The 288,358-nt window shown below is 41.7% G+C and overlaps 2 protein-coding genes, 1 long non-coding RNA gene and 1 pseudogene across 3 annotated transcripts; 3 read left to right on the top strand and 1 right to left on the bottom strand.

Annotated features, from left to right (window-relative positions):
* Positions 1-41,015: 41,015 nt before the first annotated feature.
* Positions 41,016-48,217, top strand: LOC100355701 (PRELI domain containing protein 3B pseudogene; annotated as a pseudogene).
* A 7,639-nt stretch (positions 48,218-55,856) lies between these two features.
* On the top strand, positions 55,857-56,393 carry LOC100343402 (large ribosomal subunit protein uL23m). Its single transcript, XM_008263061.4, has one exon. The coding sequence runs from the start codon at positions 56,011-56,013 to the stop codon at positions 56,332-56,334; it is 324 nt and encodes a 107-aa protein (XP_008261283.2). The 5' UTR covers positions 55,857-56,010; the 3' UTR covers positions 56,335-56,393.
* Positions 56,394-92,552: 36,159 nt separating this feature from the next.
* Positions 92,553-102,041, bottom strand: LOC108177436 (uncharacterized). Its single transcript, XR_007923262.2, has 3 exons — positions 100,803-102,041; positions 95,088-95,258; positions 92,553-92,818 (listed from the first exon to the last, which is right to left on the bottom strand). It is a non-coding gene; the product is annotated as an uncharacterized lncRNA (long non-coding RNA).
* Positions 102,042-102,065: 24 nt separating this feature from the next.
* LRRC1 (leucine rich repeat containing 1) lies at positions 102,066-267,672 on the top strand. Its single transcript, XM_051855609.2, has 14 exons — positions 102,066-102,531; positions 174,310-174,427; positions 212,784-212,862; positions 216,026-216,115; positions 238,118-238,174; positions 238,457-238,520; positions 238,918-238,992; positions 241,369-241,513; positions 243,546-243,664; positions 245,160-245,243; positions 255,137-255,252; positions 263,362-263,534; positions 264,515-264,651; positions 266,195-267,672. The coding sequence occupies exons 1-14, from the start codon at positions 102,373-102,375 to the stop codon at positions 266,351-266,353; spliced, it is 1,575 nt and encodes a 524-aa protein (XP_051711569.1). The 5' UTR covers positions 102,066-102,372; the 3' UTR covers positions 266,354-267,672.
* Positions 267,673-288,358: the final 20,686 nt, after the last annotated feature.

The raw sequence follows: 288,358 nt of genomic DNA, 5'->3' as shown, positions 1-288,358 counted from the left end.
CTCCTCCCTCTTTTTTTTTTTTTTTTTTTGACAGGAAGAGTGGAAAGTGAGAGAGAGAGACAGAAAGGTCTTCCTTTTGCCGTTGGTTCACCCTCCAATGGCCGCCACGGCTGGTGCGCTGCGGCCGGTGCACTGCGCTGATCCGAAGGCAGGAGCCAGGTGCTTCTCCTGGTCTCCCATGGGGTGCAAGGCCCAAGCACTTGGGCCATCCTCCACTGCACTCCCAGGCTGCAGCAGAGAGCTGGCCTGGAAGAGGGGCAACCAGGAAAGAATCCGGCGCCCCGACTGGGAGTGTAACTGGCGCCGCTAGGTGGAGGATTAGCCTATTGAGCCGTGGCACCGGCCCAACTCCTCCCTTTTATTTGCATTCATATTTTTAAATCCAATTGAAATTGATTCCTGTTAAACACCTAAGAATAATTCTGTTGAGTTCAATAGAATTGATCTTCTGTATATAAAGATAGTTAAAAATTAATCTTAATGAGAATGTGATTGGAGAGAGAGTAGGAGGTGGGATAGTCTGGGGGTGGGAAGGAGGGTATGAGGGGAAGAACCATTATGATCCAAAAGTTTCACTTATGAAACTTATATTTATTCAATAAAACTTTCTATTAATTTTTTAAAAAACCATATGGTTATCTCAATAGATGCAGAGAAAACATTTAACAAAATACAACACCTTTCATGATGAAAACTCTAAGCAAATTGCATATAAAAGGAACATTCCTCAACACAATCAAGGCAATTTATGAAAAACCCATTGGCAGCATCACATTGAATGGGGAAAAGATGGAAGCATTTCCACGGAGATCTGGTACCAGACAGGGATGCCCACTATTGAAAAGCTCTACCTCGCTGACCCTATGAAGGTATTCACTGGCGCGTGGCTACCTGGGTCCGCCACCCTGTGCCCTGGTCAGGTTGTCCTCCCCGCCGTCCACTCGTCCTCCGGAGCAGCTTTAGCACTCTCAGGAGGTGCCGGGATTGAGCAAAGGACGGGTCCCGCCAGGCACGTGTGGTTCTGAAATATAGGCATTGCTATTCAATATAGTCCTGCAAGTTTTAGCCAGACTCATTAGGCAAGAAAAAGAAATCTAAGGGATACAAATTGGGAAAGAGGAAGTCAAACTATCCCTATTTGCAGATGACATAATTCTGTATTAGGGGATCCAAAAGACTCCACTAAGTGACTATTGGAACTCAAAGAAGAGTTTGGTAAAGAAGCAGGATACAAAAAATCAATACATAGAAATCAACAGCCTTTGTATACACAGGCAATGCCACAGCTGAGGAAGAACTTCTAAGATCAATCCCATTCACAACAGTTACAAAAACAATCAAGTACCTTGAAATAAATTTAACCAAGGATGTCAAAGATCTCTATGATGAGAATCACAAAATATTAAAGAAATAAAAGATACAAGAAAAGGAAAAATCTGCCATGTTCACGGATTGGAAGAATCAATACCAAAATATCCATTCTTCTCAGAAATTTACAGATTCAATGCTATACCAATCAAAATACCAAAGACATTCTCAAATCTAGAAAAGGTAATGCTGAAATTCATATGGAGACTCAGGAGACCTCAAATAGCTGTATCAATCTTATACAACAAAAACAAAGCTGGAAGCATAACAATACCAGATTAAGACATGCTACAGGGCAGTTATAATCAAAACAGCCTGGTACTGGTACAAAAACAGATGGATAGACCAATGGAACAGAATAGAAACACCAGAAAATCAATTCAAACATCTACAACCAACTTATATTTGACAAAGGAGCTAAAACCAATTCCTGGAGTAAGGACAGTCTATTCAACAAATGGTGCTGGGAAAACTGGATTTCCACGTGCAGAAACATGAAGCAAGACCCCTACCTTACACCCTACACAAAAATCCACTCAACATGGATGAAGGATCTAAACATATACCATGACACCAAATTAATCAGGAACACAGGGAAACCCATCAAGACACTGGTACAGGCAAAAAATTCCTTGGAAACACCCCAGAGGCACAGTAGTCAAAGCAAAAAGGAACAAATGGCATTACCACAAATTGAGAAGTTTCTGTACAGCAAAAGAAATAGTCAGGAAAGTGAAGAGGCAACCAACGGAATGAGAGAAATTATTTGCAAACTACACAACCGATAAAGGATTAATAACCAGAATCTACAAAGAGATGAAGAAACTCCACAGTAACAAAACCACCCAGTGAAGAGATGTGCCAAGGACTTTAACAGGCATTTTTCAGAAGAGGAAGTCCAAATGGCCAGACACATGAAAAAGCATTCAGGATAACTAGCCATCAGGGAAATGCAAATCAAAACCACAATGAGGTTTCACCTCACCCAGTTAGAATGGCTTTCATACAGAAATCAACAAACAAATGCTGGCAAGGATGTGGGGAAAATCGCACCCTCATCCACTGTTGGTGTGAATGTAAACTGGTAAAGCCACTATGGAAAACAGTATGGAGATACGTCAAAAATCTGAATATAGACCTACCATAGTACCCAGCCATCCAACTCCTGGGAATTTACCCAAGGGAAATTAAATCAGTAAACAAAAGAGCTATCCGCACCTCCATGTTTATTGTAGCTCAATTTACAATAGCTAAGACATGGAAGCAACCTAAATGCCCATCAACTAAGGGCTGGATAAAGAAATTGTGGGATATGTACACTATGGAATACTACACAGCAGTAAGAAATGATGAAATCCAGTCATTTGCAACAAAATGGAACAAACTGGAAAACCTCATAGTTACTGAAATAACCCAGTCCCAAAGAGACAAATACCATGTTTTCCCTGATTTGGGAGAATTAATAGCACTCCTAAAATGAAAGGAATAGAAGAAAAATTGACACTTTTAGAATCAATGACTTGAGTAGTCCTTGACCTAACTGTTGAGGGATAATTTGATAGTTACTTTATTTTGTATGTCCTTTTTCTTCTTCATACCATATGTTGAACTCTTTATGTAACAGAGTTAATCATATGCATTTTAAGTCAATTGAAAAAAATCCCAGTTAAAAACAAGAGGGGGAATAAGAGGGAGGAGGTAGTCTGTAACTGTAAAGCAGTATAGTTCTGCATACATTCCTATAGACTACTTCTAAGGGTACAGCCTAAAAACTTGACATGGGACTTCAAACCCATTTTAAAAAAATGAGTGGTATAAATGACATCTTAACTGTTAAAATGATCATATTAAATGTTAAGTCTATCTATAAACCTATCTATATGTTGACTTTAAGTATAAAAGAGATAAAATAACAAGCACCTGATAATAGTATTAAAAAAGAAGGAAAGTCCAATACAGAAACAGTCCACACAGCAGACTCCTAGAATGACATTTGCTGTAAATAAAACTGACATCAGAATCAACCCTGAAGGCTTCCTTGTCTAGTTGAAAGGCCCCTGAAAGCACTTCAGGCATGGAAAACCAAGACTCTGTGGAAAAAAAATATCCTATATGGAAGATCTGAGACCTTAGTGGAAATAAAGGTTCATCAAAGGATGTACTCTTCTCTGAAGGCGGGAAAGAACATCCACTTTGTTTATGGCTGTGTCCAACAACTGATGGAGTCTATGGTCACAAAATGCTTAGCCTTGGCAATCCATGGCAAGAGCCTCAGGTGATCACTGACATCATAAATAAGAGTGTTAATTGTTAAAGAACAACAGTAGTCACTGTGCACTTACTCCCCATGTAGGACATCCATCCTTAATGAGTTGTAATACGAGAATCGACTGCTAATCTTGTTCTCAAACTGTACTCTATGTTGTGTCTGTGTGTGGGTGCAAACTGTTGAAATATATGCTTAACGGCCAGCGCCGCAGCTTACTAGGCTGATCCTCCGCCTAGCGGTGCCAGCACACTGGGTTCTAGTCCTGGTCGGGGTGCCGGATTCTGTCCTGGTTGCCCCTCTTCTGGGCCAGCTCTCTGCTGTGGCCCGGAAGTGCAGTGAAGGATGGCCTAAGTGCTTGGGCCCTGCACCCCATGGGAGACCAGGAGAAGCACCTGGCTCCTAGCTTCTGATCAGCGCGGTGCGTCGGCCACAGTGCGCCGGCCACGGCAGCCATTGGAGGGTGAACCAACGGCAAAAGGAAGACCTTTCTCTCTGTCTCTCTCACTGTCCACTCTGCCTGTCAAAAAAAATGCTTAACATGGATTTGGTCCTCTGTATATAAAAATCAAACTAAAGATAACTATAATGAAGAAAGATATAGGAGAGGGAGAGGGAGGTGGGATGGGAGTTGCAGTGGGTGGGTAAGGGGGGGAAAAAAACCACTATATTCCTAAACTTATATCTATGAAAAATGCATTCATTAAGTAAAAACTTTAAAAAAGTAAAAGAAAATAAGAAACAGAGTTAACACTATAAACCAAGTGGACCAATCAGATATCTATGGAACATTCCATCATACAGTCACTGAGTACACATTCTTTTCACCAGCACATGGAACTTTTAACAGGACTGACCGCATGATAAGCCATAAAACAAGTCTCAGCAAATTCAAAAACAAATCAAAATCACATCATGCATGTTCTCTGACCACAATGGAATGAAGCTAGAAATTAGCAAATCAAGAATCTCTAGGCCGGCGCCGCGGCTCACTAGGCTAATCCTCCGCCTAGCGGCGCCGGCACACCGGGTTCCAGTCCCGGTTGGGGCTCCGGATTCTGTCCCGGTTGCCCCTCTTCCAGGTCAGCTCTCTGCTGTGGCCAGGGAGTGCAGTGGAGGATGGCCCAGGTGCTTGGGCCCTGCACCCCATGGGAGACCAGGAAAAGCACCTGGCTCCTGGCTCCTGCCATCGGATCAGTGCCGTGCGCCGGCCGCAGAGCGCCAGCCGCGGCGGCCATTGGAGGGTGAACCAACGGCAAAGGAAGACCTTTCTCCTTTCTCTCTGTCTCTCTCTCTCACTGTCCACTCTGCCTGTAAAAAAAAAAAAAAAAAAAAAAAAAAAAAAAAAAAAAAGAATCTCTAGAACATATGCAAACACATGGCAACTGAACAACATGCTCCTGAACGAACAGTGGGTCATGCAAGATATCAAAAAAGAAATCGAATTTCTGAAAACAAAACACAACACATCAAAACTTATGAAAAACAGCAAAAAGTGGTGTTAAGAGGAAAGTTTATGGCAGTTAGTGTGTACATCAAGAAATTGGAAAGGCACCAAATAAATGAGCTATCAATGCATCTCAAGGAGCTAGGAAAACAGCAAACCAAACCCAAAACTAGTAGCAGAAAAGAAATAAACAAAATTGAAACAAAAAATACTATACAAATTATCAGCAAAAGGAAGAGCTTAAAAAAAAAATTGACACACCATTGGCCCAACTAACCAAAAAAAATAGGGAAGACACAAATCAATAAAATTAGAGATGAAAAAGGAAATGTAAAAGACACCACAGAAATGAAAGGAATCAATAAAAATTACTGCAAAGAGCAGTATGCCAATAAATCAGAAAACCTAGAAGAAATGAATAGATTCCTGGATATAATCTACTTAAACTGAGCCATGAAGACACAGAAAACCTAAACAGGTCACTAAGAAAGAAATTGAATCAGTAATAAAGACCATCCCCCACAAGAAAAGCACAGGAGTGCATGGCTTTCCTGCTGGATTCTTTCAGATATTTAAAGAACTGTGGCCGGCCTGTGGCATAGTAGGTAAAGGCTCCAACCTGCAGTGCCAGCATCCCATATGGGCACCAGTTCAAGTGTCAGCTGCTCCACTTCTGATCCAGCTCTCTGCTATAGCCTAGGAAAGCGGTAGAAGATGGCCCGAGTCCTTGGGCCCCTGTATCCATGTGGGATACCTGGAAGAAGCTCCCGGTTCCTGGCTTCAGATTGGTGCAGCTTCAGCCATTGCAGGCAACTGGAGGAGTGAGCCAGTGGGTGGAAGATCTCTTTGCCTCTCTAATTCTGGCTTTCAAATATATAAATAAATCTTAAAAAAAAAATCTCAATTCTTCTCAAGCTATTCAAAACAACCAAAAGGGAGGGAACCTTGGAAATTATTTCTGGAAACCAGCATCACCTTAATTCCTAAGCTTGTAAACGACATACCAATTTCTCTGATGAACATACACAAAAAAAATCCAACAAAATGCTAGCCAATTGAATCCAACAAGACATCAGAAAGATCATTCACCCAGATCAAGTGAGATTTATTCCTAATATACATGGATGGTTCAACATTCACAAAAATCAATGTGATATCACATTAACTGCTGAAAAATCGTGATTAACTCAATAGATAATGAGAAACATTTGATAAAATATAACACCTTTTCATGATGAAAACTAAGCAAATTGGATATAGAAGGAACATTCCTTCACACAATCTAGGCAATATATGACAAACCCTGTCAAATATTGCTGTTGAATGGGAAAAGGTTGGAAGCATTCCCACAGAGTTCTGGACCAGAGAAGAATGTCCACTCTTACCATTGCTATTCAATATAGTCTTGGAAATTTTAGCCAGTGCCATTAGGCAAGAAAAAGAAATTAAAGGGATACAAATTGGGAAAGAGGAAGTCAAACTAACCCTATTTGCAGATGACATGATTTTATATATATATATATATATAAATATATATAATATATATATATATATTATATATATTTATATATATAATATATATTATATATATATAATATATATAATATATATATAATATATATATAATATATAATATATATATAAAAAATAATATATATATATAAATATATATATTATTTTATATATATATATATATATATATATATATATATATATATATGGGATCCAAAAGACTTCACCAGGAGACTATTGGAACTCTTGGAAGAGTTTGATTAAGTGGCATGATATAAAATCAACACACAAAAATCAACAGTCTGGTATACATAGACAATGTCATGGCTTAAAAAGAACTTCTAAAATCAATCCCATCCAAAATAGCTTTAAAAAAAAAACTCCATATACCTTGGAATAAATTTTACCAAGGATGTCAAATATTTCTATTATGAGAATTGAAAGACATTAAAGAAATAAGAAAATACATGAAAATCTTCCATGTTCATGGATAGGAACAATCAATATCATCAAAATGTCCATATTACCAGAAGCAAGTTACAGATTCACTGTAATACCTATCAAAATACCAAGTACATACTTCTCAGATCTAGGAAAATTATGCCAAAATTCATAAGGAAACACAGGAGACCCCAAATAGCTAGAGCAATCTTATATAAAAACAAAGCCCAAGGCATCACAATACCAGATTTCAAGATATACTACAGGGCAGTTATAATCAAAACAACTTGGTACTGCTATAAAAACAGATGAGTAGACCACTGGAACAGAATAGAAATGCCAGAAATCAATCCATGCATCTAGATCCAACTTATCTCTGTCAAAGAAGCCAAGATCAATCCCTGGAGCAAGGACAATCTCTTCAACAATGGTGCTGGGGAAACTGATCTCCACATACAGAAATATGAAACCAGACCCATGCCTTACATTTTACTAAAAAATCCACTCAAATGGATTAAAGACCCAAGTCTATGACCTGGTACCATCAAATTACTTGAGAAAATTGGGTAAATTCTGCAAGACATTGACACATGCAAAGAGTTTGTGGTAAAGACCCCAGAATAATAGGCAATCGAAGCCAAAATTGACAAATGAGATTACATCAAGGTGAAAAGCTTCTGTACTATAAAAGAAACACTCAGGAAAGTGAATTATCAACTGACAGCATGGGATAAAATGTTTGCAAACCATACAATAAAGGGTTAGTCTCCAGAAACTATAAAGCACTCAAATTCAGCAACAATAAAACCATCAAGTTAATAAACGGGCAAAGAACCAAAGGCAATCAGCATATGAAAGAATTATCTGTGCTCCCATGTTCATTGCAGCATATTCACAACAGCTAAGATATTAATCAACCCAGATGTCCACCTACTGTTGACTAAAGAAATTATATTTTATATACCATTAAGGAGTACCACTCAGCAGCAAAAATGAAATCCTTTCTTTTGCAACAAGATGGACATAACTGGAAATGATTATCCTTAGTGAAATAAGCCAGTTCCCAAAAGACATATTATGTTTTCCTTGATTTGACCTAACTAATAGAGAACCTGGAATGTAATGTATTGAAGTGAATTAGACATTTTGAGATTCAATGATTGTTTACAGCCCCTCCATCTTCCTTTCAGGAACAGTGTTGTTTTTCTTTCTTCATACTATTTGTTGAACTCGTTTATTTAGAGTAGGGTTAATTATATGATCATAAGTAAACTGAAAATAGATCTTTGTAAAAATTAAGAGGGGGAATGTGAGATGGAGGTGGAGGAAGGGCTGGAATGTGGGTGGGGAAGTGTTACTATGTTCCTAAATACATATAAGAAATACATGAAACTTGTAAAGCTTAAATATACTTTTTTAAAATACCAGAGACTTAGTTTTCATAAACCGGTGGAAGAGGGTTTTCTGAATCAAGAATGACTGACAGTGTCAAATCAAGAGCTGAGTATGCAAAGTACTAAAATGTGGAATTTCCATTGCCACACAAAGGTCTTTTATATGTTGGGTTGTGATAATGATGTGTTCACTCTCACACCGATTCTCTGATCTTAGCTGGCTGGCTGACAATTAACTTAATTTTGACACTACCTAGAGTTACAGATTCCCTGTACTAAGAACTCAGTCATCGAAGACCACCCCCACTTCTGATGACAGCCATAAATTTCAGAAGCTCCAAGTTTTCTGCACTTCTGCCCAGACGATTAGAACTTTGGAAGTTCCCATAACCTACTCATAGGTTCAGTAATTCACTAGAAAGACTCATAATGCTCACCTGAACATGCTATACTTAATTGTAGTTTTATTACAAAGGTTAGAGTTTGGGAACCACCAAATAGAAGATATGGACAGGGCAAAGCTTCCCTGCTGTTTATGGATGCACCATCTTTCCACAGATTTATGTGTTCTCCAACCAGTATGCTCTGTTAGACTCATGGAGCAAGGTTTTCATCACGTCACTGCCATATGACTGAACTCAATCTCCAGGCTCACTTCTCTCCCTAGAGGTTTGAACATGCAGCTGAAATTTCCAACCCTCTAAATCATATGGCTGGATTCTCTGGTGACCACTCCCTCCTGAAGCTAACTAGGGACCCTGCCTTGAGCTACTCCATTAGCACAAACTCAGGGGTGCTCAAAAGAGGCTTGTTGTATCAAAATGCACTCCCGTAACTCAAGTTCTAAATTCTCAAGCTTTGTGCTTGAAATGGGGACAGGGAATAAATGAAATTTACTAAGCCATGGAGTGTTTTGGTAAAATAACATTGAACTTGATACACTTAAGTTTATGATATTAGATTATGTCTCAATATAGCTACTTTTTTACAAAACAAAAGCTTTAGGAAACCTGTATGGAGGGCAATTTAGCAATATCAAAATTAGAAGATTACTTTTGATTTTCTAGTTTTTTTTTTTTTAATTTTTTTGACAGGCAGAGTGGACAGTGAGAGAGAGACACAGAGAGAAAGGTCTTCCTTTGCCGTTGGTTCACCCTCCAATGGCCGCCGCGTCCGGTGCGCTGCAGCCGGCGCACCGCGCTGATCCGGTGGCAGGAGCCAGGAGCCAGGTGCTTTTCCTGGTCTCCCATGGGGTGCAGGGCCCAAGCACCTGGGCCATCCTCCACTGCACTCCCTGGCCACAGCAGAGAGCTGACCTGGAAGAGGGGCAACCGGGACAGAATCCGGAGCCCCAACCGGGACTGGAACCCGGTGTGCCGGCGCCGCTAGGCGGAGGATTAGCCTAGTGAGCCGCGGCGCCGGCCGATTTTCTAGTTCTACTTTGGGAATTGTTTCCTATAGATATTCTGAAACACACATGAAGTCATCTATTTGTAAGGTCAGTTATTAGAGCATTTTTAATAGAAAAATATGGAGGGAAACATTATAAATAGTGGTCAGGCTAGAAATTGTGGTATGCCCATGGAAGGGAACAGTATGCAGCTCTGAAAGATAGTACAAAGAATCATCTATGTACTAATGTGAAAACATCTAAAAGAAATATTGTAGCAAAGTATAAAACCTTTGCATTTCACAGTACGCTTCTTTGTACAATATGTTACCTTTTGTGGGAAAATGAAAATTTCTGTATTCACTTGTATCTGCCAAAAGTAATCAGTGAGGACAGAAGAGCATCTAAGAATTGGCCACACAGTATGCCTGCTCATGGGAAACAGGGCTTGTGTGCAGAACTGTCAGAAAACTTTCTACTGGATATGTAATTATTCATTTGTTTTTATTTATCTGGCTTTATGATCATATAAAATGTCCCAAAAACAAATTTAAAATCAAAGTTAAAAATACTTTTATTGGATAAAGATAGTGTAGGCAGAGGATGCAGTGAGAATGGCGAGTTTTGACATTTGCCAAGTATTAGAACTATATGTGGAATTTCTGAAAAATAACTCCTGGATCTCACCTGGAGATTCTAATTCCGGGCATCTGGGGCAAAGTCAGTACTTGTGTTTTCTTGAAACCACATTTGCTTGGCTGTGCATTGCCAATGGTGATAGAATCCTTGGATGGAGAAGGACATGAAGGGCACTTGGTGGGGTGAAAGCCATCAACACTTCGGTGTTTATCAATAATAGTTCCTGGAGATGAAGATTGGAAAGTAAGTATGGACACAAAGGGACAATTTTTCTTACTGCCTAACCTTGATCCTTAAGAATCTGACTGCTACCTCAGCTCACAAGGAAAGAGCTTTTCCATTCTATGGCTCCAGGGTGCATCATAGGCTGTCTGGCTTCATTGTGCCCACTAGAGGTCACTGTGCTCATGTTTCTGTGGAGACAGAAAATGCCGGAACCTGTTGCTGCTAGATGCTTTCTGTCATGCATCTTAACCAAGAACTTGATAAGCTTTGATTTTGGAATGAATCTTTCTAATGGAAAAAAAAGCAAAAACAGCATATTTAGAAATTAACATTCAAAAATGGAACTTAGCAAAGAAATTCAGAAATGTTTGTTAGATGCTAATAAATTAGAAGTATCCACTTAGTTCTGGAAGAATTTTCTTAAGTAAAAAAATTAAGACATCTGAGACTTACTCTTTATCGTTAATGCTTTCTTTCCTTTTCAATGAGATAGTATCAATTTTTTGACTAACCAGATATAAGTCAATGCGTTAAACGTGTTTTGGGAAACAGTGACTAAATCAGCTTCATTCAGGAAAGCAGGAATATGAGGGATAGAAGAGAAGGGGGGAGAGGGAGGGAGGGAGCTTCCCCATCTGCTAGTTCACTCTCGAAGTGCTCAGCTACCTAGGTTGGTTCAGGCTGATGCCAGAAGCTAGAAACTCAATCTGAATCTCCCATGTGGGTGGCAAGGACTCAACCACTTGAGCTAGAACCTGCTACCTACTAGGATGTGCATTAGCAGGAAGCTGAAGGAGCTAGGACTCAAATCCAGGCACTTCAAAAGAGGATCTAGGCTTCCTGGTTTTTTTATTTAGTAAATATAAATTTCCAAAGTACGGTTAATGGATTACAATGGTTCCCCCCCCATAATTTCCCTCCCACTCACACCCCTCCCATCTCCCGCTCCCTCTCCCATTCCATTCACATCAAGATTCATTTTCAATTATCTTTACTTAATATATACTAAATCGATCTTCTGTATATAAAGATTTCATCAGGCCGGCGCTGCGGCTCACTAGGCTAATCCTCCGCCTAGCGGTGCCGGCACACCGGGTTCTAGTCCCGGTCGGGGCGCCGGATTCTGTCCCGGTTGCCCCTCTTCCAGGTCAGCTCTCTGCTGTGGCCAGGGAGTGCAGTGGAGGATGGCCCAGGTGCTTGGGCCCTGCACCCCATGGGAGACCAGGAAAAGCACCTGGCTCCTGGCTCCTGCCATCGGATCAGCGCGGTGCGCCGGCCGCAGCGCACCGGCCGCGGCGGCCATTGGAGGGTGAACCAACGGCAAAGGAAGACCTTTCTCTCTGTGTCTCTCTCTCACTGTCCACTCTGCCTGTCAAAAAAATAAAAAAAAAATAGAAAAAAAAAAAAGATTTCATCAGTTTGCAACCTGTGTGCCAAGCACTCACAGCAGAAAGTAGGAAGTTTGAGGCAAATATTTAAGGTAACACTTAATATTTATTTTTAGCTGAACTTGTTTCTATAAAGACCAAATTGTTGGAGCAATGCAAGAATGGGCCATACAGAAACAGTCTGCCAATAGTGATTTTTTAAAAAGATCCATTTATTTATCTGAAAGGCAGAGGGAAGGAATGAGGAGGAAGACAGGGAGAAAGAGAGAAATATGAACCTGGCATTTCACTCCCAAATTCCTGCAACAGCCAGAGCTGAAACCAAAGACAAAAACTCCATCAGGGTCTCCCACCTACGTGGCAGAACCCCAAGTACCTGGGCTATCATTTGGTACCTCCAAGGCATATTAGTAGGAAGCTGGGTTGGAAGTACAGAATAGCCAGTACTCAGACCAAGCACACAAGGGATGTGGGTGTTCCTAAGCCATGGCTTATCCTGCTGTGCAAACACCTGCTCTGTCAACAATGATTTTAACTTGAGGAGACCACATTATGAAGGGAACTACAAGTCATTTCAGAATTATCAGCATGGGAACTACTTCAAGTTTGCAAATGAAAGTATTAAAGTCTTGAGGAGGGCTCCAATATGGACGAATAGGGAAGGAGCTCAATGATAGTCCAGGAAAAGATAGTTTAAAAGAAGTGGAGATATTGGCCAGCGCAGCGGCTCACTAGGCTAATCCTTCGCCTTGCAGCACCAGCACACCGGGTTCTAGTCCCGGTTGGGGAGCCGGATTCTGTCCCGGTTGCTTCCTCTTCCAGGCCAGCTCTCTGCTGTGGCCAGGGAGTGCAGTGGAGGATGGCCCAAGTGCTTGGGCCCTGCACCCCATGGGAGACCAGGAGAAGCACCTGGCTCCTGCCTTCGGATCAGCGCAGTGTGCCAGCTGCAGCGCGCCGGCCACGGCAGCCATTGGAGGGTGAACCAATGGCAAAGGAAGACCTTTCTCTCTGTCTCTCTCACTGTCCACTCTGCCTGTCAAAAAAAAAAAAAAAAAAGTGGAGATACTATAGTCTCAAGGAAGAGTTAGGGGAAAAACTGCAGAGGAAACTCTTCCGGAATTAAGAGTGTCAGGTTGGATCTATGTGGAGGGCACGGGTGTCCAAGGCTCAGGAGCCCAGCTGCCAAGAGAGTCTCTGCTGCAGTGCTGGAAAGGGAGGTGAGGCGAAACCGCAGTAGCCTGAAACACTGGCAGAAAAGCAGCAGGAAGAGCCTAAAGGGAATGAGGCTTGAAGCCCCATGGGGGAAAGTACACCAGCCTATCTAGAGAGAAAAATAAAAGGGACCGGTACGGACATGATTCTCTCTCTCCCCTCACCCTACAAAAGCGGGGAAAACAATACAGCAGGCACCATTTTTGACATATGTAACAGCTGCACCAGCTCAGGGCTGCGCCCACCCTCAACCAAGCAAAAAAAAAACTGACATTGGTGGGGAGAAATAACAGAAGACTAAGACCTAGTGAATGTGTGGAGCTTATGAACTGAGACTGTGAAAAAAAAAAAAAAACTGAGGTGTGAGGGAAAACTCAATGTGGCTGAGACATGAGTAGTCTTGATGGGAGATGCCACAAATTCAGGCAGCCTTGGCCACCCAGTGAGAGACATTGCAGCAGAATCTGAGCTTACACTGAGGACCGCACAAATCCTTTGTGTGGTCCTTGGGACAGAGCAGATGAATGTTAAACCCACTGGGGCTAGTGCTCAGGCACTGATTGCCATTGAAAAGAGCTCAGCTGAGTGGAATTATTTCCCTTCTGAATAAAAAAAATTTACCACGCCAAACCTGGGTGTGTCACCTTTGGCATACCCTTAACACTGAAGAACTGAATAGAGCTCTCTCACCACACCCACCACAAGCCTCTAGAGATTCACCAAAAGCAGACAGTCCACTTAATCTGGAGTCATAGTATAATGAGAAAAGCCACCACACTGAGGGAAAAAAAAGAAACCAAAGAATATCTCCACAATGCCAGACAAATGCAGAAACCAAGGAAACAAGAATAAGGAAGACATCATGATGCTCCTAAATGAACATGACACTCCAATACAAGATTATGAACATGATAGAAGAAATGTAAGATATAGATTTCAAAAAATTTATAACATTTAGAAGTTATCAAAAACAAAGGTATGAACTACAGAAATCCAAACAGGACAGTATAGAATCTCTCATGAAAATGAAATCTTAAGGAGGAATCAAAATGAAATGAGGAATTTAGTAGAACATGAAATTGAGATATTGAAGAGAAACCAAAATGAAATGAAGAATTCAATAGAACAAATGAAAAACACATTGAGAGCCTTAAAAACAGAATCAGTGAGGCTTGCTTCATCAGTAATTCAAATCTGGGACCAGAGCTCTGGAGACCCAGATGAAGCTCCTGGCTTTGGTCTGGCCCAGCCACAGAAGTTGCAGCCATTTAGAGAGCAAACAAGCTGATAGAAGACCTCTCTTTGCCTCTCCCTCTCTAAAACTCCACCTTTCAAATAAATTTTTTTTTTAAAAACTACTTTAATCTTGGTCAGCCTAATCTCTTAGCACCTTATTTTCCTCCTCCATTGAGGGTGGAATGGATCATCTCTTCCTCGTAGGACCATTTTGAGGATTAAAGGAGGTAAATCACTTAGGGTTTAGCCAATATCTGGTACCAAGTAAACAAAAGCTACTTTCCTAGAGCCTTTCAGACCCAACAGATTCTGGCATCAAAGTACAAACATAGCCTAAAAATATCTTGGCAGACCTAACTATCAATGCTGGATCAAGAATCTTTAAAAGGGATAACGAAGGGTGACAAGGGAGTGAGGAAAATCCTCAAGGACAGTCCAGGCACACCTGCCTGCATAGCACAAACTCAGGCGAAACAGCCTCCAAGCCACTGGCTGCTCCAAGGGCAGCACCCTATCTTCCGCGACCTAGAACACTGATTTTAATAGCAGCTTCAGTGCAGGGCCACCCGGAAGACAAAGAAAAGATCTTGTAAGGCAGATCTGAGAGTCTCATTTAGCCAGGATTCCCAAGGCTGCTCCACGAAAATTCAGCATAAGGAACCTTGTTGGGCTGGACTTCCCGAAAGTCAAGTATAGGGAAAAAAAAGCCCAAAGCACCTTTCCTAAGAATGTGCGATGGGAGCCAGCTCCCAAGCAGACTACAATACAGGAACCCCATGTCCAAGAGGGCTCATGCCTAACATTTCTTAGTTTCAAAGAAAACAGCCAGAAGTTTGATTGGCAAAGACATGAACTTTACTTACAGGAGGGACAGATGCCAGCTGGTTGATCAGTAGTCCGCACTGCCTGGCCACATTAGCGTTACATAGTAAACAAGTACAATTGGCTCCACACAGCTACCAACTCACAGCCAAAGCCACGGCTGTGCTGGGCTTACCCTCCCCTCCCCACCAGACTCTAGTTAAGAGGTCCACCTGGAAGGGAGAGGTCTATCCCAGAGGCCTCCCCCAGATCACGGGCCGCTCTTGCTCGTAGGGGGAGGGTTGCATTGTGAGCCTTCCCTACGGGGCTCTAACTCACACTGCATAGTCCTCCACAATCGCAAGCCAAGAATGTGGATGGTTGTACCAGGCAGGCAGCACACCTACCATTACGGCCCTGGCCAAACACAGATAAATCCACTTTTGAGAAACTACCACCAACCTAGCCATCAAAGTCTCTAAGCTTACACAATCAAGTTACTATTAAAACAAAATGGAAACAAAGTTCTATCTGTCAGAGTTAGCTGAGATAATCTGTTAATCTGGTCTACAAAGACTTCTGATATTAAAGACAACTAAAAATAATCCGCATGGGTGGGCTGAACCACTGATAACGTCCAGCTCTTTGCCTGTGCCCTATCTGCAAAAATTACACAGACTCCTATACAAGATAATGGAAACTATTACAGGTCAAAAAAAAAAAAAAAATGAGACCTAACAAACGATCTGGAAGGAGAGAGAAGGAAATGGGAAGAGGACACCAGCTAAGAATTTTCTAGAAGAGAGGACACACAAGGTGTGATGTGATAGCCCATGGATTCAAGAAGCCCTCAGGCCCATGAGCAAAATTTAAAAAACTCACTGAGGCAAGCACATCTCAGTCACATTTTCTATCACCAACGATCAAGAAAAACCTGTAAAAAGCAGGCAAACCAGTTACTTACAGAGAACACCGGTGGACCTCAGGGTCTGACTCCTGTGCAGAGAGTCAGCCATCAGCTCTCCTTACTCCCCCAGGACTGTCCAGAGGGCCTCAAGTGTGCCCAGTGGTGCCACTTACACACAACAGGAATGACACGGACGTCATCACGTTTCAGATGAGAGTAACTGGGTCCAGCTGGTGTCTCCCCTAGAAGTCCGAGCAGAAAGGAAAGGACGGTATAAGCCGACTCCAGCACCCTCTGCTTTCCCAACAGTCTTGGCTAATGGAGACCCCTGGAGGAGCTGGAGGGAGGGAAGAGAGAAAGTCAGCATTCTTACCCCTTCTGCCTCCAGCGCCATGCAGCACCTGGGGCTGGTTGCAACCCATGTCAGGGCTCCTCACTCGCTGGCCTTCTCGGCATACCTATCTCCTTCCTGGTCCCTTTAGCTTGGGGGCCCTCCTGTGGCCCTGGAAGCGTGGGGTAGCAACAGCTCGGCGTTCCTTCGCGCACCACCCTGCGAGTGGCCCCTACGCCTCACTGGGGTGTTCCTAAGTGAGCCTTCCCAGATTGAGCATCACCTGGGAGGCCTGCGCCTCCGACTGGGACCCTGACGGAAACCCTTTCCAGCTTCTCCAGCACTCTGTGGAAACTCTGAGAGTTAGAAGCCACGTTTCCTTGGTTTTGATTTTCTCTTACAGTGCTCTGTGTTCAGGGGAGAAAGTCAACAGAGGCTGATGGGAAAGCCAGCATTGTGAAACGGGAATACACAATGTGTGCTCACTAAAGTCCCTCTGTGAACAGATGGGGCTGAGCCACACTCGCCCTTACTGGAGATATTGTCCGTGTTGTCGGTTCACCAGCTGGCAGGTGAACCGCGTCTGTGTTTCCCCCTAGAGTCTGCATGAAATCAGTGGAAGCGAAGGAAGGAGGGAGGATTTCCCAAGATTTAAGGAGGCCAGAGTGGCTCTTGAACAACTCGCATTACCCCCGATGTGGATGTAAACTACGTCCCTTTTAGCTTCTTTAAAGAAGCTACTGACCTGTCCCCTCCACAAAATCCCACGGCTAAGTTTTACCTTTAGTATCTGTCTCCTGGAAAAATTTCGAAGCAAACTTCCTTTCCGGATACTTCACTGTCTTGAGCGCGGGTTTGATTCAGAGTGCCCAAAACGCACAGCATCCTGTGCTGTGTAGAGAATGGCGCTTTAGGGCGCTTGGAGTCGCGGGGCTCCGCCCCTCCGCCGTCAGTGTCCAGCTCAGCGCACCAGAGGGAAGAGTGCAGGCTGCGATGGAGCTGTGCCAGGCTTGATCCACTGCTTCTCAGATCTTTCTCCATCTCTTGCTACCTATCGACGTGTGTTAGCCTACCAGGGAGAGGAAGCGAGCGGTGGGAAGAGGAAGGTTTGCCAGTCCTAGAAACTCTAGGGGAAGACCTCATGCCGCCGGTCCCGCGTGCAGCGCAAGGTCCACAATGGAGGCACAAGGCAGTATCAAGCTCTGGCACATCTCTCTCTGCTCAGCGGTGAGGCTGGGGCTGTCGAAAGGGCAGAGTGGTACCCAGGGGATTCTGAAAGGAGAAAAAAGAGAGCGACCAAAAGGAGGAAACTTCACATGCCCGTCTCAGGGGGCTCTTCAGAAATCATAAGGGGAGGGACCAGGTATCGCAGCACACCGAGGGAAGCCGCCGTGGTGGCCATCTGGGGAGTGAACCAGCAGATGGAAGATCTCCCTCTCTGTTGCTCACTATGTCTTTTCAATAAATAAAATGAAGCTTAAAAAAAAAATCAAAAGCTGGTTCATGAGAATACTTTGCAACACCTTCCACATTTTGTATATTCACTTTTTACCTCCATACTATTTTGTTTGAATGGCGGATTTTTTTTTTTTTTTTTTGACAGGCAGAGTGGACAGTGTGAGAGAGAGACAGAGAGAAAGGTCTTCCTTTTGCCGTTGGTTCACCCTCCAATGGCCGCCATGGCAGGTGCACCGCGCTGATCCAAACGCAGGAGCCAGGTGCTTCTCCTGGTCTCCCATGGGGTGCAGGGCCCAAGCACTTGGGCCATCCTCCACTGCACTCCCGGCCCATAGCAGAGAGCTGGCCTGGAAGAGGAGCAACCGGGACAGAATCTGGCGCCCCGACCGGGACTAGAACCCGGTGTGCTGGCGCTGCAAGGTGGAGGATTAGCCTAGTGAGCTGCAGCACCAGCGTTGAATGGTGGATTTTATCCACAATTTGAAAGTACACGCGAAAGCTACATAGAAGAAGGAAGTCCAGTTCCTTCCTGGAGCTAAGAAAATGATGTTGCTCATCTCTCTAACAGGCATCTTATGTTCCCCCTAGGGAATGTCTTCAGTGTACAACTCAATGGGCCTCAACCCCAACTGCATTTTAAAGCAGCAGAGTTTCAAACACTGACTTTGGGAAGTGGAGAGTGAGCTGGCGTCTCATGTTTCTCGGAAGCTCTACAAGTGACTCGAGAGTGGCCAGGATAGGGAGCCACTGCTTGGCTTGCAGCGCTGCAGGTGCAGGTGGCAGACCTGCCGGAGAAGCAAGGATGTGTGGCAGCAGGATTCCCGCAAGGAAGTCATCCCCAGGATCCAGCCACCAGCCCGCAGCTTCCTCCCGAGACTGCCCAGCCTGGCCTGCAGCATTCCCAGGTTTATCCACGGAACACGGATGGAAGGCTATTCCAGGAGCTTATTGCAGGTCTGTGAGGTTATGTCGCTATTTCTTCCTAAACGTTTTCATCCCATAACCTTCTGAAGTCCAAATGAGTGTATGGTTAAAAAGCAACACATTTTTAGTACTTAGCTGTTGGGGTTTTTTTGGGTGTTATTTTGCATTAGGATTTTTTTTCTTTATATTAGAAGCAAAGAAAAAAAACTCTCTGTCTTGTCCTCCTCCCCCCCCCCCCCCCCCCAGTGATTTCTGATTTGATTTTTAAGCCTCTGACGCACTCAGCCACTGGGCCTGCGGGGAAGTTCTCTCTACTCGGGCCGCCTGCTGTGCTGAGTTAGCTGCTCCTCTGAACTTCCACTGCGTCTACAGCGGTGGTATCTGCTTATTCACGTGTCTGCCTCTCTACCTAGACTGAATGCCCATTGAGGGAATAGCAAAGAGAGCCGTTCGTGTTTATATCCCCGTCCAGCAAAGACTCCAGCCACCGAAGTTACCAAAGGCAAGTGTCTTTTCTTACAGTGAAATACTACGTTTCAATGCAGCTTATGTAGCGCTTGCGTGCCCACACACCCCTCTACTCCTAACTCTCAGAAGTGATTCACACAGTGCAGTGAAGTTCGCAGGTGGAGGGACTTCACGGCAAACATTCTGTGGAGCGGCTTGCCAGCCCATTCTTAAAGGTAAGGAGAAAGCGCTCGAAATCTGAACCGGTCTGCTCCGCCCTCTAGTGGTGGCCATGCTGCAGAACACCTTTTACGTTTCACTGGGGACTATTATTACGGAAAGGCTTGTAGAATGCTGTTGAAACGCTAGTTTGTATGATAACCTGCGTCTTACCTATCCTGCTGTTATTTCTGCTTTATTTTTCCTTATTTTCTCTAAGAGGTTTACAGTCAGCAAAAAACACCTCCGCAGGTTTAAGTTCAGCAGAAACACCTCCGCAGAAGAGGATCTGTGTGTTTAAGAACAGCGTCTTTACCGCGCTAAATCTTGGCAAGACTTCCTGCCAGCATCCCTTTGGCCACGTGAAATGTATTCTTTCTCTTATACCCTCGAGGTTTGCCATATGGTTTTGGAACACCTGAGCAGATCAGGGCTCAGTGTGGCCTAGTGGTAGGGCAAGTTCTTGGTTGGTTGTTGGGTTTTTAAATCAATCATGACAACAGAAAGCTTTTGTTGCGGCTTAGAGGAAGAAATGATTACGTAATCTAGAATCTCACGGAAGCTAGCAACTATCTGGAACCTTCCACATGAGATCGGTTATAAGAGGTAAAGCATTCTCCTGCTGATTCTGATCTGACCTTGCTGTTTGTTTAGATAGTGTCCATGTAAACAGAGAGGGAAAGGAGGGAGAAGAGCACCTTGCCCCCATCACCTGTGAACACCACTGTCTCCTATGGACTGTATTTGCCTTGGCAAATTGCAGACAGTGTCTCCTAATTGTAGGCACATTTTGAGTTGTGTTTCAGAAAACAATTTGTAGTCCCCGGTTCCTTTACAAAATAATTATGCTTAAGAATGTCTTGTAAATAGGTCCAAGAAAAATAGTATTTATCCAGTGAGCAGCAGGGGAGCCTGCACGTCTGAGTTTTAATGGACCCAGTGGTGCATTTCACTAATGCCTGGCATCCCTCGTTCGTTAAAGCGGCTCCCCAGGTGGTGTGTGCAAAGGACTTCACAGAAGCCATTCACCTGGACAAATGTTGATGGCAATCCCTGCCCTAACCTAATCCATAGTAATGTAGCCATCTCTCTGTAAACCCACGTGGGAGGAAGTGGAGATTTTCTCAACTGTGTACAGTAAGGTTTCTGGAAATGTGCACGTTTTCAGATACAAATATTAGACCATGCATGGTGCATAAATACAAACAGCAGCAAGGCTTGAGAGAGAAAACTGTTAGCAGTGCTAGATCACAGCCCAGTTCTCAGAGCACTGGGAAGCTAGATCCCAAAGAGGTGGAAGCCAGCTGTCTTGCTCCACCTCGTGCTCTCTTCTTGCAGGTTCTGGCTCCAAGGCTAACTGTAAAAAACACCTTGGCAGCCTGTGGTTTTGACCTTGTCCCAGGCCTAGGGAGATGAAAATGGTATGGCAGCAACAAAAGACAACTTCACTTTGTACCTCCAAGTTGAGGGCTGAAGTCGAAAATTAACCTAAGTCACTCCAGTGTGTCAGAAATGCTACAAATTCCACCTGCCCGAGTGCTCCCGGCAGTTCTTGGTAACACATTAAGCACACATACACACTCTCACACACTCACTCTAAACACTTCCAGTCTTTCTAGCAGGTCATGCTTCCTTTTTGAGGGAGGCAGGTAGAGCAGAAAAAGGATTAACTTAGTGTTACCAGTCACAGAGGGGAGGGTGGTTTCTGGAACAAGTCTCATGGGTTCTTTTCCTCAGCTTAATATAGAAATAAAAAGCCAGGAAACAATTTTCAAAGAGACAGAAACTTTTATTTGATTGGCAAGCAACAGAGAAAGCATCTGGTCCGAGAGCAGACTAGGCAGGGTGCCCAAGCAGAACACTGGCTTTGAGAAGTTCTGAAGGCGTTACTATCTGTTCATTGGGTCATGTTATTGAGGGTGCCCATTGGACAGGGGGTTCCACATACATGTTGATTGGCTTGGGGTTCATGGAGATAGTGGGGGTCTCCTGGAGACTGTCTCTTTAGGGGTTCAGCCCCCTCCTCTGCTAGCTCTGGGTGGAAGATTGCAACTAACTTGAAGGCATGGTTTAAAACCACAGGCCACACAGATAGCCAGGGTCTCCTGGAGCTGGTCTGATTCTCCCCAAGTGCTCATCCCCTTCCCCTGCCAGCTCTGAGTGAAAGATTGCACTACCCTGAAGGTGTGAGTTAAAGCTGCAAGGTCACACACGCAGCACAAGAAGCTATCAGTGGGCGAGATGCCAGTTGGTCTGGAGACAGGCTTTCCAGCCACAACTGACACCCTGCTTGTGAAGGACATTCTACCTATGTCTGAGGGACCCACAGACTCCCAGCCCCACTGGCGGGCCTCACTCAGTCAATGAAATTGACCATATTTCAGAACATCCACTCCTTTGTCAAAGGCTATATCTAGATATTGGATAGCTCTGACATCAGTAAGTGTAGACATAAACTCAAAGTAAAGGCACTCTGAGCCCATTCCTTCCTCTCCTTCCTGCCCTCCTTCATTACCTCCTTTGATCTCCATCCTTTACTTTCTTCTCCTTGTAGGAAAGCTGACAGTGGATCATCATCCTTCTCTGTTGGCTCTCTTAGCTTTGTGACTGCTAAGAAAGGGCTGGGGAAAGTATCACATGGATACTATAGCTTTGTGTTTGAGAGACTGTAATGCAGTTGTCTGGTGCCAGTCAAAGAATCTCAAAAGATTCCCTGCCTGCCTACTTAATCTTGCCGTGAAGTAAGGGAAGATCAAATGTGGGACTCCCATTTTAAAATGTGAAGTATTAAGTCTGGAAATCTAACACATTCAGCCCTAAGCATTTGTTATCTCCCTTCACCTCTCAGCTTCTTCTCTACCCTCCCTCCTCCACCCTTCAATTCCTTTTTTTTCTTTGCTTATTTGTCGCTCCCCCTCTTCGCGGAGGAACGACACAGGACCCTGCGCTGTGCTTTTGTCTGCTCGGCCCTCCCCGGGTTTGCTGCTGGTTCTTCCCGGGTTGGCTACCGACCCTTCCACCTCCGTGGAAGGGCAGTTCCCCCTGGCCACTTTCCCCACTTCCGCGGGGGAGCGGCACACCGCCGGCCGGTTCTCTCGGGGGCTGCACAGGTGTTCCTTCAGATAGATGTTCCCCTTAGATGTTCCTGGTGCATGTTGTCTCTCTCCTCCTTTATAGTCCTCTTCCACCAATCCCAGCTCTGCTACCCACACGCCGAGTACGCTGCTCTCCTCCAATCAGGAGCAGGTCCTACAGTTTATTGGTTGAACTGGAGGCAGCTGTGTAGAAGCTGTTTTTCTCCTCTCCCAGCGCCATATTGTGGGAGAGCAGATGCATAGAATAAGTCTTAATTCCAGTAACTTAGTCTAGTCCGAGTTGCTCCCAGTTGCTCCCCACACTTATTTGGTGCCGTCTTCCAGGAGCAAATTCTCAGCTAGCTCTCTGTCCTACTACCATTTTCCACTCCTTCAGCTGATCACCAACAAAGTCTTGAGGCACACTGCATTTTAACAAGGGAGTTTTGAAGCTTTAATTCCTAACAATGGCAAACTCCTTGGCATCATGCCCGGTAGAGGCTCCCTAGAGGTGAGTATGGTCACATTCTCCAAAGCCTGTTGTAGGCCTCAGCTCCATCAACAGTATAACCGGCCAAGGGTGGATTTTCTTTTAACAGAAGACAGATCGTAGTTACCTTCAGAGTCATCTCTTATTGCTCTAATCAAGTAGCAGTTGTTTTCATGAAACACAATACTTTCTTTTTTCATATTAACAATGCCCCATCCCCTCCCCAGATTGGTTTGGGAGAAGCCCAGGGATACAAATGTCTGAGCTCTCATTCTATATCTGCCACTGGGGCTATGTGGCCTTGAGCGAGTCTCATCCATTTATTTTACAAACGTGACATTGCCTGCTTTGTGCTAGGCACTGGGATGCAACATGAGGAAAGCAGAGAAGACCCAAGAAGCAGACCCTTACAATTTGCCCTCAAGGAAGTTTGTCCACAACCCCACAACAAAGAGAAGAAAACCCCTAGGCCTGTTTGCAGGATGGTAGGGCTTTCCCCCAAATCAGGAAGAACTTCAGCTCCAGTGCTACAAAATATGTTGCTAACTGCACTACACTACAGCTTTTCTCAGGGTGCCTGATTCTTACTTTTTTTAAGAAAAGATTTATTTTTATTTATTTGAAAGGCAAAGTGACAGAGAGAAGGAGAGACAGAGAGAGACATCTTCCATGCACTGGTTCAGTCCCCAAATGGCTGCAATAGCCAGAGCTGGGAAGGATAGGCTGAAGCTAGGAGCCAGGAATGGCATCTGGATCTTCCACTTAGGTTTCGAGAGCCCAAGCACTAGGGCCATCATCCACTGCTTTCTCAGGCACATTAACAGGGAGCTAGATCAGAAGTGGAGCACCTGGGACTTGAACCAGCACTGATATGGGATGCTGATGTCTCAGGTGAAGGCTTATTCCATTAGACCACAACACCAGCCTCTTAAGGCATCTGATTAGTATGAAAATTGTATGTTTCATTCCTATTAGTGAGGATCCTTACCATCTGATCATGCACATGCGATCTTCAAGGTCTGAAGTTTACAAATCTACCTACCTTCCAAATAGAAAGACTTTAGCACATTTCTAGACAGTAATCGTCTTCATCTTGTTTTAATTGCATCCCATTTATAACCCCAAACTCACTATTATGTTGCTTCATATAATCAAGTCCCATTAGAATTATCTCTTTTACAAATTTATTTGCTTTTGTACCTCATTCTTTCCTGAGTTCAACTTTGTTCTTCCTGAATTGCATCCATTAGTAGGGTCTCTTAGGAGTCTATTATTATTATTATTACTATAATTATTGTAATTATTTTTAATGATAGTGTAGTTTGGCATAGAATTTTAGATTGATAACTATCTTCTTAACACCTTGTGCTGTCTTCTGGCCTGTGTTTTTTTTTACATCAATATAATTATTGTTCATTTTGGGTAAGGTCACTTTTGCTTGTTAAGATCTTTGTCTTTCATAATATATAGCTTCATGACAGTTTATGAAAGGGTTTATTTTTCTTTATCTTGATCAGGACTTTTTGACCTTTCTGAATCCGATGATTTATGCGTTTCAAAAATTTTAGAAAATTCTTATGTCTTGAAATATTGACTTTTGCCCATTTTCTCCATGTTTTCCTTCTGGGTCTTCTGGTAGATATATTCCATCTGAGTATCAGTGTCTGTTTATCCCTCGTCATACTTTTGATCTCTTGTCCTCTCTGTGATTAGGTTCAGGTCATCCCTTAGTTTGCTAATGCTCACTTTGGTCTCATTAACTTGTCTACTGAATTTTCAAAGCCAGTGAATATCTTTTTCATTTCTAAACATTGTATTTGTTTACTTTTTCAGTCATCTTTGCTGTTCTATTTTTCTCCAGATTTTTAGTTTTATTTATTTAATCATTGAGATCTAGCAATTTTGTAGTCTGCATCTGACTCACTTGAAGCTTATAGACATCCAATCATGCTGCTTGTGCTATCTGCTAACTCTTGTTCATTGTAGCTTGCTTTATGAATGCAAAATTGTATACCATGAGCAAAGCTTCCTCTGTGCGCCCTGGATTGGTGATGGGGTCCTATGCACGGTTTTACACCTGCCTCTGTCAAATGGCCTAGGGATAAAATACTGGGATCCATCTTTACATGCACTGTCCAGATTGAGAAATCTTTTTAAAATTTAATTTATGTGAAAGGGAGGGATGGAAGGAGGGAGACACACACACACAGTGGGGGGCAGGAGACAGAGACAGAGATCTAGAGATCTCCCCCCACTGGTTCCTTCTAATGCTCAAATGTCTGCAGCCTAGGCTGGGCCAGGATAGCCTGAAGCCAGGATCCAGAAACTCAATCTGAGTCTCCTACATGGGTGGCAGTGATCCAGGTACTTGAGCCATCATCTGCATTAGCAGAAAGCTAGAATCCAAAGCAGAGCCTGGACTTGAACCCAAGCACTTCAGCATGGGATGCAGTACCCTACATGATGTCTTGACCACTTCACCAAATGACAACTCCACATTGGGAGGTCTTGAGCCCAAATCCATGTGAGAGCAGATCTTATTATGAATTATCAGTGAAGACATTTTTTTTTTGTCCTCACTCAGAACCCAAACTGCAATAAACAAGCCACCTGGACATCACCCTGTTAGTAGATGGATTCATTTAAGGACCTCTCAGTCATTGAATATCAAGTCCATAAGGACTCTTTGTAAGAGACTCCATTCCAGCGTTCAGCATTGTGTGGAGCCGGGCCTCATCTCCTGACTCCCGGTGTTGCTGAAACGCCAGGCTCTGAACGACAGAGAGGGCGATTCTCCCTGTTCCCTGCCTCCTTCCCAGGATATCACATATTTAGCTCCTCCACGCTGCAATGATTTCAATTTCCCTTTCCGTTTCAGCTCCTGAACATTTCTCATACTACCATGCAAATCCAACTATGCATTTAAATGCTTGCTTGATGGAAGTGATCCATCACATGTTCTATAAAGGGAGGCACTTCAATTTGCTGTATTGTTAGAAATGTACATTCCTATCTACACTTTGAAGAAACAGACCACAAAGGATTCTTAACCAGTTAAATCCTTTTGTTTTGTTAAAAGGTGGCCATCTTAGCTGGATAACATACTAAAGATAACTAGCCATGGATAACATATTATTAGCTCAAAAATTGGTGACAGGATGCAAAAAATGCATTTTGAGGGAATAAATTATCAAGCAGAAAATAGTACAACTGAAGGAGACCTTGGAAATTAATGTGTTTGTTCATTCACCAGTTACTTTAAAAAAAATACTTCCTTTACACTGAGTTTCTAGATTTATTTATTTGACAGGCAGAGTGACAGACACACACACAGAGGAAGTGAGAGGGAGGGAGAGAGAAAGACCTTCCATCTACTGGCTCAGTCCCCAAGTGGCCACAATGGCTGGGGCTAAGCCAGGCTGAAGCCAGAAGCCTGAAACTCCATCTAAGCCTTCTACATGGGTGGCAGAGGCCCAAGCACTGCTATCTTCCACTGCTTTCCCAGGCATATCGGCAGGGAGCAGGATCAGAAGCAGAGCATCTAGGACTCAAACTGGCTCTCAGATATGGGATGGCAGTGTCATAAGCAGAGGCTTAACCTGCTGCTCCACAACACGGGCCACTGTCAGTTATTTATGTATGCTTTTTTGACCCAGAAACTTTGAGGGATACAGATCCTTCTCTTCTAAAGCTCACCTACAGCAACACCATGAACAGTGAAGAAATGATTAAGTAACATAGTTGTAGATGGTGATAAATGCCACAGAGAAATTTAAATGGTTTACAAGATAGAGACTGGCAGGGATCAACATCCATGATGAAGTAACCATCGAGCTGAGTCCTAAACAGGTGAGGGTAATGGGGAGGAGCCAGCGTGCAGGAAGATGTCTGCAATCCCAGGGAGGAGAAGGTAAAGAACTGTAGTGAAAAATCAGAGAAGTCCCAGGGTCCCAAGAACATAGAAGCCCACCCTGCCAGAGTTACCCTGGTTGGGGATCTAATCACACTTTCTCTTTTCTCCAGTTGCCAGCCCTCCACATGCTACTAATCTTCTAGCCAACTGTCCTGATCAGACTTATCTTGCAGCAGGCTGCCACACACCACATCAAATACTTCTAAGAGCCCACATGAGCCACAAGAATACCTAGAACACCTGCTCCAAGGGGTATTTTGGGCCTTTTGCTCCAAATCCTCAGGGCTGCTGTAATTAGGGAGTCTGTGAGTTCTTGCACCTGTTGTTTTGATGCAATTTCATCTGTGCTCACTCAGATAACCACTAATTATGCTCTGGTATAATAAAAAATTTGCTCTTAGAGTTTTAGAAAACAAAGAAAGTGCTTGCTACATTGATAGAAAAATCTCCAGCCTTAATTATACAATTTTCATATATTTTGTTGTTTGTATGCTGATACAAGATCTGCTCTGCAAATTAAAAGTAATAAACGCACACATGTATGTGGTTATATGATAATCTTAGAAGAAAAACTGAAATTTCATTGTATCTTCCTTCCATTATTGCTTAATAATTGTAAACTCAATAGTTTCAAAATTGTCATTAACTTGATTTTACTTTATTTTCATAATAATCATATAAAGTTAGACGCATTGTTTCCTTTCTTTTACAGATGTTTTGAAAATCGACTCTAAAAATGGTACCAAGGTATCCAGGATGTTGCAACAGAATACATTAAGGGTAAAATATGCACATTGAGGGTAAAATCACCATGTCTGTTCTAAGTAAACAATACCAACATTTGTACCTCAATTTGCATTCATTCAATCTTTTAAATTGAATCTAATTTCCTGCCATTAGTAGGAAAGCTGATGTGCATGCTTTCATTTTAAAATAAACTTTCATTGACCAAGGTTCATTTTTGAACATAATGTCAAAATTAAATTTCCGTTTTTATATTTAGGTATATATGGTTTCTCTGTCTTCACTTTCTTGCTTTGAAGATCTTTCTAAAGGCATTCAGTGCCTTCTATGAATTTTAGGATGGAATATATTTCTGAGACATTACAATAGATGGAGTTATTTTCATTAATTTTTTGGATAGCAACTGAAAATAACCTAGAGATGAGTGTTGAAAAGATTAAGCTCTGTCATAAAAAACATTCAGTGGGAGGATCGTAGCATGGTTTATATTTTCCTGGGGCACTGTCTAATTTAATCTCAGGGTTGCAAATGGAGCAGCTCTTTGCAATATTAGGATTTGCTGAGTGACTTTTCTCAGTAATGGTGCCTTATGCTGTCACCCTCTCATCTACCCCATCAAAGTCTTTTGGTACATACTTAAGGACAAGTTAGAACACAAACTGGGAGCTGAATAGCTTTCTGATCTGCCTGTGGTGCATTTCATGATTTGTTTGACTTGTTTGAGTTAAGTCTCTTTACTTCTAATCCTTGATGGCCACATATTCAGGTCAATGCCAGTTACCTGCAAAACACAACAGCCAGGAAAATAATCTGCTGTAGAACCACACATATCTGATTTCCAACCATGCCTTGAGTTGCAAAGCTTTCGGAGGAAAAAAATCAAAGTGAAAGGAAAAATAGCCCTTCGAAGCAAAATACTCATAACAATCAGAAACATAAGGTTCCTTCTTCAGCCTTACCTTGCTTTTTAAGTTTTAGGTGTCACAGAGCCTCATCACACTCGTAGCAACCATTGCCACGTTGCTGCTTAACTGAACAAAATTTTTGAAGCAGAGAAAATTCCTGTCACAAAGAAATTGAGGAAAGCAAAAGATAGTGTAATTTCTAGGTTGGGTTGAGTGGGAAAGCCAATATCCCTACTTAAACGTTTTCTCCCTTGGGATAGAATTTCGAATATTTAACGAGGGATTAATCTTACAGAATTAAGGAATCACCTACATTAACAATAGCTAATGTTCCCTACGTGACAAGTTATATATCAAATACTTTGTGTGCAGTGTCTCATCTAATCCTCACAAGCATGACAGGAGCTGGTACCTCTATCAGCCCCTTTTCACAGGTAAGGAGCAGAGGTGGAGAGATGTTAAGTGCCTGTCCAGCATCATTGAATCAGGAAGACATAGAGCAAGACTGGAACCCATTCTCATCCTAGGGCCCGAGAGCTAAAGTACCAATAAATAGAATGTTGCTTGTCCATTAAGTATAAAAGTTATCTCTGAGTCTGTCTTTAGCATCATATATTCCAGTAAGAAATAAGTCAAGAGTCTGGGAAAAGGAGATTTGATGAAAGTATGAAATGTTTGCCTAGTCCTCATGGCCATTTTGTGATTCAACTTATTTGTCTTGCCCAATCACCTAGCACCTGCAATTCCCCTTCTTGCACCCTATCCTCACTGTGATGTTGTCTAGAGAAGTCCCCACCTTCGCAACTCCATGCCCTTGTTTACTTGACTATAATATGTTCTTCTCCACCCCCATGCAAATTAGTTTTATTTTTTTTAATTTGTATGTATATTGTAAATACAACATTATGAACATAGTAGTTCTTCCCACTGTATCTGCCCTCCCACCCATCCTCTCCCTACCTTCCTGCTCACTCTCCTGTTTTATCTAAGAAAAAAGAACAAATGGAGTAAAAAAAAAAAACTAAGAAAACTATTCCTCAACAGTCTATACATGGGCTGTTCTATGTTATTGCTTCTCAAAGGTGATTTCACTTTTTTCCCCCTTCCTCCTTTCTCTTCCTTCCTCACCCTTCTTTTCTTTTAGAAACTTGTCTTTAAAGAAGAACCTAAGAATGATACATCTTTTGTGAGCTTAGACATAACTATAACTTATGAGACATAATAATATTCTCCATTTAATACACTAAAAGGAAGTAATTCTTGAGAACAACTTTTTCTATTAAGTTTCATGGTACAACTCTGGAGACAGAGGTCCTGTGAGGGAAGTTAGTGCAGAGTGACCCCTGTTGTTTATTTAACAAATCACACTCTTATAAAAGACATCAGTAATCACTCAAAGATCTTGACATGATCTGCATTGGCTATGGAAGCTTTTGGACCCACTAGCTCAACAAAGCCATAAGCAAAGTAGATTGAATTGAGCTGCGATAAACATGGAGGTCCAGATAGCTCTTTCATATGCTGATTGCAGTTCCCTTCGGTAGATTACCAGGAGTTGGATGGCTGGATCATATGGTAGGTCTATGTTCAGACCTCTGAGGTGTCTCCACAAGTCTTCCACAGTGTCTTTATCAGTTTACATTCCCACCAACAGTGGATTAGGGTACCTTTTCCCTCACATCCCCATCGACATTTATTGTTTATTGATTATGGTATGAAAGCCATTCTAACTGGGGTGAGGTGAAACCTAATGGTGGTTTTGATCTGCATTTCTCTGACGGCTGGTGATCCTGAACAATTTTTCATGTGTCTGTTGACCAAATGGAATTCCTCTTTTGAAAAATGTCTATGTCTTTTGCCCATTTCTTAACTGGATTGTTTGTTTTGTTGTTGTTGAGTTTCTTTTTTTTTAATATTTATTTATTTATTTGAAAGTCATTGTTACACACAGAGAGGTCTTCCATCCGAAGGTTCACTCCCCAATTGGCTGCAACAGCCAGAGCTGTGACGATCCGAAGCCAGGAGCCAGGAACTTCCTCTGGGTCTCCAACATGTGTGCAGGGGCTCAAGGACTTGGGCCATCTTCTACTGCTTTCCTAGGCCATAGCAGAGAGCTGGATTGGAAGAGGAGCAGCCAGGACTAGAACCGGTGCCCATATGAGATGCTGGCACTTCAAGTCAGGGCATTAACTTGCTGCACTATAGCATCAGCCCCTTTGTTGTTGAGTTTCTTGATCTCATCATATATTCTGATTATTAATCCTTTATCAGTTGTATAGTTTGCAAATATTTTCTCCCATCTGTCAGGTGTCTCTTCACTTTGCTGATTGTTTCTTTTGCAATGCAGAAGCTTCTCAATTTGATGTAATTGCATTTGTCAATTTTGGCTTTGATTGCATGTGCCTCTGGGATCTTTTCCAAGAATTATTTGTCTACACCAATGTCTTGTAGGGTTTCCCAAATGATCTCTAATAAATTGATGGTGTCAGGACATAGATTTAGGTCTATAGTCCATTTTGAGTGGATTTTGGTGAAGGTGTCAGAGGTCTTGCTGCATGCTTCTGCATTTGGCAATCCATTTTACCCAGCATCATTTGTTGAAGAGACTGTCCTTGTTCCAGGGGTTGATTTTAGCTCCTTTGTTGAAGATTAGTTGGTTGTAGATATTTGCACTGATTTCTGATATTTCTATTCTGTTCCGTTGGTCTGTCCATCTGTTTTTGTACCAGTACAAGACTGTTTTAACTGTCTTGTAGTATGTCTTAAAATCTGGTATTGGGATGCCTCCAGCTTTGTTTTTGTTGTATAAGATTGATTTGGCTATTTGAGATCTTCTGTGCCTCCATATGAATTTCCGTATCATTTTTTTCTATATCTGAGAAGAATGTCTTTGGTATTTTGATTGGTATCACATTGAATCTGTACATTGCTTTTGGAAACTGGACATTTTGATGATATTGATTCTTCCAATTCATGAACATGGAAGATTTTTCCATTTTTTTGTATCTTCTATTTCTTTCTTTAATGTCGGGGACCACGCAGCATGTGACCTCTTAGTGGAGAGACAGGGCTAGACAGGCCAGACCAGATAGTACTGATAACGCAACCTTGTGTGACCTTGTGCCTTAAGGCCTTGTAACCTTTCCCCTACTTGCACTAGCATTGCAGCTACAAGATAAGCCCCTCCTCCTTCCCCCGCCCGATACCCTGCCTCGATGATATATAAGTGTGTGGTTGAAAAATAAAGTCGCAGCTTGATCGGCACCTGTCTTGCTGCCATCTTTGTGTCTCCTGTCCCTTTCATTTCTCCTTCTAGGTGCTCGGCCCCAGTTGCTGTCCCGCGGGACGGGACACTTTAATGTTTTGTAATTCTCATTGAGGAGATCTTTCACATCCTTGGTTAAATTTATTCCAAGGTATTTGATTGCTTTTGTAGCTATTGTGAATGAGATTGATCTTAGAAGCTCTTTCTCAGCTGTGGGATTGTCTGCATATACAAAGGCTGTTGAGTTTTGTGTGTTGATTTTATATCCTGCTACATTTCCAAACATTTCTATGAGTTCTAATAGTCTCTTAGAAGAGTCTTTGGATCCCCTATGATAGTATCATGTCATCTGCAAATAGGATAGTTTGACTTCCTCCTTCCTAGTTTGAATCCCTTTGATTTCTTTTTCATATCTAATAGCTCTGTCTAAAACTTTCAGCACTATATTTAAAAGCAGTGGTGAGGCCGGCGCCGTGGCTCACTAGGCTAATCCTCCGCCTAGCGGCGCCGGCACACCGGGTTCTAGTCCCGGTCGGGGCGCCGGATTCTGTCCCGGTTGCCCCTCTTCCAGGCCAGCCCTCTGCTGTGGCCAGGGAGTACAGTGGAGGATGGCCCAGGTGCTTGGGCCCTGCACCCCATGGGAGACCAGGAAAAGCACCTGGCTCCTGGCTCCTGCCATCGGATCAGCGCGGTGCGCCAGCCACAGCGCGCCGGCCGCGGCGGCCATTGGAGGGTGAACCAATGGCAAAGGAAGACCTTTCTCTCTGTCTCTCTCTCTCACTGTCCACTCTGCCTGTCAAAAAAATAAAAAAAATAAAAAAAAATAAAAAAAAAAAAGCAGTGGTGATAGTGGGCACCCTTGTGTGGTTCCAGATCTCAGTGGGATTGCTGCCAACTTTTCCCCATTCAGTAGGGCACTGGAAGTGGGTTTGTCATTTATTGCTTTGATTGTGTTGAGAAATCTCCCTTCTATTCCCAATTTGCTAAAAGTTTTCATCATGAAAGTATGTTTTGTTTTGTCAAATGCTTTCTCTGCATCTATTGAGATAATCATATATTTTGTTCAGCAGTTTGTTAATGTGAAGTATCACATTGATTGATTTGGAAATGTTGAACCATCCCTGAATACCAGGAATAAATCCCACTTGTGGGTAGATCATCTTTCTGATGTGTTGTTGGGTTCATTTGGCTTGTAATTTGCTGAGGATTTTTGCATGTATGTTCATCAGAGATATTGGTCTGTAATTCTCTTTCTCTGTTGTATCTTTTTCAGGTTTAGGGATTAAGGCGATGCTGGCTTCACCAGACAAAGAATTATGGAGGATTCCCTCCCTTTGAATTGTTTTGAATAGCTTGAGAAGAATTGGAGTCAGTTCTTTAAATGTTTGGTAGAATTCAGTGGTGAAGCCATCTGGTTCTGGGCTTTCCTTTGTTGAGAGGGTCTGATTTAAATTCTGTCTTGGTTATTGATCTGTTTATGTTTTCTATGTCTTCATGGCTCAACTTAGGTAGGTCATAACTGTCAAGGAGTCTATCAATTTCTTCTAGGTTTCCAATTTTGTTGGTGTACAACTCTTTGTAGTAATTTCTGATGATTCTTTTTATTTTTATGATGTCTATTGTTACATTTCCTTTTTCATCTCTAATTTTATTAATGTGGGTCTTCTATCTCCTTTTCTTTGATTAGTTGAGCCAATGGTTTGTCAATTTTGTTTATTTATTTTTTTTGAATAGCCAGCCAATCATCTTGCTGATCTTTTGTGTTTTTTTGATTCGATTTTGTTGATTTATTCTCTAATTTTATTTCTTTTCTCCTACTAGTTTTGGGTTTGGTTTGCTGTTGAGATGTATTGATAGCTCATTTATTTGGTGCATTTCCAATTTCTTGATGTAGGCTCCAATTGCTATAAATGTTCCTGTTAACACTGGTTTAGCCTTATCACATAGTTTTTGATATGTAGTATTGTCATCTTTATTTGTTTCCAGAAATTTTTTTATTTCTCTTTTGATTTATTCAATGATCCACTGTTCATTCAGGAGCATGTTGTTCATTCCCCATATGTTTGCATATGTTCTGGGGATTCCTTTGTTGTTGATGACCAACTTCATTCTATTGTGGTCAGAGAATATGCTTGGTATGATTTTGATTTTTTTGAATTTGCTGAGACTTGCTTTATGGCCTAGCATGTGGTCTATCCTAGAGAAAGTTCCATACAGTGGTGAGAAGAATGTGTATTCTGTGGCTGTCAGGTGGAAAACTCTGTAGATATCTGCTAGGTCCATTTGTTCTATAGTTTCAATTAACTCTGTTGTTTCCTTGCTGATTTTCTGTCTGTTTGATCTGTCCATTGCTGAAAGTGGAATATTGATGTTCCCCATTACTATTGTTTTAGAGTCTATGTCTCCCTTTAGATCCATTAACATTTCTTTTAAATAGCCAGGTGCCCCATAATTAGGTGCATATACATTTATAATAGTCACATCTTCCTGTTGAATTGATCCCTTAATCATGATATAATGCCCTTCTTTATCTATTTTAATAGTTTTTGTGTTAAAGTCTATTCTGTCTGATATTAGGATGGGTACACCACCTCTTTTTTGGTTTCTGTTATCATGGATTATCTTTCTCCATCCTTTCGCTTTCAGTCTGCATGCCATCTTTGTTGGTCAGATGTGTTTCTTGTAGGCAGCAAATCAATGAGTTTTCTTTTTTCTTTGAACTTCAAATGATTCTTACTTATTTGTTCCTAAAGCAGCCAAATTGCTAGCAATATTATCATGTTGTATCCAAATACAAAACATCTTTCTAAAAATATTAGAGTAATACACAAATTAACAAATTAGAGTTTTTTGTAAAAATACAGTGGCAGAAAAACAGAGGAAATTAATGAAGCACAGCTGAACTTGAATGATTGAGACTTTTAATAATAATTCTTTATTATGTATCTTTTCTTCCTACTCTTGAGTCTATAATCTAGATTCCAAACCTATCTGAACTAGAATTGCATATACTCATCCATAGAGAGACATCTTGTCATCTGTAACAGCCAAAGTTATTGAACTGTCTTTCTTTAGACTCCAATCATGTCCTACCTCCAAAGTGACCTAAGAGACACAATGAGAACAAGGTTATCAAGGCAGTGATTCATTCACAGCTATAAAATAGCAACAATCCCAAAAGAAAGGCAAAGGACCTGAACAGACATTTTTCAAGAGAGAAAATTCAAATGGCCAATAGATACATGAAAAAATGCTCAGGATCACTAGCAATTAGGGAAATGCAAATAAAAACCACAATGAGATTTCACCTCACCCCCATTAGAATGTCTTTCATTCAGAAATCAACAAACAATTGCTGGCAAGCATGTGGGGAGAAGGGTACTTTAATCCATCATTGGTGGAAATGTAAACTGGTAGCCACTGTGGAAGACAATATGGAGATATCTCAGAAAGCCAAATATAGACTTACCGTATGATCCAGCCATCTGACTCCTGGGAATCTATTCATAGGAAATGAAACCAGCATATGAAAGAGTCATCTGTACCCCAATATTCATTTCGGTTCAATTTACAATGCCTAAGATATGGAGTCAACCCAGATGTCCATCAACTGAAGACTGCATAAAGAAATTATGGTATATATACACTATGGAATACTACACAGTGGTAAAAAATATGAAGTCCTGTCATTTGCAACAAAATGGATGCAAATGGAAACCATTATACTTCATGAAATAAGTCAGTCACAAAAAGACAAATACCATATGATCTCTCTGATCTGTGGTAACTAATAGAGTACTTAACAGGTAATCTATAAGAATGAAACTGACACTTTGAGATGTGATGATTTTGAACAGCCCTTGCTTTTTTTTTTAAGCACTCAAGCCTTTATCCACTTAGTGACATAATGTTAAAAGGAATGATGTGGGAAGTGGGATACACAGCAGACTCATAGAATGGCAGATGTCCTAAACAGCATTCTGGCCTCAGAATCAGCCCTTAAGGCATTTGGATCTGGCTGAAGAGCCCATGAGAGTATGTTAGGCATGGAAAGCCAAGACACTCTGGGAAAAAATAAAGACCTAAATGAAAGATCTCTGCAAGTGAGATCCCAGTGGAAATAATAGGCCATCAAAGAAGGAGGTACCTTTCTCTGAAGGGAGGAGAAAACTTCCACTTTGGCTATGACCTTGTCTAAATAAGATCAGAGTTGGCAAACTCAAAAGGCTTCTATAGCCTTGGCAACTCATGACAAGAACCTTGGGTGATTACTGATGCCATAAACAAGAGTGTCAACTTGTTAAGTCAACAGCAGGAGTCACTGTGCACTTACTCCCCATGTAGGATCTCTGTCCTTAATGTGTTGTACAATGTGAATTAATGGTAAAACTAGTACTCAAACAGTACTTTACAGTTTGTGTTTCTGTGTGGGTGCAAACTGTTGAAATCTTTACTTAATATATACTAAATTGATCTTCTGTATGTAAAGATAATTGAAAATGAATCTTGATGTGAATGGAATGGGAGAGGGAGCAGGAGATGGGAGGGTCATGAGTGGGAGGAAAGTTATGGGGGGGGGGGAGCCACTGTAACCCATAAGCTGTACTTTGGAAATTTATACTTGTTAAATAAAAGTTTAAAAAAAAAGAAAAAATCAGAATATAAAAAAAGATTCATGTATACAAGAGGTTTTCAAAAAGTTAGTAGAAAATGTGTATCTTGAAAACAGTATGCATGGACTTAAATTTTTTTCCACTAAAATAAACATTTCATTTTTCCACAAAAAAAAAGAGGCAATGATGAAGATGCTGGCTCCCCAGTGTCCATTTACTTTGCCATGGAATAGCACCAGATCAGGACCAGGAATCCTCTCATTGCCCAGGAGCTTCAAACAAAATCCTCCTGCCCTTTATGGACCTGGGAGGCCAGGAAGAAGAAGAAGAGGAAGACTAAGCATGAGAAAGTACTAAGTCAAAGTAGATAAAAGTGTTCATAACAACAGACAACAGCCAGACACTGCTTGTCCACCACATCTTGTGTGCAGAGAGCAGCTACTTGAATGAGGTCTGTGTAGCCCTTGCTTTGATTGTTGAGGAAAATGTTTTTCTTCTTTGTTTAGATTTGTTCTTTTCTTCTTTTCTTTATTTCATATTAATTGGTGAACTCTCTACTTAATGTAGGGTTAATCTCGTGAGTATAAAAATTAACTGAAAATTGATCTCTGTTAAAAATAAGAATGGGAAAGGAAGAGGGAGGAGGAAGAAAGGCAAGAGTATGGGTCGGAGAGAGGTGGGGGGGAAGAACCATCACCTTCCCAAATCTGTATATATTAAGTTCATGAAATTGTATTCTTTAAACAAAATTTTAAAAATTCAAAACATTTTTGATTTCCTAGTATTTTGTTGACAATTTTTGCATCTATACGCATCAGGGATATTGGTCTGTAGTTCTCGTTCTCTTTTTTAAAAGATTTATTTATTTATTTGAAATTCATAGTTACACAGAGTGAGAAAAAGAAGCAGAGAGAGAGAGAGAGAGAGAGAGAGAGAGGTCTTCCATCCACTGGTTCACTTCCAAATTGGCTGCAATGGCCAGAGCTGTGCTCATCCGAAGCGAGGAGCTAGGAGCTTCTTCTGGGTCTCCCACATGGGTGCAGGAGTCCAAGGACTTTGTCCATCTTCTACTGCTTTCCCAGGCCATAGCAGAGAGCTGTATCAGAAGTGGAGCAGCTGGGACTCTAACCAGCCACCCATATGGGATGCTGGCACTGCAGACTGGGGCTTTAACCCACTTCACCACAGTGGTAGCCCCTATAGTTCTCTTTTTTTGTTTTGTTTTGTTTTATCTCTGTTTGGTTTTGGAGTAAGGTAATGGTGGCCTCATAGAATGAATTTAGAAGGGTTCCCCACATCTCAACTTTTAAAATAGTTTTAGGAGAACTGGAATAGTGCTTACTTAAAAGTTTAATAGAATTCAGTACTGAAGCCATCCAGTCCTGGACTGTTATCTCTTACGAGGCTCTTTATTACTGATTGAATCTCAGTCTTGCTCATTGGTCTATTCCAGTTATCTATGTATCTGTGCTTCAATTTTGTTAAATCATACATGTCTCAAAATCTTTCTACTTCCCTAGATTTTCCAATTTGTTGGCAGATATCTGTTTATAAGAATTCCTAATGATTCCCTGAATTTCTGTGGTATGAGTTGTAGCATCTCCTTTTTCATCTCTGATTTTATTAATTTGAATCTTCTTTTTTTTTTGCACCAGTGGTTTATCACTTTTGTTCATTTTTCAAAAACTGGCTGTTAATTTCACTGATTGTTAATGTTTTTAAATTTTGTTTATTTATTCTCCAATTTTTATTATGTCTTTCCTTCTACTAACTTTGGGTTTGTTGTTCTTGCATTTGGTTTGTCCTTGAGATGCATTGTTGGATCATTTATTTGATACCTTTCTCATTTCTGATGCAGGCTCTTACTGCTATAAACTCTCCTCTTAACACTGCTTTTTCTGTATCCCATATATTTTATATATGTGTTTTCATTTTCATTCATTTTAAGAAAGTTTTTGATTTCTCTTTATTAACATTTATTTTTTTAAAAAAATTATTTATTTTGGAAGCAGAGTTACAGAGAGAGAGAGAGAGAGGTCTTCTATCCACCGGTTCACTCTCCAAACAGCCACCTCAGCTGGAGCTAAATTGATCCAAAGTCGGGAACCAGAAGCCTCCTTTAGATCTTCCACTTGGGTACAGGGGCCCAAGCACTTGAGCCATCTTCTGCTGCTTTCCCGGGCCATCGGCAGAGAGCTAGATAGGAAGAGGAGCAGCTGGGACACAAACCCATGCCCATATGGGATGCTGGTGCCGCAGGTGGAGGCTTAGCCCACAATGCCACAGCGCTGGCCCTTTGATTTTCCTTTGGATATCTGCTATGATCCACAGTTCATTCAGAAGCATGTTGTTCACTCTCCATGTGTTTTTATAGTTTCTAGAGGTTCCTTTGTTGTTAATTTCAAGCTTCATCCATGTGGTAATGAAAGATATATGATATGATTTAATTTTTTTAATTTCTTGAGACTTTTTCTATGGCCTAGTATATGGTCTATCCTAGACAATTTTCCATGCACTGATGAAAAGAATGTGTATTCTACAACTGTAGGATGGAATATTCTATAGATATCCATTAGGTCCATTTGGTCTATAGTACAGATTAGCTCTGTTGTTTCTTTGATTTTTTTTGTCTGCTCTATCTGCTTTGATGAAATTGGGAGTGTTAAGTCCCAATTATTCTTGTATTGCATTTATGTCTGTCTTTAGATCCATTAACATTTGTTTTATAAAACTGGGTACCCTATCATTGGGTGCATATACATTTTTAAAAGATTTTATTTGTTTATTTGAGAGGTAAAGTTACAGAAAATGAGAGGGAGACAGAGAGAAAAGTCTTCCTTCCATTGGATCACTCCCCAAGTGGCTGCTGGAGCTATGCTGATCCAAAGCCAGGAGCCAGGTGCTTCTTCCTGGTCTCACGTGGGGGCGCAGCACTTGGGCTGTCTTCTACTGCTTTCCCAGGCCACAGCAGAGAGCTGGATTGGAAGAGGAACAGCCGGGACTAGAACCAGCGCCCATAGGGGATGCTGGCACCACAGGCAGAGGATTAACCTACTGCGCCATAGCGCTGACCCCAGGTGCGTATACATTTACTATAGTCACATCTTCCTGTTGAATTGATCTCTTAATCATTACATAATGACCTTCTTTGTCTCGCTGAGCAGTTTTTGTCCTAAAATCTCTTTTATCTGATATAGCTATTCCTGCTTGTTTTTGGTTTCCATTTGAATGGAATATCTTTTTATACCCTTTCACTTTCTGTTTGTATCTTTTTTTAAAAAGATTATTTATTCATTTCAAAGTCAGAGTTACACAAAGAGAGAATGTGATGGAGAGGGAGAGGGAGAGGGAGAGGGAGAGGGAGAGGGAGATCTTCCATCCACTGGTTCACTCCCCACTCTCCATTGTTTTCTGGCCTTCCTAGCCTGTAGGGCTTCTTTTGACAAAACTGCTTCAATCTGATGGGGTTCCTTCAAAATTGATCTGGTATTTCTCTCTTGCAAATTTTAGGATATTCTCTGCATGTTTCTGTTTTGAAAGTTGGACTATAATGTGTCTGGTAAGGATCTTTTCTGAGCATGCCTATTTGGGATTCCATATACTTCCTGTATTTGGATGTCCATGTATTTCTCCAAATTTGGTAAATTTCCTGCTATTATTTGACTGAATTGGTTTTCTAAGCTTTTTTCCCTATACCTTCAGAAATCCTGGGACTCATAAATTTGGTCATTTTGTGGAATCTCATGGATCCCAATCACTGCTTTTTGATCTCGGTAACAAAATAATCTTTTTTTTTTTTTTTTGGTCCGATTGAGCTATATCAAAAGACTGTCTTCTAGATCTGATATTCTTTCTTCTGCCTCACCAATTTTGTTGTTAAGGCTTTCCTCTGAACTTTTTAAACTGACTTATTGAATTCTTCATTTCTAGTATTTCTTTAGAAAGAGACAATATGTCTCTTTATTGACGTTGTAATCCGTATCATGTACTGATTTTTGAATGTCATTTAACTGTTTCTTTGTATTTTTGAGTAACCTTACAATTGTTCTTGTGAATTGTTTTTAGGTATTTCAGCAATCTCAGCTTCCTCACAGTCCAATATTAATATATTATCATATTCCTTTTGAGGAATCCTATTGCCTTCATTGTTCACGTTTCTTGTGTTTCTATGGCACTTTTTGTGCATCTGGGGGGATCTCTTGTTTCTATCTCTTCTGGAGGAGAAACACACACACACACACACACACACTGATTGAAGGCTTTATTCCTGAAAATGTGCCACTGGGACTTGGTGGAGGACCTGAGGCTTTCACTTGAGCTCCAGGGGTGTGTGCTGGGTGGGTGGGGCCAGGGAACTGTGGCCACTTTTTTTGTGGGTGGAGCAAGAGCCAAGAGTGAAACCCATGATGGGCATGGTATAGTGCCTCTGGCTATAGTCAGTGGGGGAAAGGGATGCTGGTGCCAACTGGAGTGTTTACAGGCCCAGCCTTTCTCCGTGCCAGTGAGAACTTCTGATTCCAGCTTAGAGTGAGCTCACAGTACCAGCCCACTTCATCCACTCAGGCATGTGCACTGTCCAGAGCACCAACTCAGTCTCCTCTGACCCTACTTCAGATACTTGGCTAATGTGCAGGGAGCACTGAGTCCCTGCAGTCAGATTGGGCAGGTGCCCAGGAACTCAGCTGCAACCTGAAAACTTCTTAGTTCTGTGGTTTATTCTCAGAACTCCCCAGCCAAGGGGTACATACAGGGTGAGCTCTCTGCCTTGCAAGGTGGCCTGTTCCTGGCTCTTGTGGCCTCTGGAAGCAGCAGGACTACTTGCTGTCCCCCAGTCAGAATAGAGTTCAATAATGACTCCACCACAGCAAACTGAGTCTGGTGCTTTGTTGAGGGGTGAAGAGGAAGGAAGCAATGTGGCCTCCCTTCACAGAGCAAAGAAGGAACTCAGACCACTGTCAGCTTCCTAGGCTGCAATTGAAGCCAGTGAGGACTATGGAACTGTTCCTCAGCCAAAGCTGCCAGTGGCATGGGCTGTGACAGCTTTTTCCTACCTTTTCTTGGCAAGAGATGGCATTTCCCAGCTGGGAGCTAGTCAGGTAGACGCAGGGGTGGCTGGGGGTACAACTGTTGACAGCATGTCTGTCTTCTCCCCTCACTGCTCCATGGAGTCTCTGGTCTGTGCTGTCCAATCTAAACTGAAAATCTCTCTCAATCATTCCCCTGGAAATACGGTCCCTTCTTTGTTTTCTGGCATCTTTCTGTGGCTAATGTCAGTTAACTTCTCACTATCCAGCCATCTTGGATCTACCCCATCTGGACTTCTTATATGGAAATTTGGGTATCCCAAGAGTGCAAAAGTGGAAGTATTGTGGCCTCCTTAATGCTTATATCCAGAACTATCATGATGTTACTTCTGCTGCATTCTAGTAGTTAAAACAAGTCACACACTTCATCCAGCTTTAAGGTGGGAGAGGGCTGCAGAAAGGCACCTGTATGAGGAGATGTGGTTCACCGGGAGCCATCTTTCGAGATGAGCTACACAGTCCACCTTCTGGTCTTCAATGACTCCCATTTTTTTCAGGAGTAATATGCTTATCCATACTTCCCTCTGGACTCTGAATGTCTTATCTCATATGGCATCAGCTCCAAGTCTAGCATCTTGTCAATTAAATTATGTTCAAATTCAGACAGGGCTTTTTTAGCTGTGTTCCCTCCAGTACAATTCTTCAGATATGGTCCCTTGGGTATAGAGACTGAATTGGAAGATGGTGAATTAAAAGCATAAATTATCTCCCCAATCCTATTCCCACCACACATACACACATACCTCTATCCTGAACTTGTATTCATAAAGTAGAAATGGAATAAACAAAATACATACTTGTGAAAGGGGGCAGTGAATACAAGGCAAGGAGCAATCCCTGATGTATAGCAATTTCCAAATCCACAGGGCCCTCACTTTCTGTCCTGGTCTATAGATGTGGCTATCCATGCTGTCGGCTCCTCCCTCAAGGCTCTTGTCTCTGTCCTCTGACATCTTTCTCATTAGAAATGACCCATGTTTACAGCTGACACAGTTTTCTTAACATCCTTTCCCTCCAGAGGAATTTGAGGGCCCAGAGGCATCTCCTTATTTTTGATAGTTTCAGTCTCCTTCAGCCTGAGCTGATGAAATCATTCTCAAAAATTGTGGGCTTCTGATAATTTACATGATACATCAACTCCTTTAGATAAAAGTCCCTGTCTACTCTTCTACTTCATTTATTTATTGTTCTAAAAAATATTCCCAACATAAGTGGCTAAAAATAACAATTTAATTTTGTGACTCTATTGATTTTCTGGAAAATGCTGATAAATTAGGCTATATTAAAAGATAAAGAACTCATAGAATACCAATGAGATATAGGAAATTTAATAAAAAAGATAGGGAAGATATAAATAAGCACTTCAGAAAACAGGCTATCTGAAAGTTAATAAACATATATTATATAAACAATGATCAATCCCGTTAGTCATCAAAGAAATTCAAATTAAATACACCATGTGGCATGACAACATAAAAAACTAATTATCAGCAAAATGGCTGGTAGAAGTATGCATTGGTGCAATCAATACGTGATCCAGCAATTTTACTTGTAGCTATACATCCAAAAGAAATGCATGCAGATATGTATCAAAAGACATGTGTGTGAATGTTCCTACCCAGTGTTATTTATAATGCCCCATGGTAGAAACAATCTTAAATATCCATGTATAATAAAAAAGTGGTATAGTCATAAATGATATACTATACAGCAATGAAAATGAATGCACTCATGTATACAACATGAACACATTTTGCAAATCTAACATTAAGCAAAAGAAACCTGACAGAAACTGTGCATACCATATAATTTGATTTATATGCAATACCAAAAATTAACAAGGCAAAACGAGTCAGTGGGGAGGGTGGGTGGTTACGCTCTACTTGTTGACCAGGGTAGTGGTTACACCAATAGTTCATGTTATAATAATTCACTGAACTATGCAGCCTGAATCAAAGTTTGTTTTACAAAGGAGGAAGTGTTTTTAAATGCTGAATTTAGTAGAACACAGAAAGGAGAATAACCTGTTCTCACTGCGAAAGGCTTGACAGCTGAGTTATGAGCGGGGAGGAGATGTGCACCAGGCCACCCAGGGGCAAGATGGGATCCTGGGAGTAGGAAGCATCTAGAGGCAGGGAATGAAAATGTGAAACAGTTTGCCACAACACAGGGCCCTCCAAGCAATTTTGTAAGATGGGACAGGAGGATGGAAGGGCTAGCTGAAGTGAAATAGGTATAAAAGTCCATGACAAGTGTCTCCAATTTTATTATGCTTTAGGAAGATATGCAGAAGATTTAAGCACTGGAGGCATAGTTTCTGTTTTGCATTAAAAAAAAAATCCCTCAGGCCAGTTGCAGCATGGGTTGGAAGGGGGATGCTGGGTTAATCATGCCCACCTCCACACTCTTTATTTCGGATTCTCCTTTCATCACTTCCAAAGGCTGAGAGAATGAGAGGTCAACTGCTGGAAAACAATGAAGCTCAAAAAGCTCTCTCAGCTTCACTCTGGCTTTGATCTCATTAACACCAGAAAAATCATTGGATGATCACAACTGGGCAACAGGTACAACATTCTCATTGAAGACTGCTGCACTGAGGTGTCTTAATGGTGATGACTGAATGATTGTCCAAAACCCAAAATGTCAGGTAACACCGGTATACACTAAGTACCTGCCTGTGAATCAATTTGCTACAACTAGCTTTTCCTGTCCTGTATCAAGTCAAAACTAGCTGTTCCTGGCTTTTTGCTCTTCAAAACCAGTTAAACCTGTTATAATACCTTACCTCCTATAGCTAGATTTTTAAAGACATATTTTCCTCACGCATGCACATTGAGAAATCTATCTTGTTAAAGTCAGACAACTGAGAATGTAATAAGCATTTAAATAGGTGTTCAATCTTACTGCTAATCAGAGAAATGCTAATTAAAATGAAGTAATATGTTATAGTTATCATATCAAGAAAGATTTAAAAGTCTGATCGTGCAACTGTGGGAAAATGAAAACTCTTACACATTGCAAATGAAATTGAAAATGGGTCTGACAATTCTGGAGCAATTTTCTAGTAAGTTTAAGAGTTAAAAACGCACCTGTTCATTAAGTCAGAAATTCTACTTCAGGCAGCACATGGGGCAGCAGTCAGGAAGTCCTTGGCCACGGCACGTTGGCACCTCAGTGCTGCACTGCCGGCTGGGGTGCTGGGGGTGGGGCAGGGGTAGTTGTAGCCACTTTGCCTCTTTGACCCCTAGCAGCACCCGGATACTGCTTAGGTCCCCGGCAGCCCTGAAGGTCAACATGTCTTTGACCACCCATGGGAAACCGAAACAACAGCTGCAATGCAAAAATACCCAAATCCGATGAACCCACATATGGTTGGACTGAATATACTGGACAGACACACAGACTGCCCTGGAAAGTTTCATAGCCACAGACTTCTCAGCACTGAGTGGGGACTGCCTTCTGTTGTAAAGTCTCTTATTGATGCCGAAAGAACCAAAATATACGTGCAAGAGCATTCTGAAGTTGATCCTGTAGGTAGAACAGTGGAACTACTAAGGAATCTACTAATATTTCATTTATAAATATGGTTTCAGTGGAGGAGAGACGTACATACAAGTCACATCCTCAGGAGCCAGAAAAAACCTGTTTTAACTCAAGAAGCCATGATCACTGTGAAAGGAATCAGCCTCAGTAGTTGACCTTAAGGGACTGATGGCAAGTACAATATCTTCAAATGTTACTAAAGGTCGAGAAGCAACGGAGCGGGTAATTTATAAGTTAAATGCTGAGATTAAAGAACAGGCAGCATCGGCAAGAGGAAAGATTAGGGCACTGATGGCAGAAGCAGCGTTTGTAGAGAAATGATAGGACAGTCTGTATTCTCCCCCAGCTCTCAAGGCCCATCTATTTACTTATTTAAAAAGTACAACTATATTTTAGGTAGAAATTTTAATAAGCTGGAGTAAGACTATGTGATTTTGAACAAAATAAAAAGATGTCAGGCTTCTAAATCAGAAGGACCATCTGAAATTAGTGTTGTTTGATATGAGTATCTTAATTCTCCTCAGGTAGAATTGAAAGACTTTCACACACTGGAACTCTACCTGGCTTTTGACCAACCCTAGAATGAAACATAGCTACCTCTTCCATATACACATTGTGCTACTACTGTAGAATTCAACAGCTTACATGAAAGAATTCACAGTAAAAGGAGAAACTGTACAGTTTTAAGACATTAATTTGTGTAAAATAACTTGCTGTGCTGAAAACCACAGTGTTTTGATTTGGCACTTAAATGATATATTTGGAGTGAACATTGAGCACTATAAGAATATATGACCCCAAAAATATGATTTTGATACATTAAAGAGTACTATATTGATTTGCCAAAGTTTTGTGACTTAATAAAGGTATTCCCTTTCTTAGGGAAAAAAAGAAATAAATCCTACTTGGAAGAAACCATGCAGAGAATCTCAAACTGTCTATAATGATGAATCAAGTTTTATTTCAAAATTTCCAGGCTGCTGCAGATTGACAGTTTTATAAAATACAATAAGTATGAATTGGGATTTTTGCTGTGGATTCATTCTGAGAGGAGGAGCACGGTGGGGACAAGAGGTGTGGAGTCACCACACAGATCCCAGGAGTCAGGTGAAAGCAGGCCAGACACAAGCAGCCTGCAGACTCATTTATTTCAGTTGGTACAGCAGCTTATATAGCCAAGCAGCCAATCTTGTCAAGGGGCTGTCTATGCCCTAACCAATCACAGCCTGTTGACAGGCAGGCTCCATTGTCATGTGGTTTCTGAAACCATCCAATCACAGCCTGTTGCCAGTCTGGTTCCATTGTCAGCGGGCATCTTGGCACTTCTCATTCCACCACATTTCTCCCTTTTCGTTTATTTTTGAGCAACGGGAGGCATGATTCTTGGCCATACCATTGTTGACCCCATTTCCATGTGGTCTCCATATGTGGCTGTGCCTGTCTTAGGTTTTCCCCCAGGGGATCTTATGTGTCGTTGACTGACCAGCGCTCAAAACAGGAGACCACAGGAGTTCTTGCTCAGGTAGGGGTAGGAATGAGGAACAGTGGTAATCAGGAATGGCGTGACCGCATGCAGGCTGTGGGCCGTTCGAGTGGCTGACCAGAGCCCGTGGGGTATAAAGCAGTAATGGATGTGGCTATGGGCAGTTCCTCAGGGTAGGATGGTAGGGCAGGTGCATCCACTAACAAGGCAGACTCTCAGTCTTGTTCAGCTGGTTCTAGTTGACTGTCAGTTGCAGGCTTGATGTTTCTGGCTGGTACCCAAATAGGCTGTCCTGCATTCTCTGGAAAGACACAAGCATATCCTTGGCCCTTTGTTAGCAGAAGCCTTTTTACAGGCATTGGAATCCAGGGCCTGAATTTTGTGTTCACTTTGACATGAAAAGCAAACATGAGGGTAGGATGGGGTCTAGTGGCTGCCCTGAGAGCCTGGGGTGCCTGTGGACTGCCACAAATGTGGGGATCCTCACTGGGTGTGGATGGGATTACCTCACATGAGTTATTGCCTCTAGGTCATCTAAGTTCATCCTACAGATATTTGGGGGCTGGCTGACTAGGCATTGCTGCATTGTCTGCTTTCATGTCATTTTCACTGTTGGAGCTCTCTCTCCCTAAGTCATCAACTGTTACTTGTGAGGCAGAGCCCTGGAGTGACAGGCTCTTATCACTCACAGATTCATTATGTTTGGTAATCTGTGTGGGTTTCTGAGAGGGGGGTATCTTTCCCATGTTTGAGTACTTAAGATCAGCATGCCATGCCAACTCTAGCCAAAGGAAAGATACACACTGCACTGCTGCCATAACAAAGCAAATTCCTAGCACATCAGAGGCTGATGGCATTACACAGGGGTTTCCCTACCTTAGACAAACAGACAGTGGTGTATCAGATTGTAAGTATGTCCTTTGCTTAGTGGAGGACTTCCTTGATTGGTTAGGTCAAGGCCATATACCCACACAGTGTCACCTCTCTCGAGTGAGGGGAGATGACTTGGTTCCGAATTCTGGGATGATCAGTCCCTTATGTGAATTTGCGAGGCGAACCAAAAGTAAAAGGAGGAGCTGAGAAGTGGCGTTATGCTTCTTGGCAGTGTGTGCCTAACCTAGGTTCACTTAGACCAAGGACGAGAACAAGAAAAGGGGTGTAGGATGGGGTTCTGTACTCACCCTCACAAAACCGAACAGCACACAAAACACCAAGGAGCCTACTTGCCAAAATCCAGAGGGGACCACTCAAAGTCCAACATGCTGTCTCTCTCAGTCAGGTTGGGCACCAGATGTTGAGGTTGATGCATTCTAAGAGGAGTAATGTGGTGGGGGCAAGAGGTGCAGAATCACCACACAGATCCCGGGAGTCAGGTGAAAGCAGGCCAGAGGCAAGCAGCCTGCAGACTTGTTTATTTCAGTTGGTACAGCAGCTTATATAGCCAAGCAGTCAATCTGGTCAAGGGGCTGTCTATGCCCTAACCAATCACAGCCTGTTGCCAGGCAGGCTCCATTGCCATGCGGTTTCTGAAGCCACCAAATCACAGCCTGTTACCGGTCTGGTTCCATTGTCAGCGGCCATCTTGGCATGGCCTTCTTATTACACCACATGGGATTACATCAAATTAGAAGTTTCTGTACTGCACGGCCGGTGGCGCGGCTCACTAGGCTAATCCTCCTCCTTGCGGCGCCGGCACACTGGGTTCTAGTCCTGGTCGGGGCGCTGGATTCTGTCCCGGTTGCCCCTCTTCCAGGCCAGCTCTCTGCTGTGGCCAGGGAGTGCAGTGGAGGATGGCCCAGGTGCTTGGGCCCTGTACCCCATGGGAGACCAGGATAAGTACCTGGCTCCTGCCATCAATCAGCGCGGTGCGCCGGCTGCAGCGCGCCGGCCGCGGCGGCCATTGGAGGGTGAACCAACAGCAAAGGAAGACCTTTCTCTATGTCTCTCTCTCTCACTGTCCACTCTGCCTGTCAAAAAAAAAAAAGAAGTTTCTGTACTGCAAAAGAAACAGGAAAGTGAAGAGGCAACTGACAGAATGGGAGAAAATATTTTCAAATTATGCAACTGATAAAGGATTAATAACCAGATCTACAAAGAGATCAAGAAACTCCATAATAACAAAACAAACGACCCACTTAAGAGGTGGGCCAAGGACTTAAACAGACATTTTTCAAAAAAGGAAATCCAAACAGCCAACAGACACATGAAAAAATGTTCAGGATCACTAGCCATCAGGGAAATGCAAATCAAAACCACATTGAGGTTTCACCTTACCCAGATTAGAGTGGTTATATACAGAAATTAACTAACAACAGATGCTGGCAAAGATGTGGGAAAAAAGGTACATTAATACACTGATGATGGAAATACAAACTGGTAAAGCCACTATGCAAGTCAGTTTGGAGATTCCTCAGAAACCTGAATATAGCCCTACCACAAGACCCAGCCATCCCACTCCTCAGAATTTACCCAAGGGAAATTAAATTGGCAAATAAAAGAGCTATCTGCACCTCAATGTTTATTGCAGCTCAATTTACAATAGCCAAGACATGGAATAAACCTAAATGTCCATCAACAGAAGACTGGATAAAGAAATTATGAGTTATGTACTCTATAGAATACTACTTAGCGGTTTAAAAAAATGAAATCCGGTTATTTGCAACAAAATGGAGGAATCTGGAAAACATCACTCTGAGTGAAATAAACCAGTCCCAAAGGACAAATATCATATTTTCTCCCTGATCTGTGACAACTGAGCACCTAAAAGGAAACCTGTAGAAGTGAAATGGACACTATGAGAAACAATGACTTGATCAGCCCTTGTCCTGACTGTGGAGGAACAGCTTACTATCTTACTCTTTTTAGTATTTCCTTTTTCTACTTAATACAATTGGTTGAACTCTTTAATTAACACACAATTATCCTTAGGCGTTTAAATTCAACTGAAAATTGATCCCTGTTAAAAATAAGAATAGGAATAAGAGAGGGAGGAGATGTACAGTTCAGCACACACTCACTTGGACTTACCCTTAATGGTAAAGCTAGAAACATGCCATAGGACTCCAAAGCCCATTAAGTTGGCAGGTACCAATGCCATCTTGTGGGGGAGGCTGAATCCGGAGAGGCCTAGAGGAACTTCCTAAGCCTGCCTCAAGTTTGAAGACCTGTCTTTAAGTTTCAAATCCCTGACGGCAAACAACCCAGCCTCAGGGTGCTTTTGCCTAATGATCACTGAGGTGGTATAATAGGATTGGCTAAAACCCTTTTGTGTCACATCACCCCACCCCTTGCCTGAATCTGCTCTGTACCACAGCTTTATAAACACCTCCCTTTTACAATAAAGTGAGATCCTGTTTCGACTCGACTCCCCACTGCATCTGATTGTCCCCTGGGTTCAGGGAGGCTGAGTGGCGGATGGTGCACTTCCCCTCCTCAGCCAGGACAGGCTGTAGGCAGCCTGCCTAATTCTCTGGCAGTAAAAAGGAAGAGTCACTGCACCATCTTGCTTGTTAAAGTGATCAGTTTAAGTTCATAATGGATTATAAAGATAGGGTTAAGTGTCAAAGGGATCACATATATAAGATCAGTGTCTGCTAATAATAATCAATAGAATTGAAAAGGAGAGAAGGATCTAATATGGGAAGCAGAATACACAGCAGACTCATAGAATGGCAGATGTCCTAAACAGCACTCTGGCCTCAGAATCAGCCCTTAAGGCATTCAGATCCAGCTAAAAAGCCCATGAGAGTTTCTCAGGCATGGAAAGCCAAGACACTGTGGTTAAAAAATTACCTAAATGAAAGATCTCTGAGAGTGAGGTCCCAGTGGAAAGAATGGGCCATCAAAGAAAGAGGTACCTTTCTCTGAAGGGAGGAGAGAACTTGCATTTTGACTATGGCCTTGTCTAAATAAGGTCAGAGTTGGTGAACTCAGAGGCTTCCATAGCCTTGGCTGCTCATGACAAGAGCCTCAGGTGATTACTGATGTCATAAATAAGAGTGTCAATTTTTAACAACAGGAGTCACTGTGCACATATTTCCCATGTAGGATCTCTGTCCTTAATGTGTTGTACTATGAGAATTAAAGGTAAAACTAGTCTTCAAACAGTACTTCACACTTTGTGTGTCTGTGTGGGTGCAAACTATTGAAATCTTTACTTAGCATATACTAAATTGATCTGTATATAAAGATAATTGAAAATGAATTGTGATGAAGAATGGGATGGGAGAGGAAGTAGGATATGGGATGGTTTGTGGGTGGGAGGGTGGTTATGAGCGGAAAAACTGATATAATTCAAAAGTTGTACTTTCAAAATTTATATATATTTTTTTAACTTTTATTTAATGAATATAAATTTCCAAAGTACAGCTTATGGATTACAATGGCTTCCCCTGCCCATAACTTTCCTCCCACCTGCAACCCTCCCCTTTCCCTCTCCCTCCCCCCTTCCATTCACATCAAGATTCATTTTCAATTCTCTTTATATACAGAAGATCAGTTTAGCATATATTAAGTAAAGATTTCAATAGTTTGCACACACATAGAAACACAAAGTGAAAAATACTGTTTGAGTACTAGTTATAGCATTAAATCACAATGTACAGCACATTAAGGACAGAGATCCTATATGAGGAGTAAGTGCACAGTGACTCCTGTTGTTGACTTAACAAATTGACACTCTTGTTTATGGCGTCAGTAATCACCCTAGGCTCTTGTCATGAGTTGCCAAGGCTATGGAAGCCTTTTGAGTTCACCGACTCTGACCTTATTTAGACAAGGTCATAGTCAAAGTGGAAGTTCTCTCCTCCTTTTGGAGAAAGGTACCTCCTTCTTTGATGACCTGTTCTTCAAAATTTATATTTATTTAATAAAACTTTTCTAAAAAATACAGTAAGTATGGGTTAAATAAAATGTTTAAGTAGACATTCAAAATACAAATGAATATTATTTATTGCTAAGTCCAATAGATATAAAAAGATTCATTGAATTGCTGCTAAAGTTTCTAAGAACAGGTACTTAGCATAGTGGTTAAGATGCTTGCATCTCATATCCGAATACCTGGGTTCAATTCCCAGTTCCAACTCCTGACTCCACCTCCCTGCTAAATCAGATCCTAGAAAGCAGAGATGATAGTTCAATAGGTGGGTTCCTGCCACCCACATGGGCGAGCTGTATTGTGTCCTTGCCTCCCAGATTTGGCCTGGACCCAGTCCCGGCCATTGCTGGCATTTAGGGAGAAAACCAGCAGAAGAGCCTGCTCTCCCTGTCTTGGTATCTCCCTATCTCAGTCTCTCAAATAAGTGTCATAGTTCATTTGGTTAGAATACACATAGTTGTAGAATGAGAAGCAATCATTTACTTCTGGTTTCAAGGTTCTGTCTTAGAACTGAACTACATCACAGACTTAGTAAGAGCAGTAGGAAAAGCTGCCTCCTTGGGAACACAGAAAACCTCCATCCCAGTCCCAGCTTGCCAGGTCAACAAGCCTCAAGTTGCACAGGGGAACTAGCCAGTCACCTACTGTAGCTTCCTCATTAAAAACGAAACTAGCTCAGAGAGAGGTGAGCCGACCAAGGTGCATAGTCACTATTTGTGGAACTAAGAATAGGTTAGGACTTTTCGCCATTAAAAAGGGTCAAATCAGCTGGTGCCAGGGCTCACTTGACTAATCTTCCACCTGCGGCACAGGCACTCCGGGTTCTAGTCCTGGTTGGGGCACCAGATTTTGTTCCGGTTGCTCCTCTTCCAGTCCAGCTGTCTGCTGTGGCCCAGGAAGGCAGTGGAGGATGGCCCAAGTGCTTGGGCCCTGCACCCGTGTGGGAGACCAGGAGGAAGCACCTGGCTCCTGGCTTTAGATTGGCGCAGCACCCGCCGCAGTGTGCCGGCCATAGCAGCCATTTGGGGGGGTGAATCAACAGAAAAGGAAGACCTTTCTCTCTTTGTCTCTCTCTCTCTCACTGTCTAGCTCTGCCTGTCAAAAAAAAAAAATCACCTACAAACAAATTAACAAATAAAAACCAATGGTATTAGATTGCTGCTCTTTGTTTCTACAAGTCTTGTTTTCAGACATTTACTACAAGGAGCCCACATGGCTCCTTCTTTACTTCTTTTATTTTCTATTTATTATTAAGATTTATTTAATTTGCTGAAAGGTAGAATGACAGAGAGAGGGGGAGAGAGAGAGAGAGAGAGAGATCATCCAATGGCTGGTTCTGTCCCCAGATGGCCACAATAGCTGATGTTGGGCCAGGCTGAAGCCAGAAAACTAGAACTTCATCCAGGTCTCCCACAAGGGTGGCAGGGGCCCAAGCATTTGGGCTGTCTTCCTTAACAGGGAGCTGGATCAAAAATTGAGCAACTGGGACTCAAATTGGTGCTCATATGGGATGCATTGTAAGCGGTGGCTTCACTCACTGTGCCATGACACCCGCTCCTCACCACTTCTTTGAAAGCCAGCTGAGGGATCTTCTGGCTCCTGAAGGCCAAGGAGATAAGTAACGGCTTTGAAGTCATGCAGGCCTTGGTCTGGATTCCAGTCTTGCTCTGTGCTGTGAACTCTGTGACCTTAGGCTCTGTAAGTAAGGAGGAGAATAAATTATAAATTACATATGGCATTCTTGGCACATGAGGAACATAATAGGGGGGCTATAAATGTGATTGTCTTTCATTCCATCCCCACCTTAACTGCTAGGGCACAGAACCCAAGATGACTCCATGTTCACCTTGAGGTGGTAAGACAGACAGGTACAAACAATTGCAATAGAGTACGATATGGACCAACCTAGATACATTCAGAGTACTCGGAGATAATTGAATAAACAGCAATTTAACTGTTAACACTGTACCCTACTGCCATTTCATATGTTTCCACTTATTCTCCTGTAAAATGATTCTATGCTTAGAAAAGGGAGGGCATTACAACAAAGTAGGTGCTCAGTGTGACTCAAAGGACCATACAAATATGAGGCATCAATACCATGTGGCAGGCTGAACAACAGCCTTTCAAAGATGTCCACTTCCCACTCCCCAGAATTTGCGAACATGTTGTATGGCTTGTGGAGGAGGAATTAAGATAGCTAACCAGTTGTTCTTAAAATAAGGAGATCATCCTGGGTTGTGTGGGGCGGCCCAATGGGGTCCTTTAGATGTGGAAGAGGGAATCATAGTTCAGAAGTTTTGAAGTCGGAGGAAGGGACCCTGAGCCAAGGAATGCAGGTGAAATAGGCAAGGACACAGGTTTTCCCCCCTAGTTTCTGAAGGGAATTCAGCCATGCTGACAGCTTGATGTTAGCCCATAAGACCCATTTCAGGCTCTTGGCCCTCAGAGCTGTAAAGTAACAAATGAGTGTTGTTAGCCATTGTTTGCGGGAATTTGTTCATACAGGCAATAGAAATCTAATGTAAACCACAACCTCAATAGTTTGAAAACGGCAGCATGAAGAACTGATTAATGCAAAAGAAACCATGGAGTGTAAATCCTGTTTTGATTTTTTTTTAAGTGTCATGTCATTACAACAGTGGCCCATGAATTGTCAATACAGCAGCATGTGGGCTTTCACTAACCTTTCTCTAGATCTATCAAGCTTTGGTATTAATAAGGCTGTGCTCCTCTTCATATACTAATGGACCTGCTATGTTCCATGACAGACACTGAACATGGTGTTCATAGACCAGCTCCATTCCTTCAGAACATTTCCTGTAGGCCAAATACTGTGCACTGATGTTTCTTTCTTCCTCCTGATTTTATATTTCGGAATTTTAGATCTACCTGATAAACTTCCAATTATCCCTCAGGATACAGATTGAGAACACTGTCCTGTGGTAAATTGAATTTTGGGTCCTAATTCTTTACTTCCTTCAAGTACCATCCATACACGCACATGGCCTAATGATAAGTGGAGTTCCCATCGCTTGACTTTGGGCATGGCTATTATTGGCTTCGACCAATGCAGCTTTAGTAACCACAGCAAGAGCAGACTGAAGCTGTTTTTTGCATAGTGGGGCTCTTTTGGACATTAAAGACCCACTTTAGCACATACTAGTTCCAGGGGAGGTTGCTTGAGAGCCATGTGGAAAAGATCTTACTCCATTCTGCAGCTTAAATCCTAGAGTCTAAAGCCTAGTATCAAGCACAGCCCAGTGGATTGGTTGTTGGCTTGAAGACCATGAGCCTGAGGATTATTGTTTTAAGTTACTAAGTCTTTGAGTGAGTGAGTGAATAGCATTATTGCAGCAAGAGATAACGGATAAACCTCTGGGGAAAAAAGCTTTTTTTAACTTTTATTTAATGAATATAAATTTCCAAAGTACAGCTTATGGATTACAATGGCTTCCCCTGCCCATAACTTCCCTCCCACCCACAACCCTCCCCTTTCCCTCTCCCTCCCCCCTTCCATTCACATCAAGATTCATTTTCAATTCTCTTTATATACAGAAGATCAGTTTAGCATATATTAAGTAAAGATTTCAACAGTTTGCACACACATAGAAACACAAAGTGAAAAATACTGTTTGAGTACTAGTTATAGCATTAAATCACAATGTACAGCACATTAAGGACAGAGATCCTACATGAGGAGTAAGTGCACAGTGACTCCTGTTGTTGACTTAACAAATTGACACTCTTGTTTATGGCATCAGTAATCACCCAAGGTTCTTGTCATGAGTTGCCAAGGCTATGGAAGCCTTTTGAGTTCACCGACTCTGATCTTATTTAGACAAGGTCATGGTCAAAGTGGAAGTTCTCTCCTCCCTTCAGAGAAAGGTACCTCCTTCTTTGATGGCCCCATTCTTTCCACTGGGAACTCACTCGTGGAAATCTTTCATTTAGGGTGTTTTTTTTTTGTTTTTTTTTTTTTTGTTGTTGTTGTTGTTGTTTTTTTTTTTTTTTTGCCAGAGTGTTTTGGCTTTCCATGCCTCGGGACATGCTCAAGCTGACTTACCTCAAATGGCAGAGTTAGAAACATACCAGGGGATTCCAATTCAATCCCATCAAGGTGGCATGTACCAATACCATCTCACTAGTCCCAGTGATCAATTTCTATTCACAATTGATCATAATGATAGGACTAAGAGCCAAAAGGAGCACATAAACAAGACTAGTGTCTGCAAATACTAGCTGATAGAATAAAAAAGGGAGAGAAGCGGTGCGGATCCATGGCACAGAATGTGCTGTACCCCCTGTACCAGCTGGGGGGCCCCCAGCTTTGCCTCTTCTGAACCAACTTCTTCATCCAGCTGGTGCGGCCTGGCACGGCCCAGCCCGAGGACACCGTGCAGTTCCGGATCCCCATGGAGATGACCAGGGTGGACCTCAGGAACTACCTGCAGAGCATCTACAAGGTGCCGGTGGCCGCTGTGCGGACGCGGGTGCAGCACGGCTCCAACAGGAAGAGAGACCACAGGAACGTGCGGCTGAAGAAGCCGGACTACAAGGTGGCCTATGTGCAGCTGGCCCACGGACAGCACTTCACCTTTCCCGACCTGTTCCCCGCGAAGGAGCAGGGCTCCCAGGATGGCCCCGAGGACGCCCGGGACCACCTCCTGCAGGCTGAGTGGCAGCGGCTGAGTGCTGACCCCTGGCGTGGCGGGGTTCCCGGCTGGTTTGGCCTGTGACGGGGACACACACCCCAGGGGCAGCTCAAATAAAAGTCGTACTGGAACCAAAAAAAAAAGGGGGGGGGGGGAGAACGATCCAACATGGGAAGCGAGATACACAGCAGACCCATAGAATGGCAGATGTCCTAACGGCACTCTGGCCTCAGAATCAGCCCTTAAGGCACGCGGATCTGGCTGAAAAAAGCTTTTTGAGACATCCTCTCCCAGGGAAACTAACCACATCCTCCTTTGTGCCGTTGCACTGCTCCAATGTCTCCCTGACTAGATTTAAGTGCCTGGAGGATAGCTACCAGGTGTTATTTGTCTTTGTATTAATGACTCATGCATATAGTTTCCTGGCTCCTGGCTTCGGATCAGCACAGATCCGACCACTGCGGCCAATTGGGGAATGAACCAGTGGATGGAAGATCTCTCTCTCTCTCTGCCTCTCCTTCTCTCTCTGTGTGTAACTCCAACTTTCAAATAAATAAATAAAATTTTTAAAAAATGTATTTTTATTTATTTGAAAGAGAGAGAGATTGATTTTCCATCCACTGGTTCATTTCCCAAATATTCACAACAACCAGAGCTGAACCAGGCCAAAATCAGGAACCAGGAACACTGGCTGGGTCTCTCATGAGGGTGGCAAGGTCCCACTTAAGTCTTTATGTGCTGCTTCCTATGATATGTACTAGCAGAAAGCTGGATCAGAAGCAGAGGCAGGACCCTGTCCCAGGCTCCCCAATATGGCTTACACATGTCCCACTGTGCATGTGCCTAAACACATTTTTTTAAATGAAAAGAAATAATTGAACAAATGAACAAATAAGGGAATACAAGGAACACATTATTCCCAGCCTTGAGGTGGGGACTGAGGGGGAGTGGCAAATCACCAATTTTTGAGTTGCTGCAAATGTTATCAAATACACATGGGCCAAGGTTTGTTGGGTTGGTCGAATAAATCATATTTTTCAAATCCACATATCTTTTTTTTTTCAGGTGTCTATAAATACTATTGCAATGAATGAAACAAACTAATTTATTTCAAAGTAATAACAAACAGAGTTGTTTATCATCACTGTGTATTTCCTTAAATGAGAGACATGAAAAACTCGTCTCAAGTGAGAAATAAGATTTTGATGTTGAAAATAGGCCGTTTTGTTCCAAATGTTGGGAAGAATTGTATAAGACTATTCTTTTTTTTTTTTTTAAGATTTATTTATTCTACTTGAAAGTCAGAGTTACACAGAGAGAGAAGGAGAAGCAGAGAAAGAGACATCTTCCATCCACTGGTTCACTCCCCAATTGGCCACAATGGCCAGAGCTGCGCTGATTGGAAGCCAGGAGCCAGGAGCTTCCTCCGGGTCTCCAATGATGGTGCAGGGGCCCCACAGCCTGTGCCATCCTCCACTGCCTTCCCAGGCCACAGCAGTGAGCTGGATAGGAAGTGGAGCAGCTGGGACTAGAACTGGCACCCATATGGGATGCCAGCATTGCAGGCGGTGGCCTTACCCACTAAGCCACAGCACTGGCCCCAAGACTATTCCTTTTAAAGAAGTCATAGGGAATTCAGCATCACATCAAGTCTGTCTTGCTTGTTAACTGGTGGTCCATGCAGCAGTAACCTGACATGTCTTTCTGGTTTACTCTCTCCTGAAACTCCAGGTCACTGCACATTTACATCACATGGGCAGGGCTGCTTCAAGACACCTTAAAGAAAATTATAAGCTTTCGTTCTTTCTCCACCCTTCCTATCACAAAAGCTGTCACATCAGTGCATTTTCCATCTCAGCCTTGGGTTGTAATTATAGTTGTTACCATAAGATTTCTTCCAAAAGAGAAGCTTATTTAATGGGAAGAAGCTCACATACACAAAAGAAGAGACTGTCAGCCTAGGAGTAATGATGGAACATTGATGGCTTAAAATGTAAAAACTAAACATTGAACATGGCAGGGAGTTTTAAAACCTGTGTCTTCCTGCCCTAAATATTTATAGTAGCAAAGAGGGCGATTGTGCAACTGTTGAAGTTCTTTCATTGTCTTTAAATGTGTCTTCCCTCCCCTCATTTTAATTCATTTAAAGGATGACAGCTCTAATCTCTGGCTGGAATACGATGCAGAAAGATCAAAGCATTTGAAGGCACACTGTGAGGACTGGGAGTGGAGGTGAGGGAGAGGAAAGTGCTAGACCCCTGGTAACTTTACTTAGGATCTTTATTTAGTCATAGGCAATTTTCAGGGTCTTGACTTGGGCCATGACCCAGGCATAGTTCCCTGGGACTAATAGGAGACCCTGCAAAGGATATCTGATCACTGTTTGTTGATGAACATGTGAGTATGTGAATGAATGAATGAGAAGGAGTGTTTCAACCTAACCCTTTGCTTTCCTGTTCCCTTAATCATCCTCTCTTGAACACCCTCGGCTCCTGTGGCAGTCAGCTGCTTTCCATTTTTCCAAGCATTTCACTTCCCTTTTCTGTAACTTCTGGGATCCTTTATTTCCTTGTGTAGTTCACCAGGCTTATCAAGTTCCTATTCAATTTTCAAGTTAAAATTTAAGCTTCTGTGGCTCCATGCTCCAGCAATTCTTTATACATATGTAATGGCTCCAAACTCATTATGTTATAATTTTTCTCAGCTCAAGCACAGAACTTGTGCATTTTAATCACTGCAGTCTAAGTAACTGGCTTGGTGTCTGCTACATTATAGGTATTTGATAACTGGTCACTGAAACACCTTTATGCAACTGGATCCTCCCCACATTTTCCAAAAGCAGCCTGTAAATTGCTACATTGCAGAATGATCTCTTCGACAATTCTCTGTTTATGTGTCCCGCTTCCCTAGTATATACCAGTCCTTCACTCTACCCCAGAACTGATCAAGCAGCACAGTGACCAAGACATAGTTCTAAACACTGGGAGAAACAGAATGGAGAGGAAACCCTTCAAAGAATTTTAGCTGAGGATGACATCATCAAGTTTACCTGAGAGAAAGAAACTTAATAGGTTAGAAAGAATGACATTTCAAAGTAGACAAGGAGATCATTGTAATAGTCCTGGAAAAAGCAATTACAGGTCTTAATAGGATCAGGGCGCTGGAAAGAGAGAGTTAGGGACACCATTATGTATTTCAGAGATAGCACTCAAATGATTTGCAGAGGAGGAAAGGAGTCTAAGATTACTCCAACAGAATTTGCTTGGGCAGATTGTTTGCCACTTCAATGAGGAACAGGAGGAACAGTTCACCCCCAGAAAGGAGGAGAGCTCTGAGGAAAGTGTGACTTTTATCCCAAGTGAGAAACTCATGGGACATCCAGAAGATAATTGTCCACTAGCTGACAGCTGTTTTGGAGCTCAGCAGAGTAAGGTGCAGCTTTCAAAGTCATTGGCAAAGGAGTAGAAGTCAAAATTCATTCTGTGACTTATTTGACCCAGGAATATTACATGGAGCAGAAGTTCTGGAGGCCTGATTAGAAGGGGTTACTTGGGAGTTTCTCTTCCTGAAAAAGACAGCAGGTTGAATTAAACCACTTGCCTTCTAAGTACTTGGCCCTTCCATGGCTGAACACGTGCAGTAGCAGTTTTTAAAAAGTGAATTATTACACATCGGCGCTGGAAGGGGAGCAGACCTGCGTGGAGAGCGTGGGAGCACACAGTTCGGGACATCAGCGGCAGACTCAACACACCAGCGCTGGAACGCGAGGTGAGCCGAACCTCAATAACCCGAGACACCGGCAGGCAAGCGGAGAGAGGAGACTAGAGGGAACGACCCCCGGGGCGGGGGGGACCTCACCAAGCTAACTGGAAGAGAGAGAGAGGGAAAAAAAAAAAAAAAGGTGACTGGTATGGACACGGGTTTCTCTCTCTCCGCTCACCTCTCAAGGGCGAGCAAGACAAAGAGCAGGCGCCATCTTGGACATACGTCATAAGCAGAGCGACCTCAGGTCTGCACCGGCCCTGAGCCTAGCAGAAAAACCTGACTCTGGGTGGGGCGAATTAACAGGAGATTAGGACTTAGTAAATTTATGGTGCTACTGAACTGAGACTGTGAAAAAAGAGACGGTGGGGGAGAGAACTCACGGAATTCACGTGAGCACTCTCCAGAGACGCTACAATTCCGTAACTTTGGCAACCCAGTGGGAGACTGAAGGAGAATTTGAGCGCACTCTAAGGGCCGAACAGATTCCCTGTGTGATCCTTGGGAAAGAGCTTCTGATCTCTGGCTCCTGTGGGTATATCATTTGCCTGCTAACTACCTCCAACTTTGTTCAGCTGTGCAGAATAACTTCCCTGTTGAATCAAAAAAATAAAGAGAGAGAGAGAGAGAGAGAGAGAGGTTTACCACGCCTAACCTGGGAGTGTCACCTTTGGCACACCAAACAGAGCTCTCAGGCCACACCCATCTCAAGCCCTAAGGCTCCATCAAAAACAGATAGTCCACTTAATCTAGAGTCATAGTATAACAAGAAAAAGCACCACAGTGAAGAAACCAAATATCTCCAATATGACAAATAACAAACGCAAAAACCAAGGTAATAAAAACAAGGAAGTCACCATGAAGCCCTCAAATGAAAAAGACACCCCAATTCAAGATTATGAGGATGATGACATAGAAGAAATGCAAGAAGCAGATCTCAAAAAATTGATAAGAACATTAAGAAGTTCTCAAAAACAAATTCTTGAACTACAGAAATCCTTAATGGACAAGATAGAAAATCTCTCTCGTGAAAATGAAATATTAAGGAGGAATCAAAATGAAACGAAACAACTAGTACAACAGGAAACTGGGATAGTGACTGAAGTGAAGAATTCAATAGATCAAATGAAAAACACAATAGAGAGCCTTACAAACAGAATGGGAGAAGCAGAAGAGAGAATATCGGACTTAGAAGACAGAGAACAGGAAAGGATACAGTCAGACCAAAGAAAGGAAGAGGAAATTAGGAATCTAAAACATATTGTCGGGAATCTTCAGGATACTATTAAAAAACCCAACATTCGGGTTCTAGGAGTTCCTGAAGGCATGGAGAGGGAGAAAGGATTAGAAGGCCTTTTTAGTGAGATATTAGCAGAAAATTTCCCAGGTTTGGAGAAGAACAGAGAAATCCTAGTACAGGAAGCTCACAGAACCCCTAATAAACACGACCAAAAGAGACCCTCACCACGGCACGTTGTAATTAAACTCTCCACAGTGAAACATAAAGAAAAGATCCTAAAATGTGCAAGAGAGAAACGTCAGATTACTCTCAGAGGATCTCCAATCAGACTCACAGCTGACTTCTCATCAGAAACTCTACAAGCTAGGAGGGAATGGCAAGATATAGCCCAGGTACTAAGAGAGAACAACTGCCAGCCCAGAATATTATATCCTGCAAAGCTATCATTTGTGAATGAAGGTGAAATAAAGACTTTTCATAACAAACAGAAATTGAAAGAATTTGTTGCCACTCGTCCAGCCCTGCAAAAGATGCTTAAAGATGTGTTACACACAGAAACAAAGAAACACGGTCATCAATATGAAAGAAGGTAAAGGAAGGAAACCAAGGAAGGAAAGCTCACAGCAAAAGATCACAGGGAATTCAAAGCATATATTAGAACTTATCTTTGGCAAATGGCAGGGCAAAGTTACCACTTATCATTAGTCACATTGAACGTGAATGGCCTGAACTGTCCAGTTAAAAGACACCGTTTGGCTGATTGGGTTAAAAAACAAAACCCATCTATTTGCTGCCTACAAGAAACACATCTTTCCAACAAAGATCCATACAGACTGAAAGTGAAAGGCTGGAAAAAGATATACCATGCCAACAGAAATGAAAAAAGAGCAGGCGTAGCCATCTTAATATCAGACACCATAAACTTTACCACAAGAACCATTAAGAGAGACAAAGAGGGACACTACATAATGATTAAGGGATCAATTCAACAGGAAGATATAACAATTATCAATGTATATGCACCTAACTACAGGGCACCGGTTTATCTAAAAGATTTGTTAACGGACTTAAAGGGAGACTTAGACCCCAATACAATAGTACTGGGGGACTTCAATACTCCACTCTCAGAAATAGACAGATCAATAGGACAGAAGATCAACAAGGATACAGTAGATTTAAACGACACTATAGCCCAAATGGATCTAACAGATATATACAGAACTTTCAATCCTACAGCTAAAGATTATACATTCTTCTCAGCAGTACATGGAACCTTCTCTAGGATTGACCACATACTAGGCCATAAAGCAAGTCTCAGCAAATTCAAAAGAATTAGAATCATACCATGCAGCTTCTCAGACCATAAAGGAATGAAGTTGGAAATGAACAACTCAGGAATCCCTAGAGCATACGCAAACACATGGAGATTGAACAACATGCTCCTGAATGAACAATGGGTCATAGAAGAAATCAAAAGAGAAATCAAAAACTTTCTGGAAGTAAATGAGGATAACAGCACAACATACCAAAACTTATGGGACGCAGCAAAAGCAGTGTTAAGAGGAAAGTTTATATCAATAGGTGCCTACATCAAGAAATTGGAAAGGCACCAAATAGATGAGCTTTCTATTCACCTCAAGGATCTAGAAAACCTACAGCAAACCAGACCCAAATCTAGTAGGAGAAGAGAAATAATTAAAATCAGAGAAGAAATCAACAGGATTGAATCAAGAAAAACATTACAAAAAATCAGCCAAACGAGGAGCTGGTTTTTTGAAAAAATAAACAAAATTGACACCCCATTGGCCCAACTAACTAAAAAAAGAAGAGAAAAGACCCAAATCAATAAAATCAGAGATGAAAAAGGAAATGTAACAACAGACACCACAGAAATAAAAGGAATCATCAGAAATTACTACAAGGACTTGTATGCCAGCAAACAGGGAAACCTATCAGAAATGGATAGATTCCTGGACACATGCAACCTACCTAAATTGAACCAGGAAGACATCGAAAACCTAAACAGACCCATAACTGAGACAGAAATTGAAACAGTAATAAAGGCCCTCCCAACAAAGAAAAGCCCAGGACCAGATGGATTCACTGCTGAATTCTACCAGACATTTAAAGAAGAACTAACTCCAATTCTTCTCAAACTATTCAGAACAATTGAAGAAGAGGGAATCCTCCCAAATTCTTTCTATGAAGCCAGCATCACCTTAATTCCTAAGCCGGGAAAAGATGCAGCACTGAAAGAGAATTACAGACCAATATCCCTGATGAACATAGATGCAAAAATCCTCAATAAAATTCTCGCCAATAGAATGCAACAACACATCAGAAAGATCATCCACCCAGACCAAGTGGGATTTATCCCTGGTATGCAGGGATGGTTTAATGTGCGCAAGACAATCAATGTGATACACCACATTAACAGACTGCAGAAGAAAAACCATATGATTCTCTCAATAGATGCCGAGAAAGCATTTGATAAAATACAACACCCGTTCATGATGAAAACTCTAAGCAAACTGGGTTTGGAAGGAACATTCCTCAATACAATCAAAGCAATCTATGAAAAACCCACAGCCAACATCCTATTGAATGGGGAAAAGTTGGAAGCATTTCCACTGAGATCTGGGACCAGACAGGGATGTCCACTCTCACCACTGCTATTCAATATAGTTCTGGAGGTTCTAGCCAGAGCTATTAGGCAAGAAAAAGAAATTAAAGGGATACAAATTGGGAAGGAAGAACTCAAACTATCCCTCTTTGCAGATGACATGATTCTTTATTTAGGGGACCCAAAGAACTCTACCAAGAGACTATTGGAACTCATAGAAGAGTTTGGCAAAGTAGCAGGGTATAAAATCAATGCACAAAAATCAACAGCCTTTGTATACACAGACAATGCCATGGCTGAGGAAGAAATTTTAAGATCAATCCCATTCACAATAGCTACAAAAACAATCAAATACCTTGGAATAAACTTAACCAAGGACGTTAAAGATCTCTACGATGAAAATTACAAAACCTTAAAGAAAGAAATAGAAGAGGATACCAAGAAATGGAAAAATCTTCCATGCTCATGGATTGGAAGAATCAATATCATCAAAATGTCCATTCTCCCAAAAGCAATTTATAGATTCAATGCAATACCAATCAAGATACCGAAGACCTTCTTCTCAGATCTGGAAAAATTGGTGCTGAAATTTATATGGAGGCACAAGAGACCTCGAATAGCTAAAGCAATCTTGTACAACAAAAACAAAGCCGGAGGCATCACAATACCAGATTTCAGGACATACTACAGGGCAGTTGTAATCAAAACAGCATGGTACTGGTACAGAAACAGATGGATAGACCAATGGAACAGAATTGAAATACCAGAAATCAACCCAAACATCTACAGCCAACTTATATTTGATCAAGGATCTAAAACTAATTCCTGGAGCAAGGACAGTCTATTCAATAAATGGTGCTGGGAAAATTGGATTTCCACGTGCAGAATCATGAAGCAAGACCCCTACCTTACACCTTACACAAAAATCCACTCAACATGGATTAAAGACCTAAATCTACGACCTGACACCATCAAGTTACTAGAGAACATTGGAGAAACCCTTCAAGATATTGGCACAGGCAAAGAGTTTCTGGAAAAGACCCGGGAGGCACAGGCAGTCAAAGCCAAAATTAACTATTGGGATTGCATCAAATTGAGAAGTTTCTGTACTGCAAAAGAAACAGTCAGGAGAGTGAAGAGACAACCGTCAGAATGGGAAAAAATATTTGCAAACTATGCAACAGATAAAGGGTTAATAACCAGAATCTACAAAGAGATCAAGAAACTCCACAAAAACAAAACCAACAACCCAATTAAGAGATGGGCCAAGGACCTCAATAGACATTTTTCAAAAGAGGAAATCCAAATGGCCAACAGGCACATGAAAAAATGTTCAAGGTCATTAGCAATCAGAGAAATGCAAATCAAAACCACAATGAGGTTCCACCTCACCCCGGTTAGAATGGCTCACATTCAGAAATCTACCAACAACAGATGCTGGCGAGGATGTGGGGAAAAAGGGACACTAACCCACTGTTGGTGGGAATGCAAACTGGTCAAGCAACTATGGAAATCAGTCTGGAGATTCCTCAGAAACCTGAAGATAACCCTACCGTTCGACCCAGCCATCCCACTCCTTGGAATTTACCCAAAGGAATTTAAATTGGCAAACAAAAAAGCGGTCTGCAGCCTAATGTTTATTGCAGCACAATTCACAATAGCTAAGACCTGGAACCAACCTAAATGCCCATCAACGGTAGACTGGATAAAGAAATTATGGGATATGTACTCTTTAGAATACTATACTGCAGTAAGAAACAACGAAATCCAGTCATTTGCAACAAAATGGAGGAATCTGGAACACATCATGCTGAGTGAAATAAGCCAGTCCCAAAGGGACAAATACCATATGTTCTCCCTGATCGGTGACAACTGACTGAACACCAAAAAGGAAACTTGTTGAAGTGAAAGGGACACTATGGGAAACGGTGACTTGATCAGCATAGCCCTGACTGTTAATGAACAACTTAATACATTATCCCTCTTAGTAGTTTTTTTGTCTGTTCTACTTAATATGACTGATTTAATTCTGTAATTAATACACAGATATTCTTAAGTGTTGAAATTTAACTGAAATGTGATCCCTGTTAAACATAAGAGTGGGAATAAGAGAGGGAAGAGATATATAATTTGGGACATGCTCAAGCTGACTTGCCCCAAATGGTAGAGTTAGAAACATACCAGGGGATTCCAATTTAATCCCATCAAGGTGGCATGTACGAATGCCATCTCACTAGTCCAAGTGATCAATTTCAGTTCGCAATTGATCATAATGAAAGGACTAAGAGTCAAAGGGAGCACATAAGCAAGTCTAGTATCTGCTAACACCAACCGATAGAATAAATAAAGGGGAGAGTGATCCAACATGGGAAGTGAGATACTCAGCAGACTCATAGAATGGCAGATGCCCTAAATAGCACTCTGGCCTCAGAATCAGCCCTAAAGGCACTCGGATCTGGCTGAAAAGCCCATGAGAGTATTTCAGGCATGGAAAGCCAAGACACTCTGGCAAAAGATCTCTGTGAGTGAGATCTCAGTGGAAAGAACAGGTCTTCAAAGAAGGAGGTACCTTTCTCTGAAGGGAGGAGAGAACCTCCACTTTGACTATGACCTTGTCTAAACAAGATAAGAGTCGGAGAACTCAAGGGGCTTCCATAGCCTTGGAAACTCATGACTGGAGCATAGGGAGATTACTGATGCCATAGACAGGAGTGTCAATTGGTAAAGTCAACAACAGGAGTCACTGTGCACTTACTCCTCATGTAGGATCTCTGTCCTTAATGTGCTGTGCATTGAGATTTAATGCTATAATGAGTACTCAAATAATATATTTCACTTTGTGTTTCTATGGGGGTGCAAACTGTTGAAATCTTTACTTAATGCATACTAAACTGATCCTCTGTAAAAAAAAAAAAAAAAAAAAAAAAGAAAAGAAAAGAAACTATCAACTCCCAACTTGACTCTCACTGGGATTAAACATGACAATAGGTCTGATCTGATTTCATCATCATTAAAAAAAATCATCTATTATTTTTCACTTTATGTTTCTGTGTGGGAGCAAACTGTTGAAAGCCTTACTTAATGTATACTAAGCTGATCTTCTGTATATTAAGATAATCGAAAATGAATCTTGATGTGAATGGAAGGGGAGAGGGAGTGGGAGGGGGGAGGGTTGTGGGTGGGAGGGACGGTATGGGGGGGAAGCCATAGTAATCCATTATTCGTACTTTGGAAACGTATATTCATTAAATAAAAGTTAAAAAAAAAAAAAAAAAAAAAAAAAAAAAAAAAAAAAAGTGAATTATTGAGAGTCTTGCATTCTGTTTCTGGGGGTGACTATGTAATATGAAAAGCTTCCTCTGCGTTCTGATAATCTTGAGAACCACTGTTGAAAATACTTCTGTAATCACACTTCAGTTATGGATTTACAGACTTGACTCTCCTAAAATATTCTGTACTACTTGAGGGCAAATCTATGCCCCCAGTGTCTGGCACACAAATATTCAAACGTTTTCTGAGTTAAATGAGCTCATTTATCATTGACTGCATGACATTTTAAACATGAGGAAACCCAGGAGGCCCTACCAAATGAAGCCACTTGGTCATACCCCAGAGCTTGCATGTGATTTGGCCAACACCTGCCCCAGGGGCAGTGCAGTGTCCCTCCACTTTAGCACATTGCCTCTGCTCATCCCCAGATCTGCCACCGCCATGAAAAATCAGGGTGGGAAGACTACTTAGCAACTAGCTGTAGCATTTCTGGAAGGCTCTGCTAAATTAAACCCAGAGCACCTCCGAGATTTGTGCACAGTGCCTTCTCACTCCCTCCTTATAGAGTTCTTGAAGAAACAGGCGAAAAGCACATGGAGAGAGGGGCTATTTCCTATTGGATTCACTGTAGAGAGATACTCAGTGGGATAAGAGAAGAAATGATAAACTGAATAAGTGTGTCATCATTCTTGATAAGCTTCTCCCTTCTTATCTGATTAAACAAGGAGTTTGTTTTCACATGTTTCTGGCATGAATAATATGATTTTTCAAGCAGGGAATTAAAACCTTGGCTATACTCTTGGTTTCTCCTTAACCAAAAAAACTGGCATGTGGATTCTGTATTTAATAGAACATTGAAGAAATAGAGGAAAATGGTAATAAAGGAATAGTGACTAGAGCAGACAATATTTGGAAATCCTACTTCTTTTGTGTTTTCTGAACAAATAATCCATGACTTGTAAACACCTATTACCTCCAAGATAACCTCAGGCATCGGCTGGTCAGCACTCTTCCATGAAAGCTTTTGTGGAAACCCCTGCAGTTTCCAGAGAATCCCTGGATCTAAGAGTATAGAAGGGAGCCCTCAAAGGCCAGGGAGATGGAGGGAGCCAGCTGAAGGAGCACATTCCATGGGGGAAGTGGGGTGACTCTGATTACAGCCTTGTCCTGATGAAAGGTAACACTTCAGGAGACAGAGGCACAGGGCAAAGGTGCTCAAAAGTGATTAGCATGAGTATAATTGGTTTGGTTTCTAACAAACCTTTGTGTTTCCAAAGGTAGGGATGTCAGGCTGGGAGTGGGCGAGCCTAAGTACAGGATAGAAAAGACAGAGGCAGCATGGGGAAGAGAGGGGTTCCCAAAGAAATCTGGGTATCTGAGACCAAATTTGCCTAATATAACATGTGTGAGGGCACCAGGAGAGGGGAGGCCCTGCCCTTTCTCTCTGCCACAGCCTGGACGCCTTCTCTGGGCTTCCTTGGCAGGAGCTCTTCTTCCCTTCCCTGTGCTGCATGGTTCTTTGTGTGTCCTTTGTCTTGATACCTTTTCTTTATGCATCCTTTACCTTATGATCCATGGATTTAAACCCTGAGAGTTGATCACATTCAACATTGAGCAATGTATTGGCTACTTTAAAATTGTGATTTCATTTAATTTTGTAACAAGCCTGTATGACAAGCACTATTATTACCCCCAGAAAGCTAAGGCTTTAGAAAGTTAAATATTTTAAAATTCACAAGGAGAATAGTTGAAGTTTAAATCCAGATGTCTCTCAATCTAGAATCTTCCCTCCAGACCTTCCCTGTCTTTCGGAATCATGTCTTCCACTTATCTTTCCCCTGTGGTACTGAGCATGGGAACTTGGCTATGGGAAGAGCCTTCCATACATATTTGTTACTTTGATTTTGATTTTGGCTTTCCTTGGGGGTTGCCCATCTTTATTGACTTCAAAGTATTATTGTTTAGGGAGAACATATGTTATTGTGGAAGTATCAGGCACAAGCCTGGTCTGCCTTCTCGGAGTCTCTCCATTGTCTCCTTCCACTCTCTTCACAGGGGTCTCACCCACACATCCACACGCCACTCCACAGTTAGGGGAAAAGCCACATTTCAGGCCTTGGAGCTGGTGTCCTGGGAACTTCTGAAGGACCACATGACACAGTGCTGTAATGTGAGGGAACCCAGTCTCAGAAGGATGAAACTCAGTGAAGGTTAAGCGAGCCAGGCAGATATACTCTCCATCCTTTCTTTACTTGAAACCCTTGTGGTGAAAGTCCTTATAGAGAACATATCTATACCCAACGAAGTGCTATGTCTCTTTATTTCTTTTGAAAAAAGATTCATTTATTTGAAATGCAAAGCAAGAGAGAGAGAGAGAGAGAGAGAACCTTCCATCACTGGTTCACTCCCCAGATGCTCTCAGTAGCCAGGTCTGGACCAGGCTTGAAGCCAGGAGCCTGGAACTCCATTTGGGTGTCCCACACTGGTAGCAGAGCCCAAACACTTAGGCCATCTTCCACTGCTTTCCCAGGTGCATCAGCAGGGAACTGGAGCAGCCGGACTCCAATCTGTGCTCGTGTAGGATATCAGCAACACAGGCAGCAGCTTCACCTGCTGAGATGCAATGCCAGCCCTGCCAGTCTGGGATTTTTGGGCTGAAGCCCTACCCAAAGAATAAGCAGAGAGCTGACAGTTATTCCAATACTAACTTTTACTTTATTTTTGCTGACTTTTGGCGATACAAGATTTTATTGCAAGTTGCACACAGAATCTGTCCCTATCAGAGTCAGGATAGAGAGAGACCAGGTCATGACAGTTCAGATAACCATTTGCAGTGAATAAAATGAACATGTTTCCTCCTGGCCTCTTTGAGATTTATGCTGAATGACTTGATGCTGTAATGTGCCTAACTCTTGGCTATACAGAAATTGAAGATTTTTTTTTGTATTTTTTATGAGGTCTTCTTTTCAACAATGCAGGAGGCATTTCCATTCTAGTCTCACATGAATTAGAGACTTATTTTTGTTTTTGGAAATTGCAAATATATTCATTGTTTTGCCTTCATAAAATTCAATACTACTAACAAGTAGTAGCCATCATGTCTTAACAGTTATTGAATCTCACATATACAGAACCTATAGCATAGAGTTTTAAACTTCTGTTCCATCTCATCATTTTCCCATTTACTTTTCACTTAGCTGATTTTCTTATTTCTTTATTTTCCTCTTTGGCACACATATTTATAGAATCTATATCTTCTTTGCAGTAAAACAGCACATAAATAAATCAAGGTTATTATTCCCCCAATACTTAGGTGACTCAAACAGGCAAAGCCAGCACATCTGTAGAAAATGTCAGTGTTAACTAAATTGGATTTCTGGGCCAAACCCAATTTCTAGACCCTTTCCAATCCCATTCCTGGGCTCATCTATAACAGTAATACTTGACAGCATGCTCTTTCCTCCTTTGTCATCTTTTTCTCATTAACAGAGCTGATTGCCTGAGTGCAGAGTCCTTGCAAGCGACCTTTTTGATTTCTTTTTTCTAGACAGACTGCTCAATCTATTTTAGACCAGGCCTGGATATTTGTGGTATCATGTGCATGATTCTCATGTTCTATTGAAGTCTAGAGGCTGGTGCTATGGCATAGCAGTAAAGCCATCACCTTCATTACCAGCAACACATATGGGTGCCTGTTCGAGTCCTGGCTGCTCCGCTTCCAATCCAACTCTCTGCTATGGCCTGGGAAAGCAGTGGAAGATGGCTGAAGTGCTTGGGCCCCTGCACCCATGTGGGAGACCCAGAAGAAGCTCCTGGCTTCTGGCCTCAGATAGGCATAGCTCTGGCTGTTGTGGCCATTTGAGGAGTGGACCAGCAGCTGGAAGACCTCTCTCCCTCTCTACCTCTCTCTCTCTCTCTCTCTCTCTCTCTCTGCCTCTGCCTCTCTTTAACACTGTAGTTCAAATAACTAAATCTTTTAAAAAATAAAAATGTAAAAGTCATAGTCATTCTAGATCATAGATATATTTAAAGTTTAAAAACAGTTGCTAAAGATGTTCACAGTATGAATACAGAAGAAAACCAAGTGCTAGTCAAAACACTTCCTTGCGACTTGAGCATAAAGGTCTAAATAAAACAACTTTGCCATGTCCGTGCAAATCTATTTTCAGTTTAATCTTTTAATTGAAATTTCTTTTTTTAAAGTTATTTCATTTATTTGAAAGAGTTACAGAGAGGCAGAGGTAGAGAGAGAGAGAGGTCTTCCATCCCCTAGCTCACTCCTCAAATGGCTGCAATGGCTGGAGTTGTGCCAATCCAAAGCCAGGAGCCAGGAGCTTCTTCTGGGTCTCCCATGTGGGTGCAGGGGTCCAAGGACTTGGGCCATCTTCTACTGCTTTCCCAGGTCATTAGCAGGGAACTTGATCAGAAGTGGAACAGCTGGAACTCGAACCAGTGCCCATATGTGATGTTAGCACCGTGGGCAGTGGATTTACCTGTTAAGCCACAGCACTGGCCCCTTACTTGAACTTTCATCAGTCCATTTAAAAAATTCCACTTCACTTCTATCTCTATGGAAGATGAAGGAAAGTCATATATATACCCTAATATTTCAGTGATGACCTAAGTTTAGATAAAACCTAAGTTTCATCTGCCATGGACATAAGGAGTCCACCTGTGGGCCACAAAATACTGTATTGCAGAAGTTTTAAGGGTGGAAAGATGGTCCTTAACTTTCATTAGATTCTCGGAGGGATCTGTCACCTACTAGAGGACTAGCAGCTCTGAAAGCAATTATATGCTCTTTGGTGCAAACAATAAAGCATGCTATCTTCTGATACTGAGCCAGCAATACACTCAATAGTTCTTAACTTCCCTCAATGTGCAAGGCACTATTAGGTCGGAGAAACAAGGATGGGCCTGGTCTAGTCCAGGACTTCCAGAAGCTGCAGTCTGGAGAGGGAGAGAGACAAGTGTGTCTCAAATTTTAATGTGCAAGAGACTCAACCAAGAATCTTACTCAGTTGCAGATTCTGATCCACTTATTGTGGAAGGGGAACCCAAATTCCCAATTTTCTTACATACAGAGAAAGAATAATTAGTACTTGTTATCAAATACTCATGTGCTTTACACAAAGAGATACAATGTTGGCAAATCAGGGCTCATTAAACAGGATGCTATGATTTGCTGCATTAAGGAATGTGCCATTTAGTACCTTGGTTCCCATGGTTGCAGCACATTGGGAATCTTTACAAACTACTGCTTCCTAACTCCCACCCGCAGGCATGCTGATCTGATTGGTAAGGCTGCAACCTGAGCAGGACACGGGGAGCTTTACAAGCTCCAAGGTGATTCTAATGTGCAGCAAAATTTATAAACCTCTGGTCTAGTAGCTACCATCATTGTCTTTGGTCTCACAACATCTGAAAATGATTAGCAAAGTTATGATAGAAAACTTGATCTGCCTGAGCCCTGAGACTTTCCTTAGGAAAACTTTTGAGTTTTCAACTTGGACACCATATACTAATTTTCTGTTTCTTTGTAATCTTTCCTAAGACCTGACTGTTACATTTTCTTCCTATGAAAAAGGCCAATAATTCAGCATAGTTACAAGCTAACAAAATCTGTACTGTAATTATAATCCCTAGATAGTGTAGAAAGAAAGGGTAATTCAAAATAGCAGTAAAATCTTCTTTGTAAAGCAAACAAATAAGGACACATTTGTATAAAAATCTATAGGGTCCATATGAAAATAATAATAAAACTTTATTGATATAGAAGAATGGAAAAAATATAGCATGTTCCTGGATAGAAGGACTAGAAATATAGTTAACTAGAAGGGTAAGAAGACATGTTCTTGTTTGATTCTCAGATCCTGTATTAACTTTTAAAAAATATTTGAGAGAGAGAGAGAGTTCCCATCCAATGGTTCCCACCCCAAATGCCTGGAACTGGGCCAGGGCTGGAGCCAGAAGCCAGGAGCCAGGAGGCAGGAAATCAATCCAAGTCTCCTGCCAGGGCGGCAGAAACACACCTGAGCCATAACTGCTGCTTGCCAGAGTCCGCATTAGCAGGAAGCTGTGGTTAAAAGTTGGAGCTGGGATTCAAACCCAAGTACTCCAATGTGGAACATGGGCGTCTTAACTGGTGCCTTAATCCCTAGGCCAAGTGCCTAACCCTGATTAACTTCTTGAAGTTGGGCCATGCAAATACAGCGAACACACTATACCCTCAGGCCTCACATAGGCAGAAGGAAGGTTGTTCTGTACCCAGCACAACTATAGCCTCTACATCTTTAACAGCAAAGCTTCCCAAACTCTGATGTGCCAGTCGCCTGGTGGTCTTGTTGAAATCAGAACATGATTCATTAGGTCTGGAGATGGCCTGAGATTCTGCACAAGCTTGTGATGAGGCTGCTGATCTGCAGACTACGCTTTGAGTGGGAAGCTCTAGATTTCTCAGCTGGGACGGTAACTGCTCCCTCTTCCGGTGTACTGCCAGTGCTGTGGTTTATCTATGTTTCTGTATGTTTCCATGTATTTGTAGCTTCTGTTCCACTTCATTCTGAATTACAAACCTCACAAAGGAAAAAAAAAGTCGAATTGATTTATCTCAGGGCAGTGGAAATCTTCAACAAAAAATTACTCTTTCTTACCTTCTGGATGTTCCATTCCTGGCTAGCGTTACTTATGTAAGTATTATCAGAGAAAAACATTATTTTCTGCTCTTATAATGAGCAACATTTTCCCTTGGGCTGCCTTATATGTAATGCTGGCTAAACATAAGCCCTTTGGACACCCAAGGAGCTGCAGAACCCAGGGCAGTAAAAAGTACATCTGGAGGACACAGCCAACACCCATGGAAGGAATGACGGTATTCTAGAGGGGCCAGAAAACTGAATTGAACAGGAAGAGCCCTGCTCTCCTGGACGAGTGGAACTGCTAAAGCTCTTAGGTTTCACTGAGTCCGAACCCAAATTACAGCTCTGTGGGCTCACCAGGGAGGTGTGGGGGAGCTCTGCCATTCATGTTCCTCCCATCTGTGACTGCTTCCTTCTTGAGCCAAGCTTGCAATGATACTGCTGCCAGCCACACAAGGTCCTTTGTTAACTGAACACAGTGAAGAGAAGCAAAAGTGGCTTGGCTTCCTTGAGCTAAAAATGGGACTGTGGGTAACTTAACAGTCTAATGCAATATTTCCTCAGATTTTCACTAAACACCAGCTTGGATTCAAACAGCACAACAGTGGTAGGTTTTGCCAGCCTTTCTATTTTGAACTAATGTAGCTTTGTTGGAGGAATAAGTGTCAAATATAATATAGCAGGGTGCAAACCACCATGCACCCTACCACTCTGTGCAAGGCTCCAGGGTTTGACTGCTCCATAAACTGATCCAAAGACCTTGCTGGGCCTCTTAGTGGTTCAGGGCTGTAGGATGGTCCCACTCCTGCGAAGTTTCTGTATCTCCTTCAGTAAAAGACAGGGACTCACCTCAGTGGAGGCTCAGCCCCTCAGCATGGCATTAGCTTTCAATACTAGTAGCAGCTGCATAAGACCCAAGAGGTACAGGGCTGTTTTCTGGACCCATCAGCGGGGAAATGAGCTGATCCTGCCCCATATTGATCCTTGCTTCCCAGCTTACCTCAGGTACAACTTGCACCCAACCCATTACAACTTTTCCCATCAGGGTAATGCAAATCAAAACCACAGTGAAGTTTCACTGCACCCTTGTTAGAATGGTTTTCACATAGAACTCAACAAACAACAAATGTTAACAAGGATGCGGGGGAAAAGGTACTTTAATCCACTGTTGATATGAATGTAAACTGGTGTAGTCACTGTGGAAGACAGTATGGAGACATCTCGGAAATCTGAATATAGACCTACCATACGACCTAGCCATCCCACTTCTGGGAATTTGCCCAGGGGAAATGCAATCAGTATATAAAAGAGGTATCTGCTACCCCCATGTTTGTTGCAGCTCAATTCACTGCAGCTAAGACATGGAATCAACCCAAATGTCCATCACCTGAAGACTGGATAAAGAAATTATGAGACTTGTACACCATGGCATACTACACAGTGGTAAAAAAAAAATGAAATCCTGTCATTTGCAACACAATGGATGAAACTGGAAAACATCATACTTAGTGAAATAAGCCAGTCCCAAAAAGACAAATACCATATATTCTCTCTGATCTGCGGTAACTAATAGAGCACATAAAAGGTAATCTATAGAAGTGAAATTGACAATTTGAGATGTGATGACTTTGAATAGCCCTTGTTTTGACTGTTGAGGAACAGTTTTTCTTTTCATAGTATTTGAACTCTTTACTTAGTATAAATTTAATCTTATGTGTACAAAGTTAATTGAAAATAGATTTTAGTAAAAAATAAGAATGGGAATAGGAGAAGAAGGAGAAAGAAGGGTGGATGTGCAGGTGGAAGGGTGGGTACAGTGGGAAGGATCACTGTGTTCCTAAAGTTCATACATTTATGAAATGCATGAAGTTTATATACCTTAAATAAAAGTTTCTGGGAAAAAACTCCTCTGCCCATATTTTTCCAGGGGAAGGCAACACTTCCTTTTGCTCCTCAAAGGGTTCTGCCAGCCAAAGCTCCAATTTTCTTGCTGGAAATGTGCAGGCCACATGCGTGCTGCTGTTAACATTTTATGAGCTGCTGAGGATTTCAGACAGGTAGGGCACACACATCATGAATTCAGCACTGGAATTATTTGTCCATGATGTGGGCATCATCCTGTTGTGTAATTTGAACCAACTGATAAATACAGATATTTATAATTTGTCAACATGAATAGTTTTCTGGGCAGATTTTGCCAGCATTCCTGTTTTATTCCTGAAAAACTTTTGAGATGCCAGCCGGTCCTCCCTGACGTTTTAAAGACTTTCTATTGTGGATTCAGGATGTTTAGTTCCTTTTCCTAAGCATTGTTACAGTGGTTCAAAGAAATCAGAATAGAAAAAGGAGGAAATTCAGTGTGTTAGGAAGTGTACACGCTCATGGAAAAACTGAAGAATGACTTCCGGATGATAATGTCTAGTGGGTAATTATTTAAATGTTCACTGAAGATGTATGATGTAAAATTCCTTGGCAATTCATCCTTAAAATTATCAGTATACTGTATGGTATTAGTGATTTTGTGTGAGTGGAATGTTTAAGTACAAAGAGACTTTGTTACTGAATTATGGGATCAAAAGCTATTTGTTTTGGTCAAAAAAAATTAAAATCCATGCATTCTCATATGTGGATATTTGCTGTGTTCTGTATGTAAAGAAAACACAAAGACAGCATTCCTGGAACCAGGAGCTGGGAGATGGAGCCTTGGATGTACTTGCCTTGTGGGGCACTTTGGGGAAACAGTACTCACATTGAGGAAGAGGCAACAGTTACTCCCTAAAATTCTGCCCTTCTCAGTCTGTATAATCATCTTTGATGATCCTACATTAAGGGTCATTTAAAGTACATGTGGATTATGCTTTTATCTGTAGGTATCAAAAAAGGTATAGAACCCGGTTTTAGTCCTGGTCGGGGCGCCGGATTCTGTCCCGGTTGGCCCTCTTCCAGGTCAGCTCTCTGCTATGGCCCGGGAAGGCAGTGGAGGACGGCCCAAGAGTTTGGGCCCTGCACCCCATGGGAGACCAGGAGAAGCACCTGGCTCCTGCCTTCAGATCAGCGCGGTGGCCGTGGCGGCCATTGGAGGGTGAACCAACGGCAAAGGAAGACCTTTCTCTCTGTCTCTCTCTCTTACTGTCCACTATGCCTGTTAAAAAAAAAAAAAAGGTATAGAATATCTCCTTTAAGCATGGCTAAGATTTTATCGTTGCTCGGGGATCTCCTATATTCTAGTAATAGGGAAGATGAAACCAAATGCAAAGATAAGAGTTGAGTCAGCATATGCTAATTATGGCATGAACATTGCAGAAAATTTTTGAGAAATAGTAGTCCCATCAGGTGCTCTGTGGCAAGTGTCCTGCGATCAGTTAAATAGGGAAAACACTGTTCTATACTATTCTATTTCCTTAGAGATTCTCCAAGCATATTAATGTATTAAAGGCTCAGAGAGTTTCTGCCACAATAAAACTTGTATACTTTTTGTTAATTCCGACTTCTCTGTTTATATATTAGGACATGGATATCAGGTTTGTGAAACATCTATTAATATTCCAAGAAAATGAGACAATTCTGTTGTAGAACATACAAGTGAAGGATTTCAGGAGGGAAGAAATCACCCTGGCCTGGGATTACTCTACTAGGGACACATTTCAAGATGACCAAAGAAAATCAGCACAGCCTTATGAACTATGCAACATTTTGACAAGCAGAGCCATGGTGCAAGGGGAATGCCTGGGACAATGAGCTTCCTTGCCACCAAAGCAAAAAGAGGACTAAATGTATGGATTAATTGACTAGGGGCTGAAGGGAAGCATGCCAGTTCATCTGAAGAGAGGTTACTTTGACCACATGCCTGCTCACAAACTACAGTGTGTTTCATTTCCACCATGACGTGGAATTCCAAAATTCCTTGAGTTTTGACATTGGGGCTCTCTCCTTCCAGGCATCTCACTAGTCTCCTACTAAAATGAGTTGATTCTCTGAACACATGCAAATCTTGACCCTTTGTTTGTGCTGCTTATTCCTCCTCATTAATTCCTTATGACTAAGTAGTGTGTATTTTTAAAATTTGTTAAAAGATTTTATTTATTAATTTTAGAGGTAGAGTTACAGACAGTGAGAGGGAGAGACAGAGATAAAGATCTTCCTTCTCTTGGTTCATTCCCTAGATGGCTGCAAAGGCTGGAGCTGTGCCGATCAAAAGCCAGGAGCCAGGAGCTTCTTCCAGGTCTCCCACGTGAGTGCAGTGGCCCAAGGAATTGGGCCTTCTTCTACTGCTTTCCCAGGCCACAGCAGAGAGCTGGATTGGAAGAGGAGCAGCCGGGTCTTGAACTGGCACCCATAGGGGATGCCAGTGCTGCAGGCAGAGGATTAATTTACTGCACCATGGTGCTGGCCCCAATAGTGTGTATTTTTTCTTAAAATAGTTCCAAATGGCCCTTCTACAAACTAACAATAATGGTAATAACAGTATGAATAGTATTTACAAAGTGTTTACATGCTAGGCACTAAGTGATTCTGTGTTAGCTCATTTAATGTTTGCCCTATGAGGCAGGGACTATTATTGCATGGATGAGGAGGTTGAGGCCTGGAGAGGTCTTGTATCTGGTCCCAGGTCACACTGAGGGCACCTGGTTCTGTCTGAACCCAAACCTGTGATCTCCTGCCTCCCTGACTAGAAACCTTAGATTTTTGCTTATAATTCAAACTTACCTTCTACTTTATATTCTTGCTATTTACACATTTATTTGAATTTTATTAGTGTGAAAGTACCTCATGTTCAGGAATAGTTTCTGATTTATCTTTGCATCTTCTGATGGTAGCATCTTTTTAAAGATATTTATTTATTAGGCCGGCGCCGCGGCTCACTAGGCTAATCCTCCGCCTAGCGGCGCCGGCACACCGGGTTCTAGTCCCGGCCGGGGCGCCGGATTCTGTCCCGGTTGCCCCTCTTCCAGGCCAGCCCTCTGCTGTGGCCAGGGAGTGCAGTGGAGGATGGCCTAGGTGCTTGGGCCCTGCACCCCATGGGAGACCAGGAAAAGCACCTGGCTCCTGGCTCCTGCCATCGGATCAGCGCGGTGCGCCGGCCGCAGCGCGCCGGCCGCGGCGGCCATTGGAGGGTGAACCAACGGCAAAGGAAGACCTTTCTCTCTGTCTCTCTCTCTCACTGTCCACTCTGCCTGTCAAAAAAAAAAAAAAAAAAAAAAAAGATATTTATTTATTTACTTGAAAGGCAGAGTTACAGAGAGGTAGAGGCAGAGGCAGAGGCAGAGGGAGAGAGAGAGAGAGAGAGAGAGAGAGAGAGAGAGAGAGAGAGGTCTTCCATTTGCTGGTTCACTCTGCAGATGGCCTCAATGGCTGGAACTATACTGATCCAAAGCCAGGAACCAGGAGCTTCCTTCTGGTGTCCCATGCAGGTGCAGGGGTCCAAGAACTTGGGCCATCTTCTACTGCTTTCCCAGGCCAAAGCAGAGAGCTGGATCAGAAGTTGTGCAGCTGGGACTCCACCCAGTGCCCATATGGGATGCCAGCACTGCATGTGGTGGCTTTATCTGCTATGTCACAGTACCAGCCTCTGTAGCATGTTTTTGATGTATATAATAGGCTTCCTATAAATTCTGTGGTAGAAGAGAATGAGTTGTCAGTGCTTCTTAGCACTGGTCATGAAAGAGAAGAAGAGCAAAGAGCAGCAGCCATCTACCTGGTTGTACTTTATGATGAGTGCCAACCAGACTTGGTTCTGGATGGATTCAGCACCCTACCCATGAGGGCCAGAGCCACATCAGCATTGCCTGGGAAATGCTGGGTAGAAATGCAGAGTCCCAGGCACCATTCCAGACCTATTAAATCACAATCTGAATTTTCACAAGGCCCTTAGGTGATTCCTATGTACACTGAAATTTGAGAAGCCCTGATACAGGCCTTTAATATCCATTGGTGTCTTGGATTAATTCCAGGTCATTGATAAAGTGAAAATATTAAGAAGTAGCTCCAGAATCCCCAAGAGTTCTGGGTTAAAGATCTCCTGGACCAACGAAGAACTCCAAAGCTGCCTTATTATCCAGAGACACCTTTGGAAGTTTCTTCTGAATCCTTAAAGTCTTTGACAAAACAAGAGAAGCTTCTAGGAACTGAACCTGTGCTGGTTGTTCGAGTGAGGGAAATCAAGAACCGATCTCTGTGGAGTCTATCTTGGCAATTGGGAGAACCTCCTCATGCTTGTCTTCCTCTGTCTTTTAGCATTTGCACTGGTAACTCTGTTGTTTACCTATCAAGTATTTCTTGAAAACTGGCTGTGTCCCAATCACCACGCTAAACACAGAATGACATTTACAGTGGACTCCCAAATACAAATAAAGCTGCTTTATGAGAATGGGAGAGGGTGAGCTTGAGCAAAATTGCAAAATAACAGACATAGACTCTGTGGCATGTTGTATCCTCTCATTACCCCTTTTGGTATGAACCCCACCTTTCTTCAGAAACCTTTGGCTTTCATGGCTGTTGCCTGGATTCATGAATCAGATAGTATGTTGAGTAGAAAAAGCCACTGTATCAGAGCTCAGAGGACCTTACTTGATCCTGCCACTGTACTCCTTGGTCAAACTGCTTTACCACAATGGGTTTCAGTGTCCATAGCTGTAAATGAGAAATTGTGTTGAGACTGCCTGGAAGATCCCATCAACTTTTATCAATGTAGAAATTCGTAGGCCATGGAATACTCATTCTAGAGGGAATCTTTGAAATAAACTAGTCTTTATGGCAGAAGAATTGCTTAAAGTTTCTAAAATATTTTACTCTTCAAAGAAAGCCAACAGAAAGCAAATAATATGGCATAAGTTCATATTCTTTTTCAATTTAATTTATACTAGTTTGAAAGCACCTCAAGGCAGGAAAGTTTCTGGTTTATCTTTGTATCTTTGAAAGTTTCTAGCATTTTTAAATCACCCATTGTGGATGAGTTGGTATTGTTTATTATAAAGAATAAAAGCATTCTCATCTCCACCCCCCTTTAGTTGTTTTAACTCATTTTGAGAACTCTAGAAAAATAAGTTGGATTAAGAACTTTATGTTTGAAGCCAGTGCTGTGGCATAGCAGGTTAAGCAGCTGCCTGAGACATGGGCATCCCATATGGGTACTGGTTTGAGCTTAGCTGCTCCACTTCCAATCCAGCTCCCTGCTGATTTGTCTAGGAAAGCAGCAGAAGATGGTCCAAATGCTTGGGTCCCTGAACCTATGTGGAAGACCTGGAAGTAGCTCCTGGATCCTGGCTCCAGGCCTGTCCCACCCTGGCCTGTAACTCTGCCTTTCAAATAAATAAATAAATATTAAAATGTTTCTATTAGACATTAATACTCCATGAAACTTTTAAAGGAAATAACTAAACAATGAAATATATGTCACTAACCTGAACAAAATCTAGAGCGATAATTTCTCATTTGAGCAGTGATCAACTGGAGGCAATTTGGGCCCCTAGAACACATTTGGTAAAAGCTGGAGATATTTTTGGAGTTCCTAACAGCTAGTGGATAATGTCAAGGACACTGCTAAACATCCTACAGTGCACAGAATAGCCCCTCACCCTTCATCTCCAATAAAGAGTTATTGGAGATGCTAATAAACAAAATGCTAATAATGCCAAGGTTGAAAGCCCTTGGTTTAGAGATACAGACATGGTGGTTCAAACCTGTCATTGAAAAGCATCACAGATATACAGCCTGAGTTCTTGTTAAAATCCAACAAAAAGAAAAGTCACTATATGGAGCCTCTCTAAATTTCCTTGGGATAGAGGTGGTGGCATTCAGTTGATGATAATGTAATCACTACTTCTGTCTTTACTTGGGATTGCAGAGCTTAATTATATGAGACAGCACCCATAGTGAGAAGAGAAAATTGTCATGATGGCACAAGAAAAAATAACCACCTCCAAAAGTCCTGGAAAAGTTTTAACAACAGTGGTAGCCTGGGGAGATGGAAGCAGACAACTTTCACCTTGTTCCTAACCCAGCTGAACCCTCCTGGGGAAACTGCCATCAACCATGCTATGTCAAAGGGACCTTGTCAAGTAAAGGCTATAATTGCCAACAGGTTCTCTGGGAAAGAGCAGAAGAGACAGAACTGAAAAATTTTCCATCCCTGTGAACATAGCACAGAGGGGAAGAGGACTTGACAGCCTGAAAGCAGACAGTTGCTCTAGGTGAGCCAGGAATAGAGTGGCCCTGCAGATGTTTAATGAGCCTGGAAGAGGACACTTTGCTCCGCTCCACTAGATCTAGACTGTTTTCACCAAGAAGCACTGGTGTGCAAATGTCTTTGAGTAAGATGTCCTGTAATTTCTTTTGGTTGCCTATCAAAACATTGCAAAATGTGCAGCACTGACAGTCTGTTAGAAGCATATGATACAGAAATTAGTGGTAGATATGGTTTACTCCTGCCTATGGCAGAAGAGACAAGATCCTGCTATGTGGTGAGTGTAGGTAACACCAGAATTCTTAGGATCAGTGACTGTCAGGTACCTTCTGTTTCTTCCTTCACATCAGAATACATCCTGAACTGTTTACAAGGTTGCCCCAAGGCTCTTCCAGGAGCTGGTTAAGGATTACAGGTATGAAGCTAAGAAGTAGGTCAATGTTCAGGTGGATCAGAGTTTTGGAGAGAAGGGAACATCTAGGGAACAGAACAGACCCTACAACAGTCTCCAGATACTGATGTCCAAGGTTCCAAGGTCAGTGCTCAGAGAGGAGGGCACATACATATCTGAGCCGCTAGTCCCAATATAACTCTGTGTGAATTTGAAAAGGTGACCCATGCTCATGACATTTTCCTGCTGTCTTAGAAAACTGTCATAATTTTTTATAAGTCTGCCAGGCTACTATGTCTATGCAATCACTACTCCCTCTACCCACAGTCTGTGAAAGAACAGTCTTCACAACCATTTAGGGACACTCTGATAAAAATACAAATGGTCACAAAAGCTGAAGTTTTCAGATTTTGTGGCCCTATGTCAGCCCCAGAGGGAAAGTTCTTCTGCATACCAGAATGCCAGCTAACAAATCTAAAGGGGATGATAGGACCAGAAAAAGCATCATTTTTGCAGTTCCATTGAAATAGTGATGCAGGCAAGGATCATCAATAAATCCTAAAACTCTTAAGTGAAAGGTGATTACAGAACAGATTATTATGTATAAGTATCATCATACAAATTACTTGTTTTTTAGACAATAAATACGTCCTTACCAGGGAGGGAGATTGTGGTCACCATTTTAGGCAAGTAACCACGTTTAGTATCATGAGCTCCAAAAGAGGTAAAATGAAGAAAACAGCATCACTTTTGTAGGATGCTTACCAAGAATGGTTCCTCTGAATCCAAGCAAGCCTTGTCTTAGTCTGGTGTTCCAGATTATAGCAAAATAACTGACACTGGGTAATTTATAACAACAGGAATTTATGTTTAACAGCCCCTGAGTCTGGAAGTTCACAGTTAAGGCATTAGCAGGTTCAGTGTTCAATGGGAGGATGGCTGCTGCTTCCAATGGGGCTCCTTGTTGCAAACGTGGAAGTGGACAGTTGCTGGTAGAGGAGATGGAAGGGCAGAAGGACTAAAAGCTTCCTGGCACCTCTTTTGCCCAGGGCCGTTAATCCCATTCATGATGGCAGGCCTGTTTGATGGGATTCCCCCTTGAGCATCTAAAGGCTCAACCACCTCTCTACATCTTAATATCATGATCTCATTCATGATTAAGTTTCTTTTGTTCATTTGTTTTTTAAAGAATTATTTATTTATTAAGCAGAGTTAAAGAGAGAGAGAGAAAGAGAGAGAATTCCATCCAGTGGTTCACCCCCCATATGGCCCCAATGGCTGGAGCTGGGCTGATCTGAACCAAAGCCAAGAGCTGGGAGCTTTTTCTGCATTTCCCATGTGGATGTAGAGGCCCAAGGACTTGGCCATCTTCTGCTGCTTTCCCAGGTTGTTAGGGAGCTGGATCGGAAGTAGAGCAGCACTCCAACTGGTGTCCATAAAGAATGTCAATGTCACAGGCAGTGGCTTCACTTGATACATCAAAGGGCCAGTCCCAGTGATTAAATTTCAACATATGAATTTTGTGGGACAATATTTGGGCCACAGCAAGCCTTACATTTTTATAGGAAATACAAAATATAAAGAAACAAATAAAATGATACTACAAGGAAAGTGTCAGATCCTGAACATAGGTTTGATCTCTGACAAAGTCATTGTCATGAAATAACAGTAACAACAAGTTAACCTCTTTTTTTGCCTGAAATTAGAGAACATATTATTTATATATTTTTGCACATAAATGTATATAAAGGATGAGTGGCAACACAAATATTGATAATTCTCCTGGCCAAAATGTCGTAGATCTTTGTATATTAGGTACTCATTTGTCAAGTGCATTTTTTCCTCTACATTAATGAAAGTTCTGATGAAGACAGATTTACTTTGTCAACAGTACATATCAAATAATATAAAAGATTAGGATGAAAGACAACCATTTCTTGAACTCTTCAGTCCTTCCCTCCCAGAAACTTCCACTTATAACTATTTTGGCTATTTTTTTAAAAAAGGGATTTATTTATTTATTTATTTATTTGAAACACAGAGTGACAGAGAGATAGATAGATAGAGAGAAATCTTCCATCTGCTGGTTCATTCCCCAAACTGCCACAACAGCCAAGTCTCCCATGTGGGTGGGAGGGGCCCAAGTACTTTAGCCGTATTCCACTACTTTCCCAAGTGCATTATTAGAAAGCTGGATTGAAGCGAAGTGGCTGGGACTTGAGCCTGGCATTCAAAGATGGGATGCCAGCATCACAAGTGGTGGTTTAACCCACTGCACCACCAACTGGCCCCTGGCTAATTTTTTCTTGATTCTTTTTTCATATCTCAAAATAATGTTTATAGTACAGTTTCTCAATTTGAGAAAATTTACCTCCTACTATGAGAAATGAGAATTTTTCTCTTTTAACATTCCTAGCTCATCTCTCTTATCTTCCAATATATCATCATTTTCTTGCATCATCACTTTTAGTTGACTTAATTTTAGAAAATTCCATGTAAATATTCCACAACCAGGTAGGAGGCCATGATTACACACTTTTATGTGTGCTTTCTGCTTTTTTCTCATCTTTCTAAGCATCTTTCCTTTTTATTTTTAATCTTTTCCCTATAATAATTATCCTGTTTTGTTGGTGAAATTTTTTGGGGGGCTTGTGTATTTTGTCTTATTTTTCAAAAAAAATCCCTATATTTAGTTAGCACCATCATTTTTTTCAGAGGGATTCTTACAGAACCCTCAAAGCAAAGCTGCCACAAAGCTCTTAGCCCATCTCTTGACCTGCCTGGTGGAGTGACCCTGGAGGATCTCCTGAATCCATGTCTTTTACTCTTGTGCTGTCCTATCCTGTTTTGTGTAGCAGACTTCCTGGAACTACCTAAGACAGGAAAAACAATTTCTGAGACTTTGCATGTTGGAAAATATCTTTGTGTTACTTCCACAATTGAATGATGTCTTGCTGAAAGCAGACTATGAGATAAGGAATTATTTCTTTGATATTTGGAAAGTTTTGCTCCACTGTTAGGCATTATTTAATTTTCGGTTTATTACAAGAGTTTAGAAATAAAATAGATTTTTATAGACTGGCTTTGTAAACTAGAACCTTGCATTTATTAGTTATAATAGTTTTAAGTGGATTCCTTAGGATTATTGATATACAAAATTGTGTCATTTGTAAGTATAAATGGTTTTATTTTTTCCTTTCCAACATTTCTTTTTCTTGCCTAATTCCCCAGCAAGAATCTCTAGCATAATATGACAAGAGTGGACCTCCTTGTCTTATTCCTGATCTTGGTGGGAGTGCAAGATGGGAACATTCACTCCTTCATCACTAAGTATGATGTGCAGTGTGGATATTTCACAGATGTCCTTAATCATGTTGAGCAAGTCCCTACTTTACGTGGTTTTATCATAAAAGGGTGCTACCTTCATCCAAACACCACAGATTCTTGCTTTTCTTATGGAGTTTTGGTAAGTTTTCTTATGGAGTTTTATTAGGTTTTCTTGAATAAATACTTCATTTGCTGTATGTTTTTAAGACAATTTCCAGAGACTGTAAATGGTTGAGTGTATATGTAGATAGATAGATAGATAGATAGATGATAGATAGATAGATAATTTGATTTTTACAGGTATGTTGGGCAGCAGGTCTATGGAACCTTTATTGTGCTGCACCAGAAATGAAACTCCATTTCTCTTCCTCTCTTATCTACTCTGTTTTCCTAGGATCTCTATTTAACATACAAGCCATTCCTGAAATATCCTGTGATCCTTGGTTATTCACTCATATTTAAAATTAAAACAGTGCATCTTAGCCTGTTCAGGCTGCTCTAATAACCTATCTTAGACTGGATATTGTATAAATGACAGCTATTTATCAGTATAGCTGTGGAGGCTGGGAAGTCCAGAATCAAGACACCGGAACTTTCAGTGCCTGGGGAGAACCCATTTCTCAGAGTTAAGAGATCTATGTGCCCTCAGCCAGTGGGCAAAAAAAGGGGCTGGACAGCTCTCTAGGGCCTCCTTTTTAAGAGCTCTAATCCCATTCATGAGGGCTCCATCCTCATGACCTAATTGCCTCCCAAAGGTCCCACCTTCATTCCATCACTTTGGGGGTTAACACTTCTACATATGAATTTGAGGGGATGCTGACATTGAAACCAAAATGCTAATTGCTCTATAGCAGGACAAGGCCAGCAATAGACAGTTCAATAGGAGCCAATTACAGAATCAAGTCTAGGTTACTGGTCAAATATGATATCAGAATAGAATATAACACCACGAAAAGTTGGAAGTCAGCAGAAAGATAGCTATGCTCATCAGATTTTTTCCTTGGTGGAGCAAATCAAGTCTAAACTGGAAAAACACATCCTCCCCTCCCCATTCTCTCTAACATTCTCCAAACTTGAATAATTTTAATCATTATTTTTCTTTAATTTTGGAAAGATCCTTTTGGAATCAATATATTTTGGATAAAAATATTTACCAAAAGCTCAGTGATTTCTTTAATTTCTCTCTCTGATTTTCTTTGATTAACTTAAAAGCAGAGTCAGGTTTAAATATGCTTCTTTCAAAAGTCATGTTTAGTATTATCCTATCTTTATAAAATAATTTTTATTCATACTTGTTCCTCTGATTACTTATTATTTTATAAACAATCTACCAACCTTCTCTCTCTCTCTTTATATATACATATATATATCTGTATATATATATATATATATATATATGCACACACATGCAGAAGATGTTTTCCAGTAGCTAATGCTAATGATGTTTTCCAGTTGCTAATGCTGCTCATTTCTGGGTGGTAGGAATTTGGGTCTTTTATTACTTTCTTCTTTTTAATTTCTTTTTATTGATTGATGTTTTAAATAATAACTATGGGTTATAAAAAAACATTACAAGGCAAAGCAAATCTCATCCAACTGGTTCAGCCAACCAACCAACCAATCAGGGCTGGAACTGAGGCGCCTAGGGGACAACATTTAAGGAGGCATTGCTTCTCAGAGGGCCCTGCAAGTACAGCTTAGATTTCCTTGCTCATCTCTCTGTAGTTCCAGGCAGCCCTGCAAACATTACAGGGGGAAGGCAGGTAAATACAGGTGAAGAACAGCTTGGTTGGAATTCTGCCTAGATGTGTAAATCATACTCCTTCTCTATGTAAATGATTCTTAGCAGTTTTTAACTGTCTCCAAAAATATCCGTGAGTAAACACCTAGTTTTCCCATTCCTTTCTCTCAATGCAGCACATGCTGGATATATCACATGCTTTAGCCAAAGAAGGCACAGAAGGGGATGTGCTGTGGTCTTCTCCAGCATATCTTCCTCCCTCAGTTAGGACTTTCCTGATTGCCTCAGCTGAACAGTATAGCATGTCCTTCATCTTTCCGGCCCCTTTTTAATATCTGCCTGGAAGTGATCTGTTTGCAAATGTACCCATGTTTTGTATACGTGATTTTATTTTGTACATTACCTGTTGACTGCTTGTCTTGCCTCATTAGAAAATAAGCTGTGGCCAGTGCTGTGGCACTGTCGTGCAGCGGGTTAAAGCCCCAGCCTGCAGTGCCAGCATTCCATGTGGGGTGTTCCAGTCCCAGCTGCTCCTCTTCCGATTCAGCTCTCTGCTGTGGCCTGGGAAAACAGTGTAGGATGGCCCAACTCCTTGAGCCCCTGCACCTGTGTGGGAGACCCAATGGGAGGCTCCTGGCTTTCAGCTTCAGATCAGCTCTGCTCTGGCCTTGCAGTCATTTGGGGAGTGAAACAGTGGAATGGAAGACCTCTCTCTCTCTCTAGCTCTATCTCTCTCTGTAACTCTGTCTTTCGAATAAATCTTTAAAGAAAAAAAAAAGGTAGAAAATAAGCTCTGCAGAATTGCCCTCTTGGAAGCAAGAGGGAACACACTAGGTTTCTGTTAGTATTTGTGGAACAGCAGAATGAATGGGTTCAGTGAATGACTGTGGATGTGGTTCTATTCACTGACAATATAAGCATGAATAAAATGCCATCTTTGCTCCCTAAAGAGTCCCTGTGCCAGACTCCTTCCCCCTCTGCCTCTGCTCCCAGCTATTTATTTGCCTCACACAATCATTATCTCAGAAATCCATACCTTTGGGTTTCTACTCCCTTTTATTTTATGCCTCAACTCTTGCCCAGTCATCAGGAAAATGCTTTTTCCATTCCTTAAGAAAAATACTCACTCTGACTGATGAGCATGAGAGGTGGTACTAGTGATTACACATTTATCAAGAGAAAATTAATCTTAAAAATAGCAACAACTGCGGGGCTAGAGCTGTGGCACAGTGGGTAAAGCCACCCCCTGCAGTGCTGGCATCTCATATGGGCGCTGGTTCAAGTCCTGGCTGCTCCACTTCTGATCCAGCTCTCTGTTATGGCCTGTGAAAGCAGTGGAAGATGGCCCAAGTCTTTGGGTCCCTGCATCCACGTGGGAGACCTAGAAGAAGTTCCTGGCTCCTGGCTTTGGATAGGCGCAGCTCCAGCCATTGCAGCCACCTGGGGAGTGAACCAGTGGATAGAAAACCTCTCTCTCTCTCTCTTTCTCTCTCTCTCTCTCTCTCTCTCTTTCCACCTCTCTGTAACTCTGCCTTTAAAATAAATAAATTAACCTTTTAAAAAATAGCAACAATGGTACCATTAGCTGTGAACATCCATTAAATGTTTGCTATACACCCGACTATGCCAAGAAATTATAAGCATTGCCCAATTTAATCAGTGCAGATAAAGGAACCAAGGCAACAAAAAGTAACTTGTCCTGGTCACAGAGCTGGTAACTAGTCTGTACCCATGTTAGCCGAGTTCTAGAGCTGGGCTCTCCTGGGGGTAACAGAGGGTTTGCTGCTAATTTCCAACATAATCCACTCTATGGGATTTTCTCTCCATTTTCCTTCAAACCATAGGCAGAAGGAGACATTGCTGTCTTTACATTCCTAGTGTTCTGCACATAGAATGTCAGGGATGTCACAAAAAGATTAGCTGGGTATGTTTTCAATCATTACTAGTGTTAGAAAGTATTTTATCTACTTTTTAAAAAATTGTAATTAGGGTTGCAATAGAAGCAGAGGCTTCAGATTTAGTCATCCATAGTTCAAAATCTAGCATCTTTTACTGTGTAATGCTAGGTTACTCCTGTGCAGCAAGAGGACAATGGCATCAGTGTAATGAGAATAACCTGTGTTTGTAAGGTGCCTGCATAGAGTCTTGTTTAACATAGGTATGCGGTGAGCACCTCTCTCTTCATCTCTTTACTGCCCACCTTCACTTTGACTCTCCACTGTACCCCACACACATTTTAGCTACACTGTGTATATACCACCTGTGTTAGTTTTGTATTGCTGCTCAATAAATATCTTGTGATTTGGCAGCAACATTTATTATCTCAAATTTTCTGTGGGTCAAGCATCTGGAAACAGCGTATCTGGGTGATTCGGATCCAGACTCTCATGGAGAGGTCAGAGGTGCTGCAGTCATTTCAGCTCAATCCCCCAAGCTTATATGGCTGTTGACATGCTTCTGGAGAACTGCTTCTCAGCTTGCTCACGTGGACTTCTCCACAGGACTGTTAGGATCTGGCTCTTGCTTCTCCCAGAGCAAGCAACACTAATAAGACTGAGAGGGATGCTAAAGGGGAAGCTGTTGGCTTTTAAAATCTAACCTTGTAAGTAACATCCACACAAGTCAGTAAGTCCAGCTAACACTCGAGGGAAGCAAATATTTCAAGAGCATGAATACCAAGAGGTGGAGATCATTTGGACTACATTAAAGTCTGCCTATACCACATATTTTTAATTCTTATTGTTGATTTGAAAGAGGAAGAAAAAGAGAGAGGAGAGTCAGCAAGCTTCCAGTTGCTGATTACTCTCCAAGTGACTCAAAAGCTGGATGGGCTAGACGAAAGCCAGGAGTCTGGAACTTAATCCAGGTCACCCACTTGGGTTAGAAAGACCCAACTACTTTTCTTTTTAAGATTTATTTATTTTACTTGAAAGTCACAGTTACACAGAGAGAGGAGATGCAGAGAGCGGGGGTGGAGAGAGAGAGAGAGAGAGAGAGAGAGAGAGAGAGGTCATCCATCCGCTAGTTCACTCTCCAGATGGCCACAATGGCCGGAGCTGTGCTAATCTGAAGCCAGGAGCCAGGAGCCAGGAGCTTCTTCTGGGTCTCCCATGTGGGTGCAAGGGCCCTAGGACTTGGGCCATCTTCTGCTTTCCCAAGCCATAGCAGAGAGCTGGATCAGAAGTGGAGCAGCCGGGTCTCGAACCAGCACCCATATGGGATGCCGGCACTGCAGGCAGTAGCTTTACTCACTACACCACAGCCATCACCTGCTGCTTCCCAGGGCGCATATTAGCAGGAAGCTGAAATTGGAAGTGAAGCTGGGACTCAAACTCAGGCCCTTTGATATGGGGTAAGGTTGTCCCAAGCAATGTCTTAATCACTGCGCTAAACACCTGCCCCTGCATATTTTTAAATAGTTCACAGAGTCAGCCTAGGGATATGATCTATACATTCTTATTTTATCACTTCATAGAGAAAAGTTAATCTTGCCTTTATACAAAGGGTTTACATATTTCAGGAGTATAAATATTGTTAAGTCGGTTTGGGGCTTCTACCATAGAGCTTCAACACTATCGGCAAAATAATAATAATGACTTATTTTTCATAGTCTTACAGGTTATCACATCATCTGCATTCCATTCCCATTCTATGTAGTTATATTTTTCCTCCAGGTTCAGTTTGTTTTTTCTTTAAAACCATTTCCCCTTTGGCTGTCCTCTTGGTACATTTTCCACTTCCTTCTCTATGGTCTACAGATGCACACAACCCAATTTCCTTCCTCTGGGAGTGCCAAAGATCAGGTAGCTAGTCATGGGGAAACACAAACACTACTGCTAGCTCACACTTGGAGGGCAACTTATTTATTATTCTTAACTAAGTCACAGTGTGCTTCAGCCACCTCCAGAGAGTGTCCTGCCATGGACAGTCTTGTCTTCTTCGTCTTTCTCCTGCTGGTCACCTTTAGTTATGGCAATGACTAGTCACATTAGCCTTCTAAGAGGGGATGAAATGGATCAAATAAATTTATACCCATTCAGATTTAAAACAAAGATGATATATACTATAGTTTGTGTAAGTGGTAAAACATCATAGATGTTAAATATGATTAGAAATATTAAAATTTTAATGTATAAATATTAAAACATATGTTTCATACAAATATTGCCTGCTTTGAGATTCAAAGGTCTAACAGTGGAATCTGACATTTCATGTTCTTTCATTTTTATGAACTATTGAGAGGGCCTATTAAATTAGAGAAATTATTTATTTGTTGTGTTGTCTATAACTGCCAACCACTCTTAACAAATATGCTTTTGCATTATTTTTTCCAAGTAAAGAGAGAGAAAGAGACAGATGAATTTTTTTAAGATTTATTTATTTATTATATGAAAGGCAGAGTTAGAGAGGCAGAGGCCAAGAGAGAAAGAGAGAGAGATCTTCCATCCATTGGTTCACTCCTCAAATGGCCACAACGGCAGGAGCTGCGCCGATCTGAAGCCAGGAGCCAAAGGCCTCCTTCAGTCCCTCACTTGGGTTCAGGGGTCCAAGGACTTGGGCCATCTTCTATTGCTTTCCTTAGCCATAGCAGAGAGCTGTATTGGAAGTGGAGTAGCCAGGACTCAAACCGGCGCCCATGTACTTCAGGTGGAGGTTTTATGCACTATGCCACAGCGCTGGCCCCATAGATGAATATTTAAAGAAAGGAGGATAAGGAGCTCTGGGTAGGAGAGACTACTAACTGGGTAACATGTTGATAGTTACTTTGGGAAGTGGGAAATAAAAAGCGATAATGGAAAAATGGAGGTTCACAAAACCAAGAACCTGGGACTGACGTTGTAGTGTAATGGGTAGAGCCACTCACTGTGACGTCAGCACCCCATATGGGCAATGGTTTGAATCTTGGCTGCTCCACTTCCAATCCAGTTCCCTGCTAATGGCCTGAGAAAAGCAGCAAAAGATGGCCCAAGTGTTCGGCCCTTGCCATCCACATGAGAGACCCAGATGAAGCCTCTAGCTCATGGCTTTGGCCTAGCCCAGCCCAGCTGTTGCAGCCATCTGGGGAGTGAACCAGTAGATGGAAGATCTCTCTCTGTCTCTCCTTCTATGTAACTCTGGCTTTCAAATAAATATCTTAAAAAAGAAAAAAAAAACATGAAACAAGAACCTGATAGGATAACTTATGATGGCGGAATTTCCACCATTTATTTATGCTAACGGTATTCTTAGGAGGACATTTTGAAGAAGAGGAAAAGTTATGGCGCTTTTACAGTTGTTAGGGACCTTATACTCATCTGCTCTGGTTGGACGTGAGAAGCCGAGTCAGAATAGGGGTGAATCTTTTGACTTCCAATGCTATTTTGTTGAAGAGCCACGGTAGAGACTCATTGAATTCTTTTTTTCTTTTTTAAAACAAAACAAAACAAAACCTTTAATTTAATAAATATAAATTTCAAAAGTACAACTTCTGGATTATAGCAGCTTTCCCCCGCATAACCTCCCTCCCACCCACAACCATCCCATCTCCCACTCCCTCTTCCATCCCATTCTTCATCAACCGTGGATTTCTAGTCATAACTGTACTTACATCTGCTGTAAGAGAATTGACTTAACTTTTTAACTTAAAATATGAAGCTTCTTATTTTTTGTCTCACTTAAGACATTTAAAAATCTGAAATAAGCCTGTCAAGTAAATATTCCCTATATTCAATCTGTATATAGATCTTTAGCAAAGTATATGTTATAAACGAATTTTCTCCAATTCTAGTTACACAGCATGTCTGAGAGAGGTTAAAACTATCTGATGGGTTCACATTCTGATTGGAGAACTTAAAGAATACTTTCTTCACAGGTGTTTGTTGGTTCAACTGTTTTAAAGCAATATAATATCATAGTCAAGACTCATATATTAAGCTTTGTGCATTAGATGTGTACCTACAAAATTGTCTGCAACTTCATTTTTCTCATAAAAAATCCATTTAACATTAAAATCCATTTAACCCTTTGAGTAAATTCTTTTTTTTTTATTTTTTATTTTTGACAGGCAGAGTGGACAGTGAGAGAGAGAGAGGAAGACAAAAGGTCTTCCTTTACCATTGGTTCACCCCTCAATGGCCGCTGCAGCCGGCGTACCGCGCTGATCCGAAGCCAGGTGCTTCTTCCGGTCTCCCATGCGGGTGCAGGGCCCAAGGACTTGGGCCATCCTCCACTGTACTCCTGGGCCACAGCAGAGAGCTGGACTGGAAGAGGAGCAACCGGGACAGAATCCAGCACCCCAACTGGGACTAGAACCCGGAGTGCTGGTGCCACAGGTGGAGGATTAGCCTATTGAGCCACCGTGCTGGTCTGAGTAAATTCTTTTGACAAAGCAGCAAATCCTGGGAAAGTAGAAATCATTGTCCCTTTGAAATTTGCTATAAGATTAGGTAGCCTTGTATTTGATTTTCTTAAAGCAGAGCCTTTCTTTAAACTGGCTCAGCTTATACCAATGATAGATTTTTAATAATATCACATCCTGATATTTCTACTGAAACTAATTTTTGCCTCTTTTAAGGTATTACAAAAACAAAAGAAATGTATTTGTCACAAGCCACACACATATTAAGAAAATAAAAATTTTTACAACAAACAGATACTCTCTTAAAAACATTTTTGCCTTGTATTTTGTGGAAAGAAAATGGAATCTTAATTAACTCAATTAAGGAAATAGGAAATAGTGATAGGAAATAGTATGAACCAATTAGAATCAAGTAGATCACTGGTCCCTAATGTAAATAAACATGACTGAATAAAACCTTATGTTATTACAAATACAATTGGGAGATGAAAAATAAGCTGTCTCTGATACTCAGAACAGTTTAAATTTTTTAAAAACCATCAGTCTTGAGTCCATCATTGTGGTGTAGTGGGTAAAGCTGCTGGCAGTGATGCCAGCATTCTACATGGGTGCTGATTTGAGTCCCTCCTACTCCATTTCTGATCCAACTCTCTGATAATGTACCTGGGAGGGCAGTGCAAGATGGCCTAAGTCCTTGGGCCCCTGCACGCACATGGGAGACCCAGATGAAGCTCTTGGCTCCTGCCTTCGGCCTGGCCCAGCCCTAGATGTTGTGGCCATTTGGGGTGTGAATCACTGGGCAGAAGATATATCTTTCTCTTTCTCTCCCTCTTTAACTCTGCCTTTCAAATAAGTACAAATAAATCTTTACAAAAATTGTCAGTCTGGAAGTTGAGTCTTTTTTTCTCTATTGAAGACAACTCTATCATTACCATCATAATACTATAAGCTGACTTGCTCTAAAGGTGACCTATTTTCCAATCAAGTTAGCAACAATTTTATGGGTGGTATAAACCTGACTGGAGAAATATGATATCCTTCAGGCTTATTTTAGTTAACTGCTCAACATATTTTTATTACTAGGGTTCTTGGAATTATTTGAATGGCACTGTTTATTAGAAATAGCAGTTTTGATATAGATCTCCTTTTCTCTTATTATTATGAATTAGACCTAGTAAAAACTGTCCACATTAATTTAATTTGTATTTTAGGAACTGTAAGTTTAGAGCAAAATGAGAAGACACTGATCTACATGACTTTCTTACATCTTTGTGGAACAGGGCAGAAAATAAATGAGGGATCTGTATTTAAATGAGAAAAACATACCTTTTGATCAAGTGAGGTATTGCATGCAACCGTGTTCTTTTAAACTTTAAAGCATTATACAAATGGAAAGCATTGCCACAACCCAAGGAAAGGCTGCTAGGGAGCTTCCTCTAGGCTTCACCCTATATGTTCCTGTTTAAATGGAGAAGACCATGACGCTGATGCAGAGGCCTAGAAAAAGACAGAAACAGGGGTGGGTGCAAGTTTTGATTGGGTCTTTTGATGCAACTCTTTCCTGTTGAAATACTTCACAGTCCCATATCTACGGATCTGTAATTTATGTCTTGTTTATCCATATTAAACCCTCAGATGGTAAGCTGTCTTTTGGCTGGTAAGTGGGCAGAGAGTACTGACAATGATAGCGCCTCATGTTTAGGGTTCTGCAGTATACAAGGTCTTTCTAATACATTAACCCACAATCATCTGAACAGTCCTTTGAAGGTGGCATTTATAATATCCTTTGTAGAACCAAAAAAAATGAATATTAGAGTTAAATATGTGTCACCCAAGATCTCATGCCTCATAATGGCAGATGGAAAAATTTGATGCAAAAGCGTGAGTTCTTCATAACACCCTACGCAGCAGATAGCATCTGGCCCATTTCTACCACAGCAAAATGTTGTTCAATATTTGACTCATCATCAGCACATTTATTAGGAATTGAGGAAAAATAGAAATGAAAATGAAGCTCAAATTGCTCATTTGTAACTTCTCTGGAGAAGTGTATTGTAATCTTCATAGTGTGAAAATTTGGATTGTCCACACAGCGTTACAATCTGTGAAGCTAAATAAATATATGAATGTAACTTATAAAAAGCAAGAGAGAGTTTTATTTTTTCTCAGTAACAACTGAGTGGTTGCCATAAGACCAACCTTCCCACAGAAAGCAGTAATGCTGACAAAATATAGAGATCACCAATTTAAAGGTACTGGAGAGTGGCCAAAACCAAGAAGAAACTGAGGAGGAGTCTATGTCGGGAAGAGGGTGAATTGCTCATTTTTTTTTCTTGGTTTTGTCAAGTATACACAAGGCTCCACTACAAATATCAACTAAAGTTCATGCTTAGAGCAGTCTATTGGCTTGAGGTACCAAAGATCAGTGCTGGGGTAACTATGGCAGCTGGAAAATCAGGGGAGTGTAGACCTCTGGAGGGATTCAGTAAGAAAAGAAGCTCCAAATTCTGCACATATGTTTGCTGGTTGACCCTTCACTTCTGCATGCCCAGTCCAGAGCCAAGTAGCCTAATTCATAAAATATCTAAGGGGCAGGCATTGGATACATGAATTAAGATGCCATTTTGTATGCCTGCATCTCATATCAGAGTGCCTGGGTACAAATCCTGGCTCTGCTCTTGATTTGAGCTTCCTGCTAATATGTGCCCTGCAAGGCAGTAGGTAACAGCTTAAGTACCTTGGCCCCTGCCACCTATATGGGGGACCCAGTGGAGTTCCTGACTCCTGACTTTGACCTGGCCTAATCCCAATTGTTGCAGTTACTTAGGGAGTGACCGAAAGGATGAAATCTCTCTCTCTCTATCTCTCTCTGCCTTTCAAATAAATAAGTGTACACACACACACACACACACACTCACAATAACAAATAACAACACAAATTTCAGCTGTCATTCACCACAGAGAAAATGAGAGTTTGCAATTTTATGTCATTTAGCCTAACTGCCTGCTAAAATGAAACAAACAATTTCCTGTTGGAAACAATTGCCAGTATACTATTTTAAAGATTAATTTTTATAGGTTGGTGTTGTGGTGTAGTAGATTAAGCCTCTGCCTACAGTTCCAGCATCCCTTATGGGCTCTGGGTCAAGTCCTGGGGGCTCTGCTTCCAATTCAGCCCCTGGTAATGTGCCTGGGAAAGCAGTGGAGGATGGTGCAAATGCTTGGGCCCCAGCCCCGGCGTGGGAGTCCCTTAAGAAACTTCTGGCTCCTGCCTTGGCCTGGCCAGCCCTGGCCATTGTAGCCATTTGGGGAGTGAACCAGTGGAATGAAGACCTCTCTCTCTGTCTCTTTTTCTGTAACTCCACCTTTCAAGTAAAAAAATTAATTTTGATACATAAATTTTATATAAAAGTTTCTTTTTTAGTATATAGTTTGATGAGTTCAATAAATGTTTGCATCATTGTAACTACTACCACATTCAAGATACATATTTCTGTTACCCCCCAAAAAATTCCCTCATGCCATTTGCTATCAATCTTTATCCCCAGATTCTCTCTCAAAACCCAAGTATATTCTGATCTAGGTTGTGCCACTTTATGTTAATATACATTTTCTAGAATTTTACATAAATTGAATCATATAGTATGCACACGGCATCTGGCTTCTTTTGCTCAACATGTTTTTGAGATTTATCCACAATATTGCATATGCTACAAAGCAGTTTGATCCTTTTTATTGCTAAATAGTATTCCATCCTTTCAATGTACTAAAATACTTTCATCTGTTGATGAATATTTGGGTGGCTTCCATTTTTTATTAAATTTTTAAATGACTCCTGAGTATGTTTTCATTTTTCTTGTGTAAATAACTAGGAGCAGATTGGCCATATCATTAGGGTAAGAATATTCTTACAAGAAACTTCCAAACTGTTTTATAAAGCAGTTTTACTATTTTATACTCCCCCTAGTAATGTGTGAGTTCCAGTTGCCCAAATTTTCAGTAACACTTGGGATTTTCAGCCTTTTTTTTTCTTTTCTATTTTTAAGTCATCATAGTAGATAGGCTATAATATCTCATTTCAAAATTCACCTGCTCAAACATCTGAATCCCTTTCTGCCTCTATTGTAACAGCTACTACTTTGGATTTTCACTTAAAAAAATTAATGATAAAACCACAAAACCAAACTATTAATTCAGAATTCATCATTCTCCTAACCTTAGAGGATAAGCTTTGTGAGGTTAACACTCTTCTTGTTCTTTGTTGTATTTTTAGTGTTTAGCAGAATGCCTGTTTTGTAGTATGTACATCTATTAGTTATTTGTTACTATGTAATAAATTACCCCAAATGTCATCAGCTTAAAGCAATTAACATTCATCATCTGTTTCTCAGGGTCAAGACTGGGGAGCAGATTACTTGAGTGGTCCTAGGCCATGATCTACCAAGAGATTTCCATCAAGCTACCAGTTGGTGTGCCTGTCCTGTGAAGGTTTGACTGGGGCTGCAGGATTGGATTTTTTTTTTTAAGATTTATTTATATATTTGAAAATTAGAGTTACACACAGAGAGAAAGAGAGGCAAAGGGAGGGGTCTTCAATCCGCTGGTTCATTCCCCAAATGGCCACAATGGCTGGAGCTGTGATCAGCGCCCGTATGGGATGCTGGCATTGTTTTACCCACTATGTCACAGTGCCAGCCCTAGGATTGGCTTTTAACACGATTCTATCACAGAGCTAGTGGCACAAAGCCTTAGCTCCTTGCTAGCTGTTGTGAACGGTCCTCGATTATGCGCCACGTGGACCCCTCCACTGGACTGTTTAACATGCTAGGTGGCTTTCTTAGTGAATGATCTGAGAGAGAAAAAGAAACTGGTGACTCAGACCAACCAGGTGATGTGGGTTGTTGGGACCTCCCTGGAGGCTGGCTACCCTATTGTATTTGTTGATTAGACTGATGTGTGTCTGAGATATTGCCATTATATATATATATATATGACACATAATTATACATATATAATTTCATTTAACCCTGACAACAATCCCATGAGCCACTGTCCTCACTAGAGAGACAATAAAACTGAAGCTTATAAAAGTAACCTAAGGCCGGCACTGTGGCACAGCAGGGGAAGCTGCTGCCTGCAGTGAGGGCATCTCATATGGGTGAAGGTTTGAGACCTGTGGCTGCTCCACTTCCAGTCCAGCTCTCTGCTATGGTCTAGGAGAGCAGTAAAGGATGGCCCAAATGCTTGGGCCCCTGCACCCGTGTAGGAGACCTGGAAGAAGTTCCTGGCTCGGGTTTGGATGGGCCCAACTCTGGCCTTTGTGGCCATTTGGGGAGTAAACCAGTGGATGGAAGATTTCTTTCTCTGCCTCTGTCTCTCTGTAACTGTGCCTTTCAAATAAATAAATACATCTTAAAAAAAAAAAAGTAACCTGTTCAATTCTACAAAGCTATTATGTGGCATGGCCAGAATTAAAACACAGATCTCTTTATCCTCAAAGGCTGTGAAAATATGGTTCACAGTGAAAATGAATGAATGAATTACATTAATCCAACAAGAAACTGATTTAGATGAACTTTTTTTTTTAAAGATTCATTTATTTATTTAAGAGGCAGAGTTACAGAGAGAGAGAAGGAGAAACAGAGAGAAAGGTCTTCCATCTGCTGGTTTACTCCCCGAATGGCTACAAAGACTGGAGCTGGGCTGATCCGAAGCTAGGAGCCAGGATCTTCCTCTGGGTCTCCCACATGGGCGCAGGGACCCAAGCTCTTGGGCCATCTTTCACTGCTTTCCCAGGCCACAGCAGCAAGCTAGATCAGAAGAGGAAGCAGCATGGGACTTGAACTGGTACCCATATGGGATGCCGGCACTGCAGGTGGAGGTGCCACAGAGCTGCCCCCTAGATGGACTTCTAATACTTATTGAATCAGATTCATTTGTATATAGAAATTATATCAGGAAAAAAGAAATTCCAAACTCTTCAGGTAAATAGAGACCTAATTGGTGGGGGCCAGTGCTGTGGCTTAGGGAGTAAAGCAGTTGCCTGCAGTGGTGCTATCCCATATGGGCACTGGTTCAAGTCTCCACTTCTGATCCAGCTCTTTGCTATGGACTGGGAAAGCAGTAGAAGACGCCCTAAGTCTTTGGGTGAGAAGAAGCTCCTGGCTCCTGGCTTCGGATCGGCCCAGCTCCAGCCAGCTCCAGCCGTTGTAGCCATTTGTGGAGTGAACAAGGAGATGGAAGACCTCTCTCTCTTCCTCCTCTATAACTGCTTTTTATATAAATAAATAAATCTTTTTTTTTTTAAAAAAGACAGACCTAACTGATTTCTTATTCTATGTTTGACAAGTGTTGATTTCATTTTTTTTTTCTCTCTTGCCAAGACTGTCCCAAATTCTAATCCTCGGAAACAAGGAAAGTCAAGAATTCTTCCATTGACTGCTCAGTCAATTCTATAGACTTTGTGGGTCATTTAGTGAGCATAGGGCACTGTAGGCAGCTTCCTGGATCTACAAAGCAAGTCACACAGTGTCTTTGGGACTAAGGTGATACAAAAATAATCACAATACAGAAGTGTTAGCACCTTGGAGAGGCACACAGGGAATGCAGTCTGAGGTTGGACTTTTTAAAAAGACCAGACATATCCTTAAAAAACTTTTGGCATTTATTAAAATAATCTAGTGTGACAGTCTCTGGAAATCAACACTAGATAACAGAGCAAGTCAGCCTGATTTAAAAGCAGTTGGAAAACTTGGAAAAAAAAAAAGACTTGTTTATCTTTCTGGACATCTCTCAGCTAGGAACCAGTTTTCCAAGAAAGGTGGCAGAAAAAGGGCTTTACACGTTTCCAGAATGCAAGAATGAGGGAGGAGGAGTGGCGGTTCAAAGTCCAGGTAGCCTTCCCTGAGAATGCAGGAATCAAATCAGGACAGACAAAAAGAGAGGGTGAAGTGGGTAGGGTAGCAGGAGCTTGGGGATTGACTGGAATGAGACTTGAGGTGATAACGGTGGGGTTGAAAGGAAAGCCGAACCCCTCCTCACCCGTCGGGAAGAAAGGCACGCTCCTAGTACATTCCAAAGGATTCAGCGTTGCCTCCTAAACCGCTCCATCGCCGAACTGACAGGAAAGTTTGCAAACTAGTTTCAGGACAAACTTGGCCATTGAGCATGCTCGGCGTTTTCAGTCTTCTGCAGAATTGGGAATTCCCTGGCTCCAGATTTTAGCTATAGCAGCTCTGGGGCTGAGCGAGTGTGAGAGAGCCGGCCTGGTGACGCTGCAGGGGCCACAGGTGGAACTTTGAGTATACTTTAGGACAAGGGCTAGCCGGGCTGGGAGTCGGAGGAGACCTCCCCACCCCCACCCAAAACCATGCATTCATGCGACTGGCCTTGACTGGTAACCCTTTGGGAAGAAGCGAGTTTGGTTATTCGGAGATGGTGATTGTGGTGCAGACGGTTACAGAATAAGGGCAGTTCGGGGTTCCGGTCCGGGGCCAGAGAATGGTAGTAGCGAGCTTGCCAGGTCCTCCCCAGCGACTCCTAGGGCTGCCTATTGCCCTTGTAAGGGACGGCTGTCATCGCAGAAAGGCAGAAGCCGGGTGGAAGATGCTCACTCGGCATCCTCTCCCTCCGCCCCAGCCCAGGCGAGTCGCCAGGCGCCAACGTCCGGCTGGGCTGACCTCGGCTCACAGCCTCAGCTTCGGCGGCGCGTTTCCGCACGTGGGCTCCTGGCGGACAATCGCACTCTCTGACTCCCACGCTCCTGGTGGCATGGACAGGGCGATTTCCTGGTGTTGTGTATACGAACAAAACCAAGGTTGCGGAAGACCGGCTCCCCGGGCCGCGGAGTCTGCAGGCGGTGCCCGAGCCCCGGGTGGGGACGTGGCCCGCTCGCCCCTCTGGGGCTGCTGTGAGCCGCGAGTACACGAGTGCCTCAGCGGCAGGTGAGCCACCCGACCGCCTCACCTCGCGGCGCCCACTGCCCGCATGGGGTGCCCCTTTCTGACCCCGGAAGAGAAAGTTGTGGGGAAGGGAGGTGAGAAGACAGCGAGTTGAGTGAAACTAAAAATCAAAGTTGTCCTCCTCCCCTCAGGCCGCCTCAACTTTGCCTTGAGCCCCTTCAGAGACTCCCTGGCTCAAAAAAGCCCGACGCTACCCGAAGTCCGGGCCGGAGTCTGGGGACAGCCCAGCGGCCGACCTACAGGTTTCCCGACCCCCTCCAGACCCAGGTCTCTAGGAAAACCCGGAGCGGAGCATCCCCGGGAGGGGAGACGCCCTCGGCGCGCACCCCGCAGCGCGCATGCGCAAGGCGCGCGGTGGCTGCGAGTCGGAAGCTTCGCGCGGTGGCGGCGGCTGCGGCGGCGACTGGAGGGTGGGAGGGGACGCACCGGCTGGCTGGCGGGCGGGGGCTCTGGGGCGCGACAGGGGCGCCCGCCCAGGGTTCCTTGGAGCGTTTCGTACTGCGGAACCCGGCGCGGGGAGTGAGCGAGCCTGAGAGCCAACAACGAGCGCGGAGCGGGCAGCGGGCGGAGCGGAGCGGAGCCGCCGGGTAGAGCGGGCTCGGAGCCCCCGGGTCTGCGCGGCTCGGGACCTGGCGGCGGTGGGGGCGGCGATGTTCCACTGCATCCCCCTGTGGCGGTGCAACCGTCATGTGGAGACCATCGACAAGCGCCACTGCTCCCTGGTCTACGTCCCCGAGGAGATCTACCGCTACGCCCGGAGCCTGGAGGAGCTGCTGCTGGACGCCAACCAGCTCCGCGAGCTGCCTGAGGTGAGTGTCCGGCCTCACCTGCGGGCAGCGCGGCCGGCCCTTGTAGCTCCTCTCCCTTCTCCTCCCGTCCAGCGCCCTCTCCCACCTGCAGACCCCGGCCTGCCCTCGGGGCGTGCTGGAACCCTCTGCTGCATTCACCTGCTCCTTTCCCCCCTGGCGTCTCTACTCCCATCCTTCCCCCAGTGAAAGTTCTTTTCCGTTTTTATACGATGTTTTCCGAGTAGTCACTAGAGCCTGTGCGATCGGAGAAACGTTTTGGTGGGCTATCAAGTAGCTTAGATACTCGTCTAGGTCTTAACACCCGGCACTTGTGTCCGGGCAGGTGAGAAGCCTGGTGGTTGGGGCAGTTTCCAGCTAGCCGGAGGCTACCGAACGCCACATCTCGTCCCCGGGGGCGGGCCTCTTCGCCCCGGTATGTCCCCGACCCCTTGCCGGGGCGCGCCCCCCCTTTGGCCGAGTAAGTCCTAGAGGACCTTGAGACCCGGGCAGGCGCAGGTGAGCCGCACTATCTCGGCATCTGGGGAGGAATGTGCTCCCAGGCCTTATCGCGGGTGGGCTGTGCTCAGGAGAGCTGTAGCTGGGCCGGCCTGCCGTGGTCCTCTGGAGGACGCGACGTAAGGGGGCAGGGGCAGAGCCGGGCCTGGGGAACTGCGGGCAGGTGGGTGCCCCCGATGCCCGCCGCTGGGGGCCTGCCTGCGTGGACCTGTTGCGTGCTAGGAGCGGCGATGAACGTCAGCCGAGAGGCTCTGCCCGCAGCCTCTCCTGGAGCAGCCACGTTCAGCCTGCTGCCTTGTGTCCTGGCAGCGATGCGTTACCTCGCAGGAGTTGTTTATCATTCTACCGCGGCCCAACCTGTTGAGGGGACCTGTGCTGATTGTGGTGTTATAGAGGGTCAGGGGACTGCGGACTTCTTTCTGACCTTCGAGTTTGACTGGGGACCGAAGCTTTACTCACCCTTAAGGAGGAAGGTAGTGTGTGTGCAGGAAGTCAGCGTGTAGAAAGTAACCGAAAGGTGTGCAGGAAGTAGGGAGGCTTCTGGGAGTCGGGGAGGGGATCTGAAAGGCCCGAACGAAACATCTTGCTTGTCCTTTAGTTAACACAATCCAAGCCATTTTCACAGACAGGAGTGGTTCGTTCTGGCAAGTTAGAGTGACCTGACATGTTCTTCAGCGCTGACAGTGTGTGAAAAGTCAGCACTGTATGTTTTCCCTCATCGTTTCAAGTACTGTTGCTGTTCTTGGATTAACTTTCCTTGGTTCATGTGGAATTGATTGGATGGTTTGCTCTGTGTAATCACATAGATTATCCTCACTAGGATCTTTGCAAATCACCTCTTCCCGCCCCTCTACCGGGCTTTATTTATTTTAGAAGCAGAAAAGCCATCCAGTTCCCTCAGGCATTTATTATTTTGCAGACATTTTCAAACACATGGTTTTCACTGGCCTTTTGCTTCCTTAAGTTTGACTTAAGTCCTAAGCTCACTCAACTGCTTTAAGTTGTGTAATTTTAGGCATTGAAATATAGAACGTGTAATTTAATACTTTTTAAGGGCTTCAGCATGAAGTTATTAAAGATCGAGTGTGTTATTCAGCTAGAGATGTTTCCGTGCTGGTTGTGGTATTTGTTTGTTTTCTTTTGTGGAACTGGAGGATTTCCTTTGACTGGATTAGCCTTTCTTTCCTTTCTGCAGTTGCTGGGTTTTCTTGTAGTGTTGGGGAATTCAATTTGGCATGGGAAATTCGGGGTTTTGGAAGTGCCAGGTATTTCTACGATTGTAAATAGAAACTTCTCAAAGACTCAGAATACAGTCTGATGGCACTCTGTAAAAACAGTAAATAAGCAAGCTTTTCAAAGGCTAGAGATGGTCTTGTTTGGGGAGTAATTACTACTTTCACAGCTCTTAAATTAGTATTAACATTTTTAGGTTGTGTAAAGTCTACCTGTTTTTCCCCCGTCTGGGTGCCTGGGTGTGTACATGCCAGACACCTGGCAATCACAGTTGCTCCTTCCATTCACATTGTTTTCGAGAGCTATCTGTTGTTTTGGCTCTGAGGTCAGTTGTTGTAATGCACTACCACTGCTCATCACTGCCCTGCCACTTCCCCAAACACATTTCCTTACCTGCCCCATCACCTGTGAGTCTCTCTTGCTGACAGACGGCCGTACCAGCTGTGTGTTCTCCTCCTGTAATTTGTTTGGAAGCACAGCCAAGGCGGAAGCCTGCACCCCCTACCCCGACAGCAAAGTCAGATCCTCTCTCCAGGCCAGGAGAATGACAGCTACGTTCTTTCCTCTGAAAGATCTGCAACCTCTGATTTCCTCCAGTATCCTCATTTCATAAATTGAGACTCAGAGTTGAAATAACTTTCTCACTGCTAGCCAGTCAGTTAGGTGCAGGTGCTGGTCACCTCGTGCGTTCAATTGTCAGCCAACTGGTATTGATCCCAATAAACAACTAGAAGGAATCTGGCCTATTCCTTTTCTTACACTCATCAAACCTTCAGTTCTTTAGCTCCTTCAATTTTACTTAGGTCATTAAGACTTGGCCTCATCAAACGTTTATTTGTCCTCCTCTATTTACTAGTTACTGGGAATAGAGAGATTAGGTGTGATTCCCATGAGCTGTTCACAGCTGTGTGGGGAGGCCGATGACTCTAATACAGATGTAGTGATTGTGGGGTGGAGAGGGCGGCACAGTTAATCAGACTGCTCACAGGGAGTGATGGTTACTTTCTCAGTCTAATCTTTGTGCTTTATCATGCTTACTGGTGGCTCAGGCTTGTGACAGCTTCTCCACTGCTGTCCTGCAGAGAGAGCTTCTCAACTCTCATTTTTAGCTTGGCCACAGGGTGATAGCATCGCCATCCCATTGCCCTGCTTTCTGCAGTTGGATCCTTTTGAGACTTGCACTATTAGAGACAGTCTCACTCCAACCTGTTTGAAGTGCTGGCTGGTTTGTATTCTCTCTTGTGAGCACATACACTGGCATCAGTAGGTCTTGTTCAATAAACAGTTATTTATGTCTTGAGTGATTGTCGCTGCAGCTTATAAAACAAACTTCCTCTGCTTTTTTCTCTTCCTGTGAGCATGCCACTGCTCCTGCATCCATCCTTTTCCAGCATAGACAGAATATTCCAGTTGGAAGGGATTCAGAAATAGACATCTGTATGATGAAGTTGTTTCGTTTTGCCTGCCCTACAGGCTCCTTGCTTCATTGCTTCCAATGCCATTGGCTGTCTCCTTGGTATATACCAATTTGCAGCTACTTTGAATAAGTCTGTTTTCATTGTGAGCTCTGTAGCTCCAAGAAAGTGCTTAGTGTCTTAGGCAGCAGATGTTTTAATGTGCCCAAGGCTTCATAGCTTAAAATAGTTTCATCTTGTCACCTCTTAGAGTTCGCCAGATAATGTTATCTCAAATACCTTTCTTTTCCCATCATTCCTCATTCTCATATCCTGCTTAATTTTCTCTCCTATCCTCTAGATCACGTGTTGCCACCTAATTCTAGACTAACTACAGGAGTGAGGTGGTCTTTGAGGAGCCCATGGAAAATGCATATTATGAAAAAGCTTCATAGATTTCAAAATTTCTTGCACCAAAGGGAATGGATTTTTTTATTTCCATTTTGCCACACCTTTTGGAAGTCCCTCATACTTGATTATTTGCTCTGTTCCTCCTACTGCAATGTCAACTCCATGAAGGTGGGGTGTTCAAGGCTGAATTCAGGACAGTACTGGTATAGTATAGGCACTCAAATGCTGTTGCATGAATGAGTCCTCATGTGTATTGTCAAGGGGAGGCTGCCCTTGTTTCTTAGTCATTGTAATTCTCCCTGCTGTGGTCTGAGTTTTGTATACAAGTCTGTTGAAACTAGAGAAGACACAGAGTCTTCTTTTAGAATTCAGTGGCCACATCTACCAGTCTTTGTTCTCTGGCCCTTCTGTGCTGGGCAACTTTGACCGCCTTATCTCTGAAATCTTTTTTTTTTTTTTTAATGCATTGTAAGCATATTGTCTACATATTGTCTACAATCGCCCACTGTGATCTGTTAAGAGGATGTCCATCCCCACTTGGAATAAGTCCCTTTTGTCTCAAATTCACCATGTTTCAATTTAGGTCTTGTCTTCCTAACTGGCTTCTTTTCCCATCAGTTCTGTGAAGGGTCATTCTTCCTGTCTCACAGGTCCAGGGACTTAGCTTTGATCCTTCCTTCTGTCTGTGGGTCCTGTCACCATATCTTGACTTCTTTCAAAATGTTGCCTTTCGTCTGTCAGTCTCCCTCACCAACTTGCTTGGTTTACCTGGACTCACATTGACCATGGCTGGATGCCTTCTGCCAGAGCTCTTCAGGACCCCCACCCCAACTTAAAAAAAATAACTTTAAGGTATACAAATTTCATGCATTTTATAAATATACATTAGGAACATAGTGATTCTTCCCACAGGACTTGTCTTGACGGGGTAGAGAGCAGAGGTTCTGGTTTCAGATATTTCAAAACACTGTCCCATTATTGCACACTTTCTTTGACCTGTGGTTTCCTCAGATTTTAGAGTTTAGTTACCTTATAGGATTATTCTAGAGATTCAACCAATTTTGTGCATAAAGCACTCGAAACGTCAGCACAGAGTTAGATCTGAGATATCTTCAGTTATATATACACACTGTAACAACAGCTCTTATTACATACCAAAAGGGTTTCTTAAACTTGGATTTGAAGACATTTTCCTGAGAGATTAAGTTTTCTTTTTAAACCAGAATTAAATTTTAATGCTTATTTCATTAATAATTTAAAAATTACAATGTGTAACATCGAGCTGACTTATAATTGGGTAGTATCATTAAGATTTTATTGCCTATGTTTGAACACTCTTTTAATTGTCTAGTCAAGCTAATGAGGGAAGAACAGAAATGAGCATATTATAGAAATAATGTGCTAGGGTGAGATGATGGCTGGAAGTTTTGTGAGCAAAGGTTTTCTGAAAGTTTGTTAGAGAAAAGTGATGGGTAGCTGAAGGGTCACAGAGCCCATGTGGCAGAGGCATGCAGAAGGCAAAGGCAAGGGGCCCGTGCCGTGTTATGCTTAATATATTCTGAGCAACCAGGCAGTGTATGCAGAATTGCGTCTTCATTATTTGTCATGGTAAATTAACTTTGAGTTCTCTTTTATTTTTATTACACTTTAAAAATGTTTATAGTTTTATAAAGTATAGGGAAGGGCATACATAATTTATGTTTGAACATACTTTTATAACATTATAATAAAAGATCAATTATTTTTAAAAACATTTTATTTTAATTAGTTTTTAACAGTTTCAATGTGACTTGTAGATACAATCCTAAGAACATAATGACATGCCCTTCTTCTCTCCCCTTTCCCTCCCTCCCGCCTTTCTTCCTTTCTCTTTCTTTTTTTTAGTTTTTGAGATGACATATTTTAAGTTTACATTACAGTAAAAAAAGGCTTAAAACTTCACTGAATAAGAATTTTAACAAGTAAAAAGCAAAAAGACCCTAGTTTAGTAACAATATAGAGCAGCTATAAACAGTAATTGAATGGAAAAATGACCACTTCACACATATACAGTAAATTTTAAAGTAATAACAGATCTTTAAAACTATAGTAGTATAACTTTTTTTTTTAAGATTTATTTATTTGAAAGGCAGAGTTACAGAGAGAGAGAGAGAATGAGAATGAGAACAAGAGAAAGAGAAAGAGAGAGAAAGAGAGAGAAAAAGAGAGGTAGGTGTCTTCTATCTGCTCATTCAATCCCCAAGTGGCCCCAGTGGCTGGAGCTGGGCTGATCTGAAGCCAAGAGCCTGGAGCTTCTTCCAGGTCTCCCTTGTGGGTGCAGAGGTCCAAGCACTGGGTCTATCTTTTACTGCTTTCCCAGGCCATGGCAGGGAGCTGGATTGGAAGAGGAATAGCCGGGTCTGAAATTGACGCCCATATGGGATGCCGGAACTGCAGGCAGTGGCTTTACCTGCTACACCACAGTGCTGGCCCCTAAAACATTCTTTTAAAGGTTCATTTATTTGAGAGGCAGAGTTACAAACAGAGAAAGGGAGATACAGGGAGAGAGGTGTTCTATCTGCTGGTTCACTCCCCAGATAGCCACAATGGCTAGAGCTGGGCCTATCTGAATCCAGGAGCTGGGAGCTTCTTCTAGGTCTCCTACATGGATGCAGGGGTCCAAGCATTTGGACCATCTTCCAATACTTTCCCAGGACATGAGCAGGGAACTATATTGGAACTGGAGCAGGTGGAATTCCAACTGGTGCCCTTATGGGATGCTGGCACTACAGGCAGAGGCTTAACTTACTATGCCACAGCGCTGGCCCTAGCAGTATAATATGCTTAACCATTGGTTTGACAAAGTTATAAAACAAAGTTTTATAAAACCATATTTGCAACAAGACTGATACACACAAACTTATTTTTATTTTTTCTTCTTGTTTTTTTAAATTGTAGCACCCACATACAAGGGAGAACAGGCAGTGTTTGTCTTTCTGTATCTGGATTATTTCACTCATATGGTGTCCTCTGGTTGTGTTCATTTTGCTGCAAATGGTAGAATTTCGTTCGTTTTTATAGCTAAATAATATTCCATTGTTTGTACACACTACATTTTCTTTATCCATTCATGTGATGATGGACACCCTGGTTGATAACAAATGTTGGCTATTATGAACAGTGCTGTTGTAAACATGGTGGTGCAGGTATCCCTTTGATACATTATGTTCAAGTAAAAGATCAATTATTTAAAAAAAAAATGTCTAGGGGAAGTTAGTTAAAATTGCTTAGGGGAAAGGGAGTCCAGTGGATAATTTTCCCCTTAAGGTGCTTTTTCTCCTTTCTTAGCTATCCTGTTGCTGTTTAAGTTTAGCTCTTCATTGTTTTCTGTGTTGGTCCAAGCTCCTTCCTTCTCCCCCTACCTCATCCCCAGCACTTAATAAAGGTGAGAAAACTGAGATTTAGAACAGATGTAATTTGCTCCGGGTTAGTGGAGATTAGAGGACTTTGATCAAGAAACGTTTAGTGAATATCTGTGGCATATTAATCAAAATAGCCACGACTTATTAAGATATGACTGTCGGCCGGTGCCGCGGCTCACTAGGCTAATCCTCCGCTGTGCAGCGGCAGCACACCAGGTTCTAGTCCCAGTTGGGGCGCCGGATTCTGTCCCAGTTGCCCCTCTTCCAGGCCAGCTCTCTGCTGTGGCCCGGGAGTGCAGTGGAGGATGGCCCAAGTCCTTGGGCCCTGTACCCCATGGGAGACAAGAGAAGCACCTGGCTCCTGCCTTCGGATCAGCGCGGTGTGCCGGCCGCGGCGGCCATTGGAGGGTGAACCAACGGCAAAGGAAGACCTTTCTCTCTGTCTCTCTCTCACTGTCCACTCTGCCTGTAAAAAAAAAAAAAAAGTGTACTCCAAGCATTGCTTTAAGTGCTTTGCCTATATCAGTTCTCTAACACTGAGTAACAACCCACAACCCACTTTAGCCATTCTAAATCCAGTATTGCCCGCGTAGAAATGGAGAGTGACGTAAACTTGGTGCGAGAGGTCTGTTGAAGAGGCTTAGCGTAGGTTATTCTGGAGAGAGCATTTGACTGCTGCCTCCTGTGGGCGTTCCCTGCTGTGCTGCCTTGCCTGCCTGGGAGCCTGGCTGTGACACTGAGGAGGCTGCCTCTGCAGAATTCAGTGTTGAGGCACAGCACACCCTCTGAGGAGCAGAGGGGGAGGTTTTAGTGGTGGTGATACACAAACCAGACTGAAAGGAGGAAAAAACACGTCATTGTCATTGTTACCCAAAGCCACCTTATCCAGGCATAGAGGTTGGGGAATGCCTGAGTGGTTAGAAAACTGGAGAAGGGCCTACAGCCAGATCCTGGAGACAGGGCCCATTTTTCCTGAGGCAGTGAACTCCATCCCTTAGCTGGGGTGGCTCCTGGAAGGCGTCTAAGCAAGAGGGGCAGTACAGCCAGGTCTTGGGGAAGGTAAATCTGGGGCAGAGGAGAGGGTAGAGTGGTGGAGACCAGGCAAGAGCTGCTAGCAGAGGTCTAGTCCAGAGAAAGCCATAGAGTGCCTGTGGGATGAACAGGGAGTTGGCTTCACCAAAGGTTTTAATACTGGGGTCTCTCTGCCCTTCCTTATGATTCTCTTTCTGATGTGCCATATGCTGCCCTCTATGTGGTGCTGAACCATTTGAGGTGCTTCGTAAATACTTTTGGGATACCAGGTATAGGGCATTTGCCTCCTTTGTGTGAACGCATTTTCCTTGACTATGGCCTGTGCCTGTGTGCAGTTTGTAAATTTCTCACTAAAACATGGCAAGCTTTGTGTAGAGGGATTGGCTTGGGGGAAAGATGGACAGACAGCCAGGTGTGTTAAGGGTGTATTTGTTCAGCAAAATGTGACCATCAATTTATAAAAAAACTATAAAAAATGTAGTCAGAGTGATAGTAGTATCTCTGTAGGCGCTGTTTTCCAGAGTAATATGAATGAACTTATGTGTGTACTATACGATAAATGTTAGTTTCATCATCCTCTGATGATGCTTCAAAAAGACTAATACTTGGGGGAATATTTATTATTCTAGAGTAACTTGGAAGTGAACTGATTGCTGACAGTGATTTTCTTAAAAGTAGCTCACATATTTAAGAAGTGAAACAACTTAATGAAACTCTTCTAGAATTGTCAATTACTGAGTCATGCTTTCAGTGTGGTAAAACTGCAAAACGAACCTGCGTCTGTGCGCAGTCTACCCTCCCTTCTTCCCAGTATCTTCCAGAGAGAGGCGAACACCTTGAACCCACCTCAGCCTTCTAACTGGTTATCCTCTCTGCCAGAATTTGCAGAACTTCTCAACTGCTTGTGATCAGCAGGCACTTGAGATTTCCTTAAAATGAACACTTTATCACAGGCATGAAATTTTGGGGGTGAGGCAGTGCTGATATTTACACCAGAGTATAAGAAACAACAGTGTAGACCTCTCTTTGCAGGGGTGATGAATCCCAAACTTGGTCCTGCTGTGCTGTGGAGCAGAGACATTGCATTTTGTTGTTCTGGACTGCGGTGCATCCTGCAGGTTCCTGGATGTGCTCACAGAAGGCAGGGGAAAGTCCACCTGTTCTAGGACTCCCACAGCTCACGGCTAGAAATGTTTGTCCTCTGCTTCCTAACATCTTTATGAAGGAGGGTGGGATCATGGAGGGCTACATCATGGTAAATGCTTAGATGAAGCATCTGGCTGTCCCTGAACTCTCTTGGGTGCTTTTTAATGGACAGGAATGTTAAATTTCAGTAGCAGCGTCAAGTATCTTAGACTCCTAGAAATAAGATGAAATATTTAAATTTCTTCCCACACCATTATTTTGGAGAGTTTCTTTATTGAGACTTTCACTGGTAGATCCCAGGGAATTTATCTCAGTTGGAAGAAATTTGGTATTTTTGTTTCCAGGAACCCCAAGGAATGGATTTATTTTGTGTATGTGGAAGGAGGTGTCACACCTAATTACAGCGTGCTCTAGGCTGATTCCCTTGTGGCCACATGGAGAGGACCCTGTCTGCCCTGGCCGCTGTGGCCACCTTCCTTTCTACAGCCCACACCCGCTTCTTAGGAACAGATGATCAGGAAGGGCTGTCAGCTGGTTTGTGGGCACCAGGAGATGGAGTCAGATGAGCAGTTGTGAGGGCCAGAAAGTGGCTTCCAAACCCTTCAGCACATGACTGGGGCTCTAACTGCTTTTCTTGACTTAGAGATGCTGAATAAATACCTCCAGGCTCCTGCTCTTAGTGCCACTGGCCTGACCTTGGGCTGCAGTGTCACCTTTTGTTTTTATCTGATTACAGAAGTCCTATGTGTTAGATGCTTAAAATAATTCAAAGAAAGAAAACAAGAAGTTTCCCTGTATTCTCTGAAAGTGTTGCTCTGAGGATTCTGGCAGAGAGGATGATGTCCAGAAGGCTGAGGTGGGATCAAGGTGCTCCCTTCCCCATGGGAGCCCCTGCAGACAGGAGGGTGTGGGCTGTGGGTGCAGATTCATTTTTCTGTTTTACCACACTGAAACATTAATTTTACTTAAAAAATTAAAATTTTATTTTTGCTGACATACAGAGTTATGGGTGACATTTTTGATACATGTATACAATATAGAATGAGAAAATAAGGTTGATTAACATACCCATCACCTCACATACTCATCATTTCTTTCTTTTATTGTTTTTAAGATTTTATTTATTTATTTGAGAGGCAGAGATAAAGGTCTTCCTTCCACTGATTCACTCTCCGAATGGGTGCAACAGCCATAACTGGGGCCCATATGGGATGCCAGCACTGCAGGCAGAGGCCTAGCCTATTGTGCCACAGCACTGGCTCCCTCATAATTTCTTTGTGGTGAGAACAGTTAAAATATTCTTTTCTTTCTTTCTCTTTTTTTTTTTTAATATTTATTTATTTCTTGGAAAAGCAGAGCATCAGAGAAAGAGGGAGTGAGAGAAAGAGATCTTCCATCTGCTGGTTCATTCCCCAAAGAGCTGCAACAGCTAGAGCTGGGCCAGGCTAAAGCCAGGAGCTAGGAATTCCATCATGGTCTTTGTGTCAGAGACCCAGCACTTGGGCCATCTTCTGCTTTCCCAGGAAAGTTAGCAGGTAGCTGGATCAGAAATGTAACAGCCAGGACTCAACCCTATACTCTGTATGGAATGTTGGCTTCATGAATGAGGGCTTAGCTCACTGCCTCACAACATCAGCCCCACATCCATTCTTCTAAAATAATGTATAATAGGGATTTATACATCTTATATGTTTATTATTAAAAAGGATTCTATGTGAATTGCTTTGCTGCTTGCTCTTACTGAACAGTGTATCTTGGACATTTTTCCATTCAGTGTTTAGAGATGTATTATTATAGCATTGACACCAGTGTGGAAGTATTCTATTGTATTGGATATACCATCAGGTTTTTTTTTTTTTTTTTTTTTTTTTTTTTTTTTTTTTAATCATTTTCCTGCTGCTGGATTGCTGCTCCTCCGCACGCGGAGGAGCCGCACCGGACTGGGCGCTTGTTGTTCCCTTTTTTTACAAGTCCTTTCTATAGTAAAGTAAGAATAAGTAAACAGCAAACTCCCAAAGCAAGAATGAGTAGAGAAATGAGAAAGAACGAAGTAACGAACTTCCCCGCGAACTCTCCAACGCACTCTCCAACCAACCCACACCACCATGCCGTCTCTCTCCTCCTATATAGTCCTCTCCACCAATCCCAACTCGGCTGCCCACACGCCGAGCACGCCGCTCTCCTCCAATCAGGAGCAGCTCCTGCAGCTTGTCAAGTTGGTGAGAGGCAGCTGGGTAGAAGCTGTTTACTTCTCTCCCAGCGCCATATTGTGGGAGAGCAGATGCATAGAATAAATCTTAATTCCAGTAACAGTATAGTCCGAATTGCTCCCCACACTGGATGTTTAAATTGTTTCTCATTCTTTGCAATGATGAACCATGGAGGGCTAAGTGTTCTTGTACATACTACTTTGAACAGCTGAGTTCCTTATTGATTTACTTATTTCAGGGGCTGGGAGGAAAGAACAAGCAAGTGCACACACTGCTAACTTTGGTTTACTCCTCCAAATAATGCACAATGTGCCAAAGCCAGAGCCAGGAACTGGGAATTCAGTTCAGGTCTCTCATATGAATGGCAAGAACTCAAATTACTCGAGTCATCACTGCTGTTTCCCAGGGTCTACATTAGGAGAAGGCTGGAGTAAGGGGCCAGAGCCAATTATGGAAGCCAGGTACTGCAATGTGGAATGCAGGTGCCTTAACCACTAGGCTAAATGCCCCCTACTGCCAAATGTTTCTTTAAGGTGAATTTCAAGATGCCTAATTGCTAAATTTTTAAAGAGTATTATGAGATTTAGTAATTTTAATGGTTACTGGTAAGTTGTCAACATTGCTTTTTTTTTTTTTTTTTTTTTTTAATTTGAGTGGAATGGAGGCCTTAAGATGGTAGAAACCTAGCCACTTGACAGTTGAGAAAACTTAAGAGGTAAAGTGATGTGTCAAAGGAGAATGACGATATGGCTGCACAAGGCCAACTCCTGACTCAAGTCCTATGATCCTTGTGAGGGCTGGGAGAATAGCCTTTGTACAGGCTCTTGTTATCCGTGTCTGCAGTTCTTTCCCACTGGCCTGGAAAAGTCTTTTGGCTGGCTTTGGTCAGTTGCTCAGGAATTTCTGCCAGGTCTCGGGAAGGCTGATCTGTAATTCCTGCCTTCAGGTAGCCTGCAGTCTTTATTCAGAGTTGAGCATTCTGGAATCTTTAATGTAATCAGTTGCCACTCGGGTGCACAAACCCAGCTTGCAGTAAATCCGTGGAGGTGACTCCATGAAGTTGAGGTATAGGAAAGCAGGACTCTGGCTTTCACAGCAGCTGGGCCCTGATGGGCTGGGGAGGGTGAGGGCGTTGCACACAGTCAGCTTTGGCAAGGTGACACAATGATGTTATGGCACACAGACTCTCACTCTTGGAGTACGTAGTCCTGTTTCTGCAGCAGGAGGGCAGGGTGGTGTGGCCCCAAAGCCTGAGCATTAGCTTCTCCCCCTCTTTCCATCTCTTCTACTGGAAGAGGCATAGTGGTTAGTTTTGAACATCTTGGTTAATTAATTGGCCCTCAGTGTGCCTCAGTTTGCTCAGCAACACAAAGAAGGTGGTAATAACCCCCAGCTCATGAGATAGTGAGGAGATTAAATGTGTTACTGTGTATACAATGTGGAGATCTGTGTCTGGCAGAAAGCACCCTGTACAATCTGAGCATGTTGTTAGTACTGAGTGTTCATGACAGAGACACAGGTTCCTTCATCCTTGCCCCCCCGAGTCGCCAGAGTGCTCCAAGACACACAGATGATGAGAGCTTGTGGCAGTGGCTTCCAGACACCTACAGGGTACAGTTTGGCAACATTCTTGCCCTGTGTCTACCCCTCCCATTTTATCTCCTGTCTTTCCAGTTTGAATTTTGTGTTTCAGCAACTGTTAACTGCCCTTAGTTTCTTAGCTGTAGACTATTCATTGCTTCCAAGTCTTCATTTTCACTATTCTACCAATAGTATTGTGCTTTCCCCATTTCTTTGCCTTCACTGCTCTTCATCTTACTGGACAGCACTGAGACATTCTTGAGGAAGCCTTTTGGTCCGTGTTCTGGGGACACCTCTGAGGTTACTCTTGCCTCTTTGCAATTGTCTCTGTCCCTCATCAGAAAGCTAGTTCCTTAAACCCGCGCATCATTTTCTTCTTTGCCTTCTGGCTGCCTGATGGGTGGATGCCGCCCAGTAGATTTTGAATACATATTTGAAAGGCACTCTTGGGGACCTTTTCAAAGCCCTTGGGAGAGTAGGTTTAGAAATGGGTTTGGACCAGATCTGTAGGCAAGAGCTTGACGACTACACCAAGAGAAACTGGGCTGTCTGCAGTCCTGTGTGTCTGGATGGCACAGTGAGGGAGTAAAAATATCAGTGGCTTGGGAGTCAGCCCTGGGTTCTCGTCCTTGCCCAACTCCCTAATCTGAGTGATGAAGGGAGGGTGTGAGTGATGTGACCTTCTCACATGCTAATTTTATGACTGGATGCCCCAGTACAGACTTTAGGAGAGAGTGGTGGTGGTGGTGGTGGGGGCACAGTCACGCGCATGCTCTGTGAGGTTGTGTGGTGAGGTTTGGTAGAACCGCAAGTCCAGGTTTAATCATTATAATCAAAGATTTGATAATATGGAGAAGCTGTTCCAAACACTTAACTCTCCTGTGGTCAGTTGTTGATTCCCAGAACCAATTAAAGGGAGGAAGATCAGCAGATTTTTTTTTTTTTTTTTTTTTTTTTTTTTTTTTTTTAGTTAAAGCACATGTAACACCCCCAACAACCTTTGAACACTGAATTCTTTTCATCCGTGTGTGTTCCTGGCTTTTTAGAAGGAAGGTGAAATGGGCAATCTGGCTGGGATTTTTTTCTGATGTTATCAAATAAGTAATTCAGTGGTGGTTGTTTGCTTTGGGTTGATTTGTGTACTTATGAGACTGAATTTTAGAAAAGTTAGTCTGGGGACTGACCATTATGAGTATCTGTGGGTCAGTGTCAGACTGAGGTGGCTTTGCAAGGGGTATGTGAGAATGGAAGGCGACAGCAGGAGAGATGGCTTCTCTGGCATGGCATTGGTGTCAGTCTTCAGAGTCAGCTCAGTTCAGGAATGGGGGCTGAGGACAGGTCTTGGCTGGATCCTGATGGACCCTCCCTCCTCCTGCCCACGTGTGCTCCGTGTGTTCATTGATTGCTGGCTGCGCTTCAGGCACTGTTCTACCTAGCCAGGCAGATAGCATCTCAGTCCTCTGAAGCATCCAGAATCAGGAAGGGCGATAGCCTGGATGCAGATAAGCCATACAAATTTCAGCGAGAGATAAAAGCTAGAAAGAAAACCAAACAGGGGAATATAGTGGCCAGTGCTATGAATGGAGGTTTCCGTTTGAACCCAAGAGGGTCTCTCCAAGGAGGTGCCATTTGCACCAGAGTGAGTGAGGCGGCCATGTGAATATGAAGTGAGTGCTGGAGAAGACCTGGGGATGAGACTGCTGAGTTTATGGGCAGAAAGGAGGCCACTGTGGCTGCCGCACTTGGTGTGACAGGGAGGGCAGTAGGAATGGTTTCCTACCATTGGGAAGATGTTGCTCAGATTTGGAGACCCTGACTAGGATTTTGGATGGATTTTCATATCAGTCGAAGTATGGCTTATCGGAAGCCCATAAGAGAACTGATTTATGTTAGAGATCACTGTGCTTGCTGGTTGGAGATTAGACTGAAGGGGGCGGGACAAAAGAAGTGGGGAGACTGGGAGAAGAGGCTTTTATTAAAAGATTCCAGATGGTGACTTGGACCAGGGTGGTAGCAGTAAGCAGTGAGGTATTTCTTGGGAGTAAAGTGGACGATACCTGCAGAATGTAGATTTTATCAGCCTAGGGGGTTGGCAGAACCACTTACTGATTTACAAAGAACTGGAAGAGGGATTATAGCAGTGTAGGAATTAAGTACTTGAGTTGGTCATGGTGGAAGTTTTTATGAGACCTGGAATTGAGGAGAGGAAGCCTGGGTAATGAGAATTACAATAAAGACATCCAACATTTTGGCAGTGTGCCTCAATCTGTTCTAAGCACTTCCCATGATTAGCTCATTTAATCCTCACAACAGCCATGGCCTCCTTCTACATAACTGGCTTTGTTTTACTGATGAGGACACCATCATACAGAAATGTTAAGTAACTCACCATAGACATATGGCTAGGGTTTGAACTGATGCAGTCTGGTTCAAGGGCTGGTGACCACTAGGTTTTTCTGCTTTGAGGTCAAATGTGGTTTCCCTACCACCCACAGCCACCTGAGGAGCCAGGAGTTGCATCTGTTCTGTGAAGGAGAAAATAAGATACTCATGACCCCAGGTTATTTTTGCATCATTAGGAAAAAGCACTGAGCTGAAATATCATTTTAAGAATCAGGTCACCAAATACTAATGAACTCATCCAAGCATAGTCTTGGAGAGAAGATTAGTAGCACTCATCTTTTGGTGCTGTACTTGTTACCATCAGGAAGTGGCTTACAGTTGATTTCTTAAACATTCTTAAAGTAAAACCACATCTATTTGGGAAAATTGTAGAAGTTTTGAAGAATATCAAGATCATTTATTTTACTATTATAATCCAGCTCATAATTACTTAGTTATTATACTGTTTGCTCCTGTTCTTGAAGTGTGATATCAAGTGATTAGCCAATAAGGCATGTCTTAGTCTTAGTCATACACATCAATATTATAAAGAGGTTCTAATGTACTTTCTAGAACTGTAAATACTCCAGTATTGCTACAAATGAATGCTAATAAGAGTTAATAGAAAATATGCATTTTGCAATATACCCATGTATCCTAATAGCATGTTATACTTATTCACATACCTTGATTTAAAAAAAAAAAAAAATATTTATTTGAAAAACAGAGACAGAGAGGAGGGAAGGAGACAGGGAGAGAGTTATCCCATCAGCTTTTTCAGTCCTCAAATGCTTGCAACAGCTGGGGCTGGGCCAGGCAAAAGTCAGGAGCTGAGAACTCATTTTGTATCTCACATGTGGGTGGGATGGACTCACTACTTGAGCCATTACCATTGCCTCCCAGGGTGTGCATTAGCAGGAAACTGGAATCAGAAGTAGAGCCAGAATTCTAACCTGGGCACTCTGCTATGGGGTGTGGGAATTCCAAGTGACGTCTTTACCGTTGCACCAAATGCCTGCCCCCATACCTTGGTTTTTGATAACTTCATCCTGAAGTGGCAAGAGGTGGGCAGAGGTATGTCCCATGTCTCTGGTGACTGTAATGATTTGCTGAAATAATTTAGGAGTCAGGAGCAAAGCTAATCAGACTCTTACTCTTCAACTTTAGTCCATCTCCACCCCCTTAGTAGTTTACTATTGGAAAATAAAAAAACTGTGTAAAGATGTTTTTGAAAGTTACATATAACCAAGGACATTTTAAAAAATATGTCTTAAAATTATTTTTTATTGAGAAGGAGAGAGAATGGGAACACAAGCATGCAATCCCATCTACTGGTTCACTCTCCAAATGCCTGCAACAGCCAGAGCTTGGCCTGGAGTTGGAGCCAGGATAAGGAATGCAATCCTATGTGGGTGACACCCACTTGGGTGACAGGAACACAACTACTTTATCCATCACTGCTGCCTCCCAGAGTCTGCATTGGCAGGAACCTGGAGTCAGGAGCCAGAGCTGGGAATTGAACCTACATACTCCAGTGTGAGATGTGGGTATCTCATTTACTAGGTTAGGATGTAGGTATCTTAACTGTTCCCAGATATTTGCTCTTTAGGTAGTCTTTAAAAATTTACTCATATTCTACAGTGTTTTATTTCAATTTTCAGGTTTGGTCCAAGATAATTGTGGTACAAGAGAAGCTTCAGCTACCTTTTATGGTCTCAGTTCACTCTTAGTTTCCTCTTATTGGAAGGTCGGGGCTCCGGACAAACCGAGTGTACTTGGGATACTTGGGACTGTAAATAACAACAATCTTGACCTTCAATGAAAGGGGCAGTTTGTTATCTCCCACATCAGGAGCCTGAAGGCAGGTGGTTTTAAGGTTGGTTCAGCAGCTGGGCAGTGGTGGGTCTTCTCTGTGCTGCGGGGGCCTTCTCCTGCCGTGGCTGCCTGTGTGGTCACATGCCAAGGAGAGATGAAAGGCATAGACAGAATCAGAGGGCCGTTCTGGCCACAGGTGAGGCCAGGCTTCACGGTGTGTTTGTTTTCCCCTCTACAGTGGGCAGTGGGAATGGGTGAGGGGTGAGCATTCTGCAGTGACTGTTGCAGGTGGGCAGAAAGAACCTGCTCCATGCTTGCCAGACACTTTTCCCTCTATCAGTAGAGGTTAAGTGTCTCCTTTAACCCCATGTCTTCTGCCAAAAACACAGGGACCATCTGCTCAGAAAACCCTTTAGCAGAAATTATTTGTCTCAAAGTGTTTTTTTTTAAACCTTATACTGCAGACATTCTCCCTAGATTTTATTTTCACTATACATATGAATAGATTTTGTGAGAACAAAAGCCTAAGGAAACAAGGTATTACAAAAATTAAAATGGCTATTGCAGTAAACTTGTTTAAATTTTGTGACCCAGCTTTTCAGGCCCCCATGCCTTTATCAGTGCTGTCTGCTGTGCTTGGAATACTCTATTCCCAAGCAGATGTCACCTCCTCTGTGAAGCCTTCCCAGGTCTACCATCCATCCATCCATCCATGTCTTTCTGCTTCCCCAGGCTTTCAGGGTACATATCTCTCCAGACATTCATCAGGGTGGGGACTTTGCTGTGCATCTGTTTCCTGTCACTTTGTCATTAGCAACTTATTTCATATATGTGCCAGGCATTGAGAAATTGAGTGCCTTAATCACATGAAATGCCCCCCAAAGCATCTGCTGCATTGAAAACATTTGTGTGTGTCTGGAATCATGTAGATATATCAAACTCAGACCTTTCCACATTTCTCCCTGTGGCTCTCCACTCCCTCCTGGTGCTGCAGTGTGGCTAGTTATTCCAAGGGCTGATGGTGCCAGGAGGGCAGCCTTGGCGTCTGTCTGGGGAGGAGATCCTTGTGGGTAGCCCCAGTCCTGTGTGTTAGCATTTGTTTGCCCTCTACCTGAGAGGGCGGTGTGGGCTGAGTCAGCAGTCCTGCTGGCAGAGAGTCAACAGCAGCACAGAAAGATAGCACATCATTAGTCCTGTTGACAGAAGCTGGCTTCCTCTCCCCCTAGCCTGTTAGTGGAAGTGTTAATGAGGAGTAAAATGGCCAACAGGCTGGAAAGTGTTTCTGAAGCCCAGGGCCTGAGCTGCCCATACATTCCCTCTAGGGACAGTTGACTAAAACCTCAGTCCCAGTGTTTACAGAACAGTGGCAGCTCTGTCAACTCCCCACATTATTCCAGATGCTGATAAGTGCTTACACAGATTTTGTTTGGTTGTTATATTAACCAAATGTGGATGGTTTTCTTTCCTTTTTTTTTTTTTTTTTTTTTAAGTTGTCTTTTACAGATGGGATAACTGAGGTTGAACACTTGTTAAGAGAAAAGACGGCTGGGGTTCAGTCCAGGTCGACCAGCCTCTAAAGGCTGGGGCTTTTTCATGCCATATACTCATGTATCAGACCCTGTCTGGTGTTGGCCTTGAGAGCTTCCTGCAGCTCACATGCATAGAATGCCTGCTGTGTGTCATGAGTTATTAGGCACTTGAGATGCAGAAGTGGGTGTGTAGACCTGCCTTTGGGCCAGAGTTCAGCGATGGAATCAGTTACCTGAGCAAATAAGAGATCATGATGAGACCTGGGCTGCGGGACTAGCAGCAGAATCCTGTCAGGAAGTACAGCAGAGCAAAATATTGTTGGAGGCATGGAGTTTAAGGAGAGGGCATCAATATTGGGCAGGAACCCCATCACAGGTGGCCTTGTGTGCAGGTTAAGGAGTTGGGCTTTTATTTTGAGGGTGGAGGAATGTTTTGTCAGGCATTACATAGCTGACCCTGTTGGCAGCTTGTGAATGCATTTAAGGGAACAAAACTGAAGAAGGAGTGATATTTAGAAGGCAAAAGGGTAGCATTTGGTGACTGGATTTGAAGTGGAGAGTCCAGTGGTTGGGGCATCAAGCATAAAAGCTGGATTTTCAATTTCAGTAACTGGGGACCACTCTGAGAATCTGAGCAAAGAGGGGAAGGATGCATGTGAATAAATCAAACCTGGTGACTTTAGCTTCTTAGTTCTGGACGAGATAGAGCAGTATGCTGGGGTCAGGGAGGTGGAAGTTGAGTATGGCTGCTTTTGGGGTGGGAAAGATGGACGAGAAGGACAGGCAGAGGGAGTTAATGGGCATTGGTGGTGTTTGCATGGGTTTTTGGTGGTGCCACCCCCCCCCCCCCCATGGTGTCTTTATTCATTTTTTTCTCAGAGTGCTTAACCATATGGGGCTAGGAGAGAAGAGTGGCTCTAGGAGCTGGATAAGAGGGTATAAGGCCATTGAGGAGTCTGACAAAAAGGTGTTTGGGATGCTGCTCACGCTGGGCAGAGGAGGAAGGCATGTTCTAGCCAGGGATGAGTAGTCAGAAAATGGAACAGCCATTAATAATGAGAGTGAGGCCATGGGAGAGGTCATGGCCAGATCCAGGATATTGGAGTTGAAAATTAGAGAAAGGAAGCAGCTCTGGGTGAGGCCAGTATTCCAGGGTGTGGCCAGAAGTGGATGGTGACAAGCCATTGGGTGTGGCGATTGTTGCCCTTAAGGAAGCCCAGGCGTTGCTATGCTTGCTGCTTGGGTGGATCGGCCCCATTAGGAGCCACACAATCAAACGCTCATGGCACAGCCAAGTTGGCACATTGCCAGAGGGGGAGGTCCAGCTATAGATAAACCCATGGCAAACCACAAAGCACATGCCCTTTCTACAGAGGACAGCTGCCCCCTGTGGCACTGCTAGGTTACTGTCTGTCAGTGCTGTTCTATTTTTCTCCTTTTCCTGGAAATGAGTTTTTATGTGAAGTTGCCTGATTTCTAAGTGTTCAACAATTAAAAAAAAAAAAAAAACACACTGTGGGCTATGTGAGTCAAGGATTTAGTTGGGTTTGGCTGTGTGGGCTGCCTGTTTGATACCCTTGGATCTGAGATACCTCCCCGGTCCCCAGGCCTGGGTTGGGAGGTGGAATGGAGAGTGCTTGTGAACTGGATGCCCTTACCACCTTGGTCATCCCAGCTGCTTGGAGGTTCTAAAGATAAGGAACTAAGTAAGTAGCTAATTAGTTTTTCAGTGGGAGCTAATAGGTGATGATAGTAATCTGAAGCCTGTGGCTCAAGGGAGCTTCAGGTTGTGGTAGAAAACTTGCCAGCTCCTTGGAAAACCCTTGCATGCCTCCCCTCTCCCCTGGGTGCAGTGTGCCTCTTTGGCTGGGGTGAATGTTTTTTGATTAATACTTCCTCTTTTGCTTATTCATAGCATTTATTTCCCTTACCCCCTTTTTTCTTTTATTTATCCACTTATTTTTCCATTTCTGATTCATTTTCTTACAAGGTTCAGCTCAGGTTAGTTTGCTAAAATAATGTGTGCATCAAAAAATGTTTTTGTATTGACAGTAAAATTTATATTCTGTTTTCTTAGTTTTAACCTCAGTGAATTAACTATGAGTTGTGATGATGTAACCATGAGATTTTTGTTTAATTAGTAGATAAGAAGGCATTTACACATCCAAATGTTTTGCCCTTCAGATTACTCACTTTGTGGGTTTTACTCAAATTTCAAAACTGTATTCTAATTCTTTGGGGATTGTCCTCATGCCACCTTTGTTTTTTTTGCACATCTATCTTTCAAGGTACATTTGATGGCTGAGAATGACTAAAAGCTAAGTCTCAAGTATAAGAAATATGTCATAGTTGTGAGAAAAATGAGAGTTGGCTGTGAAGTACTGATATAACATTTGTTGTCCCGCTCAATAATGAGGGTCTGAGGTATACAGGTGATTGCATAGCGTGGCCTGGATGGAGTATGTGCCAGATTTCCTATGCATTTGGCACAGTCTTAAAAATTAGTCTCCAAGCATTGTGGTGCAGCAGGTTAAACTGCTGCCTGCCATACCAGCATTCCATATCAGAGTGCCAGTTCCAGTCCTGGCTGCTCTGCTTTCAATCCAGCCCCCTGCTAATGCCCTTGGGAAAGCAGCAGTAGATAGATCAAGGGCTAGGGTGCCTGTCACCCATGAGGGAGACCAGGATGGGGTTCCAGGCCCGTGGCTTTGGCTGGCCCAGCCCTGGCTGTTGTGGAGTGAACCAGTGGATGGAAAATTCTCTCTCTCTCTCTCTTCCTCTCTCTCTGTTTCTTCCTCTCTTTGCATCATTGTGCCTTTTAAATAATAATAAAAAAACTTTTAAAAATATTTGCTTCTAGACATGCTGTGTTTATTAATGGGCTACCAGTTAAAATTTTCCCGTTTCCCAAGATATTTTAATTAGAACCTTAGTTAATCTTTTGGAGGTGAGTGTACAATTTATTTCTATTGGCCTCTGAGAAGCTAACATAGACTTTGAATCCTGCCATTATTTTCTTTCTGAGCCAGTTGAGCTCTAGAAACTCTGGATGAGGAATCACTGGGGTGTGAGTCCCTTAAGTGACAATTTATACAGAATGATGTGCATGTTTGGCAGCTGATAGTTGAATGGTGCCGACACATGAATCAGGCTCATAGCCATACCTCTTGTGTATCCATTAAATAAAGAACTGGGCAGCCTTTCTCTGTATTATTGGCAGGCTGATTTTTGATCAGAAGCATCTGGGGAGTTCTTCCCAAAAATTAATTAACTAAGGATTCTAGAGCTCCATGTCCAGTATTTCTGATCCTTTACATGGGAGTGGGGATGGCAGGTGAGTTCAGGAATCTGAACTGTTCGCAAGTGCCCCAGATGATTGATGCTTTTGGTTCTGGGGCCATCCTGTGGGAAACACTGGCATGGGGGGCTTTGGGGTTGAATGGACCCTGTAACGTTCATACGCTCTTTCAGAGTTACCATCACTGAGCTTCAGTTTTTTCATGCTTTAGATGTCTCCAACAGGAGCATTGTGAGGGGACCAGTGTATATACACGAAGCACCCAGCTCTGTGTGACACAGACTAACATGTTAGTTACCTGTGATTGGAAATACAGGCCCCTGACCCTGCTAGGAATCTCTGACATGTCTGTCAGAGGGAATGTAATTAACCCTCGATGACAAGGATCACATGCTGTTTTGTGTGTTCCCTGGTGTTTAGTACTGTGTGGGGCACACAGGTGGTGGAGTCCTTTTTGTTCTATGAGTATTTAACACTGGTGTCAAAAAGTGGCATTGCACGTTGTTTCAAGGCTTCAGTCTAGCATGAGCTCCTTAATGGATCACTATCTGAGATGTGCTTTTCTCCTATTGTCTTTTGTACTCTGCCTTCCAGGCTCATCCTCCCCATGCTTGCATGTATATACACATACATGAAGACCTACACATGAATACAAACACATGAACACACACACAAATGGAGCTGAGTGTGTCTTGAGTGGCTGTATTAGAAGTGTAGTTCAGGTCGGTCCTCTCCAGCTAATTAATAAATATAGCATGTCTGAGATATTGAAACATGCTGACTATTGTTTATAGTCTTGACGTGCCAAGGTCAAGGAACTCTCAGCATGATTTGGCTGCTGCCTATCGTGTATGTAGGGAAATTAGGGCATCGGTTTTCAGTGGACAAACTTAGGTGAGTTTCCCTTCTCCTGTGCCTACAGTCACGTGAAGGTAGGACTCAATGTGTACAGATGTCAACTCTGGGATACTTATTCTCTTTGACCAGTGTTATCCTAATGTCTTGACAGACAAGCAGGCCAGTTTTTTTTTTTTAAATGTTATTTTTATTTGCTTTTAATGCTAGCAGTGAAAAATAATTCTTTGGTTTTGGCCCAAGGTGCTGTGAAAACACAGTGCTTCCTGTTTCCAGGATATAAGCAGGTTGAACAAGTATCCAAGCAAGTTGCTGCTTTTCGTTTTCATCTCCCCTTTGTAACTTTTGAAGTGGATAACTCTGCATTCTTTTCTTGCTAATCATTTAAAATTCTAATAGCAAGATTTGCTTTTATAACATGAGCTTTTTTGGCAAACGCGTGAATGTGTGTCTAAGGTAATTTCGGTTTCAGAAGCAGTTTTTAAGTAAAAAGAGATTTTAACCTTCAGTGCCTTTGATACCAGGTTATTTGTTAGATATTTTTTAGCATGTAAATTATGGTCCCAAAGGGTACATTTTTTTCCTTGTTTGGTATATTTCCTCATTCTTGGTTTGGTAATTATATTCAGAATAATTAGTTTTGGGCTACCAAATACATGTTGGGTCTGTGTTCTCTGCTTCTTATGCAGTGATCATTCTTGATCATTACCTGATAGAATACATGAGAAGATTTTCAGATTGGAATCAATCCCCCTGTATCTCTCCCAACAGGCTCTTGAATTTTGTAGAAAGGAAACATGTGAGGAAAGAGAAATGACTCTGATGGAATTGCTAAGTGACTGGTGACTATAGAAATCTGTAAAAAATCCTTTGTGTTCATTTTAAGATACCATTGGTGCTAAATTTGTAGTTATTGCGTTTATTACCATTAGAATATGTAAATTGTATGTTAAAGTTACTGAAGATTTTATGTATTTTCTGAGATACTTTGTAAATGCAGTACTTTTTTCTTTTTTTGTAAGGAACCCCATGAGGCCTACAGGGAAGGACAGAGAGGCTATGGATAACACCTCTTTCCTGCTCTCAGATTTTCCTGCTGTTTCTTATGAGTGCTTTAATGTATGCCTCAAAATCTAGCTCTCTTTCCCTTTAAAGCCATTTCAGTATATCAGCTTCATGTAAGACAAAAAGATTCAACTTTAAAATTTTTTTATTTAAAATTTTAGTTTTTTACAGATTCTATGTGATTTGTTGATATAATTCTAAGAACAAAATAATGATATTCTCTTCCTTTCTCCCTCTTCCTTCCTCTCTCCTTATCACTCTCCTTCCTTCTCCCTCTTTTTTTTTTTTTTTTTTTTAGTTTTTGAGATAACATATTTTAAACTTACATTATAGGCCGGCGCCGCTTCAATAGGCTAATCCTCCACGTAGCGGCGCGGGCACACCAGGTTCTAGTCCCGGTTGGGGCGCCGGATTCTTTCCTGGTTGCCTCTCTTCCAGGCCAGCTCTCTGCTGTGGCGAGGGAGTGCAGTGGAGGATGGCCCAAGTGCTTGGGCCCTGCACCCCGTGGGAGACCAGGAGAAGCACCTGGCTCCTGCCATCGGATCAGCACGGTGTGCCGGCCACAGCGCGCCAGCCGTGGCGGCCATTGGAGGGTGAACCAATGGCAAAAGGAAGACCTTTCTCTCTGTCTCTCTCTCACTATCCACTCTGGCTGTCAAAAAAAAAAAAAAAAAAAAAAAAAAAAAAAAAAAAACTTACATTACAGTAAAAAGACTTAATACTCCACCAGATAAAAATTTTAATAAGTAAAAAACAAGAAGACCCTAGTTTAGTGGGAATATAGATAATAGATATAAATAAGTTGAGTAGGAAAATGACCATTTCACTCTAATAAAGTAAATTTTAAGCAGATCATTAAAACAATAGTAGTGTAACATTCTTAACCATTGGTTTCACAAAGGTATAAAACAAAGTTTTACAAAACTATATTTGCTGCCCTAAACAGCACTTTGGCCTCAGAATCAGTCCTTAAGGCATTCAGATCTGGCTAAAAAGCCCATGAGAGTTTCTTAGGCATGGAAAGCCAAGACACTCTGGCAAAAATGACCTAAATGAAACATCTCTGCGAGTGAGATCTCAGTGGAAAGTATGGGCCATTAAAGAAGGAGGTACCTTTCTTTGAAGGGAGGAGAGAACTTCGACTTTGACTGTGGCCTTGTCTAAATTGTCGCTCCCCCTCTTCGTGGAGGAACGACACAGGACCCTGTGCTGTTCTTTTTGTCTGCTCGGCCCTCCCCGGGTTTGCTGCTGGTTCTTCCCGGGTTGGCTACCGTCCCTTCCACCTCCGTGGAAGGGCGGTTCCCCCTAGCCACTTTCCCCACTTCCGCAGGAGAGTGGCACACCGCCGGCCGGCTCTCTCGGGGGCTGCACAGGTGTTCCTTCAGATAGATGTTCCTGGTGCATGTTGTCTCTCTCCTCCTTTATAGTCCTCTTCCACCAATCCCAACTCTGCTACCCACACGCCGAGTATGCTGCTCTCCTCCAATCAGGAGCAGGTCCTACAGTTTATTGGTTGAACTGGAGGCAGCTGTGTAGAAGCTGTTTCTCCCTTCTCAGCGCCATATTGTGGGAGAGCAGATGCATAGAATAAGTCTTAATTCCAGTAACCCAGTCTAGTCCGAGTTGCTCCCAGTTGCTCCCCACAGATCCCCCTTTCTTTTTATTTTTTGGTGTTGATACGCGCCTATCTTCGGTGCCCCGCGGCACACACTCTGCTCTGCTTGCTAGAGTTACCCACAGGTGCTTACAAGCCCTACCAGTCAGGCAAACCGAATCCGGGTCCTCTTTTCGCCATGTTGTGAGGAGGTTTTTAGGCGCTGATGCGTGCCTGAGTTCGGTGCCCTGCAGCGCATGCTCTGCTCTGCTAGAACTGCCTGCAGGTGCTTACAAGCCCTACCAATCAGGCAAACCGAATCCAAGCCTTCTCATTGCCGTATTGTGGGGAGACTTATTGGTGTTGATAATGTGCCTGTCTTCTGTGACCTGCAGCCGCCCGCAGGTGCTTATCGTCTTACTAATCAGGCAGACCGAATCCAAGCTCTCTCATTGCCATATTGTGGGGAGGCCTTATTTTTCTGTTTCTCTATCTCCGGGCATTCCTATTTCTCCTATTTTACTTCTATCTACCAGCATTCCTATTTCTCTCATTTTACTTCTAAACTTCTGTTTCTCTTATCCCTGCAGCTTCCCGGCGCCCGCCCCGAGGCTGCTTCTCGGCCGCTTCCCGGCAGCTTCCCGGCTCTGAGCCGCTTCAGCCCGCGCTTCTCTCATCTGTGCGGCTTCCCGGCTTCGCGTGCGCACTCCGCGGTCTCCGCGCCCCTTCGCGCCTGCACCACGGCCTCGCACTAGCCCCACGTTCCCTATCTATTCACGCCCCGTGCTCTCTCTGCACGCGGCGGCTTCCGTGAATCACACAGCCTAGCTCACGTTTCCGCCACTGGCATTCAATCCAAGTTCCCCGGGCTAACCTGGCAAATTCAACCTAGCCCACGCTTCCGCCTCACGGTTTGGCTTCCCGTCTTTTGCTCCCCGGGCTAATCTGACGGATTCCAACCTGGCCCACGTTTCCGCCTCTGGTTTAACTTTTCGCCTTTTGCTCCCCGGGCTGACTTAAAGAATTCCAAGCTGGCTTACGTCTCCGCCTCGGCCTGCCCCCGCAGCTTCATCCTCCCTAACATTTTTCTCTACCCGGTATGTTTCCCTAAGTTTTCTTCCAACAATATTCCTCCCTCATTTCTCCTGGCTTCTCCCCACAGTCCGTATCCAAGTCTGTTTGTTCTAGCTTTCACTTTCGCTTTTGACCTTAGAGATTTCTCCCAGCTTCCCCCCGTAGTCCGTATCCGAGTCTATGCCTAGGCTTTCAATAGCTTCTTCCGGCACCTTTTCCGTCCGGCTTTCCCCTAGGCTCTTTGCTAATCTCTCTCTCCGGTATTTTCCCACTTCTTCCCGTTTCTTCCCTCCTAAGTTTGCTATCCAAGTCACGGCACCATTATGTCGCTCCCCCTCTTCGCGGAGGAACGACACTAAGCCCTGCCTAGGCTTCATATCCGAGTCACGGCACCATTATGTCGCTCCCCCTCTTCGTGGAGGAACGACACAGGACCCTGTGCTGTTCTTTTTGTCTGCTCGGCCCTTCCCGGGTTTGCTGCTGGTTCTTCCCAGGTTGGCTACCGTCCCTTCCACCTCCGTGGAAGGGCGGTTCCCCCTAGCCACTTTCCCCACTTCCGCAGGAGAGTGGCACACCGCCGGCCGGCTCTCTCGGGGGCTGCACAGGTGTTCCTTCAGATAGATGTTCCTGGTGCATGTTGTCTCTCTCCTCCTTTATAGTCCTCTTCCACCAATCCCAACTCTGCTACCCACACGCCGAGTATGCTGCTCTCCTCCAATCAGGAGCAGGTCCTACAGTTTATTGGTTGAACTGGAGGCAGCTGTGTAGAAGCTGTTTCTCCCTTCTCAGCGCCATATTGTGGGAGAGCAGATGCATAGAATAAGTCTTAATTCCAGTAACTTAGTCCAGTCCGAGTTGCTCCCAGTTGCTCCCCACATAAATAAGATCAGAGTTTGTGAACTCAAGAGGCTTCCATAGCCTTGGCAGCTCACGACAAGAGCCTCAGGTGATTACTGACGTCATAAATAAGAGTGTCATTTGTTGAATCAACAACGGGAGTCACTGTGCACTTAACTCCTCATGTGGGACCTCTGTCCTTAATGTGGTGTACTATGCAAATTAATGGTAAAACTAGTCTTCAAACAGTACTTTACACTTTGTGTGTCTTTGTGGGTGCAATCTGTTGAAATCTTTACTTAGTATATACAAAGTTGATCTTCTGTATATAAAGATAATTAAAAGTGAATCTTAATGAAGAATGCAATGGGAAAGGGAGTAGGATATGGGATGGTTTGTGGGTGAGAAGGTGGTTATGGGGTGAAAAACTGCTACAATCCAAAAGTTGTACTTTGGAAATTTATATTTATTAAATAAAAGTTTTCTAAAAAAATTCATCTTGAGTGTTAAAGTGATCATATTAAGTGTTAAGGTGAAAATATAGATAGAATTAAGTATTAAAGTGAGCATATAAATAGGATCTTGTGTATTGTAATAATAGACAATTAAAAAGGAGAGAATTTTCCAACATGGGAAGCAGTCCACACAGACTCATAGAATGATAATTACTTTAAGTAGCAGTCTGTCCTCAGAATCAGCCCTTATGGCTTTCTGGTCTGGCGGAAAAGCCCGTGAGAGCATTTCAGGCATGGAAAGCCAAGACACTGTAGCAAAAAATGTTCTACATAAAGGATCTCTGTTAGTGAGATCCCAGTGGAAAGAAGTGGCTATCAAAGAAGGATGTACTTTTCTCCAAAGGGAGGAGAGAACTTCTAGTTTGCTTATGGCCTTTTTTAAATACTGATGGAGTTTTTGGATTCAAAATGCTTTGATAGTCTAGGCAGCGCATATCCATTTTGCTATAATAGGTAAAATTTCATTCATTTTTATAGCCGAATAATATTCTATTGTGTATATACACCACATTTTCTTTATCCATTCATCCGATGATGGATACTTTGGTTGTTTCCAAGAGTAGGCTATTGTGAACAGTGCTGCTATAAACGTGGTGGTACAGGTATCAAATGTTGCCTATTGTGATCATTGCTGCTATAAACATGGTGGCTCAGAGATCTCTTTGATACAATGTGTTCACATCTTTTGAGTATTTACCAAGTAGTAGCAAGACTGGGTCATATGGTAAGTCTGTTTCTGGTTTTTAAAGAAGTCTCCACACTGTTTTCTACAGTGTCTATACTGACTTATATTCCCATGAACTGTATAAGTATTCCCTTTTCTCTACTTCCTCACCAGCATTTGTTAATCTTTGTATTTTGGATTTTAGCCCTTCTGGGTGAGGTGCTATCTCATTGTGGTTTTGATTTGCATTTCCTTGATGGCTAGTGATGTTGAGTATTTTTTCATATATTTGATGGCCATTTGTATTTCTTCTTTTGAGAACTGTCTGTTGAAGTCCTTAGCTCATTTCTAAGCTAGATTTTTTTTTTATTTTTGAGTTTTTTAATTTACTGATATTTTGGGGGTCTTAATCCTTTGTCAGAGAAATGGTTTGCAAATTTTCTTCTCTTTCTGTTGGATGTCTCTACTCTATTGATTGTTTCTTTTGTGCAAAAGCTTCTGAGTTTGATATAGTCCCAATTGTTTAGTTTTGCTTTTGCTGCCTGTGCTTTGGGGGTCTTAACTGAGAAGTCATCTCCTACACCAATATCTTGGAGTGTTTCCCCTATGTTTTCTTTTAGCAACTTCATAGTCTCATGTCTTAAATTTAGATCTTTGATCCATTTTGAGTTGATTTTTGTATATGATGAAAGATACGGATCTAATTTCATTCTTCTACATATATACATCCAGTTTTGCCAGCACCATTTGTTGAAGATTATCCATTTTTTTTTTTTTTGGCAGGTAGAGTTATAGACAGAGAGAGACAGACAGACAGAAAGGTCTTCCTTCCATTGGTTCACTCCCCAAATGGCCACTATGGCTGGCACCGCACTGATCTGAAGCCAGGAGCCAGGTGCTTCTTCCTGATCTCCCATGTGGGTGCAGGGGCTCAAGCTCTTGGGCCATCCTCTGCTGCCCTCCCAGGCCACAGCAGAGAGCTGACTGGAAGAGGAGCAACTGGGACTAGACCCTGGCACCCATATGGGATGGTGGCACTGCAGGTGGAAGATTAACCAAGTGAGCCATGGTGCCAGCCCCGAAGATTATCCTTACTCCAATTTATGTTCTGAGCTCTTAAGAATCACTGTGTTCCTAAATTTGTATGTATGAAATGCATGAACTTTGTATATCTTAAATAAAAGCTAAAAAAAGAAGATTAGTTGACTATATGTATGTGGAATAATTTCTGGGCTCTTTATTCCATTGATCCATGTGTTAGTTTTTATGCAAGTATCAAGCTGTTTTAATTATAATAGCTTTGCAGTATGCTTTGAAGTCAGGTATTGGGATGTGCCCAGGTTGGTTTTTCTTGCTCAGGATCACTTTGGCTATTCGGGGTCTTTTGTGATTCCATATAAATTTTAGGATTGCTTTTTCTAACTCTAAACAATGCCATTGATATTTTGATAGAGATTGCATTGAATCTGTACATCGCTTTAGATATTATAGACTTTTTAAGGATATTGATTCTTCTGATCTGTGAGCAAGGAATATCTTCCAAATTTTTGTGTATGATGATTTCTTTCATCAATATTTGGTAATTTTCATTGTACAGAGACTTACTTTTGGATTATATTTATTCCTAAATATTTGATTTTCTTTTTTTTTTTTTTGTGAATGGATTTCTTTCTTGATTTCTCTTTCTGGGAGTTCATCATTAGCATACAAAAAAAAACTACATTTGTGTGTTTTTATTTTGTAACCTGCAACTACACTGAATTGGTTTTTCAATTCTAACAGTTTTCTTGTGGTATCTCTAGGTTTTTTTATGTACAACATCATGTCATCTGTAGACATCGATCATTTGACTTCATTTTATCCAGTTTTGATGCCTCTCTTTCTTCTCCCTAATTGCTCTTCCTAAACTTACAGTACAATATTGAATAAGAGTGGTGGAAGTAGACTTCCTTATCTTGTTCCAGATCTGAGGGAAAGTGCTTTCAGTTTTTCTGCATTCAGTATGATATTGGCTGTTGGTTTGTGGTATATAGCCTTTATAATTTTGAGGAATGTTCTTTGCATATCTGTTTTGTGGAGTTTTTTTTTTTTAATCATGAATTTTTTTTTTTTTTTTTTTTTTTTTTTACAAGTGGAGTGGACAGTGAGAGAGAGAGACAGAGAGAAAGGTCTTCCTTTTTCCGTTGGTTCACCCTCCAATAGCCGCTGTGGCCGGTGCTCTGCGGCTGGCGCATCGCGCTAATCTGAAGCCAGGAGCCAGGTGCTTCTCCTGGTCTCCCATACGGGCGCAGGGCCCAAAGACTTGGGCCATCCTCCACTGCACTCTCGGGCCACAGCAGAGAGCTGAACTGGAAGAGGAGCAACCGGGACAGAATCTGGCGCCCCAACCGGGACTAGAACCCAGTGTGCCGGTGCCGCAGGCGGAGGATTAGCCTATTGGGCCGTGGCGCCGGCCATGAATGGGTTTTTAATCTTATCAAATGCTTTCTTTGTATCCATTTTTTAAAAAATATTTATTTATTTATTTGAAATCTAGAGTTACAGAGAGGCAGAGGTAGAGAGAGATCTTTCATCTGATGACTCCCCAAATGACCGCAATGGCTGGAGCTACACCAATCCAAAGCCAGGAGCTAGGAGTTTCCTCTGGGTCTTCCATGTGGGTTCAGGCTTGGGCCATCTTCTACTCCTTTCTCAGGCCATAGCAGAGAGCTGGGTTGGAAGTGGGGCAGCCTAGTCTCAAACTGGCACCCATATTGGGTGCAGGCACTGCAGGCAGTAGCTTTTTATAGCTTTTTACCTGCTACACTACAGTGTTTCTTTTGTGTCTATTGTATCTTTGTATCTATTGAGATGACCATATCATTTTTCTACTTCATTCTATTGATGTGATTTGTGATGTTTATTTGTGAATGTTGAACCACTCTTGCATTTCTGGGATAAATCCCACTTGATCAGGATGTATGATCTTTTGGATATGATTTTGGATTTGATTTGATAGTATTTTGTTGAGAATATTTGCATCTATGTTCATAAAAGATGTAGGCCTATAGTTTTCATATTGTGTCTTTAGTTTTTGTATTAAAGTAATGCTGTCCTTATACAAAGAGTTTGGCAGAATTCCATCCCGTGCAATATTTTGGAATAGTTTGAAGAGTATTGGAGTTACTTCCTCTTTGAATGTTTTGTAGAATTCAGTAGTAAAGCTGTCAGGTTCTGGACTTTTCTTTGATGGAAGACTTTTTTTTTTTTTTTTGGTTATGTTTTTAAGCATTTTGTTCGGTGAAAGAAATGCACAGGAACATGAGGTCTTTAATTAGGGGAGAAAGAAGTCTAGAAGCTAAGTTGGGTCTATACCAGGCAGAAAACAGGTCAGGTGCCATGTGGAGCAAGCATACAGGCAGGAAAGCAGAGGCAGAGAGATGGAAGACTTGATTACTGCTTCAATCTCATTGCTTGTTCTGGGTCTGTTTAGATTTTCTGTATCTTCTTGATTTAATCTTGGTAGACTATATGAATCCAGGAATTTATCCAATTCTTTGAGATTTTCCAGTTTATTATTATATAATTCTTCTTAGTTTCTTATGGTCCTTTGAATTTCAGTGGTGTCAGTTGTAATGTCCCTTTTTTCATCTCTAATTTATTTATTTGAATCTTTTCTCTTTTTTTTGTTACTCTGGCTAGAGGTTTATCTTTTTGTTTATCTTCCCAAAAAGCCAACTTTTGGTTTTGTTATTTTTTTTAGTTTCAATTTCATTTATTTCTGCTCTGATGCTTATTATCTTTTGACTCCTGCTGATCTTGGGTTTGGTTTGTTCTAGTTTTTCTGAGTCTTCAAGATGCATCATTCGATGTTTAATTTGAGATAGTTCTTTATTTAATGTAAGCATTTAATGCTATAAACTCCCCTCTTAACACTGATTTTGCTGTATCCCATAGATTTTAAATGTTATATTTTAATTTTTATTTATTTCATGGAAGATTTTGATTCCCTTTTTGATTCTTCAATGACCCACTGATCATTCAGTAGCATGTTTAATTTCTGAGTATTTATGAGTGTTCTATTGTTCTTGTTGATTTCTAGTATTATTCCTTTGTGGTCTGAGAAGTTACATGGTATGATTTCCATCTTTTTAAATTTGCTGAGACTTAATTTGTGGCCAAATGTATGGTCTATCCTAGAAAATGCTGATGTGAAGAAATGTGTATTATGTAGCTGTTGGGTGAAATATCCTGTAAATGTCTGTTAGGTTCATTTGCTCAAGTGTATGTTTCAACTCCAATGTATCTTTATTAATTTTTTGTCTAGATGATCTGTCCATTGATGAGAGTGGGGTGTTGAAGCCACCCATTATTATTTTATTGGAGTCTCTCTCTCCATTTAGGTCTGATAGTATTTTCTGCAAATATCTGGGTGGTCTTGGGTTGGGTGTGTATAAATTTATGATTGCTATGTCTTCTTGCAGAATTGAACCTTTTATCAAAATATAATGTCCTTTATCTCGTGTTACAGTTTTTGATTTATAGTCTGTTTTATCTGATATCAGGATGGCTATGCCTGCTCGCTTTTTGTTTCCATTTGCCTGGTATATCTTTTTCCAGCCCTTCAGTTTCAGTCTGTATAACTTTGTGAAGTGAATTTCTCATAGGCAACATGTAGTGGGGGGTCCTGGATTTTTTGTCCATTTAGCCAACCCAAGTCTTTTAGTTGGTGAATTTAATCCATTTACATTCAAGTTTAATATTTATAGGTAAGAACAAAGATCTGTCCATCATTTTGTTAATGGGATAGTGATTTGACCTGCTGTGTTAGTGAATTGTGTTTCCATGATTTGTTCTTCTATTGCAGCACACCCTTCAGAATTTCTTGTAAAGCTGGTCTGGTGGTGGTTAATTTTGTTTTTGCTTATCTGGAAAATACTTTATTTCTCATTCACTTTTTAAAAAATATATATTTATTTATTTGAAAGTTAGAGTTACAGAGAGAGAGAAGGAGAAGCAGGGGGAGAAGTCTTCCATCTGCTGGTTCACTCCCCAGTTGGCCGCAACAGCTGGAGCTGAGCCAATCTGAAGCCAAGAGCTTCCTCAGGGTCTCCCACATGGGTGCAGGGGCCCAAGGACTTGGGCCATCCTCCACTGATTTCTACAGCAGAGAGCTGGATTGGAAGTGGAGCAGCCAGGACTCGAACTGGTGCCCATGTGGGCATTGCAGGTGGCGGCTTTACCTGCTGAGCCACAGTGCCAGCCCCAATCTCATTCACTTTTAAAGGATAGCTTCACTGGATATAATATTCTTGGTTGAAAGTTTTTTTCTTTTAAGAGTTTGAATATATCACCCCACTTTCTTTGGCCTGTAGAGTTTTCTCTGAGAAGTCTGATGTACATCTAACTGGTTTTCCTTTATATGTTACTTGACGCTTTTCTCTTATTGTCTTTAGGATTCTTTCCTTGTGTTTAACTTTTGACAATTTGACAGCAGTGCACCTTGGAACCTTTTTGATTGAGTCTGCTTGGGATTATTTGAGATTCTTATATTGGAGTGTCCATGTCTCTTTGAAGACCTGGGGAATTTTCAACTATTACTTCATTTAGCAGATTCTCAATGACTTTTTCCTTTTCTTCTCCTTCAGGAATACCTGTATTTCAGATATTGGATTGTTCAATGGTATCCCATATTTTCCATATAATTTCTTCATTCTTTTCTCTTTATTTTTATCTGATTGGATTATTTCAAAATTCTTGTTCTCTAGATCAGAAATTCTTTTTTAAAATGTTTTTACAGAATTTTTTATTTAGTTATTTATTTGAAAGGCAGAGAGAGAGAAGTCTTCCATCCACTGGTTCACTTTACAGATGACCACAGTGGCTGGAGCTGTGCCAATCCAAAGCCAGGGGCCAGGAACTTCTGCTGGATCTCCCACATGGATGCAGGGCCCCAAGGACTTGGGCTATCTTCTGCTTTCCCAGGCCATAGCAGAAAGCTGGATTGGAAGAGGAGCAGCTGGGACTTGAACCAGCACCAGTATTGGGATGTCAACATTGCAGGTGGTGGGTTTACTCGCTACGCCATAGTGCCGGCCCCAGAGGTCAGAAATTCTTTTCTGCACTTTTTCTGTTCTGCTGTTAAAGCTCTCAGTCGTATTGTTTATTTCACTGATTGAAGATTCCATCTTTAAAATTTCTATTTGGGGCCGGCGTCGCGGCTCACTAGGCTAATCCTCCGCCTTGTGGCGCCGGCACGCCGGAATCTAGTCCCGGTCGGGGCGCCAGATTCTGTCCCGGTTGCCCCTCTTCCAGGCCAGCTCTCTGCTGTGGCCTGGGAGTGCAGTGGAGGATGGCCCAAGTGCTTGGGCCCTGGGGAGACCAGGAGAAGCACCTGGCTCCTGCCATTGGATCAGCGCGGTGTGCTGGCCGCGGCGGCCATTGGAGGGTGAACCAACGGTAAAGGAAGACCTTTCTCTCTGTCTGTCTCTCTCACTGTCCACTCTGCCTGTCAAAAAATTTTAAAAAAAATTCTATTTGGTTCTTTTTAATGAGTTCTATCTCTTTAGTAATATTATTATTCATGTCATTCATTGATTTCCTTGTTTCTGTTTTTCTGTGTTGTCTCGTATCTCATTGAGTGCCCTTACAGTCAGTATTTTGAATTCTATATCTGTCATTTCATAGATTTTCTGCAGTTCAGAATCTAATTCTAAAAGAGTATTGTGTTCTTTTGGAGGCATCATGCTACCTTGCTTCTTCTTGTCTCCTGTGTCCCTTCATTGACATCTGTCTGTCTGGTATACTCATCCCTTTTTTGTTTGTGGAGTAGGTTTTATTGTGAAAGAGTTTGGTTTAGCTGGAATACAGGGTATCATTGGGCTTGTTGCTTTGGCTTTGATTCTAGGTAAGACCACGTGTGTAGTGTCTGTGTGATTTCTTTTGTTTTCTTAATCAATGTCAGCTGTGTCTGTAAGTGACACAGTGGACTAGTCTGCTGCAGTTCATAAAGATCGAATTGTGGCTTTGAGATTGATAAGGGTTTCCTTGGGTGTGTATCTTTGGTCCACAGAGAGTTCAGTGTCAGTGTCCCTGGCAAATGTGATAGCCCGGGCTTTGCTCTTGGTGCGGAGGGAGACAAGAGTGGCTACCCCCTTGTGCTCCTGGCAAACCTACCTGAGTGATGTCAGAGCTTGTGGCACCAACTTCTGTGACTCTAGGAATGTGTGATATGAGTGGATGTTTCCTCAGGTCCTGCTAGGAGAGTCCAGCTGGTGCTGTGGCTTATAATATTGCTTATAATACCAACAACCCTAGTCCTAGGACTAGGGGAGGTGAATGGGACCCTGTTCCAGTCCTACCGGGTGACTACAAGGTTTACAGGAGATTTTAGTCAGGAGGGTATGAGTCCAGAGAGGTGGAATAGTAGGTAGGTTCTTCCTTGTATCCACAAGGTGGGCTTTGGTGGTTTGGAGAATTTGAGTATGAATTGCTACAGTCCTTGTGTTGCAGGGTATAGTGGGGTTATTACCCAGATCTCATAGGATGGGAGCAGATTTTTTATGGGCTACTTCCGGTGTTAGCACCCAAAAGCTAAGATGAATCTCCCTTGTTCATGTAGGGTGTGTGAGCAAAGCTCTGAGGCTAATGTCCAAAAACTCCCATAGTTGCAGGATGCAGAGGATCTGCCCTTTGCCCCACACATTGCCCTGACTCAGACTGTGACACTGGTAGGAGAACAGAGGTGCGCTATGTGAATTTTTTTTTTTTTTTTTTTTTTTTTTTTTTTTTTTTTGCTGTGGAGTATGGTGCACTGTGGGAGTGTGGGAAAGGAAGGAAGCAAGGTGGTTTTCCTGCTCCAAGCCCAGCAGTTGCTCAGACCCCAGTCAGTTCTCCAGGCTGATTGTGGAACTCCCTCTCAGCTAAAACTGGGAGTTGCAGGACAGGTGGCAATTTCTTCCTATCTTGGCGTGATAAGGTGGTGGCTCACAGCCGGCAGCTGGCTACACCATGCAACTTGCTGCAGTGGTGTCTCTGTCTTTTCTCCTCTTGTCCCATGGAATTTTTTCTTTTCACCACTGAAAATTTCCATCAATCAGACCGTTGGAAACAGAGTTCTTCCTTTGTCCTTTTCAATCCCAGAGAAGCTTAATTTAGTGGATCAATCAGAAGATTCAACTTTTAAACTATCATATGGGTTGATTTTTTTTTGCTTTATTTTATTTATTTAAAAGGCAGAATTAGAGAGGGACAGAGAGAGAGAGAGAGATGTCTTTCATATGCTGGTTCGCTCTCCAGGTGGCCTCTAAAACCTGGGTTGGGCCAGGTCAAAACCAGGGGCCTAGAACCCTAGCCAGGGGCCCACTGCTTTCCTAGGTGCTTTAGCAGGGAGCTGGGTTGGAAGGGAAACATCTTGGACTCAAATTGGCTCCACTGTGGAATGCTGACATCCCAGACTGCAGTTCAACCTGTTGTATCACAACACTGGCCTAGGTTTGATATTTTAGAAGGAGGGTTCTTTTTTTTTTTTCCTCTCTTCTTCCCTTGAGTAAATAATATTGATTTTAGAAAGTTTGACCAGTACAGAATGTTTACAGAGGCAGAAGAAGAAAATTGCTTCTGTTTCCCTTAGGACTCCAGCTCCAAGTTTCAGAAGTGCTTCACCTGCACACCAACCAGGTGACTGCCAACTGGCTTGGAAGGCATCTCTCATCCCAGAGGCCGGCTTTGTGAGTGTGTGTGCAGCTCGTTTGCTTGATAGGATTCCGGGCTCCTTGAGGAAAGGGACTGTCTTAACTAGTGTATCCCCAGAATCTGTGATACCACGGGTACCAAAAACGATTAAGAGGAAATCTATGCAGCTTAAAGTTTGGGTTATTTCATTGCATAAAACTGAGGCTGTCTGTTCTCTATAGTCGGTGCTTGTTTTTGAAATATTTACAGATATGTTAAAGATTATTTTGAATGTAATGTGCAATGCATGGATATGGTAAACTGTGAAGAAAGCTTAGGAGGGTGTAGGTCGGAAAGGTGAGCATCCCTTTCATCCACTTCTGGTTTCTACTCTTCCCTTCTGAGGGAAAAACCTCTTGTTTATTAGTTTGTATCTTTCCAGGGTTGACCCATGTATTTACAAACCTTGGTACAAATTACCTTTTTTTTTTTTTTTTTTTTTAAGATTCTATTTATTTGAGAGATAGACTTAGAGACAGAGGGAGAGAGAGACAGATAGTTCTTCTATCCATTGGTTCATTCCCAAAATGGCTGCAAGGGCCAAAGCTGAGCCGATCTGAAGTCAGGAGCCAGGAACTTCTTCTGTGTCTCCCTTGTGGGTACCTGCACCCAAGCACTTGGGCCATCTTCTACCCAGAAGCTGCTGCTGGTTTCGGATTGGCCTAGCTCCAACTGTTGGCAGCCATTTGGTAGTGAACCAGTGGATAGAAGTTTGATCTCTCTCTCTCTCTCTATCTCCCTCTTTCTCTGCTACTCTGCCTTTCAAATCAATAATTTTTTTTTTTTAAACCTGCCTTTAGGATGTAGTGGAGTGGGGACATGTGAATAATACCTTCTGTTTGGGAGTCATTCTGGCGGGGCCTGCTAAAATTGAAAATCTAGCCCCAGCAATTCCAGTTCTGGCATTCTGTTTTAAATATAGAAATACAGTGTGTCAAGAAATACATGTTAGAGGCTTTTATGAATGCGTTTTTTGTGGTGGAAAAAAGAAAAGAATGGGGCAGGGGGTAGGAAAGAAAAAAAGTGAAATAAATGCCTGTCAGTGAGATTGCTGAATAAATGGTGTTGCATTCATACAAGGGCTGTGCTGCAGCCCTTACAAAGATGAAACAGAGCTTTATTAATTAGTTCTCAAGAGGAACTTTCTTGATATATTTTTATGTGTTAAAGATCTAGATAAGATTGTATAATAGCATGTTTATATCAAACAGCGATAAGCTCTGTGTGTAACTATATGTAGCGTGCATTTATGTGTGAGCATGGAGGAAGATACAGTGGGAGGAATTAAGTTAAAATGCTTTCTAAGTTAGTTTTTGAAAAATGTGTCCCTGAATCTTTCCTGGAAGAGGCATCAAGGTCGTTGAAGTGATTTGTCAAATCGACTTCCTTTCACTTCTAGGAAATGGAAGCAAATACTTAAATCCTCCTTTTATCTCATTTCATAAATGCTTTTTGTGTGTGTGTGTATGTGTCAGCCAAGGCATAGCAAGTGAACTCACGTAGAACAGCTCAGTGCTTTGGTACAGTGAGTGTGTGTTAGATTTCAAGTTGTCCAGGAGGGCAGTGACTCTCATAGCAGCTAAGGCCAGGACCGTGCGCACTGGGCACAGTTAGCAGTATTGCAGACTGAGAGACCGCAGAGGTGCAGCAGTTAAAGCTCCATAGGATCGGAAACAAGTTACGCCAGGAGCTGTTTTAAGAGAGAGGCAATTATGGGTCATATGGTACCTGGAGTGTCTTGCCAAGAAAAGTGAGTTGAGTGGCACAGTGTTGTGATGAGGAAGGTTAAAACTGGAAAGGCATTTTGAAGAAGTGATTTTCAGATGTTTTCTTGGGTTTGCAAGTAAAGCAGCCCTTCATTACCATCAGATTTGTCTGATTATCTTTCTCTGGGTTTGTGTCTCTGGTTGGTACAACTGGGATGAAGGAGAAGGAAGATGCCATTCAAGGAGCTTTGAAAAATATGTGAAAAAGATTGTTACCCTCTCTTCAAACAAGTGCCGAAGCACTTACTAAGTAAATATTTAGGAGACATGGATTTCAAACTTTTTTGTGCCAAAATAAACAACCTTTTAGTCAATTTTTCCATTAATTTTTTGAAATACCCTCATTATATAGAAATCTTTAGGGAAAATGTCAGTTTTTTGTCATTGGATCGGTAAATTATTTAGTTTTGGATTGAAGAGGTACTTTGGGCACCTGTAAAGAAGCAGGAAACCTCTACTCAGTGGACCAAAGAAATTTAAAGCCAAACAGGAAGGAAAGAGGGTACTGTGTGGATGCTACCTGTGTTTGAAGAAATATATGCCTGTCCTCTGCCCTTGAACCCACTGTACCTCCTCCCTGCCTTATAAACTCCTTTTCAATTAACTCATTATGTCCCAGCACCCTATATATAGGATATCCCTAAAGACTTAAATTGAGCAACAAATTCACCACTCATGGTAATTTTGAGGTAAATATTATGTTCTTGAAATATTCACAGAATTGAAAACTTGGGGTTTAATGGGTTAAATAGTTTTCTGGATATGCTTCTATAGAGATGTTATGTTTCACCTGAGTCCTTCTTAAAATGCAATGCCCTGAAGGAGATTTGTCAGCCAGGCTAGAGAACCATTGTGCTCCTCCAACTCCCATCCTGGGCATAAAACATTTATGAATGCAGCCTTATACATATCAGTACATATATAACTGTTGAATTCATATTAAGTCGATGGTTGAGTTAGTATGTATAGTTTATGTATAGTTTGGCCATGTAAGTCTTGGGCTTATATTTAACTTATAATGTAATCCACTACCCGTTCTTATTCATGCATGCTTCAGGCCAGGGCTCCATTATTCTGTTCTGAGAATGTTTATTGGATCTAATGCAAGACTTCATATTTCTCAGGGCTAAACTTAATCTCATTAGATTAACACAGTAGCTTTATTGCAGCTGCTTTTAAAAAGATTTTTTTTTCCCCACCTGATTTTCATACATGTCCCTAGCTAGTTTTAGGAACCCTGGGAATGAAATAAATGCATCATGAGATGGAAATAAAGTAGGAGCTGGAGACTAAGTTTAGACTTCTGTTTTGCTGATTGCCAATTGGGTGACCTTCAGCAAATTACTTAACCTCTTTGAGCTTCCATCCCAATACTTTCCTAGGAATGCAATGGAAAAATCTCCTAGGCTTGCTATAAAGATAAGATGAGTCAGTGTGTGTGTGATGCATCTGTTACAGTTTTGCAAATGGTAGACACACTGCTGATCAATAGCAGTGTCCTGAATTCTTTAGTAGTGTAGAACCCTGCATCATACCCTCATAGTCTTCACTATAGGCAGATAATGAGCCTCCTGATAAAACATTCTTTAAATTGACTTTGATTATTCAACTGGATTTGAATCTTCCTCTCCCACCTGCATTTTTCTTTCTTTCTTTTCTTTTTTTTTATTTGACAGAGTTACAGATAGAGAGAGACAGAGAGAAAGGTCTTCCATCCCCTGGGCCCCCCCCCCCCCCCCAAATGGCTGTACGGTCAGAGCTACACCGACCCAAAGCCAGGAGCCAGGTGCTTCTTCCTGGTCTCCCATGCAAGAGCAGGGGCCCGAGGACTTGGGCCATCCTCCACTGCCTTCCCGGGCCACAGCAGAGAGCTGGACTGGAAGAGGAGCAGCCAGTACTAGAACCGGTGCCCATATGGGATGCCGGTGCCACAGGTGGAGGATTAACCAAGTGTGCCATGGTGTTGGCCCCCCCCCACCTGCATTTTGTCCCTGATCCCATGTTTCTGTTTTCTCCCGACTATCATAAAAGAAGTGTTATCACATACCTTAGTGAATTTCTTATTCCCTACTTAAGGACATAGGGAATTATTTGTTATGCTGTGATGTATGAAAAAGGCAAAGCACTGAGACGAACATGCAGTAAATCCAAAAATTTGTAAATATTTTCTTAAAAAATGAAGTAGACATGACTGAGAAGAAAGAATAAAGTAGCATACTAGAAGGTCAACACTAGTTATAGGAGCACTAGAACATTAACATTTGTTGGGGGAACTCAGCGGGCTACCTCTCTTTTGTATCCCACATTACCAACCCCATAGAAGGACTTCCTTAAGGGCTTGTTGACTCATTCTTTCTTCAGGTATCAGAGCTTTTTCTGTCTTTATTATTTCAGAGAGCACTTAAGAAATTTCACCTGCACCAAGCTTTCTTTGAACAATTGAAAGCAAAAATCACTTTTCCCCTTTCCTTTATTCCAATTGTAAAATGCAGAGTTCACTGTTCAGCTTTCATTGCAGAAAAGCATTTGTGTTAATGCCGTATGTCATTTGAATGCCCTGTGGGTTCCAGTGTGTCTTCCTTGGATTCTGAGCAGCTTGCCTTGCTAGCGTCTGCCTTTTCTCAAAGGACAGAGCTGTGTATGACATTGTGTGTCCTAGCATAGTCTTCTTGCCTTCATGAGCCTTGTATTAGTCTGTTTTCTATTGCAAAACCAAATACTTGGGCAGGGTAATTCATAAGGAAAAGAGGTTTATTAAGCATACAGTTCTGGAGATCCTAGCTCCTAATACCAGCTTTGGCTTGACTCTGCTGAGGGCCTCATTGTGTATGGAATCACAGTGACGTGAATGCGTGCATGAGATCACGTGGTGAGACAAGAAGCCTGAGTCTGAAGAGGAGCCAGTCTTACTCTTTTACAACACTCACTTTCATGACAACTCACTCCATGAGACCAACAGTAAACCCTTCCGGGGTTGATGCACTCAGTGACCTAGTCACCTTCCACCATCCCACTTCTAGAAGGTCCCACTACTTCTGAATACCTAATATTGTGCACCAAGCTTTCCACACATTCACTTGGGGGACAAACCACATGCAAACCATAGCAGGTCCCTTCCTCCATTAAAAAATTATGATTATATTTTTATGAGTACTAGTCAGATATAATTCAGGCTAGTTCATTATTACATATTCCTTATCAGTATATTGATTTACATTTTTGATTTTAAAAAGAATGAAAACATTTTTCAGGGTCCTTAAAAGTATCATGGTTTAATCTGCTTAATGGCTGAGTGGCCCAGCTTGGTGTCAGTAGTGCCTGTCATTTAGAACCCCCTCTGCATGTTGAGGTTCATGTGATTTATGATGGCGGCACTTCTGTATTTAATCCTCACTACTCTAAGAATATTGAATGGTCATGTTTATCACTTTTAGAAGAATAATTTGCCCATTCTGTTTTTAATACATTCTCTCCTCCTTCCCTGGTTATTGTTCTGTGGTAGCCTTTCTCAAGTTCTTAGAACTCAACCCTATTAAAGATGTCAGTAAGGGAACCTTTTTTTTTTTCAAGATTTATGTATTTATTTGAAAGGCAGAGTTACCGAGAGGCAGAAGCAGAGAGAGAGAGAGAGAGAGAGGGAGAGAGAGAGAGAGAGAGAGATCTTCCATCTGCTGGTTCACTCCCAAAATGGTTGCATTGGCCGGAGCTGCATTGATCCGAAACCAGGAGCCAGGAGCTTCTTCTGGGTCTCCCACATGGGCGCAGGGACCCAAGGACTTGGACTGTCTTTCACTGCTTTCCCAGGCCATAGCAGAGAGTTGGATTAGAAGTGGAGCAGCCAGGACTCAAACTGGCGTCCATATGGGATGCCGGCACTGCAGGTGGCGGCTTTACCCCTTGTGCCACAGTGTCAGCTCTGGTAACTTTTTTCAATAATTTCTCTAGACCATGATGTTGATGTTCATTGTGAGACTGAAAGAATTAAAGGTTAATGTTTTTCTATGTAATGCTAGTTTTTTTTTTCTAATGTTATGTTGTTTTTTTGCTCTTAAAATGGGGCCATTGAAAAGCATTTAAGCTTTGTCAGTGATGATTTTGAAATAAAACTTGCTAAAGAAAATATAATTCCTGCACTTATCATGTGTTGGGAGACCTATTCTCTTTGTTCTTCCCCTAGTTGGGTACTTCTAGGTCTTGTAAGAACAATTCCTCCACTGTTGAATGGTCAGGTGGCCAGTAAGGAGTACAGATTCATGACAAGAAGAACATGGCAATCAAAGGAGGAAAATTGCAGAGGAGTTGGGGAGGACACAGCAATAGCAAAGGTTCAGATGCCGGAGACAGATCAAGGAACGTGATTTGAATTGCCTCTCTACTGTCTGAATAAACAGGCAACTCTAAAAGGTCCATAAGCAGCTAGAGAAAGCAGATTTTAGTGGAGAAATGAGGTTTATTCCATCTGTATTGCTGTAGCTTGACCCAGGATGGTAGCCTTAGTAATTTGAGAGCTAGGAAAGTTGTTGGCATTTCCATTCTCTTCATAAGTAAGTGACTTGCAGCAATGAAAGCATGTCTTACTGAAGGTTGTTAGGCCGGGCAACTTTCCAGTGCTCATATAGCTACTGGGCAGTAGGCCAGCTCCTGCTAGACACATGGACAGTGAAGCCGTTGGTTCCTGCTTTAACTGTGGTTCACTTAGGATTATCAGGCAAAAGGCTACCTCATCTGTTGCTGAGAATGTATTGAAATCCCATTGACCATAACTCAATTTGCTCCCCCTCCATTTTTTCCTCGTGGAATAGGCTTCCTCATAGCGTGGAGGCAGAATGCACAAAGAGCTCCCTCTCTGTGAATTTTCAGACATTTAACTCACATGTGTGTTCTTGGGAGACACAAGTACATACCCATGAGTGAGGAAAGCTGAGCCTTCCTGTGTGCTAGAAAAGGACTGTTAGAGCAAATACTGTCATATAAAACCTTCTGGCTATTTCACATCAGCCACCATAAATACATAGAAATAGTTTAAATGCTGTTTTTCAGGATTTCCAAATTCTCCATTTCCTGCTGGTCTTCATTGTGATTCCAGTGTTGGAGCTGGAGCCATCTGCTCTGAGTTCACAACCCTTTACTCAGATGTGTCATTCTCAGTCTTCATCCTGTTCTCATCAGTGAGGTTTGCTTTTTAAATTTAAAAATGTAAGAAGCTTTTGTTATCACAGAAACTCTTTATGGAGTTACTTAAAATTCCCTATTCTAAAATTCTTTGTGGGTGGGCATTCGGTGCAGGCATGGAAGGCCCGGACTGAGTTCCAGGCTTTGCTTTGGCATGGCCATTGCTGGTTTCTATATTGGGGAGTGAACCAGAGAATGGAAGTTATCTCTGTGTGTCTCTGCCTTTCAAATAAATATTTTAAAAAATTCTTTGTTACTCACAAGGAGGGGACACACATTCTTTCACGAAGAACTAACAGTGCAGCATATATGCTTGCAAAGAAGCCAAGCTGATGATGATTGTCCAGCAAAATCAGTCTTTGCTCCTTCCTTCCAGTACTCATGAAAAGTACTGCTTTTTTCTTTTCACTATCTAAATTGTTCAGTGCTTGCTTGCTTTTTCTTCTCATTTACCAGGGAGTGTGACATCATGTCCTAATATGAATTTTGGATACTGTCTTACTATCCCAGATAAACTATAGTTTGCTGCGTCTTAAAGATGCTATACTTGTGCTAGTTATAGACCAAAGTGTGTATCACATGCTGTTGTCTAAGTGCCTTGGTAAGTTTCGAGTGTGAGAAAGGTAAGTGTGGAAACTGAGCTTGCAGAATCCTAGGGGTCAGGAAGGCATTTTGTAGATCAACTTTCTATATGGTTTTTAGTACCCTTGCTACAACAGGAGCAAGTGGTCATCTGGCTTGTGCATGAATAGAGAACTCACTGAATCCCTAGAGGTCACTACAGGGTGAACTCAATATAGAAATATTTTTCTTCCTTTACTTTCCTGCTGTTGGTTCATAACAAGCAAGTCAGTTCATTTACCTTGTGACAAGCCACAGGCCATTTGCTGCTCCCTGAAAATCTTCTGTAACAGTCTCCTTTCAGTTTCTCATGGGGCATGACCACAGCTTATCAGTAGCCTCACTCTCCTGGTTCCTCTGGACTGAGTAGTCCCAGTGTGCTACTCATGATTGCCTGTAAGCCATACATGGAGAAAGAACGTGAACTTTTCCTTGGAAATGTGGCACATGTGTTGCTTAGGTACTCTTTTTTAATTTATTTTTTATGAAGATTTTATTTATTTATTTGAGAGGTAGAGATACAGTGAGAGGAAGAGACAGAGAGAAGGGTCTTCCTTCTGTTGGTTCACTCCCCAAATGGCTACAACGGCAGAAGCTACACCGATCCGAAGCCAGGAGCCAGGAGCTTCTTCCAGGTCTCCTACGTGAGTGCAGGGGCCCAAGCGCTTAGGCCATCTTCTACTGCTTTCCCAGGCCATAGCAGAGAGCTGGATTGGAAGAGGAGCAGCTGAGACTAGAACCAGCACCCATATGGGATGCCGGCAACTCAGGCGGAGGATTAACCCACTGCGCCACGGCACTGGCCCCTTCGGTACTCTGTAATGGCAGTAGGCACCAACTCTTGACTCTGGGTTTGGGTAGGGGCATGAATGCACTTTGGATGTGGAGTTCTGTGGATCTATGAAGAGGAAGAAATCTTTAGTGAGTGGATTCTAATTTTTGACTGCTCTACCTTAAAAATGTCATTGTAGAGGAGCCTTCTAAGCTGGGCAGGCAGTCATTCCTCAGGCTGAATGTTAGCCTGCCCCTCTGGTGTTGAGTGAACTATCTCAAGTGTCACTGTTTTGAAATTAACATTGTGGGGGCTGGCGCTGTGTCGCAGTACATTAATCCTCCTGTGGCACTGGCATCCCATATGGGCACCAGTTCTAGTCCTGGCTGCTCCTCTTCCAATCCAGCTCTCTGCTACGGCTTGGGAAAGCATTTGGAAGATGATGGCTTGGGCCCCTGCACCCATGTGGGAGACCTGGAAGAAGCTCCTGGCTCCTGGCTTTGGATTAGTCTAGCCCTGGACGCTGTGGCCATCTGGGGAGTGAACCAGTGGAAGGAAAACCTTTCTCTGTGTCTCTTCCTCTCACTGTCTTTAATTCTACATCTCAAATAAGTAAATAAAATCTTTAAAAACATTAACAAAAAAGAAGTAACAGTGGGGAATTTACAGGCATGTCACTGATGTGGAACACAGGGCGTCTTATCAACATTGGAGGTGTGCTTTCAGTTCCCGGACTTGGAGAAACAGAGGAGGAAGGGCACTCTCCAGTGCCGGCTTCAGAAAGAAGTGGTGATTTGATTTTTTTTTCTTCAAATAAAGCTAGAAATCTTTCTGTGTTGACACTCAGAAATAGTGTGGCAGTTGCTGAGGAGCTGGGAGACCTTCATGTGACAGGGAAGCATGCCAGGTGGCTGTTTCTGTGCTGTCTTCCACCCAGCCAGCTTCCATGGCTATAAATCCAGGTCTAGCACTGTGTCTCCCAGACTTGGCTGCTCACCAGGGTCACCTGGGGACTTTGTAAACCACAGCGCGTGGCTGCGCTACAGATCTGCAGAACCAAACTCTCTGTGGGTGGGAACTGGGAATGATGATGATTGTACAGCAGATGAAGAACTGGTTAGCAGGAGGCAAGTGGGGGACAGGGCTTTGACCAGCTTTTAGAACCATAGACTAGATGCCATCTGGGTTGAAAATTATAACCTTTTTGTTCTTTTGGTTCTACATTCTATATTTTTATAGTGTATACTTTTTTTAAGTTGCCTTCCTCTTGTATTGCTGTGTTGTTTTATTTTCCTTCTCTACTATTATTGGCTTCTTTTTACTACTTGAGTAGCTTCCTTCCTGAGTGTCCTGAAAGGTGTTTTTATATAAAGAGGAATGGCATGACCACAGTTCCCTTGTCCCTCCTTGCTGGCTGTGGCAGCCATTCTCTCCATTAGTCTCGGAAGAATGTGACAGGCCAAGGCAATATTTCTCTGGGACTCTTGGGCTCCCAGCCCCGCCAACTGACACTCTGCCTACAGGTGTACCTGCTCCAGTGTGATCTTTATGTATTTCCTCTCTAGTTTACACATCTATCTTTCTTGTGGATTCTGGCCATGATAAATGGGTTTAGTTTTTTTTATTATAATATTTTTGTTTATTTGTTTAAAAGATTTATTCATTTGAAAGGCAGTGCTACAGAGAGAGAGAGAGAGAGAGAGAGAGGGAGGGAGGGAGGGAGAGGGACAGAAAGAGAGAGGTCTTCCATCTGTTGGTTGATTCCCTAGATGGCTACAATTGCCAGGGCTGGGCCAGGTCGAAGTCAGGAGCTGAGAGCTTCAGCCAGGTCTCCCTCATGGGGTCACAGGCCCAAGTGTTTGGACCATCTTTTTCTGCTTTCCCAGGTGCATTAGAAGAGAGCTGAATGGAAAGTGAAGCAGCCAGGACTTGAACAAGCGCCCATAAGGGATGCTGGTGCTGCAGGTGGTGGGCCACAGTGCTGGTCTATAATATTTTTTTTAAAGATTTATTTTATTTATTTGAAAGAGTTACATAGAAGTAGAGAGAGAGGTCGTCCATCCACTTGTTCAGTCCCCAATTGGCTGCAATGGCCAGAGCTGAGCCAATCTGAAGCCAGGAGCCAGGAGCTTCTTCTGGGTCTCCCATGTGGGCACAGGGGCCCAGGGACTTGGGCCATCTTCTACTGCTTTCCCAGGCCGTAGCAAAGAGCCTGATCGGAAGAGGAGCAGCCAGGACTAGAACCGGCATCCATTTTAAATGCCGGCACCCCAGGCCAGGGCCTTAACCTGCTACACCACAGTGATGGCCCTGGTCCCTAACATTTTAATCCTAAATAGACCACACCATTTCCAGCTTCAGTTTGGTTTTTGTTCATGAAACAGGAACCTCCCTAGTCCTTCCAAGCCAGCTTTATATTAGAAGAGATGTCCCACCACACTCTGACCCAGAGGTGCAAAAAGAGAATAAAGAGCCTCTGCCACTTGCCATGGATAACATATTAGAAGCTTGTGCTTGGTGATGTGAACTCTTCTGTGGGTTCCTGCAGACAGTGAAGCTCCCACATTCAAGTCCGTTTCAGCTTTGGCCTACTTCTCAGCATGTCTTTACTCAAATTAGATCAACTGTGAGATGAATGTATGGGGTGAGAGAAATCCTTGTTTATGCAATTATACAGAGTGATTCATTTTATTCATCACCTTACTCAGTATTCCTCAGCCCATATCCTCAGCATCTCAGAAATTAGACTCTGAAGGTCTAATTTCAAATTAGTGTTACATACAATACTACTTTTTACCCCAGCCTTTTTACTCTTAAAAATTGTTCCCTCCATCATGAAAATTTAATACCAAAGATGTCCTGTATATATCCCACGTCCCATTGAACAACCAGAAACCATTGTTAACAGCTAAGATTTTATATCTTCCCTTACCTTCATCAGTTTTGTCCTCCAGGGAGACTATATTGCCTGTGTCATGCATACATGCTTTAACACGCCTGCCGAACCCTGGTCCTGTCTCAGGTAAGGTATACCTGGCTTCTGGGTGATTCCAATAGGCATCCAAGGTTGGGATCCAGTGATCTAACCCTGTATTTCCAAAACTTGCTTGATCGTAAGGATTAACTGGGAACACTTTTGCCTTAACAGGTGGGTCTAGGAATCTGCGCGTAATGATTGCTCCAGCAGTTCCTGAAATTTAGCATACTTGTTTTCATTCCTAACATAAAAGCTTCCTCTCCTCATTTTTCTGACAAAGTGTTGTGGGGTAGGCTGCTTACAAAACATAGATACACCCTAAATATCCTGAGTTGGAACTTATAATGCATTTTCAGATAAACATTTTAATAAAAAGTCAAAATAGGGTCATGTTACTTCACTGGACACCTAGGCCTTGAATATGTACCTAGTAGCAGAAGTATGGTAGGTTCCTATGATGTAGTTTATTACCATAAAGAGATTATTAATCTAGTGGAGAGAATCAGTTTCAGTTTTGTCCAGGTTATGGGGTAAAGGCTTCAGTGAGGTCATGGCATTTGAGGATGAGTAAGATGATGATAGCTGGTGAAAGATTGTTGGGAATAGCAAAATCATGATTCACTGGGACTGGAGCATGGTGTGCATAGGCCTATGGGTGTGGAAACTGAAGTTAGAAAGGCCATTGGGTTGGTGCCATGGCTTACTTGGCTAATCCTCCACCAGTGGCGCTGGCACCCTGGGTTCTAGTCCTGGTTGGGGCGCTGGATTCTGTCCCAGTTGCTCCTCTTCCCGTCCAGCTCTCTGCTGTGGCCTGGGAAGGCAGTGGAGTATAGCCCAGGTGTTTGGGTTCCTGCATCCGCATGGGAGACTGGGAAGAGGCACCTGGCTCCTGGCTTCGGATCGGTGCAGCACCGGCCGTAGCTGCCATTTGGGGAGTGAACCAATGGAAGGAGACCTTTCTCTCTGTCTCTCTCTCACTGTCTAACTCTGCCTGTCTGAAAAAAAAAAAAAAAAGGTCATTGGGGCAGTTGTGGGGCTGAAGTTAGGAAGGACATTGGACTTGCAGCCTCAGAGACTGAAAGGCGTGGCCCTTGCTTCACATGTCTGTATAGCCTTAGCCTTTCTAAAGTTCGATATGTAACAACTGATTGCTTACTGGGCAGTTGTGTTGGTGGCATCAGATATTCGTATCTGATGAGTAAGAATTTTCTAAGCTCTCAAAACCTATAGAAGTAGTGTTGATGTTATTAGAATGTTAGGTTAGGAGAGCCTTGGATAGGAAGCTAAGCCGTTTGTACTTTGTTCTGTAAATAGTGGACAGCCATTGGAGAGCTTTGAGAAGACATGCTCATACCTGTTTATGCTGCACTAGGGGTCAGGTAGACTTTTATAGACTCATTTGAAAACTTAGTCACATTACTTCACGTCCCCACACATACGGAAATGCATTCTGAGTTCCCAGCTCCCACCCATAAGTGAAGGTCTGGAATGGAACTTTTAGAGAGTTGGAGACTCAAAGGTTGAAAAAAAACCATGGGTCATTAGGTCATCTTTCCTACCTGCTTTCCTTCCTTTCCACAGGCTGATGGCACTGGAAGGAACCCAGGGGTCTAGTTGAGTCCATTTGCTATCTTGAGTTTTCCTGGCTTTGCTGCTTGGTATTTCCAAAGCCAGACCTGAGGCAGAGGAGCCCTGTCCCCAAGCAGCACCCTTGTGGCTCTGAGCAAGGCAGGCCATCACCTGAGGGGCTGGCTAACCACAGCTGTCTCCGTCTTCTGTGTGCACAGCCCTTTTCCTGGGCCCACCCTCTTACCTGCATTCCTTTTGTGCCCTGTGTGGGTCCACCCTTCATTCAGTCATGACCAACTTTGTCATAGAGCTTCCCTGAAAGCTTTCTAGTCCGTTTGAGTATGTTTCAGTTCACATTTTGCCTTGTTTTGTTTTTGAAAATTTGATTAGTATGATTTTTTAAAGTTTACTTGCTATACTGGGATAGTAGCTCAAGTACTTGGAAGACTGTGGGTTACTGGACTTAATTAGTATTTAAGTCTCCTCTTGAGACCATTTAAGCATTTGGTCCCAGCAGTCTGTTGATTTCTGCATATAATGTTTTTTTGTGTGTGTGGTCCTTCTCTGCTTTTGAAAATGAAAGAAGTCTTAAAATGTATTGGCGTGATTCTTGTTTAGCACTTAACCCCAGCCTAACAGTTGTTCTCTGAGGGTTGCAAGATGTAACAATTGAATCTAAGACTCTTAAACTTGAAATGTTTTAACAACTTGCATACTTGGTGTTAATGATAGCTAGCACATTTATTAAGCATTTCGCATGTAGGCATTGCTCTGAATATTTTCTCTGAATTCACTCTTGTAATTGCCACTGCAATTGGATAAGGCATAGGTATCACTGTTATCCCTTTATACAGGTGAAAAAGGTAAGGCACGGAGAGCTTAAACCACTTGTAGGTATGATGTCACACAGACAACCAGTAAATCGGATTTGGGATTCCACAATGCGTCTTCTATTCCCTGATGTTTATTGTAGAGAAGCGTGGATTTATCCTGAATCCAGGCACAGAAATACCTGTTTAATCTGGGCCCAGGTGTGTAGCCTCTCTGTGCTTCAGTCTTATCATTTGTGAAATCAGAGTAACTGCCTGGTTCAGGATAGTTTTTAGGATTAAATAAGATTATGTATTCAGAGCCCCTGGCACGTTAGAGGCAGTCTCATGATTTTAGAGCCGCTTTTGTAAAAAGTAGTGTTATAACATTTTGAAATTAGACTTTCAGAGTCTATTCTAGTAATGAATCATTCGAATTTTAAATTGCTTTTGTCCATTTTTATGAGATGATCCTCCTCACAAGAAGTTGTTGATGGGTCATGGGCCTCAAATACCAGGCTGTAGAAGGTGCTTTCCAAAGAGAAAAGGAGGGTCCCTGTTGGGTACTGCTGATGTGAGCCAGTAAGCTGTGATGTGGGAGATCCCGTTTCCTTTTATTAATATGGGAAAAGGGTAAAAAGCTGGACTCTCAGCTGGAGACAGGAGCCTGGGAAAGTTGTAGCAGAAAAGTTTTCGATGCCATTGAGCCACCTCAGAAAATTGCCCTGGGTAGTTTGAACATGACACACCATTTTGTGTGGACACCAGGGAGCTGTTAACTTATTTCCTGGAAATCCAGGACCTGAAGAAATACTATTGTCTCTTCTGTTTTACTTTGGAATTAGGTTTGGGGATATCTTTTAAAATACCTGTGTTCTCTTTCTCTTCAACATTATTTTTGATCACCTGTCACAAAGAAAGATTTCTAACCTGGAACTCTCAAGGTGGTATGCTAATAAGTACCATAGTAGGTTGTGTTTGTACAGAGGAATGAGTTGGTCAACAGAGGCAACCAGGGAGCCAGAACTGAAAGAACTGTGTCCTCCCATGGATGTGGTGGTAAATGGGATGGCTCACGTGTGACCTGCAAGCCATCTCCGGCATCTCTGCACATTCTCATGTCAAACAAACACTAGGGACATTTTGGCCTGGCAAAGTAAAATTTCAAGAACATCAAAAAGGGCAGCTTTTCATGAAAAGTGGCACTGGCAGGGCTTTGCCTTTTCTCGTTACAAAGAAAGCAGACTTGTTATTTAGCATTTAATCAGACATCACTGCAGCACATGGGAGCTGAACTGAATCTGGTGGATACTAATGGCTTCTCTTGTTCCTTCAACAGTGAGGCAATTCAAAGAGTTTTCAGTTAGGTCTTGTGTTTGTGGTTCTTTATCTGGATTAATATTCGAATTTAATGTTTCATTCAGTTCCAGGAGTTAAAATGTGGCAATCAGCATGAGACCAGTTTTGTTTTGGCATAACTGTTAGTGAGTTGCTAGGGAATATACTCTCAGTTTTTTCCATCTTCCTTTTTCACTTAACTGTTTTGGTCAAGGGTAGGAAACTGTGAATTTATATGTGTGAAAAATTTAAACGTAAAAGAGGTTTATTTTGAAGATACAAGGCAGCCTGTGTAAACACTTTGGAATGTATGTCTATGTAATACAGGTACATGATTTTCATCCTGAATTGTGACTGTAAAAATGACAGTGTATGTTGTGGCTCATGTGTGTTAAGAATATGTTGGAAAGTGTTTGGGGGCAAGTTATGTGCTTTTCCACTATTCAACTATACAGTTTTACAAGTAGATTATTATGTTTCTGAATGCCTGAAGCCTAGGTAGGGCCTAACAATATGAATAAGCAACATTGCACAATTAATCCAATTCACAAAATTTTTACTAAATGCCAAAACCAAATTGTACATTTAAGTTGGAATCTTGTGGGACTTGGTATGGATACTTCGAGTGCTTAGTTATTTGTTCTTTCAGTGTTTGCTGTATTTTATTGCTTGATGACACTCCCCCTCCTTCTTTTGGAAAAGTACTTTGGCAATTCCTTGAAACAAACTTTCCAAAATAAATATGGCAACGTGATGGCTACCATTGCAGGGCTTAATCCGTTTTGCAGTTTAAGAGATGAGTCTTTGGCTGCTACATCTTGCATTAACTGGTTATTCAGGTCCCTCCCCAACCCTTAACAATCTCTATTTTAATAATGGTTTATAAATTTGGTCAACTTAAGTATAATCGAGAATAAGAGACAAAGTAATCCTCTTTCTCCTTTATTTACGATTTGTCCACACTAAAAGTGCCATTAAATGTTGTCTTGGGAGATTATGGTCCATTCTTGATGGATTGTAATCTGTTAAGTACGATTAATTTTTTAAATACTTTTTCAGTGGCTGAGTCCTTCATTTCTTGCTGGCTGTCCAGAAAGATCAAATCCTGGCTGGGAGATGAAAAAATGTTAACTAGTCTGTGGTGCTAAGGTTTTCTGTTCATCCAAGTTAAGGACTCATCAGTGTTGCCGTTCAGAAGACAGGGTGCTGACCTGTTTGTGTATGCACTTGAGAACACTAAGCAAGAATCTTCCTGACACAGTCTCTCTGAGTACTCCATCCTTACTTGATGCCTCATTGGAATCTTTGATGCCTTTGGTGTAGTGTGACTAATGACAAAATAGCCTAATTGACTTTTTTTTTTTCTGCAAAGAAGCACACAGATATAATTTATGATGACAAGAGACATAATCCTTTTATAGCAGTTTGTGCCTCATTTATTATGATTTTCACGTTTTACCTTGTATTTTAATTACTGATCCACATGTCCTGTGTGATTTCCTGGGTGTTTCTTAGGTGTAGGGGCTACTTATTTGAACATCTTCACCTTCACTTCAACACCCTGTGTGTAGTAGGCCTATTGAACATTGAGTGTTTTTGTTATTGCTATTAGCCTGAATAAGTCATACTGAATCCATTACACAATGCCTACTAAACAAAATTTCATTCTGCTTGAGTCATATAAAGTTTTCTCGATACAATGTATGAAAAATTCAGTATTACTGAAAATTTTATGTCAAAAGGTAAGATCACTTTACCAAACTTTATCAAATATTTTTAGTACTATAAAGAAGATAGATTTTGAGTAGTTCACAGCTATAAGACTATAATGCTTTCTTCTCTCCATTCCTTTCTCCTTCCTTCCTTCTTTTATAATAATAATAAGTTTGACTTCTTATTAGAACCCTTTTTCTGCTCTGGAAGCTGATTATAGTCATCTCTTCTCATCTAAAGGGGATACATCCCAAGACCCCTTTGGAAACCTGAAATTGCAGATAGTGCCAAATTCTACATAGGTTGTATTATTTTTGAGAACTTTCACCTTTTAACTTAATGGAAGCACTTTATGTCTTCTCTTTGGCATATTTGAATTACCAGTATCACTATTCGTGTACATTGGGACCATTATTTGGTAAAACAAGGGCACTTGAAAATAAGCAGTGCAATACCAGGACAGCTGATCTGATAACCTGGAAAGCTGCTGAGTAACTACTGTAGATACATCTACAGCACGGATACTGCGATGAGCAAAGGGATAGTTCACATCCCCAGGGCCGGGCAGTATGAGATTTCATCAAGCTAGTCAGAATGGCTGGAAGTTTAGAACTTATAAGCTGCTTATTTTTTGGAATTTTCCGTTGAATTATTTTTGGACTGTGGTTGACCATGGGTAATTGAAACTGCCACTGTGGATAAGGGGGTAACCACTGTATACATTCATCTTTTCACATTTTGCTTGGCGATACAATTGGTTAAAATGTGGAGGGAAACAAACTTTTCTACAGATAAATAGAAGCTTTGGTTTTCTTTGGTACAAAACATCAATACTAAAAAATTGAATGAGACTCAACCATTTGGTTTAGACTTTTTTTTTTATTTACCATTTTTAAGAAGCATTTTCCTAAAATTACAGTGACATCTGTTAACAAAATAGGGATTGTATGGGATATTCAGTTATGTAGGATACTTCAAAAAGTTCATGGAAAAATAGAATTAAAAGATAGTTGTGTTTTGGTACCCCAAGTTTTGAAATCCAGGCATAATTTTTTTCATAATACATGTTTGAACTTTTTAAAAGTCTTTCATTTGCTTGGATTTTGAAAATTTTGCCCAGAAATATCTTTTAATTCCACTTCCATGACCTTTTTGAAGTACCCTTATATGCAATTTCACATCATTTTCCCCAATAATCATATTATTAAATATTCCCCTGAAACATGATTTTTTAATAGCCATATCATGGTTAATTGTTTGAGTTTACCATCCTGTATTTAATCATCACCTGTTGTTAGCATTTCAGGTTGAGGTTGTTTGTTCCCCTGTCATAGCTGATATTTCTCTGTGCCTTGCCAGCCCTGCTCAGTCCAGCTCTTGTCAGCTCTGTCTGTGCTATCAGTCACTTCCTCCCATGTCCAACAGTATGTCCCTCCTTTGGTTCCCAGTAAAGTAATGCTATCCTAATGTGTATCTAACTTGTGATTAAAGTTTTACTACCAGCCTGATCCACTCTTCAGTTTGTAGCATAAATAAATAAGATATTCCTGGTTTCATGATTCTCGGAGTGATTTAACTTTGAGTGGTATTAATTATAAGGGAGCAGGGAAATGTTGGGGCATTTCCATTTTTGTTGAGCTTCATTTATGGTGACAGCTTGATAATGTGAGAACACCTTGAAATCATTAAAATAAACCAGGAAAGGAGAGGATAAAATGATTAGTGGAGGTCAGAAAACAGAAAAATTAGAGAATTATTTTGAGCAAAGTAAAGGTAAGTACCTTTATTATAAATGCTCAAGTAAACACATGCTAACACTCAGTGGGAAATTATTTCTGAAATTTGGTTAACCTGTGACTTTTTAGGGCCGTGGAAGGAAAGGACTCAACTCTCTTTGGTGCCAAAGAAAAAGGTATTTATGTTTCTGAAAATGGACCTATTAAAAAGTTACTTAAAGGAGCAGGAAGGGCGTTCTTCCTGTGACTTATTTAGCTTATTTGTCCTATAGGCAAATAAATGGGCAATGGAAAATGTATTTTCCCTATTTCAGATTGTAAATAAAATGTTTTAATGAGATATCAAACCCTTTATCTCATTTTGTATTGATTATCTACTCCCTGGCCCAGTAATGCATGATGATAGCTTTCTGTTTTCTGAATCAGTATTTCAAATTCTTTTGATTATAAATTGATAATTTACAATTGTATAAATTTATAGGGTGCAAAGTAATGCCATGAACTGTGAATATAATGTGGAATAATAAAATTAAGCTAGTTAGCATTTATCAATCCAACTATTTAGCACTTTTTGTGGTAGGAACATTTGAAATTTAGCGATTTTGAAATATACAATGCTATTAACTGTATTCACCATGGTGTGCAGTAGAGCCAAAAAATAATCTTATATAACTGAAATTTTGTACCCTTTTCCCCTTGTCTCCTCATTCTCCCATCCTCCCACTTGTGTAGTGAAGACTCTGCTCCTGTGAGTTTGGTTGTTTTAGATTCGGTATGTGAATATCTGTGAGAACATGCAGTATTTGTTATTCTGTGCCTGGCTTTTCTCAATTCTCGTAATGTTCTCCAATTCCGTCTATGTTGTCAAAAATGACAACATAGTATTTCTTTACAAAGAATGTGCTTCTTTGTAAAGACTGAAAAGTATTTCATTATGTGTATTTGCTACATTTTCTTTATTCATCTATTGATGGAAACTTAGACTGATTCCATAACTTGGCTATTGTGAATAGTGTTGCAGTTATCATGGGCATACATACACATCCTTCTTTTAAATCTGGATGAATATTCAGAAGTGTTATAGCTGGATTATGTGGTAGTTCTACTTTTTAGTTGTTAGAGGAACCTCCATACAGTTTCCATAATGGCTGTATTAATGTATATTCTCACCAGAAGTCTGTAAGGGTTCCCTTTTCTCTACAACACTTTTTTAAAGATGTATTTATTTACTTGAAAGAGTTACAGAGAGGTGAAGGCAGAGAGAGGGGGTGAAGAGAGAGGAGCCTTCCATATGCTGGTTTATACCCCCAATGGCCCCAATGACTGGAGCTGAGCCAATCTGAAGCCAGGAGCCATGAGCTTCTTCCAAGTCTCCCATGTGGGTACAGGGGCCCAGGGACTTGGGCCATCCTCTACTGCCCTCCCAGGTCATAGCAGAGAGCTGGATCAGCAGTGGAGCAACTGAGACTCGAAGTGGCACCCATTTGGGATACTGGCACTGCAGGTGGTGGCTTTACCCACTATGCCACAGGTCTGGCCCCCACAACACTTAAAAAAAAAAAGATTTATTTATTTATTTGAAAGGCAGAGTTAGAGAAGGAGAGACAGAGAGATCTTCCATCTGCTAGCTCACAACCCCAGATGACCTAAATGGCCATGGCTGTGCCAGGCCAGTGCCAGGCCAAAGCCAGGAGCCTGAAGCTTCTTCTGGGTCTCCCATGCGGGTGCAGGGGCCCAAGCACTTGGGCCATCTTCCACTGCTTTCCCAGGCACATTAGCAGGGAGCTGGATCAAAGTGGAGCAGTCAGTACTCAAACTGCACCCATATGGAATGCCAACACTGCAGGCAGTGGCTTTATCTGCTATGCCACAGCACCGGCCCTCTCCACAACACTTCTTAATCTTATGTGTTTTTGATAATAGCCTTCTGATAGGTGTGAGCTGATGTCTCACTATGATTTTAATGTACTTTGCCCTATCTTAAAATTTTTATGTTTGTGTTTATTTATCTATTTGAGTCCACCTTAGCTGGGCTGGGGCTTAAGCTGGGAATTCAGTCCATTTCTCCAGGTGAATGGCTGGAACCCAGTGACTTGAGCCACCATGCTGCCTCGCTGTGTCTGGCATTAGCAGGCAGTTGGAACCAGGAGCTGGAGAGAAAGACTAACATAGGCACTGCAGTGTGGGACATGGATGTCCTAACTAGCATGTTAATTGCTAAGCCAAATGCCTGTCCCTAAACATACCTTTTAATTCCATATTCCCATGTAGTTTTTGATGTACCCTTGTATTCCTACCCTTTCATTTTTGTTTATTTGGAAGAGTTTAAAATCTTGATGAAGAGTGGGATGGGAGAGGGAGTGGGAGATGGGATGGCTGTGGGTGGGAGGGAGGTTGTGGGGGAAAAAGCCACAACAATGCTAAAGTTGTACTTTGTAAATTTACATTTATTAAATTAAAAAAAGAAAGAAAAATTGGTATTAGTTCTTCGTTAAATTTGTTAGAATTCAACTGTGAAACCATCAGGTCCCAGGTGTTTCTTTGGTGGGAGATAATTTACTACAGACTCAATCTTATTACTGATCCATTCAGATTTTCTATTTCCTGGTGATTTGATCTTATTATGTTGTATATGTCTAGGAATTTATCCAATTCTTCTAGGTAATCTAATTTGTTGGTATGTAATTGTTCTTAGTTGTGTCCTATGATCCTTTGTGTTTTTGTGTTACTAGTTGTAATCTCTCTTCTTTGACTTCTGATTTTGAGTCTTCTCTTTTTTTTTCTTAGTCTAGCTAAAGGTTGTCTATTTAAAAAAAAAAAAACCTTAGTTTCATTGATCTTTCCTATCTTTTTAAAGATTTATTTATTTATTTATTTGAAAGGCAGAGTTACAGAGAGGCAGAGGCAGAGAGAGAGTGGTCTTTCAATCCTCTGGTTCATTCCCCAAGTGGCTGCAAAGGCCAGAGCTGTGCTGATCCGTAGCCAGAACCTGGAGCTTCTTGAGAGTCTCACACGCGGGTGCAGGGGCCCAAGGATTTGGGCCATCTTCCTCTGCTTTCCCAGGCCACAGCAGAGAGCTGGATTGGAAGTGGAGCAGCTGGGACTTGAACTGGCATCCTTATGGGATGAAGGTACTGCAGGTAGCAGCTTTAGCTGCTGTGCCACAGTACTGGCCCCATGCTATTGTCTTTTTAGTCTATTTAATTTATTTGTGGCCAGATCTTTATATTTTCCTTCCATCTGCTAAGATTGGGCTTAGTGTGTTTTTCTACTTCCATGAGGTGTCACATTAGGTTATTTATTTGAGATCTTTCTGTTTTCTCATTTAGAGGTTTATTGTTAAAAGCTTCCCTCTTAGAACTGCTTTTGCTACATCCTGTAAATCTTATTTGGTTGTGTTTCCATTTTGATTTGTCTTGAGAGATTTTTAAATCTCCTTTTCATTTATTCATTGATCCAATGGTTGTTCAGGAGCATTTTATACAATTTCCATCTGTTTGTGGATTTCTGAGCTGCCCCTGGTTATTGATTAGTTTAGTTTATTCCATTGTGGCTAGAAAGGAAGCTTGATACAGTTTCTGTCTTCAATTTGCTGAGGCTTGTTTGATTGCCTACTGTGTGATCTATTTTGGCTAAAGTGCTATGTACATTTGAGAGGCATATGTATTCCATTAATGGTGGATTGATGTGCTGTATGTTTTTTTTTTAATGTTTATTTTTTATTTTTTATTTTTAACTTTTATTTAATGAATATAAATTTCCAAAGTACAGCTTATGGATTACAATGGCTTCCCCCCCCATAACTTCCCTCCTACCCACAACCCTCCCCTTTCCCTCTCCCTCCCCCCTTCCATTCACATCAAGATTCATTTTCAATTCTCTTTATATACAGAAGATCAGTTTAGCATACATTAAGTAAAGATTTCAACAGTTTGCTCCCGCACAGAAACATAAAGTGAAAAATACTGTTTGAGTACTAGTTATAGCATTAAATCTCAATGTACAGCACACTAAGGACAAAGATCCTACATGAGGAGTAAGTGCCAGTGACTCCTGTTGTTGACTTAACAAATTGACACTCTTGTTTATGGCATCAGTAATCACCCTAGGCTCTTGTCATGAGCTGCCAAGGCTATGGAAGCCCCCTGAGTTCACCAACTCTGATCATATTTAGACAAGGCCATGGTCAAAGTGGAAGTTCTCTCCTCCCTTCAGAGAAACTTACCTCCTTCTTTGATGGCCCGGTCTTTCCACTGGGATCTCACTCGCGGAAATCTTTCATTTAGGTTTTTTTTTTGTTTTTGTTTTTTTTTTTGCCAGAGTGTCTTGGCTTTCCATGCCTGAAATACTCTCATGGGCTTTTTAGCAGGATCCACATGCCTTAAGGGCTGATTCTGAGGCCAGAGTGCTGTTCAGGACATCTGCCTTTTAAAAGATTTATTTTATTTATTTGAAAGAGTTACAGAGAGGTAGAGACAGAGAGAGGTCTTCCATCTGCTGGTTCACTTCCCAGATGGCCGCAATGGCCACAGCTGCGCCAATCGGAAGCCAGGAGCCAGGAGCTTCTTCCGGGTGTTCCACATGGGCGCAGGGGCCCAAGGACTTGGGCCATCTTCTACTGCTTTCCCAGGCCATAGCAGAGAGCTATGAGATAGAGATAGAGATATCATGGAGGAGATCGGAAGAGGAGCAGCTGGGACTAGAGCTGTTGCCCATATGGGATGCCAGTGCTTCAGGCCAAGGCTTTAACCTGCTGCACCACAGCACTGACCCCTGTATGTGTTTATCTTATCTAAGACATTGGTCATGTCCAGTGTTTATTTACTCTCTGGATGATTTATTCACTATTGAAAGTGCAGTGTGTCAATGTATCTCTCTCTTTAGATCTTTACTATTTTTAAAATATATTTAGATGCTCCAATGTTGGATGCATATATATATATATTAAATTTGTTATAATCCTCTTAATGATTTGACCCTTTTATTATTGTATAATGTTCTTCTTTGTCTCTTTTTTCAGTTTTTGACTTAAAGACTATTTCTTCCAGTACAGATATTTTTGCTCAATTGTGGTTTCCATCAAATATTTAAGTACTGTGATTATTTTTTGAATTTCATTCTGTGTCTCAAGTTGTACAACATTATCAACAAGTTCTAATTTCCAGTTGAATAGACAGTTGTCCTTTTTGAGTTTTACCAGGACTTCTCTGCTGCTTAGGGGTACCTCCTTTTTTAGCTCTTAAGATCTAGACCAACCCTTTTTTTTCCTTTTATGCTCTTTTGCTTTCTCATATTATAGGCATACAAATATCAAATTCTGTCATCTGTCTCTTTGAGCCTTCCCCTTGCCCAAGGCTCTATCTGGATGTTATTATGTACGCCCACGATCCTCTAGAAATTGATTCATTTGCTTATCTGTGTAGATTTCTGTACTTTCATGTCTACTCTCTGACTAGATTACATTGACAGTGATGCCATTTATATGCTCTCACATGCAGGTTTCATTAGCAGAACTTTTCTTCTCACATCTCATTAACCAAGATGAAATACAGCATTGGCATAATTTAGTAGTTACCCTTTTCCTAGCTAAAATTTTTTCTCCTAGATGCTTAGTTTTCCTTAGGTAATTAGAATATAATTTCACAAATGTGTTTCATTTGCTGCATAATTACTTGAGGGTTTGTGCTCTGTGATCTTCCTACATGGTTCTATTTTGGAATTTTTCTCAAAAAATGTTATTAACTGGTGTGCAGTGCCAAGGAAGCCGCTAAGTGTTCCAGGACCTCCATCTCCTTTTCTGTTAATTGGAGATTAAAAAGATTTTTCCTCACTGGTGGTGAAAGGGATTCAAGTAGATAAAAGTACCTCCATGTGCCTGCTTTGGTCTTTTGTTATTACAAGGGATTTGTTCTTCATTGATGTCTGCCTAGTCTATACATGTTTTTTTGTTCTTTATTGGTGTAATAATTCATATACCAAACAATGTACTCATTTAAGGTGTGAAGTTGCAGGGTTTTAATGTAGTCACAGTTGTACTTACCATTACAGTCAATGTTAGAACATTTTCATCTCCCCAAAAGAAGCTGCATAGCCATTAGCAGTCGTTTCCAATTTCCAAGGGAACTAGTAATCTGCTTTCTGTACATTTATGTATTTTAACTCCATGCTTAGTATTATATTGTATGCTAGTAGGATTTTTGTTGTCTTTTAAAATTGCATTGAAGATAGTTTTTGAAAATAATCCTAAATTTTTAGAACTAAAAAATGTTCTTTGATCATTTAATGCTTATTTTTTACACAAAACAGAGGGCAAGAAAAGTCAAATGATTCACCTGGAGAGATTCTTATTCTATATTTCTTTATCAAAACATACTGAAAAAGGTCTTATTAACACTTATTAATGGTCCTTTTTTGTGAAATATTTATTTATTTGAAAGGCAGAATTAGGGAGAGAGGGAGAAGAGTGAGAGAGAGAGGGACAGATCTTCATCCACTGGTTCACTTGTCAATTGGCTGCAAAGGCTGGAGCTTGGCTGATCTGAAGCCAGGAACTAGGAGCTTCTTCTGGGTCTCTCATGTGAGTGCAAGGTCTTCTGCTTTCCCAGGCACGTTAGCTGGGAGCTAGATCAGAAGTGGAGCAGCCAGGACTCAATCTGGTGACCATATAGGATGCCAGCACTGCAGGTGGTGGCTTTACCCATTAAACCACAGCACCAACCTCCTTAGTTATTTTTTTCAGTGTTTACTAATATACTTTCAAATGCTAATTCTAGATATGAGATATTGTTGAGCTTCCTGCCTTAAACCAACTGATTCTTTTACTGGTTCTGTGACTATTTCTTTGGTTGTTCCCATTGTCTATAACTTGCACATGTATGAAAATAGCTTAGCTTAGCCAAACTTTATTCAGTATATTATTTTCTCTTTCAGTTTGCTTTGGAAAAGTCATCAGTCTGTAGTCAGCCATAGAATGTTGTAGCATACCCTCTTTGTTTTTCATATGTGTTCTTCTGCGGCACATTTGAGGTTCCTCTGTCATTTTGTGCTGGGCTACTTAATCATCACATTTTTTCTACCAAAGCATCATTTCCATGTGATTTCTACTTTTCCTTCCATCTACAGGTAGAGGCTATTTCTCTCCACTCCCCTTAACATGGAACATGGGTCAACTTTATGACTTGGTTTGAGCAGTAGAATGTGGCAGAAATGACATGTATATTTCAAGGCTTTGGCTGCAAGAGTCCTTGCAGCCTTGCCTTACCCTTTTGGAATGCTGTCTGCAAGCTTCATGTAAGACAGTCACTCTAGCTTACTGGAAGAAGAGCAGAGAAGCTCCAGCAGATAGCTTGGCACTCCGTGCCAGATGTAGAAGTGAGTCCAGGGTGAGTCTTCCAGCCCTTCTGACACTTAGCTGACTGAAATTGTCACCTCACCCCCAATATGAAGAATTAAGACAAAAATCCATGTTGATTTGAGTCACTAAATTTGGGGAGTTTTATCTTGCAGCAAAGGCTCACTGATACATGTAGGTATTAGCATTGTAGCAACTGTGAGATGATTAAAGAATGTGATCCATGTAAAGTCCTTCACTCACTTTTATGTTTATTAGTTATGGGCACTCTGTTCTCCCCAACCCCCATATAATACCTTTGCTTCCCATTATCATTAACTCTGATGAATTAAAATAATTTGATATTCTTGGTGCAAATTGGCATTTTCATTCTTGATTAGTAAGTGGTTGAAAGCTTAAATTTTTTTTTCTGTGAAATAAGTCATATGTAGTCATCCGACTGTATTTATAGGGGATTTGTTCCAGGACCTCCTACTGATACCAAAATCTGTAGATATTCATGCCCTTTTTATAGAATAGTGTATTATTTGTTTATAATCTTCCAAATACTTTAGATCATCTCTAGATTACTTAAAATGCTTAATGCAATGTATAAGCATTTGCTTTACTATATTGTTTAGCAAATAATGACAAGAAAAATCTGTACATGTTTAATAATTACATAAGTTTTTGTATAAAATGTTCAGTTCATGATTTGTTGACTCCTACTGTGTATAGAAAATGCTTAATGCATAAATGAATTTGTAATAGCAAACTATAAAGAGGACACTTGCAGCTGCCACTCAGATTGAGAAATTGAATATGGTTGGGAATGCCAAAGCCTTCTGCATGCTCTTCCTGATCATAATCCTCTCCCTCAGCCTACCGGTAGTCACTAACCTGATTCTACAGTGTTCACTTCTTACCTTTTTTTTTTGTATAGATTTTTACCACTCTAGTATGCAACTGTAAACAAAATGGTTTGGTCTGGGTGATTTTTTCCTGCATTTATGTAATGGAATATTATAGTCTGCATTATTTTGTGTCTGGTTCCAATTACTGAATGTTATCGCATATTTATCCATATTATAATTAATGGTTTTCATTTTCCTTGTAAGGATATACCTACATTAGAATACTATTGATGGATTATTTAGAGTTTTGGTTTGTTATGAATTATTTTGTCAAGCAATTTCTCATATGTATTCTGGAAAAAGATCTATAGGAGTTTTTTTTAAGGTACCCATATATTCATATATGGAAGAGTATAATTTCTGTATAATAAAGTTAGTTACTTTTTGTAAGTCTCAGAGAAAAGATAAAATCCAGATAATGCCAGTGCTAACAATGCATACTGTGTTGAGTGTTAATCTTAACTATGAGATTTGGATTATTGGTTTACTGTGTCTTTATAGGTAATTGGCCAAAAAGGCAGTCTAGAAGGGGCAGGAGTAGCGTTGTGAGAGTTGTGTAGGATGGAAAGGGGTCAAGATTTAGGTGAAGAGTTAGAATGCCTCCAAAGGGAAATCTATGAGTAAATTTTGTCATTATTGTTTGAAATCACACAGTTTTTTGGGAGTGTATAACATTCTTTATAGTATTATCCCCCACATGAATCTATAAAAGTGGTTTACATTTTGTCTACATTATGGAGGAGAGGTTTTGGTGGTCCAAGGCAATTGATTGATCCTTGGCCATATATTCACAATAGCTAAGACCTGGAACCAACCTAAATGCCCATCAACGATAGACTGGATAAAGAAATTATGGGATATGTACTCTTTAGAATACTATACCGCAGTAAGAAACAACGAAATCCAGTCATTTGCAACAAAATGGAGGAATCTGGAACACATCATGCTGAGTGAAATAAGCCAGTCCCAAAGGGACAAATACCATATGTTCTCCCTGATCAGTGACGACTGACTGAGCACCAAGAGGGAAACCTGTTGGAGTGAGGTGGACACTATGGGAAATGGTGGCTTGATCAGCATAGCCCTGACTGTTAATGAACAACTTAATACATTATCCCTCTTAGTAGTTTTTTTATCTGTTCTACTTAATATGACTGGTTTAGATCTGTAATTGATGCACAGTTATTCTTAAGTGTTGAAAATTAACTGAAATGTGATCCCTGTTGAACATGGTGGTGGGAATGGGAGAGGGAAGAGATGTATAATTTGGGACATGCTCAGGCTGACTTGCCCCAAGTGGTGGAGTTGGAAGCATACCAGGGGATTCCAATTCAATCCCATCGAGGTGGCATGTACCAATGCCATCTCACTGTTCCAGGTGATCAGTTTCAGTTCACAGTTGGTCATGGTGAAGGGACTGGGAGTCAAAGGGAGCACATAGACAAGTCTAGTACCTGCTAACGCTAACTGATGGAGTAAATAAAGGGGAGAGTGATCCAACATGGGAAGTGAGATACTCAGCAGACTCATAGAATGGCAGATGTCCTAAATAGCACTCTGGCCTCAGAATCAGCCCTAAAGGCATTCGGAGCTGGCTGAAAAGCTCATGAGAGTATTTCAGGCATGGAAAGCCAAGACACTCTGGCAAAAGATCTCTGCGAGTGAGATCCCAGTGGAAAGAACAGGTCATCAAAGAGGGAGGTACCTTTCTCTGAAGGGAGGAGAGAACCTCCACTTTGACTATGACCTTGTCTAAACAAGATAAGAGTCAGAGAACTCAGAGGGCTTCCCTAGCCTTGGAAACTCATGACTGGAGCATAGGGAGATTACTGATGCCATAGACAGGAGTGTCAATTGGTAAAGTCAACAACAGGAGTCACTGTGCACTTACTCCACATGTAGGATCTCTGTCCTTAATGTGCTGTACATTGAGATTTAATGCTATAACGAGTACTCAAACAATATATTTCACTTTGTGTTTCTATGGGGGTGCAAACTGTTGAAATCCTTACTTAATGCATACTAAACTGATCCTCTGTAAAAAAAAAAAAAAAAAATTATCAATTCCCAACTTGACTCTCACTGGGATTAAACATGACAATAGGTCTGCTCTGATTTCATCATCATTTAAAAAAAAAAATCATCTATTATTTTTCACTTTATGTTTCTGTGTGGGAGCAAACTGTTGAAATCCATACTTAATGTATACTAAGCTGATCTTCTGTATATTAAGATAATCGAAAATGAATCTTGATGTGAATGGAAGGGGAGGGGGAGTGGGAAAGGGGAGGGTTGTGGGTGGGAGGGACGGTATGGGGGGGAAGCCATTGTAATCCATAAGTCGTACTTTGGAAAATTATATGCATTAAATAAAAGTTTAAAAAAAATAAAAAAAAAAGAAATAAAAAGTTACACAGCTCTTTTAGGACTGAGATTTCCTTTGTTTCTTTCTCAAAAGCAGAAGGGAGGTTCTAACACTCTGCCCAAAGAGAAGGAAAAAGAATCTTTTCAGAAATAGAGTGGGAAAAAGAAACATTTTTTTTTTTTTTTAGCCAAATTAAAGACTCTGTATCTACTAAAATCAATGGTGGTATAAGAAGACTAGGGTAGTTTAACAACCAAAGCAATTTGGGTTTCTTTGCATATAATTGTACAGAATGTGCTCTAAGTGGGTCAGTGAGCTGTAATCAAACATGGTGGAGCTGAAGAATGGTGTCTGTGTGTTCTATCACATGATTGCACTGTGCCAGGGCATCCTGCCAATACAGCTACATGAATTGTTCTTCATGTGCCCTGGCTGATGGCAAAAACAAGGCAAGGAAGTTTACAGCTTATTGAATTCTTTCCCTATCTGTGGAAGTCAAACATTTGAGATTTAATAGAATTTTAGTGATACTGTGTCAGTCTTGTGAGAAAGTAGTAAATTTAAAGCATTTGGACACTGTATTCATTCAGATCATATCAGGACAATGAAGGAAGTACTGAAGAATGACTGGTTTCATTTCAGGATCATGTCCGATAGTTTTTTTTTTTTTTTTTTTTTTTAACGTGATCTGTGCTTCTAAAGTTGAATAAACTAGTACTTGTGACAGGCTTTAGTTGAGGATGCTTTTAACATGTAGAACAAAACCTTAAATTTGCTTGCTATTATGACTGCTGCTGGATGTGGGGATTTGCAGGCTGGTGTTTCTACAGCCGTAAAGCTGTCTCATTATTCACTGTAGATCTAAGTATTCTATTGACTTGATTTTTTTTTTTTTTCTGAGTGGTTCCTGAATGTACCAAATTGGTGATGGTTTTTGTACTTTTGCTATTATGCCTTTCTTGGAAAACAAAGTAAGCTTTTCATGCTTGAGTAAACACATTGATGTATTATGAAACTGTCAGACTCTCTGAACAATTGGCATAAGCTCAATTATTCAAATATGTGACTCTCTTGAATGGCTTTTGTATTAGCTGATGCTTTAGCACAGCCAGCATTAAGAAATTCCAATACCTTTCTTTAATAAATTAAATCTCAACAGTATAAGTAAAGAAATTGAAAGGATTAGTCCTATTATGGAGCACTTTCTTCATTATCATATATAGCTAATTGGTTGTGATCATTTGTTCAGACTCCTGGTTCCTTTTATTTTCAAATATATTTAAAAATTTTTTGAAGCTGTTTATGGATTATACTTATCAATTTTCATGGTTATTTCCACTCCACCCACCCCCACAATGTGTTCTCTTCCTGTCAGTACATAAGCACTTATGTTCTATTGCCTAGTCTACCTGAGTTTTGTTTCGTTTCTTGTTATGTTTCTGTTGTAAATCCTTTACAAAGTTCTGTGGTCTTTATAATAATTTTATTGTTTGTGTAATAGTTAATCATTTAACAATGTGATAATCATTTCTCTTATTTGAAATATTTAGTTTCTAGTTTTTTATTTTTACTGATAGTAATGCAAATATATATATATATATATATTTACAATGTTGTTTTTAAATTTTTCAATTATATTATAAGAAGAGGTGCCCAGAAATATGTCAGCAGACTTGAAAACTTGCCCAATGACTTTCCAAAAGGCAATGCTTTTTTATATGATTATATAAATATACAATCATTTTTACCAGTTAAAAAGACAAAGTCTGGCCGATGCTGTGGCTCACTAGGCTAATCCTCCGCCTGCGGTGGCGCCAACATGACAGGATCTAATCCAAGTTGGGGCTCTGGATTCTGTCTGGTTGTTCCTCTTCCAGTCCAGCTCCCTGCTGTGGCCCGGGAAGGCAGTGGAGAATGGCCCAAGTGCTTGGGCCCTGCACCCGCATGGAAGACCAGGAGGAAGCACCTGGCTCCTGGCTTCGGATAGGCACAGTGTGCCAGCCTTAGCAGCCATTTGGGGGGTGAACCAACAGAAGGAAGACCTTTCTCTCTCTCTCTCACTGTCTCATTGTCTCACTAACTCTTCCTGTCAAAAATAAATAAATAAAAAAGACAAAGCCTATTAAATGTTAGTAGCTTTCTACAAAATTATCATTTGGACCGTTCTGTAATATTAATAGAGGCTTCCATTTGTTAATTTAGTTTCTATTTGTAGCAAAGTAATATATGCAAATAATTTTTAAAAAATGCAGTAAGCTCTGTAGCGTGACAGTGAAAAACAGCAGCCTCTTTCCTTCTCTTTCCCACTCCCAAGTCTGGCTTTTGAGAACTTGTAACCATGGCTATTTTTACTAGTATCTGCCTCCTTGTTGCTGAATGGCTTTTACTGTTGGATTCCAGCCTCTCCCCATATTTTACAGTTATCAGTTGATTTTCCATATGGAAGATGAGGTTTCTATACTCTCAGTATTTATATAATAAAAATTTTGGTTTTATAAATATAGATACTATAATGTTATGACTGTTAGTATTGTTCTTATTAGAATCTTACATTCATATTATTGCTTTTTCTTATACTTTTTTTTCTTAGAATTTATAACTCCTTTCCTGTTTGCTTGCTTTCTTTTCTCTTTCTGGTTCTATTTTATTACTACACATTCTGACCAAGTTGTAAATCTCCTCTTGATACTCCCAGATGCATCAGATAACCCCTCAGATACATTTTTATTTATTGTTTTTTCAAAAATTCCCTCTAGGATCCTTCATAGTTTTTTCCTGTGTGGACAGGTTGCTCTGCAGGAATGTGCTCAGCTGACATCTTCGAATTCCCTTCATGATTTCATCCTGGGATTTTCTTTGTCTTTCTCTGTCTTGGTTTTCTGTTTCCTGGATCTCAGATCCTCTTTCTTTTTTAAAAATAAATTTTTAAATGTATTCATTTCCATTTTATTTGAAAGGAAGAGAGATAGAAATAGAGATAGAGGAAGTGAGCTTCCTTCCACTGGTTTGCTCCTCTAATGACTATAACATCCAAGACTGGGCCAGGTTGAAACCAGGAGCCTGGAACTCCACCTTGCTTTCTCACAAGGGTGGTGGAGACCTAAGTACTGGAAACACTGTCTGTTACTTACAAGTTTGTGCATCAGCAGGAAGCTGCATCAGAAGTGGAGGAGCTGGGACTCAGTGGGGTATTCAAACAAGCAGCCCAAGTGCTTTGACATGGATATGGGCATCCAAGTGGAAGCTTAGCTGCTGCTCCAAAGCCCACCACTAGATCCTCTTTGTTTTAAATTTACATTCACATTTTTGGTTGATTTTTGAGCTAGATGGAAGGAAGATAAGTTTGAGACCATTCATGTCTTAAAGTGTCTTCATTCAGTTTATCATGTTTGATTGATAGCTTGGGTGTGTTGTTTTAGGTTGGTAATTATGTTTTACTGGAATTTTGAAGACATTTGAAGACATTCTTTCCTTGTCTTCTCTTTTCCCTGCTGAGTCCAGTGGTGGTCTGATATCCAGTTCTTGGTTGTGACCTTGTCCCTTTGATTTCCAGTCTCTATAAGCTTTTCAAATCTTATTTCTGGAGTTTTGACATTTTATAGTATTCCTTGGTATGTGTCTTTTTTCATTAGTTTGATAGGCCACATGGTGAACCCTCTCAAGCCAAAAAAGCATGTTCTGTAGCCCTCTTTGTTTTCTCTCTGAGATGCATGTGATTTTGATGTAGTACCTTATGGACTGATACTTCATTTTTCCTGTTTTTATTTCCCTAAGTTCATTGTCTTTTTATTCTCCCTTCTGAGGAATTTTATAAACTTGGTTTTCCACTACTTTTATTGTTGCTGTGATTTTTTTTTTAATTTCTAAGAGTTGATTTCTGTTTCTTGCAGTTTTGCTTTTTATGGTATCATGCCACTGCTTCTTCTCTGATTACTCTGAGCATATTAATTCTATTTTATGTTTAATGAAGCTTTTTTCTGCTCCCTGAGTCATGTTTGTTTCCTCTGAGGATGTGTGTGCATACTCTTTTTTCCTTTTTTGCACTTTTTGGGCTTATCCTAAGTATCCAGAGAACCTTGGTTCTGTTTAAATATGCAGGACCTGAGGTGTGTGGTGTGTTGTGATGGGTAAGATGGGCATATTTGGGAAGCTCTGCATGAAAGAGTAGAACTTGTAACTTGGGGCATGTCTATAGGATAATTGCTGGCTGTAAGTAAGTGTATGCTTGTGCCAGGATTGGGGCAGTGGGAGCTGAGGGGGGAAGACTTCAACTTGGTCCCCTGTTTTCAGTAGGATTAACTTACCCCTGCCTGCAGCCATGCTCAGGGGTGCTTGCAACCATCTCTTTAAGAGACAGAGTTCCAGTTTCCTGCCTGGTTATGGAGGGTAGAGACAAGAATATGGGAATTTATTATTTTTTAAAAATCTATGTATTTATTTGAGAGGTGGAGTTATAGATAGAGGGAGAGATAGAGAGAGAGGTCTTCCATCTGCCGGTTCACTCCCTAAATGGCCACAACAGCCAGAACTGAACCGATCCAAAGCCAGGAACCAGGAGCTTCTTCCAGGTCTCTCCCACATTGATCCCAGGGCCCAAGCACTTGGGTCATCTTCCACTGCCTTCCCAGGTCATTAGGGAGCTGGGAGTCCTGATCAGGACTCGAATGATGTCCATATGGGATGCTGGCACTGAAGGCGGAAGCTTAACCTACTACACCACAGTGCCAGCCCTTAACTGTTTTCTTGTTCAACCAGCTTTTTCTGTCAGAAGTCCCTGACCTGTTGTTTTATTGGCCGTTTACACCAAGGGCTTGCATTTCAGCTTTATTTGGATTCTTTTTACTACTTACCATTTGTCCTGCACATCTAGTTTCTGTGTTGTTTTATTGTGCGTTTTTATATTTATGTTCATCCATGTGTCATTTGAGCATGTTATACAAGGCCTGGGGAAAAACTGTGTGTTTAGTCTGCCACGGCCGAGGGAAATACTCCATGCATACACCTCTGGATTAGTTGAAAATATTCTTTTTACCTGCATGCATTTGTGGGATGTTTATTATACTTTCTGTCATATAGTATTTCCTTTAAAAAGGTCTTATATAATACTTATGTTTATTTAATGCTACATATTTAACATCAGTTTTTCAAAGTACTGTAGTTTTAATTAGTGATTACTAGTCTCATTAAATTGGTTGTTAATTTTTAAGAACCTTGTATTTTGAAGTAATTTTAGATTGATGCCAAATTAACAGATAGTACCCAGAGGTCTTTTGTACCTAGTTTTATCCCAGTTATGACATTGTCTGACTGCAATATGCTGTCAAAATCAGAAAATTGACATCAGTACAGTCTTCATTATTTTTAAAAGGCATGCTATTTCAGATTTCATATTATTCACAAAGTTTATGATGCAAATATATGTGAAATATATGTAAAACCATTTTGTCTTTCAGCAATTTTTCCAGCTAGTCAAATTACGAAAGCTCGGACTTAGTGATAATGAAATCCAGCGGCTCCCTCCAGAAATAGCCAACTTCATGCAGCTGGTGGAACTTGATGTGTCCCGAAATGGTAAGAAGATGACTCTGCTTGGGTTGTCTGACTGTCTGTCTCTCCTGATGCTGGAGGTGTTTTTAGTATATGTAGCTGAAGAGATGTTATTGGAGGTACTTCTCCTGATAGTTAGGGAAAGTCACATATAAACATGTGGTGGGGGAAATTAGCGCTGTTCTGAATAGTTCAATAAACTCGTAGAGACGTACAAGAAAACCCCTGCGTAACACAATGTTTACAAGACAGCAGTTTCAACACATGTTCAGTCTGGTTCCTAGAGCTGCAGTTGGGCTGAGAAGTGGTAGCCAAGCGTATCACTGAACATGACAGTTTATCCAGAGTTTGGATGCTGCTGAGGCCTGGGGACATCTGCCCTGGGAAGGGGTGACTTCTCTTGGCTGTGGCTCTCTGCTGCTTGGTGTGCTTCACCTGTAGTGAACAGACCTGCTCACTGTTCAGGCATCTTCTGTCATTTTGATTTGTTTCTAATTAGGCTGGTGGTGGTTCTACCCACTTAAATTTGTCTGCTGTTTGTGGGTTTGCTCTGATCTCCAGGCATCACTATTACATTGTTTCCTTTTCATTGAGCATTTGAGTAGAGAATTTATAAACAACCACCTTTCACTTTTAACTGGATGCCCTGGGGTAATCCTGTGATTCATGCCCTTCAGAGCACTCCCCAGGTGGGCTGGCACCCCTACTTGTTATAGCTTATTTGATGAGCTAAGTTAAAGTGACAGCTTCTGGTGGTCCTGGTTACTGATAGAGTTTAGCCTTTGTAAGGACCCTGGTAAAATTTCCTCAAGGTGGGTCCAGGTAATATCTGGATGATTTAGAAAAAGAATTATCCTTTTATTTCTTTCACACCACATCACTTGTGTTCCTTTTGTTTCTCTATAAAAAATTTGTAAATATGTTTCTTCTCCTTGACCTTAGATCTGTGTATTTCAGTCTGATGTCTTTGATAGAAACCCTGGTGCCCAGATACGGCATCCTTATGTGGATCATTGTTATCATGCAACAGTGAGAGTCAGCACTGAATAGAAAGATGATGGAGAAAAATGATGCCTCACTTAACTTGAACATCTTTTACATGACTATCATCTACAGATCCCCTAAACTGGAAACTCTGTTTTGGCTAAGCTGTATATATACATATATATATGTGAATATATATAAATATAAGAATATATATATGTTCTTTTTTTTTTTTTTTTGACAGGCAGAGTGGACAGTGAGAGAGAGAGACAGAGAGAAAGGTCTTCCTTTTGCCATTGGTTCACCCTCCAATGGCTGCCGCGGCCGGTGCGCTGCGGCCGGCGCACCGCGTTGATCCGATGGCCAGAGCCAAGTGCTTATCCTGGTCTCCCATGGGGTGCAGGACCCAAGCACTTGGGCCATCCTCCACTGTACTCCCTGGCCACAGCAGAGAGCTGGCCTGGAAGAGGGGCAACCGGGACAGAATCCAGCGCCCCGACCGGGACTAGAACCCGGTATGCTGGCGCCGCTAGGCGGAGGATTAGCCTATTGAGCCGCAGCGCCGGCTATATATGTTCTTAATGTAGCCTCCTCTTTTGTTTTTCCTGAAAGTGATTTCTTATCTTGAAGGTACTGGAAAAAGTGAAAAAACAAAACTGTTGATTTCTTTGAACTCACTTTGGAGTTTCTTACTTGGTTGTAGGGAATCCCAATTTGCTTAGATAAAGTGGATTTGATTGTAAGGCTGGGGGAAGAACTGGCATGCTCAACGCATCCACGCCACAATCACATTTGACACCACCTTGCAGGTGTCATGGCCTCTGTTTTATCCTGTGTCTGCTGCTATTTGTGGGTGATGTGTTCTTCCCTCCCCCACTGACCTGTTATCTTGGAACTGGCTTGCAATGGCTTCTCCAGATCCAGAGCTTTGTGGCTTTTCTGTCCACTGTTTTGACCTGTGCCCCTGCTGTAGCATTTGTTTGCTAATGACAGATTTCTAAGTAAGGAATGGTTGGCCCAAGTTATCTTTTTATACCAACCATAAGGCACAAATTCAGGTGACTGGCTGCCCTGAAGATTGGCTGCTCTTGGAGGGGGCAGTAAGCAGTACAGAATGTGCCCCTGCCCCTGAGCACAGAAGCTGTGGTGGGCAGCTCCCCTGACACTGAAGCCTGGGGTAGAGCAGGCCTGGGAGGCCTGACCTGGCCAGCACTGGCTCCAAGACCATGCTGAAGAGCAGCTATCTGAGGTCTACATGGTAGAAATGACTCTCTTGTCTTAGCCAGTATTTCAGTGATAAAATTGACCTGCTGTTAACTTTACAACGAAGCTGCAACTTTGTAAATGGACAAGGAAATCACTCAATCTGAAACAATAACAATTTGGCAATTGCATTAGAAAGGACAATAAAGAGGACTGCAGAAATACTAGAGAAGAAGGGTTGGCTTTCCTTATTTTGGGAGCAGGGAAAACTTGGAGCTTGAAAGTTTCTAGCCCTGTTACCAGCTCTGACAGGATGCTCCATGGGCAGTTGGTGATCAGCTGCCAGTGTTACTAGTTCCCAAATGAGTTCTTCCTCTTCAAACATTCATAGCTAGGAAGAAGGGCTACATGTCTCTTCTCGTATGCCCAGTCTAACTTCCAGCATGCTGATCAAAGAAGCTAAGCTTTCTCTGAAGTGTCAGGACATGAAATTGTTTCTTCTCTTTGGGACACCTATCCTACCCTTTTCTTCATTTTTTTTTTTTTTTAAAGATTTACTTATTTATTTGAAAGCTACACAGAGAGAGGAGAGGCAGAGAGGTCAATCGGTCTTCCATCCGATGGTTCACTCCCCAATTGGCCACGACTGCCAGAGCTGTGCCGATCTGAAGCAAGGAGCCAGGAGCTTCTTCCAGGTCTCCCACACGGGTACAGGGGCCCGAGGACTTGGGCCATCTTCTACTGCTTTCCCAGGCCTAGCAGAGAGCTGGATTGGAAATGGAGCAGCCGGGACTAGAACCGGCGCCCATATAGGATGCCAGCACTTCAGGCCAGGGCACTAATCCGCTGTGCCACAGCGCCAGCCCCATCCCTTTCCTCATTTTCACCCTTTCCTTCTGCAAGTGCTGGAATTTAAATGTTGGGGGTTGCAGCAGAGTGTATGGTTAATAATCCTTGTTCTCTATTGGTAGAGCTTGGCTCTGGCTCTGGCTCAGTAGCATGGAGGTGTGTGTATGTGAGGGTGGCAGGGGAGAGGGGAAGACAGCATGGAGGATGACCAAGTTCAGGGTTTTCTTTGAGGCTGTAAAAAAAAAAAAATGCACAGCAGATAACCTCAGGACAAGGTCACTGTTTACTGTAACCAACAGGAACAGAACAAGGGTCTTGGGCCATTTCCAGGTTAGACTAATCTCACCGTGCTTCCTCTTTTTTGGGAGTGGGAGTAGGTAAAATTACATTGATGTGACTTTCTTGAGCTATTGAATAGTTCAGTAAATCTCTGAGGTGCAGCCTGAGAGGCAGTGTGAGATCCCCACTTGGTTCAGATGCAAGTGTTTGTGAGGTTCGGGCTGCTGTCTGGAGGCTGGCCCAGGCCTCTCCTCTTCTGTCGTCCTGACTGAGGCTGCCTGCTCCCATCAGAGGCATTTCCTCTAGGTCCCTGACCAGCCGTGGAAACTCTCACCATAACACCCACACCGGCTCCTTCAGTTCCTCATTCTCCTGGCCACTGTTACCGTAGCACCTACACTGGCTCCTTTAGTTCCTCATTCTCCATAAAGCATTACTTTGATTGTGGAGGAGGAAGACAAATCTATTAGATTATTGTTTGTCAGAGTTGAGTGTGCAGTGAGTTTTGTGAAAATTTTGTTCACATGGAGATTCTGATGCAGGAGCCATGGAGTGGGCCTGGAGATTGTGTTGCTGCACAGCTTTGCGAGGAGGCCCACCCTGCGGATCTGTGGCTTCTCTGGGCAGCAGGATCTCACTTGTCTCCACCCACAGGCTTGCTGCTGACTTTCCCTCTGCAGCTGCACGTAGCTATGGCCGCAAGCCCAAGTAGGCTCTGCCGCTGGCACGCTTTACCTTCCCGCATGGAAGGTGGGAAATCTGTAGGTTGTTCCAGGTTAAAGGGTAACATGCTCGGGCCAACTGAAGCTCGAGTTTACTTTGACTCCAAGAACAAAATTAAGCCTTTCCTAATGTTTCCTTTCTCAGTGGAGGGAGAAAAGAAAAGTTTTGTGTTTCTCTCCATAAAAAGTCTAAATGAGAAGGAGAGTTTTCATAGGCTCATTTCCTGGGCCAAGAAGAGCTGCCAGGACCTCCGAACACTGACTTCTGTGGGCTTGCTTTGTGCTATTTCAGGCACAAAGTCAAGGAGAGTGTGTGCTGTCACAGAACGGCAAGGACAAGAGTGAGTGTAAAGGAAGGAGGGCAGCACTGTGGAATATCTTGCTCTGGGTATCTTGAGGTTTAGATGAGCACAGTGCCTGTGGTACCACAGCCCTGGAGTGACCACCGTGCTCAGCAGACAGAGTACTGAGCCAGCACCCCACCCCAGCCGTCAGCATCTGGGCAACTTCGGAAAGGCTCCTTCCAGTGCTGCTGGGCTCAGTTTTGTGAAGGAATGAGACAGGCCCTGCTTGCTTTCAAGCCAGTGAAAGCTGGGGGGAATGACATGGTTCTCATATCCTAACATGTGGGTTATTAGTATTTTTAAACAGGTAAATGACTAGAATGTATATAGGGTTGAGAAAGGACTAGGTGTTTTTCCTGAATACAAGTTAAAGGATGATTGGGATGTGTGAAGTTGGTATCTGAATATGCTGTTAAAATTCTGTCTACATGAAGCATAGGGGTTTGGAAGGAAGGTTTGAAGCAGTTTTCTACACTGAAATGCATATGCCTCTAGGCTATAGCTTTGCTTTTTTTTTTTTTTAAAGATTTATTTATTTGAAAAACAGATTTACAGAGAGAGAGAGAGAAAGGTGGGCTTCCATTCGTTGGTTCACTTCCCAGATGCTGCAATGGCTGGAGCTAAACCAATCTAAAACCAGGAGCCAGGAACTTCTGGGTCTCCCATGGGGGTGCAGGGGCCCAAGGCCATCTTCCACTGCTTTCCCAGGCTGTAGCAGAGAGCTGGATCGGCAGTGCCGCAGCTGGGACTCCACCTGGTGCCCATATGGATGGCAGCACTGCAGGCGGTGGCTTTACTCACTGTGCCACAGTGCCAGCTCTGTGTTTTTTTTTTGTTTTGTTTTGTTTTTGTTTTGTTTTGTTTTTTTCTGCTCTCCAGTTCTTAACCATGTAAGGAACATGACCTCTGGTTATGTGAGAAAAGGTGTTACACCATAGTGAGACCTTGCTATCCAAGAATCCTGGGCAGACTTCCGTAATGCATCATGAATCCTTCCCCAAGGGTTAGTAACTTGAGTTTTATAGTGTAATTTGGCTTACATCACCGTCTTGTATCATTATCCATTTAGTCCCATTTTCCCCAAAGTGTAAGATGTACACCATGGGCGCCTGTAGAGATCATTTTCAGTGGTAAGAAACAGCAGTTTTTAGTGTTGAGCCATGGTGAGCAAGTGATGTGGTTTTTTTTTTTTTTTTCATTTAATTTTATTCCTTTTGAGTTGTCTTCTGTATCATTTGGTGACTTGTGTTACATTTGTCTTTTGTAACTGGTGGTAGTAATAGCTTTGTATTCATGTTAGTGATGTAAAACAATCTACTACTTCCTTTAAAAGTGAGTGTTATTTAAATTTTAAAAGTCAGCTTGAAAGAATGAGGCAAATAATAAAGAATACAGAGGCTTCCAGTATGACAGAAATTGTCTGAGTGTGATAGATGGTTGAAGTTGAGGAAGCACTAATTCATACTGTGACGAAGAGGTCATGTGTTTCTTTCTCTTATGAGGTAAGTAGTGATGTATAGAGAATAGTGTGGCCAAGGAGTGCATATTTTGCGTAATTATTTTGAAAACTTGAATTAACAAGAACTTGAAGATGGTTTCAGTATAAATCATTACTGGCACTAGCACAGCCTTTGACGAGTAAGCAGACTACCTTTCTGCAGAGTTCTTACCTGCTCTCTTCTGGAGGCCAGACTTTGGATAAATACGTGGGTTACCTATGTTTTGTCCAGCCAGGGCTTGCTGATCAGTGTCTATGGTTTGCAGCTTTAAGTTTGTTTAATGGAACCTCTAAAACCAAGCTTGACACATGCTGAAATGACCTTGTGTAGCATCAAATCTTGGTGCTTCTGATTACACCCTGAAAAATAGCTCTTTCTGGTAAGCAATAAATCAGGTGTGCCTAGAAGTCCTCCTACTCAGTTGAGAACAATTAGCCACCCCCCGCTTTTTTGTGTAATAACTACATACACCCGTAGCAGAAGTGTGACAGAAGCCAGTCTTGACTCAGGTAGACTCCAGACTTGCCACAGTGAAGCCCTTGTTCTCTTAATTTCTTGCTGCCAATTTGGGCCCAAGTTCAGCACTCTATGGAGCACATTTCCCTGGTCTCTGAATATAGCACAGTAGGAGAGTTCCCTTGTCACCATCACTGTTGTATTACAGGAGGCGTCTGTCAAGGGGAAGCGTGTCCTATACGGTCTCTCTAAGAACTCAGCAGTGCCCAACCCAGAGCTAGCCTTCCTGCCTTTCTTCTGCTCCCTATCATGACTCTTCTCTGTGCCTTAACCTGTACCTTCTCTTTTGTTAAGAAGGAAAACATAATTGCTATCTACTCAAATTTTAATTCTAGGTTATTAGTTATTTATTTTTAAAGAGAAGATATTTGGCTCCAGTGATTGCTACTTGTCTTTGCAAGCTTCAGTGTTCTTCAGGGGGCATTGTTTACATGTGAGGATTTCTAGAAACTACTTCAAACACTGAAAAAGTTGGGATACATTTCATGAGCAGATTATTTGACGAGCATAATTTATAATTCTTGCTTATTTTTTTCTTGCCACTTCCCTACTCCTTTTTGCTCCAATGTAGGAAGGTATCATTGGGTGTCTGCCTTCCAAGTATTTTGGCAGAATGTACAAGTGGAAGAGGAAGCTGCTGTTACCCTCTATTCTGTTAATATGGTTAATTTTCTAAAATCATGAAGGTTGTGACTGTATTGCATATGTTATAATGTTATATAACTTTCTTGCTTTCCTTCTCGTTTTTTAACTTTTATTTAATGAATATAAATTTCCAAAGTACAGCTTATGGATTACAATGGCTCCCCCCCCCCTCCGCCGCATACTTCCCTCCCCCTCCCACCCACAACCCTCCCCTCTCCCGCTCCCTCTCCCCTTTCATTCACATCAAGATTCATTTTCAATTCTCTTTATATACAGAAGATCAATTTAGTATATATGAAGTAAAGATTTCAACAGTTTGTACCCACACAGAAACACAAAGTGAAAAATACTGTTTGAGTACTAATTATAGCATTAAATCACACTGTACAGCACATTAAGGACAGAGATCCTACATGAGGAGTAAGTGCACAGTGACTCCTGTTGTTGACTTAACAAATTGACACTCTTGTTTATGGCCTCAGTAATCACCCTAGGCTCTTGTCATGAGTTGCCAAGGCTATGGAAACCTTTTGAGTTCACTGACTCTGACCATATTTAGACAAGGTCATAGTTAAAGTGGAAGTTCTCTCCTCCCTTCAGAGAAACTTACCTCCTTCTTTGATGACCTGTTCTTTTCACTAGGATCTCACTCACAGAGATCTTTCATTTAGGGTGTTGTTGTTGGTTTTTTTTTTGTTTGTTTTTTTTGCCAGAGTGTCTTGGCTTTCCATGCCTGAAATACTCTCATGGGCTCTTCAGCCGGATCCGAATGCCTTAAGGGCTGATTCTGAGCTTTCCTTCTCTTTTAAATTTGCAGGTCTGAAATAGATCTGACATTGAGAACAACACCTTTGAATATGTTTTTTAGGTCAACAAGCTCTTTGTTTATAGGCAGGTTCTCTAGTGTTTATTTTAAGTAGCTCCTCACCTACCTGGCTCCCTCCCTCCCTAATTCATTCATTCATTCATTCATTCAGTCTTTACATGTGATGCTCTGTGGTAGCTCTTGAACCTCCCAGAATAGTGATGGATTTATAACCAATGGGCTAAATTACAAAAACAAAAATAATTGCAGGGGTGGTGCTGTAGCTCACTTGGCTAATCCTCTGCCTGCGGCTCTGGCACCCTGGGTTCTAGTCCCGGTTGGGGTGCCGGGTACTAGTCCCTGTTGCTCCTCTTCCAGTCTAGCTCTCTGCTGTGGCCCGGGAGGGCAGTAGAGGATGGCCCAAGTGCTTGGGTTCCTGCACCCGCATGGGAGACCAGGAGGAAGCAGCCGGCTCCTGGCTTCGGATCGGCGCAGTGCTGGCCGTCGTGGCCATTAGGGGAGTGAACCAATGGAAGGAAGACCTTTCTCTCTGTCTCTCTCTGTCTGTAACTCTTTGTCTGTCTTTCTCTCTAACTGTCTAACTCTGCCTGTCAAAAAAAAACTACTGAAGCAGTTTCTCCTGCAAGAAACAAAATGCCAACATATGTGATGACAGTTTCTGCTCATTTTTCAATTAGGCAATTTTGGTAGGCATTGAGTTGATTGCTTCCGGCTCTAAAAGGGATTGAGAATGAGAGCCACATTACTTGCTTCATTTTGTTTTGAGGTCCTCTCTTTTGCCATGTGAATCTGACTGAGCCAAGTGGTGCTCAACCTCCAGGCGGCTGTGGGCCGGATGGCATCTCTCTCTGTCAGGATGGTGACAGCAGCCTGCTCTGTTCCCACCGCTGCACACAGTGCTCTCCACTTGTTAAGCTGAAAGGAACTAAGTAGATGAGAGGGAAATGAGAGGCAATATTAAGAACTGCAACTTGAGGATTAAATACCAAATGATTTGATTTTTAAATTAGCTTTGCAAGTGTTATGGATCCTCAGTCAAAGCCCATAATGAAAATGATTTTGGATTCTTTTCACTTTGAGTGACATAGTGCAGATGGGAGGGCCCTTCCATTTGCCAGTTCATTCCCCAAATGGCTTTCATGACCAGGACTGGTCAGGCCTAACCCTGGAGCCTGGAACTCCATCCTGATCTCCCATATGGGTGGAAAGGGCCCAAGTACTTGAGTCATCTTCTGATGCTTTCCTGGGCTCATTAACAGGAACTGGATAGGAAGTTGAATAGCCAAGGCTCCAACTGGCACCCCCCAACATGGGATGCTTGCATGGCAGGAGGCACCTTAATCTGCGGTGCCACAATCCTGACCTCAAATTATGTTTTGTTTTACAGCTGACTACAATTTTGCAAAGGGTTTGTGCTCTGCCAGGTGAAACACTAAACTATGTGTTAGGATGGACTAACTGTTGATAATTCTCAGTGGTTCAACACAATTAAGATTTGTATTGCCCTGTTTACAGTTCTTATGTGTGGGGAAGGAGTAATATAAGGAAATAGGTGGTAAGAGGTCATGTTCCATGCAATCACTCAGGAATCCAGGCTTCTTGTGCCACATCTTCATTCAAGAATATGGTCCTTGTAGGAGAGAGAAAATAGAGAATTGTTTATGGAAAATTTAAAAGCAAAATAGAAGGAGCAAGCAAGTACAAGCAAGAGTAAGCATGTTCCCTTCTGCTGGTTGACTTCCAACTGCTGGCTGACTTCCAGTTGCTTGCAATAGCCAGGGCTAGGCCAGACCAAAACTGGGAACTGAGAACTCAGTCAGTCTCTCACATAGGTGGCAGTGACCAAGTACTCGAGCCATCACTGCTGCCCCTGAGTGTGTACAATACCAAGAAGCTAGAATTGGATCAGAGCTGACACTTTAACCCAAGCACTCTAATGGGATGCAGGTGTCCCAAGTGACATCTTAGTCATTAGGCCAGATGCCTGCCCCATGTGTGAAATAGCTTCATGGGCAATGGTAAGAAACAGTAGAAATAATTCTCTCTACCTTCTACCAGCCAATTTTATGTCTGTAACTTAACTGAAAGGAGTTGGGAGATGTCCTTGGCTAGAACAAGAGGAGAAGCATGGTGAGCACTGAATCACCCAGCACACCTGGCATCTAAGTGAGTGCTGGCATTGCATGGTTGTATACCACTGATCACACTGTGACCCAGTGTATTAGGGTACTCCAGAAAAACAGAGCCAGTGGGAACCAACATGTATAAATGAAGAGATTTATCAGGATAAATGGCTCATGTGGTTACACAGTTGAGAAGTCGAAGTCTGCCTTCTGCAAGCTGGCGATGCAGAAAAGCCAGTGGTGTAATTCCAGTCTAGGGCAGGTGAAGACTAGTGTCCCCATCAAGCAGGCAGACAGGAAACAAAGGGGCTAATTCCTTCTTCCTTTTTTTTTTTTTTTTTTTTTTTTTGCTTTTTGGGCCTTTAGCAGATTGGATAGTACCCAGCACACTGTGGGAGAGCAATCTCTTTTAGTGAATCCAACAACTGAAATGCTTATTTCATCTGGAAACACACTCATAGGTACACTCAGAAATAATGTTTCAGGGGCCAGCGCTGTGTTGTCACAGGTAAAGCTGCCGCTTGCAGTGCTGGCATCCCATATGGGCACCGGTTCAAGTCCTGGCTGGGCTGTTCCTCTTCCTATCCAGCTCTGTACTATGGTCTGAGAAAGCAGTAGAAGATGGTCAAGTCCTTGGGCCCCTGCACCTGCATGGGAGACCCAGAAGAAGCTCATGACTCCTGGCTTCAGATTGGCACAGCTCCAGCTGTTGGCAGCCATCTGGGGAGTGAACCAGAGGATGGAATACCTCTCTCTGCCTCTGCCTCTCTATAACTCTGCCTTTCAAATAAATAAATCAGTCTTTTTAAAAAAAAAAAAAAAGAGAAATAATGTTTCAGTTAGCACGCAGGGCCACAGTCAAGTTAACACATAAAATTAACCTAACAAACACACAGTCATGCCCTTATACACACACATGTACACATGTACACACATGTGTGCGTGGACACACACGATCCCATTTCACTGTTTCAGCCTCCCTGTGAGTGGCACATATATAGGGAATTCAGATGAATGTCCAAAGAGGACAGGGTAGCCTTCCTTCTCATATCTGTGCAGGGATGTGTAAATCCAAGTAGAGGTTAACATGATTGACAGCTACTGTCTAGTTAGTAGCGTAAAACCTATAGGAGTTTGTGACTTTCAAAACCACATTTTAAGTAATTGAAAATCTTAGAATTGTATGATTTTAAATATTAAAATTTTACGATTGAGGAGTCCTGGGGATATTAGTAGGCAGTTTGGAATCACTGAATTTTTGAGTCAGAAATTATTACCTTGGACAAGTTACTTAACCTCTTTGTGCCTCATTGTCTTCATCTATAATATGAAGATTGTAATAGGACCTACTCTTATGGAGGTTTTTGACACGTAAAGCAGGCTGTGTATGTAAAAGGTTTAGAGTAGAGTCTTGTCTGGAGTAGAAACTCAGTGTTAGGTACTATAATTAATCCTGTTATGTTTAATTTTGAGTCATAAAGATCTGAGCTGGGGCTGTGAGGGTAAGGATGCAAAGTGAAGGGTGAAAACAGAGTTTGAAGGATACAGTGATTTAGGTGAGGGCACCATAGGTCAGGCATTTTGTTGCTTTGTCACACCTTTCTGTGAGATGTGGGTATTAACATCCCAGTTTATCTAATGAGGAAACTGAAGTTTGAAGAGGTTGTGATGGGCCCCAAATCATACTCCTAGGTACTGGTGGAGCTGAAATAAGGAACCCAGGAGGAATGGTACTTGTCACTATTTTTGGAGCATATTGAAGATAATAAAGACCAAGCTGTTTATTCTGTCTTGAGAGAAAGGGTGCAGATAATGTTTAGACTGGGTAACCCCAGATATTGAGATTAATAGGAAAAAGTCATCCTGAGACTTTTAAACCTGCAAAAATATATGCAGTGAATGAACTTAACCTCTTGGAGAAATGGCTCACCCTAAAGGGTAGCATCTTAGTCTGTTCTACTACCATAGCAAAATAGCCTAGATTGAGTAATTTATAAACAACATAAACTTACTGCTCACAGTTTTAGAAGCTGCTGAGTCCAAGATCAGAGTGCTGGCAGATTGAATGTCTAGGGAAGACTTGCTTACTAGCTTCTGAGATAGTGCCTTGTTGCTGTGTACTCCCATGGTGGCAGGGACAAGGCAGCTCATTGGAGCCTCTTTTATAATGAATACTATTCATTAGCAGGAAGCTTGGATCAGAAGTGGAGCTGGGACTTGAACGTAGGCATTCAGTGTGGGATGTAGGCATTCCAAGCAACATCTTACCTGCTGCACCAAATGCTTAACCCTTCGCATGCTCTTTCCTCAGGTATAGGTATTCAGTAAGCATTCTCTAGAATTTGGATGTCAGGAGAGGTGATGTGCAGACATGATGACACCAGTACCTAGCTTCATTGGTACTCAGATTGATCACTCAGTCACACCTTTATTTTCCGGGCAAGCACATACTTTTATACCCTTATCTTCTCTGGGCAAACTGTCACTGACCTGGCAGCTGGTTGACTGACCTGGTTCACCACCAAATCTGGTCTCACTGATCTTATACTTTAAGCATCTGTACTTCTTGTAGCCAGAGTTTCCTTCTTGAAGCCCTTTGCAACATATAGTAGCATTAATTCAGTAGGTTTCCTTTTTTCACTTGGTACAGAAGAAATGAATTGTTTTACCTGTCTCTGAGACAGCTTGGGAAGGGTAGAGAAATTAATTATCAGGGTTGTTTGTTTTCTTTTTTTTTTTTTATGTGCATGCTTATTGTTAAAAATTAATAGTGATGAAACCAAACGTGTTGAAAAGCAAAGACAATTGTATGAATCTTTTTAAAAAATAAACTTGTTTCATTGGAAGTTTACTGTGTACCAGGTATGGAGCCAAATTGTTCATATATCATTTAATCCTGGAACCATCTCTAAGAAATAATCTTGCATCCTCTTTTTTTTTTTTTTTAAGATTTATTTATTTATTTGAAAGAGTTACACAGAGAGAGGAGAGGCAGAGAGAGAGAGAGAGAGGTTTTCTATCTGCTTGTTCACTCCCCAGTTGGCTGTGACGGCCAGGGCTGCGCCAATCCAAAGCCAGGAGCCAGGAGCTTCTTCCAGGTCTCCCACGCGGGTGCAGGGGCCCAAGGACTTGGGCCATCTTTTACTGCTATCCCAGGCCACAGCAGAGAGCTGGTTTGGAAGTGGAGCAACCGGAATTCGAACCGGCGCCCATATGAGATGCTGGCGCTTCAGGCCAGGGCGTTCACCTGCTGTGCTGGCCCCCTCGCATCCTCTTTACAGATGAGTCTCCAGTATCTCTGATTGTGTAACTTGTGAGTAGTAGAACTGGTATTTGACCTCAGGTTTATTGGACTCTTAAAAACCACATTCTGTTTCCCAAGTATAAAAATTTTGTATCTTACTACCCAGAAATAGTCATCATTAATGTTTTTATGTATCTTATTTGTCTTTTTTTGTTAGCTACTTCACAAAATTGGGATAATTCTACAAATACAAATTCTGTCTTATTTTTATTCACTTGACATAGGTTGTGAACTTTCCCATACTGTTATTTGCACTTATTGTTAAATACTTAAGTGTTTTTAAAAAGGCAGATTGATCAATAACTATTGGCTTTTCATTGTTCTAGAGAATATGTCAACACACCAACAGGAAGCTATAGGTTTCAGAGGGGAATCTGGGATAGGATATAGAAAACCCCCAAGTCAGAGGAATTTTCAGAAGTTTAGGACAAGTTAAAAACCAACCAGACAGAGTGAAGAAAGAGGTGAATAATCAGTTTAGGAGTCTGTGCTTGATTTAAGATTCTTGTGTTGAAATAAGGCAGGGAAGTACAATTGCACCCTGGGGCCATGTAGTTACACAGGTACACAGGGAAAGAATGTGGGCAGAAACAGACCAAGCTTAAATGTGCAGCGGCTTTTTTTTTGTTGTTTTAAAATGTACTGTAAAGCAATCAGTGCTGTGTTTACCTAATGTATATTTTGTTTGTTAAGGTACTTGGTGAAAGTGCCATATACATAATAGTTAATGTTTTGGAGTATTTAACTTTGTTGTTCAACCTCTGTTTGACAATGTTGCAAAATACTGAAGGGTAGGCCCTCTTGTTCAGCAAGGCTGAGGAGTGCTTGGTAAAGATGAATAAGTGGGTCTGAGCAAATTAGGCAAAACTGGAACTCAACACTGACAACTTGCCACATCTCTAACACCCAAATCTGCCCAGAGCCAGCTCAGAAACCCAGGTGGCACCAGAGGGGCTGGTGGTGGGTGGGGAGGGGAGAGGTGGAGATTAAGATCCCTCTCTCTTGCCGGCGCCGCAGCTCACTAGGCTAATCCTCCGCCTTGCGGCGCCGGCACACCGGGTTCTAGTCCTGGTCGGGGCGCCGGATTCTGTCCCGGTTGCCCCTCTTCCAGGCCAGCTCTCTGCTGTGGCCCGGGAGTTCAGTGGAGAATGGCCCAAGTCCTTGGGCCCTGCACCCCATCGGAGACCAGGATAAGTACCTGGCTCCTGCCATCAGATTAAGCACAGTGCGCCGGCCATTGGAGGGTGAACCAATGGCAAAGGAAGACCTTTCTCTCTGTCTCTCTCTCACTGTCCACTCTGTCAAAAAAAAAAAAAAAAAAAAATCCCCTCTCTCCATGCCCAGTCTGCAGGACAGGAAGCATCTCAGGGAACTGACTGGATTGTTGATGTTCTCCACTTCCACATCTGACAAGGAGTTACCTACTTTGTGATCTGTCTGTTTCACTGACTGGGAACTGGCAGGACACAACATGGCAGGGATCTTTGCCTCTTTGAAGGCACCTGTAAATTGAGTCCAAGGTCACAGAAATGTGTGTTATCAACCACAGAGAGTGCCCTTGCTTTAAGAAGCCCTGCCTCACCCCATTCCCCCTTTCTAGATCCTTGCTCTGTCTGGGAGCTTTTCTTGTTGATCAATAGAGGGAAAAGAGAACTACCTCTGCTCTTCCTGTAGCTCAGAGCCTTGTCCTTTGGCTCTTGTCACAGGCAGGTCAGCCTTTAGCCTCTAGGTTTAAGCATGGTGAGATCTCCTCCTTGCATCCTGTTGGCATTTTCTGAGCAGGTGTTTTGGTATTCTGGAGCCTTTTTCTACTGCCAGTCAAGTTCACTCTTATCTTCTAAACCCCTCTTTGCTCTACGGGCACCTGTTTCCTCTTCAGAGATTCAAAAGGTAAGAGAGAAACTAAAAAAAAAAAAAAATGTTCCAAATAAGGATAGTGTGTTTTATTACATATAATAGCACAAAAAAGCACTAGTGAAATTCTTGGCTACAGCCTCTGCTTCACTGAAATAAAGGGCATAGGGATAGGACCAGATATTTAGAATGAGTTTTGTTCATTTCTTGAATATTTAACCAGCACCAAGTAATGGGTTCTGTGATGAGAGTTTAAGATAAGTCAGTTTCGTGATGGCTCTGGAGGGATGTAGGGCAGAATGTCCCTGATGATAGAAAAGTATGGAAAGTTCCGTGTGAGAGGTGGGAAGGAACCCAGGGTGGGAGGTGGTTTCTCTGTCATTTTGAGTTCCTGGTTCCTGGCTTTAGACTGGCTCAGCCATGGCTGTTGCAGGCATTTGGGGTGTGAACCAGCAGATGAAAGTTTTGTTTCTCTCTCTTTCTTCCTCCTCCACATGCCCCTCTCCTTCACAAGTAAAATTCAAGAATTATAGACATTTGAGAAAGAGACTAGGAGGGAACAAACAGAGAAACAAGGTGAATAATGGAGCTTCATCATGGATCCAAGGTGAGGAAGCACTTCCAGGAGGGCTCTGGTTAAAGTGGGGTGCAATGGTGAAATGTATACTGGGAAGTTTCTATTGTATTTTTCATTTAGGAGGCCATCTGTGACAGCCCAAGCAATTTCAAATTGGTTGACAGCACTCATGACTGCTTGTTTAATGCTTTTTCCCTTGACTCCTCTTGAGAGATATTAGGAAGGCTTGAAAAACATGAGCAATTACCATTTCCTGGAGGAAAAGCAGCAGTCAGTGTTCCCTATTTCTGCCAGTTCTAAGGAACGTGTGTGGTTGTGATGCTGGTGTGTGTCTTGGACAGTTAATGATATATTTGATGGAGGAGTTTCATAACATAGTTCATAATGTGTGCATGTTTGATCAGTGTCTGGTGTGGGAGTCGTCCAGACATTGCTGCTGCCACAATGAGGCAGAACCAGAGGCAAATGGCGGGGGTGGGGTGGGGGTAGGGTGGAACCAGTCACCAGTATTCTCTTTTTGGAGTCTGGTCATTGGCTATAGCTGGTACCATAGATGGGTTTAGTCACTTTAGGCTTCTTATTCTAAGTTATGGACCACAGACAAATTGTGTTTCTCTTTCTAAGACCCTTTAATAATTGCATTTATCCCAAGATGTTTCCAAGTATTATTTCACTTTGGAATTTTTTACAATAAGAAAAGCAGTATATGGTCATTACAGAAAGTCAGTGGAAGCAGAAAAGGAAAAGTCAATAACCTTCCCTTCCCTCTTTCAGACTCTCTCCATCCTGGCCGAGGTTGCCAGTGCTGAGTGTCCCACTATATTGGGCTTGCTTTTATGATAACCTCCCCTCTATGTTAGGAGATACAGTCAGCAGATGCCATGCCTCTCTTGAGTCATCTCTGTTGCCTTACCCTCTGACATAAATAATCATGGCCCATTAAATATTTATTGCATAAATAGATAAATGAACAAATAAGTGAATAGGATGACCTATTAGAGTGTAACCTTGAGATCATCTTTTTCATTGCTTCAACTGAGAAACTGGGTGTGAAAGGAGAGCACCATGTTTATCACTGTGTGATTTGTAGGAGAACTTCTTATGTGAATGGCAGTGTGTAACAAAGTACAGAGTCTACAGCCCCCTATAGCCAGCCAAGAGGTACATATTTCTTTGATTTTATAAGTAGAGTTAATAGATTCTGGTCAATGACTAGTAGAGGAGAAATCAAAGGTGACAGGCTTGGTGCTTCAATGGAATTATAAGGTGTGATATTTATAATGCATTTTAAATTCTTAAAAGGAAGCATGTCAGAACTTCTAGATTAAGTTCAGACAGTCTAGAAACTTTTTCTGTGTGTTCTCTGTAAGTTAGGCACTGGGGTTTTACCATGCGTATAGCAAAAGGAAGAATCCTGTTCAAGATAGGAGATAGGACAGGATGCAGTCTATCCCTAGAGATATTCAATCTGTGTTGGCCAAATCACATTTGTATTTAGAAGTAAAGATGGAGAAAAATATTTCCAAGGTCAACAATTCCTAAAGCACTCTTCATAGTCAGACCTCAGAGAACGGGGCTTTCAGGAATGAAGAGAGCAAGAACTCTTTCCACCTAGAAAGTTAGGCTTTGATTATGTCTGTCTGCCTTCACTTGGAGCAGTTGTTTTCTCTAGGTGGGTTTTGGGACCACCCACATAGAACCCTGGTTAAAATTGCATATTTCTACCTTACCCTAGGCCTGTGCAGTCAGGATTTCCAGAGCAGGATCCCAGAGTCTACATTTTAATTTGCAAGAAAATTCATGCAGCTCTAAATTGAAGCTCAGAGTCATTCATATAAGAATCTAACAGAACCTAAACAGTTTCAGCCTGGGTCAAGATTTTAAATAGCATTCAAACCCAAAGGATGTCTTTAAGACCTGACCTTTCTCACCTTTAGCTAACAAACCCATTGACCCATGCCTTAACTAAGTATAGAAGAAGATTTTTGCCTAGTTCTAGTCCCAATTTCAAGCATTTATTATAATGCCCTGAATTACCCTTGGCAGAAACAAGCACTTCACCTCCTTTCTCCTTTTTTGTCCTAAATCCAAGTGGGGTACCTGTGAGGATTGCCTAGACATTTAAATTGATATAACAAGTGGCAGTAACTCTTCTTCATGTTGAGAGTCAGCTGAATGACACTGTATATTTTGTTCTGATTCTGTCTTAAATTTTCTATAATCCATAGAAATAGCACTGTTTCTGCAAAATTTTCCTGTAATGTTAAGTTATGAGAAAGACTCATTGTAATTCTAGAAGAGGACTCCCCAGGCTCTTGGATACTCACTAGGTTATGTTCGTCCTGGTTTAGGGTTATGCTTTGGGAAATCCTGGCGAGATGGCAGAGAATCTGTGGCCTGGCTGGCTTCTCTGGGCCGCTTGGCCTCTCCCTGTGCTTTGGAGAGCTGTGTTCTCTTGTGGCCCTGCACCCAATCCACTCTGTGTATTACCCAGAGAACTGCTCATCCAGCCTGTGAGTGAGTCTGTCAGTTGATGGTTTGCATGGTGTGGCAATGTGAGGGCTCATGGTTTAGCAGGGTGTTTGTCCCCACTGGGAAGAATCACAGATCCCAACTGTAGAGATAAGGGATGCCTAGACTGGTAATGTGAGGGGCTGTGGAGATGGGCACCAAATTATTCAGGCCAAAGGAGCAAGCTTGACCCACAGAGCTTACTTGCAGTTCAGAGCGGGGAAAGAACCTCATGGTACAAGGAGGATGCACAAGACCCTGGGGGAAGATTTTGAAGATTTCATTTCCCTAGAGAATTTTGATGTATAAATGCCAGAAATTTTAATTTTGTCCTTTAAACGTGGGAATAATTAGCATGAGCTTTAACTTTGAGTAAAATATGTAGTAGCTGGTAAATAAAACTTTTTCTTCTTTAAACTTTGATATTTAGTTGCTGTTTTCTTGAAGTACAAGGAGGTCTCCAAGAAGTTCATGGAGATATTCATGTTCTGCAAAATATGCATGGATTTCAAAAATGTTTCACATCCAAATAAACTTTTAATTCCATGTTTCCCTGAACCTTTTGAAATCCCTTCATATAAATAGCCACTAATCAGAATCATGTATATTTCTTGTTTTGGAAGGAGGCAAAGAATGACAAATTGCCCATGTTTTTTCCCTTGACATTATTCCATGTGAAATCTAATATTTCATATTCTGCACCTCTTTATTACTGTGTGTGTGTGTGAGAATATCAATGTTTTATACCTCAAAACATCTTTGTGCATACTTAAGCCAACTCTGCAGGGGAGCAAAGGCTGAGGTAGAGAGTTTATTTTGGCAATTGTGGCTGGAACTGGGTGAAAATCTTCAGGGTGGGGACTTTTTTTTTTTTTTTTTTTGGCAACACAAGCATTGAGACTTGTACAAAATATGAATTTCCCAAGGCCCTTTCCTGTCCTGCCTTTGCTCCTGCTCTGTGCAGAGGCCTGGGCTGACATCATGTGCACTGGAGAGGCTGCTTGGAGTGATGGCTGTGTCTGTAAGTCTGGCTGCCTCCTGGGCAAGTCCGTGGTGATTAGAATAGTATGATAAACAAGATGCAAAAAATTCTCCATTTAGCGTTTTCCACCTCGCCCCATCCCCGCCCCTCCACTGGCACACCCAGAACAGCTGTGGTAGCAAATGCAGACTTGGATCAAGTGTTCATATTTAGCCATGTTTGACAATCCCAGATATTTATATTTTTAAGCAGGATTGAGTCAGGCAGCCACAGCATAGCATTCAAACTGTCTTTACCAGCCAGCTTGCTTGGCACACAGGGACCTTGTTTTATCCTAGTAGTATAGTCCTAAATGAAGCAATATGATGGACCGAATATGCCCCAAGTCACAATGCTCAGTAGTTCCCCACTGCCTGTCAGTGTCTCTTTTTCCACACTTGTTCTGCTCACTGCTGGTTGTATTACTCCTTGGTTTTTGAATTCTGTCTCTGCCCAGGTCTTGACTCATGGCTTTCATATACAACAGGACCCAATATTCTGTGCCAGTGTGGCCTGCCTTTTTCCTCCTCCCACCTCCCCTGCAGCACTGCCAAGGAGATAGCAGCGCTCATTTTTTGCCACAGGGTTTCTTATCATGGCGACTCATTTCCTCCTTAATATCGTTTATCTTTCCTGTGGATTGGTGGACCTTACCCTGTGAGCCTGCCCTCCAACTATGCAGTTTTCTTGCACCATTGCCAGGCCTACTGCTCCCAGTTCCTCGTCTGTATCTTCCACATAAATGGATTCTGAAGTCTGCACATTCAAGTCTTCCTTTCATACTGTGTGGCTGCCCTCCTGGTTGCCTTTTGAAAAAGACTTCTGTCCACTTGTTTGCTGATTGCTCAGAGTTTTCAAGTAAACAGAGCATTCTCAAACATATTAAAATGCGCTTTCCCTTGACCTTTGTTTTCTACTCAAGCTATACCCTCTTCCCTAATTGTTAAGCATTTTGAAAGCATCCTCCACTCCAGGTTCTCAGACACAGAGATTTAATAGAGCAGTGTACTTTTTTCAAACAGGATCCAACACATGATTGCTGATGCTTTGTTATGATAAGAACAACTATAACCATCATTTAGTAAGACAAAGACATTTGAAGCCATTAGGATGTAATCTTAGATTAAACAACAGCTGTTTTAAATAAATTTAGCTTTAGGATCAGAAAACCTTACCCCATTCTTATCCTTTTTCTCATGTTGCTAACCACTGATTTCTGTGTCTTGGACTAAATTTGGCAGCTACTGTTCACACTCCATCTACTTCCTCTTTGCTGGCTTGCCAACCTTCTCAGTTGGACTTCTCTTCAAAGTACTCTGCTCCTGCGCTCGCAAGCAGGACAGCAAGCAAAGATGTTCAGCTTAGTAGTGAGGACGCTGTATCTCTGTCATAGTGCTTATGCTTGACTCTGAGCTCCATTCCTGACTCCAGCTTCCTCCCAGTGCAGACCCTGGGAGGCAGTGGTGATGAAGGCTCAAGTAATTAGGTGCTAGCCACCCAATTGAGAGACCCAGATTGAGTTCCTGGCTTGGACCCCAATACAGTCCCAGCTGTTGCCAACATTTGGGGCTCGTGTCCCTTCCTGTGGCATCCCTAATCCTTGCAGCATAACTGGAGCAGATCAGATCTTACTCTCCAGATTTGCAACTGCTACTTTGCAGCCTTCCTCTGCTATGGGGCAGAGAGAGTGGGATTTAAAAGCCCTGCTGTTCTACATGTCAACAGAGTGACCCTTGAATATTTAACATTTCCCAGCATCTGTCAGTGGTACTCCTATTGGCTATCTCAGTATTAGTCTCAAGGATTAGAGATGGTCCCTGCAAAATACCAGTGATGAAACCAGATAAATAACAAGTCCTCAAAAACGGCAGTTATTCTTGTTTAGGGTCGCAGACTCAAGTGAGCTTGGAGGGAAGTACTTCCTTTTTTCAGAGTCATGGCTGGCACTTTACCTTTCGGTGCCTGTCCCTTGCTTTTGTCCCAGGACCCAGGGCTTAGCACTTGTGTCTGAGGTGGCAGTGACAGCAGCTGTTAGGCCAGGAGCTCCAATGGAGGCCTCTGTGGGCAATAGATAGGTGGGTAGCAATATGAAATTTTAATGTAAAATAAAATGTCCATATGGCTGAGAGGAGGAAATTATGTGTAAGCTAGAGCTCACCAGTCAGCCAAGTACCAACCAAGGTGAGCCGCAGTACCTACTTTCTTAGTAGAAGTTGCTCCAGCACTTTGAGAACTCACTGTATCAGCAAGAATGTTAATCCATTACAGCACATCAATTCTTCTTCCTTGTAGGGAGGGACTGTGTTGGATAGGAACCACTTCTTTAACTTGTAACTTGCTCCTGCATCATTCATAGCAATATTAATGTTGTTAAATATGGAAGATGCTAGATACAAATGTTAATAGTTTCTATGAGAAGAAAAGCCCAAGGCACTCACCTATACATCTGATACAGTTTCCATTTGTAGTCTGAAAACACAAGTGTAACTGGACTCTGACAAGGAAATTGTTCATAGTGAATAAGCCTTTTGAGGTGACTTAAAGGATGTTGATGGGGAAGGTTGTCAATCTCTGGTACCAATGTGCTCATCTTTGAATTGTTGATGCTTGCTAGGGTTGCCTCTGTTTCTGGGCCTCTTTGCAGGGAAGCTCATGGGGACAGGTTTATTTGTGATGGTACCAGAGTTTATGCTCTATTATTGCTGTTTGTCTTGGATTCACTTTATCATCAGTGATGTGATTTTGAAGCACTGTCTTCAGATTCTTGAGAGTTGGAATATGCAGTGACGCATTTCTTTAAGATTGGATTCTGGGGGCTGGCATTGTGATATAGTGGGTAACACTGCCATCTGCAACACTGGCATCCATATGGATGCTGGTTAGAGTCCTGGTTGCTTCACTTCTGATCCAGTTCCCTGTAGATACGCCTGGGAAGGCAGCGGAAGATGGCCCAAGTCCTTGGGCTCTTGCCACCCACTTGGGAGACCTGGAAGCGAGCCAGGAAGATTGTGTGTGTGTGTGTGTGTCCCTCTCTCACTGCAAACCTTGTTTCATATAAATAATTTTTTTTTTAAATTCTGATGACAAAATACTTGTTTAGAAGCTCTCCTCTTTTGATGTGGTCAGAGTTCTTGTATTTTCTCCCCTCTGGTCTGTGTGTGTCCATGGTGAGAGGAGGGGAACACAGTGACTCAGACCCCAGCAGTTGATACAGAAAGTAATGCACACTTCAAACCAGGCCAGGTCACTCATGGGACTTTGCCTTCTTTTTTTTTTTTAACTTTTATTTAATGAATATAAATTTCCAAAGTACGATTTATGGATTACAATGGCTTCCCCCACATACCGTCCCTCCCACCCACTACCCTCCCCTTTCCCACTCCCTCTCCCCTTCCATTCACATCAAGATTCATTTTCGATTATCTTAATATACAGAAGATCAGCTTAGTATACATTAAGTAAGGATTCCAACAGTTTGCTCCCACACAGAAACATAAAGTGAAAAATAATAGATGATTTTTTTAAAATGATGATGAAATCAGATCAGACCCATTGTCATGTTTAATCCCAGTGAGAGTCAAGTTGGGAGTTGATAATTTTTTTTTTTTTTTTACAGAGGATCAGTTTAGTATACATTAAGTAAAGATTTCAACAGTTTGCACCCCCATAGAAACACAAAGTGAAATATAATGTTTGAGTACTCGTTATAGCATTAAATCTCAATACACAGCACATTAAGGACAGAGATCCTACATGAGGAGTAAGTGTACAGTGACTCCTGTTGTTGACTTTACCAATTGACACTCCTGTCTATGGCATCAGTAGTCTCCCTATGCTCCAGTCATGAGTTTCCAAGGCTATGGAAGCCCTCTGAGTTCTCTGATTCTTATCTTGTTTAGACAAGGTCATAGTCAAAGTGGAGGTTCTCTCCTCCCTTCAGAGAAAGGTACCTCCTTCTTTGAAGACCTGTTCTTTCCACTGGGATCTCACTCGCAGAGATCTTTTGCAAGAGTGTCTTGGCTTTCCATGCCTGAAATACTCTCATGGGCTTTTCAGCCAGCTCCGAATGCCTTTAGGGCTGATTCTGAGGCCAGAGTGCTATTTAGGACATCTGCCATTCTATGAGTCTGCTGAGTATCTCACTTCCCATGTTGGATCACTCTCCCCTTTATTTATTCCATCGGTTAGTGTTAGCAGGTACTAGACTTGTTTATGTGCTCCCTTTGACTCTTAGTCCTTTCATTATGATCAGTTGTGAACTGAAATTGATCACTTGGAATAGTGAGATGGCATTGGTACATGCCACCTTGATGGGATTGAATTGGAATCCCCTGGTATGTTTCTAACTCTACCATTTGGGGCAAGTCAGCTTGAGCATGTCCCAAATTATACATCTCTTCCCTCTCTTATTCCCACTCTTATGTTTAACAGGGATCACATTTCAGTTAATTTTTAACACTTAAGAATAACTGTGTGATAATTACAGAATTAAACCAGTCATATTAAGTAGAACAGAAAAAAAAACTACTAAGAGGGATAATGTATTAAGTTGATCAAGTCACCGTTTCCCATAGTGTCCATTTCACTTCAGGAGGTTTCCTTTTTGGTGTTCAGTCAGTTGTCACCGATCAGGGAGAACATATGGTATTTGTCCCTTTGGGACTGGCTTACTTCACTCAGCATGATGTGTTCCAGATTCCTCCATTTTGTTGCAAATGACTGGATTTCGTTGTTTCTTACTGCGGTATAGTACTCTAAAGAATACATATCCCATAATTTCTTTATCCAGTCTACCATTGATGGGCATTTAGGTTGGTTCCAGGTCTTGGCTATTGTGAATTGAGCTGCAATAAACATTAGGCTGCAGACCGCTTTTTTTGTTTGCCAATTTAAAATCCTTTGGGTAAATTCCAAGGAGTGGGATGGCTGGGTCGAACGGTAGGGTTATATTCAGGTTTCTGAGGAATCTCCAGACTGACTTCCACAGTGGCTTGACCAGTTTGCATTCCTACCAACAGTGGGTTAGTGTCCCTTTTTCCCCACATCCTCGCCAGCATCTGTTGTTGGTAGATTTCTGAATGTGAGCCATTCTAACCGGGGTGAGGTGAAACCTCATTGTGGTTTTGATTTTCATTTCCCTGATTGCTAATGACCATGAACATTTTTTCATGTGCCTGTTGGCCATTTGGATTTCCTCTTTTGAAAAATGTCTATTGAGGTCCTTGGCCCATCTCTTAAGTGGGTTGTTGGTTTTGTTTTTGTGGAGTTTCTTGATCTCTTTGTAGATTCTGGTTATTAACCCTTTATCTGTTGCATAGTTTGCAAATATTTTTTCCCATTCTGTCGGTTGTCTCTTCACTCTCCTGACTGTTTCTTTTGCAGTACAGAAACTTCTCAATTTGATGTAATCCCAATAGTTAATTTTGGCTTTGACTGCCTGTGCCTCCTGGGTCTTTTCCAGAAACTCTTTGCCTGTGCCAATATCTTGAAGGGTTTCTCCAATGTTCTCTAATAACTTGATGGTGTCAGGACGTAGATTTAGGTCTTTAATCCATGTTGAGAGGATTTTTGTGTAAGGCGTAAGGTAGGGGTCTTGCTTCATGATTCTGCACGTGGAAATCCAATTTTCCCAGCATCATTTATTGAATAGACTGTCCTTGCTCCAGGAATTGGTTTTAGATCCTTGATCAAATATAAGTTGGCTGTAGATGTTTGGGTTGATTTCTGGTGTTTCAATTCTGTTCCATTGGTCTATCCATCTATTTCTGTACCAGTACCATGCTGTTTTGATTACAACTGCCCTGTAGTATGTCCTGAAATCTGGTATTGTGACGCCTCCGGCTTTGTTTTTGTTGTACAAGATTGCTTTAGCTATTCGAGCTCTCTTGTGCCTCCATATAAATTTCAGCACCATTTTTTCCAGATCTGAGAAGAAGGTCTTCGGTATCTTGATTGGTATTGCATTGAATTTATAAATTGCTTTTGGGAGAATGGACATTTTGATGATATTGATTCTTCCAATCCATGAGCATGGAAGATTTTTCCATTTCTTGGTATCCTCTTCTATTTCTTTCTTTAAGGTTTTGTAATTCTCATCGTAGAGATCTTTAACGTCCTTGGTTAAGTTTATTCCAAGGTATTTGATTGTTTTTGTAGCTATGGTGAATGGGATTGATCTTAGAAGTTGTTCCTCAGCCATGGCATTGTCTGTGTATACAAAGGCTGTTGATTTTTGTGCATTGATTTTATACCCTGCTACTTTGCCAAAATCTTCTATGAGTTCCAATAGTCTCTGAGTAGAGTTCTTTGGGTCCCCTAAATAAAGAATCATGTCATCTGCAAAGAGGGATAGCCTGAGTTCTTCCTTCCCTATTTGTATCCCTTTAATTTCTTTTTCTTGCCTAATAGCTCTGGCTAGAACCTCCAGAACTATATTGAATAGCAGTGGTGAGAGTGGGCATCCCTGTCTGGTACCAGATCTCAGTGGAAATGCTTCCAACTTTTCCCCATTCAATAGGATGTTGGCTGTGGGTTTTTCATAGATTGCTTTGATTGTATTGAGGAATGTTCCTTCCAAACCCAGTTTGCTTAGAGTTTTCATCATGAACCGGTGTTGTATTTTATCAAATGCTTTCTCGGCATCTATTGAGATAATCATATGGTTTTTCTTCTGCAGTCTGTTAATGTGGTGTATCACATTGATTGTCTTGCGCACATTAAACCATCCCTGCATACCAGGGATAAATCCCACTTGGTCTGGGTGGATGATCTTTCTGATGTGTTGTTGCATTCTATTGGCGAGAATTTTATTGAGGATTTTTGCATCTATGTTCATCAGGGATATTGGTCTGTAATTCTCTTTCAGTGCTGCATCTTTTTCTGGCTTAGGAATTAAGGTGATGCTGGCTTCATAGAAAGAATTTGGGAGGGCTCCTTCTTCTTCGATTGTTCTGAATAGTTTGAGAAGAATTGGAGTTAGTTCTTCTTTAAATGTCTGGTAGAATTCAGCAGTGAATCCATCTGGTCCTGGGCTTTTCTTTGTTGAGAGGGCCTTTATTACTGTTTCAATTTCTGTCTCAGTTATGGGTCTGTTTAGGTTTTCGATGTCTTCCTGGTTCAATTTAGGTAGGTTGCATGTGTCCAGGAATCTATCCATTTCTGATAGGTTTCCCTGTTTGCTGGCATACAAGTCCTTGTAGTAATTTCTGATGATTCTTTTTATTTCTGTGGTGTCTGTTGTTACGTTTCCTTTATCATCTCTGATTTTATTGATTTGGGTCTTTTCTCTTCTTTTTTTAGTTAGTTGGGCCAATGGGGTGTCAATTTTGTTTATTTTTTCAAAAAACCAGCTCCTCGTTTGGCTGATTTTTTGGAATGTTTTTCTTGATTCAATCCTGTTGATTTCTTCTCTGATTTTAATTATTTCTCTTCTCCTACTAGATTTGGGTCTGGTTTGCTGTAGGTTTTCTAGATCCTTGAGGTGAATTGAAAGCTCATCTATTTGGTGCCTTTCCAATTTCTTAATGTAGGCACCTATTGATATAAACTTTCCTCTTAACACTGCTTTTGCTGCATCCCATAAGTTTTGGTATGTTGTGCTGTTATCCTCATTTACTTCCAGCAAGTTTTTGATTCCTCTTTTGATTTCTTCTATGACCCATTGTTCATTCAGGAGCATGTTGTTCAATCTCCATGTGTTTGCGTATGCTCTAGGGATTCCTGAGTTGCTAATTTCCAACTTCATTCCTTTATGGTCTGAGAAGCTGCATGGTATGATTCTAATTCTTTTGAATTTGCTGAGACTTGCTTTATGGCCTAGTATGTGGTCAATCCTAGAGAAGGTTCCATGTACTGCTGATAAGAATGTAACATCTTTAGCTGTAGGATTGAAAGTTCTGTATATATCTGTTAGATCCATTTGGGCTATAGTGTCATTTAAATCTACTGTCTCCTTGTTGATCTTCTGTCCTATTGATCTGTCTATTTCTGAGAGTGGAGTATTGAAGTCCCCCAGTACTATTGTATTGGGGTCTAAGTCTCCCTTTAAGTCCGTTAACAAATCTTTTAGATAAACCGGTGCCCTGTAGTTAGGTGCATATACATTGATAATAGTTACATCTTCCTGTTGAATTGATCCCTTAATCATTATGTAGTGTCCCTCTTTGTCTCTCTTAACGGTTTTTGTGGTAAAGTTTATGGTGTCTGATATTAAGATTGCTACGCCCGCTCTTTTTTCATTTCTGTTGCCATGGTATATCTTTTTCCAGCCTTTCACTTTCAGTCTGTATGGATCTTTGTTGGAAAGATGTGTTTCTTGTAAGCAGCAAATAGATGGGTTTTGTTCCTTAACCCAATCAGCCAATCGGTGTCTTTTAACTGGACAGTTCAGGCCATTCACGTTCAATGTGACTAATGATAAGTGGTAACTTTGCCCTGCCATTTGCCAAAGATAAGTTCTAATATATGCTTTGAATTCCCTGTGATCTTTTGCTGTGAGCTGTCCTTCCTTGGTTTCCTTCCTTTACCTTCTTTCATATTGATGACCGTGTTTCTGTGTTTCTGTGTGTAACACATCTTTAAACATCTTTTGCAGGGCTGGACAAGTGGCAACAAATTCTTTCAATTTCTGTTTGCTATGAAAAGTCTTTATTTCACCTTCATTCACAAATGATAGCTTTGCAGGATATAATATTCTGGGCTGGCAGTTTTTCTCTCTTAGTACCTGGGCTATATCTCGCCATTCCCTCCTAGCTTGTAGAGTTTCTGATGAGAAGTCAGCTGTGAGTCTGATTGAAGATCCTCTGAGAGTAATCTGACGTTTCTCTCTTGCACATTTTAGGATCTTTTCTTTATGTTTCACTGTGGAGAGTTTAATTACAACGTGTCGTGGTGAGGCTCTCTTTTGGTCGTATTTATTAAGGGTTCTGTGAGCTTCCTGTACTAGGATTTCTCTGTCCTTCTCCAAACCTGGGAAATTTTCTGCTAATATCTCACTAAAAAGGCCTTCTAATCCTTTCTCCCTCTCCATGCCTTCAGGAACTCCTAGAACCCGAATGTTGGGTTTTTTAATAGTATCCTGAAGATTCCCGACAATATGTTTTAGATTTCTAATTTCCTCTTCCTTTCTTTGGTCTGACTGTATCCTTTCCTGTTCTCTGTCTTCTAAGTCCAATATTCTCTCTTCTGCTTCACCCATTCTGTTTGTAAGGCTCTCTATTGTGTTTTTCATTTGATCTATTGAATTCTTCACTTCAGTCACTATCCCAGTTTCCTGTTGTATTAGTTGTTTCATTTCATTTTGATTCCTCCTTAATATTTAATTTTCACGAGAGAGATTTTCTATCTTGTCCATTAAGGATTTCTGTAGTTCAAGAATTTGTTTTTGAGAACTTCTTAATGTTCTTATCAATTTTTTGAGATCTGCTTCTTGCATTTCTTCTATGTCATCATCCTCATAATCTTGAATTGGGGTGTCTTTTTCATTTGAGGGCTTCATGGTGACTTCCTTGTTTTTATTACCTTGGTTTTTGCGTTTGTTATTTGGCATATTGGAGATATTTGGTTTCTTCACTGTGGTGCTTTTTCTTGTTATACTATGACTCTAGATTAAGTGGACTATCTGTTTTTGATGGAGCCTTAGGGCTTGAGATGGGTGTGGCCTGAGAGCTCTGTTTGGTGTGCCAAAAGTGACACTCCCAAGGTTAGGCGTGGTAAACCTCTCTCTCTCTCTCTCTCTCTCTCTCTCTTTTTTGATTCAAAAGGGAAGTTATTCTGCACAGCTGAACGAAGTTGGAGGTAGTTAGCAGGCAAATGATATACCCACAGGAGCCAGAGATCAGAAGCTCTTTCCCAAGGACCACATAGGGAATCTGTTCGGCCCTCAGAGTGGGCTCAAATTCTCCTTCAGTCTCCCACTGGGTTGCCAAAGTTACGGAATTGTAGCGTCTCTGGAGAGTGCTCACGTGAATTCCGTGAGTTCTCTCCCCCACCGTCTCTTTTTTCACAGTCTCAGTTCAGTAGCGCCACAAATTTACTAGGTCCTAATCTCCTGTTAATTTGCCCCGCCCAGAGTCAGGTTTTTCTGCTAGGCTCAGGGCCAGTGCAGACCTGAGGTCGATCTGCTTATGACGTATGTCCAAGATGGCGCCTGCTCTTTGTCTTGCTCGCCCTTGAGAGGTGAGCGGAGAGAGAGAAACCCGTGTCCGTACCAGTCACCTTTTTTTTTTTTCCTCTCTCTCTCTTCCAGTTAGCCTGGTGAAGTCCCCCCCCCCCCAGGGGTCGTTCCCTCTAGTCTCCTCTCTCCACTTGCCTGCCGGTGTCTCCGGCTATTGAGGTTCGGCTCACCTCGCGTTCCAGCGCTGGTGTGTTGAGTCTGCCGCTGGTGTCCCAAACTGTGGGCTCCCACACTCTCCACACAGGTCCGCTCCCCTTCCAGCGCCGGTGTGTGGACTCGGAGCCCTGGACATCCCAAGTCTCCCCGCTGTTGTCTGTGTGGCACGCACTCCCCTTCGAGCACTGGCGCGCAGAGCCTGCGGCTTGCGCAGCTCGGTCCCGCGGCTCGGCTTCTGCGGCTCAGTCCCGCGGCTCGGCTTCCGCGCGGTGGGCGACCTTGTTCTCCCAGTAGGTCCTCCGATTCACGGCCACTCAATCCAGAAGAGTTTCCTCTGCAATATTTTCCTGGTTCTTTTTTCTGAGGCTACTGTAACTCCCCTTTTATTAAACTAAATTTTCCCGGACTATCGGCGTGCACCCTCACTATTCCGCCATCTTGGCTCCGCCCCCCGACTTTGCCTTCTTCTCCTGTCATTTAGTCCTTTGCACCTGTGGACTGCACCAAGTTACCATGTATACAAACTTGTGAGGTGGATGAGACAGGGAGTCCTAAATCCCTTTCACGAGGAAGCAGGAGCCCAGTGTGGCTCAAGTTTCCCTGTGATCCATGAGATGCCATGGAATGTTTCCTCCAATTCCAGACCCCCTGGGGTTAGACTGTAAGAGTTGTTGAATGCCTGCCAGCATCCCTCATTGAAGGGAAGGAAGGGACACAGTAGAGAACAATACAGTTCTGGTCATTGATCTTGTGGAGGATGCATCTCATGGGAAAGTTGTTGGATGCATCTTTATAGTCACTATCCAGGCCAGCGCCATGGCTCACTAGGCCAATCCTCCGTCTTGCGGCGCCGGCACACTGGGTTATAGTCCCAGTCGTGGTGCCGGATTCTGTCCCAGTTGCCCCTCTTCCAGGCCAGCTCTCTGCTGTGGCCAGGGAGTGCAGTGGAGGATGGCCCAAGTCCTTGGGCCCTGCACCCCATGAGAGACCAGGAGAAGTACCTGGCTCCTGCCATTGGATCAGCGTGGTGCAACGGCCGCAGCGCGCCGGCCACGGCGGCCATTGGAGGGTGAACCAACGGCAAAGGAAGACCTTTCTCTCTGTCTCTCTCTCTCACTGTCCACTCTGCCTGTCAAATATCAGAGTGGCCTATATATATATATATATATATATATATATATATATATAGTCACTATCCAGACAGATGCTTCAAATGAAAGGGATTGGGCCCTGAGAAGCCTAATCTGTACATTTGGGTTATTCATGGAAGATTTAATTCAAATTGTAAGATGCTATATTGCCTTTTTGTCAGTAGGGATACTTTTTTTGGTTCTTTTAAAAAAATTTTAATTATACAGTTTCATTTGTTTCATATATACAGATTTAGGAACATAGGGATACTTTCCACCCCACCCTCCCTTCCACTCATACTCCAACCTTCTTCCTCTTCCCTCTCCCATTCCCACTCTTAATTTTTACCAAGATCTACTCTAAGTTTACCTAATGACCATAAAGTTAACCCTATACTAAGTACAAGGTTTCAACAAATACTATGAAGGAAAAAAACACGGTTCTTCAATGGAATAGACAAGGGCTGTAAATGATCATCGAATCTTAAAATGTCCATTTCACTCCAATACATAACATTCTTAGTACTCTATTAGTTATCTTAGGGAAAATATATGATATCTGTATTTTGGGGATTGCCTTATTTCACTAAGTATAATGGTTTCCATTTGTGTCCATTTTCTTGCAAAAGATAGATTTATTTTTTTTTTTACAGTTGAGTAGTACTCCAGAGTGTTTATAAATCTTAACTTCTTTATCCAGTCAACAGTAGATGGACATCTAGGTTGATTCCACATCTTAGCTATTGTGAATGTGCTGCAATGAACAAAGGGATACAGATAACTTTCAGATACTGATTTCTTTTTGTTTGAGTAAATTCCCAGTAGTGGGATGGCTGGATCATATGGTAGGTCTATATTCAGATTTCTGAGGTATCTGCATACTGTCTTCCACAGTGGTTGCAGCGATTTACATTCCCACCAACAGTGATTAGGCTGCCTTTCCCCTACATCTTTGCCAGCATTTGTTTTTTGTTGATTTCTGTATGAGAGCCATTCTAACTATAGTGAGGTGAAACCTCACTGTGGTTTGATTTGCGTTTTTCCCTGATGGCTAGTGATCCTGAACATTTTTTCATGTATCTGTTGGCCATTTGAATTTCCTCTTTAAAAATGCCTGTTCAAGTCCTGTGCCCATTTCCTTTGTTTGTTTTGTTGTTGAATTTTTTGAGTTCTTTATAGATTCTGGATATTAAACCTTTATCGGGGCTGGTACTGTGGTGTAGTGGGTAAAACTGCCACCTGCAGTGCCAACATCCCATATGGGTGCCAGTTCAAGTCTCAGCTGTTCCACTTCTGATCCAGCTCTCTGCTATGGCCTGGAAAAGCAGTAGAAGATGGTCCAAGTTCTTGCATTCCTGCACCCGTATGGGAAACCCAGAAGAAGCTCCTGCCTCCTGGCTTCTGATCAGCACAGCTCTGACCGTTGAAACCATTTGAGGAGTGAACCAATGAATGGAAGACCTTTGTCTCTCTCTCTCTCTCTCTCTCTCTCTCTCTCTCTCTCTCTGCCTCCGCCTCTCTGTAACTCTGAATTTCAAGTAAAATAAAATAAATCTTATAAAAAAACAAAAACAAAAATCCCTTTGTCAGTTGCATGGTTTCTCTCATTCTATCAGTTGTCTCTTCACTTTGCTGGGTGTTTCTTTTGCAATGCAGAAGCTTCTCAGCTTGATGTAATCAGTAGGGTTACATCGAGCAAGAAGTAATTATGAAACATTTTAGTTTCATGCACTTAATCAAATACTATACTTAATTTTAATACTTTGTCAAAAAATTGACAAAGATCGTACCAAAGAGTTAAGTAGGGGTAGAATGTCTGTTTTCAAGTTTCTTCTTTGTTCCTTTGATGTTTTTACTGTCTATCTTGAAAATGAATTTTGGCTTGGCTTGTTTCATCATCAGAATTAGATAAAGAAAAATTTAAATCTTTTCTAAGTCAGATTGGGTGATGCAGTTCTGCTGGTTGCCTTAGATTAAGCTGCTTGAAGATTTGGGTATCATGTTATCCTTGATAGTTAGATGTGGTGCGTGCCCCTGTGCCCTCATTCATTCTTTTTGGAGACAAGATAGCATATGGCAAGGTTCTGGACTCTGGTGTGAGATGGCCTAGGTCAAATCCTGGCCTTCCCACTTGCTAGCTATTTAAACCTGGGCAAAGCCCTCATACATTTCTCACCTCAGTTTCCTGATGCAGAGAATGATGATAACAGTGTCTGCCTTAGAGTTTGTCTGTGCAGTGTTTGTTGGCATGGTGCCTGACACTTGGTGAACTCTCAGCCAGGCTCTGCAGTAGCTTGTGTAATGATCACAGCTTTGAGGTAAAGCCTCCTCTGAGCGCAGTGAGGCTGGAACGAGGAGAAAGAAACTGGCCTCCACTTGGAGGGAGTCCAGGACCCTGGCCTTGTTAGCACCTTCTGCTAATTAAGCTAGCACAGCCACTTTACTGTGAGGAGAATAATGTCGACACAATAAATGTACATGGTTACTGACTTAATTTTTGCTGCATTTAAAAAAAATTCAATTTTATAAAAGTACTACTTATTAACTTACATACAGTGTATCCTGAGATTTGAAATGTTATATTCTTTTGTGATTTTATAAAAATAAAAATTGATAGAGGTAATAGTTTGCTTTCTTTAGGCAATTTTATTTCCCTTTAGCTTTTTATTTGCAAGCAACATCAGTACGAATTAGACAGTCTTAGAGAATGGTCACAAAAATATATTAGGCTTAAGTTTTATTTTGCTTTGTATTACATGATATTCTCAGTGGAAGGAACCTAGTATTATAACTTACTGATATCATATAGCTCTTTAACCCAAGAAGGGACACTATTCATACAGAACAAAAAGAAATGCCAGTCAGTGATTAATTTATTCAGAAAGAATTTTTTTTTGTGCTATGGCAGACAGAACTGTGTGCTCACAACGTGCCATGGTATGAAATGCCCAGGAATTTCTAAAATCATATATACTTAGAGGGAACCTGATGTGCACCCAACATGGTGATAGATTTTCAGGAAGGGTCGTGGTTCACCTTCAGGGTTCTGGGGTTGAGGGAAGAAGGCTCCGATTTCTTAGATAAGAATACTGACCAAGCTTGTGCATTGTTGGCAGGGTGAGGAGGAGTGAGGTCTCAGCTTGGTGTGTTAACACTGGATGCTGAGAGAAGAATGAGTGCTGGCAAGCACAGGAAATGTCATTTTGAATCCCGTTGTCAATGGCAGTATCTGCTGTAAAAGCTATATTCTGTGTCAGAAGCTCGGGGGCAGCTGCTGCCAGGCTTGTGGTCTGCCCGTTGGTGAAGAGGACTGCACTGATGCAGCCTAGGGCTGGTTATGAATATCCTATTCATGGACTGCAGAAATCGCTGTGTTTGGGTTTTATTGTTAATGTACAACCAGATCTCATCTATTCAAATTCAGAAATGATGACAGAGTAGGTATAAGTTAAAGGTTAGTTTATGAAAGGTGTAGGGAAGAGATTAATTTTGTACTCATTCCTAGACATTTTGTAGAGATCAATTTTTATGCTTTTATTTTTGGTTGTGTTTGGGACAGGGCTAGTTTGGATTAATGAAAAGTATGACTTAAAGTTTTGTTGTTGTTGTTGTAGTTTCTCCTTACATAGAAGCTTCAAGTGAGTGTTGGCCAGTAGAAGTTTTGGGTCACAATTGTTTGTGACTAGAGGAAAATCCCATGAATAATCCTAAGTAATATTAGTATATTAACTATATAATAAACTAAGTTAATGATAATAAGTATTTCTAATACTTGCCTGTATATAGTTGCTTAGTCAGGGTTTAATAATTATTGCTTTCAAATAGTTAAAAGAAAAAAAAAACTATATCTTATCTCTGCTTCAAGTTATTTGGCCTTGAATAGAAAACAGTAGTCATCTCTATTGGTCCCCCATCCAGTATTATAGTGTGCCATGTGCTTCTATTGATGTTGTAAACTCTCCCCACCCCACTCCCAGTCCTTATAAACAACCCTACAATGGGGGTCTGATTATATCCCCTCTTTATACAAGAGGGGACTCTGTCTAGCAAATTATTGTAAACAATTCAATGTGACATATGGTAATCTTCTATGAACAGATCTTTCCAGCCTTCTCTGTCTCTATGCTCCCAATTTGCTCTCCTGAAGCTCAAACCAAACCGTCCATCATTCCCCAGGGCACACCCTCTCCTCACTTTGCATCACATATCACGTTCGTGTTTGTGCTTTCTCTCTGCCATTATTTATTTGGTTCAAAGCATAACAGTGTCTTCCTTTGTCTAGTTCTCTCTTTTCTCAGAACTTCTTCAGCCTTTAAAATGTGATATACTGGCATTGTTTTAAAATACTGGTTGATGATCCATTTTACAAATAAGGAGGTTGAGGCACAGATGGATTAAGTAATTTGCCCAAGGGAACAAACCTAATAAACTTAGAAAACAGAAGCAAGTAGGAATATTGCTGTTAGGATTGTTTGGATTTGATGGAGGACACATTGGATACGGAGAAATACCACTTAAGACAATGTTGTGCTTATCTAGATGACTGAGGCCTGAAATAACCTAATTGAATAGTAGGAGTAGATTGAAAAAGAAAACTGGAAAAAATAGATTAATAGCAAAATACTTGGAAATTGGATGTGAGTGTCTCAGTGGGGGACTTCAAACTAAGTAATAAATGAGGTAGGTGTCAGGCTAGGCATCATTAAGAGTGTTTTCTCCCTCCCATACATTCTCTTTTCAGATAATTAATTTTAACGTGTAATAATTGTACATGTCGATGTGGTACAGTTTGGTATTCCAATACATGTATACAATGTACATTGATCTAATCAGTGTAATGTGCATTTCTAGTTCCTTATCATTTGTTTGAAACTTTCAGATTCCCCCTCTTAGTTATTTTGAAATAAAAGAGGTCCTCAGAGAGTTCGTGGAAAATACACACACTCTTTTCTTTGTTTTGTTTTTTAAAGCACAGCTAACTTAAAGTTCTGAAATTTTTTTTTTTTTTTGAGATTTATTTATTTCACAGGAAGAGTGAGAGTGAGAGAGAGGAAGGGAGAGCGATCCTCTGTCTACTGGTTCACTTCTCAAATTTCCGTAACAGTTGGAGCTGAGCTGATCAGGAGCCAGGAGCTTCTGGGTCTCCCACCTGGGTACAGGAGCCTAAGTACTTGGGCCATCTTCCATGGCCGAAGCAGAGAGCCGGATTGGAAGAGGAGCAGCCAGGACATGAACTGGCTCCAGCTTAGCCTACTATGACACAGTGCCGGCCCCTGTATTAGGCTTTTAAATATGAACCTAAGTCCTTCATATGGCATCATTTTGAGGTTGTGTTCTATCAGGCATGCATATATTTCTCTATTTCCCCCTTCTCTTCACCGCTCCCGATCTAGAAATATTAAATATGTTTGGCTCAGGTTGCATGTGTTGAAGTGGTGGAAGAAACAGCTTGGGGCAAGGAGAACCTTTTTTATCTTAGCTCTTCTCAGTGTTCATATGTCCAAAATGGACAGCTTCTTGAAATTACTTATCATTTAAAGCCCTAAAAACTGTCAGATTTTGAACCAAGAGAAAGAGGAATTTTAAAATCACAGCACTCAATGGCTAGTAGACAAGGGTAAAATGATCTCACTAGCAACTAAAGGAGTAGGAAATAAAAAATTGGCTTTTTTTAATGTAAAAAGAAGAGGAGAGATGTTGAACTGGGCATGTTGTACAAGCTGATGGAAGTAAAAATAGATACTGCCCTCTCCAGTAAAGTAATTTAACAGTATTTATCAAGTGATCCAGAGATGTTAATGCCTCTGACACAGTAATTCCTGTTCTGGGAACTTAGCCTAAGGAAATAATCAAAAATGCTCATAAATGCAGTTATAACAGCAGGAACTTGGAAATAACCTAAATGTCCAACAATGGGGGATTGATAAACTAGGCATGAAAATATATGCAGTATGCCATTAAAAATGGCCATCTATTTGGAAAGATAATGACAGTGAAAAAAGTTTGTAAAATAATGTGAAGTGTTGCCGACGCCGTGGCTCACTAGGCTAATCCTCCGCCTTGTGGCGCTGGCACACCGGGTTCTAGTCCCTGTCGGGGTGCTGGATTCTGTCCCGGTTGCCCCTCTTCCAGGCCAGCTCTCTGCTGTGGCCAGGGAGTGCAGTGGAGGATGGCCCAAGTGCTTGGGCCCTGCACCCCATGGGAGACCAGGAGAAGCCCCTGGCTCCTGGCTTCAGATCAGCATGGTGCGCCGGCCGCAGCGCGTCAGCCACGGTGGCCATTGGAGGGTGAACCAATGGCAAAAGGAAGACCTTTCTCTCTGTCTCTCTCTCTCACTGTCCACTCTGCCTGTCCAAAAAAAAAAAAAAAAGATAATAATAATAATGTGAAGTGAAGGGGGCCAGCACTGTGGCATAGCAGGTAAAGTCACTGCCTGTAGTGCCTGCATCCCATATGGGCGCCAGTTTGAGTCTGGCTGCTCCTCTTCTGATCAGTTCCCTGCTATGGCCTGGGAAAACAGTAGTAGATGGGCCAGGTCCTTGGGTCCCGGCACCGGTGTGGGAGACTGGGAAGAAGCTCCTGGCTTCTGCTTTCGGATGGGCACAGCTCTGGCTGTTGCGGCCAGTATGGGAACTACCAGATGGAAGCCCTCTCTCTCTCTTCCTCTCCTTCTCTCTCTGTGTAACTCTGACTTTCAAATAAAGAAATAAATCTTTTAAAAAAATGTGAAGTGATTACTGATGCCATAAACAAGAGTGTCAATTTGTTAAGTCAACAACAGAGTCACTGTGCCCTTACTCCTCATGTAGGTCTCTGTCCTTAATGTGCTGCACATTGTGATTTAATGCTATAACTAGTACTCAAACAGTATTTTTCACTTTATGTTTCTGTGCGGGAGCAAACTGTTGAAATCTTTACTTAATGTATGCTAAACTGATCTTCTGTATATAAAGAGAATCAAAAATGAATCGATGTGAATGGAAGGGGAGAGGGAGTGGGAAAGGGGAGGGTTGCGGGTGGGAGGGACGTTATGGGGGGGAAGCCATTGTAATCTATAAGCCGTACTTTGGAAATTTATATTCATTAAATAAAAGTTAAAACAAATAAATAAATTCTAAAAAAAATGTGAAAAAAAAATCATGAACCTAAAATTTGAAGCATAATCTCGTTATACATACACACTGTATGCATATATGTGTGAATGACAATTAAAAATTTGTCCCTGAATGATGAAAATGTTGGTTTATATTTTCTTCTTTGTAGCTTTATTTTCTAAATTCTTATGTTTGTTCTCAGAAAGCATTCCATCGTTTGAAAATGTACTACTCTCTAGTATCTGGCACTGAGAAATCCATAGGAAAACATAAGGGAAACAAGTCTAGTGGAAATTATAATAGAAAGTCATCAGTGACTTTTGAGTAGGGTGTTGGGACTTGGTGGTGGGAGTGTTGGTGTTTTTAATATTCTTTTAACATTCTGCTAAGAATATATTTCCTACTATGGAGGCAAATATAAGATACATGGAAAAATATTTTAGAGATTCATGCCATAATTGAATGGAGATAGTAATTTCCAGATATTTTCTCGTGACTGCAGACACATTTTGAGAAAGATGAAATGTTAACGATGGAAGTATATGATAGATGATTTTTTACTTCCACAGATATTCCTGAGATTCCAGAAAGCATCTCATTCTGTAAAGCACTGCAAATAGCCGACTTCAGTGGAAACCCGTTGACTAGGTAAATGACCTTTCTGCTTACTTTCTATCTGTTGTACTGAGGAGATCTTTTTGGAGAGCCAAGGAAACAACCAAGTTACCCATGTTCAAGGTATTTAAATGGATCATAACATATCTAACATAGTTGGTTGACTTGTACAATAAAAGGTACACTGTGCTACCATTGATAGAATCACTGGATGAAGTAGATGTATTAGGGAGTAGAGCACGCAAAACAGGAGTAAGGAAAACTCTGCCCTACTCCCTGCAACTGCCCTTTTTTTTTTTTTTTTTTTGAATGTAGGAAAATTGAGATTAAACTAACACTTATGATTCATCTCACCCACTTCAAAATTTCCTGAGACTTAGTGGGTACAGAGTGCTGGGCAATGCCCTATTTAGCTGGCTTCCTAAAACCTGGATCCCCCCTTTCCCTACATGACAAAATCAGAGCTCCTTGATGTGCTGTGTTAGTGCCTGCTCCTCCCTGTCTCCCTCTCCACCCTCAGGGCCTGTATCAGACTTTGCTGTCTGCTGAAATCTGTAGTCAGTTGATTTCACACCTCTCTCTCCTTAACTACAGCAGTCCTTTCATCCACCTTTAAGGTGCAGCTCAATTGTTACACATCTTCGGAAGCCTTTTCTGAATACTCCCCATGGACTCTCCTTTGGTCTTCTGCAACCCCCTCTCTGTCCTTTTCTCCCTTTAACACTTGAAATTTACACTAAAGTTATCCCTTTGACTGCAACCCTCCAAGTAGACCTAGAAAGTTATGTATATTGCTATATTATTTATTATTATACCTCCAAAATTACCATAATTTCTGGGATGAAAAAGTACTCAGTAAATGTTCATTAAACTGAGTTAAGCTTAAGACAGTTTGAGGATTAAGCAAACTGAAAAATACTTGGTATGCTGCTGTTGAGTTTTTTTTTTTTCTTTAACTACTCAGTTGCCTAATCCCTCTTTCTATTTCTTTACTGTTCCCCTTCTAATGTCTACTGACATTTGACTTCACCATAAGCTTAAGATTTTCTCAACCAGAACACACCCAGATTATATGAAGATTTCCTTGTTTTTAATCCTGGCCTCTTATTTGGCAGGTTTTCAGATGTACTGGTTTTAAGAATTAAGACTGTGTCTGTGTGTTGAAGCAACCTTTAAAGTTATTTAGCTTGGCCCACTTATTTTTTGGACGAAGAAACCGAGACTTGCGTTAGGTGACTGCTTAAGATCTTGCAGCTAGGGAGTGGGAAGCTTGGGCTACAGTTCATTTCTCCTGCCCTGAATCTGTGCTTCCTCATCACATCATTCTAATTTGGCTCTTAAGGTGAGCAGCCAGGTGAAAAGCAAGTCAGCCATTTAAAACATTTCCCTTGAGTTTAAGAACATTATAGTTTAAAAAAATTATTTACATAATTGATTTGAAAGGCATAGACAGACACACACAAATACACACACACACACACACACACACACACAGTATATCTGCTGGTTCACTCTCCAAATGTACACAATAGTCAGGGCGAGGCTAAGCCAAAAGCCTGGAGCTGGGAACTTAATCCAGGTCTCCACGTGAGAGGCAGGGACCTAACTGTTTAAGGCAACAACTGCTGCATCTCAGGATGCCCGTTAGCAGAAAGCTGGAATCAGTAGTGGAGTTAAAAGATTTGAATCAAGGCACCCTGATATGGGATGTGGGTATTCTTAACAACATCCTAACTGCTGTTCCAAATGCCTTCTCCCATTTTTTGGAAAAAAATTATTTGCAAGAGAGATGGGCAGATGGGCAGACAGAGATCCCATCTTTCAGTTCACTTCCCGGATGCCTGCCTAACTGCAGTTGGACTGGCCCAAAGCTGGAAGTCCAGAACTCTATCCGGGTCTCCCACATGGGTGGCAGGGACCCAGCTACTTGAGCCACTGCTTTCTGACTTCCAGGGTCTGTATTGTCAGGAAGCTAGAATCGGAAACTGAGTTGGGATTTGAACCTGGGTACTCCAATATAGGATTGCTAGACTAAATGCCTACTCTGAGAACTATTTTTTAAATTATAAAATGATATATACTTTCTGGCAAGAACTCAGGCAGAAAAGATCAGTTGCATCTTTTAATTGTAAGTAAAAAAAAAAATCTTTGGTACTCAGTTCACTGTTCCTAAGAACATATTTCAATGAATTTAAACATTAGTTAATTTCCTCATCTTGTGGGTCTGGATTTCACTTTGAAGTTTGATTTTAGCCTATATTAAATGTCAAATGTAATATAAGATTTCCTTTTTTAAAAGGTGTAACCTAGGGAGAAAAAAAAAAATGAAATCGTTTATAGACTGTCACTAAAGCAAGAATTCTCACCCTTGCTGGAAAAAGTGACAGTTAGATGTTCTTTTGTCTGTTAGCAGATTTGTGTGTCCGTGTTGCATCTCATTGTGGATGCAATGACATCTTTTTGCCTTTAGTCAGGATTTTTCTTCCTTGGATACTGGTAACCATAGAAATATTAAAACTAAAATTCTTTGTAAATTTTAAATAATGATTTTATTTTGAAGCTTTGCCATTCTGTAGAGTTTAGGGACATATAAAACATTTCCTTTTGTGTAGAACACAGTGAAACACAAAATTATCTTAAATGATTGACATCCAAAGTCAAATTAAAAGGAATAATGTTCTGAAAGCAGTGATTGACTGTCAGCTGATCAGTTCTAAGTGATCCATAGCTTTGCTCTGAATGTCACGAGCAACAGGAAGAAAAAATTATTCAGTAGCTGTCCTGTGTTTTATTATTACCTTGTGGGCTGATGAAATTTTCTCTTTATTTTTCTACTAATCAAAAGTGTTTTCACTCAGGCTCTTGTAGCTGCAATAACTGTTTATCATTTGCTTTCACAAAGTAATAAGTACTCCCACAAATTATTCCCCATCTTATTCTTAGAACTCACATGTCTTTCCTTATTAATTATTTCTAGATTTATCATACCTGTGTTCTTTTATTAGGGAGATTGTTTTTTCCTTACAGGTGTGTTATAAAAAGGAATACATGCTGTTATAAAAAGGGCAAACATGTTGCATATGATGAAATTTGGGGAGGTTATTTCAGTTAGCATGTATAAGAACTCATTATATGCATGCTTACTACATATCATGCACACTCTTTTTTAAATAACAGTGTTTTTGTTTTGTTTTAGGTTACCGGAAAGCTTTCCTGAATTACAGAATTTAACATGTCTTTCTGTAAATGACATCTCACTACAATCTCTACCTGAAAATATTGGCAAGTAAGTATTTATGTGGATTTGGGGATATCTTGGGGTAAAGAGATATTCATGTCGTCATTTCCACCCTCATTCTTTTTTTTTTAATTTATTTTTTTATTTTATTTTATTTTTTTTAAGGTTAGTTAGAAGTCATTTTATTTTTTTTTTTAACTTTTATTTAATGAATATACGTTTCCAAAGTACGAATAATGGATTACTATGGCTTCCCCCCCATACTGTCCCTCCCACCCACAACCCTCCCCTTTCCCACTCCCTCTCCCCTTCCATTCACATCAAGATTCATTTTCGATTATCTTAATATACAGAAGATCAGCTTAGTATACATTAAGTAAGGATTTCAACAGTTTGCTCCCACACAGAAACATAAAGTGAAAAATAATAGATGATTTTTTTTTAATGATGATGAAATCAGATCAGACCTATTGTCATGTTTAATCCCAGTGAGAGTCAAGTTGGGAGTTGATAGTTTCTTTTCTTTTCTTTTTTTTTTTATTTTTTGACAGGCAGAGTGGACAGTGAGAGAGAGAGAGAAAGGTCTTCCTTTTGCTGTTGGTTTACCCTCCAATGGCCGCCGCGGCCGGCGCGCCGTGGCTGGTGCACCATGGCCGGCGCACCGCGCTGATCCAAAGCCAGGAGCCAGGGGCTTCTCTTGGTCTCCCATGGGGTGCAGGGCCCAAGCACCTGGGCCATCCTCCACTGCATTCCTGGGCCATAGCAGAGAGCTGGCCTGGAAGAGGGGCAACCGGGACAGAATCCAGCACCCCGACCGGGACTAGAACCTGGTGTGCCGGCGCCGCAAGAGGAGGATTAGCCTATTGAGCCGCGGCACTAGCCCCTCATTCTTTTATAGGTCTTATTTTTTTGCTCCAAAAACTGTTTACCTGTTCTTCAATATTATCTTCAAGAAAGATCTTTTGTTTTTGAATTTGATAGCCCTTTAATTTTAGTGATTGTGAAGGGGTATTTCTATTTGTTACTAATACAAAACCAGACTTACTTGGAAGCTCTCTTTAAACTGACAAATTACAAAGTAGTCCATGCAAGTGAAATAGCTAATTTGCTTACTAGCAGTAAATATTTTGGGAATTGTCACGGAGTAATTTTTTTCAAAAGATTTATTTCACTTATTTGAAAGGAAGAGCATCAAAGAGAGAAGGAGAGACGGAGAGAGAGATCTCCATCTACTGGTTCACTCCGCAAAAGGCCACAACAGCCAGGGCTGGGCCAGGCCAAAGCCAGGAGCATGGAACTCCATCCAGATCTCTCAACATGGGTGGCAAAGGCCCAAATATTTGGGCCATCTTCCATTGCTTTTCTAGGTGCATTAACAGGGAGCTGGATCAGAAGTGGAGCAGCTGGGACTTGAAACAGCTCTCATAAGGGATACCCGTGTCACCATGATGGCTTTACCCACTGTGCCACACTCAGTAATTTTTATCCATATTGAGGAGAGCCAGTAGACAAATCCTCTGAAAACTTAAATGTGTGTCCCTGAGCCCCAGCTATGTCTGACAGCATTTGTGAGCTGCTTGCCTGAGAGTAGGGAGTGCCAGTGTGGAACTGGGAGAGAGATGGAATGGGGTGGGCACATTTCCATGTTGCTAGCTTAGAGGACATGTAGGAATTAGCTATGACAAGAAATAAAATCTTTGAAGAAAATGTGCACTGGTGAAGAAATATTGTGTTGTACTTTCCCACAGATGGATTAATTGAATTAACTTAGCAGACTCTTTGGTTTCTCTAGGACATACAGACATTGTCTCTAGGACATTCAAATGAGGTGATGCAGTGGCTCATGCTTAACCCCTTAAAATAGAAGTTCATCTTGCCTAAGCTGGTAGACCAGCATTCCCTGGCGTGGTAGATGATTTCCCTTGTATCTGCCTCTCCTGCTGAAGTTGTAGGACAAGATAGAAACCTACTGTTTGAGAAACAGTAAATAGTTGAGTGTAGCTATCCGACTGTTTGTGCTATCAGGGCTTTCTCCAGAGGTTTGTAGGACACGCTTTCCCTTCTCATTTCCCTCTTGTGGAGCCCCCAGTACATCCTGAGTTGACGTTAACAGTTACAGAAGCAACAACAGCCTTCTCTTGTGGGTTTCATGCACTTACACTTTACTCTTTCTCTATCAAATTGCATATATTTATAATTTAAAAAGCCTTAAATGTGGTAGCCATTTAGACATGTAAATTGACGCTCTCCCCTTGTTCCTCAGGATCTCTGATATTTAGCTCCCTCCCTGCCCTCCATCCCATTCACTCTCAGCCTGCTGCTGTCCAGCTGTCACCCCTGCTTACCTCTGACTTATGCTCCTCCTCCTTTTTCCTGCTTTATACCTGTTTGGAAAGGTTTAAGGCTTTGACAGAAAATTATTCTTTTTTTTTTTTTAATTTGACAGGCAGAGTTAGAGAGACAGAGAGAAAGGTCTTCCTTCCGTTGGTTCACCCCTCCCAAAATGGCCACTACAAAGCTAGGAGCCAGGTGCTTCCTCCTGGTCTCCCATGCGGGTGCAGGGGCCCAACCACTTGGGCCATCTTCCACTGCCCTACCGGGCCACAGCAGAGAGCTGGACTGGAAGAGGAGCAATTGGGACTAGAACCGGCGCCCACATGGGATGTCGGCATTGCAGGTGGAGGATTAACCTAGTGAGCCATGGCACTAGCCCCAACAGAAAATTATATTCTTATTAAATCAGAGTACCCCCTCACTCCACATTGCACTGTTTTAATGGAAAGTGTTATGTAATAATCATTTTGGAATAAATTATATTCCATATCCCATTTTTTTCTGTTAATATCTGTACCTGTTTTTGTCAGCATTCAAGATTCCTTATGCATCTATACTTCCTATCAATAATAAGTGGAGTATGTTTTGTTTTGTTTTAGATGTCGTCATCCTGTTGTTACTGTTGTAGCATTATGCAGACTGACTGTTTCCAAAATAAAATGCCATTTTAAGCTTGAAACTAAATGATTAATATTAGGTCAGTTTGTGAAGTTAAATGAAGAATACAGAGTTTCCTTTCTCAGTTGTTTATTTTCATAGCAAGAAAATATGATTTCTTCCCATTGGATTTAAGATGTTTGCATGCTCACCTGTTCTCACTCAGTAGAAAGAAAATCAAATAATGGCTCTGTGGAGATGATTGGGCTACGCTGGCATCCTACACCTTACTGAAAGGAGGGAGGAAGGGAAGGTTATTATGTTCTTAGAATTGTGTCTACAAATCACATTGAATCTGTTAAAAACTAATTTAAAATTAAAATAGAAACAGGCACCTGAGTGAGCTGAGATAGTGAACGGTTGGGGAAATCGCTTGCTTATGTCTAAATATACAGCGTTTTAAGCAAATCATTATTTGAAACTTGTGAATTTCCTTCATGGGAAGAATCCTCCAGTTTCTCAAAGAAGTCCCAAATGGTTTCATTAGAGCATTTGCTGTATTTAGTTAATCAAATACTTAGTAACCAATATTATTCCTCAGAGTAAGGTTTTATAAAGAAAGCATGTCTATTCAGTATTCCCCCAAATTTGAAAAGGACATAGAATGGCCATTTGAATGGATGATACTCGCTGTTATGTTTGTGGAGTTTTCACATAAAGCCACCTCTGCTAATGTGGTAGTGAGTAAGCTGTGTTAGTGTTGGCCTCCTGAGCGTCAGTGAAGACTGGGCCTCTGTGTTTTCTCCATGAATTTGGCATTAACCAGGAAAGCTATGTATTTCTCAGGATCTGAGGCCTCCTCAGGGAAGAAGTAGGAAGGAAGAGCTGAAACCTTTATCTAGGACAAGCAGACTTGCAGGCCCTCGAACTCAAGCAAGCATCTCTCCCATCCTGCTTGATTTGTTCAGGGTTGGTTAACTTGAAGAGTTTGGAAAGTTGGTGGCAGAAATGGAACTGGAATATGGTTCTCCTGGTCCTGTTCCTGTGTTTTTCCACTACTTCACTGTCTATCACTAATAGGCCGATTAGTTGTCAGAGCCCTTAGGAACTCAGTAACTTTTTCTTAGTGTTCCTAGAAATACCCAACAGTTTCATGTATTAAGTAGTTAGTTCCAAACAGTGCATATTCTAGCAACCTAGCAGCTGTTTGAAGAAAATGCATGTAAATTGAAAGAATAAATATTCTTATTTTATTCTTAAGTGTACCGAATTATTTGCTATGAGATGTACCTGTTGGGCACAGCTCAGCTTTTTTAACCATTGCCTCATTTCCTCTTCCCCACTGAGTTTCACCCAGTACTTGTATTGTTATCACAACCATCACTAAAAACCCAGCTTTGCACAGATAAGGTATCCTCGGAGGACACCTTCGGTACTACCTGAGACTGAGCTACCTGGAGCTTGTCGTTTACATGGTGTGTAACAGAGGTTGAGTATTCCTGTATTGTTCCCAGACTTGAAATATTCTATGGTATGCCCTGAGTTTGCTGCTGCTTCCCTGGGTGCCTCAATGCACAATAACTGTAAGTTGTTGCTATCTTTACTACTTGGGGAGTACATAGTGTCACCCCATGGTATAGGGGAAGAGACTCATTTTTTTTCTTGAATTTATCTAGTTTTTTTGAAAATTTTATTTAAGGAATACAAACTTCATGCATTTCATATGTACAAATTTAGGAACATGATGATTCTTCCCACCCTACTTCCCTCCCACCCATACTCCCACCCTTCTTCTTCCTCCCTTTCCCATTCCCATTTGTTATTTTTTTAAATCTTAAAAATCCAGAAAGAAATGATGTTATGTAGGTATTGGTCCCCACTCAGTCCCTGTGTCACCTGTGGTCACTGGTGATATCTCGGGAAGGCCTCTTGTGAGATGGAGCATCCCACGAGCCAAGGGGGCCGAGTGCTGTGCTGGTGGGTGTGCTTCTGGGGCAGTGCAAAGCATTGTAGTCCCTGTCCTACATTGCAGGCAAGTCCCAGTGTGGTTAGTTTGAGAAGGGAAGCCTTTTGAATCATAGAATCTTTATAATACTTTGTAATGAGATGAGGAGTGATTGTGAGCATTTTTTGACTCATACAGAGGTACATTGGCTACTTGTAAAATTACATAATTTCCTTTTACTACCATAAGTGTCCCACATTTGCTGGTCCTTTTCTGTGATGTCAAATTGTGTAAAGCACATCAATATATTACTCAATTCTGCAAAGTAAAGGTGATGCGTAATGAGTAAGAAACTAACTCACCTTCAGTGAGTTTTTTAAAACCCTTTTGTTGTAAACAAAAATACAAGAATACAACACTTTGTGATTAATCTTCATAAACAGTTAATTGACATAGAGAAGAAGATGACAGTTTATTAGATCTCAACAAAGACTTTTCTGTAATCTGAAAAACTCTTAAAAGTTACTATGACTTAATAAATGCAGCTGATGATGCAATTCTTATTGGATCAACATAACTTTGCAAAGTATCTTTTTCTTGGGGCTGACATTGTGTTGCTATGGGTTAAGCCTGCAATAGTGGCATCCCATATGAATGTCAGTTCATGTACCAGCTGCTCCATTTCTAGTTCATTTCCCTGTTAATGCACCTGGGAAAGAAATGGAAGATGGCCCAAGTACTTGGGCCCCTGCTGCCCACATGGGGGACCCTGATGGAATTCTAGGTTTCTGGCTTTGGCTTGGCCTAGCCCCAGACATTTGGGGGAGTGAAACAGCAAGATCTCTTTCTATCTCTTTGTCTCTCCTCTCTCCTTATTTACTTTTCAAATAAGCAAATCTGTATTTTTTTAATATCTTTTTCTTTTAGCATAGCCATTATTAAGTGCAAAAACAAACTTGGAACCGATTGTTTAATCAGCAAATATAAAGCTGACAAATTAACAAATATTGCAGCATTTTAATTGTGTTGCTTTCAATAATAAGAGTTGAAATTATATTTACATCTTTAACGTACTATTTCAAAACATTTTTCTTTCATTTTCTATAAAATTTTTAAATCTTATGTGTATTTTATAGGTAATATACATAGAATGTTTATATATTTAAAAATACAAGGATATGAAGGTGTACTCTTTCAGTGTGTAGAGACCACAATTCCAGAACAGAATGTTTTGGGTTATTTAAGCTCTAGAAGAGTGGTTCTCATACTCTGCTTTGCCAGGCCCCTAGTGTTCCACTGAAGTCTCTCCAGGGTGTTGTGAGGAGTGAGAACCAGTACCCTGGTGTGTGGTCTCTGCTGGCCTCTGCTTGTGCCAGAGCAGCTCTATTGTTAGCTTTCTAATTTCTTGTATGGAGGTTTCAAATGATATTTGCTTTAAAAAAAAGTCTGCCACAAATATTTTTCTAGTTATGTTTGGAGACCAGAATTTCAGACGCTTGGTAAAAATTGTTTATTGTAGCAGCACGCCTTGGGACATGGGTCCCAACAAGCTGTCCCCAGTCCAAACAGAAAGCTGCAAATTCTTTGATGAAAGAGAACTTTAAACTTTCTTACCTGCCTCTTTTCTTTATAAACTAGCTAAGGTTTTTTTTATCGGTTAATGGTTGAAATTCTGCTTCTTGTTGTACACCTTCCCCCAGTGATTAAAAGAGCTGAAGTAGACCCCCAACTAGCAGTTTTCTTGACCTACGTTTTACTCTCCACACAGTGAGCACTTGTCCTTCATGTGTAAACAGAAGTCCCATTTTCAGTGTTTAATTGTATGTATATAGTGAGAATGTATACCTGCATCACCTTGTACTCTTGATACCGTAGGGGTCTTTGTTGTTCAACTTTTTATGTCCCTACCTATGCCAGCATTCTTCGCATTATCAAATACACAGGACAAGGCACGTGGTGTCACCTCCCTCATTCCTCTTGTTTCCAACATGATGTCACAGGAACCAGCTTAGAAGTTTGGAAGCTTTGTGCTAGAACCACATTAAACTCTTCCTGCACTATCACTTTTTTTAATGTAACACTATTTACTCAGTTTCTATTAAAAATTATTACAAAGAAGCAACCAATAAGAATACAGCTGCCATTGCTCTAAAACTTACTAATGAAGAGTAATCTGCCTGTTAATATTGCTTAATTTCTCTGATAGAAGGAGCCATTAAGGAAAGAGCTAGTTGTTTTTAGGGGAAAAAAATTCCTTACCAAAAGAATAGTAAGCTTCTTCCTTTTTAATAACAGTTCTGAAATTTATCACATTTGCTTTGCTGCCTTTATTCCCAGAGAGCTTACAGCTAATTCTGATGACAGTTGCATTAATTTCTGTATGATGAAGGGAACTAAGGAATGATGAGGGGTGCTTTGTTAGGCACATATACTGTCTCATTGCAGCCTTTGCTCATAAGGCTAGCATCAACTGTCCGAAATTTGCTTAGCTTTGTCTGCCCAGGTTTGCCTTGTTGCTGGGTGGTAGAGCTGGCATTTGAACTAAATTTCTTCCTGAAAAATTCAGTATTTTCTTTATACCATGTTGCTCACATGAATATCTGAGTTTTCTTTTTCCTTTTCATGACTCTTACCATGTATTTCATGAACCCTTTCTTTATATTTGCAATCTTTAAAGACTTCTCTAAATCCACTTTGGAAGATCTTTGGAGTAAAATTAAGTAAGTAACTTTATGTATTACTAAAAATAACAGCATAGAAAAGTAATAGTGGAAAAGAAGAGAGGCCTGCAGTACGGATCTTAGAGTTCCAAGTCTTGGAGAAAATCTCTTGAATAAAAAATTTCCTAACTTAGATGTTCCCTTGAAGACAGTGCCTTAGTAAGCATGGCTTTTTACTTTGCTGTTATTATTAAGAATACTTAGATGATTCTACTGCTAAAGCCAGGAAGGGTAAAGTCACAATAATCAGGACTCTGTGATCCTAACTTAAGGATAGATATACTGAGGAATAAATGAATTGGGAATTCAGGAGCAAACCCACACATTTATGGTAGAATGATTTTTGACAGAAGTGCCAAGATGATTAAATGGGGGAAGGAATAGTCTTGTCAACAAATACTGTTGGGACAAATGAGTATCCATTTCCAAAAGAATGAAGGTACACCTCTACCTCATGCCAGAGGAAAAAATTATAATACCAGATATATAAGAGCTGCAACTGTAAAACTTTTATAAGGAGACATCAGGATATTTTTTGGCATTGAGTTAGGCAGTAGTTTTTCACATGGGACACCAAAAGTCTGTACAATAAGAAGAAATGGATAAATTAGACTTCATCAGAATTTAAAATATGCATCAAAGGACACCATAAAGAAAGCGGAAAGCCAACACACAGATGAGAGGAAGTACTTGCAAATATTAAGGTTCTCATTTCTAAAATATGTAAGGAACTCTTAACAACACAACAATAAAAAGACAATCCAATTTATAAATGTGCAAAATATCTGAATGGACATTTTCCCAAAGAACATATACAAATGACAAATAAGCATATGAAAAGACACTCAACATCATTAATCATCAGGAAAATATAAACTGAAACCACAATGAAATACCATTTCTTGTCCACTAAGGTGATTATGATCAAAAAGATATGTGTTAGGTTGTTTATTTGATACATTTCCTTTTTTCTAAATGTAGGCAGTTATTGCTATTAACTTTGCTCTAGACAGTGCTTTTGCTGTGTCCCATAAGTTTTGATATGTTGTATTTTTGTTTTCTTTATTATTCTGTGACCTGTTCATTCAGGAGCATGTTGTTCAGGCTCCATGTATTTCTATAATTTCTAGAAGTTCTTTGATTGCCAATTTCCAATTTGATAAGAAAAGATATATGTTATGATTTCTTTTAAAACTTTTTAAGACTTGTTTTAGAGCCTGGAATATCATCTATCCTAAAGAATGTTATATGTACTAATGAGAGGAATATGTGTTCTGCAGCTTGGGGAGGAATGTTCTGTAGAAGTCTATGAGATCCATTTGTTCTGAAATGTAGATAGCTGTTATTTCTGTATTGATTTTTTTTTTGGTGTACTTCTTCTGTCCATTGATGAAAGTGGGGGTTTAAAGTCCCCAGTATTAATTGTATTGGAGCATATGTCTCACTTTAGATCCATTAACATTTGTTTTATAAAACGGGATGTGCTAGCATTAGGTGCATATACATTTACAATAACAATGCATCTTAAGTACTAGAAAAATAAGATCCAACCAAACCCCAAATTTATAGAAGAAAATAAATAATAAAAATTAGAGTAGAAATTTAAAAAAAATACAAAAAAAATCAATGAGATGAACAGCTTTTTTAAATTTTTATTTAATTTTTTTAAGGATTCATTTAGGGGCTGGTGCTGTGGTGTAGCAGGTAAAGCCACTGCCTGCAGTGCTGGCCTCTCATATGAGCGCCAGTTCAAGTCCTGGCCGCTCCACTTCTGATCCAGCTCTCTGCTATGGCCTGGGAAAGCAGTAGAAGATGACCCAAGTCCTTGAGCCCCTGCACCCACATGGGAGACCTGGAAGAAATTCCTGGCTCCTGGCTTTGGATCGGCTCAGCTCCGGCCATTGAGGCCAGTTGGGGAGTGAACCAGTGGATAGAAGACCTCTCTCTCTCTCTCTCTCTCTCTCTCTCTCTCTCTCTGTGTGTGTGTGTGTGTGTGTCTGCCTCTGCCTCTCTGTAACTCTGCCTTTCAAATAAATAAATAAGCTTTTTTTTTGAAAGAAAAAAAAAGCTTTTTAGAAAAGCTTTATTTATTTATTTGTAAAGAAGAGTTTGAAGGAGGGAGAGAAAGAGAGGTCTTCCATTTCCTTGTTCAGTCCCCAAATGGCTGCAACATCTAGGGCTGTGCCAAACCAAAGCCAGGAGCCTGGAAGTCCATCTGGGTCTCCTATGTGGGTGGCAAGGGCTGAAGTATCTGGGACGTCTGCTACTTTCTCAAGTACAATAGCAGGGAGCTGGATCAGAAGTGGAGTATCCAGGCCTCAAACCAGTGCCCATATGGGATACTGGTGTCACAGGTGGTGGCTTAACCTCCTGCACCTTGTTTTTTTGGAATAATGCAATTGGTAAACCATTAGCACAAATACCCAATTACATAAAGAAAATAACATTAGGGATGGAAAAGGTGATATTATAACTAATACCTTAGAAATACCAATGGAATCATTAGGAATTATTAATGAACTGCTACATGCCAACAAATTGGAAAATCTAGAAGTAGATAGATTTCTGGATGTATATAATTTACTAAAATTGAGGTATGAACCTGAACAGAACAGTAGCCAAGACTGAGATTGAATAAGTAATAAAGAGTTACACAACAGGCCGGTGCCACGGCTCACTAGGCTAATCCTCCTCTTGCAGCGCTGGCACACCGGGTTCTAGTCCTGGTTGGGGCGCCAGATTCTGTCCCGGTTGCCCCTCTTCCAGGCCAGCTCTCTGCTGTGGCCTGGGAGTGCAGTGGAGGATGGCCCAAGTGCTTGGGCCCTGCACCTACATGGGAGACCAGGAGAAGCACCTTGCTTCTGGCTTGGGATCAGCGCAGTGCACTGCCGCAGCATGCCAGCAGCAGCGGCCATTGGGGCTGAACCAACGGAAAAAGGAAAACCTTTCTTTCTGTCTCTCTCACTGTCCACTCTGCCTGTCAAAAAAAAAAAAAAAAAAAAAAAGAGAGAGTTCCACAACAAAGAAAAACCTGGAACCAAATGGCATCACTGCTAATTTTGCCAAATTTTTAAGGAAGAACTAGCAGCAGTTTTTCTCAAACTATTCAGAGCAATTAAAAAGGAAGGAATCCTTCCAAACTTATTCTATGAGGCCAACATTACCTTAACTTCAAAACCAGACTAGTACACAAACAAAAAAAGAGACCCATAGACTTAATATCCCTGATGAATGTAGATGCAGAAATCCTCCACTGAATACTAGCAAATCAAATGCAAATAACATATCAAAAAGATCATCAGTGCTGACCAAGTGAGATTTATCCCAGGGATGCATAGGTGGTTTGACATATGCAAATCAGTAAATGTTATACATTACATCAACAAAATGAGGGATTAAAACTATGATTATTTCCATAGATGCAGAGAAGGCATTTCATAAAATGTGGGGAGCAACTCGGACTAGACTAAGTTACTGGAATTAAGACTTATTCTATGCATCTGCTCTCCCACAATATGGTGCTGGGAGAGGAGTAAAAAACTTTTACACAGCTGCCTCCAGTTCAACCAGTAACCTGCAGGAGCTGATCCTGCTCCTGATTGGAGGAGAGCAGCGTATTCGGCATGTGGGTAGCAGAGTTGGGATTGGTGGAAGAGGACTATAAAGGAGGAGAGAGACAACATGCACCAGGAACATCTAAGGGGAACATCTATCTGAAGGAACACCTGAGCAGCCCCCGAGAGAGCCGGCCGCGGCTCCCCCGCAGAAGTGGGGAAAGTGGCAGGGGGCCCGCCCCTCCACGGAGGTGGAGGGACGGCAGCCAACCCGGGAAGAACCAGCAGCAAACCCGGGAAGGGCCGAGCAGACAAAAGAACAGCGCAGGGTCCTGTGTCGTTCCTCCGCGAAGAGGGGGAGCGACAATAAAATACGTTGTTTCATGATTAAAAGCATTACCTAGGTGAAGAAGTAAACCTCAACACAAAAAGGCAATCTAGGACAAGCCTACAACCAGCATCATATTGAGCAGAGAAAAGCTAGAAACATTTCCCCTAAGATCTGGAACCAGACAAGGGTTCCCACTCTTACCACTTTTATTCAATATAATTCTGGAATTTTTAGCCAGAGCTATTAAGCAAGAAAAAGAAATCTAGGGCATACAGATTGGATAGGAGGAAGTCAAATTATCCCTGTTTGCAGATGGCATATTTCTTTATATAGGAGAACCAAAAGACTCCACCAAGAGACTGCTAGAACTGATAAGGGAATTTAGCAGAGCTGCAGTATATAAAATCAACACACAAATTCTTAAATACCCACAATGATCTTGCTGAGAAAGAACTTGCAAGATTAATCCTATTTCACAATAGCTACAAAAAAATTTAACTGGAATAAATTTAATCAAGGATGTGAAAGATTGTTACAATGAAAATTATGAAACATTAATGAAAGAAATAGAAGACCTCCCCAAATGTTAAAGTCCTCCGTGTTCATGGATTGGAAGAATTAATGTTATCAAAATATCTATACTATCCAAAGCAATTTGCAGATTCAGTGCAGTACTCATAAAAAATCTAAGGACATTATTCACAGATCTAGAAAAGCAATCCTAAAATTCATATGTAAACACAAAAGACCCGAATAACCAAAGTCTGATTAAAAACAAGCCAGGGAGTCATAGTACCAGATTTCAGAAATACAACAGGGATACTATCATCAAAACAGCATGATGCTGGCATAAAAATAGACATATAGGCCACAAAAATAAGTCCATGAGTCTACAGCCAACTAATCTTTGACAAATGTGCTAAAAGCATTCCCTGGATAAAGGACAGTTTCTTCAACAAATGGTGTTGGAAAAGTTGGATTTTCACATATAGAAATTTGAAAGAAGGCCTTGCATCCTTTATAAAAATCAACTCACAGTGGTCCACAAATCTAAACCTAAGGCCTAAAACCATGAAACTACTAGAAGAAATATAGGGGAAACACTTCAAGACATTGGGCTAGGCAAAGACTTTTTGGATAAGACTTGAAAAGCACAGTAAATAAAAAGCAAAAGTTGATAAACGAGATTATACCAAGCTAAGAAGCTTCTGTACAGCAAAAGAAACAATTAACAAAGTTAAGAGATACCAACAGAATGGGGGAGAAAATATTTGCAAGGCATGCATCCAATAAAGGATTACTATATCCAGTATATGTAAGCAGCTCAAGAAACTCAATGGTGACAAAACAATCCAGTTAAGAAATGGGCAAAGGATATGAATAAACATTTTTTTTTGAAAAAAGAAATACCAACAGATCCATAAAAAAATACTCAAGATCACTAACCGTCAGGGAAATGCTAATTGAAACCATAGTGAGGTATCCTTACACTCCTGTCAGAATGGCTTTTACCCAAAAATGTAATGCTGATGAGGTTATGGAGACAAGAGTACCCTAATACGATTGGTGATGGGAATGAAAATTAGTACCAACATTATGGGAAACCAGTATGGATGTTCTTTCAAAAACTAAAAACGGATCCATAGGCCAGCTATCCGATTTCTGGGAATAAAACCAAAGGAAGCAAAATTAGCATATAAAAGATACACTTTAATTCACATGTTAATAGCGGTCCAATTCATGATAGCAAAGATACAGAATCAATCTAGATGTCTATCAACTGATGACTGGATAAAGACAATGAGATGTATATATCCATGATGGAATACTACTTAGCTATAAAAAAAGAGTAAAACCCTGACATTTGCAGCAAAATGGATAGATCTAGAGATCATTAGTGAAATAAGCCAGGCACAGAAACATAAATATCATGTGTTTTAATATTTGTGGAAATTAATATATATATATATAGTATAAAAGTTATGGGAATGTCATATTTGGCATATTGCTTCACGGATTTATACCACATACATGACCATATACCTTTATTTTCTTTTGTGATCAGTCATGAATCCCAAATTTTGTGACATTAATATCCCTGTTTTCAAGGAAAAATAGTGTGTGTTATGTATGTAACATGTACATATGAAGTGAATATGACAACATGTTAAAAATTATCTTAAATTTTTAAAAATATCAATCATTGTTAAAAACAAAAGATTGTGATAACAAGTATTGTTGAGGATGTGCAGAAATTGAAAGCTTTGAGTGTTTTGGTGGGAATGTTAAATGGTGGTGCGGTCCCTTTGTAAAATAGTTTGGGAAGGTCTTGCCTCAAGAATTTGCATAGACAGGACTGGCATTGTGGTACAGCGGGTTAAAGCCCCAGCCTGCTGGGCTGGCATCCCATATGGGCACTGGTTCTAGTCCCGGCTGCTCCACTTCTGACCCAGCTCTTTTTTTTTTTTTTTTTTTTTTTTTTTTGAAGGCAGAGTGGACAGTGAGAGAGACAGAGAGAAAGGTCTTCCTTTTCCATTGGTTCACCCACCAATGGCCACTGCAGCCGGCGCACCATGCTGATCCGAAGCCAGGAGCCAGGAGCCAGGTGCTTCTCCTGGACTTCCATGCGGGTGCAGGGCCCAAGCACTTGGACCATCCTCCGCTGCACTACCGGGCCACAGTAGAGAGCTGGACTGGAAGAGGAGCAACCAGGACAGAATCCGGCGCCCCGACCGGGACTAGAACCTGGGGTGCCGGCGCCGCAAGAAGAGGATTAGCCTATTGACCTGCAGTGCCGGCCTGACCCAGCTCTCTGCTATGGCCTAGGAAAGCAGTAGAAGATGGCCCAACTCCCTTGGCCCTTGCACCCGCTTGGGAAACCCAGAAGGAGCTCCTGGCTCCTAGCTTTGGATCAGCTCAGCTCTGGCTGTTGCAGCCATTTGGGGAGTGAACCAGCAGATGGAAGATGTCACTCTCTCTGTAACTCTGTCTTTCAAATAAATAAAATAAATCTTTTTTAAAAAAAGAATTTGCATATTCACTGTATGACCCAGCCATTCCGATCCTTATCATAAATACCCACAAGAATTGAAAACATGTCCACACAAAAGCTTGCTTCATAACAGCATTATTCATAATAGTCAAAAGGTAGAAACAACTCAGATTTTCACCAATGGGTTAATGAAAAAACAAAATTGGTATATTCATATCATGGAATATTATTTAACCATAAAGCAATGAATTACTGTCATATGCTACAATATGAACCTTGAAAACATGATGAGAAGCCGGCTGGTGCTGCAGCTCAATAGGCTAATCCTCTGCCTGAGGCGCCGGCACACCGGGTTCTAGTCCCCGTTGGGGCGCTGGATTCTGTTCTCGGTTGCCCCTCTTCCAGGCCAGCTCTCTGCTGTGGCCTGGGAGTGCAGTGGAGGATGGCGCAAGTGCTTGGGCCCTGCACCCCATGGGAGACCAGGAAGAAGCATCTGGCTCCTGGCTTCGGATTGGAGGGTGAACCAACAGCAAAAGGCAGACCTTCTCTCTGTCGCTCTCACTGTCCACTCTGCCTGTCTAAAAAAATTAAGAAACATGTTAGGAAGCCAGATAAAAAATCATATACAGTATGATTCTGTTTATACAAAATTTCTAATAAAGTCATATCCACAGAGATAGCACTTTGTGATTGTAAAGATGGGGGGAAGGATAAAGAATGAATTCCAGTGGATAAACATGTTCTTTTGGGTGATAAGCCATTTCCTGGCATAAGACAGTAGTGATATTTTATACCTTGTAAATAAATAAATTAAAATCCTTTAAATTTTATAGTTTCAAAAGATGAATTTGATAGTTTGCAAATTATATCTCAGTGGAAAAAAAAATGGACCTTGGACTGGAGGATGATGCTATATGTAGGAAACTGACCTAGTTTATTCTTACAGGAGGTGCTCAGTAATATAGCCCTATGGGTAGTGCGCTGCTCAAGCAGGTGCACAAAGCCATGGTTTCCAGAACCTCAAGTCATGTGGAGTGGGAGCTGGAGAACACAAAACCCCACTGGGAACTAGGGACCAAGTTAAGGATCTGGAAAGCTACATTTCTCTCTGGGAGTATGCCGCTTTGTATTTGTTATGTAATTCTTCTGTGAGATTCCATATCCTTTGCCATTAAAGAAACAAAAACCCTCTTAAAAAAGTTAGCTAAATATCTCTAAACATATCTACTGCCTATTTAATTACATCTTCTCCCTCAAAAACTACATTTTTAGAGGAGAAGGAATATGTGTAATGAACTAGTATAGTATCTAAAATGGTTGATGGTCACTGAATGGTTATTATTAATAAACATTTAATTATGGAATTAGCTGATAGAAGTAGAGCAAGTGAGTAGTCCCTAGATTCTTTGGCAGATTGAACTAGAGCTTGTGAGTCTGATTTTGTCTGCTGCCCTTGGGAATGTTGACCTTAATTTGGTAGGCTTGAACTGAGAGTCACATAGCTCTTGCTGACAAGGCTTGGCTTGGCTATATTGCATTAGGATTGTGTGCTACCTAAGAGGAGAAAAACTTCTTTTCAAAGACATTTACCGTATTTAATGTTGTTTTTTTTTTTTTTTTTGAGGCCTAGGCATTACTATAAAATATTTATGTTTCAGAAACAAAAAATTTAAAAAAATGTTTTCCAGATCAAAGCCGCCATGAGGAAATTGCTTAAATACTGATTAGTTTTTTAAAGATCAGAAATATTATGAATGTATAAGCAAGCTCACCACCACCGTATTGTTTTTTCCAATCAAATATTGTTGCCATAAGTGTTTGTAGATTTTCTATTTTAATGATTTATGGTGTACTGCCATTTGTTTCTGTGGCCTACCTTTATTTATTTTACTTTTCATTTTCTTAATGACTTTGGTTACCAAAATGGAAAGAAAAATCCAAAAGGATTTAAAAAGGGTTTTTAAAGCATAGTGGAGAACAGATGTAAATTCCATAAAGTAACCACCAATCCCTTAAATAGAATCCTAAAACTACAGTTGGCCTACATTGTGACTTACTAAAGAGCATCATATTTTCATCTCTGTTGTCATGAACTGTGTAACAATGAAGTACTGGTGTGCCAAGAAACACTTCATGCACCTGATTCCTTCAGGAGCTCCCACTCCCTCCATACACATCTCTTTTAGTGGAAAAAGTGGTAGGAGTGACAGGAAGGGAGTACCAGCAGTCAGTTTTTTTCTATAAGAGGAGGACAAAGTCATTCCAGAAATATTACACTGAAACTTAATTTGTTAGAAAGTATTATTGGGGGGCTGGCTCTGTGGTTCACTTGGTTAATCCTCTGCCTGCAGCGCCGGCATTGTGGGGAGCAACTGGGAGCAACTCGGACTAGACTAAGTTACTGGAATTAAGACTTACTGTATGCATCTGCTCTCCCACAATATGGCGCTGGGAGAGGAGGAAACAGCTTCTACACAGCTGCCTCCAGTTCAACCAATAAACAGCAGGACCTGCTCCTGATTGGAGGAGAGCAGCGTACTCGGCGTGTGGGTAGCAGAGTTGGGATTGGTGGAAGAGGACTATAAAGGAGGAGAGAGACAACATGCACCAGGAACATCTATCTGAAGGAACACCTGTGCAGCCCCCGAGAGAGCCGGCCGGCGGTGTGCCGCTCCCCCGCGGAAATGGGGAAAGTGGCAGGGGGAACCGCCCTTCCACGGAGGTGGAAGGGACGGTAGCCAACCCGGGAAGAACCAGCAGCAAACCCGGGAAGGGCCGAGCAGACAAAAGAACAGCGCAGGGTCCTGTGTCGTTCCTCCACGAAGAGGGGGAGCGACACGGCATCCCATATGGGCACTGGGTTCTAGTCCCCCTAGTTCTAATCTTGCTCCTCTTCCAGTCCAGCTCTCTGCTGTGGCCCGGGAGGGCAGTGGAGGATGGCCCAAGTGCTTGGGCCCCTGAACCCGCATGGGGAGACCAGGTGAAGCACCTGGCTCCTGGCTTCGGATCGGTACAGCTCCGGCCGTGGAGGCCATTTGGGGAGTGAATCAACGGAAGGAAGACCTTTCTCTCTGTCTATAACTCTACCTGTCAAATAAATTAAAAAAAAAAGTATTATTGGAGGGTGAAATGACTGTTAATAGGAGATTAGTTTAAGATCATTACAGATGTTTACTGTTTTAAGTATTTTTTTTTTAAATTTCTTACCTGTTGCATGAAGGTAAGAAATGAGACAAAAGTAAGGGAAGCAACATGCCAGATGTGTATAAGTTGCCCGCATAGTAGGGAAAGAACAGAACTATATTTAAACTTGCTTTTTTTTTTCATAAAAGAAAAATAGGGATGCATATGGGATTTCTAGTAAAAAAAAAAGTGATTTTTATTAGAATGGGAATTTGGATTGCCTGGGCATAAAGGCATAAGGAAATATTTTCTTTTAAATATGTTGTTTTAAGTATATATAGACATATTAGTTTTTCACAAAATTGACTTACCAACCAACCCAAGAGTGAGAGACAGCAGAACATAGCAGTTAAAAAGGCAGATTCCCAAGTGAATCCTAGCTTTTTTTCAGTTGTTCAATCCCTAGTTCAAGTTCCCTCTCCTACCTTAGTTTTCTTAGCCATGAAGTTAATTCTTGTAAAACAGTTATAACAATATCTTTCCCATAGAAAGCTGCCAGTATCATGGGTAGTACTGTTAAAGACTAGTAACTCTCATATTGCAACTTAAATGTCCAGTTTTTTTTTTTAATTGTGTTTGTGAAAGTAGTAGAAATGACTGATGCATTCTTGAGTCTCTGTGGTATTACACTTTAACCAAATTAGCAGATAAATGCAAATAGTTTGGGTGTCCTCACTTCTCTTGGTCTAGTGATCAAGACCTGTGCTTTGAGGTTCAGAGAAATAGGTTCAAACCCCCTTCCCAACATTTCTCAGCAGGGTGTTCTTTCTTAGGTGCTGTAAGAGATATGATCATGTTTGAGTTGAATAGAAGTGGTTGCCTTGCTGAGGACAGGCACCATCTTGTAGACTTGATTGAAGATGCTGTTTTCTGAAAGACCAGGAAAGGGGTCATTGGTTCATTCATTTTTATATCCATATCAGTGGTCCAGTTTTTCATTAATCCTGTTTTATGTTGGCTGTTTCTATGACAATATGGAGCACCACATTATGGAACAGGCTGGTGGGTATCTGCACTTTGGTCTAGGACTGGCCATAGTGGTCTGCTAAGAACCTATGGTTTCATTCTAGATTCAGTTAATGGTACTCTGGACTGAGAATTACTTGCCCAGAGTATACACTGAGGGTTGGGCTGACACAGGTCAGCTGTGGTCAAAGCTATTTCATTGTTTTTCTATTCATTCTCAACCCATGGGTCACCAGTTGTGGACAATATATGGTAAATTGAAAGTTGAGCAGTGTTATTAACTCACCATCTGAAAGTTCTGTCAGTAAAGGAGGTTTTCAGTAGTAGGGATGGTGACTGTGGTTAATAGGCTCTTGTAGCAAGATTTCTGAAGATTCTGACTTCAGGGCACCTTACAACTTGGAAAGCACAAGGACTATCTCTGAAAAATAAGGTGAAAACGAGCTATGTTAATTTGAAGGGAAAGTGTATACTCGAATTGCTGTAATAGATGTGATTATGTTTGTTTAAGGGAAAATTGAGATCCAGTAATGAAGCCCTTCAGGCAGATACAGCTAGTGAGTGAGGGAAAGGCCAGAATTCAAACCTGAGCTGTGAGACTCACAGTCTTAAAGTGACTTTCATCATAGAGTTGGTTTCTTTTGCTTTCCAGTGTCTAAGCTTCCCTTTTTTAGATAGTTTAAAATAGTGGGGAAATGTTACTTAGTGAAGCTATTCTTTAAAAAAAAAAAATGTTTTTTTATATGAAAGGCAGAGACAGATCTTCCATCCCCTATTTTACTTCCCAAATGCTGGCAATAGCTGGAGTTGGGCCAGGCCAATGCTAGGAGCTGGGAACTCATTGCAGGTCTCCCACATAGGTGGCAGGGAACCAAATTTGGATTGCCTGGGCATAAAGGCAGAAGGAAATATTTTCTTTTAAATATGTTGTTTTAAGTATATATAAACATATTAGTTTTTCACAAAATTGACTTACCAGCCAACCCAAGAGTGGGAGGCAGCAGAACATGGCAGTTAAAAAGGCAGATTCAGCCATTGCCTGCTGCCTTCTTACATACACATCAGCTGGGGGCTAGAATGGAAAGCAGAGCCAGGACTCAAACTCGGACACTCTGATATGAGATGCAGGCATCCCAGTGAGGTCTTATCTGCCAAGTCGAATGCCCACTTCAAGACCATTTATTCTTTTATATATTTTAAGTTAATTTTTGGGTTTGAAAGTTTAAAGTATGACAGTTTTGTTGTTGATGTTGTTCCCCACATCCACATTTTCCATACTCTCCAGAAACAGCAAAAATACCAATGACCAGTGTTTCTTGGCAAAGTTAAAAAGGTGTGATTTGTGTTTGCACCTCAAATTGAGAGGTGTTTCTAAACTTAAATCAGAGAGTTTGAGAGAATGGAGGGCCCTGCAGATGCCTCAATCAGTATGTACTTGCGTGAGAGCAGGAGCCTTGGCATTTGGCCAAGTTTGAATTGTGGCCTGCTGACCTCAGGCAAAGCTTCACTCTGTTACTGTGTGTCTTCAGTCATCAGCATGCCTGGGTCACTAGTGATCAAATGCATGGTCTGAGAATGAGCCCTGTGCCAGTCATCTTGATTTGGTGGACAGGTTTCTCCTCTGAGGCTCAGGTGGCAGATGCTCCCGCTTTGGTGCCGAATGTAATATTGAGGCAGGTGTTGCTTTTCGGGATTCCCAAATAGAGTTTTTGAAGCAAGAGAGCTTTTTCCTGCTTTTGTTAGAGGATGTCCTCAATTTGTCAAGATAGGTATGAAAGTAATTTGTTGAATAGATAAAGTGACGTGCCTACCAGTGATTTTCAAGCTTTTTCAGTGGAAAATAGCCAGGGGATTCCTGTACCCTCAATAGAGCTGGTTAGGAGTTATATGAAAATTTGAAACTGAAACCAAACCCTTTGATTTTCCCGTTACTTTCGGTGTGTTACTTTGTCTCTATGATTTAAAGGTTCTGTTAGAAGAAGTTCCTTGTGATACATGTGTGAATCCTCTATCCTTTCCCTGGTTGTTTTGTCTACAAAGACACTTGGTCATGAGAAGGTGGAACTAGGTAACTGCAGCTTCCCACCTAATTACATTTTATTAGAAGGATTTTGGTATGAAATCCATGATTTTTACCAGGGATTTTTAAAAAATATGTATTAAAGCAGTTTTCATTTGTTTTCTCTGGCTTTAATTTTTAAAAACAATCGTTTTCTAAAATTGACAAAGATTCAGAATTTGTACACTTTTTAATACAGTTAAAATACATTTGCTGGTTTTATATATGTTTATATACTGTTAACTTAAATTTATTTTTTGCCGTGCTATGAAATCAGCATGATTGCTGCACATGACTCTGGCTTTTTGGTTGGAAGGAGGGGGGATAGAGGATTAAGGCAGATTAGAGCATTGGGATAATATCTGATTCTTTCTGTTCTAAATGCTTAGAAATAAAATTCCTCTCAAATCTGGATGTTACTATGGTGATTAGCAAAGCATGAAATTTCAGCTGCTTTAGAGTTTAGTACAGTGCCTGTTGGGGTGATATGTAGTCACTTGTTTTCTGAATCAGTGTGTTGTGCTTTTGCCGACCTCATTCAGTGTGTGAGGGCTTCTGGGGACACAGCACTACCACTGCCTGTCAAGATCTGACCCAAATAATCAGCAGCTAGGGGCAACATCTGTCTACTTTTCCCATGTTTCTGGTAGACAGGGTTAAACCTGACAAGCAGGAGGGCCTGCCGAAAAGAGCACCATTCTAGAGTTTACTAAGAATAAAATCAGTGTTATTACAGCTGCCATTTATAAAATCAGGCCTGTGTTCCAGCACCATGCAAAGTGCATTGTTACGTTATCCTTAATGCATTTAAGTGTAAGTTATTTGCCAGTGCTGCCACTGCTTGCTCTGTGAATTTATGGTCTTGACTAGAGCACTTGAGCTTCTGGATAGGGATGCTCACTACTTGAAGTTAGGGAGGGTCTCTCACTGATGTTTGGAGGAAGAGCTCTGAGCCCTGTAAGATGAAAGGCGTTACTGTTTTTATGGTAACAGCACATTTTTGACATTCTAATGTCTAGAAGCATGTATTCAGCTTCTATCTTGGTCCTGGGAGTGGTTGTCTATTGATGGCTGGTGAGTTATTTCCACATAGCAAATGTACAAAGTATTTGAGTGAGGGTGCCGTATGGTCACAACACAGTACTCTTTTATTAATTATTTTAATAATATCTTAATATTAGAATTGAGTAGTAGAGATTATTTTGTTTTAATAAGGGTAGGAGGTGGTGGCAGGAGATCTTTTGACCTTGACCAATGACGTACAAGGTTTCATTAAGAGTTGCTACCTATTGAGTATGTGTGTGGGGGAGGAAAAGTAGGAAGAATCTCAGGAATTGCTCTAATTTTTTTTTCTTCTGCTCATTTCTAGTCTGTATAACCTGGCTTCACTGGAACTGAGAGAGAATCTTCTTACCTATCTTCCTGAGTGAGTCTCTAGCAGTACTAAAATGGGTTTTATACTGAAATAATTTCAGTACTTTTTTTAATGACTTCAGTGTTGTATTATGCCAAAAGATGTTGTGTTCTTTGGGAATCTGGGGAGATGCCAGCTTTCTCCTGATAGTCCTTCCTGTGCAATATTTACTACATAAAGCCTCAATGCATGTTATTTCTGGAAACTAGTTCAAATGAGGAATACTATATTGCACAGCATTTCTAAGCACTCACTTTGATTATCTTGGATTTTTTTTTTTCATTTCTTCAATAGCTCTCTTACTCAGCTACGGAGACTAGAAGAACTTGATTTAGGAAACAATGAAATCTACAACTTGGTAAGTCAATATCAGAGAAATATAAATTTAACTTTGTCCTTAAGCTGAGCATAGAGTATTTTGAGGAGGTCTGTAGAGATGGGATGCTTATAAAGCAAGTATTTCCATAGATGCAGCTTGGAAATGTTAAAGAACTCACTTCAGTCTGCACAGGTTAGTAATTGTGATGTGGCACTGGGGCGACACAAGACTAGAGATGTCCAGTGTTAAGTGGAAACAACTGGAGTTCTTGGGGAAAGTTTGGGGCTCTTTCAGGAAGGAGGACTTGATGTTAGAGAATATCAAATGTCTGTCTGCTCTGGTAGCAGCTATTAACTGATGAGACACGATTCTTCCCTTCTTAACAGAAGCCTGAAATTGGGTCTCTATTGTGGTAACATTGTTTTTATTGTTTTAGCCAGAATCAATTGGAGCTCTTTTCCATCTAAAGGACCTCTGGTTAGATGGGAACCAGCTGTCAGAATTGCCTCAGGTGAGTGGTAATTTCACAATATCTGTCCCAAAGCATGGGGAAACCCTGGTGATAAGCCTTACATGTTGTATCTTCTAAAAAAAGGATCTTGAAAAACAAAACATGAATTGAAAAAGCATATTTGGAAAAACACATTGAGCATTCATCATTGTACATTGCCATAGAAAAATGGAAATCCTCAGTCTATCATTTCTAAAGATGCTAAATATATCCTTTGGTTTGTGAAGTCTGCATTTTATTTCATCCTTGCTACTCAGATAGCTGACTTCAAGCCCAGCAGATTTGTAAATTATCAGGACCCATGGCTGTGTTGGAATATATTTCTGCCACTGTTTGTGATGTGCCAAGTCCTTTGGGATAATTTTGACCACGTTTTGCTTTGTGGTAGTTGATGTAAAAGCAGTGTTAGAAGCTTTTATTTCATTTTTCCCCCCAAGTATTGCTTAGGGTTTAGCTGGCATGTCATGGTGTTCAGGTTTTTCCCACTGATAGCAAATGTGAGAACCATGTTCTACTTGGAGCAGAGTCTTGTACAGACTTCTGATTGCACACTTTTTCCTCTGAGTGGAGTTCTGGCAAGCAGACCCACTTGCTGAGAGAGACACTGAAACACCTAAAAATGTATCCACAAAAAACAATGGGGGCATCTCCTTACTTATTTATTTACTTACTTATTGAATTTTATCCTTTGGGTTGTTTGCAACTGGTTTTAAAGTAAGAATATATTTCATGATGTAGGAGTTTGTATTTTAAATGTAGTTCAGTTGCTGTCTGCCAGCTGTGTGAACCAGCTGTGCTGGGACTATGTCCTTTATTAGGAAGGACATCAGTGCCAGGAAGTCTGACACTAGAAGAAAGCACTTGAGTGAATTTTCAATCGTTGCAGTGATGGCACTGGCTGGCTAACAGAACTAAAGAAGTAACTTGAGTCTTTTTCTGAGTTCTTGGCTGCAGTTAAAGAAAGGAGACAGATCAGCAAGTGATGTAGTTAAGGTTTGATTTGTACTTAGATTTTGCTAGGAAACACATGAGAAATCCTGGTTGCTAGGGTACTAGTCAAATATTGGGAGAAAATACCATGAAGTTATAAGGAGTGTAACAAAATATTAACTATGGGACATGACAGTGAGAGGATTTGTATGTACAGTATGTGTAAGATGTGATGTCATAAACACAAAGAAAGTTCCCCTAATCGTGCTGAAAATTTTTAAGGGTCTCATTTGCCCCTATTATATAAACTGGGATTAAGTCAGAATTAAACACACCAAAAAGTCTCAAATAATCAATATTGTTTACCTATCTTCATTGATGATGGAAAGAAAAGACTACAAAGATGGTATTAAAAGGAATTCATGAAAAGTAGAATAACTTCACAGATCTAGCCTGAGATTATTAGAAATATGGTCTGGTTTCCTACACATGGGAAATACAGGGACAGAATCATAAGGCATATATTAGATCAGAGATAAGCTGGAAAATAGGTAAGAAAAGTTAAATAGAGGTTGAGGAAATCGCACATATGTAGACATCAGGGAGCCAGCAGATATTTTTTGAATGGAAGCGTGGTATGATTATATGACCAAAGATAACTGTGTTTTCAGGATGGAAATTAGGAAGTGCAGGCTATAGAATGCCCTTGGGAAAAGGGAGTTGAGACTGAAGTTCAAGAGGCAGAGCTAATAGGCAAGGCAAGTGGATAATGAAACTAGGGATTTAATATAAGGAATTGGGAAGGAAAAAGTGGAGACAATTATAAGAGAGATAATATGCATTTGGGGGATGGAAAGTAAGAACTCTTAAATAGAATATTGGGCTCACTGTGGTTCTTTTCTCAATCCTGTATTGCCTGTTCTCATGAAGAATAGCATGCTTCTCTTTTGTGTTAACATTCAAGATATCAGTGGAGCTGAAGCTTGTTTCTGGGAAGCAGTTGCTTTGATGGGGTAACTTGTACTACTCGTCCTGGAAGGAAATAAATGGGTGGGCATAAGCTGCTTCATGGTGGTTCATTCCAAACTTAGAGAACTGGATTCTACTTGTGTTTTTTTGTTTTGTTTTGTTTTGTTTGTTTGTTTTTTAACCACTAAGTGTTCCACCTTGCAGTCATTCTTTCTCTCTTGCTGCCGGTCTCTTCATCTTTTGAGGACAGTTCCTTGCCTGCTTGGCATCTTTCCCAGCCTCAGGCCTGTGATGCAGACAACTTCTCATTTTCACTGGGATGGATCTAGGAATTTACTCCTGCCTTCACTTTTGGATATGCACTAAAGATGCATCCTCCCACCTACTTTGGAATTTGCTTGTGAAAAAGCACTGTAACAGATTTCTCTGTATGATAGCAGTTTTAAGCATGAGCTTCTTTTTCTGTCACTGATACAGGAAATAGGAAATCTGAAAAACCTGCTGTGCTTAGATGTCTCTGAAAACAGACTGGAAAGACTTCCTGAAGAAATCAGTGGACTGACTTCATTAACAGATTTAGTCATTTCCCAGAACTTACTAGAAATTATCCCTGATGGCATTGGTAAGTTTTGAAAGTCACTCACTCAGACAGGTGCTGCCCGCTGTTTTCTTGAACATCTGAACATGGCTCTGATCCTTGCTTCCACTCCCAGGAGCTAGAGATGTGCTTCCTTGCGGTTTTTTTGTTTTTGAAAAAAGAAAGCAGAGAATATTCAGTGTAATTCTCTTTGTATGAAATATTTCTGTCATCTGGTTTGATATCAGTTACAGGTCTTACTACTTTTAAAAGCTTAACTCTTCATCTACATTTTGTCTCAATGATTTCATAGGGATCAGTACAAAGAATAGTGCATGTTTATGACATCTGAGCAATCCTAAGAAACTGCTAAATCAGCATCCAAAAAGTTCATGAGAAAATACGTTTGATCTTATTGCATGACCCAGAGAATATTCTGCTAAAGGACCATATTTTCCTTTAACCATTCTGTGCTATTTCCTTAAAAAACAGTCAGTCTAGACATTTTCTTTAAAGGAATTCAGTCCAGTGTCAAAATTAAACACAAACAGAGAGAAGGTATAAACAGATGTGCATTGGTGGCTCCCTTGTAGCACAGCCTTTTAAAACTTGTAAGGAATTGTGTTTAAGCATAAGGTGGCCATAGGGTTGCTTTAATTCAAAACATCAGGGAAAGTGTGAGGATTTTCGATGGTTGGAGAAGTTATATGACAGCACCACTTCCTGTATGGCACTTGGTCAAGAGGTCAGTGGTTACTGATCACAGCCACTCAGTGGGAGTACAAACACTGCATGTTGGTTAAAACTGGTTGAAAAAAACTGATGGGAATTTTGTCTATGTAGAGAAGTTCACTGAGATTCATGTATGGTATTTGAAAACAGTTGTAAAAACCGGTCATGTGTTGTTACTTGGAAAAGGAACTCAGGCACGCACGTGGAGCTCTGTAAAAGGAGATGTATCACATCTTCTAGTTCAGTGGGTGAAATGAAAGGATTGTGAATCTCAATCTCATTTAAGAAAGAAGTTTTTTTTATGTTGAAAAAGAAGTTTGTTTCAAATTAATTTGGCCTGTGCGTGAAGACATGAGTACCCTATCACAAAAGGTACTCACGTAGAGGCTACAAGATATCTTGCCAGGAGCGTTGTTAAGGAGACTCTTCTGTTGAGCAAGATGTTTCTGTGCCTGGTGCATGATTCCGTGTACCCTGCACATGGTGCTAGTATGTCATCTGGCAGTGAGGACACGTGGGAATCCTTTGGGGATAATGTTAGTAGGCTATTGATTATGCTAAATAAAGAGCTTACGTAGCTTTGTCCTGTGCTGCACACAAGGCAAATTAATCCTTTCAGCATTTCCCTTTCTTGAGCTTTATGTCTCTATTGGGATAGAGGGTGTTTTCTGACTTAATTGAGAAAGTTGCCTCCAGTGGATCATGAAGGTCATCTGCTCTGTGGGCTCAGTTCTCCAAAAATCTGAAAGATTCAAGATTTCCTTATCCCTGTGGGGATTCTGAGGTGGCGGTAGCAGGACTCTCCCGTGGCCTATGGGCACAGCCAGCAAGTCAAGTCTTCTTGCCGAGTGGAATAGACTCATTCTTTAATATGCTTTTCAGAAATTATTGCCTTATTCTGAATCTATAGAAAGACTTCGCTGAAAGCATCTTTACTGTGTTGTTTTCATTCACTGGAGATTTAATATATTCTACTTTATTGTTTTTAATAAGGTTGATCCTTGGACTTAAATGGAAGTCTCTTCTGAACACAAAACATCTCCTGCTCTTTAAGATGCGCTCAGAGAGAGCCAGCTGTTTGTTTTCCTCTAAATTTTCTGGCTTTGATATGATATTTTTAGGTAGTGCCTTTTAAAGTGAGTTGTTTCTAATTGCTGACTATTTTTTGGTGTTCTGAGCAAGTTGTTTTAACTCGCAACCTTTAGTAACCTAAATGGGAATGATCTAATTTCATAATGTGAAAAATAATTAACGGTTTAAGACAAAAAATAACAGCAAATAAGAAATATCAAATGGTGATTGGGAAAACAATTGAAACTAATTAGCTTAAATAATGCTTTTACAGGAAAACTAAAGAAGCTGTCAATCTTGAAGGTGGATCAGAACAGGCTCACCCAGTTGCCTGAAGCAGTTGGGGAGTGTGAAAGTCTTACTGAGTTAGTTCTTACAGAAAACCGGCTCCTGGTAAGTGTGGCTTGTGCCTTATCATAAAGATAGCTAGGGTCTGTTCTCCTGATTTATCATTTGAGTGGATTAAATGGCAGTTTCCTTGTATTACATCTCATGCACAACAAATGGATGACATAAAGATGAGTAATGTGCTTAAGGGAGGAAGATGGTGTTCAGGTTCCTGTGTTGGACCTTGTGTTGCACACAGGGATTGAACTGATAACTCACAGAGGTCCCCCATTGAGCCCTGGGATAAGCCGCTGTCCCTGGGCATGTTAATGTCTCTGCCTTGGTGTCCAGAGACTGTCATTGGAAGCCCTTGTCAGGGAGTCTGCTGGCCTCTCTCTGGGTTCTTATAGCAAATGAGAAGAGCAGGAGAGAAGGGGAAGAACTAGGGGCTGGGAAGGAAAAGTTGCTTCAGAGGAGCAAGAGAATGGTACTTGATGGTCTTTGATCCATGCGGCTTCCTGCTTCATCCCAGAGAGTGGGTGTCCCACACAAGGAGCAGACCTCCCCACCCAACCAAGGGTAGTGACAGCACACACACTGCCTGCCAAGGTTGGGTTAGCCCGGTGATGGAAGATCTGTTGTCTCCTCTCTTGCTGCTGCTTTTTCTGCTTTCGCCAGTCCTTCAGTTTTCACTGCATCCTCTCTTTCTTCCTCTCTTAGTTGTCCTGTAGCCACTGTATTTTCTGCAGGTAACTTTCTTATCTTTCTCTTCTCTTTCTCCATCTTCATTTTGTTACTTTAGATCTATTTTTGCTACTTTCTTCTATTGTTTCAGAAGAAAGCAGAAAAGTAGGATTGTAGGGATCAAGTACACAGATGCAGTCGGAAGCCCAGAGCTGTCCTTCCTCAGGTGGCCCATGTAGCCACCCCCTAGCAGGTTAGGGGGAGTTACCAGATCTTTCTGTCATTGTTTATAATTTTGTACTTATGAATAATAATCATGACAATTGTGATGTAGCATTCACCCCGAGGTTCCTTCGGAGTGTTGAAGACTCCCACATGGGCCAAGCATGGTTTCTGCAGGGCTGTGCTCATCTTTCTCCCATTCCCATACCACCTGCTCTTCCCGCAGCCTCATGACACCCCTACTCAGGGTGCTGACTCCCTACCCCAGCACCCTGGCCTCCAGGCCATCTAAGACTGCATACCAATGTGGTCCTCGAAGGTGCAAGCAGAGCAGGGTTGACACCTGAGACTGCAGTTCTAGGTTACCAAACTGAAGACCATTCATTCCTCTTTACTGGCTGGGTCCCTGTTCCCAGGTTTCTACTTCTGACTTCCTTACTCTGAAACAATGATGTCATTTCAACAACATGTCAAAATACCCAGCACCCTTGAGTGATCATTACATATACCTAGTATTCAGGAGGAAGTGTTGCTTCTCTTGAGGGAAGAGGTTACATTCCAAAAGTCCTTACAACAACTGGGTTGGCTGTGAGCTGTGTTAAATACAAGTGTCAATCCATTACATTAATAATTTAAATAAATGTTATTTTCACAGACCTTACCTAAGAGCATTGGAAAACTTAAGAAGTTGAGCAACTTGAATGCAGACAGAAATAAATTAGTGTCTTTACCAAAAGAGGTATGTACTTTCAATGAAATACTATGATAGTAATTATAAAGAAACCAACATAATGATACACAAAGGACCAAAAATATCAAATACTTTAAAATGATTTGTGATTGAGAATTGTGAAACACGAATTGATAGGATTCCAAATGGGAGAAAGGGAGAGATTAGTGTTGGGCTTGGCGTCATTGATAGAAGTGGGTAATTTGGAAGTTTGGCAGAGGAAGTGGATGACTTTGGGTTTGATTGTTGAATTAAATGTGAAATTAGACGCTGTCTCATAAGCCATAGGGTTTATAAAAGTAGATCTTGATGCCATCCTATTTCTGGGTGGGGATTTACACCGGTCCACGTTCAAGTCCAGGATGAGAGGTCCAGGCATAGAGGAAGGTAAACTGGAGGCTAAAGCTCCCTAGAATTTTCTTTTGCTTATCAGCGTGCCAAGCAGGAGAACAGAGACAGTCACCATCTATCAGGAAGGGTTGCTGTGTGGACTTAGAGGTGCATAAATTCTGTCCAGGGAGGTGGAGATGCTGATGAGGAGGATCCTGTGGCATATCAAGCAAGGAAATGTTTAATGCCTTATTTACCTTCCATTGGGAGCTAGATTTCTTATTATTAAATATAGCCCCAAACTAAGTTTAACCTGCTACTCCCTATCCCCACCCCTGCTACCAGTGTCAAATGGGCTCTTGTGTGAGCCTTCCCCTTTGCAGCATCCTTACATGAACACTGAACACAGGTGGTGCATCCTTGTAGGACGTGATCACCAGCCAGGTGCCATTTTCTTCAGATTTCTCTGTTTCAATCCCTTCTGACATCTGTCTTGAAATAATTTCAAAGCTGCTATCCAACCAGCTGGGACTTGAGGGGATTCTTTTCTCCCGAGGGCCACTTCTCAGGGTGTCTGAGTCTGGTCAGGCATCCTGTTTTCTTCCTCCTGTGGGTGTTCTGCCTACAGCAAGCATGTCCTCTCCTGGGTGAGAGAGCCAGTGCTTCTCAGTGGAAGTGTGAGGATATTTATTATAAATGTGACCCTATGCTGACACACCCCTAAGGGCCACCTAAGTATAACTGTTTCCAGCAGAATGACTGAAGTCAGTATCTCACCTAATCTGGGAAATGGCTGAAAGGTTCTGCCAACCTGCATAGTTTTGGTTCTATTCTCCAAGTGATAAACAAAAAGACAGTGTTGATGTTTCTGAACATTAATTTTCCTTTTCATGAATAGCACTATGGATGGGTGATGAATTAGATACACACACACACACACACACACACACACATTTACTGAAATTGAGAGAGAGAGAGAGAAAGAGAAAGTAGGAAAGATTTATTGCTTTCCCAATGGCATGTACTATGTCAGGTGCTTTTGAGTATGTTAACTCATTGAATCGCCACAACTTTTGAAGTCCTGATTGTTTCCTCATTTTACAGATGAGGAAACTGAGGCTGGTGAGAAGTTTTCCTTATCAGGGTTCACATAGCTAGGAATTTGTAGAACTAGGCTCCCAGTGGCCAGCCTGCTGCTCTTTGGCAAATAAAAACACAGCGACCCAGCTAATCCTGACTCAGTCCAGCCTTGTCAACTATGTGACCTTGAGGTAAGATAAGATCTTAGTTTTGGTAAAGAAAAAAACAAATTATCTTTAGGGTGGAAATATTAGAAAAGTGAAATTCATATGTTTTACAAGTATTTTCAAGGCAAATGCTGAGGAGAGCATTTTTAAGTTCAGTGCTAATCTCCAGTCACACCTCCCACCCTCCCTCTTCCCTGTTCCTCTCGTTGTCTTTTCCCAGAAACACATTCTAAACAAGAACACTCCAAAAACTTAGTTTCATGAAATTATCATCATCATTTCAGCACAAGTCTCGTTTTCCCTGAAAAAGAATGAAACTTGTACTTAGTGTTTCTGATTAGAAGGTTGTGCCTGACATGTGCTCTGTGTCTGCTTGAATTTACTAGAACAGCTTTTCAGAATGTGAAGTTCTTTCTAACTTCCAAGTACTTCAGCTATCACATTTGATCCATTTTCTGGGAAGCTGTGATTGGTTTTCTGGCATTTAGAGTTGTGTAAAGGAGTAAAGACTGTGCCTTTTCCTTCATCTACCCATTAAAGCAGAGGATGTTTATGTTCTGAGGAATCAGATAGCACACCTTCACTCCTGCTCACACGCATTCAGCTCCCAGAGGAGGAACACACACTGGAGCACATGGCTCCAATTCTGCTACAGGTTGTGGTTTGCCACCCAGCAGAGCCTCCCAACCTCACATTGTGTCACACTGGCCTGTCATGAGTCTGTGCAGTGAGTGTGATAGGGCTGTGGCTGTGACTGTGGCTGTGGCTGTATGTGAGTGAGTGAGAGGGGGGCGGGGTTACAGGTACACAAGGGAGCAAGCTTTCTACCTCCAAGCTTATACTGTTTGATCACATCCTGCACTTTCCTGATTGCAATTTTTCTTTCCAAAAGTTATTACTTTTTCTTGAACAATTACATTGCATATGTGATATATATAAATGGAAACACTGGACAATTCAATTTTTATGCCAAAAATCCATAGTTGTAAATATTACCATTGGTTTGGTACACTATGCAATTCTTCCTATAGTTTGTTTTCTCTTTTTAATTTGATAGTATTGTATATTGTCAGTTTTATTGCACAGCTCCTCAGTCTGTAGCCGCATTTATTTGCATTTTTTTCCCCAAATGGTTGAGGGGAAAATGTTTGTACTGTGTGGGTCACAATGATAGATTCTGTTTGTGTTCTGTGGTGTTATTTGTAGTAAACATTTGCAAATCAATGAATGTCTCTTGTTTTCTTAATTGTTAGCTGCTTGGGAATGTAGAAAAGTCAGGTAAACTTGTTCTCTTGTAAGTATTGTTCAGACCACAGTTGCATCTCTAACATTTGTTTCTGAACTGCATGAAGATTCAAACTGGCTGATTGCTTTGTGTGTTCTTCATTGTCAAATATTGGACATTTCTTGTAATTTTTTTATATAATTGCATGGCCTGAAACTTTATTATGTTATGTTTATTTCCAGATTCTATCTCAAGAGAATGCTTTTGTGTGAATTCCATTTTTAGTTATTCAGAAGTTCTGAAAGGTGTCACTTGGCAACTCATCTATTTCACTAACTTATAGTTTTCAGCACGATTCTGTCTTATTGGAAAGGCTAGATTTGCTTTGTTTGCTACATGTGGCATGCTTCTGATTTTGTCAGCCACTTATTTGTGCCTTTTCTTTCTCATCCTGTTGCTTAAGTATTTATACTTCTGGGAAAAGGGGGAGCCCCTTAAAAACTCATATTTTTGGTGGAGGGAAGAGTTAAGGGGAAGAATCTGTCTAGGAGTGTGACTGCTGGGTAGACAGGAGCTGGTGTATGTGTGACATAGGAATGATGAGTGAGAGATGGTAGCTTCACACTGTTCCCAGGCCAAATCCTACTTTTAAACAGCCTGGTCTGTAAAGAGTTTCTGGCTGGAAGAAATCAAACATACATCCAAGTTTAGAGTATAACTTTTTTGTGTATCCGTTACGTGAAAATGAAAATGACCCCAAATGCCTTACACCTTTGCAGTCCAGTGAGACAAGATAGAAATTACAGATCATTTATTGGTCGGCACCGTGGCTCACTTGGCTAATCCTCTGCCTGTGGCGCCAGCACCCCAGGTTCTAGTCCCGGTTGCTCCTCTTCCAGTTCAGCTCTTTGCTGTGGCCTGGGAGGGCAGTGGAGGATGGCCCAAGTGCTTGGGTCCCTGCACCCACGTGGGAGACCGGGAGGAAGCACCCAGCTCCTGGCTTCAGATTGGTGTAGTGCCGGCCGTAACGGCCATTTGGGGAGTGAACCAACAGAAGGAAGACCTTTCTCTCTGTCTCTCTCTCACTGTCTATAACTCTACCTGTCAAATAAAATAATTAAATTAAATTAAATTAAAAATTTTAAAAAATTACAGATCATTCATCAAAGCTTTTCATTATCTGACAACCTGTCAATATTAATTATATGTATTGTTTGATATTCAGAAATATGTATGGTGACAGAGTATTCATTTTGTGGATAGCTTTCTGCCTTCCTATTGCAGTTTAAAATTTTTTAGTGTGTATTTCCATTATATTCTAAAATGAGTTATTAATATAACAGATAATATGAAAACTTGATGTGTTTGAATAAAAATAACCAATCATCAGATTTCAAGATGGTGAAGACATTCCTAAACTTGAAAGAGTAAATCAGTCTTAAAGGAAACAGTCGATGGATTTGTCCACATGAAAACAGATTTCTGATCTTCAAGAAGATGTCAGTCTTAGAGGGGAGGAACAATTGACATCACACATGAAAAGCGCTCTTCCCTTACACTGTTAGAAATCTGTTCACATGGTTGGGAAAAAATAAACCTAACGTAAGAAAGTAAACAGAAGAAAGATAGAAATGGCTACTAATGTGAAGCAGTTTTTGGCCTCATCAGTATTCATAAAAATGATAAAGCTTTTTTAAAAAGGCTTATCTAATGTTCAAATTTTTTTAAAGATTTGAAGGCAGAGTTACAGGGAGAGAGAAAAAGAGACAGAGAGGTCTTCTATCTGCTGGTTCACTCCCCAGAGTTCCACAACAGCCAGAGACAAACCAGTCTGAAACCACGAGCCAGGAGCTTCTTCCACGTCTCCCTCATGGGTTGCACGTGGCTGGTGGCAGGGTCCCAAGGACTTGGGACATCATCCACTGTTTTTCTTCTGCCATTAGCAGGGAGCTGGATCAGAAGTGGAGCAGTGGGGACTTGAACCAGTGCCCATATGGGATGCCGATGCCACAGGGCTTGACCTGCTGTGCCACAGTGCCGGCCACTCAAGATTTTTTAAAAAAGTAATAATATAAAATGTTCGTAACTGTGTAGGAAAGTGTATATTATTATGTAATAATCATTTACCTCTCTGGAAGAGAATTTTATTTAAAAAAGTAAAAAATCTACAAACCCTTTTGGCAGGTCTACTTGTAAGAATTTATCCTAGAAAGCATTCATGGATATGCACAAAGAATGATGCACTAGAGTATTTCTTGCTAGCATATCTCAGGCACCATCCCAGGCACATGCCAAGGCAGCTGACCATGCCAGTTCCTGGACCAAGGGCATTCATGACTATTCTTGTCTAATTTTCATGGCATTTCCATGAGATGTAAGAAAATCATTATCAACATCTAGTACATTGTTTCACTGAGACTGAAAGAAATCAAATAAATTGCCCAAGATCACACAACAAAGAAGTGGCAGAATAACAGTTTCTAACATGTGCAGTTTATTAAACAATTAATGATACATCTGTAGAAGAAATAATTATGTGGCAAATAAAAATTCTCTTGGGAGCCAAATGACATGGGAAAATTTTCTTGACGTCGTATATGCCGAAGGTCATAGTGTTGGTCCCCATTTTGTTAATGTGAACGTGAATAGTCAGAAACGCATTGCAATGATACTGGAGGATTGTATCTCACAATGTTAATACAGATTATCACTTTGTGGCAAGATTTGAGTTTTTTTTTTTTAAATGTGTTTTCCTGTGTATGTATGGTTTTTCTTTTCCAGTTAGTATAATTTACTTTATAACAATCAGAAAAAGAATGGAAAACTATTAGTGGATATCTTGATGTCAGTGGCATGACCGTTCAGAGAATCCCAAAGCCACATGATATCTAAAATCTTTACAAAATAGGGAACATTTGACTAGTACACCACAGATGATGGTGGGATTCTAAAATTATACATTGCATTATTTCTGTTCAAGTTGTATCTTTATGTTTCCTTTTTGTCATTGAAATGTTGGTTCTGCTCTGTTAATATTAAAAAGAAAAGACTGAAGGAAAGTGAAAATTCTTTTACATTCGGGGCAGGTATTTGCAAAGTGGTCTGTCAGTAGACAAAGGTGACTAGTGTAGATTTCCTCTTTGCGCCTTTGAACCATTGAATCTATCTGATTATCTCCTCCAGGATATTGTAATCTGCAGGCAATTATTATTTAGTGAAAGCTGAGAGTAAAGGTTTGCTCAGTGATCCACAGGTCCTCCCTCCTTGAGGTGGACTAAATCAGTGCCAGACAATTGAGGACAGTATCATTCTGAATTAAGATAGACACAAAACAGCTAAACAAAGATTCTCAGTTACATTCTGTAATTCTCAGAGAATCCAAGTCCAACCCCTTGTATTCTGGGAAGGTGCTATTATGTGGTTTAAGGGAGGTTTAAAAATATCAGCTTCCTACATAACTAGTAATAAGTCATTTAGACAGTAACTCTGCTTCCCAGAATTTCTAAGTGATAGAGACATTTTATCCTGATGACCACTAAGGAACCACTAAACTCTGCCTCCTAAACCCAAAAGGGAAAGCAAAAATAGCATATGAATGGTATGTATAATATGACACTGAACTAATATGTCAGTTTTTCATTATTAGTAGTACAAACTGTCACTGGAATGCATTGTCAGGGAGACTGATTCCTAAGAGGTTCAGGTGAGCTCAGGAAGGAGATTGTCAGCATCAACACAGTCCTAAGAGCACAGAACATGCTTGAGTGTTGATTGAATTCCTCATTTGCATGTGGGATTTTCACTTCTTGAATAAACAAGAGCAATCACCACACTTATTTGGCAACAGCCATAGGCCAGGTTCTATGATAGGCGCTAAATTATATATGTGGTTTTATTTAATGTAATCCTCATTGTTACTTTGGGGTAAAGTCAGATATCCAAACCCACAAAACATTTACTGACCCTAAAATCTAACCCATGTCAGTATGGTCTCAAAGCATCTGTTTCCTCCCATGCACCACATCCCCCTCTGACGTCTGTAACAAACTGTATCTTGTGAATTACGGTTCCTACTGTTTAATAATCTTTTCTGAAAGGCAAATGTTTTATGCCATCTCTTCCTGGCTGATACGGAAAGAGACCTGTATTTGTGAGTGTCTGCCAGGGACAGTGTGTACTTTTGCTGAGTGATTAAGGCACCCCTAGCACACTCAGCAGCAGCAACTTGTGCTCTTTGTTGGCATTGTTCTCCCCAAAGCATAGACAATAGCGATCAGGAGCCCACACTGCCTGTTGTGAGACCCCAGAAGACCTAAGATGCTGTTGAACACAATTACTTTCCAGCTCCCCCCACCCCATGACATCTCAAATGGGGGAAGAATGAGACTATAAAGACAGTGGACAGCTCACATACTCCATTGAAAGTTTATACTATTTCCCCCCTCCAAATCCTTAAAGGATGTTAAATAGTCCAGTAATTTTAGAGTAATTTGTGACCCATTTCAGTTAATTAATTTTTTACTACATTATATATGCACGTGATACAAATGAAAATATCCACATAGTATAGCTGTAGGGTACAAAGACAGAAATGACTGGAGTAGTAGACAGTCATGTGAGATGCCCCAGAATCACAGAGCAGATTTAGCCCCATATGCCCACCAGGAGCTTACTGTCCCTTGGGGCTTGATCATATGGTTAACCGATGTTATCTGCTTTGCTGGGGTAACAATAAATCTTGTCTCTGCAAGTTAGGCCAGGATAGTAGATGGTTGACATGTCTCCCTCCAGCCTCAGCCAGTTGCTGATGGGAAGAATTCCCTCCTGGAACCCAGGTCCACCACTAAAGCTAGAATTCCTGCAGACACTTCTCCAGGTAGGGAAGGAGCCCAATGTGGAGCTCAGGTGTTCCTTCCCATGAGTATCTTGGTTGGTACCATCTCAGTTCTTCAGAGAATGTGATCATCTCAATTCTCAGAAGAGCTGAGGTTTTGATTCCTTTCCTTCAGGATATTCCTGGGCACCTAAAGTAAAACTTATGATTCCCAACTTCAAAGTAGGAAGAAATTCCAAGTCTTACGAAGATCCAGTTGCACATCTCTTAGAGGATGCTATATTAGGCCTGTATTTTTAACCCTAAGAGAGGCTACTCTGGGGGTTATTTGTAGAACAAAGAAGAATTATGTGGTCTCCACTACTACAAATAGAAGTTAGTAACTTTTAAGCAGCAATCTTACAAGAAAGTAAATAAATAATAAAGTACATAAACTTAATGAGAGGTGTGGTGGGTAGGTAAGGCTCCGTGGGGAAAGTAGATAGAATGGGTACTATACTTGCCATACTGATTATGTGTCTACATATACATATAACACAGTTAACTCAGTCAAATGATCTTGGGAATCTTAAGTATTTTGTGCTGCCAAGGGGGTTAGACTATAATTACAAAATATAATATATATACCAGATTGTTGTGAGAAGATTTTGGGCTTAGAGGACATGTAACTAATGTTGCATGATTGGTTAAGATTAAAAAAAAAAAAAAAAAAAAAAAAAGCTGAGACAAGAAAGGAATTTCTTTTAAACAGTGGGACCAAAATACAAGGTATATTTTGGAGAGTGGTGAGTAACTAGTTTTTCTATGATTGGAAATGTAAATATATGTTTGTGTGTGTGTGTATTTGTGTGTGTGTACATATAATATGGATACTGAGAAACATAGAGGATAATCAAAGATTTACTGTGTATTTGGGTATTTACCACATGACCACAGACAACATTATTCTGTTTTCCTTTATGTTTATTTTTCTCTTATATTTATATGGTTCGATACTATGGTTAAATATGTTATTTCAGAATCTTTATTTTAGCACTAAACGAAAACATAAAAATATTGTACATTAAGGTAATGATGTAGCAATCTCAAAATAGGCTTTGTGTTTTTAGTGTATTATATCCATATATTAAGCACATATATGAGTAGAAAAGGACAAAAGATACATTCATATCATTGAAGAGTCAAGTCTCTGGCTCTTCCTCAAGTAGGAGGCTCTGGAATAGTACTTTTCCGTGTGTCAGGGAGACATCAATAGGTCTTTCATGAACCTTTTCTAGCAAATGCTCTTTAGTCAGGATAGCGAGCCCTAGAAGAATGTGGTACTTTATGGAGTCCTGCAGAATGTTGTGTCTGGAATCAAGTTATTTTTCTGCCCCCTTGGTTCAGCTTTCCCGACTGTGAAAACCACAGCCAGTTTTTTTTTTTTTTTCCAAGAGAATCATTGAACTCTTTTGTGTTTATGTTCTGTTTTGAAGACCAAACTCATATAAAGGTCAGTTACCTGTGTGTTCATCACTTAAAAAACAGTAACCAAGTTTGGTGTGGATGCAAGTATTGATTTATACACTTTGTTCAGCAGACCATACATGAGGAGATTAATATATGTATTTGCCAACTTCATTTTTTGTAAGGTATTACTGATTTTTGTACTCATCAAAGGAAAATGAATTACCAAATTAATTTGTGAATGCCTAAAGTCTATTAAAAGATGTATGACTGACATTAATGTATTGTATCATCTTCCAGATAGCCTTCTTTTTTAAAAGAAAAATTAAACAGGAACACTGAGAATATTGAAGTGAATATAATGGGCAGGTCTTAAAGTGTGTGTGTGTGTGTGTGTGTGTGTATCATCTTTGGCCCAACTTTGAAACTAGAATCATTATACTCCCAAATTACTAGATATTGTTTTGACTTGGTTAATTTGGTTAACATATTTAACAGATGTTTTTGCATTATATATTGGCAGTGGCAAATGACTTCCTTTGCAGAATAAAATTTTTGATTTGTATCATTTATTTTCTTGATTTAACTTAAAACATGTATGTTTAATGTTTTGCATAGATTTTTATGAACCTTTGGGTCTGTGTTTTGTAGATTTTAAATTAATCATATTTGGCCATCAGTGAGACTTATTATTTGAGACTTATTTGACATAATTTATGCATCTTTGTCATGATGTTTCATAACCAAAGTACTCTCAACTCTGATTCCACCCCATGTCTCCCCAGATGGAAAAAAGGGTGTGTTTTCTTTCCCATTGTAGATCGGCGGATGCTGCAGCCTCACTGTGTTCTGCGTGCGTGACAACAGACTAACTCGGATACCTGCAGAGGTGTCACAGGCCACAGAACTTCATGTCCTGGATGTGGCAGGGAACAGGTAATCATGTCCTTCTTCGCTTTGCTTGAGAGACCAAATGTCCAGACACATTGATTTTTGCTTGCAAAAATTGTCTTTGCATTATCTATAGTGTATAGAATTTCTGAATCAGATGACCCAGGCCCCATGGAGTCCATACCAGTGGAGTTGAGAATGTCAGGGACAACCTAAGCAGCAGCTGCTTTAAAGTTTATGTGGAGCCATCCATAGAAATGCTTCCAAGCTTTTTTTTTTTTTTTGAGAAAGGAAGGTCTTTCTTTGCCATTGATTCACCCACCCTCAATGGCCACCGCGGCCGGTGCACCGCGCTGAGCTGAAGGCAGGAGCCAGGTGCTTATCCTGGTCTCCCATGGGGTGCAGGGCCCAAGCACCTGGGCCATCCTCCACTGCACTCCCGGGCCACAGCAGAGAGCTGGCCTCAGCACAATGATGAAGAGAAAGATTGCCAACCTGAGGATGGAGAAACATGTTTCATCTTGGCACTTTAAAAATTAACTGACTTATTCAAGAGGCAGAGACAGAAAGTGACAGAACGAGCAATATCTCCCATCCTCTGGCTCACTACTCAGATACCCACAAAGCCTGATTCAGAGCCAGGAGCCAGAAGTTCAGTCCAGATCTCCCATGTGTGTGGCAGAAACTCAACAACTTAAGCCATCACCTACTACCTCCCAGGACCTGAATTAGCAGGAAGCTAGAGTCAGTAGCTGGAGCTGGTTATCAAATCTGGGTACTCGGATAGAGGATGTGGGTGTCTTAAACACCGGACCCAATGCCACCACCTACCTTGGCTTTTGTAACTAGCTTTTGTGAGTCTTCATGGGCCTCATAGTTTCCTTGTCTCCAAAACAAAGTTGAATCACTTTAATCTTCATTTTAACCAGGGGTTATGCTGGTTGCTGTGTTCTGCTAGTGACTCTGAATCCCCTAAAATCACTAAGTAAAGCTGTATATGCAGGGGATCCACAGCTAATATCAGAATGTCCGCATGACTCAATGTCATAGTCTTCATATCTGAGTCAGTCTTTACTGACACCCCCAGGGTCACACAGTACTGCCTGTCAAGGGCTGGGGCAGAGGCCGTCTGGGGCTGCTTGCCAGTTTCTGGAGTATGCCTCCTCTTCCCCTTTGTGGAATATAGACTTTTTCAGCCATTCCACCCCAATTTCAGCACTCTAAAGGTCACATGCACTTTCTTCCCCCAGAGCCTATGCAATCTGTTCTTTTCTACCTGGAGCCCTCCGTTCTCTACCTTTCTGCTGCTCCTATCACCTAAGCTTTGTTTTCTCCAGAAAACCTTCTGTCAGAGTCTGCTTTTGAGTGAATTTCCCCTACCATACCACTCACAATGCTGGATGAAAGTTGCCTGTTTCCATGTGTGTAACCCTCCTAGACCTGCAGCTACTTAAATTAGATGCTCTGGTTTATGTATCGTGCTATCCCTTGTCCCTTCATGAAGCCTAGTGCACAACAGGTGCCTTGTAAATATTTCCAGTCTGAATGAAAGTGTAAATAGTTTTGCATAGTGAATAGCAGGCCACTGCACAATGTCTTATTTCACAGATTCTCTCACCAAAAAGAATTTAATGTTTTTAGATGTGATATGGTTACATACCAAAGAACGTGTTTAACTAGAGGAAGAGAGCTGGTGATTCTTCAAAATCTTTTTAAAGGCCATCTGTGTGAAGAGTGCTTGGCAGACTGTCTCCAAGCACTGATTAGCTGGTCATTTAGGTCAGGCACAAGTTACCATTTTTCATTCCTGTAAATGGATTATAGACAGCAAGGCTAAATAAACAGTAGTAGTCAGCTGGAATCTTTTTTTTTTTTTTCTAAGTTAATGCTGTCAGGATATCTCAGTAAGTAGATTCTTAGGATCACTAACTGATTACTGGAAATTCAGGAGTAACTTGAATTGGAGTTGGATTTCAGGCAGACTAAGCATGCCCATGCCGAGAGCCCTTCAAGCTTGGGGAGGGCAGCTCTTTCCTGACCTCCCATTGCCAATGGTAGATACTCAGTGGCTCTGAATGGCTCCCTGGTTCTTCTCTCGCTGGTGACCATGAATTTGCATCATTAATTCTTGAACAAAAGGATGGCTCTGATGTCTGAAAACTGCTTTTCACAGGAGTGAAAGCCTCATTTTTCAGTTCTCAGAAGAAGGGAAAGTCGACATTTTATTATGCTTGGGCTAGGCTGGAGAAACCATAATTAAAAAGCCAAGTTACATAGCTGTCATCTGAGTCAGTTAAGTGTGTCATTTAGTCCTTTGTGTAAAGATTCTTAACCAAATTTTAAGCCTATTAAAATATTTAATCACTATTTTTAAGTATCCATATTGAAACTAATAAAAAATAAAATTAAAAAAAGGTACCATGTTAGCCTTGCAGTTTTCAGAATATCACAGCATGGGAAATCACAGCAAATACAGCAGAGGTGTCTGCCTCTTCTCTCAGGCATATGACCACACAGGCAAGCAGGGAGATGTGGGTTGGTTTCTAGAGACTTCCTTTATAGGTTAGATAGGATCCATCTCTGCAAGAGTGACTACCAGGTGCTCCTTGGAAACTAGTTGCCAAACCCCCTGTGACAGTGAGGAGGAAGACATCTTGTATCATCAGCTGCCCATGGACATAGAACACAAAAACTGATTCTTAGCAGAGTCTCTCCCATAGGAATATTATCACATATACAAAATTGGGCATTTGAGGATCTTGTAATATTACAAGCACCAAATACTACAAATAGTGGCTATCAATGGAGCATTTATATCTTTCAGTTTTGTAATTTATGAATTTTGTCCAGATCAGTAATTTAAAAATATTAAGACAATGCAACAGTATAGCCATATGATAGGATACTAAGCAGTCAATAAAATGATATGTGTCCCTGTGTAGTGACATGGAAGGGTTGAGACCCCAATCCTGGGTGAAGAGGGTAAGTGTCAAATAGCTTATCACACTCTTATTTTTGAATTTTTTTTTTCTAAAACCAGCAACCTTACCTGTGTAGTTCACTGAACAAGTTGGTTCTTCTAGGGGTGGCATGGGGACTTGATAGCATAGGGGGCTTTTGTTTTACATATTTTGGTTTTGTTTGAATGTTTATGTTGATTATGTTTCAAATTATATTTTTTATTTAAAGATGTATTTTTATTTTTACTTGAAAGAGTTACAGAAAGGTATCGACAGAAAGAGAATCTTCCCCTCTGCTGGTTCACTACTCAAATGGCAAAATGGCCAGGGCTGGCCAGGCCGAGGCCAGGAGTCTGGAACTCCATTTGGACCTTCCATGTGCGTGGCAAGGGCCCAAGCACTTGGGCCAGCTTCCTCTGCTGTCCTGGCACATTAACAAGGAGCTTTATTAGAAGTGGAGCAGCCAAGAATTGAACCTATGCTCATATGGAATGCCAGCATCACAGGCAGTGACTTAAACCACTCACCACAACACCAGCCCCACAATTTGTGTGTGTGTGTGTGTGTGTGTGTGTGTGTATTGTAACATTTTTGAAAGCTTTGCTTGTGACTAAAAATTCTAATAAGTAGTAAGAAATAGATGAAACATTAAATTGTAAGATGTATTCCCCCCTGCGCTAGGTTAGTATTGCATTAATCAGTTGACTGTGCTTAGTTATTAGATAAATTTCACACCACAATTGCTGTAGTAATTCAGAAGCATCAAAGTCACCTCTGGCTGGGCTGATCATGTATATAAAGAGGGACAAGAGTCCACAGTCGGTTCCTCACTTGCTTTTGTCTTGTACCATCAGTGTGAATAGTAAACATATATTTTTTTTTAAATTTCTGAGGAGATGTGGCCCTAAATAGAACATAGAGGTAACATAAAAATGGAGCTGTGGTTTCTTGTGTTGATTCTGTTTGTTCTGCAGTGTACAGAAGGTACTAGAGTAAACCAAAAATGTATTCTTAGCTTCTCTGGAGAGTAGGACTGTATTTTTAATCTATTGCGATGTGTAGCTGCAATGGTTTACCTAAGAGAAATAGAGGGATACATGAGTGTGTCTTTTTCCCTAGGCCACAGTGAACCCGGGAGAGGGTCAGGCCAGCCTGTGGCATCTGTGTGCCGACTGTTCAGGGAGCAGGGACTTTTTTTTTTCTTCTTTGACTCCACTGGTAATGCTTATGTCCACAAGATGGTTGTGATCAAGCATATGTGTGGCTTGGTCTTGGTCAGCAGCAGCCATGTACAGTCTGGCACTTAGATTCCTTGCAGGACAATTGACGCTGTAGACAACTCGTTAATCGGAGTTGAAATACAATCAAAAGATCAGTTGTTGTGGAGTCTAGTAATTTACTGTAGCTTCTGTCATGTGCTTTGTCATTTACTACTGATGCTCTTTCTAGCCTTGTATATACCTTTGCTTTAGCATTCTGCTGGGAAGCCAGTTATTAGCCTGAGAAGTCACAATGACCATGTTTGAGTATCTGTGTTTTGTGCCAATTTCAAGTCTTGATTCTTTTTTTTTTTCCTTTATGCTTTCATGATTAAGAGGGGTAGAGATGCTTGACAATACGTTTCTTGCTGAAGACTTGAAACTTTAAACATTTTTGGAGGATGTTAGCTTAACTCCTGTTTTAAAAGAAATAAGGAAAAAATTAAAAAGAAATTATCCATTTGCTCAATATAGTGAAAAAGTTTAATACACTTGAAACATTCACAGTGGATAATGGATATTCTTAAAAAAATAATCCCAGTCAAAGTGCCTGAAAATACAAGGGCACTTCAAAACATTTGTGGAAAATAAAATTAAAAGATAACTTTTTGTGCAATAAAAATTTTGAAATTCATGCATAATTGTTTCACAATATCCATTTTCATGAAATTTTTGAAGATTCTTGGTATGTATAAATTTCGAATTTTTTGTGCCAAAATAAAGTTATCTTTAATTCCATTTTCCACAGACTTTTTTTTTTTTTTTTTTTTTTTTTTTTTTTTTTGGATAGGCAGAGAGTGAGACAGAGAAAGGTCTTCCTTCCGTAGGTTCACCCCCCTAAGTGGCCGCTATGGCTGGCGTGCTGCGGCCAGCGCACTGCACCGTTCTGAAGCCAGGAGCCAGGTGCTTCTTCCTGGTCTCCCATGCAGGTGCAGGGGCCCAAGCACTTGGGCCATCCCCCACTGCCTTCCCAGGCCACAGCAGAGAGCTGGAATGGAAGAGGAGCAACCGAGACAGAGTCCGGCGCCCCAGCCGGGACTAGAACCCAGGGTGCTGGTGCCACAAGCCGAGGATCAGCCTAGTGAGCCACGGCGCCAGCCTCCACAGACTTTTAAAACAGATTTCTTTAACTTCATTGCATTTGAGTAGCTGTTCCTTTGGGTGGAAGGAGTAATAATTTTTATATAAGCACAAGAGATTTCACTTTTTTTATTTTTATTTTTTGAAGGTCGACTGAGGGAGTGAGAAATCAATATTGATCTTCCATCCACTGGTTCGCTCCCCAGATGACTGAGCCAGGTCAAAGCCAGGAGCCAGGAGCTTCATCTGGGTCTCTCTTGTGGGTGACAGAGGCCCAAGTACTTATGCCATCTTCCACTAAATTCCCAGGCCATTAGCAGGGAGCTGGATTGGAAATAGAGCAGCTGGGACATGACCTGGCATCCATATGGGATGCCATGTCATAGGCGGTGGGTTTACCTAAGAGATTTCACTTTCTGTCCCATTTGATGAGCAACTACTTCTTTGTATGAAGAAGTGTATTTGTGAATCTGCTATTCCATCAGATTCCTTTGATGTCCTTGTCATGGTATGTGCATGTAATTGCATTGGGAGGATGCTAGGATTTAAAAATACATATTTATCACCCTGCCTGGATCTCCTTAGTGAAATAACATAGTGTAAAATGTAGTCTTTTCCAGGGCACTTTAACAGTTCTCAGGGATGCACTGACTTTAGGACCTAAGACCCACATAAATTACAATTCCCCTCTCCTTAGTACTGCAGCTGGTATGCATGCATGCAATAGACTGGGCTTTACTGAACTGTTAAAGGACAAGAAAATAGTTTGTCATCTCTGTAACTAATACATCGGAGCTCTTTTGCAAAACGTAATTGTTTTTGTGAAAAATTCATTAATGTCTTTGCTGTTTACATTCTCCTTGTGCTCTTTGATATTATTTCATTTATTAAATTGACTTAACCAGTTTATGCCTACATTTTATTTGGATTAGTTTTATGGTGTTGAAATACAGTTTTCATATTCCCATATAGTCCTAGTTTATTTCCCATAAGTTCTGTTAATTCAGAACGGTGTGTGTGTCTGATAATGCAATGTTAATCTCTTGGTAAGATGCATGTGTTAACTTGAAGTAGTTATATAGCTCTCTTATGAAGTCACTTCTGTGTTGGAGCTATACCTTAATAACATGGAGGCATCCTTTTAGTGAAAATACAACAAAGTAATCGTCAGTTCCTTATATTCATAGAGGTTTGGTTGCTCTCAAAGTGAATTAGCTGGTGGGAAGCATTGGGTTTTAACTAAAATAGGGTTTTCACCCCTGGCCTTATTAGCATTTTGAACCAGGCAATTCTTTTTAGTATGGGCTGCCCTGCACCTTGTCGATGTTGGCAGCATTCCTGTCTTCTATCCTCTAGTTGCCAGTAGCTCACCTCCCTCCACCAGTTATGATAACCAGAAACGTCTTAATGATACCATCAGATGTCCCCCAGGGGCAGAATCACCCCTGAGTTCCACTGCACTCGAACAGTTTCTTGTAGATATCAAATGAGATGGTGCTTCAAAAAGCTCTTGAGAAAATGGAATTAAAAGATAAGCTTGTTTTGGTGAAAAATTGAAATTCATGCTCTTTTTTTATAACAATTTCCATGAACTTTTGGAAAACCACTCATATGCATCGATATCAGATGTTTTCGTTATAGCACAATAAACTTATCTTCTAATGCCATATTCTGCACACATTCTGAATTGTCCTTGTACACAGGATTTCTGGCCATGGGCTTTACTAAGTAGATGTGGCTACAGCCAGGCTGTCAAATCTTCCAAAGCATAAATACGAAACCAGTCTTTAGGTGTCACATTATAACTTTTAAAGTGCTTTCATTTCTGCTACCTCATTTGAAACTGAAACAACCTGATGTGGAAATTAATTATCACCTAGGAGTCTGAGAAGCAGCTGAAAGATAAAAGTTTAAAATGGAATGCCTGTGATAATCTCCCTAGAGACAGCAGAAAGCGAATGGAGTCTGTGAGAAATGATTTTTATTCTTCATTTTCATGGTGGCTTAAGCTCTTAGGCATGGCAGGCATGTCCTTCCTCATATCCTGATCTTCCAGGTGCTCCTTGAATCAGGTAACCCCCACATCCTCATCCCAGGCCTTGTCCGTGAGGCTGTGGCCATTTGGGGGTAGTAAGAACTTTGGTTTCTAGGTTCTTCCATAATTATGCTGACTTTTATTTTCTCTCTTTAAATTGAAGCAGTGTAAGACCTAATAATATATCCTGTAATTTCCTCATTTTTGGCCATGTGACCTTACGGTCTTGTGGAGGAGGTGACAACAGAGAAGGGAAGTTCAGTTAACCTACTGAACAATCTGCTTGCCAGGAGTAAATCTAGTATCTTGCGCAACACGAAACATCTGGGGCCAGCATTGTGGTACAGCGGGTTAAACCCTGACTAGGGATGCCGGCATCCCATAACAGAGAGCGGTTCTGAGTCCTGGCTGCTCCGCTTCCCATCCTGCTTCCTGCTAACATGCCTGGGGAGGCAGAAGAAGGTGGCCCAAGTGCTTGGGCTCCTGCCACCCATGTGGGAGACCTGGATAGAGATCCAGGCTCCTGTCTTCCAGCTGGCTCAGCCCTGGCTGTTGTGGCCATTTGGGGAGTGAACCAACAGGTGGGAAATTTCTCTCTCTCTCTCTCTCTCTCTCCCTCCCTCCCTCCCCCTCTTTCTCATCACTCTGCCTTTTGAATATATAAACCTTTGAAAAATAAATAAGCATAACATCTTTCTTGACCTTGAACCCAATCTCAGAACTCTTCTTAGTTGCTTTTTTCCTGTTTTTTATTTATCTTGACAGCAATTGATGTAATTATAGAATTTGAGGTTGGGCCACCTTTTTTGTTTTGAATTAGGTTGCTGCATCTGCCTTTGTCCCTGACCACCTTGAAACTAAAGGCTTTGTGGTTGTCTGACAACCAGTCTCAGCCTCTGCTCACCTTCCAGACAGACACGGACCATGCCACAGGAGAGAAGATTCTAACCTGTGTCCTACTTCCTCAGCTGCCTTCTGAACCTCCTTGTCCCGGTGAGCCCACAGGCCAGGTTCACATAGCCACTGCAGTGAGCAGGAGCTCACGTCTACCTGTTAGGCCTCCTACCCCCAACAAGTGCGTGTGTTTTGTCTGCCCTGTATGAGTGTCTGCTAAGGTGAGGTCATCCTGGGACTCCTCTGGGAGGGATCCCTAAGTCCTTGCAGGGGAAGAGCTGATCACACCTGTTTGCTGTGTCAGAAATTCCGTAAACAGCCTTCTGATTTTGAATTATAGCTAACGTGGAGAATATAATACTCCTAAAAAAGGGCAGCAATCTCTTAAGATCCAAACTGATAATTCTGCGGATCAGTAGTTAACACCACTGGTGCACTGTTTCTAAGCCAATAAGTTGTTTTGAGTCCTTGTATCTTTGTTTTGTAAATTGTGTGATTTAAAAAAAAATTCACACTGACATCAAAATGCTATTATAAATCCTTTGCTGAGCTGAGTTTGGAAGAGGAGACCTGGAGTGCCCTGGAGGAATGGGAGTCCCCCAAGTGGGAGGGCCTCCTGCTCCCTTGGCAGTCTTCACTGTGTCAAATGAGTTTTTAAGACCCTTCAAGAAAAATGTGCTAGAATGCATTACTAAGCAAAGTACTAGCACCCAACACATTCAGCCACAGCCCTGTCAGAAAATATTTGAAGTTACTGTGTAACAGAGAATCACAAGAAACGACTTTATAAATCATGGCATTCCAGAAGGAAATATTAAACATGTTAGGCTGGCAGATATGCATCATTAAAAAGAAAGGGCAGCTCCACCCCATGCCTTTTCTTCTTGATGTTGTTTTGTTTGTTTTTGTTTTTTAAAGCCAAGTCTTGGAGGTTGAGGCAAAGCTCAGCCCTCCTTATTTCTGATGCCTTATGCCCCCGGTGCCCCATATGCATTCTGCTTGGTCAGCCACAAATCACTATGTAGCAGTTGCCAGTCAAGCGAACTAGAGAGCCCTGCTGATAGATTCTGTCCCTACAGAGAACCTGCCTCGCTGTGGTGCACTGGAGAACCTGGTAAACGACGTCTCTGATGAAGCCTGGAATGAGCGGGCCGTAAACAGAGTCAGTGCAATCCGATTTTTGGAAGATGAAAAAGATGAAGAAGACAATGAAACGGTATGGAAACAGAGGTTCTTTGTCTACAAGGAGTTCAAAATTCGTTAAGGTTGAGAATGGTACCTACTGAGGATTTTCCTTTATTTTCAAATTGTATGTTCACTACTTTTGATCCTGGTTGCATTGCCTTAAAATTTTTTTGTTCGGAAATTGGGCTGAGAGAGAGAATGAGAACAAACGAACAAGAGCGCACTCTCATCCGCTGGTTCACTCCCCAAATGCCTGTGACAGCCAGGGTTGGGCCTGGCTGAAGAGCCAAAAAAACTCAATCCAGGTCTCCCACATGGGTGGCAGGGACCCAAGTACTTGAACTATCACCACTTCCTCCCAGGGTCTGCATTAGCAGGAAGCTGGGATTGAGAGCAGAGCCTGGAATTGAACCCAGGCACTCCAGTATGAGATGCAGACTTCCTAACTGGCATCTTAATTGCTAGGGCAAATTCCCACCCTGTGAATGGATTTGCCAGTACTGGTCATGCTTACTTTCATCCATACTTGAAAATCTCTCAGAGAAATCCAGTATCCTCAGGGGTTGTTGACAACACCTACTTCTTCCTGCCAGTTGATGTTGGCTTCTTACAAGTCCTTGAAATAATTGGGATTTTCATAAGCAGAGCTTGACGTATATGCAACCCCCAAAACAAAGGGCAGGTTTTAAATTACTACCTATAGTCTGTTACTCCTGCTATCATCCAATGGGATTTTAGGCATTTATGGTTGTAGAGTGAATTAGGGTTGACAAAGTAACCTCAGCATCAGTGACTCCTTATTGCTTCCCTCAAGGCTTGCTGTAGTGAGATGACTTCACCCATTTCTTCATTGCCTCATTAGTGCCTTCCAGTATTTTGTTAACCTGGTTTGACTCCCCTGAAACTCTTAGAATGTAGTGCTGTTCCTTGAGCTAAAGACCACATATCATATTGAATCCTGCAGTATTTTAAAGCCCATACCCTGTTTGTTCACATCCGGCCTTGCTGTCTGTCTGTATTAGATAAATGTGAACTTTCATCAGTAGGTCATGTAAATAGCACACACAACAGCAAAATAAGAAAAGACATTTCTCATGCCTCCCTTTTTCTCCAACTCCCATGCCTTGAGGGTTGAAGGAAGCCAGAACCACTTTGGGAAATCATTATGGTGACTGTAATTTAAGATTTTCTATTTACTCCTTTACTTTTTCTTCCTCCACATCCCATGAATATATCTTCAGTGTTTTTTTTTTAATTAATGGTTATGGAATCTTATTTTTACTTGACACCAGCCTTGTAAGTTTAAATAGTATTCTTTCATCCTCAAAGTCATCTTTCCGTCATGACTGTCTGGTGAGTTACATGAGACACTTTTCATCTTCCATTAACTACAGGCAGGGAGCAGTTGATATATGCACACAGCTCCAAACACAGCTTTTCCACACATTCTAATTCAATTCCAAAAAGGTAAGATTTGTATTGGAATGTGAATGCCTTGAAACTGCATATTTTGAAAAAGCCATGGAACAAAACAAAACAAAAAAAAAACCCTCACTCTGCTGTTTGTTTTTTAGCGGACACTTCTAAGGAGAGCCACTCCACACCCCGGGGAGTTAAGGAACATGAAAAAGACAGTGGAGAATTTACGGAATGATATGAATGCTGCTAAAGGACTGGATTCAAACAAAAATGAGGTCAATCACGCCATTGATAGAGTGACCACTTCTGTGTAGAGTTGCGCCTCCAGGTTTTACCTCCTGTGTCTCCCCCTGCTGTCTGAGGTGTTCCACTCTGCTCCTGAGGGCCTCACACAACCCTCTGTTCACCGCACCTGCTAGCCGCCGCCATCGCCGTCCTCGCCTGTGTCCAGTGTCAGGACACCATCTCCTCCAGGAAGTGCCTTACTCACCCCTCAGCCAGTGATTGCACAGTATCTCCCTGCGCAGTTTTGTTTTTTTCTTTTAAAATTTTAGTTGTTTGTCATAAGTAGAATACACTACTGTAAACATCTGACCTTTGTTTTTGTCTTATGTTGGGGAAGGAAAAGCAGGATGGGGAATTTTTATCCTCCTCCCTTCCATTAAGTGCTGGGACATTTTGAACCCAAGTTCTCTTGGACCTACTGATGAGAGGTAGTTTTAACATGTGGGGAAAATTGATACTTTTTAAATCTCTTTTGGCAGCTCAGATGGTGTAAATTTTAAACTTTTGTATAGGTATTTCATAACAAAAATATGTATTTTTTGTTGTAATTTTATCTTGAAAACGGTACATATTTTAGTGTTTGTGCAGAAAAGCAGACGAGTCCTAAAGTATTTGTTTTCATGTGTACCATCCACTGTGCCTTACTGTATCGTGTATCATGTCAAACTAGCTGTAAGCAGTGGCATCTTTGGGCAATGAGATGAAACTGGGTATGTGGTACTTTTAAAGCAGTGTTGCATTTTAATCAGTAATCTACCTAGTGGATTTGTTTTTAACCAAAAAGGTGAATTACCATCAATTTGTAAATTATATAAGTTGATTTTTTTTTTTTTCAAAAAAGATGAACCAAAGGATTGGGCTGCTTAATATTCCATTTCTTACACTTAATGCAAGGAAGTCTCAAGTGCAGTGTCAAGACTGTGCCTACTCTGAAGATGTGCGCCATTTGTGTAATAAAGTAGAGCCGAAAAGCACAAAAAGAAAACTGGCTCAGAAATTCAGTGGATAAATGAATTATGTGCTGCAAAAGAAAGTATGATTTTTACTGAAGAAAGCTTTAAAAGTTTTATATCCAGATATAAGACCATAATAAAGCAAAATAACCTACTACCCTAAAAAATGTTGCTATCTTTAAGTGCAATTTAATTTGTAAATAGAATTTGAATCAAAGTATAACAAAGTAGCTAATTTAAGGGGCATGGGGACATGTGTTGGTGTGTTTCTGTTGATTCCTTTTTTGTATGCTGTGATAAAAGAAATGAAATTGCCAGTCACTCTGTGGTGTCTGAGAAAATCATGTTGGTTTTTATTTCCCCTCCTCCTTGAAATAAACTCACTCTGAACATTGGCCCTACAGCTTTTGAGAATTAATTATTATGCTGGATGTTCAAATGATAACAGGTATTGAAATTCCTTCAAAATGTGCTCCCATCCATTAAATACCAAAATCATGATTAATTTTAAGTTAGCTCCTATGGGACTTGTATTCACATGGGGCAGAACCCAGAACTGCCTTCACCTCTGGCTTGTTAAGCTTGGGTTGTGGCTGTCTGCTCAAGCGAACTCCTGGGAAACCTGTTTTCAGTGACCCTGATGGGATTTCTTTTACTTCTGTGCATTTACTTATTATTATTATCACTTAGCTTTTTAGAGTGTGTATATGTATGCACTTTTAAAAAAAAATTTATTTGTTTTGAAAGAGTTGTATTGAGAGGGAGACAGAGATCTTCCATCTGTTGGTTCACTCCCCAAGATGGCTGCAATGGACATCCGCATGGGATGCCCATGTCTCAGGCTACAGGTTTACCAGCTACACCACAACCCTAGCTCCTACATGTATGTTTTTTTAAGACTATCGAGCTGAATGTATGTGACTCTTAAGTGTGTTCAGCTGGTCAGTTTTGTTCTTTTTATTTTAAAGATTTATTTTATTTATTTGACAGAGTTACAGAGAGAGAGTGGGATTTTCTATCCACTGGTTTACTCCCCAGATGGCTGCAATGGCCAGAGTTGAACTGATCCAAAGCCAGGAGCTTCTTCCAGGTCTCCGATTTGGGTGCAGGGGGCCAAGAACTTGGGCCATCTTTTACTGCTTCCCCAAGCCATTAGCAGGGAGCTGAATTGAAGTGGAGCAGCCGGGACTCAAACCAGCACCCATATGGGATTCTGGCGCTGCACCACAGCACCAGCCCTTGTTCTTTACTTTTTAATCTGTGGATATCCATTTTCTTTTCTCCTCTGTAAGATTTTGACACACTCTTCTATTTTAAGCTTATAATGGTGGTGTTACTACTCATACACTGGTACAGATCAGCAGATAAGTTTTAAGGAGACATATATTAACACCTAAGAAAAAACAGAACTTGCATGCTGTTTCTGTGTTTATTCATTTTCATATAAAGCCCCCTCTTTTTTTATTTTTTTGCAGAATTAGACAGAGAGAGGTCTTCCTTCCATTGATTCACTCCCCTAATGGCCACTATGGCCGGCACTGCGCTGATCCGAAGCCAGGAGCCGGCTGCTTCCTCCTGGTCTCCCATGCGGGTTCAGGGACCCAAGCACTTGGGCCATCCTCCACTGCCCTCCCAGGCCACAGCAGAGAGCTAGACTGGAAGAGGAGCAACCAGGACTAGTACCCGGCACCCCAACCGGGACTAGAACCTGGGGTGCCAGCGCTGCAGGTGGAGGATTAGCCAAGTGAGCCGTGGTGCTGGCCATAAAGCCCCCTCTTTACATCTCAGTTTTTCATGACTCTGGTGGGAGTGTTTAAATTTTTCTAGTTAAGCAACATGAAAATTAGGTCTTAGGAACCTAATTATTTGCTTCCTTTAGCCAGTCTCCTTTATTTCACATTCACCTGATTGGTTGGTTGACTGATTGGTTGGGTTGCATTTTGGTTTTCAGTTCTGGGATTCTGTTTCATGTTAATATTATATGTTCCTTGACACTGTAGTGCTCATGGACTTGAGGATGCTGGAGCCAAACTTAAGCATCACCGTGAAAACAGCTTCAACAAAACAGTCCCAACTGGAGAACATAACCTTCTTCAAGACGGCCTCTTTTATAGTTAAAAGAGAAACTTAATTATAAACACAAACAAACACACACACACAAAACCCTTTCCTTTGTGAGCCTTGTCAAGAGTTCCTGACCTTCAGGGGACAAGGTTACATGGCACTGATAGCCACCGCCCCTCCTCTGTCTGCCCTTCCTTTAGGAAAGGGAGGAGTGCAGTGTCTGGCTGCCTGTTTGTCTTGTGGGAGTGACAGATAAAAGCAGGAAAGGATGTTAGTAGGACCTGTTTGCCCACTTTTCTTCTTAGCCTTTTATTTTCTTTTAAAAGGCAAATTATGCTTCAGTGGATAAAATAGACAAAGTTGAGGTGGAGAAATAAGTCATTGATGATGTGAAAGAGACCAGTAAGAAATTACCAGACAATATTTTCCTGTAATTTGGTTTATTTCTGAAATGTTTGCAACAATGGGCCTGACCAACCCTATCTTCCTGTCTGAAAACCTCCTAGACGAGAGGGGAAGCAAGGTGGATAAACTCAACACCAGCCTTGCACTGCAGCCCATTGGCCGTTGCTTGTGAGAATGGCCACACCCACAAAGACACACTTAATGAAGCAGTGGAGGCTGGGAAAAATATTTTCTGTGTCAGAAAGTTGGTCTGCACACCCAGTACTCCCCTTGTAATACTGACCCACACTCTGCTCAGGGTGCACCAGCTGGTATGTGGTAAGGCTGCACAAACACTTTTTAGCAAGGTACTGTGTGTGCACTGGAAATGTTAATAGAAGGCAGTCAGGGATATGGCAACTCAGTGACGTCTTCAGGGAGTTGAAATCTCACTTCACCAATTACTGTTGACTTCATCTAACTTTCCCAAGAGCCAATTAAAAAAATCAACTTTTTATGAAGGAAAGTTCTAAACATGTGAATGTAGAATATTAGACCAGTCACCATCAGTTACCAACAAAGTCCCCCAAATTGTGTCTTAAAATGTGAACATCCCTAAGAAGATGTCCACATGATTAAATAATTTACCAGAAAGTTCCCAGGAATCAGAAAAAGTCTGCCCTTTAAAACAGCATTTCAGAGTTGAAATTTAAAAAAAAATAATAATTATTTTCAAGATTGATTGATTTGAAAGACGGAGTGGCAGAGGCAGAGAGAAAGTCTCCCATCTGCTGGTTCACTCCTCAAATGTCCTCAACAGCTGGAGCTGGGCAAATCTGAAGCCAGGAGCCTGGAGCTTCTTCCAGGTTGAAGCCAGGAACCTGGAGTTTTTTCCGGGTCTCCCACGTGGTTGCAGGAGCCTAGCACTTGGGCCATCTTCTGCTTTCCCAGGACATAGTAGAGAGCTGGATCAGAAGTAGAGCAGCCGGGACTTGAACTGGCGCCTATTAGGGATGCCAGCACCGGCGTCATGGCTTTACCTGTTATGCCACAGAGCTGGCTCTCCGTTGAGATTTTAGATATTCAACATAGCATGTTGTTGGAACCATTTGTATATGGATGTAGGTTTGAATCCTGGTCCTGCCACATGGGATTGAGTAAGCTATTTAACTTCCCTGAGCCTCAAATCCTTCATCTGTGAAATGGGGTAATAATACAATATGTCTTACCAGGTTAAAGTGATGAGTAAGTGGGCCTCAGGAAGTGGATGGTTGCCATTATTACAGGTCTTGTTGCTATTACAGTCATGATAGTGTTACTGGCAGCTCTGCCGTTACTGCTATTAGCCAACAGTTATGTAAGTAGATGGGCAGTGTTCTCAGGAATGAGGACACAAAATGTTTCACCTTATTGTTTTTTTTTTTTTTAAGATTTATTTATTTATTTGAGAGGTAGAGTTACAGACAGTGAGAGGGAGAGAAAGAGAGAAAGGTCTTCCCTCTGCTGGTTCATTCCCCAAATGGCCACAATAGCCAGAGCTGCACCCATCTGAAGTTAGGAGCCTGGAGCTTCTTCTGGGTCTTCCATGCAGGTGCAGGGGCCCAAGGACTTGGGCCATCCTCCACTGCTTTCCCAGGCCATAGCAGAGAGCTGGATGGGAAGAGGAGCAGCCAGGACTAGAACCAGCGCTCATATGGGATGCCGGTGCCGCAGGCAGAGGATTAACCCACTACGCCACAGCACCGGCCCCCACCTTATTGTTTTATATCAATCCGTGGGTTATGTAATGGACAAGGGAAATATTAATTTGGTAGACTTGCTCAATGGTGAGGTTACCGGTGGTCTCATGTTAATCCCCTAATTTTAACTGGACTTCTGACAGCTATCTTCAAGGTAAAACTGGTTTCTACCAAGAAACCATTAAACAGCTAAGAAAAGAGACTCCTCCCTCCATGCCCCCTTCTTTCTCATCTCCTCAGTCTTCTAGGTTTTGGTGTATGGTGCTTACTTTCTGTCACCTCAGAATTTCGTACCTTTCTCCTTTTTTACCTTTGTTGTGTTCTGCTTTCAGTCAAAGTGAGGCCGGTGAGGCCTTTTATGCATCAGAAGGAACAAGTAGGTATAGGATACCGGGAAATGTCCACAGAGAAAAAGCTACTGAACAAAATGAAGTGCAACCGGATTTGGGGAGTGAAGACTGCATTGCCATTTTGCTGCTTTTTTTTTTTTTTCTTTAAAAAGCAGAGAGCTGGCAGCAAAGGGAAACCAACCAGAAGAACCTGATCTGGGTACTTTTGTTCTGCAGGATGTGTGGAAGGTTGGGAGGAATTTTTGTGCCTGCCAGTTGGATAGAAGGACAATGTAAAGTTAAACTGTGAGAGGGACAGTCACTCACTAACAGGCGTTGATTTTAGACAAAGGGCCTGAGTTCTGACTGGGGAAGAATCTGATTGGGTTGGTTCACGTTCCTTTTGAGACATCAAAATGTAACTGATAAACGGGAAATAAGTTGCCGTTCTGTACGGTTACAATGGTCATTCTCAGCATTTACTGTTATGCTTCACCCAATAAATGTGAGCGAACTGAGCACAGTCGTATTCCAGAACAACCTTAAGAGGTAGATCGTGGCATCTCCATTTGCGAAGGAAAGTAGACTCAAGTAGTTTCAGATCAAACCATGACAGATTTGGAATTGAAATTCTTGCGCCCATGGACTGGTCTGTGATCTCCATTCCTTTATTTTGTGTTGCTGCTCTACCCCAGCCCAAATACTGTGAGAGCTGTTATTATGTCGAGAGTTGGATTTATGATGGAAATAATGGTTCTGTTCTAACTTACTGAGGTGATACAGGCCCAGAATCGGGACAAAGACTGGTGTGCATAATTGATGCAGAGTTGGGCCTGCCTTTGTGTCTAGTTGTGGTTTCGAATGCCTTGACTCTATACCTTCCAGCCTTCCCACCAGCCAGTCTTCACTCTATGGCCACGTGATCCTGTGGTTAGGTGTTATGGAAATGTTCCTGGGGTCTTTGCTCTAGCATCTCAAACTATGTACAAACCATGAAACTTGGGCGATAACTTAGTTGGTTAATGGGTGACCAGAAAAGATTGACAGGCTTTCAACATTAACAACGTGACAGTTTAGTAACTGACTCCCTGAGACAGCATGAACATGTTTCAAAAATTGGCACTTAGCTCTAGAGTGAGCTAATTAGTTAGGAATGATTTTTTTTTTTAATCCTCACTACCTTTAATAGCCTACCCTTGGAGAAAAACAGATAATGAACCCTTGGAAATCTGTGGGGCTACAACTTGAGCTTCATGCATTTTGGGGGGAATAAGAAAGGTGACTCATGATTTATTATTTAAAAATCCTCCTTTTAAAAAGCATTATCTTGAAAGATTTGACAAATAATGATTGATCCCATGTAGGATCTATCTTTTTATCCAAAGAAGTAGAAAACAGGAAGAGGAAAAACCTTGTGTGACTGAGCAGTGCTTAATTTTATTTGAAATTGGCTGTCCCACCCTGGTCATAGAAAAGAAGGTGTTAGGCAGTTTTCCTGTTTCAAAATGCTCGTGTGTGGTGGAGTGTAATGGTGATACCCCACACGGAGACTTCAGTCTATAAATGCTTCTCTTTTTGTACGTTCACAAATCATAATGAGGTTTTATTGTTTTAAAAAAACAGCTTGCCAAAAGTTGCCCAAGTACCCCGTGAACAGCCCTTCACTAAGCATCTAAAGAAAGTAGTCGTGGGAAATGGGCTCTCCTGCGAGACGATTTAGTCCTGTCTGGATCCCAAGTGTCCTGTGTTCACGTTCACAGACCTGGCTGCTGCTTCCCGCCCTTCCTCGGCTGTAGGTGTGAGTGCTTGTTTGTTTAAACCTCGCTCAGCACTGCTTGGAAAAACAAAACAACACACTTACTTGTCTGGGCATTGAGTGTTCTTCCTGAATTTTAGTCCTGCCCACTGGCCCAGAGGCATAATGGGTGGGGTGAGTTTCGGCGTTAGTTGGGAAGTTTCGAGAACCAGCTGTGGGCTGGGTCTGTTAGATTGTGGTTGCTCCTGGTTTTAATCATTTGCTAATGTCTGCAAGTCAGGAGCATTGCCATAGATGGCCAGGGGAGTTGTCCTGCTCCACCTGTGCCTCTTTTTGCATGTGTGATGGCAGATGCACCTGGAGAGGCATTTTAGAGCGCTCTGATGAGTGTTAAGTACCCTTGTCTATGTTAAGTTCTTACCTGACACCCGAAAGGTGTGCAGTGTAGAAAAATTACCAGTGAGGTGAGGCGCCAGCTGGCTGTTGATGGCCTCCCCGTTCCCTTCCTGTGTTCATTTCAGTGTGCGCCCATGTCTAAAGTTATACCCTTGGGATTTGTGTAGAAGCAATCCTTTGGAAAACTAGGAGTTTTCACCTATGGTAACTTGACCCTGGGCAAATGACCTAACCTTATATTCCACATCTGAAATCTAGCAAATCCATGTAGTGCATAGGTTTTTTAGAAAAAAAAAAAAGTGTCAACAACCAAATATGAAGCTTTGAAGTGATTCTTTTCCTCTATTCCTAGCTACTCATGATAGCACTGCCTTACTCTTTAAAAACTAGCACAGTGGGAGGGACAGAAAAATCAGTTCTCTGGCTGCCCTGTGTCCACCTTAAGCTCCTTCAGTGTGTTTGGGCTCCTTGGTGTGACAGAGCCTGTCTGGCTCGGTATCATACGACCTGGCATGCACAATATCCTCGTCTTGAAGGCAATCTTGTGTGCTAGTTCCTAACTCGTTTGTATCTCCATCACCTGGTGGCCATGGTAAATCTTGTGTGCTAGTTCCTAACTTGTTTGTATCTCCATCACCTGGTGGCCATGGTAAATCAGATTCCCGGGCCCCACTTCCAGAGTCTGATTCAGAAGGTCTGGGTTGAGACCCAAGAATTTGCATTTCTAACAGATTCCCAAGAGCTAATGGTACTACCCCTAGCTGAGGAACCCTGCCTAGAGAACCCCTGATTACCGTATTGGAAGAAGCAGAAACTTTGGAGTTGAGAGCTGGGTTCAAATTCTAGCTATGGCATTTACTGAATGCCACTTCCTTGAGAGATTTTCTTTAATTTCCCCAAGTCTGAGTCAACTCATCTGTAAACTGGAAATAGTACCTATTTCAGTACTTTCTAGAAAACTAGATGACAAATATAGTACCTGGAAGGTTTTCAATGATCGCCAGCATGTTTTGGTGTCCTGAAACCTGTGCTCAGTGGCTCCAAATGTAGGCATTAGGGCAGTTAGGTCTTTTTAGCCATGTGGTGACCTCCAGGCCCTTCTTGTTAACGTATGCAGAAAAACAGAAATTGAAAGATAATGCACATTTTCCATGAATGTTTTGAAGACTCCTCATAGACAAGCTAATGGGAACAGGAGGAAATGCAAATAGAAGTAGAAACTATGCTTACCTGTGGGTGAATGCCCAAGGGGACAGCTGGAAGAGCTGATGGCCAGATGTGGTTAGAATACATTAACGCTTCCTGACTTGCCCCGTGGCATGTCAGCCCACACACTGTGGGCTTCCAATGAGCAGGAACAAGTCTTGCTCTTCTGTGTGTCTGTGCCTGCTGTGCAGGCCCCAGATCTGCAAACCCACAATCCGCCCTTACACCTGGGCTGCTGGAGGAAGTCTTCCCAACCTCAGGAGCCCAGACATCACCTGTGTTTTTCATGGAGCACAACAATCAACTAGTGTCCTCAGGAGACTGAAGTTGGCTTATTTGAATGTCTCCCCAAACCCCCTCCTTGTCCTTGTTAGAAACATATAGTTATGTATAGATCAATACATAATTTAAATATATATTAATATGAGATAAGTACCTAAATTTAAAAAGTATCACTTTCTAGTGTCTACAGAAAAATTACACATATATCATAAAAGTATTTTCCTAGATATCTGAGTAATAATAATCATTCACCATTCATAATTTTGAAATAATTTGTGCATTATTAGGACATGTTTAATGTTGTGCTTGTTATTTAAATGATGCCCCTTTATGAGCCATGATTTGCTTTGAGGACATTAAATTTCATTGAAAGCATTCTTACTAAAATTATTAAGTCAATGGATCACTAGGCCGGCGCCGCGGCTCACTAGGCTAATCCTCTGCCTGCAGCGCTGGCACACCAGATTCTAGTCCCGGTCGGGGCGCTGGATTCTGTCCCGGTTGCCCCTCTTCCAGGCCAGCTCTCTGCTATGGCCAGGGAGTGCAGTGGAGGATGGCCCAGGTGCTTGGGCCCTGCACCCACATGGGAGACCAGGAGAAGCACCTGGCTCCTGTCCGATCAGCGCGGTGCGCCGGCCACAGCGCGCCAGCTGCGTTGGCCATTGGAGGGTGAACCAATGGCAAAAGGAAGACCTTTCGCTCTCTCTCTCTCTCTGTCCACTCTGCCTGTTAAAAAAAAAAAAAAAGTCAATGGATCACTAAACAATGATCCACTGACTGTAAAGTTTTCTTGGAACCTGGCCAAGCCCATGTTTTTGATGTACACAGACCAAATGACCTTAAAAACTGGAAATATTTACTATCTGGCCCTGTACAAATGAGGTTTGCCGGGATTTCTTCAGTCAATAGGTGAAACCTGTTACTTTTTTGCCACCAACGCTGCTCGGCCAGCATCGGGATGCTTTGCAACACATTCTTGGGTACATCCCCTTCTCACACTGCTCAGGAGCCCTCATCTGTCCCACTCCTGTTATAGGCCTGGCTGAGCATCAGCACTGCATGAGTGTGGGCTGCATAATTGAAACTCTTTGTCAGGAAGAGATGCAAGGTTTGTAAAATGCTGCAGGCAGCCCATTTCAATACTGTTTGAATGCCAGTCTTCTTTGGAGGAAAATTCAGGCTGTCACAAGTGCATCACCAGTTTCTGTTCCCCACTAAGTGATCCATGCCAGGCCTATGCTGGACACTTCTTTCCCTATACCTTACTTTACTGTTGCAACTCCCACTTCCAGCTACTCGCTGATCCTTTTGCTTTCACAGCTTCCTCCATTGGAGAGCCACTTTGCTCCATATCTTTAGCCACTTATATAAACTTGAATCCCATCCTAATCGAGCGAAGAACTTTGATGTTCAGTTTAAGTGCCCTTCATAGCTGTCTCCCTTGTTCTTCCCCAAGGTTATTGAAAAACAGGTCTTGTGCTCCCCACTTCTAAATTTCCAAACACTCCTCCACCTATAACTGTTGAGACTCTGCCTCCAGTACACCACACCCTGGGAAATAGTCTGGTCAGGTCAGCAGACCTCAGTGTTGCCACACCCAATGGACAAGGATCTGGCTCTTGTCTTCTAGACCTTGCTGCTGCATTTGACTCTGTGGACAGCTCCCTCTCTCAGAAATCTCCTACCACAGTCTCAGTGCCTTTATGACTTTTGTGAGTGCATCTCAACTCAAGAAGGCACTTTTTCCATAGCATCCTGTGAACATGTATCGTTAGGTTGAAAATTGGGGGCCTGAAGTTGATCCAGGACAAAGCTGAGGGCAAAACCAAAATAAAAGGCTGACCAGGTCATTTTACAAGGATCCAGCTTTCTCTACTGTCTGGTTAGGATAATTCTCCTTTCACACTCTCTCTGTTAGGTTCTCTGAGTCCATCTCCCACCAAACGGAATTGAATGGCTTTATCATCAATCCAATGAGACCTTATCATAGCTCTTTTCCTGAGTGACCACTATGATGCAACTGGCACTCTCCAGGCTGCAGTGCGTGCACCTGCTCAGTTCAGTTTTATTTTCACAATACTAGAGGCTGAGTGGCGTTATCCACATTTGAATGATGAGGAAATCGAGGCATGGGAGATGATCGACGTGCCCTCAGTTGCAGTTCTTGTGCTTGAGACCAGCTCTGCTAACTTTGCCAATGGCCTCTCCCAACAGTAACCCCATCCCCAGTATTCATAGAGCTTCTCAGCTCAGATGCTACTGGGGGTGGCAATGGGAGAGAGGCAGAAAGTACAAGCTTCTCCAGTCTAGCTCTTGACTGGTTTCCCCAAGTTGAGCGTACACCACTGGCCATTAAGTGTGGTGGGACACAAAGAGGGAGGAGCCAAACTGAGTAAGAATGAAAGAAGATAATGGGTCCTCCAGGACTATTCTCACCAGTTCATTAGCATCTATGGTGAGACTCAACTGATTGGTGGTGTTGGAAGAATCTCTTTTATCTAGAGAGGAACAATAATGAGTTGTCTGTGTTGATGGAGTGAGGAAGGGGCTGTGATGAGAGGGAGGTTGTGTTTGTAAATCAGACATATTAATTACAAAGCAAGAGGTAAGAAATTTGCATATTGTGAAAATTAACACTTGAAGTGGAAATAGAGTTTCATAGTGTCTGCTGTACTTTTAGAAGAAAGTATGTTGGAACAAGAATCACATGTGCCTTTTCTCGTCCCTATTAAAGATTTAACGTAAAACCTCACCCTCACCAGATCTGTAGTATTTTCTGTAGAGATCTCTGTTTTCATTGCCACTTGACAATGTGATCAGATGGGGTTTCCCTGTTACATCTAAGCATCAAGCATACTTGATCACTAGAGATCACTGCATGCTTTTTAGGTGGACAGCATTTCAGGCAGAATAGAGTCTCCCTCAAGAAATCGGGGATTTTCCAGTGTTGTGGCTGTGATAAACTTCTCTGCTTTCTAGATTCTCAACACAACATTTTTGGGGACTAAACAAATATAAAGGCATCATTTCTAAATCCTTGCAGATTCCTCAGTTTTAACTCTCTTAAATGTTTTCTCTACAATCTCTGAGTGGCAAAGAGGGAAATTGTTTCCTTATTTCTACATAAAACTTATTCAAGAAATGAATTTACTTTTGGTCCTTTCTTTCTATTGTTATAAGTTGAGTCCCTGGGAAATACATTCTGAGGTGGTAGACATTCCCAGCCAGGTCTGCACGTAGGTCGACTGGGTAGTACTCTCAGCAACACTTGCTGGAATGAGAGAAGCAGGATTGAATATGGAATGTCTTTGTGCCCTACCGCCAGTTATGACATTCCACTGGAAGGGGCACACACACATACACACACACACACACACGAACACAGAAACTTGGTGAGGCAACTGCCTTGGTGGAGTGCAGTTCCTGGGAAGGAACTCAGGAAGATCCATCAGCAGCCAGCTCACTGAGCAGCTGTGTGATAAACACTTTAATTCAGAAATGGAACTGGGCTGCATACCACAGCATCCTCGTGTGTTAGTTTACTCTAGTGATCTGATTGTTTTCTGAACACTCATTCAATTTTAAGTAATTTCTAAGCTTCTGTTTTTTAAAACTCATTTTTACTAGTGTTTATCGTGTGTTTTGACAAGAGATTAGGAATCACTGATTTATTAGTGTTAACTATATACTGACTGCAAATGCCCTAACTTGTCCATGTGTGCCCAAAGCACATAGTTTGAATTTTTGCCTTCCTTCTGATTGTTCCATATCCTGCTTTCTTTCTCTTCTTTTTTTCAAAGATTTATTTATTTATTTGAAAGGCAGAATTAAAGAGATAGGGAGATGGAGAGAGAGAGTGAGAGAGCGAGCAAGCGAGCGCAGGAGAGAGCACTATCTTTTATCTGCTAGTTCACTCCCCCCAAAGCCACAGACACCAGGGCTGGGCCAGGCAGAAGCCAGGAGTCTAGAACTCCATCCAAGTCTCCCACATAGGTAATAGGGGCCCAAGCACTTAGGCCATCTTCCATTGCCTTTCCAGGCCACATTGGCGGAGAGCTGGATCAGAAGTAGAGTAGCAGAGACTTGAACTGGCACTCACGTGGGGTGCCCATGTCACAAGTGGCAGTTTGTGCCACAACACTGGCCCCTACATCTCAATTTCTGACCCAATGAAGGCCTTCACCTTTGTAGGACCATGATAATGGATTTTGTTGTTAATAATTTCTAAACTATTAATCTAAAGGCTGGAGAGAGAGGATGATTTTACTTTGTCTAGAGAATTTTTTTAAAAAACACTTTTGCAGAATGATATATGTTGACTGACCCCATAGTTCCTTGATTTCCTACCTTCTAGTTTCTTCATCATCATTAATTTAGAAACATACAATATATGCTTTTAACATTTCAGCTTGAAATATGCCTGAAGAATGGGAAAATAATTCTTTCATTCTGTTAAAAAATCACAAAAGGCAGGACCTCTTTAATTTTAATCATACATACATGATTACATTTTATGTGCTCATCAAACAATATCAAATAAAATTGTTGTGCTTTATGCACAAAAGGTTAAAATAGTGCTAATCATCCCTAGCCCTCTCCCCACCAAAACAGTTGACTTGGCAGGGTAAATAGATTTGTGCCATTTTCATTCTGTGGCAAGATACTTTATAAAAACAAATAGCCACTTTCCTCTGCACAATCGTGCATCCCAGAGCTGGTTATGAGCACTGGGACTTCTCTGAGGAATTCTGTTGACTGCTGCCCCAGTAAATGGATTAAAATCTTTTCTTATCCTATAACAACACATTATGCAAATATTCACTGTGTGTTGGTGTTCATGCTTGGAACAGAAGATGTGATAAGATATTGTGAAGGAAGTCAACAGCAGCCATCATGATTGAGGAGAAAATTCTCTCTTCAAAAGGCATAAAAGAGAGGAGTAAAACAGGTACACTCTAGCAAAAATGTTTATGTAGCCAGAAATGATTACAACCGTGCTGTAATATCAATCCCATGCTAATAAGTCTCCAGCTTACCATGGTTGTATATTGCTGTCTGGGAAGACATCTTCCCTAATTTAAGTTTGTTTCTATTTGAAAAATTAAACTTGATTTATGTGAACTGTAAAGTGGATGAGTCTTTATTCTCTTAATTTTTGAAAAAATATTTTCTTTTAAAACTTGATTCATTTATTTGATTTACTGGAGAGACTGGAAGACTCCAATATACTAATTCACCCCCAAAATACCCTGTAACTCAATCTATGTATCCCATATGAGTGGCAGGGACCAACTAGGTAATTCAAAATGCTTGGAACTCAATCTAGGTATCCCATAAGAGTGGCAGGGACCCAGTGAGCTGAGCAGTCACCCACTGCCTCCCTGGTGTGCACCAGCAGGATCTGCAATCAAGTGTGGAGCTGAGTCTTAAATGCAGGTACTCCAACATGGGACATAGGCTTCCAAAGCAGTATCTCAACTGCTGCTCCAAGCACCTGTCCCTGAACCCTTTTTGTTTTGTTTTGTGTTGATGCTTCAAGTTTTGTTATGTTGTTTTTTTTCTGTGCTAATTTCTTGACTTGTAATTAGTTTTAGGTCATTTGTAGGAGAAGAATAAGATGCAGTAGATCAAGAGAGGGCTATAGAACCAAGGTTGAAAGATGGGAAGAAACGTAAGAGAAGAGAAGGAAAGAAGAGACACTTGAAGGAATTTAAATGGTGGGAGACATTCTGAACACCAAGAAGAGACATGGTACTAATAAAAACAAGAGCAGCTGTCAGCCAGGTGAGCAGTCTGACTGGTAGCAAGCATTGTGACCTAGGTTCAGAAAGCTCCTTATTATGCAGTTGAAGTTTGTCAGTCAACTAATATTTACTAGGTTCGTCATATGATGATTGTGAAAATGATGATCATCCTTGACAAGTTATACACTCAGAATCTGAGCACCAGGTCTATATCAGGAAAACTGTAGTGCTATTTGTTATCAGGTTCTATGAAGGAGTAGAACAACAGATGAATGTTGTGTAACATACTTAGACATTGGAGGCCTTGGCTAGCCCTGGCCCACTGTTTGGTATTCATACTTCAAGCTCTCGTCTTCCCTTCATCCATCCCCAACTAATTATTGAATGGTTTTTTAAAATGTAAATAAAAGTTGTTTCCTTGCCATGTTTAGAGGTTGCATTTTCTTCCTTTTCTGGTTGAATGAGTTGATACTTTGAAGAGAATCTGTTCCCAAATAGTCAAGTTTTCTCCTTACTTAGCTCCCCAAATCTGCTCACTTTTATTGAGTATGGGTTTTCTGTTAACAGCACCACCACCATGCACCAAAGTATCCCAGCCAGAAAGAAGGTTGGCCACAGTCCCCTGTCTCTACCTTCTGCCACCTTACCTCCTTCAACCCCATCACCATATCCAGCTTCATGCCCTCATCACCTCCCACTCAAATCCATGGAGATATGTGACCCTTGTGGGTAGACAAAATGTTTGCAGAACCCTCCGACTGATACTTTACATTTCTGTTCAGTTGTTGTAGAGGATGTGGCTGTATGCAAGAAGGGAGGAGAAGGGGAGTTGTTGGCACTGTTGCTCCTATAAGATCTGGAGCAATTCCATGTTGCTCCACCCTTCCATACTCTGCTTAGTGCAACAAACATTCAGCAGTGAACTCAGACTGCCCCCATACACACCTGGGAAGACAGTTTATAGTTCAAGTATGTGCCTCAGGGATCTCAGTACAGTAGCTCCAAAACATTATTCAAACTTACTTAATCCTTGTGGAGTTTTAAAAAGCTTTTATGTATGAGAGAGAGAGAGAGGAGAGAGAAAGACCGAGCGAGCGAGCTCCCATCTGCTGGTTCACTCCTCAAATGCCCACAACAGCTGGGGCTGGGCTCTGCTGAAGCTGGGAGCTAGGAGCACAATCCAGGTCCCCCAGTGTGAGTGGCAGCTCAATCACTTGAGCTATCACTGCTGCCCTCTGGAGTCTGCATTAGCAGGAAGTTGGAGTCAGGAGCTGGAGCCAAGTATCAATCCCAGGCACTCTGATGTGGGAGGTAGATGTCTTAATGAGTGTCTTAGATGTTAGGCCAAATGCCCACCCCCTACTGTATATTTTAACATCTGGAGAGACTGGAGCGACACCAAGATGGTGGAATAGGGAGGAGAGACTACTAACCCTTCTAATAGAATGCATTCTCCTTTCTTCTTCTAGTTACATTAACTTTTGGGCACCATCACTGTAAGATGTACCATGTTTTAATCACATCGCTAAGAACAAAAAATCCAAGAATTGGAAGTCTAAGATGAAACCCCTAAACCAAGGTGAGTGCCTCAGGTAAAGAGAAATGAGAAGTGGCTCCTTTATCTACAAAAAAAAAAAAAATGGTTAGAGTAACAAGAAGAGAAGCCTGTCTCACAATGGTAGAGACAGCAAAAAAGGGCAATTTCCCTAGAGAACTTGGACCTGGAACTTTACTCATGTGGATTTGTGTCCTGAATTCATACAGTGGTTTCAAAAGTCACAAGCAAAGAGATTAGCCTCATACTGGGAATATTCCTGGGTTGCTTGAAGAAACAAATACAAAAATGGACTCTGGAAAAATACAACTTCAGTACAGACGGGCAGTGATTATAAGGTGAGTCCCAGTTTCAGAGTGTCAGAAAGTGAATTGTGTGTCTCAGAGTAGATGGAATGGAGCCAGACTGAGCTTCAGCCGCTATGGCCAAGGCAGGAGACTGCATTGCCTTGGCCCTCTGTGGTGGTGATGTTGGGTGACATGTGAGGCAGACTGCAGACGGAGATTCTGTCTTTCCCTTCCCCATGATTGGGAAATGATGACTGTTGTAACCTCCCTGGACCCAGGAGGGATGGTCGCTGCATGACCTGAGGCTCAGCCACACCTATCTTCTCCAGCCCAGGGCCAGACCACAAAGGGTCAGACAGCAAATATTTCAGGCTTTTCCAGCCATCAGATCTGTTCCACTATTCAGCTCAGGTGTTGCAGAGAAAAAGCAGATTTAGACAAAAGGGAAATGAGTGGGTGTATCTGGGTTTCTATAAATCGTTATTTGCAGAATAGGCAGTGGCCTGGATTTGGCCTCCAGGCTGTCATTGGCTGACCCCTGCTGATGGCTGGCTGTAGACAACACATGTTTGGAGTTCTGGGTGACAGATACTCTATATAATTTAAGTCATTGTATCTTAATTTTCCTTTTGAAGCATTTTGGATCCACCCTAATTACTGCAGTCTTCACCATAGGTGAACTCCCAGCAGCTGTTCAGTGGACCCAACTCTTACCACGGCTCTATGCTCATTCAGGCTTGAGGCAGTCTTCCCCGTGGTGTCCATCGTTCAGTTTTCAAACTCTGTAAGTCAGTCTCCAGCCTGCCACCAAGATGGAGCTTCCCAAAATAAGTCTCATTTTGTTTCATCCTTAAAAGTGCTTCTTGTGAGGCTGGGCATTTGGGATAATGGTCAAGCTGCCACTTGGGGTGCCTGCACCCCACATCAGAACACCTAGGTTTGAGTCCAGGCTCCACTTCCACTTCTAGCTTCCTGCTAACGTGTTCCCGGGAGGCAGCAGATGCTGGCTCACGTTGTTGAGTCCCTGTCACCCACATGGTTGAGTTCCCAGCTCCCAGTTCACTCCATGTGGGCAGTGAATCAGTAGATGAAAGGTGCTTGACTTCTCTCAAAATAAATAAATGAAAATTTAAAAATACTCCTTTGGGGTAAGCATTTAACCTAGCAGTTAAGACCCTTACATCCCATATTGGAGTAACTGGGTTCAATTCCTGGTTCCAGTTCCTGACTCCAGCTTCCAGCTAATGTAGACTCTGGGATTAAGGGTGAGAGTTCAAGTAGTTGGATCCCTGCCACCCACGTGCAAGACCTGGATTGAACTCCCAGTTCCCAGATTTGGCACCAGCCTAGCCCCTACCATTGTGGGCATTTGGGAAGTGAATCAAAAGATGCTCGCTCGCTCTCTGCCAAAAATAAATACAATTGTATTTAAATACAATTAAAAAAAAATTCTCTGTGTTTCCCAGTTGCAGAGGGTGAGGTACAGGCTCCTAGACAAGCACAGGAGTCTGTGTTCCAGTGACCCCTGCCATACCACAGACACCATTAACCTTCAGAGAGATTTCTGTTTGTGCAGCTCCTCCTGAAACGATCTTTCACGGTCCTTCTGAATCCCTAACAGGGGAGAAAAACCTAAAACTGTGTTCTCATTAGAATTTCTTGAATCAACCTTGTTCAATATGTCCATTAAAATTTCTCCACTTACATTTTTAATTTGTGAAGACAGTGGCATGTATTATTCCCAGTGATTTTTATTTTTTATACTTTTGCCAAAATTTATTAAAGGTAGATGGAAGGCAAAGTGAGGTGCATTGGGAACCGATGTGATACTGGGAAGGTGGGTGTTTGCTAAAAAGTGGAAAACAGTCCAACAAAATGCAGAACTGAGCCTCTTTTTTTTTTTTTTTTTCTCACGTGCTGTAGCAGAGTTTCATAAAAGTATCAGTCACACTTCAGACATCTCAGGATTAGGACTAAGCGTTATTTCCCCACCTCTGCAGCCTGCAGCTTTTTGGAGAGGAAAGCAGACAGAATGGCAGTTAATCTATGCAGGCGGTGGGAAGGCTGTGGAAACACAGAGGACACGCTCACCGGTGAAAGTCAAACACTCCTGAGTGGTTGGCTTTACGTTTTATGCTCTCCCCCAGCAAAATGTCTTGATTTGAAATACTTTTGAAGCCTGAAATGTCTTCAGAATTAGCTGTAACTGGGCTTCTGGAAGGAGCCAAGTGGAAGAAAACTGGCCACCTGGAATATTCCAGCAGAGGTCTGCTGGCTGCACAGGTGTGGGAGTGACAATGATGTCAGTGCTGTGGTGTCACCTTCCTTTTGGCACAAATCATTTGCAAAATGGTTTCTTCCTTCCACAATGAGGTATGTGTGAGATAAATACTCCAGTTGCTATGGAAGTAGAAATGGGTATACCTTGGCTTCAGGGCCCGAGATCTTGATTTTAGAGGGGAGACTCAAGAGGAGTGAGTCAGAAACAGCTTGTGGATGGACTATGATCTGAACTATGAGCAGGGCCTCCATCACCCAGCATCCTCTGAGGATGCAGTGGGCAGCCTCATCTCTGCAGCAGGTGATATCCAACTCCTCTCGGACATACTCCTTATCCCTAAATGTATGTTTTAAATGCTGTTGTTATTTTAAAGTTTATTTTGAGAGAGAGAGAGAGAGAGAGAGAGAGAGAGAGAGAGAGAGAGAGAGAAAGAAAGAGAGATCCTTTATCTGGTGCTAGTCTGCAACATCCATATCTGGGCCAGACTGGAGCCAGGAGCCAGGAACTCTGTATGGGTCTCCCACATAGGTGACTTGAACCTAAGTATTTGAGCCATCAACTACTGCTTCTCAGAGTGCACATTGACAGGATGCTAGATTGAAAACAGAGATGAGACTCAACCCAGGCACTCCATATGGAGATGCGGGTATCCCAAGCAGCAAGTTAACCACTGTGCCACAATGCCTGGCTCCCATTTTTATTTCTTTGATTATTAATTTTATTTACATTGAAAGGCAGGAGGGGAGAGAGTGAGCTCCCATCTGCTTGTTGACTCTCCGGAAATTCCCAAAATAGCCAGGGTGGAAACACCCTGAAGCCAGGTGCCAGCAACTCATTCGTGGTCTGCCACATGGGTGTCAGGGACCCAACTAATTGAGCAATCATCTGTCACCTTCCAGGTTGCACATTAGCAAGAAGTTGGAATTGGGAGTGGAGTTGGGCCTTGAACCCAGGCACACCTATATGGGATGCAGGTGCCTAAGCACCATGTTCAGCACTGCACCAAATGCCTGCCACTAAATTTAGTTTCATATCTAAAAATAAGTAATACACACGAATCTATATATGTGCATATTTAAAAGAATAATAATAGGAGTAGAATGAGCCCTCACATACACACCATCCCACTCAAGAAGCAGAACATTGCCAGTATTTTTGAGTTCTTCTGTATGGCCTAACTGATCAGATCCTCTTCTTACCCGACTCCAGAGGGGACTACTTTCCAGAATTTTTGTTTCTTGATCCTTTTAAGTTTTACCTTGCACACACACACCACTAATCAATATATAATTTAGTTAAGTTGTTCTTGAACTGTTTATTATGGGAGTATAGTCTGTGTTCTTTTGTATCTTCTTTTTCCCACACATATATTGAGATTTCTGCTGTTTTATATATATAGCTGGACCTGATTTCCACCACTGTGCTTGGATGTATCAACATGGAATGTTAATTCCACTCTTGATTGACATAAAGACATCACTTTTTTGCTATTTTGAGTGATGCCACTGTGATCACTCTGGACCATGGCCTCTGTTGTACATGTACAAGGATTGCTCTTGGTTATAATTCTGGAAACAGGATAACTGGGCGAAGAGTATGTGCATATCCAGTTCACTAGGGTGCACCAAGATATTTTCCAAAGTAGTTGTGTTAATTTATAATCAAATTAAAAATGTATAAAACTTTCAATTGCTGTACATCTTTGATTACCACTGGTCCTATCAGAGTTTACATTTGTATCAGTCCAGTAGGGGTGAGATGATATGTTTAAATATGAGTCTATTATATTTGTGAAATGATATCCAATAATTAGTTTGCATTTTATTGGCAATGGAAATTGCAACCAGTGAGACTGGGCATCTTTTTAGGAATTATATATATTCTTTTCTTCTCTTTTATACAATTCTTATTCCTTTTTTTCACACTCTGTAAAGTTAATTTATCCTATTGTGTTGTAGGTATTCTGGTTTGCAACATTTCGTCATGTTGTCTCCCAGTTTGTGAACTGTCTTTTCCCTTTTTTTCTAGTGTCTTTAAGGAATAGCATGCACAGAGCTACTTTCCTTCATGGTTTGCATTAAGAAATCATAAACAAAGTCCCCTAGACTCTCTTCTAAATGTTTTAAAAAGTTGCCTTTAACATTTCAATTTCTTTAATCCAGGCAGAATGTGTGTGTGTGTGTGTGTGCGTGTGTACATTACCCAAATGTTTGGCTGCTTGGGTGCTTCATATCTGGATGGGCCATACCCACACCAGGGCTCAGGAAAAGTCATGTGGCATGCCAGCAGAATGCGTCCACATATGTCCTTTTTTTTCTTTAAAGATTTATTTTATTTATTTGAAAGAGTTACAGAGAGAGGTAAAGCCAGAGAGAGAGAGAGAGAGAGAGAGAGAGAGAAGTCTTCCATTCTGGTGGTTCACTCCCCAAATGACCACAATGTCCAGATCTGAGGTGATCTGAAGCCAGGAGCCAGGAGCTTCTTCTGGGTCTCCCGTATGGGTGCAGGGACCCAAGGACTTGGACCATCTTCTACTGCTTTCCCAGGCCATAGCAGAGAGCTGGATAGGAAGTGGAGCAGCGGGGACTTGAATGGCACCCATACGGGATGCTGGTGCTGCAGGCTGGGGCTTTAACCCGTTGTGCCGCAGCACTGGCCCCCAAATATGCCTTCACTGGGAGTCCATCCAGCACTCTAGCAGCCATTCTTCAGCCCCGGAGTGACAGCTGAGCTATCACAACACTGACTTAGAGGATCTAGGCTGTACAGAAACCACTTTGCCTTGTCACCCTGGTCATTGCCTCTGGGTTCTGGCATGGGAAGTGCCTAGTTGGAAATATCAGGGAAGCTTCCCACCAGACATATATGGCTCATTCATCTTCCTAGGCCAGACACCATTTGTCAACTAGATATCATTTTTATAAAGGCATTGATACCTCTCACACAGTCAGCATTCATTCTATCTTTATCAAATTTCAAGGAAAATTACTTGTAAAATGTAACAAAGTCCAATTTCCCATGTTGGAGGAGCAAGGGTTTTGTTTTTTGAACTCTTTCT

The sequence above is a fragment of the Oryctolagus cuniculus genome, chromosome 5 (genome assembly GCF_964237555.1).
Source record: "Oryctolagus cuniculus chromosome 5, mOryCun1.1, whole genome shotgun sequence".
Classification (NCBI taxonomy): domain Eukaryota; kingdom Metazoa; phylum Chordata; class Mammalia; order Lagomorpha; family Leporidae; genus Oryctolagus; species Oryctolagus cuniculus.
The sequence above is the reverse complement of the archived record's forward strand: the minus strand, read 5'-3'. Positions and strand labels throughout refer to the sequence as shown.

Coding starts and splice junctions, on each gene's coding strand:
- LOC100343402 (XM_008263061.4), top strand. CDS start 56,011: ATGGAGATGACCAGGGTGGACCTCAGGAACTACCTGCAGAGCATCTAC.
- LRRC1 (XM_051855609.2), top strand. CDS start 102,373: ATGTTCCACTGCATCCCCCTGTGGCGGTGCAACCGTCATGTGGAGACC. Junction 102,532..174,309: donor AGCTCCGCGAGCTGCCTGAG/GTGAGTGTCCGG, acceptor TTTGTCTTTCAG/CAATTTTTCCAGCTAGTCAA. Junction 263,535..264,514: donor TTCTGAACCTCCTTGTCCCG/GTGAGCCCACAG, acceptor CTGTCCCTACAG/AGAACCTGCCTCGCTGTGGT.